General features: G+C 46.7%; 3 protein-coding genes across 3 annotated transcripts; all 3 read left to right on the plus strand.

Moving 5' to 3' along the window:
* Positions 1–1,518: 1,518 nt before the first annotated feature.
* On the plus strand, positions 1,519–76,272 carry LOC115466126. The gene is made up of 4 exons (XM_030197174.1): positions 1,519–1,606; positions 14,825–15,332; positions 59,251–59,311; positions 76,036–76,272. The coding sequence occupies exons 2-4, from the start codon at positions 14,915–14,917 to the stop codon at positions 76,253–76,255; spliced, it is 699 nt and encodes a 232-aa protein (XP_030053034.1). The 5' UTR covers positions 1,519–1,606; positions 14,825–14,914; the 3' UTR covers positions 76,256–76,272.
* A 540-nt stretch (positions 76,273–76,812) lies between these two features.
* On the plus strand, positions 76,813–77,614 carry LOC115466127 (protein Wiz-like). Its single transcript, XM_030197175.1, has one exon. It carries the CDS (start codon positions 76,833–76,835, stop codon positions 77,445–77,447), a length of 615 nt encoding a protein of 204 aa, XP_030053035.1. The 5' UTR covers positions 76,813–76,832; the 3' UTR covers positions 77,448–77,614.
* A 6,448-nt stretch (positions 77,615–84,062) lies between these two features.
* On the plus strand, positions 84,063–205,599 carry WIZ (WIZ zinc finger). The gene is given in 10 exon segments (XM_030197173.1): positions 84,063–84,935; positions 145,324–145,485; positions 147,122–147,646; positions 152,130–152,186; positions 152,189–152,568; positions 152,570–152,687; positions 183,774–184,310; positions 184,774–185,208; positions 189,804–189,996; positions 203,053–205,599. Coding segments are annotated over 10 exon segments (2,973 nt in total). The 5' UTR covers positions 84,063–84,520; the 3' UTR covers positions 203,204–205,599.
* The last annotated feature ends 9,071 nt before the right edge of the window (positions 205,600–214,670 follow it).

The following is a 214,670-nucleotide window of genomic DNA, read 5'->3' on the forward strand; positions in this document are numbered from 1 at the left end:
AGTCCCCTTTTGACATACGCCCACCATGGGACTTAGGTGCTGTGCCTTACAGAATAATGCGCATCCAGATGTGTGCGAATTTTAATGAGTGCCAATTAACATCATTAATTAGTTGTTAGCGCCCAATTATTGATAGTTCAGAGCTCAATATCTAATTTATTTGCGTACCCATATGAGATGCACGCCTACAGTTGGGTTCACAACTTTGGACACCATATATAGAATCCAGTATGACAGTAATGAGATATGACAAGCACGTAGGATCTCTAAGGGAGAGAAAGGGATAGTAGATTATGTGAATAGGCAGACTATAGGCCATATGGGCTTTATCTGCTGTAGTTTTCTGTTTCTTTTGTTTATGTAGGGCCTGCCCTGGTCGTGACTCAGTTTGGGAAACCTTGCCACAGGGTGTATTTAGAACAGGCATACGTGTGGATGCTACTGATGCATATATAAGATGCTTTACAGCTGCCAAATCTTGCTTTAGAATTTACACCCAATACTGCTCAGGAACCCTCATCCTTGCATTTATAATATGCTTTACAGCTGCCAAATCCTGCTTTAGAATTTACACCCCAATGCTGCTCAGAAACCCTCATCCTTGCATGTATAAGATGCTTTACAGCTGCCAAATCCTGCTTTAGAATTTACACCCCAATGCTGCTCAGGAACCCTCATCCTTGCATTTATAATATGCTTTACAGCTGCCAAATCCTGCTTTAGAATTTACACCCCAATGCTGCTCAGAAACCCTCATCCTTGCATGTATAAGATGCTTTACAGCTGCCAAATCCTGCTTTAGAATTTACACCCCAAAATAGTGTAGGATTTATGGTCCCTGGTTGTACCCTTGCAGGTCCTAATAGGTTTGTTAGAATGACAGATCTGGCCCGAAATATCCCTCTTGGAACTGGGTAACTTGGTAGCTCAGCCTCTGAGACTTTGACTGCTTGCACATTCCCAAGCCAGACAGCTATGTGAAGGCACCACACATGCACCGAAGCTTCCTCCACATCTTAAACGTATTTACTTTCAGTTTTGTTTCCCATATGCCCAAGTACGGAAGAAAAGAACACCTGACAGTGCTCTGCTGGCGCAAAACAAATAAACAAAAGGCCAAAGGGCAACCATCTGGTCCCGACCTCTGACTGAAATCAGAGCCGCTCCGACCCGTCCACCAACACAGCGATCTCCCGCCACTTTTCTCCCTTCTTCCCTTCTTTCCGCCTGGCCTTTCCTGCCACTTTCCAAAATGGCGGCGGCGCAGGGGCGGTCGCGTCGCGCTGACGTCATTGGCGGGCGGCGCGCTCCCCTCCCCCTTCTGTTCTGGCCGGGGACACAGAGAGAAGAGAGAGTGAGACGCACAGAAGAGAAGAAGAACGACGACGGCGGAGTGGCTCGAGCGGGCGCGCTAGCGCGGGAGGGGCGGTGCGCGAGCCAGGCCTGACGGGACGGGGCGGGGCGGAGGGGGGAGGCCGGGCGGCACTTAAAGGGACAATGCACCCAGAGCTCCGGCTGCGGCGGAGGAGGCCCCGGCCTGCTGAGCGAGGCGGGACGGAGGAGGAGGAGGAGGTGGCAACGGTAACGGCGGCGGTGGCGGCTCACTGTGAGTGTCTCTTGGGGGGTGGGGTTGGCCTAGACAAAGCGGGGGGTGGGGGAGGGTGGGAGAGGAGACTCGGTCCGGGCTGCTCTATTGTGCCCGGAGGAGGCTGAGGCGCTGCAGCAGGCCCTGCAGGTTCCTTCATACCGGCTTCTTTCCTCTCTCCCACTTTAATCACAAGGGGGAGTGTGTGTGGAGTAGGGGCCGTTAATAACAGCAGCAGACAGGGTGCTTATGTGTCCCGGGGGGGAGGGGGGTAATTAGGATTCACCCCACTCCTCATCCGTGGATGGGGAGCACAAACCCAGACTGTAATTGACTGGCCCTGGCAGGGTGCAAGGGATGGGATGAAGATCGGGGTTCCCCGCCCCACAAGGGGGCTTCTGACTGTCCCCCCCTCCCCTTGGGGTTGAGGGAGGTGGACAGCATCTTGCAGCTGTAAGATCAGCTGTGACTTGTATATTCAGAATAGATGGAGAGATTAGGTGTCTGGGCGCTGCAGCAGCTACTGGAGGAAATATGTTGCCTCTGAAGGGTGAGCTACTGATTGACTGGAGTGTTCAATTGGATTTGGCGATCAATATCTGTCCCCTAGGTGCTGGTATATTCTTCACTATTGAGCAGGTGTAATAGCATGTGTTTGCTGCTGGATGAAAGCTTCTCTGGCTTGGTACCTGGCAGGCATCTGCTGGACAGACTATTGCCTGGGCAGTACTTTATTTTATTCTCCTATTGATCTTTATATCTTACATCACGTGGTCCTTCTTGCACCAATGAAAAGTGCTGTCATAGATTTGTTTCTGTTAGTGTGTTTCCTGTATGTAGGTACCATGGCAGTGCACTCAGTGAGTGAAGAAAGTGTAGGTTGAAGCTTCTATCCTGTGTACAGTTGGGGAAGGGAGATTTTATAGACATGACAAAAGCTGCTTGGGTCAACTCAATGGCAATTCTCTATGTGGCTCTGTGTAAGAATGTGTGGTGGGGGTGCTTGGGAGGCTGTATATGCAGCCCTTGATGGAAGGAAGTCTGTTCTCATGCAGTGCCAGTTTGCACTGGCTCAGATTAGAGTCTGTGATTGCAGAAATCTGGAAGGAGCAATGGTTGGTTTAATGTACTGCATAAGGGTTGGACAAGTTACTGGAGGAAACATCCATAATATGGTATTAAGCCAGACATGGAGAAAGCCAGTACTTATCCCAGGATTGGTAGTGTGGCATCTTGCTACAATTTGGGTTTCTGTCAGGTACTTGTAACCTGGATTGGCCACTGCTGGAAGCAAGATACTGGCCTAGATGGACCATTGGTTTGACCCAGTATGGCTATTATGTTAACTAGAAAGTGTAATGGGGCAATAAAACATATTATTGAGATTTATTAATCATTTAAGGCAATGTACACCTTGACATAAAACTTTTGCTAACGGCAGTAAAATGATGGAATTTAATAAATTCAGTCAATGAGGTAAACTCGGAGAAGGCAAATTGAATTCTAGTAATAGTTAACATGGTACAGTATTGGAATTATAAATGCTTAACAGCACTGGAACACTATTATATAACAGTTCCTCCCCCTTTCCTCACTGTCATAATTGTCTGTATGCGTTATACAGTAATCTTAACATTGATTATATTGTAAGCCACTTGGATGATATTCCCAGCTGGGGGATTAGCAAATCTAAATAAAACTTTAAATGCTAGCAGAATTTGAATGATACCATAATAGGTAGTATGGAAGAAAATTCATCTAACATATAGGTACAAATTAGACACTTAATTGGCACACATTAAAACATTTAATTAACAGAGATATGATGCTAATTCTGATTGTACAATACAATGAAATTTTTGAATGTGTAACTGAGGGGTAAGTGCAATTGAGATATATAGGGGGGAAAAGATAGCACAAAGATTGTCAAAATCAATAGATGGATGGAGTGAAGTTTTCCAAATAAACAATATCATATCTCACTTCACAGATACTGTGTTCAGCTTTTTAGTATTATCCAGACTTATTGTTCATGTTTTATTATCAAACTACATCTAAAAAAACGGGGAGCAAAAAGCCTCAGACTGAATTTCGATGGCCTGCACTTTTTTTTTTTAAATAAACCTGCTGCGATCATTGGCATAAAAACACTGTATCATTCACCATCAGGGTGAATGATACAGCTGCTATTTATTTATTTGCTGCATTTGTAGCCCACATTCTTACACCACTTTGCAGGCTCAATGTGGCTTACATTATGCCTCAATGACAATTGTCATTAACGGAATGAGAAGAACAGAGTATTGTTTCAATTAAGGTACATAAGATATCAAGAAAATTAGAAGTAAAGAAATAGTTAATACATATCAGATATGCAAAATGTAGGATAAAGTGTAGCATTAAATAATAACAGTATGATTAAAGTAACCAAATTAAGGAGTTCAATGTTGATTAGTTCTAATACAGATGTGGTAATGAGTCTTTTATGAAGGATTCTTATTATAAGTCTCGTTGAATAAGTTAGTTTTCAGTGACCTCCGGAAGGCTGTCAGATCGTGTGTTGTTTTTAAGGCATTTGTTAGTGCATTCCAACATTGCTCGCAGATGTAGAAGAAGCTGGATGCATATAATTTGTATTTAAGTCCCTTACAGTTAGGGTAATGGAGGTTTAAGAAAGTACGTGAAGAACATTTTGTGTTTCTTGTTGGTAGGTCTATAAGGTCTGACATATAAATCGGGGCCTCTCCGTGGATGATTTTATGACCTAGATTGTAAGCTCTTTGAGCAGGGACTGTCTCCCTATGTCAATTGTTCAGCACTGCGTGCGTCTGGTAGCGCTATATAAATGCTAATAGCAGTAGTAGTAGCCAGGGTGCAGATTTTGAATGTAATTTGGTCTGTTAGTGGGAGCCAGTGTAATTGTTTCCTAAGGGATCTGGCGCTTTCATATTTCACTTTTCCAAATATGAATCTGGCTGCAGTATTTTGGACTGTCTGGAGTCTCTTAATAATTTGGGCTCTACATCCGGCATAGATGGAATTGCAATAGTCCAAATGACTCGATACAAGTGATTGCACCAAATTACGGAATACCTCCCTTGGGAAGAAAGGTTTCACTCTTTTTAGCTTCCACATTGCATGGAACATCTTCTTTGTTACATTTTTCACATGACTGTCTAAAGTAAGGTTATGGTCAATTGTGACTCCCAGGAGTTTCAGGGTGTCTGCAACAGGAAGAGTGTGATTTGGTATGTTTATGTTGGTGTAATTAGTTCTATTGTATTGTGACGAAAGGATAAGGCATTGTGTCTTTTCTGCATTAAGTTTCAATTGGAATGCATCCGCCCATGAATTCATTATTTGGAAGCTATGGTTGATTTTATTTGTGATTTCTGATAAGTCATTTTTAAACGGGATATATATCGTAACATCATCTCCATAAATGTATGGGTTTAAGCCTTGGTCGGATAGTGATTTAGCCAATGGTAACATCATCGAATTAAAGAGGATTGGTGAAAGTGGGGATCCTTGAGGTACTCCACATTCAGGTTTCCATGGTGATGATATCGATTTTGAAATATTATTTGGTAAGTTCTTGCAGTTAGGAAGCTACGGAACCAATTCAAAACATTTCCTCCAATTCCGAAATATTCCAGAATGTTCAGTAGAATATCATGGCTAACCATACCAAACGCACTGGACATGTCGAATTGTAGGAGGAGAACATTACTGCCAACTGCAATTGTTTGTTTGAATTTAGTTAGAAGTGTTATAAGTACTGTTTCAGTACTGTGGTTAGTACGGAATCCAGATTGAGATGCATGTAAAAATGAAAAATTGTTTAAATAATCGGTAAGTTGTTTAGTAACAAGCCTTTCCATTAGCTTGACTACAAGAGGGATGGAAGCAACTGGGCGATAATTAGTTATATCATTTAATTTTTTCTTCAGGTCTTTGGGGATAGGTGTGAGTAGTATATTGCCTTTGTCCATAGGAAAAAATCCATGTTGAAGCATGTAATTTAAGTAGGTGGTGAGGTCTGTTATGAAACGTTGAGGGGCAGTTTTTAATAAGTAACTAGGGCATGTGTCTAATTTGCAATGGGACTTGGTAAATTTATTGTGGCTATGACACGCCACATCTGAGCTTAGTAGTTGTTTTTGAGAAATTTAATCTTGAAACATTTAAAAATTTTAAAAATATATAAAATTGTAAAAAAATTAAGTGGTTTCAGTTGATATCGGGAGAGGTTTTTATGCCAGTGATCGATGCAGCAGGTTTATTATAAAAAGACTGAATTTCAGTGTCCTGCACTATCTGAGGCTTTTTCCTCCCCATATTTTGTTTGGTAATAGAACATGAACAATAAGTCTGGCTAATGGCTAAACTTTATGTACAGTTAAACAAGATATGAGGAACTGGTCTAAGCCAATCCAGGTGCGGAGTGAGTGGATAGCCTGTCACCACATGTGGCTTAGGGGAAGAGACAGGCTTTCACCTGCTTCCTGAAATACAGGTGGTCTGGAGTTAATAGTTCTTCTGGGAATATGTGGGAGCTACTTCTGAGAAGGCTTGCTGGTGGATATCACATAGTGCAGTTTCTTTTGACAGATAATGATGCTCCTTGACAGGACCATGGATGTCTCAAAGGTGTGCTCAGGGTTAACATATTCTTTACGTACTCTGGATCATCTTATCTGAGGACCTTGAAAATCAAGGAGTGGAGGAGTGGCCTAGTGGTTAGGGTGGTGGACTTTGGTCCTGAGGAACTGAGTTCGATTCCTGGCACAGGCAGCTCCTTGTGACTCTGGGCAAGTCACTTAACTCTCCATTGCCCCATGTAAGCCGCATTGAGCCTGCCATGAGTGGGAAAGCGCGGGGTACAAATGTAAAAAAACCCCAAACAAACATGGAATTTTAAATGTAGCCTTGTAAGGTACTGGTAGCCAGTGTAGCTTTTGCAGGAAGGGTGTGATGTGGTCATGGCTCTTGCAGCCTTCTGTCAGTCGTGCTGCAGCATTTTGAATTTGTTGGAGCTGGTGCAAATTCTTTTTGGTTTGACTTCTGGTTTGACCAGTGTACAGGGCACTGCAGTAGCCCAGTTGTAACATTACCACAGTGGTCCACGCCATGATAATGTTATGATTGGGCTTTTTGATTGATATTCTCGTATCTATATCTATGTAAGTGATGAGTCTAACAATATCCCAAGATTCTTGACTTGTGAATTGAGGGGGAAGTTCCTGTTTCCCAAAAATGATAAAGGAATTAACATTATGAAGAAGGATTTGAATAGACTAGTGCAGTGGTTCCCAAACCTGGTCCTGGAGGCACCCCAGCCAGTCAGGTTTTCAGGATACCCACAATGAATATTCATGAGAGTGATTTGCAAGCACTGCCTCCACTGCATTCAAATCTCTCTCATGAATATTCATTGTGGGTATCCTGAAAACCTGACTGGCTGGGGTGCCTCCAGGACCAGGTTTGGGAACCACTGGGTTAAGACATGACTGAGATAGGGATGTAATAGAGGTTTAACACTGAGTAATGTGGAACAGGTAAATAGGAAGCAATAGCTAAGCTGTGAAATTTGTTGCCCAAAGATGTGGATTAGCTGTTTTATTTTATTTATTATTTTTTAAGAGGCTTGGACAAATATCTGGAGGACAAAAGTCCATAAAAAAATTATTAGGTAGATTTGGTGGGCTTCACTTTTGTCTTCTGGGGCAGAGCAGACTTTCTTATTGGAATTAGCTAGGTATTCCCAAGGGACCTGAACTGGTGGCTGTTGGAGATTGGATGCTGGGCTCGGTGCACCATGGTATATTTTTAAGGTAATTTCACGGGGAAAGGGAATGGGATTTAATATACCGCCTTTCTGTGGTTTTTCCAACTAAATACAAAGCGGTTTACATATTATATACTGGTACTTATTTGTACCTGGGACAATGGAGGGTTAAGTGACTTGCCCAGGGTCACAAGGGGACACAAATAGATGGTATATTTTTATTATTTTTGTGAACGTCTCTGCTATGCCTGACAAGACAAGTGGTATATTAAGGTAGTATTTTATACATTTGTTGATTGAATTCTAGTGGCAGAGATCGTGCCTACATTATAGGTGCAATCTTCTTCAAAAAACAGATCCAATAAATATTTCACATATTTCAATATCATTTTAAGAGATTCTTTCTTCTCTTCACTGATGAATATTTTGCGATCTGGGGTAATCGTATGTGAGGCAAACGGCTGTCTCCCAATATACAGACACTTTCTCTAATGCCTTCCAAAATTATAATTACCCAGAAACTCCTTGTGTTAATCACTAAATAAATGTATCGTTAAAAAAACAATTTTTACAACAATGAGTGCAAAAATCTTGTATCATATTAGCCCTTATCTGATCATGCCAATTGCTTATATTTCAGAAAACAACCAAATCACGTTTCGAGCCAGCAACAGCTCTGCATCAGGGTTTCAACAAGCATTCATTCTGCAATACAAAACTTCCTTATCAGTAGCAGATGAATCCATTAACTGATGGGTTATGTCCGCCTACCAGCAGGTGGAGATAGAGAACACTGAAAAACCATAGTGCTCTATGGACGGCTAGCTCCATCTGCCTTCAGTATTGCTCTATCTCCCAGCAGGTGTGGACGTAGCTTGATCAGCTCCTGGAAAAAATTCTGTCTGGGGTGGCTCCTGTGCTTTTGCCAGTTGAAGCAGGGGTTGTGGCTGGTGGTGCCCACTTTGAAGGCATATAGGTTTGCCCTTTCCCTGCCTTACCCGTCCCCCTGCCTACCGGAGTACCTCTGTTGCTGCCTGCCTCTAACTTTCCTCACAGCGTTAAAAAAAAAAAAGAAATACGCATTGGTTCTGCGTGGCTATTCTGAGGCTATTTTCCACGTGCAGCTTGACCGGAGCTCGTTTGACTCTGTCTTTTTAGGTGAGAGTGGTGCCCAGCTCCTCTGGGGAGGTCCGATCGGGGTAAGTTTTGGCGCGAAGCTGCCATTTTACTTATATAATGCCGGCCGGACAATGGCTGCTGAAGCAGTTAAACGCTGCTCCCATTGTGGTAAACGTAGATCAGCAGCTGGGCTCTGTAAGACGTGCTCTTTAGACGGTAGAGCTGGTACGAGCATGGCGAGCGATGATTCTTTCCACTCAATGGAGCTGGCAGCGGGCGCCATTTTGAAAGCGCCGCACGCCTCGACTCTCGCTGTTGCGGAGGAGTCTGAGTGCAGGGGGACGCCTCGGTTAGAGGCTACCAGAGGAGCTCTTGTTCTCGTTTCTCCTGATTCGGAGACGGAGGGTCAGGGTGAGTTTTTCTCCCCGGAATTTGTGCTGTTAATGCATAAAGCTTTCATGCTGAAAAGAGGTCTGCCGCACGTGTCTTGACACTGCGCTGCTACCTGGTTTCCCCCCCGGGTGTTAATGGCCCGGGGCTGGCTGATTCCCCCGAGCGTTGGAAGGACGCGAAACATAGACTGGTAAATTCCCCGTTGGAGAGTGGCGCACTTCCTCCCCCCCCCCCCCCCCCCGGTGCTCAGGCGGTGTGGATTCTGAGGGTTCTGGCAGGGCCTCATGGTCTGAACAGCCAGAGGAAAGTGCCGGTTTGCCACTGGATCTGGATGATCCCACTGCGGTGAGGATTTTGCACCACGATGAGCTGCCAGCGCTCATTTTGGACGCCTTGCAGGCTCTCTCGATTCATGATCCTGCCAAGGGCGAGGCCTCCTCTGGTAATCCGAGGATGGCGAATACTAAGAAGCCTGCTCGAGCTTTTCCTGTGCATGACTCCATCCAAGAGCTTATTTCAGCTCAATGGTCTGAACCCGAAGGACCTTTGAAAGTGGCCAGGGCTATGGGTCAGCTTTACCCTCTAAGTGAGGAGCACTTGGCCCCTTTGGTGATGCCTAAAGTGGACGCCTTGGTCACGGCGGTGACTAAGAGGACCACCCTCCCTGTAGAGGGAGGGGTTGCCCTGAAAGATATACAGGACCGGCGGCTTGAATCCGCATTGAAACGGTCATTTGAAATCTCGGGCCTCGCCTTAAGGGCGTCTATATGCAGTTCCTATGCAGCCTGGGCTTGCCTTTCTTGGTTACAACGGGCAGTGGACCAGCCTGTTGATGGTGCGGAGTCCCTCTCTGAGGTTGCACCGAGATGGAGTCGGCCTTGTCATTTTTAGCTGAACAGATGTCTGTGGCGGGTGTGGCCCGCCGCCTTCTATGGCTTCGGCATGGGGCGGCTGACATGGCCTCTAAGCACAGGCTGGTGAAGCTTCCTTTTTGGGGCCAATTGTTATTTGGAGAGGAGCTGGAGAAGATTATGAAAGACCTGGGGGACCCTAAACCCCAGCGCTTACCTGAGGATAGGCCGAGGCCTTCTTCCAAGGGTTCTGTGTGGCCCTCCTCTTCCAGACCTCGCTTCTGTAAAGCTCGCAGGTATCGTCCCGGGGCGCTCTGCTGGGGTTTCTCAACATGCCCGTTTTCAGCAGATGAACTCCTTTCGCTCGGACAAGCGTTCCTCAGCGGCCGGTTCAAGGCCTGGAGTTCAGGGGCGGCCCCTTTGCCGGTCCATTCCTCGATTTCCTGCAGTAGGAGGACGTCTTTCCCTCTTTCTCGAGGAATGGACAAAGATTATCTCTGATCAGTGGGTCCTGGACCTGATCAGAGAAGGTTACTGATTGTAATTCAGCGCCCCGGTGAGAGACGTATTTGTGGAGTCCCGATGCAGTACTGCCGTCAAATGGGCGGCGGTAGAGGAGATCTTACAAGTCTTGTTGCACCTTGGAGCGGTGATCCCTGTGCCTCCCGCCGAACGCGGTTGCGGTCGCTACTCTGTTTACTTTGTGGTGCCTCGAAAAGGCAGGTCTTTTCGACCGATCCTTGACTTAAGGTCAGTCAACGAGACTCTAAGAGTGAGACTTTTTCGCATGGAAACCCTGTGCTCCTTCCTTGCCGCGGTACAGCCAGGAGAATTTCTCATGTCTCTGGACCTAAAAGAAGCTTACTTGCACATACCTATTTGGCTCCCACATCAACGGTTTCTCCGGTTTGCGGTGTTAGGAAAACATTTCCAGTTTCGGACCTTGCCTTTTGGCCTCGCCACAGCTCCCCGCACCTTTTCCAAGGTTATGGTGGTAGTAGCTGCCTTTCTCAGGCGACAGGGTATCCGGGTTCACCCGTACCTCGATGACTGGCTCATCAGAGCAAATTTGGCAGACGAAAGTCGTCTGGCCACAGCCATAGTGGTCTCAGTACTGCAATCTTTGGGCTGGGTTGTCAATATACCCAAAAGTCACCTTAGAGCACTAATTTAAAACTAAAGAAATGATTCCTTAATAACTGGCTGGTTTAGTTTATGCCATTTACCGCAGGACACACAGGAACATATAGACATAAAATTAAAACAGTAAACTTAAAACCAATCATTGAAATTGTGCACGGTTAAGAAATTGTTTAGGGTTTCAGAATAAAAGACCCAAAAATAAATCTTTCAGCAGCCAATCATAAGTCACAGCACACAGACAGAATAGAAAAAGAAAAACCACACTCATACACATACACAGTAATTGTCCCACATACAGAGGTGTCTCAGTGTATTGAGGACAAAATCCTAATCCTAAATTTGGTAAAATGAAACATTTAAATTAGAGCTAATCTAACAGGCCATGAAAGTATACAACGGCAAAGCTTAATAGTAACACATGCAGTAAATAAAAATATACTCACGATTCGTGCAACGTAATCTCCAGCGCAGAAAGTCAATTAAGAAAGAGGACAGTTGGCGGGATCACCATGCACTTCCGAACACTCGGTGGCGTAGGGGGGTCAACCGCAAAATAGAAAGCCCCTACCAGAGATCTAAATAGATGTCCGATCACAAGTATCTGGTGTTGGGGGCGGAGGAGAAGACAGGATATAATGGGTAGTGAACAACATCACCCAATATGTATAATAACAGGACCTAGTGAGCAAGTGGTCTCAGTACTGCAATCTCTGGGCTGGGTCGTCAATATACCCAAAAGTCACTTGATCCCCCCCCCTCTCAATCTCTCGAATATTTGGGGGTCCGGTTCGACACGGCCTCGGGGTTTGTTTTTCTACCCGATCAAAGGTGGTGCAAGCTTCAGAATCAGGTCCGCCGCTCCTGCAGCTGCCTCGCCCGTGAGCTTGGGACTTTGTCCAGCTGCTGGGGTAGATGACGGCCACTTTGGAGGTAGTGCCATGGGCGAGAGCGCACTTGAGACCTCTGCAGATTGCCATGCTTCGACGATGGTCTCCAGTGTCCCAGGATTATCAACGCAGACTCACGTGGCTCCCTGCGGCTCGGTTCAGTATGGCGTGGTGGCTCTCCGACAGCATGCTGCAACTTGATCCGGACTCAGCATCTTGGCTGGCACTGCTGCAACTCGGCATGGATTCAGCATCTTGGCTGGCACTGGAACTCAGACTGCGCCACACAAACTGCTGATAAGCCCTGAGCTTGGGAGTTTCACAACGCCTTCTTTCAGCGTCAGCTGCAGGAGTATCCCGCAGGGCTGGATCCAAGAGAAGTCTGCAGCGGTACACGAAGAGCATGGTAGCAGGATCAATAGCAAGAGACTGGGTTTACAGAGAACCCAAACACGCTCTCTCTCCGCTGCAGCTTCAGGGGTATTCTTTAATACTGGATCAAAGAGAAGTTGTTCCCGGTAATCACGAAGCGTGATAAAACTATTAAGATCAGAAACTGGGTCAAGATCAAAATCCAAACTAGGAGCGGCACCCGGGCTGAGACCCGGATTGCCAACAGAGGAAAAATTCATGGGCAGGAAGCCCTGCTGGAAGGATGATTTCGCCGAGCTCATGGCCTTTGCATTCTGTCAGGCTTCTCTCGGAGGCACTGGGTTGTGAGCCCTTGGACCCCTGCCGTGGAGCGGCAGTGGCAGGCAAAATCGCCTCCAAACCAGAGACAAGGCAAAACAGGACTGGAACGCACCAGACTGGTCACACTGAACTGGAACACATGGGACTGGACCTAGGCTTCACCTACACATAGCTGCCGTTCCCCGGGGGTTGAGCCCCCCGGGTGCAGGCAGCCGGCAGGACTTGGAGGAAAACTGGTACTGGAACTAGCAGGCAGGAACACCAGGAATCAGGATTCAGAAGTGCCCGCAGGCACCTAGACAAAAGCAAGGCAGACAGGGGTGCAGGGCTATGGCTGGAGCTCCAGTAGCTGAGAAATACAGGCAGAGAACAGGACTAGGGCTGAAGCTCCAGTAGCTAGAAATAACCCTGCTCCCTGCCGGTAAGGCTGGAGCTCCAGTAGCTGAGAAATACAGGCAGAGAACAGGACTAGGGCTGATGCTCCAGTGGCTAGAAATACAGGCAGGGAGCAGGGCTATGGCTGGAGCTCCAGTAGCTGAGAAATACAGGCAGAGAACAGGGCTAGGGCTGAAGCACCAGTAGCTGAGTAATTCAGGCAGAGAACAGGGCTAGGGCTGAAGCTCCAGTAGCTGAGAAATACAGGCAGAGAACAGGACTAGGGCTGAAGCTCCAGTAGCTGAGAAATACAGGCAGGGAGCAGAGCAATACTGAAAGCTGCCAAGCTGCCACTAAGAAAGAAACCCAAGCCAGGAATACAGACCAGCGGCAAGACTAGGAAATAAGCAATAGAACCAAAACTAGCTACACACAAGCTAACTAGAATCAAGCAAGAAACTCAGAGTAGAACTGGACTAGGCAGAAGTGCACAGTGCACCCCAACAAACCAGGGACCTTAGACGATGCAAAGGCCAACACAGAAGTTTCTAGGTGATTAATAAAGCCCATCAGCACCTGAGGCTCAGCTGCAATCTCCAGGCAACTGCGGGTGCTGTTCATGCACAAACAAGAAAAAGTCTGGCAGCCTGGAAGATCCGGACTGGACCGGGCTGAAGCCTGGAACGGGTAGGGACAGCAAGACAGTCTATGGCAGCCACCGGTTCTGGCCACCAGAGGGCGAGGAGCAAAAAGAAGCAGGCAGAAAGCATACTGAAGCACAGAGTGGCTCAACATACACAGGTGCAGTACAGTGGAGAAATCAGAGCCATGCTGGAAGCAGCCAGCACACAGAGACAGAGACAAAGCTAACTCAGGAAGAACAGACAAAAGCCAGCTTAGAAGCTGACCGCCAGAAATAAGGTAAGCCTGAGAGGGGTCACGACCACAGACGAGACACAGATTCCTGCCCTAACTAGGGAGTGCTTTTGTACATCCCATCAGTTAATGGATTCATCTGCTGCTGATGACAAGGAAGGGACAATTAGGTTCTTACCTTGGTAATTTTCTTTCCTTTAGTCACAGCAGATGAATCCATGATCCCTCCCTGTCTGGTTATTTGTTCAGTTGTTTCCTGCAGACATGTTCCCTCATTGGGAGAAGTTGGAAAACAGCCTTCAGGACTTCTGTTCTGTTACAGGAGGTTGAGATTGTTCCTCCTTTGTGTGATTATTGCTCCTGTTCTGGGACATTCGTTCGCTGTGAAGAAAGTTCATGTTATTCTACTTTGAGGATACACTCTGCTTTGGAAGTTTTGAATACTGAAGGTAGATGGAGCTAGCTGTCCATAGAGCACTATGGTGTTTCAATGTTCTCTATCTCCACCTGCTGGTAGGCGGACATAACCCATCAGTTAATGGATTCATCTGCTGTGACTAAAGGAAAGAAAAATTACCAAGGTAAGAACCTAATTTTCTCTTACTCAATAGAAAAGTACAAATACATTAACACTTTTTTTTTAATGAGTGCTTTTTGTATTGCAAAATGAATGAATGCTTGCTATGCTGTGCGGTTCTTATATTCCGCTGTTCAAAAGCGGAAGAATTGTACCATTGTGTTTTATTCTTTCCAACTCAGTGTCTTGTTGGGAAGCCATTAGATGTCTGTTTTAGACTTTGGTCTTTCCAAAGCAGTTGATGTTTGTTTGGGTTCTTCTCCAATCAGTTTCCTCATTTCCAAGTTGGAGGTGTGCATAGAGCTTATGAAATTTTTTTCCAACTCATCTGTTTTGCCTGCAGTATTTCATGTACTGTCTTTGACCATAAACCATATCTAGCATTTATGATAGTCATCCTGATGCGTAACTGAGCTGTATTTACATGCATTTGGCCTAAGAATAGGGTCTAATTGTGTAAAAATAGATTGATCATTTGCTAAGCCTAAGGGTAGATTTTACTGTCCTTTCTTCTCATTGCCCCATTTTCTTTTCCAGGTTTCCAAAGCTACCTGTCTGTGAAGACCGTAATGCCCTAAAACTGTGAGGGTGGTGTGGGGATTCGAAACGTCTTGCAACCTGCAAGCGATGGAGGGAGTATCCTCTCCTCCCTTACCCGAAGAGCAGCAAGAGCAGCAACGGCAGCAACAGGTGGAGGAGGGAGAGGATGACGACGATGGAGAAGGCACGCATGTGCTGGTCACCCTAGAGCCAGACGAAGAGGATTTCCCCACCACAGCCGGAGACGAGATTTCAGTGGTCATTGTCAAGGAGTCGGGCACATCTCCACGGAGGCGGGCAGACTTGTCAATGGGGGTGCCTGTTGACGCTAACTCTCAAGGGTCGTCCTTCTATCCTCCCTTTGAGGATCCAAACAGGATGACTCGAAAGGGCATGGTCACCTCGGGAAATGAGATCATGTGTGGCTTTCAGGAGGATGCTGGTCTTTACACACATATCTCACGTTCACAGCAGTGTTTTAGGTCGCACGAAGATGAAGCTGAGGGTAAGTGATTTCCACTATGCGTTTCAGCAATGCTTCATCGCGTGTGGGGGAGGGAGGGACAGAGGAGTCTCGAATGCATGGAATGTGTGAGGGAAAAAACTGAGAAGGTCGTTGATACATGGGATGAATTGTTCCATGGCATTGGAGGAAGCCAAAACAGTGGCAGAATTCAAACTTACTCAAGACAGATTGATTGGGGCCTTGGTTGCAAGGGAGGGAGGAGGCCGAACTTGAATTAAGACCATATATCGGTATATTAGTTGCACACAAAGGGCAGACCAACATAGTAGGCTTAACTTAAGCACCAGTTCTATAACTGCAGTATCGCGTGTAGTTGCCGTTACAGAATACTAGCTTTGAGTCCGTATGAGCACTTGGCCGGTGTAAATGTTCGTTCCCAAATACTGGCAGTTAAGCGCATAACGCGCAGTATTCTGTAACTTAAACGTCTAATTGCTTGGCACTCCCCTGACCTGCCCATGCCTCTCCCACATCCACACCCCTTGAAGTTGTACGCCGTTTAAATTAAGCACGAAGGGTTGAGTTCTATATATGATGTGAAAAAAATTGGCGCAGGAAAAGAAAACCGCACTTAGCACTATTTTATAAATCTCGCTTAAAGTTAAGCGAGGTTTCTCTGAGCACAAGCAGGCTGCTTGTTCTCACATGTGGGTCGACGTCCGCGTCGGCTTAGGAATCGCATTTTGCAAGGAAAACAAAAACAGTTTTGCCAGAGTTTTCTGGTGCGTGTGCAGCGTTCACTGCGCATGCGTGGATAACTTCCCGCCCATCGCGTTAGCGTTCCTGCTCAGTTTTCTTTTCTCCGCGTTGAGGTTCGGTAAGGTTTTTTTTTTCTGCGCTCCTCTCAGGCCCAGGGAAGAGTCTTCGTGAGTAATCGCTATTTTCTCCTATTTTTTTTTCTTTATTTATCTTATTATTATTTAAAAAAAAAAGAGCTCCCGTAGTGTATTTTTAGTTTTGGCCCTTTTAAAAAGTTTCCTTTGTTTTTTTTCGATGCGGCTGAGTTATTTCCTTATATATATATATATATATATATATATATATATATATATATATTTATATATATTTTTTTTTTTTTTTTGTGTGCCCCTTTTCTTTAACAGGCACAATTGCATCTTTTATTTTTGCCGAAGCCATTTTCCTTCCATGTCATCGAAGACACCCAGCGGCTTCAAATGTTGTACTCTGTGCAACCGGACCATCTCAGATACCGATACCCACGCCTGGTGTATCCAATGCCTTGGGCCCAGCCATAGCCCAGCCGCTTGTAGTCTATCTTCGTATGAAGAAACAGACCCAAATGTCTTGAAGCCCAACGAGAGAAGCTTTTTGGGGCTCGGTCCGGACCTTCAACATCGACATTGGTACCAAAGTCATCGGTGTTGACATCGAAAGGAGCATCGACGTCGGGAAAAGAGGTAATGGCTGCTGAGAGACCAACTTGCGCTGGGAGCAGTGAGGCGTCGAGTGGGTCTCCACCTGCCTCAAGGCCTCCTATTATGCAGGCCCCCCGGGACCGACCTTCGTTGGACCCGGCCCCGAGGAGACGTGAGGATTCCACGTCCTCCTCTTCAGTACCGAGGAGTCTCAATGTCTGGCGTCGAACGAAGGTGAAGAAGCACTGCCATCGTTCTCCTTCGATGCACGGTACCGGGAGCTCCGGGGCGTTGAGAGAGTCGGCACCTGAGAATTGTCGGCGCCAAGAGTATCGCTTCCCCTCGATACAGGAGGTGCCGATGTGTCGATCTCCTAGCAGCCTGGTGCCTGCTCCCGAGCCTCCACAGATTCTGACACTGCCTGTTCCATTGGACCCCCGCAGCCTTGTCCAATGGCGGCTTCAACGAGCGCATCCGGCCTTTGTTTCCAGAACTTCTGGAAGGATTGCTGCGCTGTCAGCTTTGGTGTCGGGGGTGCTTTCCGCCTTCTGTACCGTCTGCTACAGCGGTGTCTGGCTCTTCACCTGCGGTGAGGTCCCCGACCGTGGTGCTGCTTGCAGCATCGGCGTTGGCTGCCACCCAGGTCTACTCCCCTTTGATGTCCTTTGGAGGGAGCTTTGCCGCAGTCGAACTGGGCATCAGCCTCTCGACATCGCCATAGAGGACATAGTTCCTTGCATCAAGGCAGGTTCAGTGTTGAAACACCTTAACACAGGCTTTATTCCGATACTGAGCAGGAGCGCTCGTAGGAGTCAGAGAAAGATCCCAGGTACTTTTCTTCTGATGGGATTCCCTCTGATCCTTCCCCTCCACCAGAGAGGAGACTATCTCTATCTTTTTCCTTTTTTGTCTGGGAAATGGCTACGGCTATTCCCTTCCCTGTGGAGGTTGAGGATGAGCCCAGGGCTGAGCTGCTCGAGGTCCTGGATTATTCTTCGCCACCTAAAGAGGTTGTGACAGTTCCTCTGCATAAGGTACTAAAGGAAGTCCTTATGCAAAACTGGTCGGCCCCTCTGGCCCTGTGATCCCGAAGAAAGCTGAATCCCTGTATCGGATCCACGGTGAACCTGGATTGATGAGGTCCCAGTTACCCCACTATTCCATGGTGGTAGATTCCGCCCTCAAGAGAGCCAGGAGTATTAGAGACTTTGCTTCGGTGCCCCCAGGCAGAGAACTGGATTCTTTTGGGAGGAAGACATATCAGGCTGCTATGCTCTCTGCCAAAATTCAGTCTTACCAGCTCTTCATGAGCGTATACTTGCAGGACTCAATACAGCAACTGTCGAGCCTGGTTGGTGCACTCCCTACGAAGCTGGCTGAGCCTTTTCGCCAGGTGGTCAGGTAGCAGAAGGCGTGTTGAAAGTTCCTGGCCAGGGGTATGTTTGACACTTTTGATGTAACATCCAGGATTGCTGCTCAGGGTATAGTGATGTGCAGACTCTCTCATGGTTGTGTGTCTCGGACCTGGATCATTCGGTCCAGCAGCGAATGGCGGATGTTCCTTGCTGGGGTACAACCTTTTTGGTGAAAAAGTAGAGGAACTTGTTGATCAGATCAAGAAGCATAATGATGCTATGGATTCTCTCTCCCACCGGGCGCCTTCTGCAACTGCCTCCTCATCTAGGAGGTATTTTGGGGGGAAGAGGAGTGCTCCCTATTCCTATCCTAGGCGTAGGTACACTCCTGCTTCTTGGCAGCCTGCCCAGGCTCAGCCCCAGCATTCTCGTTCTCGTCAACAGCGTGCGTCTAAGGCCCATACTGCTCCCCAGCAAAAGCAAGGGATGAGCTTTTGACTGGTTCCAGTTAAGCATAGCCTTAATAAAAGTGACTTACCGATTGGAGGGAGGTTGATATTTTTTCACCAAAGGTGGCCTCTTATAACCTCCGACCGGTGGGTTCTTCAAATTGTCCGGTTGGGATACACCCTCAATCTGAAATCTAAACCTCCAAATTGCCCACCGGGAGCTCATTCTTACAGCTACCAGCACAAGCAGGTACTTGCAGAGGAACTCTCCGCCCTTCTAAAGGCCAATGCGGTTGAACCCGTTCCACCAGGAATAGATTCCCAGCCCTTCTTTCCCCTGTGGAAGAAGGATTGGGATTCTATTCCAGGTACTTCCTTGTGCAAACGAAAAATGGGGATGTGTCCCATCCTAGACCTAAGGGCCCTGAACAAATTTCTAATCCGAGAAAAGTTCAGGATGGTTTCCCTGAGCACCCTTCTTCCCATGATTCAAGAAAATGATTGGCTGTGCTCTCTGGACTTAAAGGATGCTTATACACACACACATCTCTATACTCCCAACTCACAGGAAGTACCTTCGATTTTGGCTGGGAGCTCAGCACTTTCAGTACTGTGTACTGCTCTTTGGTCTGGCGTCTGCCACCCAGAGTGTTCACAAAGTGCCTAGTGGTAGTCGCAGCGTCACTACGCAGACTGGGAGTGCATGTGTTCCCTTATCTCGACGATTGGCTGGTGAAGAGCACCTCGGAGGCAGGCGCTCTACAGTCCATGCGAATGACTGTTCAGGTGTTAGAACTACTGGGGTTCGTAATCAATTACTCCAGGTCCCATCTCTCCCCAGTTCAAAAGTTGGAATTCATTGGGGCTCTGTTGAACAAAAAGACAGCTCGATCTTATCTTCCCGAGACAAGGGCAGACAACCTCCTGTCCCTGGTGTCCATAGTTCGAGCGTCTCAACAGATCACGGCTCGGCAGATGTTGAGACTTCTGGGGCACATGGCTTCCACGTTTCACGTGCCTTCTATGGCAAGCCTACACATGAGATCAGCTCAATGGACTCTAGCTTCCCAGTGGTAGTTGTGGGGAGTCTAGAGGATGTAATCCAACTGTCCACAGACTTCGGAATTCTCTGCAGTGGTGGACGATTCAATCCAATTTGACCTTGGGACGTCCATTCCAAATTCCTCAGCCACGAAAAGTGCTGACGACGGATGCATCTCTCCTAGGGTGGGGAGCTCATGTAGAAGGGCTTCACACTCTAGGAGCCTGGTCCTTTCAGGAAAAAGATCTTCAGATCAATCTCCTGGAATTGCGAGCGATCTGGAATGCTCTAAAGGCTTTCAGAGACCGGCTGTCCAACCAAATCATATTGATTCAGACAGACAATCAGGTTGCGATGTATTACACCAACAAGCAGGGGGGCACCGGATCTCGCCCTCTGTGTCAAGAAGCCATCCAGATGTGGCTTTGGGCACTTATCTGGCAGGCGTAAACCACAGTCTGGCCGACAGGTTGAGTAGGATTATGCAACCTCACGAGTGGTCACTGGACATGAATGTCGCCCGCAAGATCTTCCGAGCGTGGGGCACCCCCTCGGTGGATCTTTTTTCCACTCAGGTCAATCACAAGGTCCCTCGGTTCTGTTCCAGGCTCCAGGCTTCAGGCCCACGACAGACTAGTGTCAGATGCCTTTTCTCCTGCATTGGGGAACAGGCATCCTGTATGAGTATCCTCCATACCTCTAGTAGGGAAGACTTTGCTGAAACTCAAACAGACTGCAGAACCATGATTCTGATTGATCCCTTCTGGCCGCGTCAAATTTGTTTCCCTCTTCTGGAGTTGTCTTCCGAGGAACCGTGGAGATTGGAGTGTTTCCAACCCTCATCACCCAGAACGAGGGGTCGCTTCTGCATCCCAACCTCCAGTCTCTGGCTCTTACGGCCTGGATGTTGAGAGCTTAGAATTCGCCTCTTTGAGTCTTTCAGAGGGTGTCTCTCGAGTATTGCTTGCTTCCAGGAAAGATTCTACGAAGAGGTGTTACTCTTTCCAATGGAGGAGGTTTGCCGGGTGCGACAACAAGACCCTAGATCCTCTTTCTTGTCCTACACAGACCCTGTTTGAATACATTCTACACTTGTCAGAGTCTGGTCTCAAGACCAACTCCGTAAGTGTTCACCTCAGTGCAGTAGTGATCATGGGCGTGTAGAGGGTAAGCCTATCTCTGGACAGTCTTTAGTTGTTCACTTAATGAGAGGTTTGCTTTTATCAAAGCCCCCTGTCAAACCTCCACCAGTGTCATGGATCTCAATGTCGTTCTCACAGCTCTTGAGCCACTGAATTCCTGCCATCTGAAGTACTTGACCTGGAAGGTCATTTTTTGGTGGCTGTTACTTCAGCTTGTAGAGTCAGTGAGCTTCAGGCCCTGGTAGTGCATGCACCTTATGTCAAGTTCATCATAACGGAGTAGTCCTCCGCATGCATCCTAAGTTCCTGCCAAAGGTGGTGTCGGAGTCCATCTGAACCAGTATTCGTCTTGCCAACATTCTTTCCCCGTCCTCATACCCGTCCTGTGAAAGCAGTTTGCATACCTTGGACTGCAAGAGAGCATTGGCCTTTACGTGGAGCGGACAAAGCCCTTCAGACAATCGCCAGTTGTTTGTTGTTTGTTTCTTTCGATCCCAACAGGAGGGGAGTCACCATCGGGAAAACGCACAATCAACAATTGGCTAGCAGATTGCATTTCCTTCACTTATGCCCAAGGTGGGTTGACTGTAGAGGGCCATGTCATGGCTCATAATGTTAGAACCATGGCTGCGTCAGTGGCTCACTTAAAGTCAGCTTCCATTGAAGAGATTTGCAAGGCTGCAATGTGGTCATCAGTCCACACATTCACATTTCACTACTGCCTTCAGCAGGATACCCGACGCGACAGTCGGTTTGGGCAGTCGGTGCTGCAGCAGAATCTGTTTGGGGTTTAGAATCCAACTCCACCCACTTAGACCCATTTTTGTTCTGTTCCAGGCTGCACTCCCAATTAGTTCTTTATGGTTTTAGGTCAATCTCAAGTTATGTCCTCGCCGTTGCGAGGCCCAGTTGACCAATGTTCATTGTTTTGAGTGAGCTTGGTTGCTAGGGATACCCCACATGTGAGAACAAGCAGCCTGCTTGTCCTCTGAGAAAGCGAAGATACTTACCTGTAGTAGGTATTCTCCGAGGACAGCAGGCTGATTGTTCTCACAAACCTGCCCACCTCCCCTTTGGAGTTGTTGTTGTTTATTTGTTTTTATGCTTTTTGATTAAACTGAGGAGGCACGCTCACACGACGGGTGGGAAGTCGTCCGTGCATGCGCGGTGTGCGCTGCACACGAGCCAGAAGACTCTGGCAAACTTGTTTTTATTTTGCTTGCAAAATGCCGATTTCTGGGCCAACGCTCAGCCTGCTGTCCTCGGAGAATAACCTTCGCTTTATAGCACATGTGTAGTGTCCCCTGGCTAAAATTTTTAAGTGTGACCATTTACGTCAACTAAACCCTGGTGTTAGTGCCTGCGTGGATTGGGCATATTCTATAACTGCGTGTTGTTTTTAGGAACCTCATGCCCCTCCCATGACACACCCCTTTTGAGATCTGCGCATTTCAATTGCTCGTTACCAGCCAATTAGCGCTGATTGACTTGTTAACCAATTAAATTGCATACACGATTTGACCATGCTGCCAAATTCACGTGCATAACTTTAAGGCACCAATTTAAATAACGTGTGGCATAAACACAAAGGAATCTGGAATGGATTCAAAGAAGCTTAGCGGAAATTAGGTGGCACCACCGTAACTGGGAAACAATCCAGCAGACTTCTAGCGTCAATTATGGCTTGTTGATAATTAGCACCAATTAACTAATTCATGTATACAGGTAAATAACCTCTACACGCTCAATTAGTGTCCTTTATAGAATTCGGGGGAGTGTTGGGTTTTTTTGTACAATTTTATTTTTTTTATATACCCTTTACCTGATTCTTCCTCTCTTCACTCTTGTTTCTCTTCATTTATATTGATAAATCATTAAGCTACAGCAGTGGTTCCCCGAACCTATCCTCAAGGATCCCCCAGCCAGTCAGGGTTTCAGGATATCCACAATGGATGAACGTAGGTGCTTTATGTTCTTTTTATGGTTTATTAAAATGTACTGTCCTGCTTGCCTAAGCAGATCACAGTGGTTTACAAAGTAATTAATATCAAATCAATAAATTATGACAACCCCCCCCCCCCCCCCCCCCCAAAAAAAAAAAAAAAAAAAAAGCAAACATAATTCCATTGTGATAGGAAAGACCTCAATTCAAACATTCTAGAATCAATCGTACATAGTGAAGGTATCTGACCAATACATCCCTGTCTCTATCAAAGTACCTTTAGTGGAAGTTGGGTATCCCCCCACCCCCCATAAAGACTGTACGCCAAATGCAAGCTTAAAATAATGACTTAAATTTCCTTTGTGAACAGTCCTGCAGGAGAATGGTAAGAAGATTGTTTCATGGTATCGGTACTAACCAAAAAATTTACATTCCAGTGGATAGACTACTGCTTCTGTAACCCAAAACACTGCGTTCTATAACATCTCTAATCTTTTTACGGGTGTAGAATAGTCTCCTACCAAGCACCCGGTGACAGAATTGCCTTCTAGACACATTTTAATAAAAAGTTGTGTGCTTCGGCCAGTGTTCGATAAAGTACTAATTGTTTTGCATGCTTGGGCCTTGATATCCCTTTCCAACCTAGATGCCCTATGCAAAATTATTCTGTACTTGTTAACAAATTGGAAAACAAACTAGCAGATCAATATAATATCCAAACCACTTTATTGATGTTTTATGCATATTTTTATAGAGAGACATATTGTTTATGATTCTCTTATGTTTTATAATTTATGTTGTTTATTATAACCCCTGACGCAGCCCTATTGTTGGGCGAAACACGGCCTGTGTCGGGCATTTGTCTTACATACGGTATTTTCAATAAAGTGGTTTGGATATTATATTGATCTGCTAATTTGTTTTCCACATTGGATTTTGCAGATCGCTTGCCTTGTTGTTTTCTGGGACCCTTGTTAACAAATTGGAAAAGGGTGTTTATAAGATGGTTAACTTGTTTGTTTTGAAGATGGAATAATTTTTCTTCAAAATCTGACCTAAGATGGAAAGTGATGAGATTATCAAACTTCAGTGGGTGGTAAAGTAACATAGACTGGAGACAGGGGAGAAACAGTCCAGACATTACATAAACAATGAGACTCTTAATTAGCTGTTGACAGTTGTTTAGCTAGATCTGCTGCTGCTTTGTTCAATATTTCTAGTTTGTCTTTTTTTTTTTTTTACTGTGTGTATATATTTACACTACTTGGAATAAATTGCATATGCCTTTTACTGTGGCTTCCTGATGGTCTTTAGTTCAGCTGTTTATGTTGTATTCATTCTTTACTTGTATTGATGGCATGCTTGTATGGGGTTCATATATATTTTTTAACTCTGTGGTTCCCAAACCTGGTCCTGTTTTTAGTTCTTTAGCTGTGTGGTTTTTAAATATTCCCTGCCCTCAATTTTATGTATTTGTGTGTCATGCCTGAACAGGGATCTGAGGATTAATACACCGTTCCCTCCAAATAAAGTAGGCCAGTGTTTCATCAAGTCCATTCCTGGAGTACCCTTTGCCAGTCAGGTTTTCAGGATATCCACAATGAATGTGCATGAACTTGATTTGCATACACTGCTTCCATTATATACAAATCTTTCATGCATATTCATTGTGGATATCCTGAAAACCTGACTGGACTTGGGAAACACTGGTTTATCCCAACATTTTGCAAACCCGTCCTGTAAGATGCAACAGTATTCAGGTTTATGGGATAACCAAAATGAAGGTAATTGGTATCTCTCTCATGCACAAGGTCCGCAGGGTATGCAAAGTGATGTGTATTCATTGTGGATATCCTGAAAAGGGGTACTCCAGTACTGGACTTGGGGAAACACACTGGTTTACCACAACCGTTTTGCAAACCCGTCCTGGAGATGCAACAGTATTCAGGTTCATGGGATAACCAAAAAGAAGGTAACTGGTATCGCGCATATGCACAAGGTCCACAAAGTGATGTGTATTCATTATACTGTGTTCTCCAGGACAGGTAGGGAAGCCCTGGCTTAGGAGTCTAATTTGCATTCTTTGAAGACTGACTAGGGTTGGGTTTCATACATATTAGGAGCCTATTTTCACGGTGCCCAAAGTTAGGTACTGGGAAGATCTGTGCCAAACCAGTATTCTGCAGAGGGCAGTGTGCACGGAGCACCTTTTTTTTTTACCGAATAATAGTTTAACTAGATTTTGCACTTAATTTAGGTGCGTGCTGCCAGGGCCGGTCTTAGACAGGGGCGGTGGCACAGGGACCTGCGCTCCTAGGGGCCCCGCATCTCTAACACTTCTGTCCTCCTGTATCGGACACCTCCCTGCTCTGTACCTTAATGTGTTATCCGCATATCAGTAGAGAGCATCAGCAGCGGCAGAGATTTTCATATCCCATCAGCTGCTGAACCCAGAGCCTCCTTGCTGCTGTCCCGCCCCCTTTTGATGTCACTTCCTGCTTCCGCATGGGTGGGATGCAGCAGTGAGGAGGCTCTGGGTTCAGCAGCTGATGGGATATGAAAATCTCTGCCTCTGTCTACTGAAACAAGGTGGATGTACATCAAAGTATGGGGTGAGGTGGGGTTCCGAGAGCTCTAAACCTCCTTTTAAACTCTGATAAATTATGGCTTATGGTGGAGGATGCAGGTGTGGGGGAGTGGGAGATGAAGGAGCGGGCTCGGACAGGGGCCCCCACTGAACTAGTCTGCACAGGGCCCCGCAATTGCTAATACTACTACTACTACTATTTAGCATTTCTATAGCGCTACAAGGCATACGCAGCGCTGCACAAACATAGAAGAAAGACAGTCCCTGCTCAAAGAGCTTACAATCTAATAGACAAAAAATAAAAATAAGCAAATCAAATCAATTAATGTGAACCGGTCCTGGGTGCTGCAGTTACACCTGTTGTAAATGCTGGCTCACAACTAATGGCAGTTGGGCATGAAAATACCCCTGTTCTATAGGAAATGCCCCTGACCCTCCCATGGCCATGTCCCCTCTTGAGTAGCATGCTATAAATGTAGGTGTATGCTTTATAGACTGTGGCACAGGGCAGATCTGTGTGTAAACTCTAGAGTGCTGATTAACACCAGTTAATGTCAATGGCTTATTAGTTTCTGTGCAGATCTGGGGTCCGGGTCCAAATTTGGACAACCTGTGTAGAATCTGGGAGTAGAACCTAAAGTTAGGTCAGTGCTTCAGTTGTAGAAAGAGCCATTGTAGCTGTCCACTGTTTAGTCATTTAAGGCCGTGGGCACACCCAGTCAGTCAGGTTTTCTGGATATCCACAATGAATATGCATGAGAGAGATTTTTTATACCAAGAAGGTGGTGGTACATGCAGGTTTCTCTCCCTCTCCCTATCTCCTGAAAACCAGACTGGTTGGGTGTGTCTGCGGATTTAAATGACTAAACAGTGGGCAGCTAGAAAGGCTCTTTGTAAAATTCCTCGTTAGAATCTCTCCAGTAATTTCCTGTTTGCTGACCAACAGGGATGCAACCTGACATACCTAAATTGGGGGCAAAGTTTGTTCTAAAGTGCTCCGCTAAAGGCCATATCTTATATAAAAGTTAATTAATCTTCTGGAAACCAGTTCCATTTTCCAACTTCCTTTCGAAAGAAGTTATTACGTTCTGGATTACCCTCAAGGGGGTGGGCATGTGATGTGGTTTCAAAGGGAAAAATTATTATTGTGGATTTAATCCTGTTTTATGATTACACTTGTAGGCAATGCATTTAGGATGCCCTTTTTATTTATTTATTACGCAATTTATAGATTTCTATATCCTATGTTCTAAATGTTTTTTACAAATATAACATTAATAAAATCATATAAAACCAAACAATATCACCATACAAAGGACAACACAAATAACAGATTCAAATTACAAATAAAACAGATAAGCCACTGAAGGCCTGGATAAAAGAAATTCTGCACGAGTCTCAATCAGGATTTCGGTCAAATCACAGCACTGAAACTGTTCTAGTGTCCGCAATGAACTCATTCAAACAAGCAATTGCAACTGGTAATAACATACTCCTCCTACAATTTGAAATGTCCAGTGCCTTTGACATGGTTAATCATGGAATACTATTACACATACTAGAATACTTTGGAGTAGGAGGCACAGTTCTCAAATGGTTTAAAGGATTCCTGACCACAAGATCATACCAAGTCACAACGAACGTGGACAGATCACCCCCATGGATACCTGAATGTGGAGTCCCCCAAGGATTCCCCCCTCTCTCCAACCTTATTCAACCTAATGATGATACCTTTAGCCAAACCTCTAGCCAATCAAAACCTCAACCCCTATATATACGCAGATGATGTCTCAATTTACATCCGGTTCAAACATGACCTAAATGAAATCACCAACGAGATCAACCAAAGCTTCTAAATAATGCACACCTGGGCAGATGCATTCCAACTGAACCTTAACGCAGAAAAAACACAATGTCTTGTACTCACCTCACAACATAACACAAAAAACTTCTCCACCATAATCACACCATACTGTTCTCTTCCTGTCTCACAAAACTTGAAAATTCTTGGAGTTACCATTGATCGAAACTTCACTCTTGATACCCACGTGAAGAACACGACGAAAAAGATACTCCATGTGGAAACTCAAAAGAGTAAAACCTTTCTTCCCGAGATACATCTTCCGTACCCTGGTACAGTTAATGGTAATAAGTCACCTGGACTACTGCAATGCACTGTACGCTGGCTGCAAAGAGCAGGCTATCAAAAAACTCCAAACATCCCAGAATACTGCCACCAGACTCATATTTGGAAAAACTAAATATGAAGTGCAAAACCCCTAAGAGAAAAAACTACACTGGCTCCCACTTAAGGAACGCATTGCGTTCAAGATCTGCACGATTGTACACAAAATCATTCACGCAGATGCCCCAAGCTACATGCTAAACCTCGTGGACCTATATCCCAGAAACGCCACAAGATCATCCTGCAAATTTCTCAACCTGCACTTCCCCAGCTGTAAAGGACTAAAATACAAGCTGATGCATGCCACTACCTTCTCTTACATGAGCACGCAATTATGGAATGCATTACCTACAGACCTGAAAACAATCGACGAAGCAACTATTTTTCGCAAATCTCTGAGATATACTTCTTCAATAAGGCCTCCAATGAGAACCTATAACCTCACTAATCCACATCACCAACTCACTCAGGTATGAAAGCCCACCTTCTATACCTACCCTAATTACTCCCTTCTTTCTTCCTTTACTTAATCTCTGCACATTACTAACTGTATCTGGATATCCTGGAACGACAATGTTAACAAAACTATGTAAGCCACATTGAGCCTGCAAATAGATGGGAAAATGTGGGATGCAATAAATAAATAAATCAGCCTTAAGTAACTTATTTTCTAAACAGTTAAGTAATTCTCCAGCTTCCTTAGGGGCCCTTTTTACTAAGGGTGAAAAGAGCCAAAAATGAAATGTCCGTGCAGTAAGTTTGCAGTTGACACACGGCCATTTCTTTGGGGGATGGGGAGACCTCGCAAGGGATCCCGCATTAACCGGGCAGCGGCTGCCCAGTTACCACCAGGTTAACCCCCTGCAGAAATATATTGTTTTCTCAGTATTTCTGCTTGTGCCGGAAATGGTGCATGCTGGGGGTGGAACTATGGGAGGTAGTTCCGGTTTGCCACACGGCAACCCTTTAGTAAAAGGGCTCCCCTTAATTCCTTAAGCTTAATGCAACTTAAAATAGCGTACTGTGGGATGCGCTCAGTCGTTCTGTGGAAACTGCCAAATATGTGTGTACTATATATGTTTTTCAGAGGGGGTGTTAAGGAGCAGAAAGTGGGTATTGTGCACTAATCAGTGAGGCTGTATTACCATATGCTAGCGCGTGAACCCTTACCACCTACAAAATGGGTGGCGTAAGTGTTCATGTGGTAATTTTTAATAAATTTTTATTTTTTTCTTTAATGGCTAACGTTAACATTAGTGCATGCCCATTTTTATGAGTGCGGTAAAAATGACCTTAGTATATGGCGGGAAAACCATGTAAGGGTGTACCAAGGGCTACGTTTTTTACCGCAGCTTAGTAAAAGGGCCCTTAGACTTGCTGGCTATCTATGCATAATCTTTCTTTGATTATATCTATTCATTCCTCCCTGCTTCACATTTATGAATCCCTACTTGGACTAGAACATTTTTCTTTAAATGTGTTTTTTTCTCTGTACTGTTTTTGTTTTGTTATAGTCTAGCCTATTGGGATATGCCTATGGGCAACAATCTATATTTAAAAATATAAATCTAACAATCAAATGTAAGGGCTAAATAACATTGTAAATAAAAACAAAACCTTTATTGAAAAAGATACAGACTTTTATCAAGGCTAGAAAAGGCTCCTGAACTAAATAAAAAAAAAAAAAAGTCAATTTATCAAGATGATTAACTGCTTTATTTATATTTATATAAATCTTATTTTGTATCTGTGGTGGTGGTGAGATTTGAACGGGGCTCTAAGGGACTATCCTGCTTATTTTTGAAGGAGAAGGGCGGCCATCTTCTGACACAAATTGGGAGATGGCCAGCCTTCTCCTAAGGCCGGCCAAATAGGTATAATCAAAAGCTGATTTTGGCCGGCTTCAACTGCTTTCTGTCGCAGAGCTGGCCAAAGTTCAAGGGGGCGTGTCAGCAGTGTACCGAAGGTGGGATGGGGGCGTGGTTAAGAGATGGCTGTTTTCGGCCGATAATGGGAAAAAAGAAGGCTGGCCCTGATGAGCATTTGGCCGACTTCACTTGGTCCCTTTTTGTTCACGACCAAGCCTTGAAAAGGTACCCGAACTGACCAGATGACCACTGGAGGGAATCGGGGATCACCTCCCCTTACTCCCCCAGTGGTCACCAAACCCCTCTCACCCCAAAAAAATATTAAAACTCATTATTTTGCTAGCCTCTATGCCAGCCTCAAATGTCATACCCAGCTCCATCACAGCACTATGCAGGTCCCTGGAGCAGTTTTTAGTGGGTACTGCAGTGCATTTCAGGCAGGTGGACCCAGGCCCATCCCCCCCCTACCTGTTACACTTGTGGTGGTAAATGGGAGCCCTCCAAAACCCACCCAAAACCCACTGTACCCACATCTAGGTGCCCCCCGTTACCCTTTAAGGGCTATGGTACTGTTTTGGGGGGGTTTATGGGGCTCGGCACCCAAGGTAAGGGAGCTATGCACCTGGGATTAATTTGTGAAGTCCATTGCAGTGCCCTCTAGGGTGCCAGGTTGGTGTCCTGGCATGCGAGGGGAACCAGTGCACTACAAATGCTGGCTCCTCCCATGACCAAATGCCTTGGATTTGGCCGGGTTTGAGATGGCCGCCATTAGTTTCCATTATCGGCGAAAACCAATTTACATCATGTTATTTCTATTTGCTTATATATACAGAACACATATCACATATTTGCCCCCTTATTCCCTATCCAAACTCCCCCCTCCCCAAGGTTTGTCTGGAGCTGCTAAGAAACTGTTGCATGGTTGGCTCCCTTCCATTTGTCATATACTTCCCATAGTTTATAATATTGTGCAATTTGTTCTTTTCTGAGAGCTTTGACATCAGCTGGATCCTGTCCAATTTCTCCAGAATCGATTGGGTCCCAGGCAGACGTGGCTTTTTCCAGGCTGTCGCAATGAGCAATTTGCATGCGACATAAATAGGTGGCAAAATGGTGAACAGATTTTTGAACTCCCCTCGGTTTAAAATGCAATAAGCAACAGTCTATGCTTAGGAGATAAACCACCCCTGTTATCTCACACAATAAGTCCACTATTTTTGACCAAAGCTGATGTGCGTGTGTACAAGTCCACCATATGTGAAACATGTCACCTTAGGCCACACTGTCGCCAACACAGATCAGATCCTGATTTATACATTTTTACTAGTCTGCTAGGAGTATAATACCAGCAATATAAGATCTTATAACCATTTTCAACCAATGCACTCAATATGGATACTCGCAACAGTGACCTGAGAGACTGTGACCACCTAGTGACCCCATATGTCGCTTCCATTGCATTTTCCCATTTAGAAGTGTAATATTCTATTGGGTTATCAGATGCCAGGAGGGCCTTATACAAACGTGTTATCGCACCTCTACCTCCCCCCCCCCCCCCCCCCCCGTGCGTATTTTGTTCCATGAGAGTTTCAGATAAGTTCTTCTTCCGCTCTCCGCCTAATAAAGTCCTGAACCTGGTAGTATTGGAAAGCCTGTAAAGGGGAGAGCCCATGTTCCTGGCATAAGACTGAGTAAGAGACCATATTGTCTTGTTCATACATCTGGCCTAACTCGTAGAGGCCTAATTTTTCCCATTCTAAATAGGCTTCATCTATCAAGCCCGGTCCAAACTGGGGAGCAAACCTGAGGAACATATGTTTAAAGTACGTCCTCTCGGGGAAAAGTTTTTCCCACACCTTGTACCATATCAACAGGGGCCAGTGAAGCAGTGGTGGACTTTCTTTTATTATCTCTCTTAGTTTAGTACTCGGGAGCCAGGGCACTGCCTGAAGTGGAACTGGCTCTAGCCACCATTGATCTAATTTAATTCCTATCTTATCTGATTTTTGTAGCCAGGATGCTAAGATTTTTAGATCAGCAGCTTGATAGTAGGTCTGGAAGGATGGGACCCCCATCCCCCCTCTCTCCTTTGATTGATACAGCATTTCGCTACGTACCCTCGGGGGGGGTCTCTTTTTCCATATGAATGCAAATACTTTTCTCTGTAAATTTCTCAGAAATCCCTCTGGCATGTCTATTGGGATCGCCATAAATAAGTACAAAAGTTTGGGGAGAATTATCATTTTTACAGCGCTAATTCTCCCCATCCATGAAAGGGTCAATCCCTCCCATCTCTCCAGCTCTTCAAAGAGGTCACGTACCCTATCAGGGAAGTTATATTTAAATAGTTCATCTACGCTCCATGGAATATTATTTCCTAAATAGCGAATATATTTGGTGGCCCATCTGAATGAAAATTGTTGCTGTAATTGTTCTATTACTTCTCCAGGGACCAGGACCCCCAAAGCCTCCAACTTATCATATTTGATCTTAAACCCCGATACCGCCCCATAACTCTGGGCCACCTCCTTAATTTTTGGGAAGGAAGTTGCCGGATCTTTCAGGGTGAGTAAAATGTCATCTGCAAATAAGAGAAGCTTGGTCTCCATTCCTGCCCATCTTAGACCTCTAATCTCACTCTGAGCCCTGATTTGTATAGCTAATGGTCCCATCACCAGGGCAAACAGTAATGGGGACAGGGCACATCCCTGTCTAGTGCCTCTTTGGAATTGGAACGGACACGAGAGGTGGCCATTCACTCGTACCGCAGCTTTTGGAGTGTCATATATCAAATGTAGCCAAGTCCTGAACTGTCCCATGAAACCCATCCGCTCTGTAACTGCGAATAGGAAGGGCCAGCTCACTCTGTTGAATGGCTTTTCGGCATCTAGTGACAGTAGGCATAATGGAGTTTTGCTAATGTGTGCAGTGTGTATCATGTATAATGCTCTTCTAATATTGTCGAATGTCTGACGACCCTCCACAAAACCCACCTGATCTTCGTGTACTAACAATGGGAGATACTTCTGCAGCCTAGAGGCCAATATCTTAGTGAAGATTTTTATTTATTTATTTGTTGCATTTGTATCCCACCTTATCCCACCTCTTTGCAGGCTCAAAGTGGCTTACAATACATCATGAGTAGTGGAAGAATACTGTAAACATTTAGTATTACAAAGTTATAATATACAAGCAGATATAGTGAAACAGTTCTAAACATATATGGGCGAGTTGTGCATATTCACATTGGTTGATCTTTGTGGTACGCTTTATTAAAGAGATGGGTCTTCAGTAATATGCGGAAGTTCGTTCTTTCGTAGATCGATTTTAAGCTGCTCGGCAGTGCGTTCCATAACTGTGTGCTCAGGTAGCTCCCAATAACGGGATGGGTCTATAAGAGCTACAGTGTTGTGGGTCCTTGCCTGCTTTAGGTATGACTATTATAGTAGCCAGGTCCCAGGTCGGCTGGAATCCTGTCTCCTTGTCTAGTGAATTAAATACTCTTAACAGCAATGGGGACAGCAACTTACCGAACAATCTGTAAAATTTATTAGTGAAACCGTCAGGGCCCAGTGCTTTATTTAGAGCTAAATCTTTAATTGTTTTTTCAACTTCTTCTATTTTTATAGGCCCTGACAGGGATTGAGCCGCAGCTTCTGAGAGCTGCGGAATCTCAAGTTCTTCTAGGTAGCGGTTTATGGCCTCCTGATCAGACACACTTTCCGGTGTATAAAGATTTTGGTAAAAGGTCCTAAAAGCTGATTTCAGAAACTCTGTGAGGTTTTTTTATTCCCTTATCATCTAACAGACCTCCCACTGTATTTCTGGTAGTTTGATGTTTTAGTTTATGGGCTAATAGTCTGCTAGATTTATTGCCAAATTCAAAATATATTTGACGTGCCCTCTGCAACTGCTCAGATAAATCTGCTAACTCTAGATCCTGGATTTGGGTTCGTAGTGCCTGAGATAATAATAGAGTAGGTGATGGCTGTGACCCCTCACGTTGTAGTCTTCCCTCCACTGTGCCTAAATGCTCTCTGTCTGCGTTCTTCCGCAGACTTCGTTTTCCAGCAGTGGGAGCTTAAGGCTATCAGCTGACCTCATATTACTGCCTTGAGGCCTTCCCATAGAGTAATCAGGGAGACCTCTCCCGTATCATTAAACTGGATATAATCTTTGATATATTGTTCAATCTGACATATATTATCTGGGTCTGCTAGTAATGCATCGTCTAATTGCCAGGATCGCTCCTTTTTCCGTTCCCCCAAGTTAGTTAGCAGTAGCATGACTGGGGAATGGTCTGACTATGTGCAGGGCAATATCTGATGAGCTTTATTAATCCCCCGATGGAGACATCCCCCAGCCACATATCGATTTTGGAGAATGATTGATGAACAGGGGAGAAAAAAGTGTAGGTTCGTGTATTTGGATTGTCACCCCGCCAAAAATCTATTAATTGCCATCTAGTGATGAATTATTTTGTTACATTTGTACCCCGCACTTTCCCACTCATGGCAGGCTCAATGCGGCTTACATGGGGCAATGGAGGTTTAAGTGACTTGCCCAGAGTCACAAGGAGCTGCCTGTGCCTGAAGTGGGAATCGAACTCAGTTCCTCAGTTCCCCAGGACCAAAGTCCACCACCCTAACCACTAGGCCACTGCAGTTGGTGTCTGTCATGCTTGGCATATGTTACTCTAGCAGAGGAATTATCTAAATGGGTGTCCAGAGTGATGTTAAAGTCTCCACCTATTAACAGATAACCTACTGCATGTTGCTGGAGTACCAGGTCAAGTTCCTTAAAGAAATCTCCCTGATATACATTGGGGACATGTATATTTATATATAATCGTATAATCTTGCCCAACAATTTTCATTATCAGCAATATATACCCCCCCCCCCCTTATCTCTTATAACTTTTTGTATCTCCCATGGAACAGAATTTCTGAGTGCCACCAGCACCCCTTTACTTTTGGTGTTTCCCTGATTTGATGCAAAGTATATGTGCGAGTATTGTTTATGGGAGCATAACCTTTCATAGCTCGGTTTGAGGTGTGATTCTTGAACTAGGGCCACATCTATCTGCAGGCGGCACAGCTCTCGAAACATCAATTGTCGCTTTCTGGGGGTATTTAAATCCTTTAACATTCAAAGTTAACCATTTCACATCAACCATTACATCTTAAATACTTTCCCTTCCACGTCCTTAGTCAACAGCTTATCCCCAAAATTTCCCCTCATTTTGCCTAGCCCAGACAGAACCCCTTCTTCCCCCCTCCCTCTTGACATTCGCAGATCCCCCCCTCCACCCCTAAACTCCCCTCCTTGGTTGTGGCGCCATTTTGAAAAAGTTCACGCCTTCAATTCAATTTCAGCACATTAGCACTCCGTTCCTGATGAAGCCGTGGTCTTAGGTGAAACGGTGATCCCCGTCGAACGGACAAAGAAGAGTGCTCAAATTCAGCTCTAAGCTAAGTCTTTTTTTGCTGATTTGATTCGGGTCATGAGTGGGGCCTGATAATTTATAAACTATTGCTGTCAGTCAGTACAATCTTCGTTGAGGCTTGTAAATATATAGCCCTGTGGTACAGAGTTTTTGCCCAATGATAGAAACGCTGTGTGAGTTATGAATTGAATCACACATAACCATGCACTAAACCGCAGACATTTTTGCCAGCGGTTTCTGAGGGCTTTTTCTCTGTATACCAACGCAACACTAATAATTTTAGGCTGTAGCTTTCACTTAGTATTGCTTTATACGTTTTGCTACAGCACACTGCATTTTGTTTTGGCTATTGCCTCATGGCGTATCCTGGGCACCAGTATAGAGGTGGAGTGACTCAAGTCGCTTACCACATACCTCAAAACCGCTATTAACAACAATTAACCAACCTATAACCATGTTGCAAAACCTGGAGCTGGTCCCAATATGGTGATTGTAACAGCCTCCTACATCCGGCTGAACCAGATTGTTCCAATTGTTCCCCCAGACCTGGACTTTCAGGTGACTTTTGTGGAGGACTGTTGACGTTGTAGCCTTCTCAGGCCTTTGCCCATTCTCCTCCATTTTGGTGGAGCATTAGGTATGGTGCTCCTTTTGTTCCCACCTGTGTCCTCTGGTTGTGGGTGCAGGCTGGCTTCTGGACAGATTTCCCTGGCCTCCTCCAATGTTTGTATTTGATGCCTCTTTCCATCTTTGTAGAATACCAGGGCAAAAGGGTATCTCCATCTGTATTGAATATTTAGGTCCCTAAGCTGGCGTGTGAATGGCTTTAGTTCTCATCTTCGTCCTGATATATTTCAATCCTGTACGAGTCCCACTTGAAATCTTGGACTTGTCGCGCCACCTTTAGTATTTGTTCCTTCAGCTTGAAGCTTGTAAAGCATGCTATAATGTCTTTTGGCATATTGTTCTTTCCTGGGCCCAGTGCTCTATGGGCTCTTTCATCTGAATAGCTTCTACCTCAGTGTTGTACCATTTGCCACTAGCAGTGCTCCAACCAGCTCCTGGACCAACCCATTCTGTTCTGGTAGGTAGGGGGTCTCTGGCAGGCCGCGGAATCTGAGATTATTGCCTCTATTTTCGAGGTCTTCAACTTTCAGCCCCATTTGTTGTTGATCTTTTTGTAAGTTTTGAGATCTGCTGTTCCAGCAATCCTATGATCTCGCTGTGGGTATCCACTTGTAATTCTGTTTCTCCGAGGACAAGCAGGCTGCTTGTTCTCACTGATGGGCGACGTCCTCGGCAGCCCCTCCAATCGGAATCTTCCTAGCAAAGTCCTTTGCTAGCTCTCGCGCGCCCGCGCGCACCGCGCATGCGCGGCCGTCTTCCCGCCCGAAACCGGCTTGAGCCGGCCAGTCTTCTTTCGTCCGCACTCGGTACAGGCTGTGTTTTTTGTCGTGTCGAGCCCCGGAGAGTCGACCTCGCGCGTCCGTTTATATTGACGTGTTTTTCTTTCTTCGGAAAAGTTCTGTAAATTTGTCGGGAAGTGCTCCGAAAACCCCCTTGGGTCTCGTTTTCCCCTTCCCGTATTTCCAGTGTTTTTGCCCCGGTAAGTTTTCTTTCGTCGTCGGGGTAGGCCTTCTTTTCGGCCTCGGTCGAGATTTTTTCTCCCTTAAAGTTTTGGTGCTCCAAATTCGTCATTTCGGATTTTGAGTTCGCCGGCGTGATTTTTCCGCCCCATGACATCGAAGCCTTTCAGCGGCTTCAAGAAGTGCACCCAGTGCGCCCGTGTAATCTCGCTCACTGATAGGCACTCTTCGTGTCTTCAGTGTCTGGGGGCCGAGCACCGTCCCCAGAACTGTAGTCTGTGTTCCCTGTTACAAAGGCGGACTCAAGTAGCGAGATTAGCCCAGTGGAACTTTTGGTTCTCGGCTCTTCGTCGGCATCGGCACCGGGGTCATCGTGTGCATCGACGTCATCAGCGTCCAGAACCTTCACCCTTGGCTGCCAGTGCATCGAGTGCATCGAGGCATCGGCCCTCTGCATCGGCGCCGAGACATTGGGTGACTGCATCGACGTCGTGGTACCGGGACCTCGTCTGCTGATGTCGTCGGACGGTGGTGCTTCGTCTGGAGTGGCAGGTGAGGGCTGTCCACTCCCCTGCTGGTGGCGGTGAGCCTTCGGGTGGGTCTCCCCTACCCTGAGGGCTCCTGCGGTACAAGCCCCCCCGAGATCGACCCTCTTCGGTCTCGGCCCCGAGGAAGAGACGGCTGGATTCTAAACGTCCCTCCTCGCGGTGCCGGGAAGCGCCGGTGACGTGCTTCGCAAAAAATCTAAGAAGCATCGACACCGGTCCCCTTCCCGTGTCGGCACCGAGAGCTCTGGGGTCGCCGAGGGAGTCGGCACCCAGCAGGCATCGCCCGAGAGGACCCGCTCACCCTCTGTTCAGAGGGTTCGATGCGCTCCACTCTGGACAGCCCGGAACAGCCTCCACGCCCGGAACAGGTTCTGACGTCGACGCCTGCATCGACTTCCATGCCTTTTTCTGCAGCCGCTCTGAATGAGAGCCTCCGGGCCGTTCTTCCAGAGATTCTGAGAGAGCTGTTGCGCCCTACCCCTCCGGTACCGGCGGTGCTTGCGGCCTCCGGTACCGTCGAGCGTGGGCGCCGGCTGGTCCATCGCCCGAGGTTGAGGTCACCGGCGTCGGTGCCACATGCGGTACCGACTGCCGTCGCCTCCCAGGAGGGCTCCCCGACTACGTCCGGCGGAGGGAGCTTCGCCGATGCGGGCGAGGGAGTCTACCTCTCGACGCCCCCATCGTGGACCGTGGCTCCACGGAGTCGAGTCGGGGCGCGGTTGCAGACACAGGTTCGTGAACTTGTGTCTGACACCGAGGGTGAGGCCTCGTGGGAGGAAGAGGAAGACATCAGGTATTTCTCTGACGAGGAGTCTGATGGTCTTCCCTCTGATCCCACTCCCTCTCCTGAAAGGCAGCTTTCTCCTCCTGAGAGTCTGTCTTTCGCTTCCTTTGTCCGGGAGATGTCTACGGCCATCCCCTTCTCGGTGGTTGTGGAGGACGAGCCCAGGGCTGAAATGTTTGAGCTCCTGGACTATCCTTCTCCACCTAAGGAAGCGTCCACAGTACCCATGCACCATGTCCTTAAGAAGACATTGCTGGCGAACTGGACAAAACCTCTAACTAATCCCCACATTCCCAAGAAGATCGAGTCCCAGTACCGGATCCATGGGGACCCAGATCTGATGCGCACCCAGTTGCTTCATGACTCTGGAGTTGTGGATTTGGCCCTAAAGAAGGCTAAGAGTTCTAGGGAGCATGCTTCGGCGCCCCCGGGCAAAGACTCTAGAACCTTAGACTCCTTTGGGAGGAAGGCCTACCATTCTTCTATGCTCGTGGCCAAGATTCAGTCCTACCAGCTCTACACGAGCATACATATGCGGAACAATGTGCGGCAGTTGGCGGGCTTGGTGGATGCGCTCCCCCCTGAGCAAGCCAAGCCTTTTCAGGAGGTGGTCAGGCAGCTGAAGGCGTGCAGAAAATTCCTGGCCAGAGGGGTGTATGACACCTTTGATGTTGCGTCCAGGGCCGCTGCTCAAGGTGTGGTGATGCGCAGGCTCTCATGGCTGCGTGCCTCCGACCTGGAGAACAGACTCCAGCAGCGGATTGCGGACTTGCCTTGCCGTGCGGACAATATTTTTGGAGAGAAGGTCGAACAGGTGGTAGAGCATCTCCACCAGCGGGATACCGCATTCGACAAGTTCTCCCGCCGGCAGCCTTCAGCATCTACCTCTACAGGTAGAAGATTTTTCGGGGGAAGGAAGACTGGTCCCTACTCTTCTGGCAAGCGTAGGTACAATCCTCCTTCTCGACAGCCTGTGGCCCAGGCTAAGCCCCAGCGCGCTCGCTCTCGTCAGCAGCGTGCGACTCAGCAAGGCCCCTCGGCTCCCCAGCAAAAGCAAGGGACGGGCTTTTGACTGGCTCCAGCAGAGCATAGCCGACATCCAAGTGTCAGTGCCGGGCGACCTGCCAGTCGGGGGAGGTTGAAAGCTTTTCACCAAAGGTGGCCTCTCATAACCTCCGATCAGTGGGTTCTGCAAATAGTCTGGCAAGGATACACCCTCAATTTGGCCTCCAAACCTCCAAATTGTCCACCAGGAGCTCAGTCTTACAGCTTCCAGCACAAGCAGGTACTTGCAGAGGAACTCTCCGCCCTTCTCAGCGCCAATGCGGTCGAGCCCGTGCCATCCGGGCAGGAAGGGCTGGGATTCTATTCCAGGTACTTCCTTGTGGAAAAGAAAACAGGGGGGATGCGTCCCATCCTAGACCTAAGGGCCCTGAACAAATATCTCGTAAAAGAAAGTTCAGGATGCTTTCCCTGGGCACCCTTCTTCCCATGATTCAGGAAAACGATTGGCTATGCTCTCTGGACTTGAAGGACGCCTATACGCACATCCCGATACTGCCAGCTCACAGTATCTGCGATTTCAGCTGGGCACACGTCACTTCCAGTACTGTGTGCTACCCTTTGGGCTCGCCTCTGCGCCCAGGGTGTTCACAAAGTGCCTGGCTGTAGTAGCAGCGGCACTTCGCAGACTGGGGGTACACGTGTTCCCATATCTTGACGATTGGCTGGTGAAGAACACATCCGAGGCAGGAGCCCTGCAGTCCATGCAGATGACTATTCGCCTCCTGGAGCTACTGGGGTTTGTGATAAATTACCCAAAGTCCCATCTTCTCCCAGTGCAGAAACTCGAGTTCATAGGAGCTCTGCTGGATTCTCAGACAGCTCGCGCCTACCTCCCAGAGGCGAGGGCCAGCAACTTGTTGTCCCTCGTCTCGCGGGTACGAGCGTCACAGCAGATCACAGCTCGGCAGATGTTGAGATTGCTGGGCCACATGGCCTCCACAGTTCATGTGACTCCCATGGCCCGCCTTCAAATGAGATCTGCTCAATGGACCCTTGCTTCCCAGTGGTTTCAGGCTGCTGGGGATCTAGAAGACGTGATCCACCTGTCCACGAGTTTTCTCAAATCCCTGTATTGGTGGACGATTTGGTCCAATTTGACTCTGGGACGTCCTTTCCAAATTCCTCAGCCACAAAAAGTGCTGACGACTGATGCGTCTCTCCTGGGCTGGGGAGCTCATGTCGATGGGCTTCACACCCAAGGAAGCTGGTCCCTCCAGGAACGCGATCTGCAGATCAATCTTCTGGAGCTGCGAGCGATCTGGAACGCTCTGAAGGCTTTCAGAGATCGGCTGTCCCACCAAATTATCCAAATTCAGATGGACAACCAGGTTGCCATGTATTACATCAGCAAGCAGGGGGGCACCGGATCTCGCCCCCTGTGTCAGAAAGCCGTCAGCACGTGGCTCTGGGCTCGCCGTCACGGCATGGTGCTCCAAGCCACATACCTGGCAGGCGTAAACAACAGTCTGGCCGACAGGTTGAGCAGGATTATGCAACCTCACGAGTGGTCGCTCAATTCTCGTGTAGTGCGACAGATCTTCCAGGTGTGGGGCACCCCCTTGGTGGATCTCTTCGCATCTCGAGCCAACCACAAAGTCCCTCAGTTCTGTTCCAGGCTTCAGGCCCACAGCAGACTGGCATCGGATGCCTTCCTCCTGGACTGGGGGGAGGGTCTGCTGTATGCTTATCCTCCCATACCTCTGGTGGGGAAGACTTTGTTGAAACTCAAGCAAGACCGAGGCACCATGATTCTGATTGCTCCTTTTTGGCCGCGTCAGATCTGGTTCCCTCTTCTTCTGGAGTTGTCCTCCGAAGAACCGTGGAGATTGGAGTGTTTTCCGACCCTCATCACACAGGACGAAGGGGCGCTTCTGCATCCCAGCCTCCGGTCCCTGGCTCTCACGGCCTGGATGTTGAGAGCGTAGATTTTGCCTCTTTGGGTCTGTCAGAGGGTGTCTCCCGTATCTTGCTTGCTTCCAGGAAAGATTCCACTAAGAGGAGTTATTTCTTTCTGTGGAGGAGGTTTGCCGTCTGGTGTGACAGCAAGGCCCTAGATCCTCGCTCTTGTCCTACACAGACCCTGCTTGAATACCTTCTGCACTTGTCTGAGTCGGGTCTTAAGACCAACTCTGTAAGGGTTCACCTTAGTGCAATCAGTGCATACCATTACCGTGTGGAAGGTAAGCCGATCTCAGGACAGCCTTTAGTTGTTCGCTTCATGAGAGGTTTGCTTTTGTCAAAGCCCCCTGTCAAGCCTTCTACAGTGTCATGGGATCTCAATGTCGTTCTCACCCAGCTGATGAAACCTCCTTTTGAGCCACTGAACTCCTGCCATCTGAAGTACTTGACCTGGAAGGTCATTTTCTTGGTGGCAGTTACTTCAGCTCGTAGAGTCAGTGAGCTTCAGGCCCTGGTAGCCCAGGCCCCTTACACCAAATTTCATCATAACAGAGTAGTCCTCTGCACTCACCCTAAGTTTCTGCCAAAGGTTGTGTCGGAGTTCCATCTAAACCAGTCAATTGTCTTGCCAACATTCTTTCCCCGTCCTCATTCCTGCCCTGCTGAACGTCAGCTGCACACATTGGACTGCAAGAGAGCATTGGCCTTCTATTTGGAGCGGACAGAGCCCAACAGACAGTCCGCCCAATTGTTTGTTTTTTTTGATCCCAATAGGAGGGGAGTGGCTGTAGGAAAACGCACCATATCCAATTGGCTAGCAGATTGCATTTCCTTCACTTACGCCCAGGCTGGGCTGGCTCTTGAGGGTCATGTCACGGCTCATAATGTTAGAGCCATGGCAGCGTCGGTAGCCCACTTGAAGTCAGCCACTATTGAAGAGATTTGCAAAGCTGCGACGTGGTCATCTGTCCACACATTCACATCCCATTACTGCCTGCAGCAGGATACCCGACGCGACAGTCGGTTCGGGCAGTCAGTACTTCAGAACCTGTTTGGGCTTTAGGATCCAACTCCATCCCCCGAGGGCCCTGTTTGTTCTGTTCCAGGCTGCACTCTCAGTTAGTTGGTAAATTTTTCAGGTCAATCTCAGTTATGTCCTCGCCGTTGCGAGGCCCAATTGACCATGTTTGTTGTTTTGAGTGAGCCTGGGGGCTAGGGATACCCCATCAGTGAGAACAAGCAGCCTGCTTGTCCTCGGAGAAAGCGAATGCTACATACCCGTAGAAGGTATTCTCCGAGGACAGCAGGCTGATTGTTCTCACAAAACCCGCCCGCCTCCCCTTTGGAGTTGTGTCTTCCCTGGTCTTTGTCTTGCTACATATGAGACAGGCCGGCTCAAGCCGGTTTCGGGCGGGAAGACGGCCGCGCATGCGCATGGGCGCGCGAGGGCTAGCAAAGGACTTTGCTAGTGAAGATTCCGATTGGAGGGGCTGCTGCCGTGGACGTCACCCATCAGTGAGAACAATCAGCCTGCTGTCCTCGGAGAATACCTTCTACAGGTATGTAGCATTCGCTTTCTGTTTAGCTTAGTAGGAGCAGTTTGTAGCTTTTTGAATAAAGTTTTGTTGTTGATTAACAATAAAAAAATAAAGCTAAATATTGTAAGAGTTATAGATAAGGGCTTGTATGTATATTGCTACCCTAATATTCTGATTTAAAAATATAAATATGAAAAAATTATCATTTCCTTGTCATCAAGCAGATGCAGCCATTACAGATGGGTTGTGTCCATCAACCAGCAGAGGGAGATAGAGAGCACACTTTTTTCAGTGCCTCATACCAGCTTGCTCCGCTGCCTCTCTTCAGTATTCTCTATCTCCCCTAGCAGAGTGGCTGCAGCCATTACAGATGGGTTGTGTCCATCAACCAGCAGAGGGAGATAGACAGCACACTTTTTTTCAATGCCTCATACCAGCTTGCTCCACTGCCTTTTCTGCAATTTTCAGAGTCCGGGGTCATGGTTCGGACCGTGCCTTCCTTCTTGCCTAAGGTGGTTTCAGCGTTTCACCTAAACCAACCTATTCTATTGCCCTCCTTTGTCAAGGAGGAGTTTCCAGAATCTTTTGGGCAATTGCACCTGTTGGATGTGCACAGGACTCTGCTGCAGTATCTGCGAGTTACTAACTCTTTCAGGACCTCTGACCATCTGTTTGTTTTGCTATCAGGTCCTCGCAGAGGGTCTCCAGAGTCTAAAGCCACTATTGCCTGCTGGCTCAAAGAATCTATCTTTTCAGCTTATTTGCTTGCCGGCCGGCCTCCGCCTGATGCCTTTAAGGCGCATTCCACTAGAGGAATTTCCTCTTCTTGGGCTGAAACTGGAGCACACTCTCTTCAAGAGATTTGTAGTGCAGCAGCATGGGCTTCTAAGCTCTTTTACCTGACATTACAGGCTGGATGTGGCTGCCAGGAGGGACGCACATTTTGGAGCGCAAGTGCTGGCGCGTGGTGTGGCTTGTTCCCACCCTATCTAGGGATTGCTTTGATGCATCCCATCTGTAATGGCTGCATCTGCTTGATGACAAGGAAGGGAAAATTAGGTTCTTACCGGGATAATTTTCTTTCTTTTAGTCATAGCAGATGCAGCCATGATCCCTCCCTGTCTGATTGCTATCTGCTGTAAATCTATTTCAGGTTCTGTTCATGTTTCCTGGAGATTCCGTCCTTGGGAGAAAGTCGGAAAACAGTCTTCAGGATTCTTGTTCAATTAAAGGAGGATGACTTAATTCCCTCCAGTTTCATGTTTTGGAGGATGAGTTTATTCCCTCCGGGAGGATGTTTCATTCCCTCCATTCTGAGTTAATGCCCTTTGTTGTAGGGCCATCATTCGCTGTGAGGAAAGCTCATGTTATTCCCATTGCGGTTTGCCATACTGCTTTGGAAGCTTCAAATACTGAAGAGAGGCAGTGGAGCAAGCTGGTATGAGGCACTGAAAAAAGTGTGCTCACTATCTCCCTCTGCTGGTTGATGGACACAACCCATCTGTAATGGCTGCATCTTATATGACTAAAGGAAAGAAAATTATCACGGTAAGAACCTAATTTTCCCTTCCTTAGGATTGCTGGTTTGGTTGACAATACATCTGCATCAAATTTAGAACTGGAGAAAAGGATGTTTACAAGACAGATTTAAAAATATGTATACCATAGATGTAGTGTAGCCTTTGTTTCATTTGGCTAACAGATGCACCTGCTACCTAAAGACTTTGATGGATTGTGTATTTCAGTCTTGGCTGGATGTTTGCTTTAGTTTTTAGTAAGATGGAGTGCAGGCAACATTTGAAAGCAACCTTGCCCAGTCTAAGGGATGACAAGCTATATGCTAAGGGCCCTGTTTACAAAGGCGTGCTAGTGTTCATTGGTGTGTGGTATTGCTTCTTAGCGTGCACTAACTGTGTAGGTGCCCACAATATGCCTATGGGTGCCTATACAGCATGTGCTAATTTTTAGCGTGCGCTTACGAACACTAGTGCGCCTTTGTAAACAGGGCCTTTTGTGTTAAAAATTTGGGGCCTTGTTTACTAAGGTGCGCTAACATTTTAACCATGTAGCCATCTATAAGAATATTATAGGCGTCAATATGGTTAGCGCACGCTAATGCTTACGTGCACTAAAAATGCTTCTAGCGCGACTTGGTAAAACAGGGCCCCTGATGTGGTGTAATTATAATTCAGATGGGATAAGGGGTAATTTTGAAATCTCATGCAAAACTGTAAAATCTGTGGGCCCTCTTTCCAGTTTCTAAAGGGAAAGGCTTTTATGCATATTCTTTTTCAAATAAAATTTATGTGGGTACGACTAAATGAAGAGGGAAAGACACTGGTAGAAGCGTGGTCTTAGTGATCTTGGAAGATTAAAGATCTAATTAGCTTTCTTCCTCTTCACCCCTCCCTCTCCCCCCCCCCCCAAAAAAAAATCAAAGAATAAAGCCAATATGCTAGCACTTATCAGAACCCAGATTTGGCATTTATTGTTGGGACAGGACATACTTTGGATAAGCTATTAGAGCTGTTACTTTTCCTTAATAAGAAATATGTAAGCCTAGTTTGTCTTTAAATTGAAGAGACTTTGGCAGCGATGTTGTAAATGCTGCTAGGCATGAGAGAGAACTTAGCTTACTTGGGCTGTTCTTCTCTGTCCACTCCTACCAATTTCTTGGCTCTGGGCTCCCTGACTTTGCTCAATTGTAGATCAATGTAATTTACCTCCCAAACTACTGGCGCTCTATGACTCTTTTATTTATTTCTTTTTTTCATTAAAATAAAAAATATTTGTCATTTGAACTTTTTTACCAAGAACTGGTTCCGTGATGAAGAAAGCGTGTCCCTTTCCCAGTGTCTCCCTACAGATAATACAGCACTCGTGTCACAGAAGAGGAGGAGATGTTGCAGCTTTTTTGCCAGTATGATCTCATCTGCCCTGAGATTCTTCTTTCACCTTGATTTAAACCCTTATAACCTTATACTACTCGTTTCGTTTCTCCCTCTGCCGATTTGGTATCCTGAGATACCTTATCTTGCAACCTGGCCAAAGCCTTTGTTAAAATCTCAAACCTTTGGGTATTTTTACTTATTATTTATTTATTTTTAATTCTTTTTTTTTTTTTTTGTTACATTTGTACCCCGCGCTTTCCCACTCATGGCAGGCTCAATGCGTCTCATCCACGCATTGAAACTCTGGATCTTCCTGTCTCTTGGGCCCTGTGTGTGGAACGGGTAGCATTTCAGAAAATGGTACCCTAGAGGATCTGGATTTGAGCTTTCTATCTAAGAGCCTAAATTTGGTTTCCAGAACCTCTCTCCCTCATTTTCCTATGTCATTGGTACCCACATGTACCAAGACAGCCAGCGCCTCCCCAGCACTATCTAAAATCCTATCTAGGTTGATAGTTTGCACATTCGAAAGGGCACGTTTACAGTAGAATTTTGAATTATTACTAATATTTTAAATATTGTTTGTAGTACTTTAGGACCAAAGGGACTTAGAGAAATAAGAGAAAATATCCAATGGGTAATTACAGGTGAAGACTCGCTAACAGCAAAAGAGGGAAGGTGAAAAGCTGGAACAAGAGGGTTACATACTGAGCTGGTATAAAAAAACTTAAAATGGTTTCATATGTGTTTGCATGTTGAGTGGTGCTTAGATGGTGACTCTGGCTGTAAAAAATTAAAGGCCAGTGCTGAGCAGGCTTGTACATTCCGGGTCCTGCATATGGCAATCTGGTTTAGGGTGGGCTGGAGAGGGTTTGACGGAGACTTAGTAATTTGGAACATGAGGTCAGTGACAGGCAGACTTTTACAGTCTTGAGTCCTGCATACATTCTTATGCTGTCATAGTTTTTAAAGCCATCTCACTTGGTGGCAACAAATCCTTTTATGAAAATCCATGTTTCATAAGGCCACGTTAACACTGCTGATATTTCATTTCTTTCTTTATGCCTTTTATACTCCAGATTCTGTTATTTTAAACATTTCTAGCATGCTTAAACCTAATCAGCATACATCACAAACCACCTACAAATCCCAAATTAAAATATAATTTTTTTAAAAAAGTTATTTGCAATGCTTTCACTTACACGTATCCAAATAATGTACAGAATTACCTATAAAGAAAAGCCTGGATTAAAAAAGAAATTCTTCAATGTTCTTTAAGGCTCAGCAGTAGTTTAGTTCTTTTAAACTCAATAAAAATGATTTGAAAATAAAGAAATGCATATAAAATAGGTCTCAATGTACCAAATTAGTCCCTCCCCCCCATCTGCCCTTGATGAAGGAGCAAAGCTCTATATATATTTTTTTAATTTTAGCACTTGGTATACTGCAAGCTGAGGCGGGTATTTGGTTTACAATTTATGTTACAGGTACTTTGCATTGGCACTAATGGCTCACAGTTTTTAAGTTATATATTGTACCTGGGCAATGGAGGGCTAAGTGAATCTGCTACTGAATTTTTATTGTTTTAAACTCGATACATTAACTTTATTGATAGAAAAACTTAAATAAGAATATACATGAAGTATATGTAATTAATTTTCAAAATAGTCCTGTTTAAATACCATGGAGTTCAATGGTATCCTAGCTAAATGCACAGTCAGACAAGTTTCATATCATTTAAAATTAGACTTCATCCTTTGGGACTCAAGAGACTTGTATGTATAAATCCCATACCATTAAAAAATACTACTTTAATTTAAAGGAGCTTCTAGCATCCCTCACCTTGAATGCAATCAGTGCATGAAGCTGATTCTCCACTGCCAATTACTTGGAGGTTCTGAAGTCTAGTATTGCAGAATGTGCAAGAAGACAAAAAAATAAAGGCTCCCATTGTGTCCAACAGCAGTGGCTTAATGGAGCCTGTAAACCTACAGCTGGGGAGGTTAGACATTCCTTTTATGCCTCGAATATCTCAAGTTGTGAAATTGGGTTTCTTCTTCCTTCGCCGTTTAAGAGCAGTCTGTAATTTTCTGGATTTCCCCTCACTGTGTGCTTTACACTATGCTTACATAAATTCTCGTTATGACGTTGTAACTCTGTTTATGCAGGGTGTATCATATGTAATGTCAAACAATATGATCATATCTCTTCTATAGTACAACACTTGCACTGGCTTTCCTATTGAGTATCTGATCAAATACAAAATTATTACAATGACCTATAAAATTTTACATACGGCAACCCATATTGTTCCCTACTCGCACGTTACAATATTTTAACTGACAACAGGCTGGTCCTACCACCACCTTCAAAAGCATGTTGGGAGTCGACACGCTCGTCTGCTTTTTTTTTTTTCTTCCTTGCCCCAGCCCTTTGGAACACACGCTCCCTCAGCACTTAAGGCTTGAAGATTCATAAAAGTCTTTCCGAGTATTACTGAACTTATTTTTTCAATTTGGCTTTTGGCCAATAGAATTTTACTACTCTGGCCTATGGGCTATTTAGTCTTCTCTGATCTGTCTTTGTAGTGGGAAAGAATACTTTGTCTATGTGGCCAGAACCGAGTCATTCTGGATTTTAGTTAAATGTTTGTGATTGGTATGATTTAAGTGGTTGGTTGTGTAAATGATGGCTGGTCTTGAGTGCGTGAGCTTTACTATCAAACTATGGTGTTCCTGTTTTGTTTTGTTGTTTGTTTTAATTGCCTTTGCATATTGTGAACTGTTTTAATTACAAGGAAAACGGTATATCAAGTGAAAATAAACGATAATGAACCAGTGATCCAGAAGCATTTGCTTGCTGGACAGCCCCCAAAAGAATGATATAACAGTGTGTTTTCTTCTCTGACATTTACTGCATATGGGGGATTTTTTTTTTAAATGTACTAACACAATATGCATACGTCCAGTAGCATTATAGAAATGATTAGTAGTAGGCCATTGATTTGTTGGTTTTTACATGATATTGTTCATCCAATGACTGTCGTGTCCCAGGCTGTTGGACCTATGGATTTTCCACACACCCCCTTAAACTGCACTGTTTGAAAGCAACTTTTCTGGCAGTGAGAAATTGATGCATTGTGAAAAGGGCTACATTGCATTCACCTTATGGCTAAGGAAGAGAACCCCCCCCCCTCCAAAAAAAAAAAAATTTCAAGGAATTGTATCAGCAGAGGAGAAACGAAGTGGCAAATGCATTGCATAAGAACAGCAGGAATGCAAAATGTTGTTAAAATCATACACGCGCACGATCAAGGAGACGTGAATTGAAACCTAAGGATGAGCGATTGATAGTTTCAGTCCAGGACAGCAAATTAAAGATGAGATGTTACAACACCATTGAAAAAAACTGGAATAACAGACATCTGTTGATTCTGTAAGAAAAAGCTACAAACAGTTACTCATCTTGTGGCTGACTGAGAAGTGCTGATGGCAGAAAATTTTAATACTGAAAGACACAAGGTGGCATGTCTCATTCTCTGGAAACTCCTGTAAGCATCACAATATCAGTGTACTAAAAAAGCATTGGGATTATGACCCTAAGAGAATTGTGGAAAACGAAGAGGTTATGATCACCTAGGACATCCCTATCCCAAAAGATTAAAAAAAAAAACAAAAAACTGGGTGCAAGGAAAATCTGATATAGTGGTGAGAGAAATACCAGAACAGCATTGATTTGTAGAGGTGTTGGTCCCAAGCGATTACTTGCTTAATCGCATGAAGAGAGAGAAAAGATCCTCAAGTACCAAGAAATGCAGTCCAAGACCAAGAAAATGTGGCAGAAAGATAAAGAAATATTTCCCATCTTTTTATTTTATTTTATTTTTATCAATTTCACAATTTTAAACAAGAATAAACTTGATTCAGAAAAGATAGGTAATATTGAACATCATATTAATAATTACTTTTTTTACAAGCAACTATTTATACTATTATCTATTCTCTAGTCCACTATTAAGAGGAGAAGACAAGGTACAATTCCATGAAATATTGTTATAACATTTTAAATGAGAATTAGAAGTGAAACACAGACCAAATTATTATATTACGGGGTAGGAGAAGATATTGCTATAGGCTGTAAACCTGGAGTTACAACAGTCTTAGAGTCCAAGAAAGATATTAAATGCGTAGGATCATAGAAAACATATTTCACTGAGTTAAGTTTTAATACATACAAGGAAAATTCAACCAAAATAAACCACCTAATTGCACCACCCGAGGGTGGAGTTTGAGGAAAAATTGACGCCTTTTTTGGGTTGCTCTAGCAATATCTGGAAAAATTCTAATTTTACAATTCAGAAAGAGCTCTATGATGGAAAAATTGTCTCAATATCCAGTCTCTATCCGGTTGTAATACAGAAGTCACAATCAAGGTAGCTGGTTTAATAACATTATCGTCTTCAAGAATTTGTGTTAAATTTAAAGTGTCAAATGTAACTTCTTCAGAAATTAATTGATTAGTATTCTTCCTTTTATATAATGACGGCTAATATATTTTAGAGACCGGAGAATAAGCCTGTTCTGGCATTTTCAATATCTCTGATTAGATACTTTTTGAAAGTTATAAGAGGAGCAACAGCTGGTACTTTAGGTTCTAATCTTAATGTTTTAGATCTCTGTTGATTCTCCATCTTTATATTTCAATATCAAATTTTCTTTAATCAAATTTACTTTAGTTGGAGCGACTGTTATTAATAACAGAGTTGATCTTTTTCCATATTTAAAGTTTTTGTTTCCAGCAGGGGTATTTTCTCCGATGGAACTTGAGTATAATGCATTACAGAGAGTAATTTTTGGGAAAATGAAGTTTCCAAACTTAAGAGCTTCCCATATAGTGTCTAAGGTAATGGTGGAAGGTTTAATAAAAGACTTACTCAAAGAAGTCTGTATTTCCTCCGAAGATTGTTTCTCCATAGCAGCTCTGAGCAGTTGTATCAGGCGGATGAACACAGCGATCCGACCCTGCTTCAGGAAACACTCCTTGCGTATCAAAGCTAGGGGTTTCCTGACCACGTCGCTGTTCCGCCGCCGGCATGAGTAGAGGCATCCGGTCTTCAGGGCTGAGAGAAGTCTCAACTTCAAGCCGGGGGAGCGGGTCACCTCCCACCGCTCCCTCCAGCAACGAGGAGTCCAGCATTTCCCATCATTTTGAGAGCCACAGGCCCAATCAAAAATAATTTCCAATAGCCCCTAGATAAGTATCCTACGATCCATGCTACATCTTATGAACTCCAGAAGGAAACTGTTTGGCCCAATGCAAGTACTACGGCAAGTGTTCTCGGTAAATTTGAGAGTCTAAGATCGTATTCCATGTTTCCTGGCTTAGGAGTGAGGTTTTTTCTGTCATGTTATGCGCAAAACGAACCCATTTGGATTAAGTTCTCCCTTCCCCAACTTCCTCGGTCACCTTCTGCTTAGTCCAAGCTGTCATTTCTATAATTACCCCAGTTCCCTTTATGCTTGGATTGTATGCCAGCTTAATCCTTCATGTAACCTGCTGTGCTTTTAAGCCATGAACATGGGCCAAGAGCTGAACTCTGCCTTAGCTGAAGATATTTTCTTGTGGTTGAGTTTGGCAGGCAGCAGAGGGAGGCAAGGCTCTTCTGGGCCTTTACCTAAGGCCTTAGCAAAAAAAAAAAAAAATCTGCTAATTCACTTTGCTTTCATAGTTTTGCAATAGTGATTTTATTGCCCAAGGATTTACATTCTCATAACTTCTAGAAGGGTAATTTTACGAGGAAGAAAGAGGATAGTTATCCTTCACAAGTTAGATGTGAAGAAGTTAATTTTTACGTGAACAGATTACCAGTTTGGGTCCTGTACTCCATTCCTTGTATGGATCTTTATCTTGAGACTCGTTTAGCATGTGTTGCTACTTGTAACCTGATGCTTCGATTATAGCTCTTGGGCTTGTGTGTGTGTTGAGCTAATGTCAAAGTAATGATCCAAAGTGGAAAAAAAAAAACTTTTAGTTTATGAACTCCAGAATTATATTGATAGGCTGCCAGTTCCTTTTAATTTTGGAATAGTCAGGAATAAGGGTTATTCTAAGACTTTTCACTATTCTTATCACGGAGGTCTTTTTCTCTTCTAGGAAGAATAGGCTTGATTTTAGTACGTGATACCTCTAGTATATGTCAAGTCATACTAAATTTTTAAAGAATTGCAGAGCATTTTGAAACTATATGTGAGGGATTTGTTTTGTTTTTCCGGACATAGTATATATTTGCTTGGAGACAATTCATCACTGTCTTTAGTGTAATAGGTCCTTCCTCTGTTACAATCTGCACTTTTTTTTTTAAAGAATGGGAATGTATTTAAGAAAGATCTTAAAACTTTTTTTTATTTAGGGATGCTTTTGAAACATAGAGACATGAGGCAGATAAGGGCCATTCTCAGTAATCACTAACTCTTCCTTTCCTAAGGGATCCAGCATGCCTGTCCCCAGGGCCGTGCCTAGGGTCTCTGGCGCGCCCCTGCAGAATATCAGTTGTTGGCGGTGGCCCTCCCCCCCCCCCCCCCCCCCGTGAAAATGATCGCTCACCACTTGCCACACTGACAGGAATTGTCAGCAATATTCTTAGAAACAAATTGCTATACATTGCAAAATAAGATAGCAGATGTAAATTCTCAAAGTGGACATATTCCAAACACTAAAATGAAAATAAAATGATTTTTTTCTACCTTTGTTGTCTGGTGACTTTCTTTTCTGATCATGCTGGCCCAGTATCTGATTCTGCTGCTCTCTGTCCTCTTAACTCCGTTTCCAGGGCTTCCTTTCCATTTCTTTCCTTTCCTCCTTTCTTCTTCATTTCTGGTCCTCAGCTTCTGCCTATTTTCTTCATCCATGTGCAGTTTTTCTCCTCTCTTCCTTTTCCCTCATTTCATCTCCTTCATCTCTCTTCCCTCCCCTCTATGTCCAGCAATTTCTCCTCTCTCCCTGAGCCCTGCCCTCCCATCCATGCTCCTCTGTCCCCTGTCCCCTCCATTCATCCTTTTCCAGCAATTCCCCTCTCTCCCTGCCCCTCCCATCCATGCTCCTCTGTCACCCTCCATTAATCCCTATCCAGCAATTCCCCTCTTTCCCTTCCATGACCCCCCCTCGCATCCATGCTCCTCTCTCTCCTCTCGCTCCCATGTCCCATCATGTCCCAGTTGGCCTGGCCCGCCCTCTTCTCCCCTCCCCCTTCGCATCCATGCTCTCGTCTCTCCCCTGCCCTCCCGCTCCCATTGTTCAACTGCCCGCCCTCTTCTCTCCCCCCAACATCCCTTTCTTTTTTTTTCTTTTTAAATTTACCTCCGTGGCGGTTCCGGCAGCGCAGCGTCGGTGAAGGAGGCGGCGCTCCCGACGTCTCTAGCCTTCCCTTCGCTGTGTTCCGCCGTCTTCTGACGTCAAGGAAATGACGTCAGAAGAAGGCGGAACACAGCGAAGGGAAGGCTAGAGCCGTCGGGAGCGCCGCCTCCTTCACTGACGCTGCGCTGCCGGAACCGCCACGGAGGTAAATTTAAAAAGGAAAAAAAAAGAAAAGGGATGTTGGGGGGTGGGGAGAAGAGGGCGGGCAGTTGAACAATGGGAGCGGGAGGGCGAGCATGGTGCGGCGGCGGCGCCCCCCAGAGGGAGGCGCCCCCTGCCCATGCTTACCTCGCTTACCGTGTTGACACGCCCTGCCTGTCCCATACTTTCTTAAACTCTGACACCGTCCTTGTCTCCACATCCTCCACCGGGAGGTAATTCCCGCATCCACCACCCTTTGGTGAGAGAGTTTTTTTTTTTTTTTTTTTTCTTACTGTAGATTACTCCTAAGTCTGTTTCTTCAACTTCATCGTATGCCCCCTCATTCCAGAGTTTTCTTTCATTTGAAAAAGGCTTTCCTCCTGTATATTGACACCCTTAGGTATTTAAACGTCTCTATCATATCTTCTCTCTCTTTCCTCTCTTCTAGCTTATACATGTTGAGGTTCTTAAGCCTGTCCTTATATGTTTTACAGTAGAGACCGCTTACTAATTTTTGTAGCTACTCTCTGAACCAACTCCTTTCTGTTTATATATTTCCATAGGTGCGGTCTTCAGAATTGCACGCAGTACTCTAAATGGGGCCTCACCAGAGACTTATACAAGGGTACTTATCACCTCCCTATTTTTTTTTCTGCTGGTCATCCCTTTCCTTGCTCACAAGCATCTTTCTGGCTTTGGCCGTTGCCTTTTCTACCTGTTTGGCCGCCTTAAAGTCATCAGACACAATCACCCCCAAGTCCCACTCTGCTTTCATACACAGAAGCACTTCATCCCCTATAATGTACTGTTCCCTTGGATTCTTGTACACCAAGTGCAAGACCCTGCATTTTTTAGCATTAATCTTAGTTACCAATTATCGGACCATTCTTCAAACTTCGCTAGGTCCTTCTTCATATCATCCACACCCTCTGGGGTGTCCATCCTGTTACAGTTTGGTATCATTTGCAAAGAGACAAACCTTACCAGGCGGTCCTTCCACAATGTCCCTCACGAAGATATTTTTTAAAAAGCTGACCCTAGGACCAAACCCTGCGGTACACCACTGATAACAGCCCTTTCCTCAGAGCAAGCTCCATTTACCACTACCCTCTGTCTCCTTCCACTCAGTCACTTTAGGTCCCATATTGAGGACACTTGGTTTATTTATCAGTTGCCTGTGCAGGACCGTGTCAAAGGCTTTGCTAAAATTCAAGTACACCACATCTAGCGCCCCTCCCCATTCTTATAATACAGTTCTTCCCTGGTCCTGCGGTTCTGTTGTCTGCGCCACTCATTCCTTTATTCAGCGCTTTGCTTCACTCATCACTCCATATCAGCACTTCTTCAGCTGTTCAGCTCTCTGTATATACAGCGCTTTACTCCTCATTTCACATTGGCACTCCTGCAGCCTCTCGGCTTGTTCTTTATATGTCACTTTAGTGCGTCACTCCTCAGCTCACTCCAGCCCTCCTGCAATTTTTCGGCTCTATCTTGAACCCTCCCACTCGCTTTGATTTTAGGTTAAGTGCACTAGTTATACACATGCACCTTCCTTCCTCACTCTGTCTCCATTCATGACCTCTCATTTGTCTGCTTTCCCTGAACTCCATATCCTTTTCTCCGCAGCTTTCTGCTCTTGCAATCGCATCCTGTATTCTTACCATTCACCAGCCTTTTTAAAGGTATGTACTTTTTGCATACACCTTTTTGACCTTGTTTTCCAGTATTTTAATCACTCTCCTAGCTCCCTCTGATCACATATTTCTTTGGGTTCCCCCTTTTTTAATACTTTCTGTTCATTATTCTTTTATATTTATGATCATCGCATACAGGTCAGCTTATTATGATATCTCTGTATTTAACATGCCACAGCTCAACATGTTATTCTAGAGGGTTCTGTGCTACCTTTTTATGTATGTCTATACAGATTTTATGTACGCATACCTTTTATGTATCTGTATTTATGTATTTTATTTCTATCTCCAGACTCTTGAGGCAGGCATTGTTTTGCCAAAACACAGTGCCTTGTCGAGTCTAATTTACCATTAAAGGATATTTTTCTACTTTCCATCTTGGCTTTTTGGAAGTGTCTTGTTGATTGCGCTACTTTCCTGCTTTTGCATTCCTCCTCTCATAGTGGATCTAGTTTCTCCACTTTTGTTGTTGTCCCTTAGCTTTTAGATTTAGAAATCTAATTTGTTTCCCATACTGTGGGTACTGGTATACAAGGCTTTCCAGATGTTACTTTTTTCCCCCACTTTTCTATAATGTTATTTGATGTCTTACCTTCCTGGGGGTTATTATTTACTTTGGTGCTTTTCTCACCCATCATCAGCAGATTTAGTTTAATGCCCTCATTAGTACTTTAGCCAGTCTGTTACTGAAGACACTTCATCCCTTCCTTGAAAGATGGACACCATCACTGCTCAGCAGCTCTTGGAAAATCATCCCATGGTCTAGGAAACCGATGCGCTCTTGTCGGCATTATCCACGCAGTCACACATTTAGCTCTAGGATGCGAGTTTCCCTCATTCGGCCTTTACATTCAACAGGAAGGATTGATAAGAACACTGCCTGCGCACCTAGATGCTTTACAGTCTGACCCAGAGCCATGAAGTCACATTTGATATGTTAGTAGAATACCTAGCAGTATCACTTGTGCCAACATGGATGAGCAGCATAGGATAGTGGTCAGTAGGCTTGATGAGTCTAGGCAATCTTTCCGCTACATCTCAAATCTTGGCACCAGGCAGACAGCACACATCCATGGACATCATGTCTGGTCGGCAGATGGGCGCTTCAGTACTCCTCAGAAGAGAATCATCAACAACCACTACCTTTTGCTTCTTATTGGCCACCGATCCAGCAGCTTTGGGATTGTTGATCTTCGTCTCCGCTTGTTCTTGAGACAATTTCAACTCTTCTGCCTCCAGGGCTGCGAACCGATTCTTCAGTTCAACAGAAGATGGAGCTGGGGGGTTGATTTTGCAGGATCTGGTGACTTATGTCCAGCTGTCCTCTTTCTGCACAAGATCTTCTCTCCCTTTGCTGGAGATCCCTAATGTTTCAACATGCATCTCTGGGATGAATTTCCGGTAGTCACAGATGCTTCTTAGTTTTGCCACCTCCTCTCTTGGTTCTTGTACTTCTTTCATGAGGGTTTCAATATGCATACATTTATCACATGAAACCAGAATCTTGCCTTGGACCAAGCATTCAGTCTGGACAGAGGCAATAGTTGTAATGGGAGCTGCAGCTTTAGGGGCACAGTGTTGCGTTGCCATATTTCAAGTGTAGGAGCTTTTTGTCCCTGTAGATCAAAGGAAATGAAAGGACTACCAAGTCCCAACTCTATATTGTTGTTATTTTTTTTTTATACACCTGTTCTGAGGGATAATGGAAGAAGATGGATTTATTGTGAGATATCTAGGACTTGATTGTTGGCAAAACAGTGGTGAAGGATGATGGAGATAAGGACATGAAAACATAGATGAACTTGTATTTTCTTTTCTATTGTGTATTTTAGATATTTGAAATATTGTATACTGCTATGCTGGAACTTCCAAATGGTGGTATATCAAATTGTGAATAAACTGTAAAAACTTGAATGATTCTGTTATCAACCACTCGAACTGTGACGAGTTAAAATGAGCATTTGGGGGACAATAAACGGATATAAAATCATTGTCCCTTTTAACAAGATGATTTTGCAAATCGCAAGCTCTTGTTATAAGTTAGCTCAGAAACAAAATCTTCCATAAATGTTGCTGCACCCTCTGCAGATGACTTTTTGCTAACTGTTCTGAGGCAACATCTACCATGGAGGTTCTTTTTATGCCTATGAAGCCAGCTAGTGTTGGAGTTTTCTACTAATCATTTCTATAGCACTACTAGACATAGGCAGCGTTGTACACTGAATATGTAAGAGACGATCTCTGTTCAACAGAGCTTACAATCTAATCAAGATGGACGATGTTCAACAGAGCTTACAATCTAATCAAGATGGACGATGGACAAACAAGACAAATAAGGGAATTACGTATTCCTTATGATGGGAGTGATTAAAACAGTGAATGGAAGTTAAAAGCAGATTCGAGATGGAGTTTGTTGTACTGACACAGGAAGTCTAGTCCTGGAGTCACATTGACTTTGAATAATAATTTCTTATGGATAAACTTTGACCTTAGTTAACATTAGCCTTGACAATGGCAAGGCAGTCATTGTGAAGTTGACTCAGCATTCTGAGGCCTTTGGAATGTTTTGTGTTTAATCATTCCTATTAGAGTCACTTTGGCATGAAACCTCAATCTCATTTTTCTAGGTTGTTAAATCCTACTGCTATTTTCCCAACGTTGTTCTCTTGCTTTCACGTTCACCTTTAATATAGATAACTAAATACATCATCTTTTCACGCCTGGACTTTCTCTCTGAAGAATGCTGGTCTTCTGTTAGCAGACTTGCTCTTGCATTTGTTGAAGTTGACGCTTGAAGATCATTCCTCGGTGTGAAAGGTGCCACCTGCCTGTGCCCTTTTTTTTTTTTTTTTTTTTACAGATTTATTTTTGGATTCGTTCTTGGATTCAGTTTTCCAAATTTTATACATGAGGGCCTTTTGGAGCCCCTTTCTCTTGACACAGCCAAAAAGACTGGGAATAGGAGAAGAATAATGCTGTTGATCTGCCATGGTTATATCTGTTCACGAACATTTTGGTGAGCAAGGTAGGATGGGGCTGAGGTACTGGCTTCAAGTTCAGGCAAAGTTTGTTGGGCTTAGCCCATTCTTGAATTGATGTAAGACAGGTAATCAATTTATTCAGGGCTGTATGTAAGTCAGTTCAATATTTATTTATTTGTTGCATTTGTATCCCACATTTTCCCACCTATTTGCAGGCTCATTCCAGAGTAAAAGATACAATTGGTGTTACATAGAGAACATGGATGACATAATTGAATTAAGCAAACAGATATAGTAAGAAAACATTCAGACTATAAGGTAGAGTGGTGATGTGTTACAGTTTCAGTTATTGATCATTGTGGTATGCCTTGTTGAAGAGAGAGGTCTTCAGAGATTTACATAAGTTATGGGTATGAGTAGCTGCACATTATATGCTTTGATGTAGAACAGAGTGTCCATTGACCAAAATCAGCTTGGCTAGTGGCTTGAGGTAGATATTGAACAGGATAGGTGATGGCATTGTAGTACCCAACAGGTTAGCGCCCATGGTGGGGATGAGGTGCTGCCAAACATAGTGTTGCCTGTCTGATAGGATCCGAACCAAGCAAGTACTGTTACATTGATGCCTGTTTCTGCCAGTCGTGCTAGCATGATATCATGATCCACAGTATCAAAATGTGCTGAGAAATCTAGCAGTACTAACACAGAGGCAAATCCCCTGTCTTGGTTTTTGTGCAGAACTAGGCATAGTGCTTCTATTCAATATAATTTTGCAAACTTAAAAAATTTGAAACCTTAAGTGCAACACCCACATTTCTAGTGGAGATTTTAATGGTTGATTAGAACCTTTTTGTAATTCCCTGACTTCTATGGAAAGGAGCAGGGTCTTAAATCAGTATGGGTATTTAGAACCCTGTGTGATCTGGGGCAGTTTATTGATGTGCATGACTGCAATGAATATGTCGTATATCTTATAAGTCCTTTGAGTGTTTTGGGTGGGTGGGTCTGTTATAATTTAGCTTTTTGTGATAGAGAGGTGTGGTAGCTGTGTTAGTCCACTTTTAAAGGTAATCAATAGAAATCAAACAAAATAAAACATGGAAAAGAAAATAAGATGATACCTTTTTTATTGGACATAACTTAAATTTATTGATTAGCTTTCGAAGGTTGTCCTTCGTCAGATCGGAAATAAGCAAATGTGGTAGATGACAGTATATATAAGTAAAACATCCAAGCATTTCATTGACAGTCTAACAGGGTGGGGATGGGTAGGAGGTATGAGGTATGCATACCTCCTACCCATCCCCACCCTGTTAGACTGTCAATGAAATGCTTGGAGGCTTGGTATGATGAAACTGGCAAATATTGTTCTTGTTTAGTTCCGATAGCTGCTGCTTTATTAATCTGTTTGTGGACATGACCAGAATTAATTTTTTTTTTTTTTTTTTTTTTAATGTCATGAGTCCAGACTTCCAGCTGTTTGATAGTCTATGTGGCAGGGAATGTTTGGGGAAGGGAGTGGGTGAGAGGAGTAATTTGACTGTCCTTTATAGTTTTAAATTGATTATGTTAATCCTTTGTGTTGCTGGAGTGTTTTTTTTTTTTTCCTGGCTGTTTTGTAATCAATAAAAAGTTATACAGTAAAAATGTTTTAAAAATCTGTCAAATGTAGAATCACCTGCCTCTTGACTGGTGGTTCTACTGCTGCCTTGTGAGATATTTTGGCGCTGAATCATGTGCTGAGATTTCCCTGGCCTTGCAGCTTAGGTACCCCTTAGCAATGAACAGGCATAGCGCTAGAGCGAGCATTATAGAGCATTGCAGCTGAGGTAAAGGTTACCTGGGAAAACACAGCTGATGGGAGAGGAGTGAACGTATTACACCTCCTATGCAGACCACTTCCTTTGTGCACTTGGCTAACCTCATTTTGCCACAAACTTGACAGTTTCTGTGTCTCTGTTGCAGATGAGCAGAATCCTTCCATGAGTGGTGCCATCCTGACGAAACCCTCCAGGAGGGAACTCTGGTAAGTGCTTGCTTTGACAGGGTAATAGACATAAATCCATCTCCCTCACCTGGCACACTGGCTGTCTAAAGTAACCTGTCTCTTCCCTCACCTCCCTGAAATGGTGTGTGAGAAACCTTTTTTTGTTGTACCTAATTCTAGCCTTAGCCTTAATGTCCGCCAGGATATTAGTGTTGGCCATCCCTTTCCTGTAAGAACCCAGTGTGCATTTTTGACACGCTCTGCACAGAGCTGTGGTCCATGCCTCAGTTGAAGGAGTGCTGCCAGTGCAGTAGAGTTCAAACTGGGGAAGAGGCCAGGTTATAAGGGAAGGAATACTATAAATTGCCTAGCTAGTTTTCTGGTGGATGGGGTGTATCCAATGATTAGTCAACTTGGAATATGTAAGGATATATGTGGATGCAGGGGCTTGAGCTAATTGTCATGTTTGGGGGTTGGGAATGGATTTTGTGCATTGTGCTGCAAGTTATTACATGTGTCTGGAAGAATTGTAGGAATCGGATATCTTGGTTTTGTTTCATCCTATCCCATCATGCAACTTCTACTGGAGGCCTCTAGCGCCATGGCTTCTCTTCCTATAGATAGTGCCCTGGGTGTGAGGTAGGGTGCAGATGGGCTAGAACAATGAAGTGCTGGGGTGAGGTGGGGGAGGAGGGGAGAGTTGCTTTCCTAGGAGTATCTTATCTCAGAGCATCTTGCTGAGTGGAGAGGAGTTGACATGTTTCTCCTCAATTGGCAATTTAGTCTCACACTATTGGAATGATGTGGGACTAGCATGAATGTGGCCATAATGTTCCACAGCCTTCTGTTAAAGCCAGCACAATACCTGTGCATTGAACATGTAAAGCTCTGCAGAGCCAGGAAGGGTTGTGCCAGTGGTGAGGAGATGAAAATTATCTATTGCAGTTTTACACATAACCTGTGATACCACACTAGTAGCAATTAATGGAATGAGTTGGATTGGGATTTGGCTTTTTGATTTAATTATGTATGTTTACATCCAGAAGATGCAGGAGGAGAAAAATGGTAAAGTCAAAAGAGAAAACAAAAAAAAAAAGGGTCAATGTTTATATATTCAGATGTGATATGGAATAAATCTTTTGTCTAATTAATAATTCCTTGTCATCAACAGCAGATGAATCCATTAACTGATAGGTTGTATCCGCCTACCAGCAGGTGGAGATAGAGAACACTGAAGAACCACAGTGACCCTTGGACGGCTAGCCCCACCTGTCTTCAGTAATTCTCTATCTCTCAGCAGGTGTGGACGTAGCTTGATCAGCTCCTGGATTTCTGCCTGGGGTGGCTCCTGTGCTTTGCCAGTTGAGCAGGGGTGTTGTGGCTGGTGATGCCCACTTTAAAGGCATATAGGTTCGCCCTTCCCTGCCTTACCGATTCCCCTCCTACCGGAGTCCCTTTGTTGCTGCCTGCCTCCAACTTTCCTAACAGCGCTAAAAAAAAAAAAGCGTGCTTTTACTGCGTGGCTGTTCTGAGGCTTTCTCCAGAGATTCAGGTTCAGTGCAGCTTGACCGGAGCTCGTTGACTCGGTCTTCTGAGGTGAGAGTGGTGCCCAGCTCCTTCGGGGAGGTTCCTGCGGACAGCATTCCGAACGGGGTAAGTTTTGGCGCGAAGCTGCCATTATATTGCTATATTTCCGTCCAGTCGGGCGATGGCTGCTGAAGGAGTTTATTCGCTGCTCCCGCTGTGGTAAGCGCAGGTCAGCAGCAGGGCTTTGCAGTACGTGCTCCTTAGATGCTTGAGCTAGTACGAGCATGGCGAGCGATGATTCTTCCCTCTCGATGGAGCTGGCAGCGGGCGCCATTTTGGAAGCACCGTATGCCTCGACCCCCGCGACGGCGGAGGAGTCTGAGTGCAGGGGGGATGCCTCGTTCAAGGCTGCCAGAGGAACTTCAACCTACGTTTCACCTAATTCGGGGATGGAGGGCCAGGGTGAGTTTTTCTCCCTGAGTTTGTGCTACTGATGCATAAGGCCTTCATGCTGAAAAGAGCTCTGCCGCAGGTGTCTGACACTGCGTTGCATCCTGGGTTCCCTCCGTGTGTTGATGCCCCGGGGATGGCTTCAGATGCTATTTCCTCCCCCGAGCGTTGGAAGCATGCTAAACATAGACTGGTAAATTCCCCATCTGAAAGTGGCGCATATATCTCCCCCCCCCCCCCCCCCCCCGGGTGGTCGGGCTATGGGGAGTCTGAGGGATCTGGCAGGCCCTCAGGGACAGATGATCCAGAGGAGGGTGCCTGTTTGCCACTGGATTTGGATGATCCCAGTGCACTTCGTATTTTCCACCGCCACGAGCTGCCAGCTCTCATTGCTGACGCCTTGCAGGCCCTCTCGATTGATGATCCTGCTGAAGGTGAGGCCTCATACATAAGTAATGCCATACTGGGAGAAGACCAAATGCCCAACGAGCCCAGCATCCTGTCCTCGACAGCGGCCAATCCAGGTCAAGGGCACCTGGCAAGCTTCCCAAACGCACAAACATTCTATACACGTTATTCTCGAAATTGTGGATTTTTTCCAAGTCCATTTAGTAGCGGTCTATGGACTTGTCCTTTAGGAAACTGTCCAAACCATTTTAAACTCTGCCAAGCTAACCACCTTCACCATGCTCTCCGGCAACGAATTTGAGTTTAATTATGCGTTAAAGAAAATTTTTCTCCTATTTGTTTTAAATGTACTACACTGTAGTTTCGCATGCCCCCTAGTCGTACTATTTTTGGAAAGCCCCAGCAGTTACCTGAGGATAGGCCGAGGCCTTATTCCAAGGGTCCTGTGTTTCCCTCCTCTTCCAGACCTCGCTTCCGTGAAGCTCGCAGGTATCGGCCTTGCACTCTGCTGGGTTTTCTCAATGTGCCCGTTTTCAGCAGAGGAACGCCTTTCGTTTGGACAAACGTTCCGCAGCGGCCGGGTTGCGGCCAGGAGTTCAGAGGCGTCCTCCACAATGATGGGACGCCGGTCCACTCCTCTATTCCTGCAGTAGGAGGATGTCTTTCCCTCTTTCTCGAGGAGTGATTTCGCATGATTTAAAAAACCCTCGCTACATCTGCTTTGCTCTGCACACCTTAAAGTGAAAGCAACATGCATGCACTGCCTTAGCATTACTTAAAAATGCTCGCTTGATTTGCTTTATTTGCTTTGCTCTGCTCCGTTTGCCTACTAATGAACTGTTATCAAGTAGTAAGTGCAAGCTGGCCTGCAATAAACTGTTGCCAAGCTTCAAATTAAATTAAATTGTGGCCAAGCTTGCCAAGCGTAAATACAAATACAAACACCACCTAACCTGCCTAGTACGGAACTGCTACCAGCTTTAAATTAATTGTTGCTAAACTAATAGCAATTGCCAGCACTACCTCGCTTGAATTGTAGCCAAGCTTAAATGCAATTGTAAACTTTAACTCGCTTAAATTGTAGCCAAGCACAAATGCAATTGTATACCTTTGTACCTCACTTGAATTGTAGCCAAGCTCGAATGCAACTGTAAACCTCTGTACCTCACTTGAATTGTAGCCAAGCTCGAATACAATTGTAAACTTGACTCACTAAAAATACACCTGATACATATTTGCCACAACGCCTAGTACATAGACATGAACACCAGCAGTGCACTCCTAACTATCCAGTGTCTCACTATACTCCTACACGCACTCACAACCCACAGCCTAGTCAACAACAACCCTACTACTCACAAACCGCATAACACTCACATACACACAATGCACGCCCAAAACAACAACCACAACAACCCGCTTACATCTCACCAATCCTATGCACAACCTTTAAACAACCTACCAAATCAAAGACTCAACAACCAACCAATCGCAATAACCTCCGGACATAAACACCACCGACAAAATGAGGAAAACAATGACAACAACAAATCCAACTACAGAAGAAGCAGACAACTAATAAAAATAAACACGTCACACCCCACCCTGGAACCACATCACTCAATCCAACTAGGATACATCAATGCAAGATCAGCAGTACGCAACGCAGTAGACATACTAGATTGGATCATCACAGACAAATTGGACCTCCTATTCATCACAGAAACCTGGTTCCATAGTCCCACAGACCCTACCATCTTACAAACGTGCCCACCAGAATACAAAATCACGCACTGGACAAGAAATGGAAAAAAAAGAGGAGGCGGAATAGCTATTATATACAAACCTGAATTCACCATCACAATCACAGGCGAATCCACCTCACCACAACTTGAAATTGCATCGACTAGAATCAACCATCCAAGCCTAACAGGACACCTCAGCACAATCCTATTCTACAGACCACCAGGAAAATGGCAAGACGCCCAAACACAACTCGTGGATTTCATCTCGAATACCTGCGTATCAGCCTCAAACATCCTCATACTAGGCGACATCAACTTACACCTAGAAGTTGACACCTTACCAAATACACGAGAATTCAAAGAATTCCTAAAACTCTGGGATCTGCAAACACCTAACATACAACCAACTCACGAAAAAGGACACACACTAGATATCATAACGAATAGATTCGAACCGGACTCATCTATCATACTCGCTAACGTAACATGGACACCCACATTATGGTCAGACCACCATAAAGCAAATGTCACTCTTTACTGGCGAAAAACACAACTAAACACAAACACCAAACATAAACGAACAACCTACACCACGAGAGGAAAAATAGACCCCACAACATTCTGGCAACAGATCTACCAGAACGAATGGACTACAAACGCAGACACCACCCAATTCCTCCAAGAATGGGACGATATAAGCACAAGAACATTAGACAAAATTGCCCCAGTCCAAACAAGAACATCACACAGGAAAAATGCAAATCCATGGTTCACCGAAGAGCTGAAAAAACTAAAAACACAAGTCAGGAGACTAGAACGAGCTTGGAACAAAAAAAGAGACGAACAAACACGAAACGACTGGAAACTACTCCGAAGAAAATACAAATATACCATAAAACAAACAAAAAGACTACACTACAAAACACTAATAGGACCAAACTACAAAGACACACATAAACTCTTCAACCTCGTGAACAAACTGTTAGACACCACACCAGTTACAACCAACGGCAAAGATACACCAAGTGTTGACAACCTTGCGACATACTTCAAGGAGAAAATTATACTACTACGACACAAAATACCCGCCAGCCCTACAGAATACACCACTCTTCTAGACTGTCTAGATCCAGAAGAAGGAACACACCCAGCAGACAGAACCTGGACCGAATTTGAACTACTGTCAGAAGACCTCATCTCGATAACTCTCAAAAGATATGCCAAATCCAACTGCAAACTAGACATATGCCCAAATAGCCTCATGAAATCTGCTCCTCAACAATTCATACTAGACCTAACAAACCATATAAATCACATGCTACAAAATGGACTCTTCCCAAAGGAAAAAGGAAAAATCTTACTCACCCCAATTCCTAAAGATACAAAGAAAAAACACGAGCGAAATAACCAACTACAGGCCAATAGCATCCATACCACTAATAACCAAGATAACTGAAGGTATGGTAACTAAACAGCTCACAAACTATCTAGACAAACATTCAATACTCCATGATGCCCAATCAGGATTCCGTTCGAATCACAGCACAGAAACAGTATTAGTCACTCTCATGACCAAATTCAAACAAATAATTGCAACTGGTAACAATATACTCCTCTTACAATTCGACATGTCAAGCGCCTTCGACATGGTTGATCATGGAATCCTACTACACATACTTGAATACTTTGGCATAGGAGGAAATGTCCTGAACTGGTTCAAGGGGTTCTTAACCATGCGCTCGTATCAAGTCACATCAAATTCAACCATGTCCAAAGCATGGACACCTGAATGTGGAGTCCCACAAGGATCGCCTCTATCACCAACTATATTCAACCTAATGATGATCCCTTTAGCCAAACTCCTATCAAACCACAACCTCAACCCATACATATACGCCGACGATGTGACAATATATATCCCATTCAAACAAGATACCAAAGAAATCTCCAACGAAATCAATCATGGGCAGATGCATTCCGCCTGAAACTAAATGCAGAAAAAACCCAATGCCTGATACTCACCTCCCAACATAACACAAATAAATTCAACGCAATAAACACACCAACCCTAAACCTTCCAGTCTCAGAAACGCTAAAAATCCTTGGAGTCACCATCGACCGCCACTTAACACTCGACACCCATGCAAACAACACAACCAAGAAGATGTTCTACTGCATGTGGAAATTGAAAAGAATAAGACCATTCTTCCCAAGATACGTCTTCCGCAGCCTAGTGCAATCCCTCGTCCTCAGCCACCTGGACTACTGCAACTCACTATACGCGGGCTGCAAAGAGCAAATACTGAGGAAACTTCAAACAGCCCAAAATACAGCAGCCAGGCTCATCTTCGGAAAACCAAGATATGAAAGGGTACAACCACTACGAGAAAAATTACATTGGCTTCCACTTAAGGAACGCGTTACTTTTAAAGTTTGTACACTAGTCCATAAGATCATCTACGGCGAAGCCCCAGCGTACATGTCTGATCTAATAGACCTACCACCCAGAAACGCTAAAAGATCATCCCGAACACACCTAAACCTCCACTTCCCCACTTGCAAAGGCATGAAATACAAGACGTTGCACGCGTCAACCTTTTCCCACAAGAGCACGCAGGCATGGAATACACTACCACCGCGTAACCTGAGAAGGATTGACGATCAAGCTTCCTTCCGTAAACTACTAAAGACTCACCTGTTTGAACAAACTTACGGAAAGAGCCAACTCACATAGAGTCCACACTCACTATTCATCAATGCATTTTACATCCACTTTGATCCCTCATCCCGCACCCCAATCTATCACGCACCTATCCACGGAACTATGGACACCATATGTCTTTGTCTAACACTACCCTTTAGCTTCCCATTGCCCCCTTCCAATTACTTCTATGTTGATATCCCATTGTCATATTCCAAATCTGATATTTGAATGTCTCTTATACCTTTGCACAATGTAATCCATAACCAAATTGTAACAAATGTATTTCTATTATTCATATCCTATTGTAAGCCACACTGAGCCCGCAAAAAGGTGGGAAAATGTGGGATACAAATGCAATAAATAAATAAATAAATAAATAAGATTGCTTCAGATTAGTGGGTCCTGGACCTGATCAGAGAAGGTTACTGATTGGAATTCGGTGCCCTGGTGAGAGACGTGTTTTTGGAGTCCTGATGCGGCACTGCTGTCAAACGGGCAGCGGTAGAGGAGACTTTGCAAGTCTTGCTGCACCTCGAGCGGTGATCCCGGTTCTTCCCGCTGAACGCGGCTGCAGTCGCTACTCCATTTATTTTGTGGTCCCTCAAGGGGCGGTCTTTCAGACCGATCCTCGGCTTAAGACAAGCAAATGAGGCCTTAGAGTGAGACACTTCCGCATGCAAACCCTGCACTCCGTCATTGCGGTGGTTCAGCCAGGAGAATTTCTTACGTCTCTGGACCTCAAGGAAGCTTACTTGCACATTCCTATTTGGCACCAGCGGTTCCTCCGGTTTGCGGTTTCGGGCCTTGCCTTTCGGCCTAGCCACAGCTCCCTGTACCTTTTCCAAGGTAATGGTGGTGGTAGCTGCCTTTCTCAGGCGACAGGGTATCAGAGTTCACCCTTATCTCGACGACTGGTTCATCAGAGTGGATTCGGCAGACAAGTCGTCTTGCCACAGCCAGAGTGCAGATTCTGGGCTGGGTGGTCAATATACCCATAAGTCACCTGACCCCCCTCTCAGTCTGTCGACTGGTTTGACATGGCCTCAGGGTTTGTCGTTCTCCCCGATCACAGGAGGTGCAAGCTTCAGAATTAGGTCCGTCTGCTCCTGCGGATGCCTCGCCCTCGAGCTTGGGACTTTGTCCAGCTGTTGGGGTCAATGACGGCCACCTTGGAGGTGGTTCCCTGGGGCGAGAGCGCATATGAGGCCACTGCAGATTGCCCTGCTCCATTAATGGTCTCCGATTTTCCCAGGAATATCAACGCAGACTCATGTGGCTCCCTGCGGCCGGCACAGTATGGATTGGTGGCTCTCTGATAGGATGCTGCGACGAGAATGCTGCTCGCGCTTCCTTCTTGGTGCCTGGTGATAACGGATGCCAGCCTTTTGGGCTGGGGAGTGCATTGCCAGGGAAGCTATGCTCAGGGTCAGTGGGCACCTGTGGAAGCGGTGGGTCCATCAATCGCTTGGAAATGAGAGCGATTTATTCTAGGCTCTTTTGGCCTTCCACAAGACTCTGAAGAGGCTTCCTGTCCGGGTTCTGTCAGACAACACGACAGTGGTGGCCTACATCAATCATCAGGGCGGAACTCAGTGCAGGACCCTGGCCGCAGAGGCCGCTCAGATTTGCCACTGGGCCGAGCTCCACCTGCAGCTTCTGTCAGCAGCTCACATAGCAGGTCAGAGCAATGTGTAGCCAATTTTCTCAGCAGGCATCAAATCGAACCCGTCGGAATGGGACTGGCAGAGTGTTTCTTCAGATTTGTGCCAAATGGGGGACTCCCGTAATGGATCTAATGGCGTCCAAGTGCAAACACCAAAGTCCCTCGCTTTTTCAGCAGACGGAGAGATCCTCGCTCGCCGGGGTTGGTTGCACTGGCTGAACCCTGGCCCTCGGGCCTCCTATATGTGTTCCCTCCTTGGCCCTTGATAGGGCGAGTCCTCCTGCGGATTCAACTACACCGAGGATTGGTGATTCTCATCACTCCAGATTGGCCAAGGCGGCTGTGGTATGCGGATCTCCGCCGGATGCTAGTGGAGGCTCCACTTCCTTTCCCTCAGGTTCCGAACCTGTTGGTTCAGGCCCGGTGACTATGGAGGATCCCTGCCGATTTGGTCTTACAGCCTGCTCTTGAGAGGGCGCAATTGAGAGAGAAGGGCTACTCTAACAAGGTCATCTCCACTCTCTTGTAGGCCCGCAAGCGGTCTACTTCTGCAGCCTTTGCTCGGATATGGCGTAAGTTTGAGGAGTGGTGTGCCCAGAAAGAGGTCACACCCGCGTGGGCTACGGTCTCACTGGTCCTGGACTTTTTGCAGGATGGCTTACAATTCCCTTCGGGTGCAAGTGGCAGTGTTGGCATGCTACCGAGGGAAAGTCTCTGGCTTGTCCTTGCTGCTCATCCGGACATTGCCCGATTTCTCAGAGGGTTGCTTCGGCTCCGCCCATCCCGTGCGGGTTGCCTTGTCCGGCCTGGAACCTGGGGCTGGTGTTGAAGGCTCTCCAGCGTTCGCCTTTGAGGCCGCTTAAGCGAGCATCTGAGAAGGATGTGATTTTCAAGATAGTCTTTTTGGTGGCCATTACATCGGCTATACGCGTATCTGAGCTTCAGGTGCTTTCCGGTCGGGACCCTTTTCTGCAGTTCTCAGAGTTGGGGTGACGGTACGTACAGTGCCTTCCTTTATGGCTAAGGTGGTTTCAGCGTTTCATCTACCAGCCCATTTTTCTACCTTCCTTTTCTAGGGAGGACTTTCCGGATTCCTTTGGGCAATTACATCTTTGGATGTCCGCAGGGCTCTGTTGCAGTATTTATAGATGTCAAATGACTTCAGGATTTCTGATCATCTTTTTGTCTTGTTGACAGGTCATTGACGCAGGTGCCCGGCGTCTAAGGCCCTTTAGCCCGTTGGCTCAGAGAAGTCATCTTTTCTGCGTATCTGCTTTCAGGGCGGGTTCCCCCTGAAGCGTTTAAAGCGCATTCTCCGAGGACAAGCAGGCTGCTTGTTCTCACTGATGGGTTGACGTCCTCGGCAGCCCCCTCCATCGGAAAGTTACTAGCAAAGGCCTTTGCTAGTCCTCGCGCGCCCATGCGCACTGCGCATGCGCGGCCGTCTTCCCGCCCGAACACCGGCTCGAGCCGGCAGTCTTCTTTCGTCCGCGCTCGGTACGGTTGTGTTACGCCGTTCGTGCCCCAGAGAGTCGACCTCGCGCGTCCTTTTCGACGTGTTTTTTGCTGTTTTTCCTTGGAAAAAGTTCGGGAAGCGCTCCGGTAGTGTTCCGGAAGACCCTTTCGGGTTTTCTGCCCTTCCCGGATTTCTCAGTTTTTGCCCCATAAGTTTTTCTTTCGTTGTCGGGGTAGGCCTCTTTTGGCCTCGGTCGAGATTTTTCTCCCTCTAAATTTTGGTGCTTCAATTTTCGCCATTTCGGCTTTTGATTCGCCGGCGGGATTTTTCCGCCCATGACATCGAAGCCCTTCCAGCGGCTTCAAGAAGTGCACCCAGTGCGCCCGGGTAATCTCGCTCACTGATAGGGCACTCTGCGTGTCTCAGTGTCTTAGGGGCCCAGCACCGCCCTCAGAACTGCAGTCTGTGTTCCCCTGTTACAAAGGCGGACTCAGTAGCGAGATTAGCCAGTGGAACGTTTTGTTCTCGGGCTCTTCGTCGGCATCGGCACCGGAGGCATCGAGTGCATCGACGTCGTCAGCGTCCGGACCATCTTCCTTGGCTGCCGCTTCCATCGACTGCATCGAGGCATCGGACCTCTGCATCGGCGCCGAGGCATCGGGCGACTGCATCAACGTCGGTGGTACCGAGACTTCGTCTGCTGATGTCGTCGGACGGAGGTGCATCGTCAGGAGTGCAGGTGAGGGCTGTCCATTCCCCTGCTGGTGGCGGTGAGCCTTCGGGTGGGTCTCCTCCTACCTGAGGGCTCCTGCGGTACAGCCCCCCGGGATCGACCCTCTTCGGTCCTCGGCCCCGAGGAAGCGGACGGATGGATTCTACGTCCTCCTCGTCGGTGCCGGGGAGCTCCGGTGACATGCTTCGGAAGAAATCGAAGGAAGCATCGACACCGGTCTCCTCCCCATGTCGGCACCGAGAGCTCTGGGTCGCCGAGGGATTCGGCACCCCAGCAGGCATCGGCACCGAGAGGACCGCTCACCCTCTGTTCAGGAGGTGTCGATGCGCTCCACTCTGGACAGCCCGGAACAGCCTCCTCGCCCGGAACAGGTTCTGACGTCGACGCCTGCATCGACCTCCTCAGCCTTTTCTCTGGCAGCCGCTCTAAACGAGAGCCTCCGGGCCGTTCTCCCAGAGATTCTGGGATGAGCTGTTGCGCCCTACCCCTCCGGTACCGGCGGTGCTTGCGCCTCCGGTACCGTCGAGCGTGGCGCCGGCTGGCCCATCGCCCAGGTTGAGGTCCCCGACGTCTGTACCGCTTGCGGTGCCGACCGCGGCCACCTCCCAGGAAGGCTCCCCGACTACGTCGGCGGAGGGAGCTTCGCCGATGCGGGCGAGGGAGTCTACCTCTCGACGCCCCCACCGTGGACGGGGTTCCACCGAGTCGAGCAGGGCGAGGTTGCAGACACAGGTTCGTGAACTTGTGTCTGACACCGAGGGTGAGGCCTCGTGGGTGGAAGAGGAGGACCCCAGATATTTCTCTGACGAGGAGTCTGAGGGTCTTCCTTCTGATCCCACTCCCTCTCCTGAGAGACAGCTTTCTCCTCCCGAGAGTCTGTCTTTTGCTTCCTTTGTCCGGGAGATGTCTACGGCCATCCCCTTCCCGGTGGTTGTGGAGGACGAGCCCAGGGCTGAAATGTTTGAGCTCCTGGACTATCCTTCTCCACCTAAGGAAGCGTCCACTGTTCCCTTGCACCATGTCCTGAAAAAGACATTGCTTGCGAACTGGACCAAGCCACTAAGTAATCCCCACATTCCCAAGAAGATTGAGTCCCAGTACCGGATCCATGGGGACCCAGAGCTGATGCGCACTCAGTTGCCTCATGACTCTGGAGTTGTGGATCTGGCCCTAAAGAAGGCTAAGAGTTCTAGGGAGCATGCTTCGGCGCCCCCGGGCAAAGACCCTAGAACCTTAGACTCCTTTGGGAGGAAGGCCTACCCATTCTTCTATGCTCGTGGCCAAAATTCAGTCTTACCAGCTCTACACGAGCATACACATGCGGAACAATGTGCGGCAGTTGGCGGGCTTGGTTGATGCTCTTCCCCCTGAGCAAGCCAAGCCTTTTCAGGAGGTGGTCAGGCAGCTGAAGGCGTGCAGAAAATTCCTGGCCAGAGGAGTTTATGACACTTTTGATGTTGCGTCCAGGGCCGCTGCTCAAGGTGTGGTGATGCGCAGGCTCTCATGACTGCGTGCCGCCGACCTGGAGAATAGACTCCAGCAGCGGATTGCGGACTCGCCTTGCCGTGCGGATAACATTTTTGGAGAAAAAGTTCGAGCAGGTGGTAGAGTCTCTCCACCAGCGGGTCACCGCATTCGACAAGTTCTCCCGCCGGCAGCCTTCAGCCTCTACCTCTACAGGTAGAAGATTTTTCGGGGGAAGGAAGACTGGTCCCTATGCTTCTGGTAAGCGTAGGTACAATCCTCCTTCCCGACAGCCTGCGGCCCAGGCTAAGCCCCAGCGCGCTCGCTTCGTCAGCAGCGTGCGCCCTCAGCAAGGCCCCGCGGCTCCCCAGCAAAAGCAAGGGGCGAGCTTTTGACTGGCTCCAGCAGAGCATAGCCGACATCCAAGTGTCAGTGCCGGGCGACCTGCCGGTCGAGGGGAGGTTGAAAGCTTTTCACCAAAGGTGGCCTCTCATAACCTCCGACCAGTGGGTTCTGCAATAGTCCGGCAAGGATACACCCTCATTTGGCCTCCAAACCTCCAAATTGTCCCCGGGAGCTCAGTCTTACAGCTTCCAGCACAAGCAGGTACTTGCAGAGGAACTCTCCGCCCTTCTCAGCGCCAATGCGGTCGAGCCCGTGCCATCCGGGCAAGAAGGGCTGGGATTCTATTCAGGTACTTCCTTGTGGAAAAGAAAACAGGGGGATGCGTCCCATCCTAGACCTAAGGGCCCTGAACAAATATCTCGTTAAAAGAAAAGTTCAGGATGCTTTCCCTGGGCACCCTTCTCCCCATGATTCAGCAAAACGATTGGCTATGCTCTCTGGACTTGAAGGATGCCTACACACCATCCCGATACTGCCAGCTCACAGACAGTATCTGCGATTTCAGTGGGCACACGCCACTTCCAGTACTGTGTGCTACCCTTTGGGCTCGCCTCTGCGCCCAGGGTGTTCACAAAGTGCCTAGCTGTGGTAGCAGCGGGCAACTCGCAGGCTGGGGGTGCACGTGTTCCCATATCTCGACGATTGGCTGGTGAAGAACACATCCGAGGCAGGAGCCCTGCAGTCCATGCAGATGACTATTCGCCTCCTGGAGCTACTGGGGTTTGTGATAAATTACCCAAAGTCCCATCTTCTCCCAGTGCAGAAACTCGAATTCATAGGAGCCCTGCTGGATTCTCGGACGGCTCGCGCCTATCTCCCAGAGGCGAGAGCCAACAACTTGTTGTCCCTCGTCTCGCGGGTGCGTGCGTCCCAGCAGATCACAGCTCGGCAGATGTTGAGATTGCTGGGCCACATGGCCTCCACAGTTCATGTGACTCCCATGGCCCGCCTTCACATGAGATCTGCTCAATGGACCCTAGCCTCCCAGTGGTATCAGGCCGCTGGGGGTCTAGAGGACGTGATCCACCTGTCCACGAGTTTTCTCAAATCCCTGTATTGGTGGACGATTTGCTCCAATTTGACTCTGGGACGTCCCTTCCAAATTCCTCAGCCACAAAAAGTGCTGACCACGGATGCGTCTCTCCTGGGATGGGGAGCTCATGTCGATGGGCTTCGCACCCAAGGAAGTTGGTCCCTCCAAGAACGCGATTTACAGATCAATCTTCTGGAGTTGCGAGCGATCTGGAACGCTTTGAAGGCTTTCAGAGATCGGCTGTCCCACCAAATTATCCAAATTCAGACAGACAACCAGGTTGCCATGTACTATGTCAACAAGCAGGGGGGCACCGGATCTCGCCCCCTGTGTCAGGAAGCCGTCAGCATGTGGCTCTGGGCTCGCCGTCTCGGCATGGTGCTCCAAGCCACATATCTGGCAGGCGTAAACAACAGTCTGGCCGACAGACTGAGCCGGATTATGCAACCTCACGAGTGGTCGCTCAACTCCAGAGTGGTGCGCCAGATCTTCCAAGCATGGGGCACCCCCTTGGTGGATCTCTTCGCATCTCGAGTGAACCACAAAGTCCCTCAGTTCTGTTCCAGGCTTCAGGCCCCCGGCAGACTGGCATCGGATGCCTTCCTCCTGGATTGGGGGGGGAGGGCCTGCTGTATGCTTATCCTCCCATCCCTCTGGTGGGGAGGACTTTGTTGAAAGTCAAGCAAGACCGAGGCACCATGATTCTGATTGCTCCTTTTTGGCCGCGTCAGATCTGGTTCCCCCTTCTTCTGGAGTTATCCTCCGAAGAACCGTGGAGATTGGGGTGTTTTCCGACCCTCATCACACAGGACGAGGGGGCGCTTCTGCATCCCAACCTCCAGTCTCTGGCTCTCACGGCCTGGATGTTGAGGGCGTAGACTTTGCCTCTTTGGGTCTGTCAGAGGGTGTCTCCCGCATCTTGCTTGCTTCCAGGAAAGACTCCACTAAGAGAAGTTACTTCTTCCATTGGAGGAGGTTTGCCGTCTGGTGTGACAGCAAGGCCCTAGATCCTCGCTCTTGTCCTACACAGACCCTGCTTGAATACCTTCTGCACTTGTCTGAGTCTGGTCTCAAGACCAACTCTGTAAGGGTTCACCTTAGTGCAATCAGTGCATACCATTACCGTGTGGAAGGTAAGCCGATCTCAGGACAGCCTTTAGTTGTTCGCTTCATGAGAGGTTTGCTTTTGTCAAAGCCCCCTGTCAAGCCTCCTACAGTGTCATGGGATCTCAATGTCGTTCTCACCCAGCTGATGAAACCTCCTTTTGAGCCACTGAATTCCTGCCATCTGAAGTACTTGACCTGGAAGGTCATTTTCTTGGTGGCAGTTACTTCAGCTCGTAGAGTCAGTGAGCTTCAGGCCCTGGTAGCCCAGGCCCCGTACACCAAATTTCATGATAACAGAGTAGTCCTCCGCACTCACCCTAAGTTCCTGCCAAAGGTTGTGTCGGAGTTCCATCTGAACCAGTCAATTGTCTTGCCAACATTTTTTCCCCGTCCTCATTCCTGCCCTGCTGAACGTCAGCTGCACACATTGGACTGCAAGAGAGCATTGGCCTTCTACTTGGAGCGGACACAGCCCACCAGACAGTCCGCCCAATTGTTTATTTCTTTTGACCCCAATAGGAGGGGAGTGGCTGTAGGGAAACGCACCATATCCAATTGGCTAGCAGATTGCATTTCCTTCACTTACGCCCAGGCGGGGCTGGCTCTTGAGGGTCATGTCACGGTTCATAATGTCAGAGCCATGGCTGCGTCGGTAGCCCACTTGAAGTCAGCCTCCATTGAAGAAATTTGCAAAGCTGCGACGTGGTCATCTGTCCACACATTCACATCTCATTACTGCCTGCAGCAGGATACCCGACGCGACAGTCGGTTCGGGGCAGTCAGTTCTTCAGAACCTGTTTGGGCTTTAGGATCCAACTCCATCCCCCGAGGGCCCTGTTTGTCTGTTCCAGGCTGCACTCTCAGTAGTTGGTAAATTTTTTAGGTCAATCTCATTAATGTCCTCGCCGTTGCGAGGCCCAATTGACCATGGTTGTTGTTTTGAGTGAGCCTGGGGGCTAGGGATACCCCATCAGTGAGAACAAGCAGCCTGCTTGTCCTCGGAGAAAGCGAATGCTACATACCTGTAGAAGGTATTCTCCGAGGACAGCAGGCTGATGTTCTCACAAACCCGCCCGCCTCCCCTTTGGAGTTGAGTCTTCCCTTGAAGTGTATTGTCTTGCTACATACTGGACTGGCCATGCTCGAGCCGGTTTCGGGCGGGAAGACGGCTGCGCGCCCATGCGCACCGCGCATGGGCGCGCGAGGACTAGCAAAGGCCTTTGCTAGTAAACTTTCCGATGGAGGGGGCTGCCGAGGACGTCAACCCATCAGTGAGAACAATCAGCCTGCTGTCCTCGGAGAATACCTTCTACAGGTATGTAGCATTCGCTTTCCACGAGAGTGATTTCCTCCTCGTGGGCTAAAAACAGGTGTCCTTTCTCTTCAAGAGATCTGTCGTGCAGCTCTCGTTTGTACGGCATTACAGGCTGGATGTGGCAGCGAAGCAGGACGCACATTTTGGAGCGCAGGCACTACGTAGGGAGTGCTTTTGTACATCCCATCAGTTAATGGATTCATCTGCTGTTGATGACAAGGAAGGGAAAATTAGGTTCTTACCTTGGTAATTTTTCTTTCCTTTAGTCACAGCAGATGAATCCATGATCCCTCCCTGTCTGACTTGTGTTTTTGTTCAGTTCTTTCATGCAGATATTGTATCTCATCAGGAGGAGTTGATGAACAGTTCTTACAGTTTTCTACATGCTGTTCTATTGCAGGAGGTTGAATTCGTCCCTCCTTTGTGTGGTCTTGCTCCGGTTCTGGGGCATTTGTTCGCTGTGAGGAAAGTTTAGTGTGATGTTACCTTTCTTATTCACTCTGCTTTGGAAACTTTGAATACTGAAGGCAGATGGGGTAGCCGTCAAGGGTCACTGTGGTTTTTCAGTGTTCTCTATCTCCACCTGCTGTAGGCGGATACAACCCATCGTTAATGGATTCATCTTCTATAACTAAAGGAAAGAAAATTACAACGGTAAGAATCTAATTTTTCCCTTCTTGGCCATATTTTTGTAGCTTCAAGGATAAAGAGAACGTGGAACTGTGTAGCAATAATCTCTCTGTTGTCCCACAGGTTCCAAGGTATGGCTGACATACAGAGTCTGAACGCTTCCAGCAGTCCGTCCTGGGAATGCTTAACTCTGATGGCCAAAGATGGGAGCTCCCAAGAAGATCGTATTTCCCAAAGGACATATGGCTGCAGGGAGTTCCAAGTGGCAGGCATTCCATGCCCAAGGGAGATGCCATTCGCCGTAGGACTCCAGGATTGCAAATACAGTGAAACTGAGTGCTGATCTTGCAGAGAGTGATCCTGAGGTTTTGCTCTCGGAGCATCACCGGAACGTATACAGCAAATAGCAGGGTACAAGCGGCTTGTAGAGAGGAGAAGTATTTTAAAGTGGAACCGAGGACCCATAAAGCGTTCCGCCCAGAGCTTGTAGAGAAGAGTAGCAGAGCATCCAGCGGTTCGAGTGGGTCCCTGAACCTATTGAAAGGTTAAGCCCCACTTCTAAAGAAAAGAGCAAATCGGTAGACATAGGAATGGGTATCTCTATGAGAGGGCAAATAGTGAGATCAGATCCTCCCCAATAACTCTTCCTGTGTTAAGGAAATCATTGAATCCTTCTCTAAAGAAAACAGTCACTCTAGAGAGCGGCCTCTCCCACAGAACGCACTTGGACTGGAACCTCATTTGAATGAGATAGGGCTCTCAAAGCACTGCTGACTGGATGTTGCAGAAACCAAATATCCAGACCAGTGCTGACCTAACTGGAGTGAAATGTTCCTGGACTGGTAAATGCCGATGATTTGGTGGAGCAAATCCCACCGTCCTCTCTGGAAGTCACTTCTTGCAGCAACTATGATACAGAGATGAGGCCTTACATGTGCGACATGCTGTTGGGAAAACGGGATAAAGAAGATCTAGTGCAGGAGGAAGATGCTTCTGTATATACATGCATTGAATGCAGCATCTACTTCAAGAAGAAGGACCATCTCTTGGAGCACATGCTTCAACACAACCAAGTTTCTGACCAGGCACAAGAAGATGTTGTTCCTGTCACGTGTCACTTCTCTTGTAATGAGTGTGGCTGGACCTTCAGGGACTCAATGTCTCTGGAGCAGCACAGCAGACTTCACCAAGAGTCCAGGGAAAAGATCATCGAGGAAATACAGAAACTTGAGTTTTCTGACGAAGGGAGGGAGGCCAGATTGCAGTGTCCCAAGTGTGTCTTCGGCACCAACTCTTCCAAAGTCTTTGTCCAGCACGCAAAAATGCATGTCAGGGAGAGGAAGGATCAAGGGGTCAAAAGCATGAGCCTCTTTGGCAGTGCTGGAGGCAAGATGCACGAGACTCCAGTTCACCAAATGTACACCCATTTTCAACCAAATGAACTTTCTCCTTCACCTTCTTCTCAAATACAGGCATATAGTGGTGGTAGCAAGAATATCAGACCTGCTTTCTTTGTGGTTTTCCAGCCCCGGTGAAGATATATTGAAAGAGCATATGAAATACTCCCATTCCAACCTCTCCCTGGGAAGTAGAGGCCTTCAAGAGGGGACTCAAGTCAACCTGGGACTAGTAGAGATTCTTATGCCTCTAGGCCCAGAACATTCTCAGATCCAGATTATTTTGGGCAAGCAGAAAGACTGTTGTCCCCGCCCCCAGCAAAACAGCCCAGCCCACTATGAGCCTAAGCGTGGCTTCTCTATAGGTCACCAGAGACGAGAGGAAAAATGAGCCAAGTAAGAAGACCAGCAGACTCCCAAGTTTCAGGCAAGGAAACGGGCATTGTATGGCTCCAAGAAGAAGTGGGAGTGAATCCTACTTAACCCAGCAAAAACTACTCTTCACAAATGGGGTTGAAAATGAAGAAAAGAAGTTTGGCTCATCTTAGAGGACCTAGTGGTGAGAATCGGAATAAGCCACAGGGCACGCTGGTGGATGTTTGGCGTGGCTGGGTCTTCAGAAAATAACCATGGGAACCTGAGAGAAGGGCCATACTGTCTATTCGGATGTAGACCGTTCCAAGACGATAGTTCGCTCTAAAAGGTTTATAGTTTCCTCAGTCTGCTTTAGATGTTGAAGAGTTGCTTTCAGGGACCATTTAAGGTCAGCTGACGCTTTCACCATTTCCAAGCGGCAGCAGCACCAACTTCGGAACATGGTCCCCATTGTTCTCCTCAAGACTCTCAACCTTCGCCAGAGAGCAAAAACTCATTATGGCAAACTCTTCAAAAGAAAGGTAGCTGCAGCATCAGCAGCAGCAACTCCTTCAAGGGATTTTTTTGCTGGACGAGAATTTTCCAATGGACTTCCTCTTCGTGATTCCCAGCTGGAAGGCTCCTTGATCCCAGATGATCTCCTGGACCCAGACTCCCTCATCCTGAGGAACGAAGAGAGAAAATGCCCATACTGCCCTGACAGGTTTCACAATGGGATTGGCCTAGCCAATCACGTGAGGGGCCATTTTGAAACAGGGTGGGTGTGAACTACAATGTCCGGCACTTCATCTCTGCAGAAGAAGTGAAAGCTATAGAACAAAAATTTTCCTTTCAAAGAAGAAGAAAAAAGGTAGTATGTACACCATTTCTAATATTTTTTATTCTATTTTTTTTTTTTCCTTTTTCACTTTTTTGCCACCTCAGAAGGTGGTTGCAAGGTGTGGGGTGGTCCAGGCCTGTATAGGGACACTGGTATAGCATCAGGGGATATATTTGTTTAGATCAAATATAGCCTGCTGTGCCAAATTTTTGGTCATAGTGGGCCTTCAAAAATAACAAGCACAATGTAAATATTGGGCTAAGCCATACAATATAACTCATTACTTAACAGCAACGGTGATTCCGGAAGAAAGCTATTGCCTGCATTTCCATGCAGCATCTCAAGTAGAGGAGTGTGTTAGCCGTGTTAGTCCACTCTTAAGGTTATCAATAGAAATCAAACAAAATAAAACATGGAAAAGAAAATAAGATGATACCTTTTTATTGGACATAACTTAATACATTTCTTGATTAGCTTTCGAAGGTTGCCCTTCTTCGTCAGATCGGAAACCATGCAGCATCTCAGAAACTGGACACACAAGGTTATAGTAACTACCGTACCTAAAGTTAAGCCAATCTCTAAGGGAGCAGTTCTAGAAATCTGTGCTAAATTATAGGGCATCGCTAGCACAAAGCTGCTTTTGCAAGGTCACTAACGTCATCTCAATTTCAGGGTGTCAGTGGGCGTGTCCAAGTATTCTTCACATTGCGGATGTTTCTAGGTGACGTGCCCGTGACGTGCCCCTTGCAGTTGCACGCGGTGCAATTTGGGCATTTTTTTTTTTTTTTTTTGCCTTAGGATTTTTCCTGTTTACCGAGGTCACTCCTCACCTTTCATGAATCATCAAAGGGAGTTAGATTAATAAGCACCAACATTACAATTACATCATGAACTAAAACAGAGCCTACATTTGCATAAAACTCATAAATCAAGTCAAAATCAACCAAATCATATAATGTACAAAAACATACAGAATTATGCATTTTTACCTCATCTCAACTATTTCAGCCTTCCCTAATACCTAGAGAACAAGTGCCTTGCCTAAAAATTAAGGACAAGAGAAGTTACGCAATTGCCTGATTGTTATAACTAAGCCTTCAGGTGGATTTATTTTTTTCTTTTTCTGAAAGAGAAGAAGCTTCTGCTAGCAAATTCCAAAGAATCTTAATTCACGCATACAGAGCAAATGTTTGCAGCCTTGCCACTGTCAGTTTGGCCTCGGTCAAAGTAGACAACAAAGCCTGCTGATGTGAACTAAGGTGATGGTGTTTACTCTCGGTCTGAGGGCTGCCATGGCTCAGGTTTTCAGGATATCCCTAGTGTATATGCATATTTATTTATTGGCATTTCTATCCCACATTTGCCCAAGTGAAACTCAGGTTCGACGTGGCTTACATAGAAACATTAAAAAAATTAGTTACATTTAAAGAATACATCATAAAAATAATATATAGGAAGTGATAGTGGCAAATTCAGTGGGGCATCAGGAAGAAGTGAAATATAAGGAACTAAATAATAGCACTGAGTAGACCGCATTTAATGCCAGCAAAGATGGAATTACAGTAGTCTGGTGGTGGTGGTGGTGGGGGGGTTGTTTTGCTAGAACAAGAGATTGAGTTAAAGTACGGAAGACTGGTCTTGTAAAAAATGATCGCAGTCTCTTTAGTTTTCAATGCAAATGGAAGAAACTGGAGACAACATTCGAAACTTGACTTTCTAAGGATAAAAACTGATCAATTGTAACCCCCAAGATTTTCATTGAGGATACAAGAGTATATGTTATATTATCAATTGTAAAATCTTTGCGAATGGTCAGATAAGAATTTGTTATTAATAAAAATGTAGTCTTCTCAGTATTATGTTTCAAGTTAAAATTAGAAACCCAGGATTCAGTTAATGTGATACCTAATCTGATTTTTGTTAATGATATTATAAGAGTTTTGGAAAATGGGATATAAATAATAATATCAGCATAAATAAAAGTAGAAAGACCGTTGCTCTCAAGTAGATTACCAAGAGGAATCATTATGATGTTAAATAAGATGGGAGACGAGGGAGAACCCTACGGTACTCCACAACTAGAAAGCAAGGATGAAGAGGGAGTGCCTAATTGTTAACGGTATGATCTAGATTTCAGAAATCCTGAGAACCAATCATGGACAGCACCACAAATACCATAATGGTCAAGAATATGTAAGAGAATATTCTGATCGACAGTATCGAATGCGCTAGACATATCGAATTGGAATACTATCATTTTATTACCAATACTGAGCTCCCATCTGAAGCTGGCTAAGAGAGTGGTAAGAACAGTTTCGGTGCTGTAGGAAGGTCTAAATCCAGATTGTGATTTGTGCAGAATGGAATGGAGTTTGAGATATTCCATTAGTTGTTGTGAGACCAAGGCCTTCCATGACCTTGACAAATAGTGGGATTGAGGCTACAGGACTGTAATTGGAAACAATGCTTGTTTGTGTCACGTTTTCCAAAGCAGGAACTAGGTTTGTGAGCCCTTGGGCACTGCCGAGGAGCGGCAGTGGCAGGCAAAACCACCTCACACAGGGATAAGGCCAGCTAGACTTCACCTGCACTTGACCACCATTCCTCAGGAGTTGAGCCCCTGGGTACAGGTGGCCGGCAGGACTTGCCGGACTGGGCCGGAACTGGATACCAGCAGGATACACTCAGGGACTAGAGCGCACAGGGAGGCTAGGCAGAATACTAGACTAGGACTCTCAGACAGACAAGGGACAGAACTGAAAGCTGCAAGCAGCCACTGAAACAGGGAACAAACACTGGTAGATAGGAGACAGAACTGAAAGCTGCCAGGCAGCCACTGAACAAGAGACACAGGCAACCAAGAACTAGACAAAGACAAACAACAAGAAACAAGACTGGGAAACAAGCAATACAGTACAAGAAGCTACACAAAGACTAAACTAAAAACAGGCAAGAATACAGACTATAAACTGGACTAGGCAGAAGTGCAGCAAGCACCAACAAACCAGGGCCTTAGGCGAAGCAAAGGCAAACACAGAAGTTTCCAAATGGCTAATAAGCCCAGCAGCAGCTGAGACTCACTGCAGCAATCACAAGGCAGCTACGGGTGCTGTGCAGGCACAAACAAGAAAGACAAGTCTGGCAGCCTGGAAGATCCGGACTGGACTGAGCTGAAGCCTGGAACGGGTAGAGACAGCAAGACAGTCTATGGCAGCCACCGGTTCTGGTCACCAGAGGGCGAGGGGAGCACAAACCAAGAAGCAGGCAGAAAGCATACTGAAGCATACACAGGTGCAGCACAGTGGAGCAATCAGAGCCATGCTGGAAGCAGCCAGCACACAGAGACAGAGCTAAGTCAGGCAACACACACAGGTGCAGTATAGTGGAGTAATTAGAGCCACGCTGGAAGCAGCCAGCACACAGAGACAGAACAAACTCAGAAAGGACAGACAGAAGCCAGCTCAGAAGCTGACCCCCAGAAATAAGGTAAGTCTGAGAGGGTTCATGACCACAGACATGACAGTTTGGGAATCTTTAGGGATATGAGTCAAGGTAATATTGCCACTTCTTAGAGGAAATGGGATAACATTAAGATAGGAGTGTAGATAATGAAAAAACAGTGTGGGGCTGACCTAAGCGGATAGTTGGGACAGATGTCAAGCAGATACTGCGATTTGGCATATTTGCATAATAACTGTCTGACTTGATCCACTGAAAAAGAATGAAATGCAGACCAAATTCTGTCAGCTTGCAAGCAAGAGGATGACTGATCACAGTGATTCAGGAAATGCTCAGTTGAAGAGGGGGAGCTATACAGTTCTGATTTATAATTATTTTCTGTTTGAAATACTTTTCCAATTTGATCTGCTGAAGGCAGGGATTCATTAATTTTAGAAACGGATTGAGTGTTAATTTCCTTTCATCACCTGTAAATTTTGAGTAATAGTTTTAGCCTATATGAGAAATTGTCATGCATATGACCTCCGCAAATCTGTCATGCATATTCCCCTAAAGATATCCTAAAAACCTGTTTGGTTGGTGGTCCTCAAGGGCTGGGTGTGAAATACCCCTCCCCCCTTAAACATGGTAGGGAGGCGAGTTGGCATATAGAATGTATGCAAGCACTGAAATAACTTATGATAATTAAAAAAAAAAAAAATGTTTCTTCAAAAACTTGAAAGCAGGTGTTGCTAACCTCCAGTCCTAGAGGGCCACAACCCAGTTGGGTTTTTTTATGACTTCCCCAATGGATATGTATGACATCTATTTGCATGCACTGCCTTCGTTGTATGTGACTAGATCTCATGCATATTCATTGTGGAAATTCTGAAAATCTGACTGGGTGGGAGCCGAAGTTGGACACTCCTGGTTTACTGCCTCGGACTAAATAGACATAGTTTTAAAACTCTGCAAACAGAATAAAATGCAAGATTTCATGCACTTCTTTTTCCCCCTGGCTGCGTCCCATTCTTTTTTTTTTTTTTTTTTTTTGAACCTGAAATTTGATTTCAAGATGGTTGTTTGAAACAGACTAAAATGCAAGATTTCATGCACTTTTTTTTTTTCCCCCTGGCTGCGTCCTATTCTTTTTTTTTTTTTTTTTTTCAACCTGAAATTTTATTTCAAGATGATCGTTTGAAACTATGCTTTTGGATGAAGTAAATGGATTCAAGACACATCAGGGGCATTTTTCTGATATCACATAATGTATCAAAGGATACATAATATTTAATTTGGAATGCTGTACCCCATCACTCATTCACAGATATCTCTTCAAATACAATTTCTAATATGCAAATAAGATTAACCAACAATTTAAAAAAAAAAAAAAGTGTTTTAAAATCCAACATACAACTCTGTACAGTGTTAACAGGATGTACAGATTACTGCTATACACATCCTATCCTATCCTATCTAATAAAACGCACTTCCAACGTTCTGAAGCTGACTCCGTGGCTGAAGCATTCCTGCACTCTGTAAGGCTCCACCTACTGAACCGACGTCACGTACTTCCGGGTACGTCAGCCGCAGCACTGACCAACAGCACGACATAAGCATGAGGCCTCGCCCACGCTGAAACACCACCCCCCCCCCCGGGTTGCCGCCCCCAGGCGTGCACGCTCGGCCCTTTTCTCTCTGTTAGCTCTGGTCCCGTCCTCATTTCCTGTTTCTGCAATGAGGGCGGGACCAGAGCTAACACAGAGAGAAGGGCCGAGGCTGCACGCCTTTTAACGCTGCTTTCGTGTGAAGATGATTTTTACAATTTGGAGCGAGTGCGCCTGGAACTGGGAGGGAGGGAGGAAGGGAGGGACGATGACCCTAGAACTGGGAGGGAGGGGGGCCACCCGGGAACTCGGAGGGAGGGAGGGGGAAGACCCTGGAACTCGGAGGGAGGGAGGGGGGCCCATGGCACACACTCTCATTCTCACACACACACACTCTCTCATATACACACTCGCACCCAGTCTCACTGTCACACACACACACTCGCACATTCTCTCTCTCTCTCTCTCTCTCTCTCTCTCTGTCTCTCTCACTCACACACACTCACACAGTCTCTCAAACATACACACTTTGAGGACAACCTTGCTAGCGCCCATTTCATTTGTGTCAGAAACGGGCCTGATTTACTAGTCAATTCATAAATACCAGGGATGGGCAACCCGGTTGGGGTTTTCAGGATTTCCGCAGTGAATATGCTCGAGATCTATTTGCATACAATAAAGGCAGTGCAAGCAAATAGATCTCATGCATGTTTATTGGGGAAATCTTGAAAACCTGACAAGATTGTGGTCCTCGAGAACTGAGGTAGTGTTTGTCAGGATATAAGTACACACTAGTAATATCCTTTTTGACATTCAAAACAATAAGAAAATTTTGTGTAACCAGAACAATAATCAACTCTTCCCCCCTCAGCTGCATTCCATTTTAAATCTGGCCCTTATTTGCTACAGACTCTGTTAGGGAGAAAATTTCACACGTTCTCACACACCCCCTCTCTTATCGTAGGGAATACATGTTGATTGATTTTGATGACGTTTGTGCTGCTTTTCTCCTTCCAGTGGCAAATTTTGACCCTGGGACGTTCAGCTTGATGAGGTGTGAGTTCTGTGGCGCTGGATTCGACACCAGGGCGGGCCTCTCCAGCCACGCCCGCGCCCACCTGCGGGATTTCGGCATCACCAACTGGGAGCTGACCATCTCCCCCATCAACATCCTGAAGGAGCTGCTGGCCAACTCACCTGATCGTACCCTCCTGCGGTCCCCGCCAGGAGGAGGCAGCATGCCGTCCTCCCCCAGGCATGAGAGAGAAGCCTCAAGCTACGGACGCAAGAGCAACACCCCTGTGTCGGAGAGCGGAGTTTCGAGGTCCCCAAGGTCCCCTTTCCCACCTTCTTGGGTGGAGGAGTCTGCCCAGTCCTATGCAGATGGTAAGCTTTTTCAGGATTTTGCAGTGGTGGGTAGGGTTGGAAAGAGATTTGCTTTACTGCACAAGGTTCTAGCCCACTGAGTTGCCTGCAAATCAAGTGTTTAATCCATCTTTCACAGTTTTAGATTAAAAGAAAAGGCTTGAATTAACACAAGATTGTAACTGAAACAAACATACCAACAGGCAGTAATTTCACGGCCTACCCTGTCTGGCCTCCAGATTAACCTTTTTTGTTTTGTTCTACACCACCAACACTTCTCTGAGCTTGTCCCAATCTTTGAATTCTAGTAGTATATTTTGCATCACATGTTCTCCAGGAGTTTGTCTATGCACACACATCCTTTTTAATGAAGTATTTTCTAATGTGTTCTCTTTAATTTCCCATCATGGTCCAATAAAAAATCATATGGAATGTCCAATCTGCCCATTATACCAGCTACTAAGTGTATAATCCTTCCACTTCAGTGATACTCTGTTGCTTGTTCCATGCTTTCTTGAATTCAGACACTGTCCTTATCTGTACATCCTTCACTGGGAGGCCATTCCATATGTCCACCTCTCCTTTCTGTAAACACATTTCTCCGAGGACAAGCAGGCTGCTTGTTCTCACGACTGGGTTGACGGCCACGGCAGCCCCCTCCAACCGGAACAAAAATCTCGCGGGAGGTCCCGCATGCAGGGCACGCCCACCGCGTATGCGCGGCTGTCTTCCCACCCGTGTGCGACCGTTCCCGCTCAGTTTTTTCCTTTCCGCGCTGGAGAGAGACGTGTCTTCGTCCCTCTCCTTGTCAGCCCCGGAAAATCGGTTTGCGGCCTAGTTCGCGCTTTATTTTGTTGTTGTGCGCGTTTGCGCTTTTTTCGTTTCCGAAAAAAAAAAAAGGTTTCCTTCGTCGTTCTTTAGTCGCGGGGTCGCCTAGTCGCGGCCTTGTGGCCGCGCGGTCATTTCTTTTTCTTTCTTCGGGTGTGCTTTTCACCGCCACTATCGACGATTTTGATTTCGCCAACGCGATTTTTCCGTCGATGTCCTCGAAGGTCCCGAGCGGATTCAAAAACTGTGGTCGGTGCGGTCGGCAGATCTCGCAGACCGATAAGCTTGGTGCCTCCAGTGCCTCGGGCCGGAGCATAATTCCAAGACGTGCACCTTGTGTCTCGGCTTACGGAAGCGGACACAGGTGGAGAGGCATGTTCTTTGGGACCGTCTTTTTGGAACTTGCGCTGGCCCTTTGACGTCGACCTCGACGGCATCGGTGTCGACGGCTGGGTCTTCGGTACCGATGACGGCGTCGGCGCCGACTATGGCATCGACCCCAGGAGCACAGGTTCCCTTGGCCCGACGACCTGCCAGCGACGGTGGTGAGCGGCCGCGTGGGCAGTCTGCCCCGGCAACTCCCGCTGCTCAGGGCCATCGGGACCGAACCCTGTTGGATCCGATACCTCGAGGCCGTGGGGACTCCACCTCCTCCTCGTCTCTTCCGCGGAGCGCCGATGACGGGCATCGGAAGAAAGCTGCCAAAAAGCACCGTCATCGGTCGCCCACGGCGCATGGGACTGGCAGCTCCAGGACATCGAGAGAAGACTCGACCCCCAGGAAGCGGCAGTGCCGGGAGGAGCGCTCCCCCTCGGTCGAAGAGGTGTCGATGTGCAGGTCATCAGGTACCTCGGTACCGTCTCCTGGACCCGGGCAGCTTCCAGTACCGATGCCCACACCGGCCCCCCTGCCTTTCCCGACAGCGGGCTTAGACGAGTGCCTCCGAGCCATCCTTCCGAGGATCCTGGAAGGGCTGATGTGCCAGACCCTGCCGGCACCGGGGGTGCTTGCGCCCTCTGTGCTGTTGTTGGAGGCACCGGTGGGCTCTGGTCCCGTGATGAGGCCTCCGACACCGACGCAGCTTGCGGCACCGGTGTCGACTGCCACTCAGGTGGAATCCCTGTGGACGTCGATGGAGGGAGCTTCGTCCCCGCTGGCGCGGGAGTCCACCTCGACGCCATCATCGAGGACGTGGTTCCTCGCATGTCGAGACGGGCCCGGTTGCGGTCTGAGTTGAGAGAGCTCATGTCCGACACCGAGGAGGAGGCCTCGTGGGGGGAGGAGGAGGACCCCAGATATTTCTCCTCCGAGGAGTCTGTGGGCCTTCCCTCCGACCCCACTCCTTCACCGGAGAGGAAGCTCTCGCCTCCTGAGAGCCTCTCCTTTGCCTCTTTTGGCCGGGATATGTCTATCAGCATTCCCTTCCCAGTGGTTACTGTGGATGAGCTGAGGGCGGAGATTCTCTAAGTCCTCGACTATCTATCACCACCTAGAGAGTCTTCGACGGTACCGTTGCACAATGTCCTCAAAGAGACACTGCTTCGGAACTGGTTGAAGCCATTATCTAATCCCACCATCCCCAAGAAAGCGGAGTCCCAATACAGAATCCACTGAGACCCGGAGTTGATGCAGCCTCAATTGCCTCATGACTCGGCGGTCGTGGACTCTGCTCTCAAGAGAGCACGGAGTTTGAGGGATACCGCCTCGGCGCCCCCTGGGCAGGAGTCTCGCACTCTGGACTCGTTTGGGAGGAAGGCCTACAAATCTTCCATGCTCTCGTGACCAGAATACAATCATACCAGCTCTACACGAGCATCCATATGCGGAATAATGTGCGGCAACTGGCGGACCTGGTTGACAAGCTCCCCCCCGGAGCAGTCCAGGCTATTTCAGGAGGTGGTCAGGCAGCTGAAGGCGTGCAGAAAATTCCTGTCCAGGGGTATTTATGACACCTGTGACGTGGCATCTCGTGCTGCGGCCCAAGGTATAGTGATGCGCAGACTCTCCTGGCTGCGTGCCTCTGACCTGGACAACCGCACCCAGCAGCGGCTGGCGGATGTCCCTTGCGGGGGGAATAACATTTTTGGTGAGAAGGTCGAGAAGTTGGTGGACCAACTGCACCAGCGGGAAACCGCTCTCGACAAGCTCTCCCACCGGGCACCTTCAGCATCCACCTCGGCAGGTGGACGTTTTTCCCGGGCCCGGCAGGCTGCACCCTACGCCTACAACAAGCGTAGGTACACCCAGCCGACCCGAAGGCCTCCTCAGGCTCAGGGACAGTCCCAGCGCGCTCGTTCCCGTCAACAGCATAAGCCTAAGCAGCCCCCTGCGCCTCCACAGCAAAAGCAGGGGACGGGCTTTTGACTGGATCCATGGGAACATAGCCGCGATCTAAGTGTCCGTGCCGGACCAATGCGGTCGAGCAGGAAGGGCAGGGTTTCTATTCCAGGTACTTCCTTGTGGAAAAGAAAACAGGGGGGATGCGCCCCATCCTAGACCTTTGAGGCCTGAACAAGTATCTGGTCTGAGAAAAGTTCAGGATACTTTCCTTGGCACCCTTCTACCCATGATTCAAAAAGACAATTGGCTATGTTCCCTGGATTTAAAGGACGCTTATACTTACATCCTGATACTGCCAGCTCACAGACAGTATCTCCGATTCCGTCTGGGGACACGTCACTTTCAGTATTGTGTGCTGCCCTTTGGGCTCGCCTCTGCACCACGGGTGTTCACTAAGTGTCTTGTGGTGGTTGCGGCGTATCTACGCAAGCTGGGGGTGCACGTGTTCCCGTATCTCGACGATTGGCTGGTGAAGAGCACCTCAGAGGCAGGAGCTCTTCGGTCCATGCAGTGCACTATTCAACTTCTGGAGCTGCTGGGGTTTGTGATAAATTATCTGAAGTTCCATCTCTAGCCAGTCCAGTCTCTGGAATTCATAGGAGCTCTGCTGAATTCACAGATGGCTCAGGCCTATCTTCCCGAGGTGAGAGCTCAGAATCTCCTGTCCCTCGCTTCCCAGACCAGAGCGTCTTAGCAGATCACAGCTCGGCAGATGTTGAGATTCCTGGGCCATATGGCCTCTACAGTCCATGTGACTCCCATGGCTCGTCTTCACATGAGATCTGCTCAATGGACCCTAGCTTCCCAGTGGTGCCAAGCCACCAGGAATCTAAAAGATGTCATCCGCCTGTCCGTCAGTTGCCGCAATTCACTGCGCTGGTGGACAATTCGGACCAATTTGACTCTGGGACGCCCATTCCAAATTCCGCAGCCCACAAAAGTGCTGAAGACGGATGCATCTCGCCTGGGGTGGGGAGCTCCTGGAGCTCCGAGTGGTCTGGAACGCACTAACGGCCTTCAGGGATCGGCTGTCCTGCCAAATTATCCAAATTCGGACAGACAATCAGGTTGCAATGTATTACATCAACAAGCAGGGAGGCACCGGATCTCGCCCTCTGTGTCAGGAAGCCGTCAGGATGTGGCGTTGGGCACGCCAGTTTGGCATGCTTCTCCAAGCCACATACCTGGCAGGCGTAAACAACAGTCTAGCCGACAGGCTGAGCAGATTCATGCAACCGCACGAGTGGTCGCTCCATTCCAGAGTGGTACGCAAGATCTTCCGAGAGTGGGGCACCCCCTCGGTGGACCTTTTCGCCTCTCGGACCAATCACAAGCTGCCTCAGTTCTGTTCCAGACTTCAGGCACACTGCAGACTGGCGTCGGATGCCTTTCTCCTCCATTGGGGGAACGGCCTCCTGTATGAATATCCTCCCCTACCCTTGGTGGGGAAGACCTTACTGAAGCTCAAGCAAGACCGCGGCACCATGATTCTGATCGCGCCTTTTTGGCCCCATCAGATCTGGTTCCCTCTTCTTCTGGAGTTGTCCTTCGAAGAACCGTGGAGATTGGAGTGTTTTCCAACTCTCATTTCGCAGAACGACGGAGCGCTTCTGCACCCCAACCTTCAGTCTCTGGCTCTCACGGCCTGGATGTTGAGGGCGTAGATTTTGTTTCACTGGGTCTGTCTGAGGGAGTCTCCCGTGTCTTGCTTGCCTCTAGAAAGGATTCCACTAAAAAGAGATACCTTTTCAAGTGGAGGAGGTTTGTCGTTTGGTGTGAGAGCAAGGCCCTAGAACCTCGTTCTTGTCCTGCACAGAACCTGCTTGAATACCTTCTACACTTATCAGAGTCTGGTCTCAAGATCAACTCAGTAAGGAATCACCTTAGTGCAATTAGTGCTTACCATTATCGTGTAGACGGTAAAGCCATCTCTGGAGAGCCTTTAGTCGTTCAATTCATGAGAGGCTTGCTTTTGTCAAGGCCCCCTGTCAAGCCTCCTGCAGTGTCATGGGATCTCAACGTTGTCCTCACCCAGCTGATGAAACCTCCTTTTGAGCCACTGAATTCGTGCCATCTGAAGTACTTGACCTGGAAGGTCATTTTCTTGGTGGCAGTTACTTCAGCTCGTAGAGTCAGTGAGCTTCAAGCCCTGGTAGCCCATGCTCCCTATACTAAATTTCATCATAACAGAGTAGTCCTCCGCACTCACCCTAAGTTCCTGCCAAAGGTGGTGTCGGAGTTCCATCTTAACCAGTCAATTGTCTTGCCAACATTCTTTCCCAGACCGCATACCCGCCCTGCTGAACTTCAGTTGCACACGTTGGCCTTCTATCTGGAGTGGACACAGCCCCACAGACAGTCCGCCCAATTGTTTGTTTCTTTCGACCCCAATAAGAATGCGGTCGCTGTCGGGAAACATACCATTTCCAGTTGGCTAGCAGATTGCATTTCCTTCACTTACGCCCAGGCTGGGCTGACTCTTGAGGGTCATGTCACGGCTCATAGTGTTAGAGCTATGGAGCATCAGTGGCCCACTTGAAGTCAGCCACTATTGAAGAGATTTGCAAGGCTGCGACGTGGTCACATTCACATCACATTACTGCCTCCAGCAGGATACCCGACGCGACAGTCGGTTCGGGCAGTCGGTGCTGCAGAATCTGTTTGGGGTTTGAATCCAACTCCACCCTCCAGGACCCGATTTATTCTGTTCAGGCTGCACTCTCAGTTAGTTGTTCTTCGTAGGTCAATTTCTGTTATGCCCTCGCCGTTGCGAGGTTCAATTGACCTGGGTTCTTGTTTTGAGTGAGCCTGAGAGCTAGGGATACCCCAGTCATGAGAACAAGCAGCCTGCTTGTCCTCAGAGAAAGCGAATGATACATACCTGTAGCAGGTGTTCTCTGAGGACAGCAGGCTGATTGTTCTCACCTACCCTCCCTCCTCCCCTTCGGAGTTGCGTTTTTTCCTCATTCCTTTGCTTGTCATTCAACTGAGCGGGAATGGTCGCTCACGGGCGGGAAGACGGCCACGCCTGCGCGGTGGGCGTGCCCTGCGTGCGGGACCTTCCGTGAGATTTTTGTTCCGGTTGGAGGGGGCTGCCGTGGACGTCAACCCAGTCGTGAGAACAATCAGCCTGCTGTCCTCGGAGAACACCTGCTACAGGTATTTATCATTCGCTGTATCCCTTGGATTACTCACAAGTCACTTTCACCCTTTTTCTATGACCCTCGTGATTTTATAAAAAGCAAAAACTTCAAATATCATATCCGTATTTTTAATGGTCTTGTTGAAAGTGTTTCCTGAATCCTCAACTAGTATTTAAATATTATCAGTGTGAAAATTTATACATTCCACTATGGAAGAAGAAAAGAAGAAACCTCCCAAAATGGCACAGATGGTATATGGGAAGTTAGTCTGTCAACAGATGTTTGATATTATCTGTGCTTGGAACAAGGTCCTGAACTATCATTTATGGCCCGGCAATAGACGGACAACCGCAATAAATCGGATCAAAACTATATTATTATTATTATTTATTGCACTTGTATCCCACATTTTCCCACCTATTTGCAGGCTCAATGTGGCTTACAAAGACCTGTTATGGCATCGCCATTCTAGGTTAAATAATACAATTGGTGTTACAAAGAAGTCAGTGAAGGCAAGAGGATTTGGTCAAGCAGTTGTTAAAAGATACATTTTGAATAAAGTTGGGTAGGTGTTGTGTTATGGTTAGTTATGGGTTCTCGTGGTCGGCTTTGTTAAAGAGGTAAGTCTTCAGGGATTTGCGGAAGACAGTTAATTTGTTTATCGTTTTCAGGTGAGTTGGAAGTGAATTCCATAGCTGCGTACTCATATAAGAACAGCTGGTCGCGTGTGATAGTTTGTATTTTAGTCCTCTGCAGCTGGGGAAAGGTATGGGAAGATCTTTTAGCATTTCTGGGTGGTAGGTCCATGAGGTCTAGCATGTATGTTGGGGCATCTCTGTAAATGATTTTGTGAACAATCATGCAGGTCTTGAATGCGATACGTTCTTTAAGTGGGAGCCAGTGTAATTTTTCGTAGGGGTTTTGCACTTTCATATTTTGTTTTCCCAACTATGAGTCTAACTGCGGTATTTTGGCTGTTTGAAGTTTTTTGATGGTCTGTTCTTTGCAGCCGGCATAAAGTGCATTGCAATAGTCCAGGTGACTTAATACCATTGACTGTACCAGGTTCCGAAAAATGGCCCTTGGGAAGAAAGGTTTTACTCTTTTTTTGAGTTTCCACATAGAATGGAACATTTTCTTAGTTGTGTTTTTCACGTGATTTTCAAGTGTGAGATTTCGGTCAATGGTGACTCCCAGAATTTTCAGGTTGTTAGAGATGGGGAGGGAAAAGTTTGGGGTGGATATGGTGGTGAATTTATTTGTATTGTGTTGTGAGGTGATTATAAGACATTGTGTTTTTTCTGCGTTGAGTTTTAATTGAAATGCGTCCGCCCAGGAGTACATTATTTGGAAGCTTTAGTTGATTTTGTTGGTGATTTCCTTTAGGTCATGTTTGAATGGGGATGTAAATCGTGACATCGTCTGCATATATGTTTGGGTTGAGCTTTTGATTGTCTAATAGCTTGGCTAGTGGTATCATCATCAGGTTAAAGAGGGTTGGTGAGAGGGGGGATCCTTGGGGGACACCGCATTCCGGTCTCCATGGGACTGATGTCTCTGCGTTGTTACTTGGTATGATCTTGTTGTCAGGAATCCTCTAAACCAATTAAGAACGTTACCTCCGACTCCAAAGTATTCCAGGATGTGTAATAGTATTCCATGGTTGACTATATCGAAGGCACTGGACATGTCAAATTGTAGGAGAAGTATGTTATTGCCGGTTGCGATTGTTTAAATTTGTTCATTAAAGTTACTAGTACTGTTTCTGTGCTGTAATTCGATCGAAATCCTGATTGAGATTCATGTAGAATTAGTGGTTAGTGAGCTGTTTCGTTACTACGCCTTCCATGAGTTTAGTTATGAGCGGGATAGATGCTACTGGGCGATAGTTGGTTAGGTCGTTTGTACTTTTCTTTGCGTCTTTCGGTAGTGGAGTGAGTAGTATATTTCCTTTGTCCTTTGGGAAGAGACCATTTTGTAGCATGTAGTTTAGGTATCTCGTGTGGTCTATTATGAATTGTTGAGGGGCAGATCTTATAAGAATACTAGGACAGATGTCTAGTTTGCATTGTGATTTGGCGTATTTTTTGAGTGATTGAGAAATGTTTTCGATCGGTAGCAAGTCAAAGATGGTTCATGAGCGGTCTGCTGGATATTCCCCGTGTATTGGGTCTAGACATTCAAGGAGGTTTGCATAATCAATTGTGTTGCTGGATATCATAGTTCGTAACTTTATGATTTTCTCTTTGAAGTAATTCGCAAGGTTGTTTGCTGATGGGGTATCATTGTTGTTAGAAGTAATCGGCATAGTATTTAGTAGATTATTTATGAATTGGAAGAGTTTGTGTGTATCCTTGTAGCCTGGTCCAATTTTAGTTTTATAATATGATCTTTTGGTCTGTCTGATGGTGTATTTGTATTTTCTTTGTAGTTGTTTCCATTTGTTGAGTGAAGAGTTGTCTTTTTTTTCTTATTCCAAGAAAAAACAAACAAACAAAAAATAGCCATGTGGGTGCTACAAGGATGGATAGTAGTTGCATTTGAGAATCTAGATCCTTCCAGGATCTAGATTCTCAAATGCAACTACTATCCATCCTTGTAGCACCCACATGGCTATTTTTTTTTTGGAAGGAAGAAAATGTGCCAACTGTAATGTTGGAACACATAGATTATAGCACATCAGTTTCAATTAATGCAGTATTTTGTACTGTGGTAGAGAAAATTTCAGGATTCATTGGTGTCGACATCTTCTAAAATCTATGATAATGAATATAAGTGCTGCCATGCTAGGACAGACTGAAAGTCCAACAGTGACCAATCCAGGTTACAAGTACCTGGCATGATCCCAGAGCAGTACAATATGTTTTATGCGGCTTATCCTAGAAATAAGCAGTGCATTTTCACAAGTCCATTTTAATAATGGCTTATGGACTTTTCTTTTAGGAAGCTAGCCAAGCCTTTTTTAAACCCCACTAAGCTAACTGCTTTTACCACATTCTCTAGCAATGAATTTCAGAGTTTAATTACATACCGAGTGAAGAAATATTTTCACTGATTCATTTTTAAATTTACTACTTTGTAGCTTCATTGCTTACCCCCTAGTTCTAGTATTTTTGGAAAGAGTAAACAAACGATTCACGTGTACCTGTTCACTCTTTATTTTATAGACCTATTCCTTAGCATCCCTCCGGACCGGACCAGGATTGGACTGATGATGGATTGTGTACGCCTACCAGCAGGTGGAGACTGAGAAAGTTCTGAGACTAGAGAGCCAATGAGAGCCCTGGCCATATGACAGTAGCCTCAGTATTTTCTCAGTCTCCAGCAGGTAGGACGTGAGCCCATTAGTCTCTCTTCTTTACTGTCTTTTATTCTATAAAGGAATATAATATTTTTACTTCTGTGCCTTGGGAATCTTTTTCAGGTTTGGTACTTAGGAGTTTATTTTCCTCTACTGCCTCTGGGGTGTCACACTCGGGTGTCCCTGGGTTCCTCCCCCTTGTCCTCACCATCTCCCTTTATTTTTGGAAAGGGCTGCTCTTTCTTTGAAAGGGTTCTGCCTTTGGGAGAGGCAGCCACTGTTATTTAAAAGTAAAAAAAAAACAAAACCTGATATATCTTTTATTTCCCCAGAAGCCTAACGAGCAGGCAGCTCTGTTGTCTCTGTGGAGGTTTTTTGCTCTCAGTACAGCTCAGCTGTTTCTATTAAAAAAAAAAAAAAAATTTAGAGGAAGATAAGTCCTCTGTTCGTGACCCGTTGTTTATACGAGCATTTCAAGTTGTTTTAAGTTATTTTGTTCTTGTCTCTGGTTGCTCCTGTGAAGCGCTTAAAAAAAAAAAAATAGGTGCAAGGTGTTCAGGGTTAGCTCCGCTATGGCGGAGAAATTTAAACGCTGTGCGGTTTGTCAGCGTCAAGGAGTTGGTGCTAGCGGGGCATGTAAATACTGTTTGGCGCTTGTAGATTCAGCGGCACCTCCGACTCCGTCGGCGGCTTTGACTGCTGCTTCTTCTCGGTCCGTTGTAGTTTCTTCAGACGCCTCCGCAAAAGCTAACGATTCTGACTCCATGGTTTCATCGCGAAAAGCGGCCATCTTGTCGCCAGCTGCAGCTTCTCCTGCAGGCGATATTTTAGCTGTTCAGTCTTCGGGAGCACACAGGGAGTCAGAGATGAGGTCCCTGGTACAGTTGGCAGGAACTCAGGAAGCAGGGTTTCCCCCTGAGTTTGTCCTGCAGATGTACCAGGCCTTTTTGATGAAGAAGGTTGGTTTAGGTGCAGCAGTTACTGGGGAGTTATCAGGCTCTGTTCTTCCTGCAAAGAAACCTAGAGGCTGTGATCCTCCAGGTAGATTTATTTTTTGACCAAAATCAAGATATGCCTTTCTTAGAAGACGAGGAAGGACTAGCGGAGGATGTTTGGGAGGATCAGGCTCATGTAGATCCTGATTCAGTACCTTTTTCTCAAGGAGAAGATCCTTCTGTAGCGAGGCTATTTCATAGAGGATTTACAAGAGCTCATCTCTTTAGTTTCTTCCACTCTGCATTTTGAAGAACATCCTTCGACTCCTGAAGTCCTTAAGGTTGATTTATTGGTTAAAGGCACTAGATCTTCAGCTAGAACTTTTCCCATGCATCAGGATATTTGGGATGTTATTAAAACTCAGTGGGAAGTTCCAGATTCTCCTTTTCGCCCAGCCAGGTCTATGTCTCACCTTTACCCAGTACCAGAAGTAGACAGAACTCTTCTTAAAGTTCCGGTGATCGATGCAATGGTATCGGCAGTTACAAAGCGTAACACTGTTCCTGTTGACAGAGGAAGAGCTCTTCGAGATGTTCAGGACAGGAGGTTGGACTCTCTGCTTAAGAATAGTTTTGATGTTTCATCTTTGGCAGTGCAGGCGGCTATTTGCGGATCTTTGGTAGATAGAGCCTATTTTCGCTGGGCGGAGAGAGTCCTAGATAGATCCTCGGACGATCTCGCTACTATAGATGTAGAGGTGGCCAAGATTGAGATGGGATCTGCTTTTCTAGCAGATACCTTGTATGATCTGCTTAGGGCTTCTTCTAAGTCTTTAGCTCTGGGTGTCACAGCTCGCCGATCTCTTTGGTTACGAGGTTGGTCAGCGGATGCGGCTAGCAAATCTAAGCTCAGTAAGTTTCCTTTTAGGGGCTCCTTTTTATTTGGAGAATACTTGGATAAGTTGGTGAATTCTTTGGGAGAATCTAAGGTTCCTCGCCTTCCAGAGGATAGGCCTCGTCCATCTGGTTGGGGTTCTTTGTTTGGTTGCGGTAGGGCGAGAGATTTTCGTAGATTTTATACTGGGCGTGGAGCTCAGGCTCAGAGGTCTCGGTTTTTAGTAGAACTCGGTCCTTTTGCGGTTTCCGTAGAGGAGCTAGAGTCTCAGGTGCTGGTTTTCGAACCCCCTCCTGCTCTTCCCAATGAAGGTGTGGGGGCCTCTCTTCTGGTTCCTGTAGGAGCTCGGCTTTCTCAGTTTTACCAGAGGTGGGCCCACATAACTTCAGACCAGTGGGTTTTGGAAGTCATTTACGAAGGGTTATGCCTTAGAATTCGCCAAGCCTCTCTCGGACGCCTTTCTGGAGTCTCCCTGTCGCTCTCGTCAAAAGGCAGGCACAGTTCGGGAGACTACAAAGCCTCTTAGATCTTCAGGCTATTTATCCAGTCCCTTCTTCCGAGTGCAGACAGGGTCGTTATTCCATTTATTTTGTGGTACCCAAGAAGGAGGGATCCTTTCGTCCTATTTTAGATCTAAAAGCTGTCAATCAAGCTCTCAGAGTCTCAAGTTTTCAAATGGAGACTCTTCGATCAGTTATAGTGGCAGTTCGGACTGGAGAGTTTCTAACGGCCTTAGATTTGACAGAAGCTTACCTACTACTACTACTACTATTTAGCATTTCTATAGCGCTACAAGACATACGCAGCGCTGCACAAACATAGAAGAAAGACAGTCCCTGCTCAAAGAGCTTACAATCTACATACATATTCCTATTCGGCCTGCTCACCACAAGTTTTTGAAGTTTGCGATTCTAGGTCGCCATTTCCAGTTTCGAGCTCTACCCTTCGGTCTAGCAACAGCTCTGCCCACTTTTACCAAGGTTATGGTCGTGGTAGCAGCGGCTCTCGGGAAGCAGGGAATCTTAGTCCACCCGTACCTAGACGACTGGTTAATCAGGGCAAAGTCTTATCAAGAGAGTTGCCAGGTTACTGATCAAGTGGTAAGTTTCTTGCAATCTCTAGGTTGGGTGGTAAATGTGGCCAAGAGTCATCTGGTTCCTTCTCAGACTCTGGAGTATTTAGGGGTTACTTCGACACAGCTCAGGGGAGAGTTTTTCTTCCCCAGGGCAGAATTGTAAAACTGTGGTCTCAGGTATTAAAGTTACTTCACAGACGCGATCTTTGTGCTCGAGATTATCTTCAGGTCCTGGGGTCCATGGCAGCGACAATAGAGGTAGTTCCCTGGGCCATGGCTCATATGAGATCTCTACAATGTTCTGTACTATCTCGGTGGTCCTCTCAGACGGACTGTCTACTACTGAGGTTACCTCTCAGATCCCAGGAGTGCAGCTCTCTATTCTGGTGGCTACGAACAAAGAACCTTCTCATAGGAATGCTGCTGGAGTCTCCTCAGTGGATAGCCTTAATGACAGATGCCAGTCTTCAGGGCTGGGGAGCCCATTGCTTGGGCAGGTTGACCCAAGGTCTCTGGTCTCCTCTGGAGGCGACCAAATCCATCAACTTTTTGGAGACCACAGCTATTCGGCTAGCTCTGCTGGAGTTTCGTTCCCTTCTGGCGGGAAAGGCGGTACGAGTTCTCTCGGACAATGCCACAGCGGTGGCTTATGTCAACCGCTAGGGGGGGAATGAAGAGCTGCCTTTTGAGTCACGAGATGGCCAGACTCATGGCGTGGGCAGAAGTTCACCTCTACGCCATTTCAGCCTCCCATGTAGCAGGGGTAGAAAACATTCAAGCAGATTTTTTCAGTTGGCACACTCTCGATCCAGGGGAATGGTCTCTCAGCGATCGAGCATTTCAGTTGATAGTAGCGCAGTGGGGCACTCCAGTCCTAGATCTGTTTGCTTCCAGTCTCAATTCAAAGGTTCCTCGATTCTTCAGTCGCTGAAGGGACGCAGAAGCTGCGGGAATAGATGCCTTCTTACAGACGTGGCCTTACGGTCTCCTTTACGCGTTCCCTCCGTGGCCTCTCTTAGGTCGCCTCCTCCGCGGATCGCAGAACACGGGGGTCCGGTAGATCTCGTAGCTCCAGAATGGCCTCGACGGCCTTGGTACGCAGACCTTCAGCATCTTCGGTCGGCGGTTCCTCTCCGTCTTCCAGTTCACAAGTCCCTGCTCTTACAAGGGCCAATCCCACATCCAGACCAGGCTTGATTTTGTCTTACGGCTTGGCTCTTGAACGAGCTCGATTAACTAAAAGAGGTTATTTGACTGTAGTAATTGCTACCATGTTGCGGTCTCGTCGGCGCTCCACATTGCTAAATCATACCCGCACTTGGAGGATTTTTGAAGCTTGGTGTGAAGAGGCTGGTATTTCTGTTTTTCGTGCTTCAGGACCACAGATGCTGGATATTCTGCAGCGGGGATTTGAGAAAGGTTTGTCTCTCTCCACTCTGAAAGTTCAGGCGGCGGCCCTTTCCTGCTTCAGAGGTCGAATTCAAGGTAAGACCTTAGCTAGTCTTCCTGATGTCGTCTGTTTTTGAAGGGAGTTAGTCTCCTTCGCCCTCCAGGTAGATCCATTTTTCCATCTTGGGATCTCAATCTTGTTCTTTCGGCTCTAACTGGTCCTCCTTTTGAGCCATTGTCTGAGTCTTCTCTTAAGGATTTGACTCTTAAAGCGGTGTTTTTAGTGGCCATAGCTTCAGCAAGAAGGGTTTCGGAGTTGCAAGCTTTTTCCTGCAGATCTCCATTTTTGGAATTTTCTAAAGAGCGAGTGGTTCTATGTCTGGTTCCTTCTTTCCTGCCTAAGTTGGTTTCTCATTTTCATCTTTCTCAATCGGTTATTCTTCCGGTTTTGGGTTCCTCCTCAGGTTCGGAGGAGCAGAGGAAGTTGCGTACTTTGGATGTTAAGAGAGTGCTTAAACGCTATCTCGCAGTTACTGAGGATTTTCGTCACACGGATCGTCTTTTCGTTCTCGTTGCTGGTTCCCAAAAGGGGTTGGCTGCTTCTAAGCCCACGTTATCTCGAATGATTAAGGAAATGATAGCTTCTTCTTACATTCTTGCAGGTAGAGCGGTCCCAGAAAGTGTTAAAGCTCATTCCATGAAGGGGCAGGCAGCTTGTTGGGTAGAGTGCTTCTTGGTACCTCCAATGGATATTTGTAAGGCAGCAACGTGGTCCTCTCTTCATTCTTTTTCTAAACATTATGGACTTGATGTACAGTACCGGCAGGAGGGTATCTTTGCATCTCGAGTACTCATGCGGGCTTGCTAGGGTCCCTCCCGTAGGACTACTGCTTTGTTACTCCCCATCAGTCCAATCCTGGTCCGGAGGGATGCTAAGGAAGTAGAAATTAGGTCTTACCTGCTAATTTGCTTTCATTTAATCCCTCCGGACCGGACCAGGCCCCTCCCGTGTTCTTTCAACGCTTCAGAATTTTTTTCTTCTGTTTGGAAGTGAGTTAGTTCTTTTATCAGAAGCGGAGTTGTTTTGTAAGTTTTTATGTTTCAATAGTTTTTATTGATGATCAACAAGTTAAACAAACCGTTACATGTCTCCCCTAACAATTAAAGAACTAACCATGGTTATACATCGGAATTTAAATCATACAGCTAGATCATCATCAAGGTTTCACATTTTCTCCCCAACCCCATTTCCAACATGTTAAGTCATTTTATTGGAAATAGTTGCATCAAAAAAAAAAAAAGGACACCAGTATAAGCAAAAGCTTTCGCGCAGATACAGCAATATTGCAATAAGTTATGCAAAAAATTCACCCCAACAACTGCCCAAACTGAAAAGATCACTCCCACCCCCCCTACCTTCCCACTACCCACTTGTGAACTTTTTAAATGTTCAAAATAAAGCTTCGTGCTCTCGAGGGCATGGTTAGCCACAATGGCTCCCATACCATGCGGAACCTCTCTCCTTCTGTGCTGTCCAGTGATTTCACACGGCATCTATCCAGCCGCATTTGATGTATCAGCTGCGCACGCCAGCATGCTAGCGGTGGCATGAGATCTGATCGCCAAGATTTCAAAATCGTGGTAATCCCAAATAAAATTGACCACTGCACATATCTCTTGAAACCTTTAGGTGGTGTCGCAGTAAATTTGTAACTGAAAAATAATATCAACGGGTCACACACTACAGAGCATTCCCACTGTGACTGCAATGAGGAAAGGATGGCCCTCCAAAAGGCCTGCACCAGGGGACAGAGCCAGAACATGTGCCCAAGTGTGGCTGACCCTCTTCCACATCGTGCGCATGTCCCATCACAAGACTCAGTTATTCTGGCCATTCTTTTAGGGGCCATGTAGGTTCTCATAAAAAATCTGTATAACCGTTCACCCTGAGGGACCGAAAAGTGCATTTTGTAGATACTACCCAAGAACCTCTGTCCAGTATCTGTTGTAACTGTGCAGCCAAGATCCTCAGTCCACGCTTTAGTCACCCCTATGTAATCTATTTCTTGAGTTGTGTCTTTTAATTGCTGTAAGTGAAATCGTAAAGGAACAGAGACCTGTGCCCCCAAAGAGTACTGTTCTGTAAGGACATCGATCACATCCTCCGTGAGATCTGTCCATGTTAAGGAGGACACATAATGTTTTAATTGAGCATAGGCGAAATACTGTGATCTAGAGATACCAAACTCTTCAATTAGCGCATCTAGTGTTTTAAGCTGTCCCTCTTCTGTAACTATATGAGACAAGTAGATAATTCCTTTGTCTTTCCATTGACCAAAAACACTAGCCCCTATCCCCGGAGGGAAATCTGGGTTATTACAAATGGGGAGCAGTGGCGTGACTTTTGCACTAAACTTGTATCTCCGACATACCCACTGCCAAGTAGCTCTCATCGGGCGCAAGAGTGGATGTCTTTGGAATGCTCTTGGTGGTAAGCTGCATCCCGTATGCAATAGGTAGCTAAAGTGAGTCTCAGGGAATACCGCTATCTCTGCCTCTGTGTTAGAAAATTCTGTTTTACCCCTGAACCAGTCATTTATGTGTCGCATTTCACATGCTATTGAAAGATTCCGTAAGCTCAACAGACCCATTCCCCCCTGTTCCCGTGGGGTGGTGATCACCTCCATAGGCAATCTTGGACGCTTGCCCTGCCAGAGAAAGTTCTGTATGAGCCTATTTAAAGCTCTCTCCTCTTTTACACGCAAAAACAGTGGGAGTTGTTGAAACAAATAGAGCCATCGCGGCGCAATAAGCATGTTAAAAGTGCAACCCGCCCCCACAGCGAGAGGGGAAGAGCCTGCCACAACCGCAGTCTTTGTTTCATATTCTTTATCATAGGGTCAACATTAATTCGGTATAGAGTCGACAGTTCCCTGGGAATTAATATACCTAAATACTTAAGGGCCTTGTCCTCCCACCGCAGCGGGAAATGTCCCCGCCAAGCCTGCTGTAGTGTGTCACCCGATGCCAGTGCACATGATTTTTGGAGGTTTAATGAAAACCCAGAGAGCCTCCCGTAATGTTCTATGGTTTCCAGAGTATATTGTAATGACGTTTGCGGTTCTCTCAGCACCAGCAAGATGTCATCTGCATAGGCCAAGGTTTTCACTTCTTCACTCTCAAGGATCACCCCTTTTATGTCCCTTATCCCATTTAGTGTCCTGATCAAGGGCTCTAAGGAGATATTAAATAGAAATGGTGACAATGGACACCCCTGTCTCGTTCCTCTGCTAACCGGGAACCATTCAGACCTGCCCCCATTAGCCACTATTTGGGCACCCAACCCTTTATATAGTACCCGAACGGACTGAATGAAAACCTCCGGGAATTCTAGCCACTCCAGCACCTGAAATAAGTAGCTCCAGTCCACATGATCGAAGGCCTTGGCCGCATCTAAGCTAACCACCATACAAGGTTCTCCTCGATCAGTGCACTGAGCTAATGCAAGAAGAATACGTCGCACATGTAGCACCGAGTGTCGTTTGGGAACAAACCCCACCTGAGCCGCACTAATTAACTCTGGTATGTATGTTGACATTCTGTTAGCTAAAACTTTTGCCAAAAGTTTGATGTCTACATTGATAAGAGAAATGGGGCGGTATGACTCTGGATCATCTGCTTGCTTGCCCGGTTTAAGTAATAGCGTAATCAATGCTGTGTTTTCATTTTGAGGGAATTCCCCATCATCTATTACTGTCTGATAGTACTCAATTAAAGGTGCCACTATGGACAATTGTACGACTTTATAGAACTCTCCGGAGAAACCATCAGCCCCAGGTGTTGTGTTCGTTTTTGGATCTTTGATAGCCTGCTGTAATTCCCTCGGTTGCAGGGGTGACCCTAAACAATCGCGTACCCCAGGCCCTAGTTTTGACATCCCTGATTTATCCAGGAACTGGTGCACCGATTCCCTAGATGGCGGAGCCATAGGAGCATACACATCACTAAAATGTTTCTGTAACAGTCTTAGTAACTGAATTGTTTTATTATGTACGGTCCCTTGGGCATCTTTTAAGGCTACAATCGTGCGATTCCCCGTCTGGGGACCCACCATCTTGGCCAATACCCCTCCTTGCTTGTTCCCATATTTGTGCAGCCTAAATTTGTGATATAAAAGGTGTTTTTGAGTGTGCTCATGTATCAAGGAATTAATTGCGACCTGCAAGGCTTCGTAGCTGTCCCTATGACTTTGAGTAGGGGATGCCATGAACATGCTTTTTACCTTGCTCAATTGTCTTGTCAGATTAAGAATACTGGCCGCTACTTTTTTCCTTCTAGTCGCCACATACGAGATCACCTCACCTCTCATAACTGCTTTAGCAGTACACCAGAACAGGACTGGGTCAGATCTGTGTTCAGCATTATGCATGGAGAATTCCTCCCATTTTTGCTGTAAGAAAAGGACAAACTCTGGGTCTTTCACCAAATATCCCGGAAACCTCCACCGTTTCACCATCGGGATCCCCGTCCCGACATCCAACGCGAGCCGCACTGGGGCGTGGTCAGAGACCAACACCTGCTCAATGTCGGCCGCTATGACACATGGGAACAAGGATGCCGAGGCCAATATGTAGTCAAGACGAGCCCATGACCCATGTGCACGGGATCTGTGTGTGAAGTCCCTCCCCTCAGGGTGAAGAGTTCTCCAAGTATCTATCAATCCAAGGGCATTCGCGAAGGAAGACAACATGCTCTGACACTGTCCTTGCTCTGGCCCCCGGCTCCTCTGCCCCGTGCAGTCCACCTCTGTATTCATTAGTGCATTCAGGTCCCCAGCCAAGACTATGTCCTTTTCACGGTATGGGAGAAGAGCCCTCATCAGGCCAGGAAAGAAGACTGGGTCTGAGGGAGTGGGTGCATACACCGATAACAAATATATTTCTTTCCCCTGAATATTAAGCTTAACCATCAAATATCTGCCCTCTGTGTCCCGCAAAAGAATTTCAGAAGAATAGACTAAGTTTTTGCGGTACAAAATAGCTACCCCTCCTCTTCTCCCTCCCGATGATACATAGTCCACCTGTCCCACCCATGTTCTTCTCAGCTTTTCATGCTCTTCATCTGATAATCTGGTTTCCTGGAGACAGGCAATGTCAGCGTGAAGCCGCTTTAAATGAGTAAGGACCTTTGCCCGTTTTATGGGGGAGGAAATCCCCCCCACATTCCAGGTTACTATGTTATATGATGAAGACTTCACTAAGCAAAGGACCCAACAGAAAAACCAGTAACCATACAATAATGGTTGCAGGGGCCCAGCCCTCCCCCCGCACCCAGAACTCTATTGCAATTCCACACAGCATTTTTGATGATTTAGCCAATGCATCAACCAGTCCTCTAACACTGATAAGAACTAGTTCACAAGAATCCTCTTTATCTCTAAAACCCCCGTCTTCCCCTTCCCCTCCAGCCCCCTCCCCTATTACCCAAAACCCCAAACAAACTTCTGTACTTAGCGATGAATGGACTCTCATCGCTGATGGTCACCCTGATGCAGAGGTCCCCCCTCCGTCTAGAAACATTCAAGTTGCAAAACATAACAGTATAGTAAATTCAAGTTATAACAGTTTACTCCCCACTCTATTAACGTCCCATTCTTCTGATAATGGTATTCCTGCCTTATTTCCAGCTTCACCTGGCACGTGCTGTCTTGTCTTCATGGCGGAGAGTTCAAGTTCTCAGGCTGTTGATTTATAAATTCCAGCGCTGCTTTCTCCGACTCAAACTTTGACCATTTGCCTCCAATTTGAATCTTTAAAGTTGCAGGGTATGCCAGTGTAAAGCAAATTTGTTTTTCCACCAATTTGGAGCACACTGGATGAAAGCGCTTACGCTTTTCTTGGATGCTTGCAGGATAATCCGGAAAAATCAGAACCGGAGCTCCATCATAGCGTAAAGTGTCTCTTTTGGCTCGGAAGCCTTGCATAATTTCCTCTTTGTGGATGTAATTATGGATTTTCACAATAACTGCACGTGGTCTTGACTGTTCCGGTTGTAGTCTGCCTAAGCGATGCGCTCTCTCGATACAAAAGGCCCCACGGCTGTCTGAGAGCGCGAATTCTAGCGGCAACCACGTTTCTAGCCAAGGCCCCAAGTTCTTTTCAGGGGTAGACTCGGGAATACCGATAATTCGGATATTTGACCGACGGGTTCTGCTCTCAAAATCTTCTAGCTTGGCATTCTGAGCTCGAACTTTCTCTTCAAGTTCCTTGATCACCGGCAAGTGCTTGTTCCAGGAATCTTCCACCTCAGATACACGTTGTTCTAGCTCTGTCGTGCGCTTCGTGTTGTCAGCCATACTCGCCTCCAATTTCTCCAGCTGCCCCGACCGCTGCTGTCAGCTGCGCTAGTTGTTTGTCAGAAAACTCCGGTTCCGACTCGATCTTAGCGTCCGCCATCTTGGATTCAGCCACGAGTGGCTGCTGCTTGTTTTTATCGCTTTTAGCACTTCTTTTCGCGGATCCGACGGGCATTGGGACAAGGTAGGCTTCCATGCACATTAGTAAGGCTCTCTCACCTTTCCAAATAATCGCCGCGGGATATTTCAGGCAGGTTAAAGTACGATAATCGGAGTGGGAACCTCGGAGCACAGCCTAGCCCCTGCTGCTGCTCTCAGTGCATCACGTGACTCCACCTTTTGAAAGTTTTTATAAAAAACAAAACAAAACCCAATTTATTATATATATAACATTTTAAGTGGGCCATACCACTTCTCTGGTGAGAGTTGCTGGTGAGTTCTAATACACGGCATGGCCGTTAGTTAAGCACATTCAATGAGTGCTTTGTGGCTGCTTTGATTCACAGGGCACAGAAGGGTGTTCTTTCTTTTCTGCTTTGTTAGTCAAATACTGAGGCTAGTGCCATATGGTCAGGGCTCTCATTGACTCTCTAGTCTCAGAACTTTCTTAGTCTCCACCTGCTGGTAGGCGTACACAACCCATCAGTCCAATCCTGGTCCGGTCTGGAGGGATTAAAGGAAAGCAAATTAACAGTAAGACCTAATTTCTACTTTCCCCTCGGCCATCTTTTCTCCAAGCTGAAGAACCCTAGCCGTTTTAGCCTTTCCTCATAGGGAAATTGTCCCATCCCCTTTATCATTTTTGTCGCCCTTCTCTGTACCTTTTCTAATTTCACTATATCTTTTATGAGATGCAGTGACCAGAATTGCACACAGTATTCGAGATGCAGTCGCACCATGTAGCGATACAAAGGCATTAATAATATCCTCTGTTTTGTTTTACATTCTTCTAATATCTAATATTCGATTTGCTTTCTTAGCTACTGCGCATACTGAGCAGAGGGTTTCAGTGTATCGTCAGCGATGACACCTAGATCCATTTCTTGGTCGGTGATTCCTAATGTGGAACCTTGCATCATGCAACTATAGTTCGGGTTCCTCTTTTCCACCTGCATCACTTTGCACTTGCATTAAATGTCTTCTGCTATTTGGATGCCCAGTCTCTCAGTCTCATAAGGTCCTCTTGTAATTTTTCACAATCCTGTTGCGATTTAACAACTTTGAATAACTTTTGTTGTAGGCAAATTTAACTACCTCACTAGTTACTCCCATTTCTAGATAATTTATAAATATGTTAAAAAGCAGCAGTCTCAGCACAAAAGTTTTTATTTATTTATTTTTTATTTTCAAATTTTTATAATTACAATATTCAATAAATCTTGAATAAAATACACGAAATATGCAACATCATCATAGGGAAACAATAATACAAAGAGAAATAGAAAAAAAACTCTTATCGACCACAATTTAGGAATTGATCCAAGAAAAAGAAATTAAATTATAAGCTAATATAACAAAGCCTATTCTCTAATTGTTAAACAAGACTGCACCGTGCTCTTTTGACTTAATCCAAGCTACTATACAGTGTTACATTCAGGATTAAATTTTCACAATTACACTCTCTTTGCTTAATAAAAAATCCTCTAACTGCTTAGGTTCAAAAAATTGATATTGCTTTGTTTGATACAGTATCCTACAAACACAAGGAAATTTCAATTGAAAATTTGCTCCTAAAGCTACTACCCTAGGACGCTGTAAAAGAAATAAGTTTTTTCTCTTTTGGGTTTCCCTGGATAAATCTGGGAAAACCCTTACTTTTGAACCTAAAAATAAAGAATTCAAATGTCTCAAGGACAGTCTGAGTACAGCATCTCTATCTAATTCTAATGCAAATGTCACTAACAAAGTAGTTCTTTGTGTGACAACCTCCAGAGATGATTCCAGGAACTCAGTCAAGTTCATTACACCTTGAGTGTTTAAATTGTCTGGGTTTTTCCCAGTAATTTGCAAATAGTATGCCCTTGTAATAGGTGGTAAAGAATTTTCAGGTAGTCCCAGGATTTCTACTAAATATTTCTTAACCATTTGTACTGGTGACACAAGTGGGGATTTAGGAAAGTTAATAATTCTTAGGTTAAGTTTCTTTGATTGATTCTCCAAATATTCCAAGCTTTTAGAGGCAAAGTTCCTTTCTTTAATCAAAGACTGCTCCATGATTTCCATTTTTTCAAGTTTGCCAGAGAGGGTTTTTACTTCTGCTGCTTGGAGATCATTAATTTGTAATTGTTTCAGTGTAGACCCAGCCAAAACCTTGATAGTTTCAGAATTCTTTACTATCATAGTTTGTAAAGCAGAGAGAGTTGTGGAATTTAAATCCCAAAGTGACTCTAATGTCACTACAGCAGGTCTTTCCAACTTCCCCTCAAAAACCAGTGGAAGTGCTTTAGCAACTTGTTCCAGGATACTCACAGTCACAGCAGGAGTAGAGGTTTCCTCTGGAATATTCAAGCTTACAGCGTTTGTTGCAGCTTCCAGCAAGTTCCCTCCCTGAATGCTCCTTTCACCTGACAGGATTGAAGCAACAGGACTCGCCACAAAGCTCTCTCTTCCTGGTTGGGGTGGTGCTGTACGTGGGACAGGGCTCAAAGAAGCCCCGTCGACACTGTCGGTCGGCTCCAAGGGGCGGATTCCAGCAGCAGGTGTAGAGGTCATACCTGAGCCAGACGCAATTCCAAAGTGTTCGAGCGTCGGCTGTTGGAGCGGGGGTTTATTGCCTGGGGCAGAGGGAATCTCCCTGACTTTCCCTCGTCTCTTACCCATCTGAAACAGCAGGTAAGAGGCTCTTTCCAGAGTCAGCTTGAGCACTATTCAGAACGTGTCTGTCAGTGCAAGTCACACCGTCGCCATCTTGGATCTCAATTCCCCCAGCACAAAAGTTTTTAATCCACAGTACCTCCTATGCCATTACTTTCTAATTTCCTCAGGAGTCTTTCATGAGGTACTTTGTCAAACGCCTTCTGAAAATCCGGATACACAATATCAACTGGCTCACCTTTATCCACATGTTTGTTCACCTCTTCAAAGAAATGTAATAGATTGGTGAGGCAAGATTTCCCTTCACTAAATCCATGTTGGCTTTTTCTCTCATTAATCCATGCTTTTGAATATGCTCTGAAGGCTTTTTTTTCTCATTAATCCATGCTTTTGAATATGCTCTGAAATTTTGTTTTTAATAATAGTCTCTACCATTTTGCTCGGCACCGACGTCAGACTCACCGGTCTATAATTTCCCAGACAACCCCTGGAACCTTTTTTTTTTTTATTTTTTTTTAAATCTGTGCTACATTGGCCACCCTCCAATCTTCTGGAACCATGCTTGATTTTAAAGATAAATTACATATTACTAACAATAGTTCTGCAAGTTCATTTTTCAGTTGTATCGGTACTCCTGTCCAGGTTGCTACTGTTCAATTTGTCAAATTACACCATTACACCTTCCAGATTTATAGAGATTTTCATTTAGTTTCTCTGACTCGTCAGCTTTGAATACTAGTTCTGGCACCGATATTTCCCAAATCTTCCTCTGTGAAGACCAAAGCAAAGAATTAATTTAATCTGTCCTGTATGACTTTGTTTTCCCTGAGTGCCCCCTTTACCCCTTTATCATCTAGTGGTCCAACTGATTCTTTTGCTGGCTTCTTGCTTTTAATATACCTAAAAATTTTTATTGTGTTTTTTGCCTCCAACGCAATCTTTTTTTTTTTTTTTTTTTTTTTTTTTTCAAAGTCCATCGTTACCTTCCTTTATGTCTTTGTATTTGACTTGCCATTCCTTAATGCTGATCCTTCTTCCATTTTTTTTTGAAGGATTATCCTTTAGGTCTAATAGCTTCCTTCACTTCACTTTTTAACCATGCCGGCTATAGCTTGGCCTTCTTTCTCCTTTTTTTTTTTTTTTAGTTTAAATTTGTTTATTAGTTTTAAACTTTTAACAAGAATATTCTTGTTAATGAAATACAGCCATATATCTTCAAAGGAACATAACACTGAGAAGAACAATCAGACATAAGTATACAATCGAATATTCAATAACATCTTCTTCATATAATAATTATTGCCTCCTTAGACCACATTAATAATGGGGTGGGGGGGGGGGGGGGGCGGAAAAGAGTTAGAGGAGATTTATAATACATCAAAAGTAACATAGTGGCACAAAATACCCACATTAAACTTATAACTGTTTTGCATCTAGAAATGATACAAGATGGTCCGGTGAATAAAAGGTGTACTTAACCTGACCCAACTTTACGATACATTTACACGGGTATGCCAAAAAAAATGTCCCTCCTATTGCAATTGTTCTAGATTTCAATGCCACAAAAGCTTTTCTTCTAAGTTGGTAGATTTCGTGACATCAGAGAAGATCTGTACCTTAATGCCACCAAAACAGGTCTTTAAATTTTTAAAGTAGAGTCTCATATTATTTAAATCCTGTTCAAAAATCAATGATACAATTAAAGTGGATCTTTCTGTTGTTTCATCTAAGGTTTGTTCCAACATTGCTGAAATATTATGTATTTCCAAATTTGCGTTTTCAGATTGTTGCACTTTTTCCATTTCGCCCTTGGGAGTAAGAAGATAATATAGCTTATTTATTGGGGGAATTGTTTCTGGAGGCATCTTTAATACTTCTTTTAGGTATCTTTTAAACATGCATATGGATTAATCCCAAGTAACTTAGGAAAGTTCAACAAACGCAAATTTAGTCTCCTATTAAAATTTTCAATCTGTTCAATTCTTTTCCGGATCTCAACATTATCTTTTATCGCAGCTAATTTGAAGTCCTGTAAAGAATCGACATTCTTTTGCATATTTAATACTTTTTCGGCAGTCTCTGTCTTTATCAAGTCCACTTTATTATTCAACTCAGTTAACTTATTATTAAAGGCACGGACTTCACCTGACGTCTGCTGTAAAGTTACATCCATATCATTCAACTTCTTCCATATCATTCCTAGATTTATCTCCTGTTCTTTCTCCGAGGCTCCTGCCTCTGCTCTCTGCGTCTCCCTCAACGAGTTCAGCCCCTCACAGGGGCGCGCCGCCGAAACACTTCCGGTAGGCTGCTGCTGCTCCCCAGGAATCGTCGATGACGCCGGACAAGGAGGTTTCAGTATAGATGGTGGGGGGAGAGATATTTCCTCTCCCAGCATGGACTCTGCTTCCCCAGAGATCCCTGCTATGGGATCCGTATCTCTGCTTTCGTGGGAAACCGGTGCGAAAAAGCGCTCGAGTCCCGGCTGAAGCGATGAAGGAGTGGAGGTAGGTGGGGGAACTACTCTCGTCGACCCCTTTCTTTTAGAATGTGGCATCTTAACGCAAGCAAATTTTCAAACAGTCGGAACTTTGGAGCTGCTTCTCAGCGCGTCCTATTGTGCCGCCATCTTAATTCCCCCCTTCCTCCTTTTTTTAATACAGGATGGTACTTTTGAACAGCATCCAAGCCTGATATAAATTTTTGACCTTCGCTGCTGCTCCTGCTCCTCTTAAGTTGTTGTTTTTTTTCCCCCACTGTTCTTCTCATTTTGTCATAGGCTCCTCTTTGCAAGTTAAATGCTAATGTATTGGATTTCCTGTGTGGAGTTACTCCACAGCCGATTTCAAATCTGATCATCATATTATGATCACTGTTATCAAGCGGCCCCAGCACCGTTATCTCCTTCACCAGATCATGCACTCCACCAAGGGCTGGGTCTAAGCACTAAGTATTTCATTAGATCATCTTATGATGCGTATGACAATGTTGAGAGGGGCAGTAATAGTTGTAGAGGCATATTGTGTTTAAGGGCGTCTGGTGTCTGAGGAATTGCATAACTGCCTACAGATGCCCCTTGCACTGGACAATATCTAGTGAGAGATTCTCGTTAAAAGTAAGTGTATTACAGTCCAGTCATTGGCAGATAATATTCACCTGCAACCATCTGTCTTCACAAAGAACACACTTCCATCCATATGGGAGATCATCTTACTCACTCTGAGACTTCGTCAGCAAAGACCAAGAAACTGGAAAATCACAAACATCCATTAACTCGCCCCAAATGAAAGTAGGTCTAGTTTTTGACTGCAGTGTGTAAATTCCGACACTTCAGTAGAAGGAAGATTGATGCTGTTATGAGGACCTTGGAAGCACAGACATCAAAATAATAACAGAGGAATACAAGCTACCTCTGGACACTTTGCCAGCTGAACGGAAGTCTGCTTATCACTTGTCATTTTTAGAGCAGTGGCATCTTCTACTTCAGGAAATCAAATCTCTCGTGAAGGCCAATGCAGTAGAGGCAGTCCCAGAAAATAAAGCAGGTCATGGATTTTATTTCAAACATTTTTCTCATTCCCAGGAAGACAGAAGGAATGTGTCCAGTACTGGATGTAGGGCCTTAAATTCCTGATAAACTTATATTGGAACTTTCCCTTTCTCCCTTTGGCTTCTTGTTCACTCCTGTAGCCCTGACTACATATCCTCTGTTTAGAGGATTTTCTTATTTCCGTATCTGGTCAACTAGCCAATTCCAGGAGTATACAATAAGAGACTTCAAGAGGACTTCTATAGATAGCCATGAACCCTAGGATTCATCTTAAAATACATTGAGATCAACACTTATACAACCAAATGTTGGCATTTATAGGAGTGCAGGTAAACATGCCATCAACCACAGCTTTCTTTTGAATTCACACAGTGAAAGTGATAATTGCTCTGGTCATGACATGTGACTTCAGAGCACACTGCAAGACAAATATTGAGATTTTGGGGACGCATGACAATAGCAGTGCATGATGTATCCTTTGCATTACTTTGCATGAGAAAAGCACAATGGGAGTTAATGTTACAGTGGAACCAGTTTATTTAGCCTCTTTCTCAGGAGGTGATGTACAGAAAGCAAGTTACTCAGAGGGAGGTCCTTTCACTTATCGCAGCCTCAAATCATACTGATACATACCTCAAAGGATAGGAGACGCACCAGGCATATAGTGGAGCAAGGAGAGAAGAGTCAATTTTTACATCAACCACGTGGCATTTGGAGCAATATTTTATGCTCTGCAGACCTTCACAAATTGGATCGTGGATCAGATGGCCGTGTTCTGTGTCAACAAACAAGGAGGAACTGGCTTATGGCACCTTTTTTTATCGGGTTTCTTTCTGTATTTGGAGCGTGACAAAGGTGCATACTTTTCTCTAGTGGCCACTTATCTGCAGGGAGAGTAGAACCAGCTAGTTGAGAAGTTGAATCAACAATTAGACCCTCATGAATGGTCTACAGCTATCAATTAGTTTGTCATCTTTTGATGGGGTCAGCCGTAGATACATCTCTTTAGAAGACAGAAAACATCCAGCTTTCTGTTCTCCGCATCCGAGCGGGAATCCTTAGCAGAAGCTGCATTTGCAGTATCATGGAAGCACAGTCTTTGTTTTTCCTCCAAATCCATGGCTATCTAGGACACTTCGAAAAGTGTGTGGAGGCTTGCTGCATTTGACTGTACTGGTACCACATTAGCCAAGCCAAATTTTGGTTTCTTTGCTTCCATCAACTCAGTCAAGCACTTCCTGTAATGATTTCCAAATATCCAGTTCTGATCACTTTCGGTATAAATATTGAAAGGAGGGCAGTAGCAAACCACAGTTTGCCAAATGTGACACAGAATATCTTCCTGCCTTTTAGAAAAGAAACAACCCAAAAATAATACTCTTATGAATGGAAAAAGATTTGCAACTTGATGCAGCTCCAGAAGGAAAGACCTATTCAAATGCTTATTGTAAACCGCCCTGACTTCAAAAAAGGGCGGTATATTAAATTCAATAAAATTAGTATTTTTCTAGTTCACTACCTTCTTGTCTTATCAGATTTGCTTCTTAGTATATATTCTGTGAAAGTTTACCTTAGTGCCATACCAGCTTATCATGATTACGCAGCCAACCAACCTATTTCTGAACACCTGCCTGTAGCAAGATTTATGAGAGCCTCTTGAATGCCAGACTACCTTTCAGAAAGCCCCCTGAGCTTGCTGCTTATGGGATCACCATTTGAACCACTAGACTCGGCAGAGTTGACATTTCTCAAAGCTATTAACATTGTATGTTAGTACACTGCCAACCTAATAATGCAGTTTTATGATGACCGTAAGGTATTAAGGACTCCTCCAAAGTTTCTGCCAAAAGTAGTTTACTGATTCTTGTGTTGATCAGTCAGTCATACTGTCCACCTCTTTTTCTACCACTGCACCAAAATGGTCAGGAGCAAAAGGGGCATAGGCTGGATTGTAAATGAGCAATTATATTTGCTTAAAGAGAACTGAATAACACAGCAGACCCCCCCCCCCCCCCCCCCCGTGGGTTTTCTTAAAATCCAAATAAACAAGGTGTCATGCTGCAGAGGAGAACTTGATCCATATGTTACAGAATGCATTAAATTTTTCTATTGTAGGAAAGCAAACACTTTGCCTACAGTTACAGCACACCAACTAAGAGCCACAATAATAGCACATTTGAGCATGTCAACAGAGGCTGTTGAGTAAAGCATCAACTTGGCCCTTAATACACACCTTTATGCAATATTACTACTACTACTATTTAGCATTTCTATAGCGCTACAAGGCGTACACAGCGCTGCACAAATACAGAAGAAAGACAGTCCCTGCTCAAAGAGCTTACAATCTAATAGACAAAAAATAAAGTAAGCAATTCAAATCAATTATCGTGTACAGGAAGGAGGAGAGGAGAGTAGGTGGAGGCAAGTGGTTACGAGTCAAAAGCAATGTTAAAGAGGTGGGCTTTCAGTCTAGATTTAAAGGTGGCCAAGGATGGGGCAAGATGTAGGGGCTCAGGAAGTTTATTCCAGGTGTAGGGTGCAGCGAGACAGAAGGCGCAAAGTCTGGAGTTGGCAGTAGTGGAGAAGGGAACAGATAAGAAGGATTTATCCATGGAGCGGAGTGCACGGGAAGGGGTGTAGGGAAGGACGAGTGTAGAGAGATACTGGGGAGTACATTTATAGGTTAGTAGAAGAAGTTTGAACAGGATGCGAAAACAGATAGGGAGCCAGTGAAGCAACTTGAGGAGAGGGGTAGTATGAGTAAAGTGACCCTGGCGGAAGACAAGACACAACATTATTGTCTTCAGTAGATAGTTTTCTCGGGCAAGCAAAATACTAAATGTTCAGTGGTTCAGCCCACCTCCCCCACCTGTTTCTGTCATTTTTACTACTGTTGCAACACATGTGTTGATCAGAATGCAACTGTCATCTTGGGAGTCTCCAGACGTTGGCTGTTAAGATCCTGCTTGTCCACGGAGAAAGCCTTTAACGGGTGCTGTCTGCGGAGAGCAGATCCAGCAGCCATATAATCGTTCCCTGTGGTTGAACCATGTCGGGTAGTGACATCACTCGTATGTGTGGCTGTTGGATCCCGCTGTCTATAGAAATCAGCTGTTATTGGTGTGCAGCTTTGCTATCTGTAAAACAGACTTTCTACTTTTAATGTGAAAGAACAATTGAAGGGCTTATTTCCATAACCAGCTAAGTCCACTTAGAACAAGAAATGAGCTATAGTCTCATATGGACAAAGGATATTGTTATCTACCAGTATAATTAATTTTTAAGATGGAAAGTATATATGTCATTTGCTTGGCTTACAGCCAAGTTAAAATGAGATTTGTTTACAAAATCAGCTAAGCCTAGGTAGATTTCTATTCCAAAACCAGTTGAGCCTTATAGGCTCTACTGCCTTAACATACCAGGTAGCGTGGTATGCTAGTTTTGTCTCGTGTAGTGACGTTTTGGAAAAAGAGCCAACAAAAATGTTTTGTAGTTTTAAGCTTAGTTCAATATTTTTAATATGTTGCAAGCAACACTTTTTATGACTTCAGTTTCAAGATTTATGTGATAAAACAATCTTTTTTCACATATATAACTCTTGCAAGATTATACTTGCCATTATGTTAACTTTTTCAGTGTATATTTACTACACCTCTTGTGGGAAACAAAAAAAATTGATTTTTCTCAGATACAACGAAATGGACTTAGCGGATTTTGGAAATAAACCCTTGAATTAAGGTATTCAAAAGGTAATTAAGAAACCAATGTGTTATTTGCTTAGCGAGGCCCATAATAGGCCCAGTTTTTAATAATTTCTGGGCACAGTAGTTGAGCTATTTCTAGTAATATGAATTTGAAGCAAAGGTTTAAACATATTGAACATGAAGTGGCTGCAAATTCCTGGATTCCTTGTTATGCAGATCTATCTCCTGCATATTCATGGTGGATATCCTGAAAATCTGAGGTGCCAGAGGCTTTCGAGGACTGGAATTTGCTTATCCCTGAGTTAGGGGATACTGGAGACCAAAGTGGAACTTTTAGGCCTGAACACTAGGCGCCATTCCTATGATAAAGCATGCTGATGGTAGCATTACATTGTGTTGATGCTTTGCACCAGTGGAGACGAGGAGCTTTGTAACATTCAGTGGAGTAAATTATTAGTATGTACGACCTGCACGGTCCATCCAGTGTGGCCAGAGTTGAGTCTGACAGTCTGCACAAGTTCCACTTCTTCATGATTAAATATTGGGAGGAAAAGTCCATAGTCATGGGGATGCTGCTGCTTGCCCTGGGATTGGTAGCGTGGAATGTTGCTACTATTGGGGTTTCTGCCAGGTCACCTGGATTGGCCACTGTTGGAAGCAGGATACTGGACTAGGTGGACCTTTGGTCTTATCTAGTATGGCTATTCTTGTGTTCTTATGTAAAGCCCACTCCAACCTGGATCCTGAGCTGCCTTTGCCATTTATGGGACCCAGATCGTACACGTCTGCCCAGCATTGGTCTGTCTTTTGAACTTTTGAAGCTTGAGAGAAAATGGATGGTGAAACTTACAGGCAGGCAGACCTGTTCTTCTCTGCGGTAGGTCCGGGACTGTGGAGAAGATTCATCTTCCTTTAGATCAATGATTCTAACCACAAAGCCAAAGCAACATGGAGTGGTTCAGCAAGCAGGAAGTTGATGTCTGTCTGAATGGCCCTTTTGTTCTCATCCTGACTCTCTCTGTAGGCTAGCTCCAGCTAAGAAGAAAAAGCCAAGACTGCAGAATTTGTAGCTACTTATATCCTAAAGGACTTGGGGCTCATGGAAGGTGAAGACTTTTTTTTTAATCCAATCCAGATTTTGATTTCTTATTCTTAATTACATTTTGCATTACTGTACATTTTTTTTTTTAGACCATGCTAAACAATGTACAATACAAAGACTTTTCAAGGCACTGTAAATCGAGCTTTGAAAGGATTTATTTGCACTTGGAATACTGCCATAGATGTGCAAGCCATGATTCAAAATGCAGAATTCCTGAGGTCCTTCATTTGTCAAAGGGAGAATTGGGTAATTTATCTCAGATTGTGTCTAACGCTGGATAAAATGTCTTGTGAGTGGGGAGGATTGGCTCACTTTTTAGTGAAGAGAACAGACAGTAGTAGAAATAATTGTTTAGTTTAGCAGTATATTAAATTTATAAATAGAGTCAGATCAAAGTCTTAACAATATTATAAAAATCATAAAAACATGGAAAAGAACGCCACTAGAGGAAAGAACCCTCAATCATACTCTGAAAAGGGAAATGAGGGGAAGGCTCCAGAAATGTAAGGAGAAAGCGGAACTAGATTAAGTTATTCCCTCTATCTCACAGGCTCACTAATGCAGAAAATTACACTTTGAGTAGTCCATAAGCCAATTCAAAAAAAGTATGTTTTTAAGGTGAGACTTGGAAAGAAAAATTCTGTTCTAATATATTTTGGCAAATCGATTCACAATTGCAGTGCTAGGACTAAAATTGCTGAAGATCAAGTACTGTCTTAACGGGTCAACTTGGGTGATGGGAGAACACAACGGTGACCATTCAAAGAACAGTGTATGTGACAGTATATGGGGTGACCATATTGACAGCTAAGAAAGGATTCCAAGATGATTGGCCTTAAAGGCCAAGCACAGTAATTTTTTAAAGTGTAGAATTTGAACTTATCTATTTTTATTTATTTATTTAAAAAACTTATATTCTACTTATGACTAGGTGCTTTCCATTAAAAAAAACCCATTCATAATCATTACAGCAATAATACAAAGACATTACTCACCATCAAACATAATCCTATGCAATTAACAAAATGCAGAAACAAAACAGTTGTGTTTTCAGCAGTTTTTTTTTTAAACTGCTTAAAGAGCCCTTCACCTTGTCAGAATTGAGGGTTCACTAGGCATGGTCCTATAAAACCATTCACTCTGTCGTATCTCAGATAGAGAGGATAGACGTTGAAAGGAAAACCCAGAGGTCCAAAGATTATTCTGAGGGTGTAATTTCTGAATGGTTAGAGGCAATAAAGTTTCATGTAGTCTGACAAATCTTTGGTGCAAAGATCAGCGAACGAGTCAACACCCTTTTGTGTAGAAACCTTTTTTGGATTAAGTTACCAGTCTTTCGAAAGCCTGAGCTCAAGGTGAGTTACCTCTTGGGTTCAGCAGGTATTTTCCTGCCCCCCTGAAACAATGGACAGTGAGGTGTCTTAGCTAAGACTACGAAGCAGCAGCAATGGACCTGCTGCTACTTCTTCTCCAGATTCTTCTTATCTGTCATGTTCTGGGGCCTTTTATTTCTGAATGTTGATGTACTGAGAGCTCATGGAGCTGCCATTTCTTTGAGCAGAGGTTTGATTGATCTGAAATAAATCCAGCGTTTCAGGGGAGGGATTTATATATATTTATTTGGGGAGGAAAGGGAGAGGTTACAAACCTGTCAAGCGACAGCTGTACTGAAGCTGCTACTTTCTTGCAGGTTGAATACTATAGAGTGCATGGTTTGCTTTCATCTATTTCATGTTTAACTTTTTAAAGTACTGTTTTCACTTGCAGTTCTCTTTAAGAATATGTGCTCTTCCTTTTTTTTTTTTTCTTCTAGTCGTTTCCAGGTAGTTGATATTAGAAACTATTTGATGAACTGATCCAGTTTTTGCCCTTGGTGAATTTAGCATTTCATGTTTACAAAGAGGTTTGTACTTGTATGTAAAAGCCTATGCTTTTATATTTTTTGTCTTTTTTTTTTAAAGCAAAGTTTGTACTCTTTAGGGCTTAAAAGGGCATTGTGATCAGAGGCATTTTCTCATGGGTAAGGGGTGGAAGCTGGGCAGAGGGTGGGGCTACAATTTTCTGTTAGGTTCCTGCCAAAACTGAGCAGTGACTGTCAGCTGCTTTCTGTGTAAATGTAGAATGAGGCCTGACCAGGCAGCTAGGCCTATCTTCTTTCTCTTTAGAATCAAGGTGTTGCTCTTTGTCTTATGGAGAGAAGTTAAAATGCCTCAAATGCAGTCGCTAAAGATCAATTAAACGTTACCAAGTATCAAATTGGGCAGAAGCAGGTGTGACGTGTTTTGGAAGAAGAGTTCTCCAAACTGTTGCTCTTGCCCTCTTCGTAACTGCTGTGGTCGGTCCCTTTTGTTGCTGATTCTTGGTTCATATGTCTTAAGAAAACATGACAGATGTTAAGAAAATTCCCTTTTATGCCCTTGATGTTCACTATGGCTGGGTACACTTGCTCAGGGACTGTACTCAACCAGTGCTTCCCTGTCTCGCCCTCTGCATAGGGCCGGGCCAGCCTACTTTCTCCACTGTGAAGATGTGTGGAAGAATTTATAGTTATATCCGCATACAACAGAAGCAGTGTAACTATCTACTACCTTTTCATGACCAAGATCCTGAAAAGTAGACTGGCCCAGGAGATGGGGTTGAAAACCGTTTTCAAAATAGCCAGAGCACCAGGAAGTTGCTTTACATAACTTCCTGTCACTTTCCACAGTTCACTCACTTTCTCGTTCTGCGCAAGAATTGTCCTGTAAATGATGAAAGTTGCAAAGAGCTAGAGCCCTGGAGCCTTTGTTCACCAGAACCTGCACCATAGTGGTTGACCACATCTGGTTTGTTATTTCTAACCTTATTTTAGAACCTAGAAATAAAAATCTGAGAAGTGTGGCTTTTAAGTGTGTTAAGAGATTATTATTATTATGAAAGGAAATGTGAGAGGAGGGCCATTTCTGCTCTTGCCTACTGGTAAATAGCATTTTGATTTGTTTTTAAGTGTTTGTTTCGGGGCTTAAAACATTTCAGTTGGAATGCAAAACCTCTGAATGATTTTTTTAAAGAGTAGATAACCATAACACAACAGTATGGACCGGAGATGAGACTGAGTAATTTTCCTGTATTCAAAATCATCTTAACCTTGGTCTCCACTAAACAAACAATTTATGTATAAGGATTTCTTTTCTGCCTTTTTGAAGAAATTCACTCAAGGCACTTACAGTAAAAGTCTGGAAATAGATAATGCTGTGGAAGAAAATTCTATGATGTCGACACAATACACATTAAAACATTTTAATAGACAGCAGAACTCACTACGCCGATCTCTTACTGAGCTGTCCTAGCGACTGGTGTAGCGTAGCCTCATGCGGGATTTTGCTGTGCGTTCAAGATCTCCACAACGAGCATGCATCATATAAATTTGGATAGAATTGAGGCAATACATGCAAATTTAACTCATGTATTTTACTGTGAATATCTTGAAAAGCAGACTGGCTATTGTGGTCTGCATTGAGGACAGGGCCTAGAGCAGTGATTCTCAATACACCCCTCTGGATCCACCTAGTGAGCTAGGTTTTGAGGTTCTCTACACCCCATGAGTTTGAAATAATACCACCTGCAAGGAAGATGGTACGTAAAGTTCTTACTACTACTACTACTTATCATTTCTAAAGCACTACTCGATGTATGTAGTGCTGTACACTTGAACATGGAGATAGTCCCTGCTCGACAAAGCTTACAATCTAATTAGCACAGACAAGAGACAATGAAATATTAAAGTGAGGATGATAAAATAAGGGTTCTGAACAAGTGAATAAGGGTTAGGAGTTAAAAGCAGCATCAAAAAGGTAGGCTTATGGTGCAGCAAGATAAAAGGAACGGAGTCTGGAGTTAGCAGTGGAGGAGAAAGGTGCAGATAAGAGAGATGTACCCAGGGACTGGCGTGCCCAGGGAGGAATGTATGGAGAGTGGAGAGGTACTGAGGAGCTGCAGAATGAATGCACTTATAGGTCAATAAGAGGAGTTTGAACTGTATGCGGAAACGGAGAGGAAGCCAGTGAAGTGACTTGAGGAAAGGGCTAATATGAGCATAACGACAGTGGCGGAATATTAGTCGTGCAGCAGAATTTTGAACAGATTGAAGAGGAGAGAGATGGCTAAGTGGGAGACCTGTGAGCAGCAAGGTGTAAGAGTGTGGATGAGTGTTCTGGTAGTGTGCTCAGAATGGAAAGGGTGATATTATAGAGAAAGAAATGACAGGTTTTAGCAGTCTGCTGAATATGTGTAGAGGAGAGGGAGGAGTCGAAGATGACCCCAAGGTTATGAGCTGATGAGACAGGAAAGATGAGAGTGTTATCCACAGAAATAGAAAATGGGGGAGGAGGAGAGGTTGGTTTAGGGGGAAAGATGAGAAGCTCAGTCTTGGTAATGTTTAGTTCCAGATGGTGCTGAGACAGCCAGGCAGCACTGTCAGACAGGCTGATACTGTGTCTGTGCTAATTAGAGTGTAAGCTCTGTCCAGTAGGGACTGTCTCTTCGTGTTCAAGTGTACAGTACTGCATATGTCTAGTAGTGCTTTAGAAATGATAAGTAGTAGTAGTTCTTAATCCCTATTCATTGTTGAGGGGTAAGCTGTGGCTTTCAGATGGGCTGAGCTCTTTTTCCCTGTTTGGCCTTGAAGGGTCTGTTAAATGTTTGGAAGGAAAATGGCAAAAAGCTTCTTGCTATCCTTCCCTCACGCTCCCCTGTTACTTATTGAACACAGGAAGCGATTGTTCTTCTGCTGGGTGCCCCTGTGCTCTAGTGAGCAATTTTCATTTTTTAAAATGCAAATCCTGTATCAGCGTGGTCAGGTTACCTATTTTGTGGGCTGGAGATTGTGGGCGAGTCCTGTATTGCAGACCTCCACCTTGTGGGAGTTGCAGCTTTGCTGATTGTAAAGGGCAGGATCAGGATTATATAATTATGATGTAAGTTCAAAGCCATGACAGGTTAAAAAGGCTCCAGTATAGAGCTGCTTAACTTGGCATCCTTGAATGCCTCTCTACTACTTTGTAGCTTCTGTTTGTAGTAGTTATACTGCAGCTGCTACTGTAGGACCATATCATAAACTGCTCGCTTGCAACCATAGACGATGATATATCAAACTCCATCTCCTTTCTTTTCCCTACAACTGTGTTTTGTAGGCATTTAGTACAAGGCTCCAGGATCATGATCTCCCCCTACCCCATCGCTCCACGAGTTTCAGGGTAGGGAAAGAGACGGATTTTCTTGACGTGGTCGTGGTGGTAAAAAACGGCAGGTGCTGGGAAAATAGAGAGAGTGATGAAGGGAGGTGGTCAATGCTCTATTACTTTTCCTGCTTTTATTTTTGCCTCCAGGCAAGGGTTCGATTTGCCACTTGTCTCGGACCCCCTTAGTTTCCCTGGTCGCCTGCGTGACGAGTTGGGTCAGCATTCTATGAGCCGCCCCCTTGAGCATCTTTTACATCCTTCTGCCTCGCGCGCGTTGTGCGTGCGTGCGTGTGGACGCGCGGAGCTCCCCCCCCCCCCCCGCAAAGATGGCCGCCTCCACCTCCCAGTGGAAAGCGACAAAAGCGGGGCCGAGGGAAGAGGACGAGGAAGAAGAGGAAAGACAGCAGGAGCCGCTAGAGCAACCGTTTCCGTCTCCACCGGAGGATGGAAAGGAAGAGAAGGAGGAGCAAGAGAGCGCGCAGCGGCTGCCGGGTGAGGCTCTCTCGCGCGCGTAGGCCTGGGTCGTTTTCGGGCGCGAGGAGCAGCAGCAGTAGTGCGTGAGGTTTAGGATGGTGGGGATTACAGGGAAATCACCCCATTTGGTTGTGCGGGATGCTGAGGGAGCGAAGTTTGATCATTTCTCCACCATTCCCTTTCCCCCTTCAATATCAAACTTCCCTTCTGGAGTCCGCCTTCGGCCTAGGGTTTTTTGTTGTTGTTGCATTGCTTCTATTCTGCAGGGAGAGGTGAATCAACTTCCTTTTGGTGAAAATGAGGGCAGTTTTATATTTTTCTCGCAACACAACTCGTGATATACACGCTAATAAAAATAGGGCTGTTTTTTTTTTTTTTTGCGGCCTAATTCACCCCTCCCCCACTGTCTCACGCACGTCCTCCCGAGATCTGCTGGGAAGTTGCACTTGCCCCGTGGAGAGAGGGAGGGACGGGAGGGTTCAAGCTTTCAGTTTGGTCGTTTTTCATCCGGGTGAGAGAATGATTTTCGAAGCCTTTTTTTGTTCTTTTATATATATATATATATATATATATATATATATATATATATATGCAGAAATACCAATTCCGTCTTTTTTTTTCTCATTGATGTTCGTGAACGTTATTGGGTTCTATTTAGGGAGGGTGTTCATATTTTGTTAAAAATCACTTTTTGTGTGACATTGATTTAGCATCGCCAGGACTTGTTCCCCCATCCCTTTGATTTCCTTCCCCCATTTGGATTCATGATTGCATCCTGTTGTTGCTAATGTCAGTATTTATTAAACATAAAAGGTGTAGCAAAGCAAAGTGTAGTAACATCACTTAAGGAATAAACCTTGTCTCTCTCACTGAAAACACCCCCCCCCCCCCCCAAAAAAAAAAAAAAATATATATATATACTTCTCTCAAGCTGATAGTGGTCATATATGGCACAAAGTCTAGACTCTTATGACTTTGGACCAAGCAGGAAAAAAAAACCCCCTGCCAAACAACCTCCTTTCCACTCTCTCTCCCTCCCTTTGAAACTACAGAGGGTACCCGAGAGGTATCTTGAAAGTTGTTATTGACTTCTTGCTTTGGGAGGATATCTTATACAGGTAAAGTTTCCAAGTTGATAGAATTTTTGTCTCCTGGGATGGTCCCTAGTCCCCTACGATTCCCACATTAGAGCATGCAATTTATTTCACCAGTACCAGACCGTGGGGGGTGATTTTTGTACCTAGTGATTTAGTATACATATTTTCCCTACAACATAGGCCTTCCCAGGAAAAATGTTCGTCTCTTGGTATCCTGAATTTTAAAGGACAGCTTTTCGTGTTTTCAAAAGGATCTAATTACAATAATTTTAATGAAATATCTGGTGAAACTGTTAGCACTAGCAATGCATCGAAAACTATATACAAAGAATGAAGTAAGTTAGTAGTCGACTAGTTTGATTCTGGTTTAGAAATTTATATATATGTGGGTTTTTTTCTTTAAGAACAAAAACTAGTGATATGTTGCTCTATATCACTTATGTAAGGAAAATCTAGTGGAGACATAGCCAACTGGTTAGAGCAACCTGAGAACCAAGGCTCAAATCCCTTCCATTGCCCCAGATGTAAATAGGGACAAGAAGCTACCTACAGTACCAGAATATAGCTGAGCATTGAACTGTTACTGAAAGTGTGAACTAAGACCATATAAATAAATACACAAAATATAGATGATTATTTTCTTATGCTCAAGTATGTTTGTCTTTAAAGAGATCCTGATATTTTTAAAATATATTTGTCTCCCTAATTTCTTATTCTCATTGGATTAACAGTATAAAAAAGGTACTGTCTACATCTAGTTTCTTAACTTCTAATACTGTGTAGTTGTGTGAGAGCTTTTTGTACATGTATTTCATTTGCTTTCATCTCACATCTGTTTTTAATATTTAAGGGATTTATTTAAAAAGGTCAAAAATATACATCAGGTGTGGATGCTGTTTAAAAATACCAACCTGGAAGCCCAGGCCAAATATATTCCATGTATTAAAATAGGAGGAAGGAAGACCAAATGACAGCACGGTTAAAAAGTGAGGTGAAGAGCTAAAAGAAAATCCTTCAGAATATGGAAGAAGGATCTGACTGAAAATAATAAAAAACAGCATAAGGAATGGCAAGTCAAATGCAAAGCACTGATAAGGAAGGTAAAGAGGGACTTTGAAAAAAAGATTGTGTTGGAGGCAAAAACACATAGTAAAAATATTTTTAGATAGATTTAAAAGCAAGAAACCGGCAAAAGAATCAGTGGACTGCTAGATGACCGAGAGGTAAAAGAGGCACTTCAAAACTATAGCAGAGCGATTAAATGAATTCTTTGCTTCGGTCTTCACTGAGGAAGATTTGGTGCTAGAAATGGTATAGAAAGCTGATGTGTGAGAGAAACTGAATGAAATCTTTATAAACCTGAAAGATGCAATGGCGCAATTTGACAAATTGAAGAGTAGCTAATCACTTTGACCAGATGGTATTTATCCCAGAGTACTGACAGATTTGAAAAATGAACTTGCAGAACTATTGTTAATAATATGTAATTTATCTTTAAAATCGAGCATGGTACCAGAAGATTGGAGGTTGTCCAGTGTAACACTGAGGTTTCAGAGGTGATCTGGGAAATTATAGACCGGTGAGCCTGACGGTTTTGTACAAAATGGTAGAGACTATTATAAAGAACAAAATTACAGTGCATATTCAAAAGCATGTATTAATGAGACAAAGCCAGCTTGGATTTAGTGAAGGGAAATCTTGCCTCACCAATCTATTACATTTCTTTGTAGGTGTGGATAAAGGTGAGCTGGACAATATTGTGTATCTGATTTTCAAAAGGCATTTGACAAAAGTACCTCATGAAATACTTCAGAGGAAATTGGAGAGTCATGGAATAGGAGGTAGTGGCCTATTGTGGATTAAAAACTGGTTGAAAGATAGAAAACAGAGAATAGGGTTGATAGGTTCCCCAGGAGACTGTGCTGGGACTGCTGCTTTTTAACATATTTATAAATGATCTAGAGATGGGAGTAGCTAGTGAGGTAATTTAAATTTGGCTGACAACACAAAGTTGTTTAAAGTAGTTAAATTGCAAGAGAATTGTGAAAAATTACAAGAGGACCTTACGAGACTGGCAGACTGGGCATCCAAATAGAAGATGATGTTTAATATGAGCAAGTGCAAAGTGATGTATGTGGGAAAGAGGAACCTGAACTATTAGCTACGTAATGCAAGGTTCCACACTAGGAGTCGCAGACCAGGAAAGGGATCTAGGTGTTATTGTTGATACGTTGAAACCCTCTTCTCAGTGCAAGAAGGTGGCTAAGAAAGCAAATAGAATGTTAGGTATTATTAGAAAAGGAATGGAAAACAAAAATGAGGACGTTATAATGCCTTATGTTTCAAAGTTTTTATTGATGATGCCACAGATTAATACAGTTCTTTGATTAAATACATAACCGTTTTAACTTTGTCAGTCATATGTACATCAATCCGCGGTCATTATCATCAAATTGATTTACAGTTTCTTCCCAATTCCCCCCCTCCCCCCCTTAATACTGTCTGTAACCTATTCCTTCTATCAAAATAGAGTAATAAACATCAATAAACATTGTCCACTATCTAATATCTCCCTCCCTTCCATCCGACGTTATAATGCCTTAATTTTGCTCCATGGTGCGACTGCACCTCAAATATTGTGTGCAGTTCTGGTCACCACATCTCAAAAAAGATATAGTTGAATTAGAAAAGGTACAGAGAAGGGTGGTACGAGTTCCCTATGAGGAAAGGCTAAAGCGGCTAGGGCTCTTCAGCTTGGAGAAAAAACGGCTGAGGGGAGATATGATAGAGGTCTATAAAATGAGTAGTGTGGAACCAGGTAGACATGAATTGCTTGTTTACTCTTTCCAAAAATACTAGGACTAGGGGGCACACAATGAAGCTACGAAGTAGTAAATTTAAAATGATTCAGAGAAAATATTTCTTCACTCAACATGTAATTAAACTGAAATTCGTTGCCAGAGAATGTAGTAAAAGCGGTTAGCTTAGCAGGGTTTAAAAAAAAGGTTTGGCTAGCTTCCTAAAAGATAAGTCCATAAACCATTATTAAAACAATGTGCATACATATGTGTGTATGTTAGTGCCCATATTTTACTCCCCTATTTGGTTCTCACCTGTTACCCCGATTATAACGTGTTAAGAATAAGGCTTCTGCCTCTCTGTGTTAAAGTTTCCAGCAGATTCCCCCAAATTTTGAGAAAGCGTTGTTTACATCGGTGGGAGCCTTTTGCCTCTCTTGCTTCCCATGCCATTAATTGGTGTATCTGATTGCGCCAGTGCCAGTATTCAGGTGGACTCTCAGAAGTCCATACTTGTAAGATACATTTTCTTGGTACCAGAGTTAGTTTACGGCTCAGTAGATTTTCTTCCGCTGACATGCCACTAAATGCTCCCGGGCAGTCCAATGCTAACTGAAGTGAGTTACCCATTATCTGTCTGGACATTACATAGGACATAAAAGCTACCACTTTCCTCCAGTATCGCTGCACCTTTATGCATTCCCAAAATGCATGGTAAAAAGTATTTTCCCCGCAGGTGACATGTCAAACAAATTGGCGTACTAATCCCTCCTGCTTTAAACAATTGGGCTTGTGTGAAATATGCTCTATGTATTATCCGGAATGAACATTCCCTATACCTTGCTCCAGTAATTAATTTAGGAATTCCCCTAAGATGTGTTTCAATGTCCCTACTGGATAAATCCATGCCCATATCTATTTCCCATCTCTGGCGGCTTAGATTCAAACCCACCCTCTGCATCAGAACCCACAATTTTTTCTGCAAACATGAAATGGATGGGGTCTCCCTCCAGACCTCATAAAAAGCTTGTACCTTTTCCCCTATCTGAAATTTAAGTGCTACCGCATCCAAGGATTGAATATAATGTTGAATTTGGAAATAAGCATATTCGTCCCCCCTTGATCTAGTCTCAGGCGGTATTAATTGGTTTAAAGTTAAGTTTTCCTTCTGTATCTAAAATTGTTCTTATACTAGTTAAGTTCCTTCTCTCCCACTGTTTAAATATTGGGTTTTCTAGCCCTGGTGTGAACACCGGGTTCCCTCTTATTGTGATCAATTCTGATGTGCTTGGAACGCCCCCCAATGCTTTTCCCAGTACTCTCCATGCTTCCCTTAAAGGCAACAGAAGTATACTAGTTCTGCTCGCCTCTGGCAGCAAATGCCTGTCTACATGTAGAAGAGTTATTAAGTTATAAGGTTGGAAATAGGCCTTCTCCAACTCTAAAGGGGTGTTATCAGTTGACGAAAAAACCCAATCTCTTATTGATCTCAATAGACATGCCAGGTTGTAGTATTTCAAATTAGGTAATCCCAACCCCCCTTTCTTCCAAGTCCCCCACAAAAACTGTAATTTGAGTTTTGCCTTCTTTTTCGCTCAACAGAATCTCGTAATTAACTTGTTAAATTTGTCGGTGTCTTTTTTTTTATTTTTTTATTTTTTTAGTAATCTTATTGGTAATGTCTGCAGTACCATCTGGGGAGAATTACCATCCTCACCAGACAGATGCGGCCCACCAAAGGCATAGCCACCACCTTACAGGTTTCCAATTGTTGTTCCGTCTGTTCTAGTAACCTGGTAACGTTGAGTTTATATATTTCTTCTGTACGGGTTGTTAACAAAATCCCTAAATACTGAAAAGAATTTGCCACCCATTTCAGTGGGAAGTCATCTGCCCAAAGAAGTCGAGCATTTGGTTGTACTTCCAGTGCTTCGGATTTATCTAGATTCAATTTGAATCCGGAATAGTCTCCAAATTCCCGGAAACTTTCTAAGAGGGCCTCCAATGACTCCCAGGGCTTTGTGACAATTACTAATAAATCATCGGCAAACGCCGCAATTTTAAACTCCATCTGCCCAATCATCACCCCACTGATGGCCTGACAGGAATTGATGTCTCGAATCATGGGGTCTAAGTACAGTGCAAAGAGCAACGGTGAGAGCGCACATCCTTGCCTAGTTCCCCTGCTGATCTCAAAGTCCTCAGAACTCCGCCCATTAATCATCACCCTTGCACCCGGCGAGGCATATAGGGACTGTATCACTTGCACAAACCAGCCCTTAAATCCATATGTGTCTAGAACCGCAAATAAGAAGGGCCACTCTACGCGGTCAAACGCTTTTTCAGTGTCAAAACTGATCAAAACTGCCTGCTCAGGACATCTCCTCAACCTCTCCAGTAAAGTCAAGATGCTTCTAAGATTCTTAGTTACAGATCTGCCCTGAACAAACCCTACTTGCGCTTCATGAGTTAGTTGGGGCAATACCCTCCGTAGCCTGTTAGCCAATATCTTCGCAAACAATTTCACTTCATGATTTAATAGGGATATGGGATGATATGAGGATAACAACATATCTCGGTTGGGTTTTGGCAGCACTGTGATTTGAGCTACGTTGAGTCATTCTGGTAATTTACCCCGTTCCACCCATTCGTTAAAGGCCCTTGTCAATACAGGAACTATGGATTCCCCCATTAGTTTATAAAACTCTGCCTTAAATCCATCTGGACCCGGTGCTTTCCCCAGATGACTCTGCCCAATCGCCCAATTTACCTCATCTCTGGTGATAGGTGCATTTAATTTGTTGCACTCTGTATCAATAAAGGGATCACTATATTTTGCAGATATTGCTCACTCTGCAGCCCTTGTGATTCCCCTGCCCTGTAAAGGCTCTGAAAATAGTGTTGAAAGGCTTCCCGTATTGTTTTATCCTTGCGAGCTATCCTCCCTTCCCTATTTTTTATAGCTATGATGTGTTTTGATACAGATTGTGGAGCGATTAATTTAGCCAAAAACTTACCCCCTTTATCCCCATGCTTATATAATTGATAGTGAAAATATGCCTGTGATTTTACTGCTCTCTCATGTAACAGAGTGTTCAAAGCTGTTTGAACTGAAGTCAATTCCTGTCTCGCTCTCGCGGTAGGGGTTCCCCAATATTTTCTCCGCAACCCTGTTAATTGTTTCTCCAATCTAATGATCTCCCGATCTCGGGCCTTTTTATAATAACTAGCATAGCTAATAATTTCCCCCCTTAGTACAGCCTTTGCTGCCTCCCAATACGTTGAGGCATCCTCTACCGTCCCCTCATTAAAATGCTGGAATTCCTCCCATTTTCCCAGCAGGACTTCACGAAACTTGCCATTCTTATATAGGTAACTGGGAAATGACCAACTCCTGGCATCCTGTTCAATATCTCCTACTTGCCGTTTCATCCACACTGCCGCGTGGTCTGAAATTATACTTGGACCAATTACGGCCTCGCTGATGTTTGTAAAAGCATTACGCGATACTACTAAATAGTCAATCCTTGAATGAGTGTTGTGTGCTCTTGACTGATGCGTGTATTCCCTTTCCCCTGGATGTAACGTACGGCAAACATCTATAAAATCTAGAGTAGAGCACATATCGGGCAAGCCTCTTGTCCTTCTACTCCCCCCATTAGGGGAAGGGTGTGATTTATCTATCTGCGGGTCCCATGCCATATTAAAATCTCCTCCTCATCATCGCAGGCTGTAATTCTATCTTGCGAAGAATCATGACTAGTTGTTTGTAGAACTTAAGATCTATCGTGTTCGGGGCATAAATGCTTCCCAGTACTATCTGATGCCTGGCAATCGTGGCCTTACAAAAAATAAATTGACCTCCCAGATCTTTATTCAGTTGCTGAATCTGTGATGCTACTCCTTTCCTAAAAAGAATAGCAACCCCCCCTTTACGACATGCCGCTGGGGCTGCTATAGTCTCCGACCCACCATTTTACCAGTTTTGCATGCTCCGGCTCAGAGAGATGTGTCTCTTGTAACAGAACTACATCTGCCCTGAGTCTCTGGAGGTAGTGCAAGATTTTTGATCTCTTAATTGGTGAATGAATGCCCCCCACATTCCAAGAGGCTATCTTAATTCCACCCATCAAAGGCAACGCCGTTTATCCACTTCAGAAAACTTGCTTTTTTCAAGAGGAGCCATCCCAGCCACTGACCCCCCTTTCCCCCATCCTGCATTCCCTGCATCCAGCCATCTACTAAGAGCAAAATAGTACACCATTCACACTTAACCACTTCAATCATACACACTTGTCCTCCAAAATCTAACCCCCCTCCCCTCTGTTCTGTCCGCCCCAAAGTACATCCTCTCATCCCCCCTCCCCCTTCATCCCGTCGAACCCTCCCCACTACTGCTTTCATAGTGAAAACCGTCACTTCCTTGTCATCAAGCAGGTGAAGCCATTACGTATGGGTTGTGTCCATCAACCAGCAGGGGGAGATAGCACTCAACTTTTCACAGTGCCTCATGGCCAGCCAGCTCCGCTGCCTCTTCAGTATTCTCTATCTCCCCAAGCAGGGTGGCTGCAGCTTCTTCGAGCTCCATCAAAAATCTGCCTGGGGGTGGCTCCTGGCTTGCCAGTTGTTAGCCGGGGTGAGAGGCTATAGCAGCTTCACTTTGAAGGCACATAGGTTAGCCCTTTCCCTGCCTTACCCATGCCCCCGTGGATGTGGACATATTAGCTTGCTTTTCCCTGTCCTTTCCCACTCAGTAGATGCAGGCACATTGGTTCGCCTTTCCCTGCCTTTCCCACTCATCTGAGCCTCTGGAGTTCTTATTACCTCTGCTTTACTCACAGCGTTTAAAAAAAAAAAATGGAACAGAGGTTTTCCTTTGATTCTTCTATGGGACCGGAGCTGTGATACTCGGTCCGGGGAGGTACCTCACTCCCGCCATTTTGAATTTTCGCGCCGTTTTCGGCGAGGGCTGCAGAGAATGTAAAGCGCTGTTCCCAGTGTGGCAAGCTCAAATCAGCAGCGAGGCTCTGTAAATCGTGCTGTACAGGTGTACGAGCCGGCCCGAGCATGGCGAGTGATGATTCTTCCCGCTCAGAGCTGGCAGCGGACGCCATTTTGAATTCTCCGCATGGCGCGGCCTCCGTAGAGATGGAGAGCCCTGAGCCTGGGGGGGGGGGGGGGGACCTCGAATTGAGGCTATTTAGGGAGTGGCTAGCCCCGGACGGGATCTGGGTGCCCAGGGCGAGTTTTTCTCCCCTGATTTTGTGTTGTTATTGCATAAAGCATACATGCTGAAAAGAGCTCTCCCTCAAGGGTTGTCTGAGGCCCCTTCTATTGTTCCTCCCCCCCCCCCCCCCCGGTGGATTCTGGCCTGGGACTGCCCGCTGAGGCTATTTTCCCTGATAATTGGCATAAAGAAAAGCGTAGAAGGGCTAATTCCCCTTCAGATTGTGGTGCACCACCTTCCCCCCCCCCCCCCCCCCCCCCACCCCGGTGGTCGGGCTGTGAGGATTCGGAGAGTTCTGGCAGGCCTTCGTGGTCTGAGGAGCCAGAGTCAGGTGCAGAATTACCACAGGATCTGGATGATCCCTCCGCGGTGAGGATTTTCCACCGTGATGAGCTGCCAGCGCTTATTTCAGATGCCCTACAGGCCCTTTTGTATATATATGGCCGCCCTTGCTCTCAGTAAAATACAGGTCAATGGCTCAGGCTAAAGAGCTAGGCCTCTGCAAGCAAATGGCTCATAATAAGAGCTAGGCTTCTTTAAATCAGAATCATCTCTGATATAAAAGAGAGCTAGCTTGTAAAAATCAGAGATCACCTTTGACACAGTTACATTTCACTGTGGCAAGTGCTGAACTGGCAAGGGTGGGGGCAATCTACTCTATAAACAATCCTGAGATTGGCACCTGCAAGATGTCATGAGCAAGAGTTGCTATGGTTATGTAGAGATAGTACTGGGTCAGCTGCACCCCGGGTGAGAACATCCAAAGGGGGGGCTAGAGGAAGGTTTGGGAACATATGAAGTCATTCTGATCAACTGATAAGGACTAGGAGCCCTGTTGAGACAGCTGGGGTCCATTGAAATGAATAGGGCCAAAATTGTATATAAGCAGCAGTTTGAGGAGTATTAGTTCAGACGAGATGAGACGAGAAGAAGAAGGAGACAAGAGGAGAAGAAGACCAGAGAAGGGAGACTCCAGAAGGCTAGAGAGAGAGGAAGTGCCATGATATGCGGTTCCATTATGTGAATGCTTAACCTACCTGTATTACCATTGGTAAGATTGTAATAAACTTTCTTATTATATCTACTACATACTGGGTTCCTCTTTAATTACAGACTTAGCTACGGCTGAGCCTGTACTGAACTGCCATGAGCAGATTCAAGGTTGGGAAAGCTAGATATTTGGAGGGCATATGTAACTTTGCCCAGAGAGAGATGAGACGGGCCACTGCTTCCGCTGCTGGATTAGCAAAGGCAGATTCGGAGAAAATAAACACTTTCTATTAAAGAGCCTGACAGTGGCACGGCCTTCTCTGTGAATCCTAGGATGGCTAGTACCAAAAAGCCTGCTTGAGCCTTTCCTTTGTATGACTCCATCCAAGAGCTTATTTCCGCTCAGTGGGCTGACCCCGAGGGACCTTTGAAAGTTTCCAGGGCTATGGGGCAATTACTACTACTACTACTACTACTACTACTTAACATTTCTAAAGCGCTACTAGGGTTACGCAGCGCTGTACAATTTAACATGGAAAGACAGTCCCTGCTCGAAGAGCTTACAATCTAAAAGACAAATGTACAGTTAATCTGATAGGTCAGACAAATTGGGGCAACTTATATGTTCGAAAGGTTAGGTTCCGAATGCAGCATTGAAGAGGTGAGCTTTAAGCAAGGATTTGAAGATGGGTAGGGAGGGATTCAGGAAGATTATACCCTCTGCGTGAGGAGAATTTGGCTCGCTTTGCAATGCCTAAAGTAGATGCCTAGTCACTGCGGTGACAAAGAGAACTACCCTCCCTGTGGAAGGAGGAGTTGCCCTGAAGGATATACAAGACCGTAGGCTGGAAGCAGCACTTAAACGGTCCTTTGAAATTGTAGGTCTTACTGTTAGGGCGTCTGCATGCAGTTGTTATACTACTAGAGCCTGCCTGGCGTGGTTGCAACAGGCAGTGGAACAGCCCGGAGATGGAGCGGAGCCCTTCTCGGATGTGGCTCCGCGGCTGGAGTCGGCCTTGTCCTTTTTGGCTGATGCCCTTTATGATATTGTCAGAGCTTTGGCTAAACAAATGGCAGCAGCAGTGGCGGCTCACCGTCTTATTTGGCTACGACATTGGGCAGCGGACATGGCCTCTAAGCAAAGGTTGGTGAAGTTGCCCTTTCAAGGCCTTCTCCTATTTGGTGAGGAGTTGGAAAAAAAAATTGTTAAAGGCCTGGGAGATCCTAAACCCCAGCGCTTGCCCGAAGATAGGCCGAGGCCTTCTTCCAAGGGCCAGGCGGTCCACTCCTCTTATAGACCTCGCTTCCGTGAAGCTAGAAGGTACTACCCGGGGCGTTCTGCTGGGTTCACTTCTCGTACCCGTTTTTCAGCAGAGGAACTCCTTTCGCTCGGACAAGCGTTCCGCAGCCACCGGCTCTAGGCCTGGAGTTCAGGGGCGACCCTCTCAATGATGGTGCGCCGGCCCCCTCCTCGCTTCCTGTCATCGGAGGACGTCTTTCCCTCTTTGCCGAGGAGTGTGCCAATATTTCCTCAGATCAGCGGGTTCTGGACCTGATCAGAGATGGCTACAGAATAGAATTCAACGCCCCAGTAAGAGACGTGTTTGTGGAGTCCCGATGCGGTTCTGCCGTCAAACGGGCGGCGGTGGAGGAGACTTTACAAGGTCTGATTCAGTTAGGGGCCGTGTCCTCGGTACCTCCCGCCGAACACGGCTACGGCCGATACTCCATCTACTTTGTGGTGCCGCGAAAAGGTGGGTCTTTTCGCCCTATTCTGGACTTAAAAGAATTAAACAAGTCCTTAAGAGTGCGGCATTTCCACATGGAAACCCTGCGCTCCGTCATTGCTGCGGTACAGCCAGGAGAGTTTCTCACGTCTCTAGACCTGAAGGAAGCTTACTTGCATATACCAATTTGGCCCCCGCACCAGAAGTTTCTGAGGTTTGCGGTGTTGGGAAAACATTTCCAGTTCCAGGCCTTGCCTTTTGGCCTCGCCACAGCTCCACGAACCTTTTCGAAGGTAATGGTGGTAGTAGCTGCTTTGCTCAGGCGAGAAGGTATCAGGGTTCACCCGTACCTAGACGACTGGCTCATCAGAGCAGACTCTGTAACAGAGAGCTATCAAGCTACAGCCAGAGTGGTTTCAGTACTTCAATCTCTAGGCTGGGTCGTCAATATGGCCAAAAATCACCTGACTCCCTCGCAATCTCTAGAATATTTGGGGGCCAGGTTCGACACAGACTCGGGCTATGTATACCTACCCGAGCTAAGACGGTGCAAGCTTCAGAATCAGGTCCGTCTACTCCTGAGGATGCCCCTCCTGCGAGCTTGGGACATTGTCCAGCTGCTGGGATCGATGACAGCCACATTGGAAGTGGTGCTCTGGGCGAGAGCACACCTGAGACCTCCACAGTATTCCCTACTTCAAAGATGGTCTCCAGTTTCTCAGGATTATCAATGCAGACTTTCTTGGCTCCCTGCGGCCCGACTCAGCATGGAGTGGTGGCTCTCAGACAGCATGCTGCGGTGAGGAATGCCGCTGGCGCTCCCCGATTGGTGTCTAGTAGTGACAGATGCCAGCCTGAAGGGCTGGGGCGCACATTGCAAGGGGAAGCATGCCCAGGGTCTATGGACACCCGAGGAGTCGGAGTGGTCCATCAACCGCCTGGAGATGAAAGCGGTGTTTCAGGCGCTTCTGGCCTTTCAAGTGACCCTGGAAGGATTGGCTGTCAGAGTGATGTCGGACAACACGACAGCAGTGGCCTACATAAATTGACAAGGCGGCACTCAGTGCAGAGCACTGGCCGCGCAGGCCGAACAGATTTGCCACTAGCCCGAGCTGCATCTTCAGTTTCTGTCAGCAGCTCACATTGAAGGTCAGAGCAACGTGCAAGCCGATTATCTAAGCAGGCATCAGATCGATCCAGCAGAATGGGAACTAGCAGACGAAGTATTCCTGCAGATATGTGCCAAATGGGGCAAGCCCGTGATGGATCTTATGGCGACAAGTTCAAATGCCAAAGTCCCGTGCTTCTTCAGCAGACGGAGAGATCCTCGCTCTGCGGGGTTGGATGCCTTGACTCAGCCCTGGCCTCCGGGCCTACTATATGTGTTCCCTCCGTGGCCCTTGATAGGGCGAGTGCTCCTGCGGATTCGGCTGCACCCAGGAGAAGTGGTCTTCATCGCCCCGGATTGGTCCAGGAGGCCTTGGTATGCGGACCTCCGACAGATGCTAGTGGAGGCTCCCCTTCCTTTACCTCTGGTACCGAACCTGTTGTCACAGGGCCCGGTAGCCAGGGAGGACGCCTGCCGCTTTGGTCTTATGGCATGGCGATTGAGAGGGCGCAATTGAGGGACAAAGGCTATTCAAACACAGTCATTTCCACTCTCCTGCAGGCCCGCAAGCGTTCCACTTCCGTGGCTTATGCCAGGATTTGGCGCCAGTTTGAGTCTTGGTGTGCTTCAAAAGCGATCACACCCATGCGGGCTCCTGTCTCGCTGATTCTGGACTTTTTGCAGGACGGTGTACAAAAAGGCTTGGCCTATAATTCCCTGCGGGTGCAAGTGGCAGCGTTGGCCTCCCTTCGTGGTAAGGTTGAAGGCGTGTCTTTAGCTGCTCATCCAGATGGGGCACGGTTTCTTACAGGGGTGCTTCGGCTCCGGCCTCCCGTGCGAGCACCCTGTCCAGCGTGGAACCTGGGGCTAGTTTTGAAGGCCCTGCAGGCTTCTCCTTTTGAGCTGCTTTGGCGAGCATCGGAGAAAGATGGGACACTAAAGGCCGTTTTTCTTGTGGCCATTACTTCGGCGAGACGGGTGTCAGAGCTCCAGGCGCTGTCCTGTAGAGACCCATTTCTGCAATTCTCAGACTCTGGGGTCACGGTTCGGACCGTGCCTTCCTTCATGCCTAAGGTGGTTTCAGCGTTTCACCTAAACCAGCCTATTTTCTTGCCCTCCTTTGATGAGGAGTTTCCAGAATCTTTTGGGCAGTTGCACCTGTTGGATGTGTGCAGGACTCTGCTGCAGTATCTGCGAGTTACTAACTCTTTCAGGGCCTCTGATCATCTGTTTGTTTTGCTATCAGGTCCTCGCAGAGGGTCTCCAGCGTCTAAAGCCACTATTGCCCGCTGGCTCAAAGAAACTATCTTTTCAGCTTATCTGCTTGCCGGCCGGTCTCCGCCTGTAGCCTTTAAGGCGCATTCTACCAGAGCGATTTCTTCCTCTTGGGCTGAAACTGGAGCACTCTCTCTTCGAGAGATATGCAGTGCAGCAACATGGGCTTCAAAGCTCTCATTTGCCCGACATTACAGGCTGGATGTGGCTGCTAGGAGGGATGCGGGTTTTGGATCACAAGTGCTAGCGCGTGGTGTGACCTGTTCCCACCCTATCTAGGGATTGCTTTGTTACATCCCATACGTAATGGCTTCATCTGCATGATGACAAGGAAGGGAAAATTAGGTTCTTACCTTGGTAATTTTCTTTCCTTTAGTCATAGCAGATGAAGCCATGAGCCCTCCCTGTATGATTGTCTGTATGCTGTGAATCTGTTTCAGGTTCTTTTCTTGTTTCCTGAAATTCCTTCCTTGGGAGAAAATTGGAAAACAGTCTTCAGGATTCATGTTCACTTATAGGAGGATGAGTCCTTTCCCTCCAGTTTATGTTTTGGAGGACGAGTTTATTCCCTCCAGGAGGATGTGTTCATTCCCTCATTTTGAGTTCATGCCCTTGTTTAAGGGGCCATGGTTTGCTGTGAGGAAAGCTCATGTTATTCCCATTGCGGTTTGCCATACTGCTTTGGAAGCTTCAAATACTGAAGAGGCAGTGGAGCTAGCTGGCCATGAGGCACTGTGAAAGTTGAGTGCTCTCTATCTCCCCCTGCTGGTTGATGGACACAACCCATACGTAATGGCTTCATCTGCTATGACTAAAGGAAAGAAAATTACCAAGGTAAGAACCTAATTTTCCCTTTTTGTTCTGCATTTGGTGGTGGTCATGAGGGTGCATTGTCAACTGTGAAATCACAGAAGGTATGGACAAATTGGAATCAATTTTACAAGCTTGCTTTAGAATTTTTCTAACATGGCTTCTCTGCTTCAGGAGAAGCCAAGGAGGTTTGATAACAGAAGACGGCATTATATGGGCTGTAGCCAATAGGTGGAGCTGGTCATCCTATCAATTTCATTGTTTTGGGTGTACCAGGATGGCAGCTGCTGCATTGGGAAGAATTAAAACCTCGGGTGGAGTGGGTGGAGATTGGCTTCAGCCTTGTGACATCATGCTGTCTCCTTTTGTCAAACCTCCAAGAAAACAAGTTACCTTATAGGGTTATACTAAAGCTCCATCTAGCCCAGTATCTTGCTTCCAAAAGTGGCATTATTAGATTTGATGCTATTTTTGCCCCTAGTGATAAGCAGTGACTTTCTCCAGGTCTGCATTAACAGTTTGGAAATGGACTCTTCTAGGAGCTTGGCCAAACTCTTTTTTTTATAAACAGCTCTATTTACCGCTCTTACTATATGCTCCAGCAACAAGTTCCAGAGCTTAACAATGTGTTGAGTGAAAAAAAATTCTCTTCTTTATTTTGTATAATAACTACTTGGAGTGCCCCTTAGTCTTTTCACTATATCTTTCTTGATATGCAACAACCAGAATTGCACACAATATTCAAGGTCCAGTCTTGCTATGGAGCAATACAGAGATTATGATATTCTTTGTTATATTTTCTTTTCCTTGCCTAATAATTCCTAAGATTGTTTTTTTTTTTGACTGCCACTGCATACTGAGCAGAAGATTTCAATGTATAGTCGGATGACGCCTAAATCCTTTTCCTCAGTGGTGACTCCTAATGTAGAACCTAGCATCATGTACTACAATTTGGATAATTCTGTCCAATGTGCATCACTTTGCACTTGTCCTCGTTAAATTTTATCTTCCGTTTGAATGTTCAGTCTTCCAGCTTCCCCAGTCGTCCTAAAGTTTTTCATGCAGTTTAACAACTTTGAAGATTTTTGTGTCATTTGCTAATTTGATGAGATGTCGAAAGTAAGCAGGTCTGCCTTTCAAGAATACGCAATTTCTTTCTCTTGTGGTATATAAATCCATTTACTTGAGCTTTGGTGTTGGGTATTGCTACCTTTTTAACTTTTTCTTTTTAATGTATCGAATGAGTACCTTTCCATGCTTGCATGGGTAACGGAACTATTGCATAATCTACTATAATAAAACGCACCCTCAACGTTCTGAGGACACTGATGTCACTGAAATCACTCACACACCGGTTCGTGGTTTCATGGTGGTGAAGCCACCACAACATCTTCATGCCCCGCCCTCGCGTCACACGTGATGACGTCGAGGGCAGAACACGAAAACAAGGCTAATTAACGCACGGGGAGCAGTAGTTTCACTACTCACCTTCCAAAAAATCCCAGCCACCCACGACGTCCACATCAACCCGGCCCCTTTCGCCACATAGCCCCGCCCCTTAGAAGTTACCGCCCTGCCCACGGTACCACACTCACCCTCAGCAACGTCCCTGTCACCTCCCCTCTCCCCTCCCCTTCCCTTACTCGTGTCTCCCTGGTGGTCTAGAGGTACCTGTTCGGTTGGGGCAGGAAAGAAAGAACCCCCTCTTTCCTGCCCGTAGCGGTGGTGGTAGCTTCCTTGCTGCATCGTGTGGGAGTCCGGCTCTCGGTGTTTCAAAATGGCCGCCGAGAGTTCAAGCTGCATCGCGAGACTTCAACTCTCGATGGCCATTTTGAAACGCCGAGAGCCGGACTCCCACACGATGCAGCAAGGAAGCTACCACCACCGCTACGGGCAGGAAAGAGGGGGCTCTTTCTTTCCTGCCCCCACTGAGCAGGTACCTCTACACCATCAGGGAGACACACGTAAGGGGAGGGGAAGGGAGTCCCCTGCCTGCTAGCGCCCGTTTCATCGCCGCCAGAAACGGGCCATTTTTACTAGTTATTACTAAGCATTACTTTTGTAAATGAGATTTCTCCGAGGACAAGCAGGCTGCTTGTTCTCACGACTGGGTGACGTCCACGGCAGCCCCCACCAACCGGAAGAAGCTTCGCGGGCGGTCCGCACGCAGGGCACGCCCACCGCGCATGCGCGGCCGTCTTCCCGCCCGTGCGCGACCGTTCCCGCCAGTCTTGTTTTTTCCGCGCTGGAGAGAGTCGTGCGTCGCCGCTCTCTCTTGTCAGCCCCGAAAAACCGTCGCGTTTTCGCGAATTTCTTATTTTTTGTTGTTTGTTTCTGGTTCCCGCGCATTCCGGACCCATTTTTCTTTTTCTTGTTAAAAAAAAAAAAAAAAAGTGAACGCGCTTGTTTTTCCCTCGTTTTCTAGTGGGGGCGTCGCGTTGCGGCCTTGTGGCCGCGCGGTCGATTTATTTTTCGAGGTGTGATTTACCGCCACCATCGATGACTTTAATTTCGCCGACGCGATTTTTCCGTCGATGTCCTCGAAGGTCCCGAGTGGATTTAAGAAGTGTGGTCGGTGCGGCCGGCCTATCTCGCAGACCGACACCCACGCTTGGTGCCTCCAGTGCCTCGGGCCGGAGCACAATATCAAGTCGTGCTCTTTGTGTCTTGGTCTCCGGAAACGGACTGAGGTTGCGAGGCAAGTTCTACGGGACCGTCTTTTTGGAACTTGCGCCGGCCCCTCGACGTCGACCTCGACGGCATCGGTATTGACGGCCGGATCTTCGGTACCGGTATCGATGTCCGCGAAATCGGCACCGATGGCATCGACCCCAGGAGCACAGGTCCCGTCGGCCCGCCGGTCCTCCGGTGAGGGTAGGGGTGAGAGGCCGCGTGGGCAATCGGCCCCGGTCACTCCCTCTGCCCATGGCCCTCGGGACCGAACCCTGTCTGACCCGGTTCCTCGAGACCGAGGGGGATCGACCTCCTCCGTTCCACCTGGCGCCGATGACGGGCACCGCAAAAAATCAAAGAAGCACCGTCATCGGTCACCTTCGATGCATCCGGCTATCGGTGCCGGCGAGGAGTCGACGCCGAAGCGTCAGCGTCGAGAGGAGAGGTCCCCTTCGGTAGTGGAGGTACCGACGCGTCAGGGTCCCAGCACTTCAGTGCAGTCTCCTGGACCCGAGCAGCTTCCGGCACCGACACCTCTACCGGCCCCCCCGTCTTTCCCGACAGCGGGCCTGGACGAGTGCCTCCGAGCCATCCTTCCGGGGATCCTGGAAGGGCTGATGCGCCAGGCTGTGCCGGGGGTGCTTGCGCCCTCGGCGCCGTTGACTGTGGCGCCGGCGAGCTCTAGCCCGGTGCCGAGGCCTTCGACACTGCCGCCGCTTGCGGCGCCGGTCTCGACCGCCACTCAGGTGGAGTCCCCGTCGACGTCGATGGAGGGAGCTTCGTCCCCGCCGGCGCGGGAGTCCACCGCTCGACGACACCGAGGCCTCGGTGCCTCGACGTTGAGCCGGGCCCGGTTAAGGACTTAGCTACATGAGCTTATGTCCGATACCGAGGAAGAGGCCTCGTGGGGGGAAGAGGAGGACCCCAGATATTTCTCCTCAGAGGAGTCTGCGGGCCTCCCCTCTGACCCCACGCCTTCACCAGAGAGGAAGCTCTCGCCTCCTGAGAGCCTCTCTTTTGCTTCCTTTGTAAGGGACATGTCCATTTGTATTCCCTTCCCCGTGGTCTCTGTGGATGAGCCGAGGGCTGAGATGCTCGAGGTCCTCGACTATCCATCACCACCTAGAGAGTCCTCCACGGTGCCGTTGCACAATGTCCTCAAAGAGACACTGCTTCGGAACTGGATGAGACCATTATCTAACCCCACCATTCCCAAGAAAGCAGAGTCCCAGTACAGAATCCACTCGGACCCAGAGTTAATGCGGCCCCAATTGCCCCATGACTCGGCGGTCGTGGATTCTCTCTCAAGAGGGCAAGGAGTTCGAGGCACGGCGCCCCCGGGGCGGGAGTCTCGCACTCTGGACTCGTTTGGGAGGAAGGCCTACCAATCTTCCATGCTCGTGACCCGCATCCAATCTTACCAGCTCTACACGAGCATCCACATGCGGAACACTGTGAAGCAACTGGCGGACCTGGTTGATAAGCTCCCGCCGGAGCAGTCCAGGCCTTATCAGGAGGTGGTCAGGCAGCTGAAGGCGTGCAGAAAGTTCCTGTCCAGGGGTATCTATGACACCTGTGACGTGGCATCTCGTGCTGCGGCCCAAGGTATAGTGATGCGCAGGCTCTCATGGCTGCATGCCTCTGACCTGGACAACCGCACCCAGCAGAGACTGGCCAACGTCCCTTGCCGGCGGGATAATATTTTTGGCGAGAAGGTCGAGCAGCTGGTGGACCAACTGCATCAGCGGGAAACCGCCCTCGACAAGCTCTCCCACCGGGCGCCTTCAGCATCCACCTCAGCAGGTGGACGTTTTTTCCGGGCCCGGCAGGCTGCGCCCTATGCTTTTGCCAAGCTTAGGTACACCCAGCCGGCCCGAAGGCCTCGACAGGCACAGGGACAGCCCCAGCGCGCTCGTTCTCGTCAACAGCGTGCGCCTAAGCAGCCCCCTGCGCCTCCACAGCAAAAGCTGGGGACGGGCTTTTGACTGGATCCACGGGAACATAGCCGCCCTCAAAGTGTCCGTGCCGGACGATCTGCCGGTCGGAGGGAGGTTAAAATTTTTTCACCAAAGGTGGCCTCTCATAACCTCCGACCAGTGGGTTCTCCAAATAGTGCGGTGCGGATACGCCCTAAATTTGGCCTCCCTTCCACCAAATTGTCCTCCGGGAGCTCAATCCTTCAGCTCCCATCACAAGCAGGTACTTGCAGAGGAACTCTCCGCCCTTCTCAGCGCCAATGCGGTCGAGCCCGTACCATCCGGGCAGGAAGGGCAGGGATTCTATTCCAGGTACTTCCTTGTGGAAAAGAAAACAGGGGGGATGCGTCCCATCCTAGACCTGAGAGGCCTGAACAAATTCCTGGTCAAAGAAAAGTTCAGGATGCTTTCCTTGGGCACCCTTCTGCCAATGGTTCAGAAAAACGATTGGCTATGTTCCCTGGATTTAAAGGACGCATACACTCACATCCTGATACTGCCAGCTCACAGACAGTATCTCAGATTCCGCCTGGGCGCACGGCACTTTCAGTATTGTGTGCTGCCCTTTGGGCTCGCCTCTGCCCCATGGGTGTTTACAAAGTGCCTCGTGGTGGTGGCGGCGTATCTACGCAAGCTGGGAGTGCACGTGTTCCCATATCTCGACGATTGGCTGGTCAAGAACGCCTCGGAGGCAGGAGCCCTCCGGTCCATGCAGTGCACTATTCAACTCCTGGAGCTGCTGGGGTTTGTGATAAATTACCCAAAGTCCCATCTCCAGCCAACCCAGTCTCTGGAATTCATAGGAGCTCTGCTGAATACCCAGATGGCTCAGGCCTTCCTTCCCGAAGCGAGGGCCAACAACCTCCTGTCCCTGGCTTCGCAGACCAGAGCGTCTCAGCAGGTCACAGCTCGGCAGATGTTGAGACTTCTGGGTCATATGGCCTCCACAGTCCATGTGACTCCCATGGCTCGTCTTCACATGAGATCTGCTCAATGGACCCTAGCTTCCCAGTGGTTCCAAGCCACCGGGAATCTAGAGGATGTCATCCGCCTCTCCACCAGTTGCCGCACTTCACTGCTCTGGTGGACCATTCGGACCAATTTGACCCTGGGACGTCCATTCCAAATTCCACAGCCCACAAAAGTGCTGACGACGGATGCATCTCGCCTGGGGTGGGGAGCTCATGTTGATGGACTCCACACCCAGGGTCTGTGGTCCCTCCAGGAAAAAGGATCTGCAGATCAACCTCCTGGAGCTCCGAGCGATCTGGAACGCACTGAAGGCTTTCAGAGATCGGCTGTCCTGCCAAAATTATCCAAATTCGGACAGACAATCAGGTTGCAATGTATTACGTCAACAAGCAGGGGGGCACCGGATCTCGGCCCCCTGTGTCAGGAAGCCGTCGGGATGTGGCGTTGGGCTTGCCAGTTTGGCATGCTCCTCCAAGCACATACCTGGCAGGCGTAAACAACAGTCTGGCCGACAGACTGAGCAGAGTCATGCAACCGCACGAGTGGTCGCTCCATTCCAGAGTGGTACGCAAGATCTTCCGAGAGTGGGGCACCCCCTCGGTGGACCTTTTCGCCTCTCAGACCAACCACAAGCTGCCTCTGTGCTGTTCCAGACTTCAGACACACGGCAGGCTAGCGTCGGATGCCTTTCTCCTTCATTGGGGGACCGGCCTCCTGTATGCTTATCCTCCCATACCTTTGGTGGGGAAGACCTTACTGAAGCTCAAGCAAGACCGCGGCACCATGATTCTGATAGCGCCCTTTTGGCCCCGTCAGATCTGGTTCCCTCTTCTTCTGGAGTTGTCCTCCGAAGAACCGTGGAGATTGGAGTGTTTTCCGACTCTCATTTCGCAGAACGACAGAGCGTTGCTGCACCCCAACCTTCAGTCCCTGGCTCTCACGGCCTGGATGTTGAGGGCGTAGACTTCGCTGCGTTGGGTCTGTCGGAGGGTGTCTCCCGTGTCTTGCTCGCCTCTAGGAAGGATTCCACTAAAAAGAGTTACCTTTTCAAGTGGAGGAGGTTTGTCGTTTGGTGTGAGAGCAAGGCCCTAGAACCTCGTTCTTGCCCTGCACAGAACCTGCTTGAATACCTTCTGCACTTATCAGAGTCTGGCCTCAAGACCAACTCAGTAAGGAATCACCTTAGTGCGATTAGTGCTTACCATTATCGTGTGGAAGGTAAAGCCATCTCTGGAGAGCCTTTAGTCGTTCGATTCATGAGAGGCTTGCTTCTGTCAAAGCCCCCTATCAAGCCTCCTGCAGTGTCATGGGATCTCAACGTCGTCCTCACCCAGCTGATGAAACCTCCTTTTGAACCACTGAATACCTGCCATCTGAAGTACTTGACCTGGAAGGTCATTTTCTTAGTGGCAGTTACTTCAGCTCGTAGGGTCAGTGAGCTTCAAGCCCTGGTAGCTCATGCCCCATATACCAAGTTTCATCACAACAGAGTAGTGCTCCGCACCCACCCAAAGTTCCTGCCGAAGGTGGTGTCGGAGTTCCATCTTAACCAGTCAGTTGTCTTGCCAACATTCTTCCCCAGGCCGCATACCCGCCCTGCTGAACGTCAGTTGCACACATTGGACTGCAAGAGAGCATTGGCTTTCTACTTGGAGCGGACACAGCCCCACAGACAGTCCGCCCAATTGTTTGTTTCTTTCGACCCTAACAGGCTAGGGGTCGCTGTCGGGAAACGCACCATCTCCAATTGGCTAGCAGATTGCATTTCCTTCACTTACGCCCAGGCTGGGCTGGCTCTTGAGGGTCATGTCACGGCTCATAGTGTTAGAGCCATGGCAGCGTCAGTGGCCCACTTGAAGTCAGCCACTATTGAAGAGATCTGCAAGGCTGCGACGTGGTCATCTGTCCACACATTCACATCACATTACTGCCTCCAGCAGGATACCCGACGCGACAGTCGGTTCGGGCAGTCGGTGCTGCAGAATCTGTTTGGGTTTTAAATCCAACTCCACCCTCCAGGACCCGAATTTATTCTGGTCAGGCTGCACTCTCAGTTAGTTGTTCTTCGTAGGTCAATTTCTGTTATACCCTCGCCGTTGCGAGGTTCAATTGACCTGGGTTCTTGTTTTGAGTGAGCCTGAGAGCTAGGGATACCCCAGTCGTGAGAAGAAGCAGCCTGCTTGTCCTCGGAGAAAGTGAATGATACATACCTGTAGCAGGTGTTCTCCGAGGACTGCAGGCTGATTGTTCTCACCTTCCCTCCCTCCTCCCCTTTGGAGTTGCGTTTTCATCTTTTTGCTTGTCATTCAACTGGCGGGAACGGTCGCGCACGGGCGGGAAGACGGCCGCGCATGCGCGGTGGGCGTGCCCTGCGTGCGGACCGCCCGCGAAGCTTCTTCCGGTTGGTGGGGGCTGCCGCGGACGTCACCCAGTCGTGAGAATCAGCCTGCTATCCTCGGAGAACACCTGCTACAGGTATGTATCATTCACTTTCTTGATGTACTCTCTTTCTGTGGTACAGCAAAGGCGGTTTACATATTACATACAGGTACTTTTGTATTCTCCTGAAGCTAGTGGATTCATAATCCCCAGCCACGTCTAAACTGCTGGTTGTTCTCTCTCCTCCTGGCAGGTGCAGGCTGTGAAGAGGAAGAAATGGTAGCTGTAGACATAGGATCTCCAGGTGTCCAGAAAAACTCCCCAGCAGGGCCATTAGATCCATCCTCCAACAGAATGGGGGGCAAAATGTCTCCAGAACCACAAGGGAACAAACATGAATCTCAGGATGGTAAATGTAAGTTTATTTCCATGGTTAAGACTTTCCTCGCTACAGCTGTAGTTTTAGTTCATTTAGATGGTACACAGTCATACCATTGTTCACTTATTTTGTCACATGTCATGCCCTTGTCAATTAAGTGCAAACCACCCCATATACAGTAACCAAATAACCTGTTTGAAGAGATGCTTGAAGGGACAGGGGACACAGAATAGTAGGTGCAGGTGACTGTCTTAGTGCACATTTTTTAACCAAACCAATAATGTCTGTAAGGCATAAAGGAAGTGAGTTTTTCATGGAGACTGTAAAATTTTAAAAAATGAGAAGAAAGAACCACCTATGGTCTGAAATATTTCTTTCATATCCAACATTTAAAGCTAAAGAAATATTTGCAACTGATAAAGGCGTTATTATTTAAAAAAAACCAAACAAACCTAAAATATGAAAATCCTGTTACCACATTCTTGGGATTATATTCCAGAATAATTGTCTCCATAAAAACGTGCATGCACAAAAATTCCACATTTCATGGGCATTTGTAGAAAACATAATTTACCAAATAGGTGATATACACAATTTTTTGTATGCAAGATCAGGGGAGAGAGGGTGCGTTCTGGCTTCCATTGCCTACCCTTCCTTGTGACTGTATTCTGGAGATAATTGTTTTATCACACATTTGAGGGTGATTTTAGAGGAAAAGGAATATTGACCACATGTGGAATACAAAAAGAAGACTGTCCTCACTTACAGACCGAAATCACCTCCAACATATCCTGGTGTAAGGGTGAGGCTCGTGCAAAATTAACCCATTTGGAGACATTAACCTTGAAAAGCTCTTAAACAGCAAGTTTTCTCAATTTCCCATTGAAGTACATTGGATTCAGATGGTAATTCTATTTTTCAGCCAAAGGGCTATCTACTTCCCTTCCTGATTAGGGGGAGGGAGTTGGGATAGATGATCAAGATCCTGCAGTACTTGGGGATTCTTGGGTTATATATATTTAGTCTGTGGAAAGAATTGTCTTGTGCAGTGTTGATTTTTACAGTTCAATTGCATGTTGATTATTCCGTTCTCTTAGTTTTAGCCAGCTTCATTTTGGGGTATGTGCAGCTGTCATACTTCTTTGGTGGAGAAAACAAACAACAAAAAAAAGATTGCGTAAAATCCTGTCTTGGAGTCCATCATGGATTAAAGATTGGGAATTTTGACCTAAAGACCTTGCATGGTCATTCAGCCAGGAGTATTGAGCATAAAACAAAGGAGTAGCTTGTGATAAAATAAGTAACATTTATAGAATTAAAATTGGTCTCTTACGCCACACAGCCAACATGTACTTTTCCTGTCATTTTGTTCTGTTTAGTTCTTCAAGTGTAGCTGTGAGATGGAAGCAGAAAAGTGAAAAGTTGGAGAGAATATTCTGGGGGTGGCTTAATCAAGCAGGTGCAAAAAAGGGAAAAGAATAGAAAACCCTTCCTCTGAAACAAAAAGGGAGTAAATTTTGTACTGGAGTAAAACTTTGCTAAACATACCCAAAATACAAAGAAGATTTTATTTTATTTTTTTTTCCAATATGGTAGGCAGTGAAGGCAAGAAGTCTCCATGGACCCTTCCCTCTTTCTGATTTTTATTTTTCTTTATTTTTTTTAATTCTAGCACAAAACCTCACAACATGCGAGGTGTGTGGAGCCTGCTTTGAGACCCGCAAAGGGCTATCGAGCCATGCTCGCTCCCACCTGCGCCAGCTGGGCGTGGCAGAGTCTGAAAGCAGCGGCGCTCCTATCGATCTCCTGTACGAGCTGGTGAAGCAGAATAAAGGGAAGGCGGACAGCAGCAGGAGTGCCGGCTCCTCACTTTCCCTGCCCCTAGGCAAAAAAACGGCCTCCTCTAAAGAAGGGGCAGGGAGCCCGAGACCTGCAGTTCTGCCATTGGGCAAACCAACTGAGAGGCAGCTGGACTCCCCAGCAGCGAACACAGCCATCGAATCCTCCCAGGGCTTCTCCCCTAAAAGTCAGCCACAGCCAGGCTCCCCCCTAATGAAGAAAACACCCTCTACTTTACCTGCATCTCCCCCTCCCAAAACTTCAGAGGACAAGAGCGCCAAGCTGTCCATGAGTCCCCTGCACAACTCTCCGAAATCACAGTGGGCCCCGCAGGAGGAAGAGGGGCCATTGAATCTGAGTGAGTTCTGTTGTGTTCCTTTCAGTTTTTTATTATATTTATTTATTTTTTTGGGGGGTGGGGGGGAGCGTTTTATGTGTTGTCTTTGAAAAAGGGTACTTCGAAGTAGCATTATCATAGATTTTAATAAGTTTTTTTTCTAGGCGATATTAACCATAAGCAAAAATTATTATCTTAGGGGGCTGTGTTTGTTTAATCAGTGTTTTAAAAAAATAATTTCCAAACTTTTTGTTTTCCTCCTTCTTCTTTGTCCCAGTCTTTAACTTTACTGTGATAGCTAGTAATAAGCTGCTTGGTGTGACTGCAGGCGTGCAATTATCCACAGTGACATCAAAAGGAAATTTTAGAGAGTTCAGCAAAGTAGCTGGGTGGGCTTTGGCCCTTAGAGACAGATGTGCTGAAGGGCCTCATTAAGGGAAGGTGAACCGTAAACCTCCAGGGCTTGTGATCGGCTTGTAGATGCTATTGGGAGAGTATATCAATCTGCTTTCAGGAATAGGGGGTGTGTTATCATGTATGTGAGAGGAGCATTGGTTTAGGAGTGACACAGGCAGGAAATGCCTTTATTCCACACTGATCTGTAAAATCTGTTGTCTAGTGGTAGAGCCAAGCCTCTGAGCTAGCAGTGTGGTATAGTAATTAGAGCAAGCACAGGTCCTTGTCCTATGCTGAAAAACCCACTCTGAAAGCTGTTGGTGAAGCACATTCGCATCCATGCTGCTACTTCACCCTTCCCTCAAACTGTTTCTCCATGGAACCAGCCTTGAGATGCTCTCCATCCATGAGCAGGCTCTGCCGAGCAGTCTTTAATGACTCTGTGGGCGCTGGCCAGTTAATGTCTTTTAAACCGTTCTAACTCTGTTAGACTGGTTTAGGGGTCGTAGTGTCCCAGTAGACGCTGTTTCAATGTGTACACTGTAGTGATGATGTACCCTCTGCTCTGCAGCTGTGGATAGCGACTTGGGCAAAGACACTGACTGCCAGCTCTGTGGTGCCTGGTTCGAAACCAAGAAAGGCCTGTCGAGCCATGCCAGGGCCCATCTGCGACATCTGGGGGTGACAGACCCAGACGCCAAGGGGTCCTCCATCGAAGTTCTCAACGACCTCATCAAAAGCGATGAGTTTAAAGACCGTCTCTCCTCGCTCCTGCCCAGCGAGCGGAAGTCGTTGCAGGGGCTCGGCAGCCCTGAGAATCCCAGCCCCAGCTCGAATGGTGTAGCAGGAGGTAGAGGAGGAGGAGGAGGCGGCAGCAGTGGTGGTAGTACCATGAAGCAGCATTTGTCATCACAGCTACAACCAAAGACTTTGAGCAAACATCCAGGGTCACCTCTACCTCGTTCCCCTAACCTGATGAAGATCGTAAAACCCCACCGTCCCCCTTTGCCCACAGGATCCGCCTGTCGGGGCAGAAGAAAGTGTCACCAGAGCCCTACTGGGCACCGTCGGCTGAGATGTTCTCCACTCATCTGTGTAAGTTCTTCTCTCCCACAAAATATATAAGCTCCCTTGCTAGCACAGAGCTTATTGGGGTGGGAGGGGGCCAGTCAACAGTGTTCAGTGCCTACAGGGTTTACTACTGCAGTACATGTCCTCCTGGAACTTGAGGAAATCTTTTGTAAAGGTTGGGGGGGGGGGGTGCGGATAAGACACCAGACAGAGCAAAGATGCAGATGACTGTCGCTCTCACTTTGTATAATGTCAAACATGTAGTTTTCTCTTTCTTGCCACTCTTTCACACTCATCCCATTCTGTTCTTTGAGGAATTGTGAGCCTATATTTTAGTCACAGTCTAGACCTGGGACCCTCTTATTACTTATTCTGTTTTTCAGAGAGGTTTCAATGCCCCTTTTACTCCAGACTTGCTGCTGCTTTGACTCTCATTAGGAAACGATTGTAAAGTATGTTCCACTTTAATCTTGGAGTAAGTGATTCTACATAGGAGGTAGTTTGGTTTCTGCAGTAGTTAGTACAGGGCTAATTAATTGTAGATGATTAGTGAATATTTTGGTGTTAATTCCAGAATGTTCTAGTGTTTGCTCAGCTTACCAAATAAAAATGCTTTTTTTTTTTTTTTTTCTCTCCTGGCTTCTGTACACTGAAAATGAAATGTAAGTTGGGGATGGGTCTTTTCATTGAACGGGATCTAGCTTTTTTGTACCAGGTACATTGTGGACAATGGCAAGGTTTCTGTGTCTGACTTTAGTGTGTATTAGATCAGATTAACAGACTACACAGCAGGGCAAGTTTTGAGGGTTTCCAGCAGTCCTTCAGTGGTAGTATTTTCTGGATGTTACCTGGTAGAGATCACTAGGCTATTAAAGTATTGTTTGATTTTATTGTTCTGCTTACCTCTGGCTTCTTTATTTCCATCTCAAATCAGTACTTGGGGTTGTGATGCTATGAGCTTACATACTTTGCTCCTCGGGGGAGGGGGGGTGTCCTACTTAAGTTTACTCCAGTGGCTCCCAAACCTGATCCTGGAGGCACCCCAGCCAGTCAGGTTTTCAGTATATCCACAATGAATATTCATGAGAGAGATTTGCATGAGGTATGTGCAAATCTCTCTCATGAATATTCATTGTGGATATCAAACCTGACTGGCTGGGGTGCCTCCAGGACCAGGTTTGGGAACCACTGGTTTGCTCTCTTCTATCTAGTCCTTGCTATTACTAGCAAAAAGGTTTGCTGAGCTAATTGGCATGGTTGCCTCTAGCTGACCACTGGGTCACATTTCTATGCCTCTGGCACCCTGGTGCATGTTTCTACCATGTTAGAATTGAATGGTCTCAACCTTATTTTTAACGCTTATAATGCGCAAATTGGGTGTCTTTGTAACACGTGTGTACCAGATTATTTTTCTAAGACACGTTAACTGCAAAACCTAATGCATTTGATTTTAAGGGATTTTCTTTTTAAGTTCTTGCAGGCAAAAAAACAAAAACCTAAAAAAGAAAAAGCTTTACAAACAAACGCATTTAGAGCATCATAGTTAAACTACACTTGTATAGCATGGCCATACATATACATGTTTTTACAAACCACACACTATAACATGTGTATTATATGTGTGAATATACAGTATTGTTTTTTTTAAATGTTCACGTTTAAAAGGACTATTTATTATATAAATATGATGGCCCTCCTGTGACTCATTTCCACTGCTGATGGGAGTCCTTCCAAAGGTTCTTCACCCTTTGCCATCATCTCTGGCATTTTACTAGTGATTCAGATGACTTTTGGCAGTGATGTTATCTTCATGGAAGACCGGACTGGATTCCCTGGTGTGATGTGAACATTTCCTGCTAGAAGAGTGCCTGAAGCTCTTGCAACACTGAGAAACCACTGGGCAGCATTGTTGTGGGGGATGTTTTGTTTTCCATGTTTTTTTTAAAAGATGTTGAACAGTTAGTTACACAAAAAACCGTAGAAGTATAATTCGACTTCGAGAGGTCCTCTACTATATTCTCCTGCCACCAGTAAGGATCCAGTGTATCTAACTCATCCAACACAGATGTTTAATACATGGATTTTCAAATTTCCATCATCGGTTTTAAGTATGCTTTGCTTTTTCTATCTGCTGTCTTAACCTGGATTTCCTCTGCAGCTGTTACATACCATTCTGTTTGAGCTGACGGCTCACTGTCTTCCCTTTCTCAATAATTATTCATTTTTCTGTAGGCTAAATAAAACCTGCTCTTTCTGTTCTTCCTTCATGGTCATAGGTGTACTGGTAACTAGATGGAGATACCGCTGTTCCCCACTTATTTTATAGAATCTCCAATTGACTGGAATGAGGGTCAATTTTCAAGTTGCCCATATTACTGAAAGTTCAGGGTTACTTTTTTTTTAATGTGTGTGGAGACACTCAGATCTGTTTGTTCCCCCCCCCCCCCCCTCCCCCTTGGGTCATGGAAAATGTGTTAAGGTTGGGCAATTTTCAATGGCCCGTTTGAAAATTGCCCTGCCAGTGCTATCAACTTGAGCAGATTTTAAAAAGTGATGAGACTGTTTCCATGTATCAAAGGGCCAGTCCCTTGAGACATCCAGTCCTAGAAGTAGAAGGGTGGTATCCACATGCTAGTCCCTAGAGCGTGACTTTGAGGATAATTTTCAAAGGGGATTTATAAAATTATTACCAGGGCTAAAAGTAGTCACAGGATCACTCTCTGGCTACGTAGGATGTCCCAGGGTTATATTTGGGCTGAGAGGGTAAGAGAAGGAAAATGGCATGCATACATTTTCACTTTAAAGTATATGTATGCTTTTTATCTTTCACTGACTGCTGAAAAGAAATAGGTTGCAAATGACACACCATTTGTACAACTAATTTTCAGTGGGATGGAGAGTGTGGTGTGTGTATACTTTTTCATTAGGTGGGTTCTTAAAATTGTCCCTTTTAAAGATGTATCTTAATATCATGGCTTGATTGATACCATTTCTGGAACACTTTGAATATACACTGTGTTCTTTATGATGTATTCAGCATCGGGGGCAGAGCAAGAGCCAACACGGGATATACGCTGTGAGTTTTGTGGTGAATACTTGAGAACCGGAAGGGGTTATCCAGTCACGCTCGTTCCCACCTCCGCCAAATGGGGGTGACAGAGTGGTATGTGAATGGCTCTCCCATTGATACCCTGAGAGATCTGCTGAAAAGAAGATCGCAGCCACGGGGTTCTCCCAGCGTATTAGGCACAGGCCAAGCCCCAAGTCAAGGTCCAGGACCTAAGAGCGTGAGCAAATCTGAGATGAGGCTGATGGGGGCCCTGGAGCCCCACAGCTCAGCGCCGATCCGTGTTCCTACCATTCCTAAGAAGCTGTCGCATCTTGGGAGTCCTGTGGCACATTCCCCATCCGCGTCTCCTCCTACAGCGAGAAAGATGTTTCCAGGACACTCTCCCTCTTCCTTGCCGAAGAAACTGAAAACCGGATGCCATGAGGGTGGATTTCAAGCATATGATGACAGGAGGACTGATGAATGAGGCCCCCACTGCCAGCAAGAGCTGGACATCACATGAGGACATGGCCCCTCTCAATTTGTGTAAGTATCTGTAATCTCTATATTATAAAACTCTGCTGTTGATTGTGGCTGTTTAAAAAAAAAATAAAAAGACGCAGCCAATATTCTTAGAGGTTAAAGATGACTTCGGTATGGTGCCCTTAGTGGCGATAGGATGAACAGACTGGTTTCTCTTACAGCTTTAGCAGGAGAATCTGAGCCAGTAGAGGGCATGAGATGAGAGGTAATACTTGTCTACTTCCTCTCCCCCTCCTCAAAAGATGGGCTGATGTTTGAATGATCATGTCCTGTTCAACTTCATGATCAAAAATCTCAGACGGTCGCATGGGGCCTGAAAGCTAATGTAGGAGAGGATTGTAAGGGGGGGGGGGGGCTCCACAACTTGAGCTCCCCCCCCCTTACAATCCTCTCCTAGATTAGCTTTCAGGCCCTATGCGACCATCTGAGATTTTGATCATGAAGCTGAACAGGAATAAAGTTTCACCTAGGACCTTACATAAGAACATGAGCACTGCCATACTGGGAAAAGACCAGTGGTCCATCAAGCTCAGCGTCCTGTCTCCGACAGCGGCCAATCCAGGCTTCAAGAACCCGGCAAAAAAAAAATTAATAATGTTCAATGACCTTTTCCCTCAGGAATCTGTCCAAACCCCCTTTAAACTCCGTAAGGCCAGCTGCTGTCACTACATTCTCCGGCAATGAGTTCCAGAGTCCAACTACACACTGAGTAAAGAAAATCTTTCTCCTGTTTGTTTTAAGTCTACCATATTCTAGCTTCATCTTGTCCCCTGGTTCTATTGTTGTTTGAAAGTGTAAACAAACGCTTCACATCTGTCCGCTCTACTCCGATCATTATCTTGTAGACTTCTATCATATTGTTGCATGGCTCTGGTAAGTACTTAACAGTGATGCTTTGTCTAGTCAGTGTGAGTGGCCCATTTTGACCAAAATGGCTGGTTCCGGAGTCGCAGGAAGGGGGGGGGGGGATCTTTAGGCCAGACTGTGCATGCATACTGCAGACCAGCGTGAGAGCTTCCAAAGTTTTGTCTTGTACAATGGAAGTTGAAGCTTAGCAGTGGTAGTAAAGTGCAGGCACTTTCACATGCGTGTTTCTGTGCTGAACACACAGATGTGATACTGTTGCCTTCTGGAACAGAAGGTACGTGGTGTCTTAGTTTTACTACTTCCATTGCCCTCGGATGACTTTCACCAGACTTTTGGATATTTCTTGGTTATTTTCACTCTTTCAAACTGTTTTTCTCCCATTGGTATATTCTTTCCCCGTGATTTGGTCATCTTAGTTGGGCTTTTCAGTAGCTTTTAGATTTTATCTGGTTTGGTTTGTCGGTGTGCAGCCCAAAATGGGTCATAGGCGTTGGAGCCAATGACTTGTGCTTGGCCACAATTTCACAGAAAGGCAGTATATCAAATCCCTTACATCTTTCCCTCTTTGTATCTCAGTGACCTTTGCTATAAAACAGTAGTTCTCTTCAGACAAGTTTTGGGGGGGGGGGGGGGGGGGGGGGGGGAATGGTAGTTGCAGGCACACTCCAAGGAAAGGGAAATGGGACTTGATATATACACCGCCTTTCTGAGGTTTTTTGCAACTACATTCAAAGCGGTTTACATATATTCAGGTACTTATTTTGTACCAGAGGCAATGGAGGGTTAAGTGACTTGCTCAGAGTCACAAGGAGCTGCAGTGGGAATCGAACTCAGTTCCCTAGGATCAAAGTCCACTGCACTAACCACTAGGCTGCTACTCCACCTAACTAACAAGAGTCTTGTGTACAGGAGCTCTCCAGCTAAGGGAAGTCAGAGCTTACAGGCTCTCCTCACCATGGAGGTTTAAAAGAACAGGAGATGGCAGGTATGTGCTTGGTCCAGTATCTGGGCTGAAGCCAGTAGGGCGGAGCTTGGTGCCATATTAAGTCACCCAAAACAATAGCACGTTCCCGCTATCAAATGTCCTGATTTAGCCAGTGACTGTCAGTGGTTTGCAGCACTTCTCGCTCTGGGTTAGCCAGCGGTGGTCCTGGTCTGTCACTGTAGGTTAGTGGGCAGTTGTCTCTGGCTCCCTGCTCTTCGAGTTGCTGGGTCCTGGTTGGCTGCACACCCTTAACCACTCTGTTCCCGCTGCTTCTGCTGGCGCTCCTGGGCGGGCTACGACTGGGGTGGTGAGAACAAGGACGGTTCTGCATAAACAGTGCCCAGGAAGACACAAGAGCCAATGGCTCAGACTCTGCACTTTCAAATGGGTGTTTGTGTTAGTCCAGCCCAGGAGTTGCTTAGAACAAGAGTGGCAGCAGTGGTGGTGAAGTCTAGTACTTCCCAGCCCCCCAAAAGTTTGCATTGCATCGTTCTGCACAGCAGCTTCTTCTATCTTTGTACGGGCTGCAAGCACAGACAGTGCCTTTCCTTCTGCTGGTCCGTTGCAGAAAGGAGCTGTGCACGGGGGAAGGAAAATAACAAAAACTAGTCCTCCTCCTCCTTTTTCTCTGGACATAGCCTGGCTCTGATTCTAGCAGCAGGAGTAAAGCGGTTTCTGCTTCTTGTTCCTGTTTCTTTTCGCTTAAGATTCCTGAGGATTATTCTGGCTTTTTGCTGTAGCAGCAGCTGATTTAAAACCCAGCCTTCCTTAGCGTCCCTCCGGACCGGACCAGGATTGGACTGATGGGTTGTGCTCGCCTACCAGCAGGTGGAGACTGAGACAAACTCTGACTCTAGAGAGCCAATAGGAGCCCATGGCCATGTGACCTTAGTCTCAGTATTTTCTCAGTCTCCCAGCAGGTAGGAAGCGAGCCCATTAGTCTCTCTCTTTCTATTTTAGAGGTTTACAATAAGAACAACATTGCTACCTCTTCTTCTGTGCCTAGGAATTCTCTGTTAGACGCTGGTCAGGTAGGGACTTCTTTTCCTTTCTTTTACAGCCTCAGGGGGTGTCAAACTCGGATGTCTCCGGGTCCCTCCCCCCTTCCTTCCCATCTCCCATACATAGCTGGGAAGGACTACCCCTTGGTTAGAAAGGTTGTATGTCTTTGGGAGAGGCAGCCCTATAGAAAGTTAAATCTTATAAGCATTTTAAGGAGCAAGCTACATCCCCCGGCTTCTAACGAGCAGACAGCTATGTGTTGTTCTATTACTCTTCAGCGGAGTTTTCCCCATTACTTTAACGAGCAGGCAGCTCTGGTTGCTGTTTTAGGTGTCTATATTATCTAGCTGGTTTAAAAAAAAAAAAAAAAAGAGGCAGCAGTAATTTGGAGGAGTTTAGGTGTAAAAAAAAAAAAAAAAAAATTAAAGACAACTTGTCCCCACTGACTGAATGAGCAGACAGCTCCGTTTGATTGCATGGGAATGGTGTGAGTCAGCTGTGTTAAAAAAAAAAAAAAAAAAAAGTAAGCGGCAGCATTTTGTTTTCAGCCCTCTTTGAGTTGAGCTGTATTTTATTTAGCACTGCCGTTTGTGTTCTTCCCTTAGCGGTTTGTTCAGCGGAGCAGGGCTTAAAAAAAAAAAAAAAAAAAAAAGATTTGGCGCGAATCGGGTACGCGCGTGCACGCGCATTACCGTTATGTCCGAGAAGCTGAGACGCGCTGTAGCCAGCGTCGGGGATCTCCTCTTTCCGGCTCCTGTAAATAGTGTGCACCGCTGGGGGGTGCGTCGGGACTTTCTTTTTCGCCGTCTTCGGGCCGTTTTTCTCAGGAGTCGCCTATGTTCTTTAGGGGGGGGTCATTTCTTTGCTTTTTATGTTTTTAATGTTGAGTATCTGGTTGCTGTAGCCTAATAGTCAGCACTACAGTCTCTGAAGCTGCTACTACTACTGTTTATCATTTCTAAAGCGCTACTAGAAAAACGCAGCACTGTACACTTGAACATGAAGAGACAGTCCCTGCTCCTCAGATCTTACAATCTCATTAGGACAGACAGAACAAACAAGAGATAAGGAGATTTTAAAGTGAGCAGTTTTAAAATAAGGGTTCTGAACAGAGTGAATAAGGGTTAGGCGTTAAAAGCAGCATCAAAAGGTGGGCTACAGAACTGGGTGCAGGTCCCAGTTTTAGCAATTTATTTCTCTATCTGGGACTCCTGTATGTCTGTGTCCCACTATATATACATTACTTGGCCAGCCTGTTTGATGTTTGTTTCTTTATAATCTTGGGTGGCGTTTGTCTGTGGGCTAGGAGCCAACTTTTCAAAAATTATTGGGGGTGCTAGTCCAATGGAAATGACCCCTCCCTGGACATATACATGAGTTTTTTCTCAATATTGGGGGGGGCTCAAGCACCCACAGCACCCACAGAGTCTGCTCCAATGTGACTGTTGGAAGGTAGTTCACAGTTGTGTTTTTTTTTGTTATAGCATTTTTCGAAAGGTTGCTTTCCATACCAGGATATTTCCTATATGTTAGCTATACGTTTGTTCTTCCACAGGCATGGGGGCAGTAAGGATGTTGTCATAAGTACATGCCACTCTCACCTGTTTAACTTTGTGTCATGAAATCATAGTTGCAGGCTACTCTTACATGACAGTCATTTTCTTATTTCCTCTGTCCAGGAGTTCTTGCGGTTTTATTTTTAGATGGTTATGCTTTTCATTTCGCCTCCTTTCTCTATCGCTCTCATGGCAAGGCATGTGAAGTAGGGGTCTCCCTACATAGACTCTTGGATCTTAGACCATTTTCTCTCTTGATTCTTCCGAATGCAATTTTAATTTCTAGTTCCTAAGAATGGATCTCCCTTCCTCCTATTTGGAATCTCACTGCCGTCATGCGCACTCTCAATGTCTCAAATCTTTATCACAAGAACCTAGTTCCTAAGAAGGAATTTTCCTTCCTCCTATTTCAATTCTAAATGCTGTCAAGAGCGCTCTCAAAGTCTGAAGTCTTTTTCATGAAAGCCTTCGATCCATAGTGAAGCTTCGTGCAGCACATTTTTTGATACAAACTTTTCTGCATATTTCTCTTAGGAGAGTTTCTGAGAAGGATAGAGCCCGGTGTGAAGGAAGCTAAGCAGGGTCCGCCCGGGCTGGGTCCTGGAAGGGTGACCAGCTCACAATGCGCAATAATGTCCCTTCACAACACTGTTTTCCAGTCTCTAAAAGTTCATCATAGTTATGCTACCCCTCAGAAAAGGGGGAGATTTTCTCTCATGGCGAGTCAGCTAGCTATTTAAACCCCCCCCCCCCAAAAAAAAAAAAACAAAAAACCTCTTGTCAACAAGTCAGCAAGTCGCAGACCGAGAAGTGCAATTTTTATGGTTCTCAGGATGCCTAGTACTGGGGGTCAAGAGTCGTCTAAATATTTCGCAGTCTCCACAATATTTTGGGGTTACGTGCGACATAGTTGCAAGGTTTTTTCCCTGGGCAATTGCCTTTTGCAGTCTCATGAGCTGCACATCCCATGCTCTTTATCTTTTGAGTGTTCTGAAGCATTTGCAGCTTCCCTTTTGTTTTTTTCCCCCGAGACTGCTGCTCTTCTTTTCGGCATTAGTTGAGTAGGACATTCCTCCTGGCATTTGGTTGTTACTTCCAGGACTACCATGTGGTCTCTTTACTTTGCAACTTAATTTTTTCCTTCTTGGCTCTTGGCATTCGGTTTGCTTTCAGGATTACCATGTGGTCTCTTTACATTGAAACTAGGGGACTGTCAGTCGCTCTCGGAGCAAGGAGGTATCCCTGAGGGCTAGCGTTTTATTCTGAGCACTCTGTCTTTGGTCAGCATTGTTGCCATGTTACGTTAGTCCTGAATGCTCTTCTGGACTCTCATAGGACGTTAGCACTCTTAGGTTACTTTTCAAAGACTCAATCCTGCTCTCTGGCAGGACTGTTCTAGCTTATATTCTTTCAGATGGTCTTTGGTCTCCTGGGTAGGTCTGTTGCCTTCTTAGGCTACATATTGAGGCCCCTGGTAGGTCTCTGGTCTTCTGTGTATTGAGGTACATCCTTTCCTTGGACAGTTCTACTATCTGGTCATTCTGTTTTCTTTACGGGCTTGCATGTGCCCCCCTTACACGATTGACAGGTATGTCATTTATTTTGCATGTTTTCACTTTTCTCTGTAAGCTGCTAAAGGGTAATCTAGCGAACAGTGCAGTGAGATGTCATCGGGGAGGCCCAGCTTCGGTTCTCACTCGGACTCTAGTCGTCCTGCCTCCTAGGTGGGTTCACAATCCGCACTGACGTTTGTTTATTTCATGGCTGATGTCTGTTTTATTCAAGGGGGAGTCATTTGTATGGATCTACCATCTGACCAGCCCATGTAGCATGCCATCCCCTTCTGGCATGGTGGCCTTTTCTTCAGGTCGGGCATTTTGCTTAGATATTTATCCTTGCAGGTATACCAGGACTGCCTTTTAGGTTGTCATCTTGACTTTTTATGGAGCCGAGGGGGTTTTCTGTTTCTCTAGAGGACCTTCTCTCTTCCCCAGTCCGGCCTCTTTGTTTCTCTCTTGCTCAGGCTGGTGCATGCTCTCAGTCTGGGACAGGCATTCAGCCTTGCTAAGCAGGATGGCATCTTTTGTAGTTGCAGTATTCTCTTCTCAGCTTTTAGCCTCTGTGCCTTAGTGACATTGTCAGAGGGACAGGGTGGTTATTCTTCTTTGCACGATAATTCAAAATCATCTTGTTTCCTTTAAGGTTTCTTTCCTTCCTTTCAGACACTGTTGTTAGTAGCCATGGCTTCAGCTAGCAGGGTCAGGACTCAAGTTTCTCTCATACAGGTTTTTTTTTTTTTTTTTTTCCAATCAGCTAGTACGTCTAGGTAAGAGGTACTTCTTTACCTGGGTATTTCTTTTTCACTCTACCGTAGTTTCCCATTTTTTCATCTTTTCCAATCACTTTTTCTTACTGGTCTGACTCTTCTACTGGCGTTCAAGGTCACAGGAAATTATATACTTTATATATGCTTTACATATTAAAACAGATCTTATATATTTAGAGAGCTGTTACAGCTATTTGGTCCTTCCTTGTGGTACTTCTAGTCAAGGTAAGGTTGCCGTTGTTTCGGCCTCACTATATCTCGACGTATTAAGGAATTCATACCTTCTATTTGTCTACTCACTGGGGGACCATTTCCTGAGAGTGTTATAACATATGCTCCATCTTGAGAAGCGGGGTTCTTTCCTTCGCACAGCGATTTTTGGTGCACTAGGTGCACATTTTGTACGGTGCCATTTTGAGCTATCTTCATTCTCTTTTGATTGATATACACTCTACATGTTCATTGTCGCCAGGAGGTGATCTATGCAACTCGGAGATGCTTAGGGGTTTGAAAGGGTCCCTCCCTTAAGGTTACTGCTATTGGTAATTTCCCATCAGTCCAATCCTGGTCCGGTCCGGAGGGACGCTAAGGAAGGAGAAATTAGCTCTTACCTGCTAATTTGCTTTCCTTTAGTCCCTCCGGACCGGACCAGGCCCCTCCCATATTTTGTCACTTTTTCAATGGGGTATTAAAAAAAAAAAAAAAAAAAAAAAAAAGAACCTTGTACCTATATAGGACTTTAATGGACCATGCACGTCTTCTGGTCGAGTTTGCTGGTGGGTTCAGTTGCTGGAATATATATGTATGTATATATTTATATATCTATATATGATATAGAACTTTGAGGGCCTTAGCACTTCCGTGCTGAGAGTTGCTGGGAGTTCTAATTCAAGTGAGCCATACCCACTCTCTGGTAGGAGTTGCTGGTGAGCTTTCCTACAAAAGGGACATACCACTTCTCTGGTGAGAGTTGCTGGGGTACCCAATTGCTGGTATATATATATGTGAACCTTTAAGTAAGCCATGCTAGTATACATATGTGAAACTTTAAGTAAGCAATACCACTTCTCTGGTGAGAGTTGCTGGTGAGCTATAAGACAAGTGAGCCATACCACTTCTCTGGTGAGAGTTGCTGGTGAGCTGTAATACAAATCGGGCCATACCACTTCTCTGGTAAGAGTTGTTGGTGAGCTTTGATACTTGGCATTGCCGAGTGCTTTGTGGCTGCTAGGATTCCATACGGCACAGATGGTCTTTCTTTCTTTCTTTCTTTCCTGCTTTGTTATTCAAATACTGAGACTAAGGTCACATGGCCAGGGCTCCTATTGGCTCTCTAGAGTCAGAGTTTTTCTCAGTCTCCACCTGCTGGTAGGCGAGCACAACCCATCAGTCCAATCCTGGTCTGGTCCGGAGGGACTAAAGGAAAGCAAATTAGCAGGTAAGATCTAATTTCTCCTTTCTGCGAACTAGGATTTAAAAAAAAAAAAAAAAAAAAGTTTTTCCTTCAAGAAGCTCAGAAATCTTGGGGGTGGGAGGGGGGGGGGGGGGAGAGTTCTTTCAGATGGATGATCAGCCCGGTTTGATGCACAGCCATCCGAGGAGGGGGGCAGGAAACAAAATATTGGAGACATCCTACCGCAAATCATGACCATCACAGACCAGACTTAGTAATTTGTTTTGGATGTACTAAGATGGCAGCTGTGTGGGGAGCCCGGCTTTGTGACGTCAGGCTACCTCTTGTTCTTTTAAACCTCCGTGGGCCTGTCAAGGTACTACATCTTATTGAGTACTGCAGTTGTCATGAGTCAAGACAGAGAATAGCCAAACTTTCCTTAGCATCCCTCCGGACTGGCCCAGGATTGGACTGATGGGTTGTGTATGCCTACCACAGCAGGTGGAGACTGAGAAAACTCTGACTCTAGAGAGCCAATAGGAGCCCTGGCCATGTGACCCTAGCCTCAGTATTTTCTCAGTCTCCCAGCAGGTAGGACGTGAGCCCATTAGTCTCTTTCTTGTGTCTACATTACTCTGGTTTTTATTTCATCTTACTTCTGTGCCGGGGGAATTCTGTTAGAAGTTTGTCAGGTTTTAAATTTTTTCCTTTTCAGCCTCTGGGGTGCTACACTCGGGTGTCCCGTGCCCCTCCCCCCCTTCCTCCCCATCGCCCTTCACTTGCTGGGGAAAGGCTACCCTTTCTGTGGAAAGGTGTATTGCCTTTGGGAGAGGCAGCCACTGTTGTTTAAAAACAAACAAAAAAAAAACGTTTTTCCTCTTCAACCCTCCAGACCGGTCAAGACGCTTGGGTTATGCTCGCCTACCAGCAGAGGGAGACTGAGAACACTAACTTCAAACTATGTACATATAACCTGTGCCTAGCCACCTGTCGTCAGTATCTTCTCAGTCTCAGCAGAGGGTAGACAGGCAACCTGTGCAGCTTGTCCGGTCTGGTAGGATTCAGAGATTATTTAGGAGCTTCTTCTCCGAGGACAAGCAGGCTGCTTGTTCTCACTGATGGGTGACGTCCTCGGCAGCCCCTCCAATCGGAATCTTCCTAGCAAAGTCCTTTGCTAGCTCTCGCGCGCCCGCGCGGCTGTCTTCCCGCCCGAAACCGGCTCGAGCCGGCCAGTCTTCTTTCGTCCGCACTCGGTACGGCTGTGTTTTTGTCGTGTCGAACCCCGGAGAGTCGACCTCGCGCGTCCGTTATCTAAATCGACGTGTTTTTTCTTCGGAAAAGTTTCTTTTCGTTCGGAAAGTGCTCCGGAAACCCCCTTGGGTTTCGTTTGCCCCTTCCCGTATTTCAGTTTTTGCCTCGGTAAGTTTTCTTTCGTTGTCGGGGTAGGCCTCTTTTCGGCCTCGGTCGAGATTTTTCTCCCTTAAAGTTTTGGTGCTCCAAATTCGTCATTTCGGATTTTGACTTCGCCGGCGTGATTTTTCCGCCATGACATCGAAGCCTTCCAGCGGCTTCAAGAAGTGCACCCAGTGCGCCCGGGTAATCTCGCTCACTGATAGGCACTCTTCGTGTCTTCAGTGTCTGGGGCCGAGCACCGTCCCCAGAACTGTAGTCTGTGTTCCCTCTTACAAAGGCGGACTCAAGTAGCGAGATTGGCCCAGTGGAACGTTTTGTTCTCGGGCTCTTCGTCGGCATCGGCACCGGGTCATCGTGTGCATCGACGTCATCAGCGTCCAGACCTTCTTCCTTGGCTGCCAGTGCATCGAGTGCATCGAGGCATCGGCCCTCTGCATCGGCGCCGAGACATCGGATAGCTGCATCGACGTCGGTGGTACCGGGCCCTCGTCTCCTGATGTCGTCGGACGGTGGTGCATCGAGTGGAGTGCAGGTGAGGGCTGTCCATTCCCCTGCTGGTGGCGGTGAGCCCTCGGGTGGGTCTCCTCCTACCCTGAGGGCTCCTGCGGTACAGCCCCCCCGAGACCGACCTCCTTCGGCCTCGGCCCCGAGGAAGCGACGGCGGATTCTACGTCCTCCTCGTCGGTGCCGGGGAGCTCCCGGTGACATGCTTCGGAAGAAGTCGAAGAAGCATCGACAACCGGTCCCCTCCCCGCGTCGGCACCGAGAGCTCTGGGTCGCCGAGGGAGTCGGCACCCAGCAGGCATCGGCACCGAGAGGACCGCTCACCCTCTGTTCAGGAGGTGTCGATGCGCTCCACTCTGGACAGCCCGGAACAGCCTCCACGCCCGGAACAGGTTCTGACGTCGACGCCTGCATCGACCTCCATGCCTTTCTCTGCAGCCGCTCTGAACGAGAGCCTCCGGGCCGTTCTCCCAGAGATTCTGGGGGAGCTGTTGCGCCCTACCCCTCCGGTACCGGCGGTGCTTGCGCCTCCGGTACCGTCGAGCGTGGCGCCGGCTGGCCCATCGCCCGGGGTGAGGTCCCCGACGTCGGTACCGCGTGCGGTGCCGACTGCGGCCACCTCCCAGGAGGGCTCCCCGACTACGTCGGCGGAGGGAGCTTCGCCGATGCGGGCGAGGGAGTCTATCTCTCGACGCCCCCATCGTGGACGTGGCTCCACGGAGTCGAGTCGGGCGCGGTTGCAGACACAGGTTCGTGAACTTGTGTCTGACACCGAGGGTGAGGCCTCGTGGGAGGAAGAAGAAGACCCCAGATATTTCTCTGACGAGGAGTCTGAGGGTCTACCTTCTGATCCCACTCCCTCTCCTGAAAGACAGCTTTCTCCTCCCGAGAGTCTGTCTTTTGCTTCCTTTGTCCGGGAGATGTCTACGGCCATCCCCTTCCCGGTGGTTGTGGAGGACGAGCCCAGGGCTGAAATGTTTGAGCTCCTGGACTATCCTTCTCCACCTAAGGAAGCGTCCACTGTTCCCCTGCACCATGTCCTCAAAAAGACATTGCTGGCGAACTGGACCAAGCCTTTAACTAATCCCCACATCCCCAAGAAGATCGAGTCCCAGTACCGGATCCATGGGGACCCAGAGCTGATGCGCACCTCCAGTTGCCTCACGACTCTGAGTTGTGGATCTGGCCCTAAAGAAGGCTAAGAGTTCTAGGGAGCATGCTTCGGCGCCCCGGGCAAAGACTCTAGAACCTTAGACTCCTTTGGGAGGAAGGCCTACCATTCCTCTATGCTCGTGGCCAAAATTCAGTCTACCAGCTCTACACGAGCATACACATGCGGAATAATGTGCGACAGTTGGCGGGCTTGGTTGATGCTCTTCCCCTGAGCAAGCCAAGCCTTTTCAGGAGGTGGTCAGGCAGCTGAAGGCGTGCAGAAAATTCCTGGCCAGAGGAGTTTATGACACTTTGATGTTGCGTCCAGGGCCGCTGCTCAAGGGGTGGTGATGCGCAGGCTCTCATGGCTGCGTGCCGCCGACCTGGAGAATAGACTCCCAGCAGTGGATTGCGGAACTCGCCTTGCCGTGCGGACAACATTTTTGGAGAAAAAGTCGAGCAGGTGGTAGAGTCTCTCCACCAGCGGGACAACCGCATTCGACAAGTTCTCCCGCCGGCAGCCTTCAGCTTCTACCTCTACAGGTAGACGATTTTTCGGGGGAAGGAAGACTGTTCCCTATACTTCTGGTAAGCGTAGGTACAATCCTCCTTCCCGACAGCCTGCGGCCCAGGCTAAGCCAAGCGCGCTCGCTCTCGTCAGCAGCGTGCGCCTCAGCAAGGCCCGCGGCTCCCCAGCAAAAGCAAGGGGCGAGCTTTGACTGGCTCCAGCAGAGCATAGCCGACATCCAAGTGTCAGTGTCGGGCGACCTGCCAGTCGGAGGGAGGTTGAAAGCTTTTCCACCAAAGGTGGCCTCTCATAACCTCCGATCAGTGGGTTCTGCAAATAGTCCGGCAGGATACACCCTCAATTGGCCTCCAAACCTCCAAATTGTCCACCGGGAGCTCAGTCTTACAGCTTCCAGCACAAGCAGGTACTTGCAGAGGAACTCTCCGCCCTTCTCAGCGCCAATGCGGTCGAGCCCGTGCCATCCGGGCAAGAAGGGCTGGGATTCTATTCCAGGTACTTCCTTGTGGAAAAGAAAACAGGGGGGATGCGTCCCATCCTAGACCTAAGGGCCTGAACAAATATCTCGTAAAAGAAAAGTTCAGGATGCTTTCCCTGGGCACCCTTCTCCCATGATTCAGCAAAACGATTGGCTATGCTCTCTGGACTTAAAGGATGCCTACACACACATCCCGATACTGCCAGCTCACAGACAGTATCTGCGATTTCAGTTGGGCACACGCCACTTCCATACTGTGTGCTACCCTTTGGGCTCGCCTCTGCGCCCAGGGTGTTCACAAAGTGCCTAGCTGTAGTAGCAGCGGCACTTCGCATGCTGGGGGTGCATGTGTTCCCATAGCTCGACGATTGGCTGGTGAAGAACACATCCGAGGCAGGAGCCCTGCAGGTCCATGCAGAGGACTATTCGCCTCCTGGAGCTACTGGGTTTGTGATAAATTACCCCAAAGTCCCATCTTCTCCCAGTACAGAAACTCGAATTCATAGGAGCTCTGCTGGATTCTCGGACGGCTCGCGCCTATCTCCCAGAGACGAGGGCCAACAACTTGTTGTCCCTCGTCTCGCGGGTGCGAGCGTCCCAGCAGATCACAGCTCGGCAGATGTTGAGATTGCTGGGCCACATGGCCTCCACAGTCCATGTGACTCCCATGGCCCGTCTTCACATGAGATCTGCTCAATGGACCCTAGCCTCCCAGTGGTTTCAGGCTGCTGGGGGTCTAGAAGACGTGATCCACCTGTCCACGAGTTTTCTCGAATCCCTGTATTGGTGGACAATCTGGTCCAATTTGACTCTGGGACGTCCTTTCCAAATTCCTCAGCCACAAAAAGTGCTGACAACGGATGCGTCTCTCCTGGGATGGGGAGCTCATGTCGATGGGCTTCACACCCAAGGAAGCTGGTGCCTCCAGGAACGCGGTCTACAGATCAATCTCCTGGAGTTGCGAGCGATCTGGAACGCTCTGAAGGCTTTCAGAGATCGGCTGTCCCATCAAATTATCCAAATTCAGACAGACAACCAGGTTGCCATGTACTATGTCAACAAGCAGGGGGGCACCGGATCTCGCCCCCTGTGTCAGGAAGCCGTCAGCATGTGGCTCTGGGCTCGCCGTCTCGGCATGGTGCTCCAAGCCACATATCTGGCAGGCGTAAACAACAGTCTGGCCGACAGATTGAGCAGGATTATGCAACCTCACGAGTGGTCGCTCAACTCCAGAGTGGTGCGCCAGATCTTCCAAGCGTGGGGCACCCCCTTGGTGGATCTCTTCGCATCTCGAGTGAACCACAAAGTCCCTCAGTTCTGTTCCAGGCTTCAGGCCCCCGGCAGACTGGCATCGGATGCCTTCCTCCTGGATTGGGGGGAAGGCCTGCTGTATGCTTATCCTCCCATTCCTCTGGTGGGGAAGACTTTGTTGAAACTCAAACAAGACCGAGGCACCATGATTCTGATTGCTCCTTTTTGGCCGCGTCAGATCTGGTTCCCTCTTTCTTCTGGAGTTATCCTCCGAAGAACCGTGGAGATTGGAGTGTTTTCCGACCCTCATCACGCAGAACGAAGGGGCTCTTCTGCATCCCAGCCTCCGGTCCCTGGCTCTCACGGCCTGGATGTTGAGAGCGTAGACTTTGCCTCTTTGGGTCTGTCAGAGGGTGTCTCCCGCGTCTTGCTTGCTTCCAGGAAAGATTCCAACAAGAGGAGTTACTTCTTTCTGTGGAGGAGGTTTGCCGTCTGGTGTGACAGCTAGGCCCTAGCTCCTCGCTCTTGTCCTACACAGACCCTGCTTGAATACCTTCTGCACTTGTCCTGAGTCTGGTCTCAAGACCAACTCTGTAAGAGTTCACCTTAGCGCAATCAGTGCATACCATTACCATGTGGAAGGTAAGCCGATCTCGGGACAGCCTTTAGTTGTTCGCTTCATGAGAGGTTTGCTTTTGTCAAAGCCCCCTGTCAAGCCTCCTACAGTGTCATGGGATCTCAATGTCGTTCTCACCCAGCTGATGAAACCTCCTTTTGAGCCACTGAATTCCTGCCATCAGAGGTACTTGACCTGGAAGGTCATTTTCTTGGTGGCAGTTACTTCAGCTCGTAGAGTCAGTGAGCTTCAGGCCCTGGTAGCCCAGGCCCCTTACACCAAATTTCATCATAACAGAGTAGTCCTCCGCACTCACCCTAAGTTCTTGCCAAAGGTCGTGTCGGAGTTCCATCTGAACCAGTCAATTGTCTTGCCAACATTCTTTCCCCGTCCTCATTCCTGCCCTGCTGAACGTCAGCTGCACACATTGGACTGCAAGAGAGCATTGGCCTTCTATCTGGAGCGGACACAGCCCCACAGACAGTCCGCCCAATTGTTTGTTTCTTTTGATCCCAATAGGAGGGGAGTGGCTGTAGGGAAACGCACCATATCCAATTGGCTAGCAGATTGCATTTCCTTCACTTACGCCCAGGCGGGGCTGGCTCTTGAGGGTCATGTCACGGCTCATAATGTTAGAGCCATGGCTGCGTCGGTAGCCCACTTGAAGTCAGCCTCCATTGAAGAACTTTGCAAAGCTGCGACGTGGTCATCTGTCCACACATTCACATCTCATTACTGCCTGCAGCAGGATACCCGACGCGACAGTCGGTTCGGGCAGTCAGTTCTTCAGAACCTGTTTGGGCTTTAGGATCCAACTCCACCCCCCGAGGGCCCTGTTTGTTCTGTTCCAGGCTGCACTCTCAGTTAGTTGGTAAATTTTTTAGGTCAATCTCAGTTATGTCCTCACCGTTGCGAGGTCCAATTGACCATGGTTGTTGTTTTGAGTGAGCCTGGGGGCTAGGGATACCCCATCAGTGAGAACAAGCAGCCTGCTTGTCCTCGGAGAAAGCGAATGCTACATACCTGTAGAAGGTATTCTCCGAGGACAGCAGGCTGATTGTTCTCACAAACCCGCCCGCCTCCCCTTTGGAGTTGTGTCTTCCCTTGAACTGTATTGTCTTGCTACATACTGGACTGGCCGGCTCGAGCCGGTTTCGGGCGGGAAGACGGCCGCGCATGCGCGCGGGCGCGCGAGAGCTAGCAAAGGACTTTGCTAGGAAGATTCCGATTGGAGGGGCTGCCGAGGACGTCACCCATCAGTGAGAACAATCAGCCTGCTGTCCTCGGAGAATACCTTCTACAGGTATGTAGCATTCGCTTTTGGTCTGTTTTTCAGTTTTATCCCTGTGCCTGGAAGACTTTAGTGTGCTGGGGGTTGGTGGGTCCGGTGGGGCCTGCCATTGTCCCCTTTGGGGTGTCACACCTGGGTGGCCGGGTCCCTCCCCCTAACTGGCTCTCCCGTTTGGGCAGCTTTGTGCCTCGGCTGCAGTTCTGTGCTGCAGCCTTGAGTGCCGTTTAGTTTTAGCAGCAGCAGGGCTCAATTTCAGGCTGCAATAAAGTTTTGACAAAAAAAAAAACAAAAAACTCAAAGATCGAAGGCCCAAGCGGTGTGGAGAGCTGAGTGAGCTGCAATCTGGGGTTCCGGAGTTGTTCAGCTGCTTTGGGGCGCTGTTTTGCAGGCTTCTGGTGAGTGGGCTGTCAGCTGTTTGTTTAGGCGCGATGGCGGGAAAGCCGCTGCGATGTAGATTTTGTGCGCGCCGGGGGGGTTGAAGTGGTTGGCGGTTCTTGCCGTTTCTGTGGCGAACCGAAGTCTTCTTCCTCCGCTCCGCCGGTGTTAGCGGCGGAGGTTCCCGCGTCGGGCCCTCCAGAGCCGGCAGTGTCTCAGTCTGGTAGCGTGGCGGCGGTCCCGATTTTGGCGGGAACCGCCGCCATTTTGGAATCGGCACCGCAAGGCCCGGAGTTGGTCGGAGGACCTTTGGGCAGTCAGTTGTCCGGTTTTTTCTGGGGGGGACGGTCCTGGTCGGATGGGTTTACCGCCGGATTTTATTTGGAGTTTGTTCCAGGCCTGGCAGGCGGGGCCGACGCGAGCAGAGCCCCCTAGTCTTGGGATGGGGGGTGCCAGTGTTAAGAGACCACGTTTGGAGTGGTCGGAGGACATGGAAAGTTTTTCCCCTCCGGAGTCAGAGGGCGATTTTAGTCCCCTGGAGGAGGATGAGGGGCCGTTGGTTGGTTATGAGAAGGAGCTTGCTGTGCCTGGGGAGGACCCTTCGGTGGTCCGCATTTTTCACCGCGATGAGTTGGCAGAACTTATTGAGCAGGTGTCATCGACTCTCAAGTTTGAGGCGTCAGCTCCAGTGACAGCCGGGTCGCAGGATCCTTTGGTGAAGGGGATTCGGCAGGTATCTCGCACTTTCCCTATGAACGCGGATCTGAGGGAAATGATTACCCAAGAGTGGCGTTCTCCAGAAGATCAGTGTAAGGTGGCTCGGGCCATGGCTAAGTTGTACCCGCTTCCGCAGGAGGATAGAGATTCCCTCCGGCCTCCGACCGTGGATGCCGTGGTGACGGCTGTGACTAAGGCTACGGCTATTCCTGTGGATGGGGGGGCCGCGTTGCGGGACCCGCAGGACAGGAAATTGGAGACGTTTCTCAAGCGGAGTTTTGATTTGTCTGCTTTGGCGCTGCAGGCGTCGGTTTGTGGAGGCCTGGTGGCCCGGGCGTGTTTCCGCTGGGCGGAGCGGCTGCTGGATAGCCCGCCGGCTGATAGGGCCTCCTTAGTTCAAGATTTGGCAAGGTTGGAGATGGGGTCGTCCTTCATGGCTGATGCACTGTATGATTTGTTACGGGCTTCGGCTAAGAACATGACCCTGGCGGTGGCTGCTCGTCGGGCCCTGTGGTTGCGGGGCTGGATGGCGGATGCTGCTTCTAAGGCAAAGCTGTGTTCGCTGCCGTTTAAAGGTTCTTTGCTTTTTGGGGAAGAGTTGGATAAGTTGGTGAGGGGTCTTGGTGATACTAAGGTTCCTCGTCTTCCGGAGCTTCGTCCTAAGGCTGCTAGGGGGTCCGCGGTGCGCGGACGGTTTCAGGAAGCTCGACGATATCGGCCTGGCAGGTCCTCCAGGGGGACTAGGGGTCGTTTTTTCCAAAGAACTCAGTCCTTTCAAGGTGGTCGCCGTGGTGGGCGAGGTTCCTCGTCGGGAACGCCCGGAGCGTCTCATCCTTCGCAATGATGGTGTGGGGACCCAACCTCTGGTTCGCTTGGGGGCTCGTTTGCGCTTGTTTTACCAGAGGTGGGTCCAGATCACCTCAGATCAGTGGGTGCTGCAGATTGTGCGAGACGGCTACGCGTTAGAGTTCGACGGTCCTCTGCCCGATTTCTTTCTCGTGTCTCCTTGTCATTCCAGGCGCAAGGCGAGAGCAGTGCGAGAGACCTTGGCGCGTCTGGTCGAGTTAGGAGCAGTAGTTCCGGTTCCTCCAGGAGAGCGAGGTACGGGTTGTTATTCCATCTACTTCGTAGTTCCCAAAAAGGAGGATGCTTTTCGGCCCATTTTGGACCTCAAGAAGGTCAATGCGGCTCTGAAGGTTCCTTCCTTTCGAATGGAGACACTGCGCTCGGTCATTGTAGCGGTTCAGGAAGGAGAGTTTCTGACGTCTTTAGATCTGACGGAGGCTTACTTGCACATCCCCATCCTAGAGGCACACCAGCGTTTTCTTCGCTTTGTGGTGTTGGGGAGACATTTTCAATTTTGTGCGCTTCCGTTCGGCCTGGCGACAGCGCCTCGCACCTTTTCCAAGGTCATGGTAGTGGTGGCGGCAGCGCTGCGTTTGCAGGGCATTTTGGTCCATCCGTACCTAGACGACTGGTTGATTCGAGCCAAATCAAAATCAGAGAGCGAGGAGGTCACCGGTCGGGTGGTGTCCTTTCTGCAGTCGCTCGGTTGGGTTGTCAATCTGGCCAAGAGTCACCTCGTTCCGTCGCAGTCCCTAGCGTATTTGGGAGTCCGTTTCGACACGAAGAGAGGCCGTGTGTTTTTGACAGCGCCTCGCATCTCCAAGCTACAGTCTCAGATCCGGCAGCTCTGAGCTCAGAGGGCGCCGTCGGCGCGGGAGTATCTTCGGGTGCTGGGTCTGATGGCGGCATCAATAGAGGTGGTACCCTGGGCCAGGGCCCACATGAGACCATTACAGGTAGCGTTGTTGTCTCGCTGGTCTCCTCAGTTTCAGAGTTTGGAGGAGAGGCTCTCGCTGCCGGAGGTGGCTCGGTGCAGTCTTCGCTGGTGGCTCCACTCTCCGAATCTAGCGAAGGGCATGCCGTTGGACACTCCAGATTGGGTGGTGCTGACCACGGATGCGAGTCTGTCAGGATGGGGGGCGCATTGTCTGGGTCAGGTGGCCCAAGGGCGTTGGACGTTGGAGGAGGCGAGTTGGTCCATCAATCGCCTGGAGACGCGAGCTATTCGGTTGGCTCTTCGGGCCTTTCAGAGTCTTCTGGACGGCAAGGCAGTCAGGGTTCTTTCCGACAATGCCACGGCCGTCGCTTATGTAAATCGACAGGGGGAAACAAAGAGTCCCGGGTTAGCGGTAGAGGCGACGGAGTTGCTGTCATGGGCAGAAGTTCATCTGCAGAGTCTGTCAGCGGGACACGTGGCAGGGGTGGACAACATGAGTGCAGATTATATGAGCAGGCATACGTTGGATCCCGGAGAGTGGGCTCTCCATCCCTCCGTGTTCGAGCAGATAGTGTTGCAGTGGGGTCGGCCAGTGTTGGATCTTATGGCGTCGGCCGACAATGCGCAGGTCTCTCGGTTCTTCAGTCGTCGAAGGGATGCTCGAGCCGAGGGCATCGACGCGTTGGTGCTTCTGTGGCCACCTCAGCAGCTGCTCTACGTGTTCCCGCCGTGGCCGCTGGTGGGCCGCGTGGTACAGCGGATCGGTCGTCACTCGTGGTTAGTGGTTCTGATAGCGCCCAATTGGCCCCGGCGTCCGTGGTACGGAGATCTGATGCGGTTACTGGTGCAGGATCCGATTCCCTTGGGGCCTCGGGTGCGACTGGTTCAGGGGCCGATAGAGATGGCAGATCCCTCTCCGTTCTTGCTTACGGCTTGGCTCTTGAGAGGCACCAGTTGAGAAAGAAAGGGTTTTCGCCCAGAGTGGTTGATACGATGTTGCGGTCTCGCAAGAGGTCTACTTCTTTGGCGTATGTGCGAGTGTGGCGCACCTTCGAGAATTGGTGTCAAGAGCGGGCTTATGTCCCTTTGCATGCTTCGGTGGTGGAAGTTTTGGATTTTCTGCAGGATGGCTTGGAGAGGGGACTGTCGCTCTCTTCCCTGAAAGTGCAGGTTTCTGCCTTGTCGTTTTTTAGAGGTAAGATTCGGGGAGTTTCCTTGGCGGCTTCTCCTGATGTGGGGCGGTTCCTGAAGGCAGTGAAGTTGATTCGGCCGCCTCGTCGTCCGTTGGTTCCGCCTTGGGATTTAAATTTGGTTCTGGAGGCGTTGGTGGCACCTCCGTTTGAACCCGTGGCATCCATTACATGTAAGGATCTTACTTTGAAGGCGGTTTTTCTGGTGCCCATTTCTTCGGCGCGTAGGATTTCAGAGCTCCAGGCTCTGTCTTGCAGGGAGCCTTTTCTGTCATTTGCTAAGGAGAAAGTGACTTTACGGACGGTTCCTTCCTTTGTGCCTAAGGTGGTGTCGGCTTTTCATGTCAACCAGGTGATTTCCTTGCCTGTGTTGGGGGATCGCGCTGGGGATCTTACGCAACGTCGGCTGGCTAAGTTGGATGTACGGCGCGTTTTACGGTCTTATTTGCGCAGAACGCAGGATTTTCGAGCATCGGATAGGTTGCTTGTGTTGTTTGGAGGTCCCAAAAAAGGGGCAGCAGCTTCCAAGGCTACTCTGGCTAGGTGGTTGAAGGAGACCATTGCGTCGGCGTACTTGTTGAAACGCCGTGCCATGCCCTCGGTGCTTAAGGCTCATTCTACTCGGGGGGTAGCTGCTTCTTGGGCGGAAAGTAGTTTTATTCCTCCGCAGGATATTTATAAGGCAGCGGCGTGGTCTTCCATCCATTCCTTTGTGAAGCATTACAGACTTGATGTTCAGGCAAAAGAGGATGCTCGGTTTGGAGCGGCTGTGTTGTCTTCTGCTTTTCAAGGGTCCCACCCTTAAGTTTCTACTGCTTTGGTACTTCCCAAGCGTCTTGACCGGTCTGGAGGGTTGAAGAGGAAGGTGAAATTAGGCCTTACCTGCTAATTTTCTTTCCTCTAGACCCTCCAGACCGGTCAAGAGCCCGCCCTGTGTATTATCAGAAGTGATTTTGAGCCGTGTTCTGCTAGGACTATTCTTTCAAGTTTAGTGTGGTCGGAGAGAATTTCTTTGACTCTAAAACAGTACAGAGCGGGACGTTTGGACGTTTCGTCTGTGGAGGCACACTGTTGGTGTTTGACTATTGGTTTTCCAGGTACAGGGGTTTTGTTTAACGTTTTCAGGTTTTTTGGTTTTCTGCTTTGCTAAGCGGATACTGATGACAGGTGGCTAGGCACAGGTTATATGTACATAGTTTGAAGTTAGTGTTCTCAGTCTCCCTCTGCTGGTAGGCGAGCATAACCCAAGCGTCTTGACCGGTCTGGAGGGTCTAGAGGAAAGAAAATTAGCAGGTAAGGCCTAATTTCACCTTTCCCCGGTGTGTTAACGAGCAGGCAGCTCTGTTGAGTTCTGTGTGTTTGCTTTGTTTTGTGGATCAGCTGTTAAAAACAAAACAAAACATATCCTATCCTATATAATAAAAAGCACCTCCAACATTCTGAAGCTGACTCTGTGGCAGTGTAGGGTTCATAAGTCTGTAGTTCAGCGTTTCATTGGCTCTCATTGTCCCCGCCCTCATGTCGAGGAAACGGAATGCTGCATAGTTGCCAAGCAAACAAACGTGACGTCACAGGAAAGAAGAACCATTCAGACAGAATGGAACTTGGAGCAGGGAAGTGGAGTGGATTGAATCTCTAACAAACAATCATATAGAGGGAGGTATGAACATCAGTGGAGGCAAGTGCACAGAACGGAAGGGAAGACAAACATTTAATTACTTTGTCACTCACACACATCACACACACACACACACACACACACACACACACACACTCAATCACTCTGTGTATCTCTCTCTTACACTGTCTGTAAAACATACTGTCACTCTGTCTCTCACATGGGCAACTCTATGTTGCATTCTCATGAGTAAGGAGCTCTTCTGATGTGATTGTTAAACTGATTGAAGGGCCTGAACAAGGAAAACTTTTATCACATTGTAACACAGTTTACACAAAAAATATTGTATATAAAGAAATCTTACACATGTAAACAATAATTATATTCAGAATACAACCGTGGAAAAATTAATGGCAGGAACTCATTACATTGCTAGCGCCGGTTTCATTGCGTTAAGAAATGGGCCTTTTTTACTAGTATACATATATATATATAAGCAAGAGAGCAAGTGAGTTTTTTCCTCCTGAGGTCTAAACGAGCAGCTGGGGTTTTGTCCGTATTTTCTTGCCAGAGGTCTGGTTTTCGGAGCGGTACCTTGTTTAAAAAAAAAAAGGCGCGAGCTGTGTCATGGGCAAGCTTTCCTCAGCTATGTCGGAGAAGTTGAAACGGTGTGACGTCTGTCAGCGCCGTGGGGGGTTAGCGCTTCCGGTGTCTGTAAGTATGTACAGCGGTGGATGACATTGGGCTCTCTTCCTCCGCCGGTTTCGGTGCCTGCCGCTACTGCTTCTTCGGCGTCGCATGCCGTCGTAGTTTCTTCAGATGCCTTCGCTTCTGCTCCTGATGCCGGTACCGCAAAATTGGCGCGAACGGTGGCCATTTTGATTACAGGTGCCGCTTCTCCCACTTGTGATTGTTCTACTAATCGTCCTTCAATGATTTTAAGGGATACTGAGGCAGGGGCACTGGTACAGTCTGGAGCTACTCAAGAAGGGGGTTTTCCCCCTGAGTTTGTCCTCCAGATGTACCAGGCCTTTCTGATGCAGAAGGCTGGTTCAGGAGCAGGAGTTTCAGGAGAGGCTTCCAGGTCTGTCTCTCCTGCTAAAAAGCCTAGGGGATGTGATTTACAGATAGATGTTTTCTCGGACCAGGATCAAGATATGCCCTTCTTGGAAGAGGAGGAAGGGCTAGCTGAGCAAGTTTGGGAGGATCAGTCTTCTGTTGACCCTGAAGCTGGCTCCTTTCCGCAAGGTGAAGATCCTTCTGTGGCTAGAGTTTTTCATAAGGAAGATTTGCAGGAGCTCATATCTTTGGTTTCTTCTACTCTGCGTTTTGAGGACCAACTCCCGGTTTCGGAGGTCCGTAAGGTTGATTTATTGGTTAAAGGCTCTAGGTCTTCAGGAAGAACTTTTCCCATGCATCAGGACATTTGGGATGTTATTAAAGCACAATGGGAGATTCTAGACTCTGCTTTTCGGCCAGCCAGGTCCATGACTCGCCTTTATCCGGTGCCGGAGGTTGACAGAGTTCTTCTTAAGGTTCCGGTAGTTGATGCGTTGGTTTCAGCGGTTACTAAGCGTAACACAGTTCCCGTGGACGGAGGAACAGCGCTTCGGGATGTCCAGGACAGGAGGCTGGACTCTCTGCTAAAGGATAGTTTTCATGTTTCATCTTTGGCGGTACAGGCGGCTATTTGCGGGTCTTTGGTGGCCATGTCCTGTTTTCGTTGGGCGGAAAGAGTCCTGGATAGATCTTCAGATGATCTTGCGGATATAGATGTAGAGGTGGCCAAGATTGAGACGGGTTCCGCTTTTCTGGCGGATGCCTTGTATGATCTGCTGAGGGCATCTTCTATGTCCTTGGCTTTGGGTGTCGCAACTCGCTGATCTCTTTGATTGCGAGGTTGGTCGGCGGATGCGGCCTCCAAGTCTAAGCTGAGTAAGTTTCCTTTTAGCGGTTCGTTCTTGTTTGGAGAAGAATTGGATAAATTGGTACATTCTGTAGGGGATTCTAAAGTTCCTCGCCTTCCAGAGGATAGGCCTCATCTGTCTAGTCGGGGGGGCTTTGTTTGGTCGCGGTAGAGCGAGAAATTTCCTTAGGTTTCAAGCCGACCGGGGAGCTCAGGCTCAGAGGTCTCGGTTTTTCAGTAGGACTCAGTCCTTTCGGGGTTTCTGCAGAGGAGGTACAGTCTCGGGCGCGGAGTTTTGATCTCCTTCCCGTTCTTCCCAGTGAAGGTGCGAGGGCCTCTCCTCTGGTCCCTGTAGGAGCTCAGCTTTCTCAGTTCTATCAGAGGTGGGCCCACATTACTTCAGATCAGTGGGTATTGGAAGTTATTCGAGAAGGTTATGCCTTAGAATTCGCAAGGCCTCTTTCAGACGCCTTTCTGGAGTCTCCCTGTCGCTCTCGTCAAAAGGCGGGCGCGGTTCAGAAGACTCTACAGAGGCTCTTAGATTTTCAAGCTATTTGTCCAGTCCATCCTTCCGAGTGCAAGCAGGGTTGGTATTCCATTTTCTTTGTGGTACCCAAGAAGGAAGGTTCCTTTCGTCCTATTTTAGACCTCAAGGCTTTCAGTCGGGCTCTCAGGGTCAGTCATCGTGGCAGTTCGGGCGGGAGAGTATTTAACAGCCTTAGATCTGACAGAGGCTTACCTTCATATTCCTATTTGCCCGGCTCACCACAAGTTCTTGCATTTTGCGATTCTAGGTCGACATTACCAGTTTCAGGCTCTGCCCTTTGGCCTCGTGACAGCACCGCGCACTTTCACCAAGGTTATGGTCGTGGTGGCAGCGGCTCTCAGGAAAGAGGGGATCCTCGTCCATCCATATCTAGACGACTGGTTGATCAGAGCAAAATCTTATCTGGAGAGTCGCCAGGTGACGGACAGAGTGGTGAGTTTTTTGCAGTCCCTAGGTTGGGTGGTGAATGTAGCCAAGAGCCGTTTGGTTCCTTCTGAGTCTCTGGAGTATTTAGGGGTCACCTTCGACATGGCGCGGGGTCGAGTTTTTCTTCCCCAGGGCAGGATTCTCAAGCTCCGGTCTGGGTTTACTTCACAGATGAGACCTGTGTGCTCGAGATTATCTTCAGGTTCTGTGGGTACATGGCAGCGACTATAGACGTAGTTCCCTGGGCCAGGTCTCACATGAGATCTCTCCAGTTGTTTCTTCTGTCCCGGTGGTCCTCTCAAACGGGTTCACTTCAGATGAGGTTGTCTCTGGGCAACCAGGAACGCAGCTCTCTCTTCTGGTGGCTACGGATGAAGAATCTTTCCGCAGGGATGCCAGTGGAGTCTCCTCGGTGGGTAGCCTTAACGACAGATGCCAGTCTCCGGGGCTGGGGAGCCCATTGCCTAGACAGGTGGACCCAGGGTCTCCTCTAGAAGCGTCTCAATCCATCAACTTTTTGGAGACTATTCGACTAGCTCTGTAGGAGTTCCGTTCTCTGCTGGCGTGCAAGGCGGTGCGGGTTCTCTCAGACAATGCCTCAGTAGTTGCTTATATCAACTGCCAAGGGGGAACGAAGAGGCGTCTCTTGAGTCGAGAGGCGGCGAGTCTCATGGCATGGGCGGAGGTTCACCTCACCGCCATCTCAGCCTCCCATGTTGCAGGAGTCGAAAACATTCAAGCAGGCTTTCTCAGTTGCCACACTCTCGATCCAGGAGAATGGGCTCTCGGCGATCGGGCATTGGGGGAGCAGTGGGGCACACCAGTTCTAGATCTTTTTGTCTCCAGTCTCAACTCAAAGGTTCCTCGCTTCTTCAGTCACCGAAGGGATGCAAGAGCGGCAGGAATAGACGCCCTCTTACAGCAGTGGCCCTCCGGTCTGCTTTACGCGTTTTCCTCCGTGGCCTCTCTTTTTTTTTTTTTAAATTTATTTATTTATATTTTAATCAAATTAAACAAATTGTTACATTTGAGCAGGCAATGCAGACAAAAACAAATTATTATATGAGAAACAATATTCCTTCCCATGACAGGCAAATATGTTCAAAAAGGAAACAGGTTAATCTTCTTTAGACCACAACAAAAAGGGGGGAGAGGTCTACCAAATTAAGAAGACTAATATATATAAGAAATTAAACTGAGGAAATATGCTTAGCATGCAATCCTTCTTGGTACACATAATTATCTTCAAAGGGTTAATGGTTAGCCAATTTCTTCATATTAATAAATACTTTTAGTTGTTCTGGTTGATGGAAAATTTATTTTAGTCCCAGATACTTTACAACACATTTGCAGGGGTAATTTAGATAGAAGGAAGCCCCTATAGATATAACTTCTGCTCTCAGTACTAAAAACAGCTTCCTCCTTTCTTGAGTTTGTTTAGTTATATCTGGATATATCCAAATTCTTTTACCCCTGAATAATGTCTGCATTTTTTTAAAGTATATTCGTAACACTGCGTCTAAGTCCTGTTGAAAAACAAAAGATACAATTAGTGTTGATCTTTCAGAATTTACACTTAGAGTTGTCTCTAGTATGTCGGTAATGTTCAAAGATTCTTCTTGAATTTCCTCTGGGATAGCTTGTAAAGTTGTTACAGGTGGTTTTTTAGAGGAAATATAATATATTTTATTCAGAGGTGGAATGGATTCCGGGGAAAAGTTTAGTACCTCCTGCAAATATAGTTTAAATGCATCCAAAGGATTGATGCCAATTTCTTTCGGGAAATTCAAGAGTCTCAGGTTAAGTCTCCGGTTAAAGTTTTCTAGTAATTCTATTCTACGTTGTGTAGCCATATTATCTTTTACAAGTGAAACGGAGACTTCTTTCAAATTATTTACATCTTGATTAAGACCTTCCAATTGTGCCTTCGTTTCTTGCTGAGTTGTGGTAAAGGTCTGGGATAAGGTTGCAACAGTACTCACTAAGTCTTTAATCTCCTTTGCTGAGTTGGCCACCGTTAACTCCACTCTCTGGAGAGCCATCCAAATGCTCTCCAGGGTTGCCGCCGATTTTTCCCCCCGAATCGGGGTATGATGTTCAGCCGCTGACATCAGGCTTCCCTCAGAAGTCGCCGCTCCTGCACCTCGAATCGAGTCTACGTCGACCTCTTCCGGGTCGCGTTGATCGCGCCAGGATAGGCGTTCTATGGGAATCGGCGGAGGATGAAGATCTGGAGGGGAGAGTGTTACCTCAAGCCCCAGGTCTCCTAGGAAGTCTTCACCCTTGGAGACAGCAGGGCCCCTACCAGAATCCAAGGTAGGTTGCTTCATGGTATATCTCTCGATAGTCTGTTGCACCGGGGAAGATGTTCTAGTAGCCGAGGTCGCTACTTTCCCCTTACGTTTGGTATGGGGCATCTTGTTTAAGGAAAACTCGTTAAATTGAGCAGACTAACAAAGAGCTCCGAAGCTAGCATTCAGCATGCCGCCATCTTGGACACGCCCCCCCTCAGCATGCCGCCATCTTGGACACGCTCCCCCTCTCCGTGGCCTCTCTTAGGTCATCTCCTACAGAGGATCGGGGAGCAGGGGGGGGTGGTGGCGGTAATTCTGGTGGCTCCAGACTGGCCTCGACGTCTTTGGTATGTGGACCTTCAGCGTCTTCGGGTGGCATCTCCTCTTCGTCTTCCATTGCACAAGACCTTGCTGTTTCAAGGGCCAATTCTGCATCCAGACCCTGCTCGATTTTGTCTTACGGCTTGGCTCTTGAACGAGTCCGTTTAGCTAAGAGGGGATTTTCAGCTCCGGTGATTTCTACCATGCTTTGGTCTTGTCGTCGCTCCACCTCTCTAAGCTATATTCGCACCTGGAGAATTTTTGAGGCTTGGTGTACAGATGCTGGGATTGCTCCTTTTTGGGCTTTGGTGGCTCAGATGTTAGATTTTCTGCAGCGAGGTTTTGATAAAAGTTTGTCTCTCTCTTCACTTAAGGTGCAGGCGGCAGCTCTTTCATGTTTCAGAGGTCGGATTCGGGGTAAGTCCTTGGCTAGTCTTCCCGATGTCTCCCGTTTTTTGAAGGGGTTTAGTCTTTTTCGTCCACCAGCCAGATCGGTCTTTCCATCTTGGGATCTTAATCTGGTGCTTTTGACTCTTAAACTGGGCCTCCTTTTGAGCCGTTGCTAGCTTGTTCTCCGAAGGATTTGACTCTTAAGATAGTGTTTTTGGTGGCTATTGCATCGGCAAGGAGGGTCTCGGAGTTGCAAGCTTTTTCCTGCAGGTCTCCTTTTTTGGAGTTTTCTAAGGAGCGAGTGGTCCTTCATCCGGTTCCTTCCTTTTTGCCTAAGGTAGTCTCTCGTTTTCATTTGTCCCAGTCGGTTTTTCTTCCTGTTCTGGGATCGGCCTCAGGAACGGAGGAGCAGTGGAAATTGCGTACTTTGGATGTTAAGAGAGTACTTAAACGATCAAAAAGGTGGGTTTTGGTTGATGTCACTTGGGGCGTGTCAAGATGGCGGAAGAACGGATGGACGCTCTTCGTTGTCGCTGACTTTCCTATGGTGCTTACGATTATTGCAAAACTGCCTCTGAAAAATGCCTCACACCAAGAGGAAAGGAGTGGTACGGGCTTTACCGGTGGCGAACCCAGAAACTACTCTTGTGCAGACGACGATGAAGAAATACGCCACCAGTACTCCTCGACAGACCGGCTCGAGTCAGGCTCCGGTAGTGGGAGACGCGGGTGGATTGTCTTTCCCACTAGGAGCAGATACATCTCTATCCTCGCCGGAGATTAACCCTCCGCCTTGCCCAGCAGGTCTTAGAAGCGGGCTAGGCCCTCTAGAGGTGTCCGAAGATGGCGCTGCAGGGGGTTTTACCACCGGAACCCGAGTCGAGACGCTGGGAGAACAGAACAAAGTAGAGCTTGAAGCTCCCACGGCGGTTACCTTGGACTCTATCTGGCAGGCGATACAATCATTGACTTCTGTTGTTGCTTCAAGTGTGAGTAAATTAGATTCATTAGCATTAACATTTGAGACATTTAAAAAAGAATCTGAAAAAATTAACTCTGCTACCCACCAGGACATATCGACTCTGAAGGAAAAAACGGATTTACTTATAAAAGATAAAATGTTAATACATCGAAAAATAGAACTGTTCAAAAATTATAACAGACGTTTGAATTTGAGGCTGCTGAATTTTCCAATTTCCCCAGAAATAAATGCGAAGGATTTATTTAAAAAGTTCTTGATGGAAAATCTCCAATATTCCCCTGATTTGATTCCTCCAATCAATAAAATTTATTATTTACCTGATTTAAAAAGGGGGGAAAAATTGAAGCCTATGGGAGATTTGCAAAATCTGACTGACTTTTTAGAACAGTCAGTAACCGAAGTTTCAGCAAGGAGAACGTTGCTTGTTTTGTTGGTTTTCGAACAAGATATGAATGCTATAATGAAAATGTATTTCAAAAATGCCGCGAAAACTTTTCTTGGTGATAAGATATGGATATACCCGGATGTGGTTAAGACCACACAGGATAGAAGAAGAGCTTTCTTGGCACTTAGAGAAGAGATTAGACTGCTGGGAGCGAGATTTATTTTGTCTTATCCATGTAAATGTTTGGTAAATTACCAAGATAAAAAATATGGTTTTTTTTGAACCGCAACAGCTAAAACCTTTTCTAGAAATGAAGAAAGTAACCAGATAGTATTTGAATATTAAGAAGATCAGGATTAATAATAAAGATGTAAGGAGTTAACCAGGCCATCTATGTTTAAGATAGTTTCTTTTTATTTAAACCACCTGTATATGCTTAACGCTCCCTCCAAAGTTTTGGTGGTCTAAGAAAGAGGATGTTTTGTGTTTTTCTTACCTCTCTTAGTATAAGAGGGGAAAGTTTATTATTTTTATTTCCTATATGTATTATACTTACTCTGTTTTTCTATAACAAGATTGAATACTTGTGAAAAATTGAAATCATAAATAAAATATAAAAAAAAAAAAAAGAGAGTACTTAAACGATATCTTGCAGTTACTGAGGACTTTCGCCGCGCGGATCGTCTTTTTCTTCTTTTTGCTGGTTGCCGTAAGGGTTTGCCAGCTTCTTAGCCCAAGTTATCTAGGTGGATCAAGGAGATGATAGCTTCTGATTACCTTTTGGCGGGTAGAGCAGTTCCAGAAAGTGTTAAAGCTCACTCTACAAGAGGGCAGGCAGCTTCGTGTCTTTTTCTAGACATTACAGACTTGATGTTCAGTGCCGGCAGGAGGCGGTTTTTGCATATCGAGTACTCACAGCGGGTTTGCTGGGGTCCCTCCCATAGGACTACTGCTTTGTTACTTCCCATCAGTTCAATCCTGGGCCGGTCCGGAGGGATGCTAATGAAGGAGAAATTAGACCTTACCTGCTAATTTGCTTTCCTTTAGTCCCTCCGGACAAGCCCAGGTCCCTCCTGTGTTCTTTCATGATTGTGGTTTTCTTTCTATGTTCGGAATTACTGTGTTCAGATGTTCAGTTGTCGGATACAGAGCTGTTTTGCAAGTTGATAGTTTAAAAAAACAAACAACTTTTTATATATACGATTATGGGGGGGGGGGGGGCATACCTCTTCTCTGGCATAGCTGTTGTTTAAGCACATTTCAGGAGTGCTTTGTGGCTGCTTGGATTCCACGAGGCACAGACGGTTGGTCCTTCTTTTCTTCTCTGCTTTGTTGTTCAAATACTGAGGCTGGGGTCACATGGCCAGGGCTCCTATTGGCTCTCTAGAGTCAGAGTTTTCTCAGTCTCCACCTGCTGGTAGGCGTACACAACCCATCAGTCCAATCCTGGGCTGGTCTGGAGGGACTAAAGGAAAGCAAATTAGCAGGTAAGGTCTAATTTCTCCTTAGTTCACCACATGGTTGCAGGGGCGCTGTTGCGGTGTGAAATGTCAATGCCCAGAGTAACGGTTGACCTCCCCACTCTCAGTTTAGGCTGGGCTGTGCCCCAGGGGTTGTTCTAGCTTTACCTCTGTATGACTTTTGTGAATGTAAAATGTTATGCGAGGCGAATATCTGCTGAGCCTTTAGTGAATAGATAGAAGATAAAACAAGTTGATCCACAACTAAGCTACTTGGCAGCATCAAAGGACTCATTTTCTTAGTATCCAGGTTGCATCATTGTGAGTTGTATTTTCCACCTACCAGCAGAAGGGGAGGGGGATTATACCATCCAGCTTGTGTGGTGCCCTAAGATGAGATGCTTCTAAAAATTGTCTGCCTGCTGGTGATTGTTTGATTTGCCTTTTTTTGCTGATAGGCAGGTCTTGGGTAAAGAATACCCCATGTGTGGAGATACCTTGCAGGCATTCTCTGAGAACAGATGAGAAACCGCACACAAGAAACCCTTTCCCTTTGGGATTTGTGTCTTAAAAACATAAGGCATGCCATGCTGACTTAAACCAAAAGTTCAACAAGCCTAGCAAGTCACAAGTATCTGGTAGGATCCCAAGCAATAGGTCCATTCCTTTTTTGATCATTGCACAGGGATAAGCAAATAGCTTTCTCAAGGGAGGTTTATTTGACTTCTCATCCAGGTACTTGTCTAAACTCTTTTAAACCTAGCTATGCTAATCTCCTTGACCGTGTCTAATTGGTGACAAGGGAGGTCCTTGCATGACAGTGACATAAATATTGGAAAGGGTTTTGTAGCTTCTCCAGGGCTTTCTGGAAGTGTCTGTCACCCCAGGTGTAGCTTCTTCACCTCCTATCCTTAGAGGTAAGTTGTTACTGGTTGGGTTCCATTACTGCAATTCTTTGTACATGTGTTTTTGTGAAGAATAGCACAGGTTTAGGAAAGCAGTTGAGAAACCATTTACCAATGATATTCACCTTGAGAAACTGGGCCTTCTGTGGCTTATATTTTATTAGAATAGGTTTTCTTAACAAAGAGAAAGTTTGACTTGAAAGATGTGAGAGGATTTGGACTTGCACTGGTTTTGTGACTAGGCTTGAGGATTGTTGAATATGCATATAAACACACATTTTTATTGCAGAGTAAAAAATGGGCCCTGATGGCTGTAATAATATCTTTGTAGTTGCCACTGAAACAGGTTTTGGATGTGTGTGTTTGTCTTACAATGTTGACTAATTTGTCTCCTCAGCCTTCACTGATTCCCGCTTTTCGTCACCCTCAGCCTCCAGGACTGAGCCAGCACGGGATATCCGTTGCGAGTTTTGTGGTGAGTACTTTGAGAACCGGAAGGGGCTGTCCAGTCATGCCCGCTCCCACCTACGCCAAATGGGTGTGACAGAGTGGTCTGTAAATGGCTCACCTATTGATACGCTACGGGAGATAATCAAGAAGAAGAAGCCATGCCCGATCAAAAAGGAACCCAGTGTTGCGGACATGGAGCAGCAGAGACGGTCAGCAGAGGAGCGAGCCGTTCCAAAGTCCCCTGGCAAAGTGCTTCAGGCATTCCCTGTCTCATCCCTTGGGAGCAAGACAGGAAAACCCAGCCCTACTGCCTCCAACCTCAGCCGCGAGCTCCACATCTCTTCCTCTGCCCCTTCCAAGCCACAGGCCACGTTCCTGACACCCATCGCAACCAAGAGACCTCTGCAAGATGAGAGAATGGTGCACTCCGAACCAAAGCCGAAGACGTACATCCAGACTGAGCTACCTTTCAAATTCAAGGTCAAGTCCAAATCCACCCAAGAAAAGATAAGTGCATGTAAGTATATTTGGGCAAGGGTGGGGTCTCTGGAGGGGTAGCAAAGTGTTTTGGTTTCTAGCATCTTGGGATAGCAACAGCTTGCTTGGATGACCATACCTTGGGGGATAAAATAAGGCCTTGTCCCCCTGAAGTGATAGAGGGCCAAAACAAAGCCCCAGCCTTACATGACCTGTATTTTTTGATAGAACACTTAACCTTGTAACTTTCAATTAGGGATCTTGTATCTAGTTGAATTAGGAAGGTGTCTGTCTTATTAGATAAAACAAAAGCCATTAATTTTTCTGTTGAAGTGGTTGCATTTGTTGTTTTTGCTGTAGAGACAGTTATACAGAGCTGTAGCTTTCTGTTGACTGCACCCTTTCTCTTTCCATTGCTGCTGTTGGGCCTTTTGATCCCTACCCCCAACTCCGTTTGATATGTGATTGTATATAATGTTTGTCATTTCTCTTTTTAACTTCAGCAAGTGAAGCCTGCTGCGAGCTATGTGGCCTTTACTTTGAGAACCGCAAAGCTCTGGCCAGTCACGCCCGCGCCCATCTTCGTCAGTTTGGTGTAACCGAGTGGTGCGTGAACGGTTCCCCCATCGAGACCTTGAGTGAGTGGATCAAGCACAGGCCTCAGAAGGCGGGGGCATATCGCAGTTATATCCAGGGTGGGCGGCCCTTCACCAAAAAGTTTCGCCGCATCTCGCACTCCAGTGATCAGGATGCTAATGGGAAACGGGTTACCACGCCACAGTCCAGCAGCTTGGTGCCAGTGGGCAAGGGCCCAGAGAAGGAGCTTATGCAGACTGAAACCAGCAAAGGAGCGGATGTAGGCATCGCTGAGGATGTCCCCATGGTATCTTCTGCCACTCCATCAGAGACAGAAGAGCTTCAGCGGCAAAACATAAACAGTAAGTATTAATTCTAACTTGTTTGATATTAGAACTTGGGTGAAAGGTGCTAGCTGTACAAGTTCTTGTTTACGTGTGCTGCCCCACCACAGTAGTAGTACAGCAGGGCAGTAGAGTGCAGGATTCCTTCACAGTGCCCCCATCCATCCCCCCCCCCCCAAAAAAAAACCAAAAAAAAAAACAGGGTCCAAAAGTACTCAAAGTAAAGCAACACAAAAAAGCACAAAAAGGGCCTCCAGAATTGGAGCAATGGTACAATCTTTAATGGAGTAGACCTGACACAGGCCATGTTTCAGTGCTCAACAGCGCCTGCCTCAGGGGTCATATACAAATGTTCTTTGCAAGCTGGGGAAGAGTAGGCGATCCTGGTCTATCCTGGTCCAGTAGAAACCTCTCTCAGAAGCAGCAGCAACAATGGTGGTGAATAAGGTACAACATAGGCAGCAGAAGTGCAGGTTTCCAGTCACCACTTCACCCCCTCAGTCCCTGTTCATAAGTAAAATTGGAGAGGAGGTCTGGAGCAGCCTTTTAGGAAAACGGTTATGCAGCAGCTTGTCTTATTTTTGTGGGCTAGACCTCCATTAGTGACAAGTTGTTGCTCCCTGAAAATCAAATTATAGGGTCTTCAAGGTGTGAGTTTTTTCTCTTTTCCTCTTCACTATTTTTATGGCTTTGTTGTATAAGTTGTTATTGGTTGACTTCCATTATTTGCTGATGCTCAGGTCATTTTCCCTATCGCAGCCAAGTGGTTGGAGTAGATATCTGACCTGAATCACTGGGAATGCTAATAAGCTGGTATTAAATGCCAATAAAACAGAGGCTCTGTGGATGGGGAAAGCTGACTTTTTAGGTTTTCAGATTTTCACAACTTCACTCCTGTCAGCTATTTCCAAAGAGAACATTAAAGGTTACAGCTAATAACAGCAGCAAGGCTAGTTTACATTCATTTGATTTGATTCTCTTTCCCTTACTCCACCCCCATATAAATTTTATTGATGTCCTGTGGCTTTGCATATTTGTTTTAGGGTGTTGGTCTTAATTTTTAAAATTCTTGATGGATTAGCACTGGCTTACCTTTCAGATCAGCTTTCCTTTTATATCCTGAATAGGGCATTACTTTCACCCTTTCTAGGCCTCCCTCTTATCAGTGCCAGGGGCTTGGGAAGTTCCACTAGACTGTACGTTTTTTCCCTGTATGACCCCAGTGCCTCTGAATTCCTTGCTAGGGGAGTTAAGAGTAGAAATAGATTAAAATATAGTTTATTTTGGTTGGCATTTGGTGAAATTATATACATGACTAGGAAAAAATGCCCGTTTCTGAGCGGAATGAAACGGGCGCTAGCAAGGGGCCCCCTCCCTCCGTCCCTCCGAGCTACTTGCCTTGTTCGCTGTGGCGTTTCCGTTTCGGCCCTCGAGTGTCATAGCTCCGCCCTCGACGTCATGACGTTTTGACGCGAGGGCGGTGCAGACACTCCAGGGCACACCGGATATCTCGGGCGCCTCAACTTCCGTGGAGGCTTCAGAACGTTGGGGTTGCCTTTTATATAGAGAGATTATTGGTGGAGGGGGGAATGTTTTTGAGGGTTGTTTATGTGCTTGGGAGGAGAGTGGTTTGAAGGGTGCTATATTTATTAGCACTGTATTTTATTCTGTGCTGTCGTATTTGGTGTTTGTTGAACTTGTATAACACATTGAGTTCCTTGCGTTATCGGTATATATATAGATCAAAGCACAGGAGGAAGCCGGGGTCATCCATGAACATTGGATCCTGAGACAGCAGGTCTCCTACCAGAAACCAGACGAGTTCTCCGTGGCCGTTCTGGAGTCACCAGACCTCCATGATGCTCTGTTCACTGAACCACTCTGCCCACCAGAGGCCACTGAGGAAACACATAAAGGAGACCTAGCGAAGGCTGCACCAGGGCATCGAGGCCTCTGCGAGACTGTTCTCCTCTTGAAGATGCAAGGAACCTTGGCGTTGTGCAAGGATGCCATGAGGTCAAAAATGGGAAGACCCCACCCACCACCACCTGTCCACAATCAGTCTGAAGTCCACCATGCAAAAGCTCCATTCCTCTGGATCCAGAAGATTCCTGCTGAGGTAATCTGCTTGCACATTGTAAAGCCCACTACATGTGCTGCAGATAGGTCCAACAGATGATGCCCTGTCCAGTCCAAAAGAAGGGACACCTCCCGAGCCACCTGGAGACTCTTGGTTCCTCCCCGATCTACTCGTACTGCTTTTGCCCTCGACAAGGTCCTGAAACGATACCAATGCTAACTGAATAGCTCTGGTCTCCAGGACGTTGATTGACCAAGGGGCTTCCTCAGTCCACTGCTGCCCTTGTGCCAGACATCTGTTGCAGTGAGCTCCCCATCCCAGGAGACTGGCATCAGTTGTCAGCACTGTCCAAAGAGGGTCATCTAAACCCATTCAGATGGCTTGCCACCAGCATAGGCTGCATCTCCAATCTTGGAAGCGGAAATTTGACATCCAAATCTAGGGACTATGGGGACCACTGAGACACAAAGGCTGCCTGAAGAGGACACGTGGGCCCTGGCCCACCACACCACCTCCAGGGAAGCAGTCATGAAGCCCAACGGAGATGACACTATACCTGAGTCTGAAGTTTCTGAATCCTTGCTGCCAGGAGGAGACCACCTTTCCCTAAAGGGTGTCAAATCGATTACTCAAGAGACTGCAATGATTCCAGAAGACTCTTTGCCAGATTGACCACCTAGCCCAGTGACTGCAGAAACTCCACCACCGTGGGGTGACCGAGACATTTCCTGAAGGGACTTCATCCGGATTAGCCAATCATCCAGATAAGGGTGCACCATGATTCCTGCTCTCCACAAGGCTACTGGTACTACTACCATAAGCTTGGAGAACATGCAGGGAGCTGTGGCCAGGGCAAAAGGGAGCGCACAAAACTGATAATGCTTCCCCAAAACAGTGAAGTAAAGGAACCTCTGGTAAGCCTGGTGGATAGGAATTTGCTGAACTGCCATGATGATAGATCTCAAGTTTTCCATATGAAAAGAGGACACTCGAAGGGCACAATTTTCCCCCTTCAAATCCAGGATAGGCAGGAAGGAACCTTTCGTCTTAAGTGCCACAAAGTAAATGGAATATCAGCGTGTGCTTCTTTCTGATTCTAGAACCAAGATCATTGCTTGCATCAATCAGCCTGTTAAGTGTTTCCTGCCCTCGCTTTCCACCAGGCTCAACGGGGGACTCCCAAAGGTATCCGCCAATGGATGAGCGAATTTCAAAGTGTAGCTGTCTCGAACCACCTCCAAGACCCACTGGTTCGATGCAGTCTGGGTCTACCTCCTATAAAAATCTCTTAACCTTGCTCCTACTGATATCAGAAGTAGAACCCAGAATTTTATTATTATTATTTAGACAGGATCCCTGGGGCCTACCAACTGCGACTGCACAGGCTTACCGCTGCTACCATCTGCTGGTAGGACTGCATAACCCATTTGTGCCAGTCTAGAAGGATGCTATGGAAAATACTAGCCTTTGAGCCCGTAAAAACGGGCTATTATAGGAAGGGGGGGGTTGAAAGGCCCGCCCCCGCAGCTGAGTTCGCCGCTGCCCCCCCCCCCCCCCGAGCCGTCACCGCCCTCGCTCCGCTATTGAAAAAGCGAGGGTCCGGGAACGCAGCACTGAGCTCTGCTGAGCTGCTGACGTCGCCCTTCCTTCTTCTTCTCTGCCTGTCCCGCCCTCGTGTGACGTAACGTCGTCGAGGGCGGGACCGAGGCAGAGAAGAAGAAGGAAGGGCGATGTCGGCAGCTCAGCAGAGCTCAGTGCTGCGTTCTCTGACCCTCGCTGTTTCAATAGCGGAGCGAGGGCCCGGCCAGGTGGAAGGTGGGTGGTGGCGGCGACTCGGGTGGGGGGAGCGTTAGATGGCGGTGTCCCTCCCTCAGAAATGCGAAGTACAGACCCTCTCTGTTCCGCCCCCCGTCATCACGTATTGACGCGGGGGCGGGGCAGAGAAGGTCTCTACTGCGCATTTGCGAGTGAGTACGACACTCGCCTTTTATATATATTGATGGTTATTTGGGTTGGCATTCGGTGAAATGTACATCTGCTTATATACTATTACTTTGCTTTTATCATCATGCTACATACAATACTGAATGTTTATTTTACTAACATTCTTCCACTACTCATGATGTATTGTAAGCCACTTTGAGCCTGCAAAGAGGTGGTATAAGGTGGGATACAAATGCAACAAATAAATAAAATAAATAAATTATTGGAGGAGGGAGAATATTTTTAAGGGTTGTTTATCTGCTTGGGAGGTGAGTGCTTGAAGGGTTGCTATATAAGCACTATATTTTATGCTGTGCTGTTGTATTTGGTGTTTGTTGAATTTGTACATGTTGAGTTCCTTTGATATTGGTATATATAAATCAAAGCACAGGAAGAAGCCGCGCAGGCTTTTCACACACAGACGCATTGCAGGAGAGAGAGCGAGCATGGGCAGCAGCAGCACAAGCAGTTACTCCTAATTTACCATGTTTTGATTAGACCCAATCGGTTGCCTTTACTAAATTGAATTCTTTTTGTTTGAAACTGTCAGCCTTTGAACGCCGGCCAGTGAAACTGCCTGTACTCGCAGCTCACCGAGATGACGAAGGCATGGACTTTCAACAGAAAATGGAGGAAGTGCGGCAAACCCCTCAACGGGTCCGGCCCGTGCCGTCCCTTGTTCCCAGGCCGCCTCAGACATCCTTGGTGAAGTTTGTGGGCAACATCTATACGCTGAAATGCAGGTATGTGTCTACAGTCCTGCATTTCATGGTGCAGGTTTGAATTTCTGTGTTTGTATTGGTGTTATGAAAGGAACTGGGACATCTAGGTGCTAGACTGGCATGGCATTAGACATTTCAGCTTGAGGCTAGGGAGAAGCATTTTAAAAAATTAAAATTAGATATCGATCAAATAATGTTTTTATCTTGCTTGACCAGTCCAGATGCATGGGTTTTATGCCACTTTGCCAGCAAATGAAGACAAAGGACTACCTCTTCTGTAGAAGAGGTGCAGATGAGGCACTTTCCCAATATTCTCTATCTCCAGTAGATGGCAGTACGTTCACTGCTTCAGCAGGAATTTAGGCTCCTAGAGCAACAATGACCTTTGGCCCCTGGTGGTACAGGATTCCTAGCAGTCTTCATATTTCGTGCCCTGGTTGAGGGAGTGCCCCAGTCAGTCAGGCTCCTAAGCTACCTTGAGCTCCTGGTAGAGCAGATGAAGTTCCCAAGTATTTTGCTTGGAAGTGCCCTGATTATCCAGGGGGTGTGAATAGGTTATATATTAGCCCCCCAGGTGGAGATACATGACCTGGACCTTGACACACCACCATCTTCAATTTGTAGTAAGCTTGCTACTTCATAGAGATTGAAGCATGTCAGGTTCTTCAAAGTTCCTCCGGCTCTGCCATATTTAGACCCTGTGGTTGCAGGGTTTTAGAAAGAACCCTGGTGCATGGCCCCTGTCCAGTAACTGTCGCTGGAATAACTGGGCTGAGTGAGTTGATTAGGAAGGGATGGAGGGTCATGATGTAGCCCAGTAGAGGCTGATTCCATTTCATGTAGTAGTCCAAAAGGAGAAGGAACTGCTATGGCAGGCCAGAGTGAACCTTTCTTGTCTTTATCTAATTTTGGATCCAAGGGGCTTTTTCTTAGCGTCCCTCCGGACCAAACCAGGATTGGACTGATGGGTTGTGTACGCCTACCAGCAGGTGGAGACTGAGAAAATTCTAAGACTAGAGAGCCAGTGAAAGCCCTGGCCATATGACCCTAGCCCCAATATTTTCTCAGTCTCCAGCAGGCAGGAGGTGAGCCCATAGTCTCTCTCTCTCTTTTTCTGTTCAAGATATTAGAGATATTTATAATAGTTCTTCTGTGCCTGGAATCTCAATTAGAGGCTTGACAGGTTTCTTTTCTTTTTCTTTGACAGCCTCTGGGGTGTTAAACTCGGGTGTCCTGAGTCCCTCCCCCTTCCTCTTCCTCCCCATCTCCCTTGCTTAGTTGGGAAGGGCTACCCTTTCTCTGGAAAGGTGTACTGCCTTTGGGAGAGGCAGCCATTATTACTTTTAAAAGTAATCAAACATAGGAGAGGAAGTGACGTCACAGGGAAGCATGGTCGCCTAGCTTCATAGCTCCCTCACCCACCACTGAATTATTGGGAAAAATAGCGATCTAACGAGAGAAAGGCATAGCAAAAGCTAGCGGATTCCTCCTCTAAACAGCTGACAACATGAGTAAAACCGTTTCTACGCGGAAAAAAGAAGCGGAAAAGGCGGAGAAAAGCATGGCGAGCAAGGCCGCAAAGCACCGCGAATCTCCTGATCGCGCCTCCCCGTCGGACTCTGATTCAGCGCTATCCATGTCTGAAGCGCGAGCCCCTCCTTCAAAAAAAGGTATGACCGGCGAACTCCGCAAGTTTCTCTCCAATATTCAGATGGAGATTAAACAATCCAAAGATGAAATATTGGAGCGGATGGACACGCTCAGTGCCGACCTTAGGGAACTGGGGGGCAGAATGGAGGAGGCAGAACTGAAAATAGATGAACACGCCGAAACTTTGCATAAACATGCCACTCTGCTACAAGAGATGGAACATAAAAATGCGCACGTGGAGTACAAATTAGATGACATTGAGAATCGGGGACGGCGGAATAATCTTCGCTTCCGCGGCGTCCCCGAGGGCGGCGAAATAGAAAACGTAGCGGAGATAGTGCAAACTCTTTGCTCCACTTTGCTGGGCCCCGAGGAAGGAGAATCCCGGTGTGAGTTGGACAGAGCACACAGAGCACTGGGGGCGCGAAAGGAGCAACAGTTGCGTGATATCATCGTGAAGTTCCATAAATATGAGACCAAGGAAAGGGTTTTGGCATCCGCCAGAAAGAAAAAGACTTTGGAATATGGAGGAGCTCAGATCCAGGTTTATCAAGACCTTTCGCAATACACTCTCCAGTTAAGAAGGCAGATGAGACCAGCGTTGGAGATCCTGAACAAATATCAGATACAGTATAGATGGGGATTTCCTTTCTCTCTGAATTTTACATTGAAGGGCACTAAGCACCGGGTGCAAACACTACAGGAGGCATGGGAGGCCTTGTACGCTGCTGACCTTGTGCCCGCGAAAACCCCTTCTGGAGCGGTGGCGCCCGCCACAAGGGCGAAGCTTCAACGGTGGCAAAGAGTCCCAGAATCACCCAAGAGAAGCAAGCAGAGCCGTTGAGCTGGACTGTGGAGGTTCGATGGGAAAGCAGAGACTGTGTTTTCAAAGATCCGGAGAGTGGAGGGCTGCTGTGAGTGCCGGTCCTGACCTGCAGACTGTGAAGCCTGTGAAGGATCGGTTTCTAGCAATATACTTAAGACTTATGTGGAGAAATGAATGATATGAATAGGATGTATATTGAATTATAAGGGAATTGGATGGGGGTTCAAGGTGGGGGAGGAGGGGGAATCTGTGATTGTTTAGATCTGTTAAGAGTGGGGGGGGGGGTTGGATTTGGGGCTGGGGACTGTGTAGCGGGTGGGTAACTTCCTCGATTCCCACTTGAGGGTCATAGGCCTCTCAGGTGGTGAGAATGACTGAGATGGGGGGGGGGGGCTTTCAGGGGAAGGCTCGGGTGGGAGATGGGGATACTGGAAGGGGAAGGGGAGGACATGGCTGAGAACAAAGCTGATGCGGTACAGAGGGGTCATGGAAAGATATTACAGGCTAGCCCTGATTAATTAACCAGTGATGGGCACAGATTTAAAGATAATATCCTATAATTTAAAGGGGCTAAATATGCCACAGAAACGACAGAAGTTCTATAAAGAATTGAACCAGCTTAGGCCACATGTGGCTCTCCTGCAGGAAACACATTTGAGGGGTAGACATGAAAGACTTCTCTCCCATTCAGAGTATCTAGTGGTGTACCACGCCTCAGCAGCAGAATCTAAAAAGGGGGGAGTAGCGATATTAATCCATGGAGCAGTTGGGGCACAGGTGATTAAGGTAAAGAGGGATCCGGGTGGACGTTATATTTTTTTACATATTAGAATTGCCCAAGAGGACCTAACAATTGCATCTATATATGCACCAAATACTGGGCAGGCACACTTCCTTGAGAGAGTTAAAAATTCTTTGGCCACTTTTGCACAGGGCTCCCTTGTCATTGGTGGGGATTTCAATGCTGTGATGGACTGGAAACTAGATCGTACAGGAGTCCCTAGAGCTGAGGGACAGAAGGATTCAATGGCTTTGAGATCTCTAGCGTTCTCACTAGGCACATTGGACTTGTGGAGGGTGAAACATCAGAGGGAGCGAGATTACACATTCTACTCACCAGTCCATAACTCCTACTCCCGCATCGACTATATTTTTCTAGATGCTACACTAGTGGAGTGGGGACCTGCAGCGGGGATAGGTAGCATGACCATTTCGGATCATGCTCCAGCGTGGGTAACTTTGCCAAACATCAGAGCAGAGCATAAGGATAAAAGATGGTCATTAAATGTTGGTCTATTGCAGGTAGGGGAAGCGGTGGAAGGCTATAAAAAAATGCTACAAGAATATCTTGAGTTCAATCTGGAATCAGGGCCCCCGCTTAGCACGGTGTGGGACGCCATGAAGGCTGTGTCTCGGGGTTACTTTCTGCAATTGGCTAGCAAGCAATCCAAGATCCGTAAGGCACAGATAGCGCGTTGCACGGAGGGCATTCGCCGGTTAGAGGCTCAACATAAGGCTAACGGGTCTGCACGAGTCTTGCGGGAGCTTACCGCACAACGTGAGTTACTCGACTCTATCTATTCAGAACAACTTAGTTTGTTACAAGCAAAGATAAGAGTGAGCTCGTATGAATTTGCCAATAAGGCGGGGCGCCTCCTAGCCATCAGGATGCGTAGGCAAAAAGTTGAGCGGACTATTTTAAAGATACGTGAAGTAGGAGGGAGGGATTTAGACAAATCTGAACATATACGTAAGCGGTTTAGGGAATTCTACCAAGAACTGTATGCCCAAGAACTTAACCCTTCTCCGGACTTGGTAGACCAATATTTACAAGGTAGTGAGTTTGTCCTCTTTGAGTCACCATCAGCAGGCTTTTTTAGATGAACCGGTAACCCCGAAGGAAATTCAGGAGGCCATTCGTAGCCTGCCATCGAGTAAATCACCTGGGTTGGACGGCCTGCCCAACGAGTTTTACAAGAAATTTGCCCCAGAATTAGCTCCCCTTTTAGCAGATTTGTTTAACCAGGTGGGGAGAGGGGGGCCTCTGCCGATGTCTATGATGGAGGCATGGATAGCAGTATTACCTAAACCAGGAAAGGATCATTGTGAATGTGGATCCTATCGACCTATATCGGTCTTAAATGCTGATGTAAAAATCCTGGCCAAGGTTCTGGCAAACCGGCTGGCCCCTATTCTCCCAGTGCTTATTCACCCTGACCAGGCGGGCTTTGTCTCCTACAGGAAAGCGATGGACAACATTAGGAGAGTGGTGGACATCATGTATCTAGCTAAGCGAAATCAGAAGCCGCTCTGTATTTTAAGCCTCGACGCGGAAAAAGCCTTTGACCGGGTTCACTGGCCCTTTCTGCATAAGGTATTGGAAACTATGGGGTTTGGAATGCAGTTTAGGAGGTGGATTCAGGCTTTTTATGAATCCCCAAGGGCCTGTGTCCGGGTCAATGGTGGAAATTCCGAGATGTTTACGTTGTACAGAGGTACCAGACAGGGGTGCCCACTGTCACCCTTGTTGTTTGCCATGGTGATGGAACCCTTTGCAGCTCGAGTGCGCTCGGACCCTAATATTTCTGGAGTCAGAATAGCAGATAGAACCCATAAAATAGCCCTATTCGCTGACGATGTACTGATGCTGATAACACGGCCTCTAACCACCTTTCCACACCTTGAGAGTACAATAGCGGAATACTCTGTTGTGTCAGGGTTTAAAGTTAACATGGCCAAATCAGAGGCCCTGAATGTGACGCTTCCTGAGGACGTGGTGGAAACCCTAAAGATTTCCTCCCCATTCCGATGGGCTCATAAACAAATCAGGTACTTAGGAGTCAACTTGACTGGGGATTATTCGGAACTCTTTAATGCTAATTATAAGGGTTTGGGTAAAACTATTGCGGAGGACCTAGAGCGCTGGGGAGAACTGGGAATATCCTGGTTTGGGCGAATAGCTATTCTTAAAATGAACATACTACCCCGCCTACTTTATCTTCTCCAGGTGCTGCCTGTGATGATGCCCAGGCGATTTATAGCTTCTTTACAAGATAAATTGGTGCGGTTCGTCTGGGCCGGAAAGCACCCTAGGTTGGCGAGGTCACTGTTATACAAGGAGCGGAAGAGGGGGGGGGCTAGGGGTGCCCAATCTTGCCTGGTACTATAGAGCAGCACAAGGGAAAGCGGCACTTGAATGGCATCAGGATTACCCTGACCGTCAGTGGGTGCATATAGAACAACATTCCCTGGGCGAGAAGCCGCTGAGTGCAATTATGTGGTTACCAAAGTCTTTCAGAATTCTGGAGGAGCGAGCCTGCCCCTCTATAGCTACAACACTTTATTACTGGGACAGTTTATTCCCTAAGAGACAATGCATATTGACCCGAGGCACCCCTATAGCTTTTAATCCTCTATTCCTACCAGGTACCACCAAGGGGATATTTACTAAATGGTATGAGACAGGGGTGAGAAATTGGGGTCAAATGTTTGACGGGGACTCATTGCTGTCTTTTCGGGCCTTGAAAGACAGATATCCAGGGGTAGAGGGAGGTGAATTTGCATATCGTCAACTAGCGCATTTTCTCCAGACTAAAGCGGTACGAGAAGTGATGAAGCGTCAAACGCTGGAGCTGGAGGAAATGTGCGAGAAGTTTGCTACCTCTCGAGGCCTGATCAGTCACCTATATCTCATCATAAGTAAGCAAACAATTTGTAGTGAGGAGCACAGGAATAGATGGGAAAGGGAACTGGGTATATGCCTGGAAAGGCCTGAGTGGGAGAGAATAGAAAGAAGCGTGGTGAGAGTGTCGACACATGTACCCCTGCAGGAGAACGCAGTAAAAGTATTATATAGGTGGTACCTTACACCTGCTCGTTTACAGAGGATATTTCCGTCTTCCTCGGGTATGTGTTGGCGGAGGTGTGGCCACAGGGGCACAATGGGGCACATATGGTGGGGTTGTATCAAAATCCGTGCATTTTGGAGAGCGGTCCACTTTAGGATGCAGAAATGGTTGGGAGGTATAATCCCATGGGCTCCTGAGGTGTTTCTGTTCTCTGCTCGGATTGCAGGCTTAACAGCATGTAAACAGACCCTGGCGAAACATGTGGTGGGAACGGCAAGGGTGGTTGTAGCCTCACACTGGCGAAGGGAGGGGGTTCCCCCAATAACGAAATGGATGCGCAAACTGAGGTATGTGTGTGAAATGGAGAGATTGATGACTGAGCGCAAAAACCAGATGGGAAAATGGAAATTAGTTTGGAACAATGTTCCCTCTGAAGACCTATCAGTCTAGCATGTTGATTATCCGAGTGTAATATGATTGTTAATGGTCAGCTGTGTCCTTTAGGAGGGAGGGTGGGTAGTGGGGGGGAAAGGAATAAACGACAAAAATTTTGAAGTTACGTGATGTTAATATTTGAATGATGAAACTGTTAATCACCATAGTGCAGAAACTATTAGCGGATTCTTTGTATTTACAATAGAACAGTACTTATTTGATGTTTGAGCAATGTATGTTATGTTATGTTTCATTGAACAATAAAGACTTCTTTCAAATAAAAAAAAAAAAAGTAATCAAACATATAAACGGCAAGTAACCGACTCACCTGCAAATGTGCAGTAGAGTCGGAACGCTGAGAGTGTAGAAGTCCAAGCTCCGCCTCCACCAGCAGTACAGCCCAATAGGTAGGAGGGCTTGGACATGGGCGTGGAAATCAGAGGAGGAGGGAGCAGGGAGGGAAGGAGGCGGCGGAACTGAGGGAAACAGACCTTAGGAGGGAGGGCAGGGGAGAGAGCAGGGCTGGCAGAGGGGGGGGGGGGGGGGGGGGAGACCATAGGAAAACAAAAAAACTAGCCTGTTGTTACGGGCTTAACCGCTAGTATAGGAAATAAAGAGCATTAAACGGAACTGCCTTTTTTCTTTCCCCACAGTTTTAACGAGTTCTTGTGGACTGCAAGAACAGAAGTAAATAATTATTTCAGTGCCCGTGGTTTCAGTGAGCGTTTTTCATATGTCATCTGTTTCCTCGCGTTTTGGCAGCGGGGGTAGTTTAAAAAAAAAAAGGGCGCGAGGCAATGTTTTTTTGTTTTTTTTTTTCCAGGGCAGAGGGAGCTCCGCTATGGCAGTTAGACTTACCCGTTGTTTTTTTTCTTAGTGCTGGAGCGTCACTGCCCTAAGCTTCTGTTAATCGTTTTTGCACTTTTGGGAGTGTTGCTTCCCTTAATTTTGAATTTAATTTCTATGGATTTCTTTTTTTGTTGGAGTCCCATTTTGCTGCTTAGTCATCAAATTCTCTTAGGCGGGAAACTTTGTGGGCAGCCGCCATTACAATTTTCTTTCAGTGCCTTGCTTGCCTTAGCAGACGTCGGGTGAGCTCCGCTCTTCACACTGTTTTGTAAAAAAAAACAACAAAAAAACCAACCAGAGCGCACATTCTAGCAGGTCCTTCCTGAGTCTGCCTGCAATTTCTCTATTCTTTAGCTTCCCTCCAGACCGGACCAGGATTGAACTGATGGGTTGTGCTCGCAGATCTAATTTCTCCTTACCTGCATCTCAGGTTTTTTGTACCGGAGCAGTAGCAAACTGGGTATTGTATTTCCGAGTTCTATCTTGCAGTTTTGCTATTTCTTGCGTTCTGCTTCGTGCATGATCAGGCTTGCCCAGACTAGTGTCGGAACGTGATTTGCTTCTTCTTGTCTCTGGGAGAGCTAGCTTTCTGCTGTTTCCTGCATTCTGCTTCATGCATGGCCAGACTACTGTCAGTAGTGTTTATTTGCTTCTTGTTGCCTCCGGGAGAGCTAGTTTTTTTCTAGTTACATTTTATTTTAGCATTCTGGATGAGTTCTGAATCTCATTGGGACATTTGCATTAAATTTTCAATGCCCTCATTAACATGTTTTTCTCCTCCAGACAGACATACTGGTTTGCTGGCTTTCTCTGGTGCAGATTCTACTGTAGTCTTTCATAGTACTGAGTGATCTTGCATCCTTTTTGCATTACAATACCTTCTGCAGGTTCTTTAATCTGATTATCCTTTGTCTGTAAGGATGTGACCTCATTTTTGGCTGGGTCACATCTCAGGGACAGAACGATTGTTTTTTTCTTTAAATCTAGTTGCAAGGTTTTCCCTTGGGAATTGCTTTTTGCAGTCTCATGAGCTGCACACCCGTGCTCTTTCTCTTTTTGACTGTGCTTTGGTTGTATATTTCTTCTCATAACATAGTTGTTTCAATAGTATAAATTAACTATATTGTGCAACTACAGTGGCTGGTATTTTATCAAGGGACTATAGCCATTTCTGGCACTTCTATTCCTTCTCGTGTATGACATGTTTTCTTTGAGTTCATGTTTAATTTTCTGTTGTCACCTCTCTGACTTCAGGGGAGGAAGTAATATGTGGATGGCACCCTTTGCATACTTCGCTATCTGCCCATATGTGGTCAGTGGCCTAGGACCTAACTGGATCATGTGAGGTTTTGTAGTTTAGGACCCCTGTTTTTACGCTTTCTGTAGCTCAGGAGGGTCTCTATTTCCTCTGTCCATTGGGGAGGCTCTGCCTTACACTTTGTCAAGTTTTGTTCAGACATCTGTTTACAGGCTACCTGTCGCTATCACGGCACTGCAGACACAGTAGGAGACAATTGCCAGAGGCTCTTCGATTTTCAAGCTGTTTGCCCACTCCCTTCTTTACAGTACGGGCATGAACGTTATGCCTTGGGTCTTGTAGTCCCCAGGAAGGAGAGAAGGTTCCTTTGTCTTATTTTAGATAGCAAGGCCCTCAGTTGTATAGAGGCCCTTCGATCCGTCATAGTGGTGGTTCGTGCAGGACACTGTTTTAACGGTCTTCGATCTGCAGGCAGTTTATCTGCATAGGACCGGTCTCCAAATCTCTTGTGCGGTTTGCGGTTCTGGGACACCAGTTTTCGGTTTCGGCCTCTACAGTTTGGTTTCGCAGCAGCCCCTCTCACTTTCACCAAAGTTCTGGTACTGGGCAGTAGCTCTCAGGAAAGGGGGAATTTTAGTTTCCCGTATCTAGAGGACTGGCTATTCAGGGAAACTTCTTATCAAGAGACTCGGCAGGTCTCAGACTGAGTGGCACCCTGTTGGCTAGTAAAAGTGGTCAAGAGCCATCTGATTACTTTGCAGTCTCTAGATTATTTAGGGGTTACCTTTCACACGGCGTGCGGTCGTGGGTCTTTTGTTCCCCAGGGCACAGTTCTCCAGCTGCGATCTCAGTTTCAAGGATTACTTCTAGGTTGCGTTCTTTATGTCCCACATTATATTCAGGTTCGGTCTCTTGGCAGCGACTATAGAGGTAATTTCCTGGGCCAGACCTTTCTGGAGGTCTCTCTAATTTTCTCTCCTATCCAGATATTCTTCTCGGACGGAATCCCTTCAGCGGAGGTGGTCTCTGCATTCCCAGCAGCACAGCAGTCTCTTGTGGTTAAGGTTGGCGAATCTCACTGCAGGTATACCCTTAGTTTTATTTAGGCAGGCTACCGCATGTTCTGTGGTGTCCTTCGGCCACTCCTTCGATTTCTTGGAATTCAGAGCAATTTGTTTAGCTGTGGAGGAGTTTCGTTCCATGGCAATGGCCTATGTCATCCGTCAAACCGAGATGAAGAATCTTCTCTTCAGGCGACAGACAGCGAGTTTCTTGGCATGGGTAAACATTCACCCTACTGCCATTTTCAGCCTTCCAAAGCGGATTTTTCTCTCTTATCTCCCTAGATCCGGGGGATTTGACTCTCAGCTCTTGAGCGTTTTCAACTGATAGTAGCTCTATGGGTTCAGTTCTAGAACTTTTTTTGCTCTCTCTCTCTCTCCTCACAGGTTCCTCGCTTCTTCTGTCGCCGAAAAGACGCGGCAGAGGTAGATGTCCTCTTAAAGCAGTGGTTTTCCGGGCTTCTCTATGTGTTTCCTCCATAGCTTCTCTTGGGTCATATTTTACATAAGATCGAGACACATGGGGGTCCGGTAGTCCTGGTAGCTCCAAATGGGGCCTGACGGCCGTGGTACGCAGATCTTCCTCGGCGTCTCCTCTGCATCTTACTGTTCGCTAGGACCTTCTATCCATACCACGCTTCTTTATGTCTTATGGTTTAGCTCTTCTAAGGGCTTCATTAACTAAGAGAGCATTTTCCGCTTCACTAATTGTTACTATGCTGCGGTTCCGTCGTCAAGCCATCTCTCTCTCTTTCTCTCTCATATTCGTTCTTGGTGTATTTTTTTTGAAGATTGTTGTTCATATGCTGGTTTTCATAAAGTATTTCTCTCTTTTGTCTTCTCCTGCAGGTGGCAGTTCTTTCCTGTTTCTCAGGTTGGATACGGGGTAACTTCTTGTCCCGTCTTTTTGGAGGTCTCTCGTTTTCCTCAAGGTACTTAGTCTCTTTCTCCTGACATTCCGAGAAAACTTTTTTTTTTTTTTTTTTCATCTTGAAATCTCAATCTTATTTTCCTTTTGGGCTATTCTCTTTTTGTTTCCATTAAAGGTTTCTCTCTTGAGACAGTGTTTTTAGTAGCCATTGCTTCGGAGCTGCAAGTTTTTTTCATGCAGGTCTCTGTTTTTTTTTCTTTTTGGAATTTTTTCCAAGGAGCAAGTAGGTCTATGTCTGGAGTACTTCTACATCTGGTTCCTTCTTTTCTGTCTACCGTAGTTTCACGTTTTTATCTTTTCTGTCTACCGTACTTTCACGTTTTCATTTTTCCCAATCAGTTTTTTCTTCTGGGTCTTCACTGGAAATTAATTCTTTAAATATTAAGAGAGCTCTTACATGTTAAGAGAGCTGTTACATGCTAGTTGGCAGCTATTGAACATTTTCGGCGCTCGGATCCTCTTTTTGTCCTTCTAGCTAGTCGGTGTAAGGGTTTGGTCGTTTCTGACCCACTATATCTCAATGGATTAAGGAAATGAGATCTTCTATTGGTCTTCTCTCAGGGAGAGCAGTTCCAGAGTCTGTTAAACCATATTGCACATCTTGAGAAGCGTTTTGTTCTTTGGCTGACCGATTTTTAATGCCCTCGACGCACATTTGTAAAGTGGCATCATGGGCTTAGCTTCATTCGTTGTCTGATTAATACAGACTACATGTTCATTGTCGCCAAGAGGCGGTCTTTGCAACTCAAGTATTCTCAGCGGGTTTCATCGGGTCCCTCCCTTAAGATTACTGCTTTGGTACTTCCCATCAGTCCAATCCTGGTCCGGTCTGAAGGGACGCTAAGGAAGGATAAATTTCTTACCTGCTAATTTGCTTTCCTTTAATTCCTCCGGACCAGACCAGGCCCCTCCTATGTTTGCTCAACTATTCAGATTTCTTTCTTAGGCGTGGAAGTGAGTTCTTCCTTAGCGTCCCTCCGGACCGGACCAGGATTGGACTGATGGGTTGTGCTCGCCTACCAGCAGGTGGAGACTACACATTTGTAAAGTGGCATCATGGGCTTAGCTTCATTCGTTGTCTGATTAATACAGACTACATGTTCATTGTCGCCAAGAGGCGGTCTTTGCAACTCAAGTATTCTCAGCGGGTTACATCGGGTCCCTCCCTTAAGATTACTGCTTTGGTACTTCCCATCAGTCCAATCCTGGTCCGGTCTGAAGGGACGCTAAGGAAGGATAAATTTCTTACCTGCTAATTTGCTTTCCTTTAATTCCTCCGGACCAGACCAGGCCCCTCCCATGTTTGCTCAACTATTCAGATTTCTTTCTTAGGTGTGGAAGTGATTTCTTCTTTACCACACACGGAGTAATTAAATAAATAAATAAATAAAAAAACAGATGCTGCTAATATATATGTAAAAATTTAAGTGGGCCATACCACGTCTCTGGTGAGAGTCACTGGTGAGCTCAGATGCTGGTATATATATATTAAACTTTACGTGGGCCATACCACTTCTCTGGTGAGAGTTGCTGGTGAGTTCTTATACACTGCATTACTGTTGTTTAAGCACATTTAATGAGTGCTTTGTGGCTGCTTTGATTCCATGAGGCACAGAAGGGTGGTCTTTCTTTATTTCTTCCCTGCTTTGTTAGTCAAATACTGAGGCTAGGGTCATATGGCCAGGGCTCTCATTGGCTCTCTAGTCTTAGAATTTTCTCAGTCTCCACCTGCTGGTAGGCGTACACAACCCATCAGTCCAATCCTGGTCTGGTCCGGAGGGACTAAAGGAAAGCAAATTAGCAGGTAAGATCTAATTTCTCCTTTGTTTCCATTGTTAAGATAGGAAAAAATATATATATGTTTGTATTAGACACCACAGATACTGAAAGTGGATGAATTATGAGCTGGGCAGTGGTGGCAGACGTTGACCATGAGTTTGACTATTGTCCATTTGAGAATTTTTCATATATGTTCAGACTTCACCTTCTATACTAAGCAGAGTATGTATTTCACATTTTACTTGCCTCAGAAATGGGTGGGCATATTTAGGGAAATACAGTGGGGCAGGACCAACATGGAGCGCACTGACACATTTTGCACTCCATCTATGCTCTTTATGAAAATGTTTATATAACTGAGGTATAAATTTTGCCTTAGAAAATTAGATGAGTTCGTCCCATGTCCTACTCTCACTTTCTCCCTCCTTTTACTTTTTTAGATTCTGTGATGTGGAATTCCAGGGTCCCCTCTCCATCCAGGAGGAGTGGGTACGACACCTCCAAAGGCACATCCTGGATATGAATTTCTCCAAAGCAAGCCCCCGGCGTGAGGCAAGCCGGACACCGGACGCACTGGCTGCGGCTCAGTGACACCGCTTGGGGTTTTCAAAGCACTAGCATTCCAAACTTAATACTTTGTTCCTCCTCCCCCGCCACGTTTGCTTCTTAAATGCTCCCTCCATCTGTTCCAGCTCCAAAGGCGCAGCTCAATAACTGTTACAAAGTGACACTTAAACCAGTATAAAAAGAAAATTAAATATATATATATATATGTGTATATATATATATGCGTGTGTGTGGGTGTGCGTGTATGTGTTTAATCAAACAGCTGTGTGCTTTTGCTACCAAGGTCCTGCAGCATCCCCAGGAATCCACAGGTCCAGACCAAGGTGGATGGGTGGGGATGGGGCCTGCTATTGATGGGAGTGGGGAAAGGGGTAGGCAGGAAGGATGCACAGTTCTAGGTTTAAGCTGGCACACTACATGAGTGACGGAAGTATGTTGGTGTTGGCAGAGCTGCTGCTGAAAGGGTCTGAAGAGACAATGGGTCAGGTAGTCTTGAAACGTTGACAGGTTTGTTCCTGAGACATGATGTTAAAATTCGCCTGAGCCAGACATTTTATTTTTCTTACTTTTCTTTCACCCACCCCTACTAGCCAGCCTGGGACCCCTTCCCTCCCCCCAAAAAAGAAATAATAATTGACTGAACATAATGTAGGCCAAAGATGATTGCCTTGATCTTTTTTTTTTTGTTCTTGTATTTTTATTTAGAAGGGAGTGAGTTTGGGAACTTTGTGCATGGTTGGAAGGTGGAGTTCCTAGTTTTCTTTTGCACTTGCCTACTATAGGCTGGTAAAAAGAGAAGAAGTTTTAAGAAAGGGAGTTGTTTTGAGAACAAGGAAAATTTAATTCTGTATAGGACATCTAACCTGATATATGTTGATTTTAACTTAGACAGAAACACAGGTGAGTCTGTAGAATGACTGGCTGTGTTCAGTCAACGGGTTATGTCTTTCTCTTTCTGCTTCAGTAATTATTTTCTGAGGGAATTAAGAGAGGACAGGGGCAAGAGGGAGCGGCAATACATGTAATGTTCTTTCCTCCATAACCTCATGCCCCTTAAATGAAATGAACATCCCTAATTGAAATAATTGACGGTTAATGGGACTCAGCTGTACTTGTGCTGCCATCTTGTCTCATCAAAAGCTAGTTTTTATTTGTGTCATGGGCAGCCTTGCACACTTAGCTACCATCTCATTTTTGTAGATGGAGCATTGCTAATTTTAAAGTGAGTTTTTGCTTTTTTTTCTCCTGCACAGTGCAGCCTGCATCATTTTCTTTGAAAATGGCTGAATAGCTTAAAACTGGGTGATGTTACCTAGAAGAAAATTTTAATATAATTGTAGGGAATATTTAATGCATCTGCATTCTCATAGCAAGCACAGTCCTTACTGTCCACCAACCCCTCTCTGCTCATCCAGGAAGTTGACTGCTAATGTATTTCTAGCATTGCTATCTTGAAGGATCACAGCCATCTCTTAGGTTGGATTCGAAAGGAGGTGTGAATGATAATCTTTTAAGATGCAAATCAAAACAGTCAGTCTCAGTGAATAAGCTGTTCAGGAACGTTATTTGCTGTCTAATTAAATATTGCCTTTTTTACAGGTGAATGACTTGTTCTGGATTTTTTAAATTGCTGTTTACAACTATGTGATCTCCTCTTATCCCAGGGGTTCATCAACCCATGTACACATTCCTTTAACAGAGAGGTGGCTAGGTTTGACGACTTAGGGTATTCAGAATAAATCTTCATGAGGCATATTTGAATGTATTTGGTCTAGGCATAGGCCTAACTTTTATTTTAGTTATACTTTGGCCGAAGGGGTGGGAGGAGGTGGTAGAAAAACAGATTCAAGAAATGGCTGTCTGCAGTGGGCAGCCATGGCATCTAATGCAGCGTTCAGAAGGAGAAACCACAAAGAAAGTCTGTTGATGAAATCGGAGCGTAATCTGCTGCTAACTCCTCTGGTCCTCCTCTTCCCCTCACCCACTGGAATGGGTGATATCCGTACCACTTGGGCTTCCTGGTCAAAAGCCTCTTTCTGCCCCATCTCATGAACCTGATAGTTTCTGTGATGGGACAGTCTTGATAAAATATACAAAAGTAACGTGTATTCATTGTTGCTGAAAGAGAATGAAATGTGTATTTGTAGTGAAAGTGGTCAGAATTGTGTCCTGTATAATTTCAAGTCTTCATTCACTGTTGCTTTTTTATGTATAGACTCATTAAATTCTTCACTTTTTTTCCTTAAAACTGTTTAAAGTTTTCTTGTGTAGGAAGTCTGAGCATTACAATAGTTTTTACCTCTTTGAATTTTGATGACTGCACCCCTCTCCCTTTCTATGGGATTGAGAAAGGACTTTTGAGAATTGTTGCCACCTTTTAACCTTTTTCAGTGAACATATGTTGGTTATTGTACTTTAGATGAATGTAAATTTAGATTAAATTTCTCTTCTGAAAAACCATTCCTCGATAGTGTTTTGTTTGTTGGAATTTAGTTATTAAGATTATATTTATTTAAAAGCATTTATATGCTGCTCTTAAGAGGAAACATTTTTTCACTCAACAACTTAGTTAAGGTCTGGAACTCTTTGCTGGAGGAGGTGGTAACAGTGGTTAGCGTGTGTGGGTTTAAAAAAGGTTTGGACAAATTCCTGGAGGAAAAGTCCATAGTCTGCTATTGAGGCAGACATGGGAAGCAACTGCTTGCCCTGGGATTTGTAGTGTGGAATGTTGCTACTCTTTAGGGTTCCAGAATCTTGCTACTCTTTGAGACTCTTTATGGAATCTTGCTATTCTTTGGGGTTCTGGAGTGTTGCCACGATTTGGGTTTCTGTCAGATACATGTGACCTGGCTTGGCCACTGTTTGGAAAACAGGATACTGAGCTAGATGGACCATTGGTCTGACCCAGTATGGCTACTCTTATGTTCTTATGATTTTTTTTAACCTGTGGATGAATAACTGTGCTTCATAGGGCATATATTCCCCCACTAGGGCGAACAATGGGTTGTGGGCCCTCGGGTATTGCTCTATTGTTCCAGTGGTCAGTCTGCCCCTGGCTTTGAGGCCATTTACAGAATACTAGCACAAACCTGTAGAGGTGCACCAAAAAGAAGGCATGCCTGTTTATGCTAAGTCGGCACGGCAGGTGTAGGAGGATACGCCTACATGCTCAAACATTCACATATGATAGTATTCTGTAAGATGCATGGGTGACATGTCTACATGCTGCCCTCTCAGATGTTATGTCCCCTTTTCCAATTGGTACTATACCACATACACATGAACTAGTTCATTTGGAAAGCATGCTCATAAGTACCACTTACTCTGAATTTATGCAGCGCTGGTACGCCTTATGCAAAATTACCCCTCATTATTTACTATTAAAATATTTGTGACTACTACAACATTTCTAGAGTGCTACTAGGGTTATGCAGCGCTGTACAAATTAACAAAGAAGGATGGTCCCTGCTCAAAGGCGCTTACAATCTAAAGGAGGAAATGTCAAGTTGGGGCAGTCTAGATTTCCTGAGTAGAGGTGTAGTGGTTAGGTGCCGAAGGCGACATTGAAGAGGTGGGCTTTGAGCAATGATTTGAAGATGGGCAAGGAGGGGGCCTGGCGTATGGGCTCAGAGAGTTTGTTCCAAGCATGGGGTGAGGTGAGGCAGAAAGGGCGGAGCCTGGAGTTGGCGGTGGTGGAGAAGGGTACTGAAAGGTGAAATTAGATCTTACCTGCTAATTTTCTTTCCTCTAGACCCTCCAGACTGGTCAAGACGCGTGGGTTATGTCCTCCTACCAGCAGAGGGAGACTGAGAAACACTGAGCTTTTGAATACTGTATATATAACCTGTGCAGTACATCCACTAGCCAGTATAAACCTAACAAAGCAGAGAAACAATAACTAGCAACCCTGTACGTGGTCACTGCCAACTGGACACTTTCTTCATTTCTCTCACTGTGTCCGTTTGTCGTGTGTGCTTCCACAGGTGGACTACCAAAACTCGGTCACACCTGCCCAGACTCATACCAACAAAACTGGTAAAAACAGAGTCTGAAACCATAGACACCACCATCAACAGCTGCCAAGAGGTAATCAACAAACAAAGCATACCTCTTGGTCTACAATACAGACAGGGCGGGCCTTGACCGGTCTGGAGGGTCTAGAGGAAAGAAAATTAGCAGGTAAGATCTAATTTCACCTTCCTCCACAACCCTCCAGACTGGTCAAGACGCGTGGGACGTACCAAAGCAGTAAAGACCCTACGGGCGGGATCCACGAAGGCCAGAGGTCAACACTGCAGCCCCAAAGCCTGCCTGTTCCTTGGCATGCACATCAATCCTATAATGCTTAACAAAGGAATGCAATGACGACCAAACCGTCGCTCGACAAATATCTAACGGAGGAATCATACTACTCTCCGCCCAAGAGGCCGCCATTCCCCTGGTAGAATGAGCCGCAAACTCCTTAGGAACCACTCGACCCTTTAGCAAATTAGCAGAAGCAATCGACTCCTTCATCTTGCTATTGTTGCCTTGGAAGCTGCCACGCCCTTTTTTGCACCACCATGAAGAACGAACAAGCGATCCAAAACTCTATACTCCCGAGTTCTGGAAATATAACAGCGCAATACTCTCCGCACGTCTAACTTTGCCAGACGACGCTGTTCCGCATCCTCTGCCAAGTCACCCAAAACTGGCAAGGAAAGGACTTGATTAACATGAAACTCTGAAACCACCTTGGGCAAAAAGGACGGCACCGGGCACAACGAAACCTTTTCCTTGGAAAAAGACAAAAAGGGGTTCTCTACACGACAAAGCATGAAGCTCCGACACCCTCCGAGCTGAAGTAATAGCCACCAAGAAAACCGTCTTTAGGGAAAGATCCTTATCCAAAACAGAAACCAAGGGCTCAAACGGCGGGCTAACCAAAGCATCCAGAACGAGATTCAAATCCCACGGAGGCACCATCCGCTGCCGGGGCGGTCGCAGCAACTTAACACCCTTCAAAAAACGAACATCAGGACTAGAAGCTAAAGACTTCCCCTGAACCTTCCCACGAAAAGACGACAAAGCCGCAACTTGTACTTTCAAAGAGGACAAGGCCCGACCCCTGTCCATACCATCCTGCAAAAACTCCAATACATCCGTTACCGACGCGTGAGAAGGAAGAACCTGTCTCCCTGTGCACCAATGCTCAAAGACTCTCCAGACCCGGACGTACGCCAACGAAGTGGATTGCATACGCGAGCTAACATTGTGGCGATGACTCTGGACAAAAAACCTTTCTTCCTTAACATGTGCCTCTCAAGAGCCAGGCCGTAAGCGAGAACCGATCCGAATCTGGCATAATTATCGGTCCCTGACACAACACCACTGAATCTGACAACGGAAAAGGGTCCTCTACTGCCAGCTGTACCAGATCCGCGTACCACGGCCAACGCGGCCAATTCGGGGCTATCAAAATCACCTGTCCGGGGTGCCAAGTGATGCGCTGAACTACGCGACCGACTAACGGCCATGGAGGAAAAACATACAGCAACCCCTGAGGCCAGGGCACCAGAAGAGCGTCGATCCCTTCCGTTCGAGGATCCCTCCGTGGACTGAAAAACCTCTGAACCTGAGCATTGTGGGCCGCTGCCATCAGGTCCACCACGGGAAGCCCCCAGACCGACACAATGCGAAGGAACACCGACCGATGTAGAGACCACTCTCCGGGGTCTAGAGTATGCCTGCTCAGATAATCTGCATCCACGTTGTCTACTCCTGCCACATGTGCCGCGGAAAGCGCTAGAAGATGAATCTCCGCCCATTGGCACAACAGCGCAGCCTCCTCCGCGACCGCCTCTTTGTGCCCCCCTGACGGTTGACATAAGCCACAGCGGTGGCGTTGTCGCAGAAAACCCGGACTGCTTTTCGAACCAGAAGACTCTGAAAGGCCTGAAGCGCGAACCGAATGGTCCGAGTTTCCAAACAATTGATGGACCCCACTGAGCTATCCAAGACCAGCAACCTTGAGCTACCTGCCCGAGACAATGAGCTCCCCAGCCTTGGAGACTGGCGTCCGTGACGAGGACCACCCACTGCGGGGCCTCCAACGGCATTCCCTTTTCCATATTGCATGGGTCCAGCCACCACCGGAGACTGAGGCGTGGGATTACTGACAGCTGAAGGCGAATGTCCAACTCCTGAGACAGGTGACCAACGACTGAGAAGAGCTGACTGCAATTGCCACATGTGTGCCCGGGCCCACGGAACTACCTCTATGGTGGCCGCCATCAACCCCAGGACTTGCAGATATTCCCGGGCCGTCGGTGCCGATTCCGCCATAAACCAACGAATCTGACCCTGCAACTTGCGAATCCGAGGACCCGGCAAGAACACTCGACCCTGGTAGCGAAAAGGATCCCCAGATACTCCAGAGACTGCGATGGCACCAGATGACTCTTGCCGAAGTTCACTACCCAGCCCAGAGACTGAAGAAACTGTACCACACGAGCAGTAGCCATCTCGTTCGCCGTCCGGGACTTGGCCCGAATCAGCCAATCGTCCAGGTACGGGTGCACCAGAATCCCTTGCCTCCGCAAGGCCGCCGCCACTACAACCATAACCTTGGAAAATGTTCGGGGAGCCATTGCTAGTCTGAAAGGCAGAGCACAAAACTGAAAATGCTTCCCTAATACCGCAAAGCGAAGAAATCGTTGATGAGCAGCACGAATGGGAATGTGCAGATAACCTTCCATCAAATCCAATGACATGAGAAACTCTCCTTCCTGAACCGCGACAATGACCGACTGCAACGTTTCCATGTGAAAAGAGGGAACCTTGAGAGCTGCATTGACTCTCTTTAGATCTAAGATAGGCCGAAAGGCATCCTCCTTCTTTGGAACCACAAAATAGATCGAATAGCAGCCCGAGCGGTGCTGAGTGGGGGGAACAGGTACCACCGCCCCCAGACTGATTAGACGAGCCAGCGTGTCCCGCACTGCTGCCCATGACAAGGGGACTTCAGGAACCTTTCGGGAGGCGAACTGTCGAACTTTAGTGCATTCGCACCACCTCGAGAACCCACTGATCTGATGTGATTTGGACCCAGTTCTGGTAAAACAGACTCAGCCGAGCCCCTACCCGAACCAGAGCCTGGGCCCGCACATCTTCATTGCGAAGTACGCCCCGCAACCTGTCCTCCCGCGGAAAAGTCACGCCCTCCGCGACAATTCCCATGAAAGGACTGGGTGCGCTGGAAGAACCGACCTCTATAAGACCCACTAGTCCTCCCGGGCCTATATCGTCAAGCCTCAAACAGTCCTCGGGAGGAAGTACCCCCGGTAGCCGCCTTGGGACGAAAATCCGTAAGACGAGGGGCCTTATCCAAATCCTCACCAAAAAGCATGGACCCCTTAAAGGGAAGAGAACACAGCTTAGCCTTAGAGGCTGCATCAGCGACCCAACCTCGCAACCAAAGGGCCCTACGTGCCCCCACCAGCATAGCCATATTTTTGGCCGATGCACGCAGCAAATCATAAAATGCATCAGACAAAAAGGACGATCCCATCTCCAATTTGGCTAACTCCTGAACTCCCGAGGTCCCAACCTCCACCGAATCATCAAGAAGCTTCTCGGCCCAACGAAAACACGCCCGAGCAACCAGCCCCCCCACAAACCGAGGCCTGCAGAGTGAGGGCCGACAAATCGAAACTCCGCTTGAGAAAGGATTCGAGCCTCCTATCCTGGGGATCACAGAGAGCTGTCCCACTGTCTACCGGAATGGCCGTGGCTTTTGTAACTGCTGTCACCACAGCATCGACTGTGGGTGCCTTAAAGGAATCTCTATCTTCCTGTGGAAAAGGATAAAGTCTCGCCATCGCCTTAGAAACTTTACAGGGAGAGTCCGTCAAATTCCACTCTTGAAACACCATATCCCAGAGATCCTTGTTCATGGGGAAGGACCTTGCTTGCCGCTGAATACCCTTAACCAAGGGATCCACCTGTCTAGCCTCCCCCAAAACCGCCTCTGGCTGTTCAAACTTAAGGGTGGACGTGACCTGCTCATTGAGCTCCGCAAGTTCCTCCCTATGAAAAATTCTCACTACGGAAGGATCCTCTCCAGGCAGCACAAAATCCGGATCCTGAGAACCCTCAAACCCCTCAGGATCCCCTAGCTCACTAAGAGCACCTTCTGACCCTACAGGAGAGAATCCTTCCCCGTCGTCTGACCACTCAAACCGAGGCCTCTTAGCCAGTGCTGGACTAGCCCCTCCTCTAAATGCGGGGGTCCCGACTTCCAGGCTTGGTGGAGGGTCCAAACATACTCCGGAGGAAAACCAACGCCTCCTGGACCCTCAGGCACACCTTTCGTAGCCGACACGGGAGCAGCAGGCCCAAAACCAGCAGACTCCGAGGGACGCGTGGAATTCAAAATGGTGGACGTTCCTGCCAAAACGAAACTCGCTGACGCCAGCCCTGCCGGAGCTCCCACTGCCCCAGACACCCCCGAATTCGTGGAACCCTCCGCGGTTAACTCAGGGGGAGCCAACATCGACGAAGCCTGCTTTGGCTTGCCACACATACGACACTGTCCTCCCGGCGTTTCCACACCTCGGCGCGAATACGCGCGACACCGGAGGAGTTTGCCTGCCATAACACTGAAGGCAAACAACAAGCTGTGCGAATCAGTGCCAAAATCTCACTCGCCGCTCTCACACAACTCACTCGCACTGCTCTCTCGTTACACGCCGGAACCGAACCTGCCGTTCGTTCCTAAACAGATAAAGGCACAGATAGCTCTTCAAGAGATATCAACACCAATTGGCAGCTGAGAAGTGGAAGGCACTCAAGGCTACAATATAATAAAAGCAGCCGAGGCACAAAGCTGCCAGAAATCTCAATAGAGAGCAGCACAGGGGGAGGGACCCGAAACAGGTGTGACACCCCAGGGGGAGAAACTGGGCCCCACCGGACCCAGGGCACCGAAGCACTTTTTTTTTTTTTCAGACAACACACGTACAGGGTATATTCAAAAAACCAGAATTTGGCAAGAAGACTAAAATCCCCTTAACCTATAAGCAAAACTACCTCACCAGACTATTGAAGACTGCACAGGCTGTCCTCCTACCTCTGCTGAGACTGAGAAAATACTGGCTAGTGGATGTACTGCACAGGTTATATATACAGTATTCAAAAGCTCAGTGTTTCTCAGTCTCCCTCTGCTGGTAGGAGGACATATCCCACGTGTCTTGACCGGTCTGGAGGGTCGTGGAGGAAGGAGGGATTTGTCTCGAGAGCGGAGGTTACGGGTAGGAACGTAAGGGGAGATGAGGGTAGAGAGGTAAGGAGGGGGCTGCATATCGAGTTCATTTGTAGGTTAGTAGGAGAAGCTTGAACTGTATGCGGTACCTGATCGGAAGCCAGTGAAGTGACTTGAGGAGAGGGGTGATATGAGTATATCGGTCGAGGCGGAAGATAAGACTTGCAGCAGAGTTCTGAATGGACTGAAGGGGGGATAGATGGCTAAGTGGGAGGCCAGTGAGAGGAGTAGGTTGCAGTAAAGGCGAGAGGTAATGAGAGAGTGGATGAGAGTTCGGTGGCGTGCTCAGAGAGGAAAGGGCGAATTTTGCTAATGTTATAGAGGAAGAAGCGACAGATCTTGGCTATCTGCTGGATATGCGCAGAGAAGGAGAGGGAGGAGTCGAAGATGACACCGAGGTTGCGGGCAGATGAGACGGGGGCAATGAGGATGTTATCAACTGAGATAGAGAGTGAAGGGAGAGGAGAAGTGGGTTTGGGTGGGAAGACAATAAGTTCGGTTTTGGCCATGTTCAGTTTCAGGTGGCAGTTGGACATCCAGGCAGCAATGTCGGATAAGCAGGCCAATACTTTGGCCTGGGTTTCTGCAGTGATGTCTGGTGTGGAGAGATAAAGCTGGGTGTCGTCAGCATAAAGATGATAGTGGAAGCCATGAGATGAGATCAGGGAGCCCAGGGAAGAGGTGTAGATTGAAAAAAGAAGGGGTCCAAGGACAGATCCCTGAGGAACTCCAACAGAGAGCGGGATAGGGGTGGAGGACGAACCATGAGAGTGTACTCTGAAGGTACGATGGGAGAGATGAGGAGAACCAGGAGAGGACAGAGCCCTGGAACCCAAAAGAGGACAGTGTGTCAAGAAGTAAGTTGTGATTGACAGTGTCAAAAGCGGCGGATAGGTCGAGGAGGATGAGGATGGAGTAGTGAACTTTGGATTTGGCGAGGAACAGGTCATTGCAGACTTTAGATAGTGCCGTTTCTGTTGAGTGTAGGGGGCGAAAGCCGGATTGAAGCAGATCGAGGATGGCATGAGAGGAGAGAAAATCAAGGCAACGGCTGTGAACGGCGCGTTCAAGTATCTTGGAGAGGAATAGTAGGAGGGAAATGGGGCGGTAGTTGGAGGGACAGGTAGGGTCAAGTGATGGGTTTTTGAGCAGAGGTGTGACTACAGCATGCTTGAAGGTGTCAGGGACAGTTGCAGTGGAGAGAGAGAGATTGAGGATATGACAGATGGGGGGGGGGGGGGTGACAGTAGGAGAGATGGTGTTAAGTAAGTTGGTGGGGATGGGGTCTGAGGAACAGGTGGTGCATTTCGAGGAGGAGAGAAGATGGGCGGTTTCCTCTTCAGTGATATCAGGAAAAGAGGAGAAGGAATGGATCCTCAGAAGCTTAGCTGAAATTGGGTGGTGGAGCCGGTGGGGGGGGGGGGGGGGGGGGGGGGGGGGGGGGGGAAGAGGGGTTGGTGGTTGGGAGGCAAAGATAGTGGTGGGCAGACTTATACGGTCTGTGCCAGATCCGTTGGTGGGAGGCGGGGAATAGTGCTGGGCAGACTTATACGGTCTGTACCCTGAAAAAGACAGATACAAATCAAGGTATCTTGTTGGACAGACTGGATGGACCGTGCAGGTCTTTTTCTGCTGTCATCTACTATGTTACTATGTAAGGAGGCCTGGGTTGGTTGGTTGAGGAAGTGGGTTATGGGATGAAGAGGAGGAGATGGTTTGGTGGTGAATTCGAGGTTGATCTTCTGGACCTTGTCGTGGAAGTAGTCAGCCAGAGACAGGGGAGAGAGTGAGGAGGGGGTGGGAGCGGAGGGCACTTTGAGGAGGGATTTGAGGGTGGCGAAGAGACGACGAGGGTTAGAGCTGAGGGAATTAATCAAATGGGTGTAATAGTCCTGTTTGGTGAGGGAGGAATAGGGAGGACTGGAAGGAGGATAGCATGAATTTGTAGTGAATGAAATCAGTATGGGTGTGAGATTTCCTCCAGAGGCGTTCAGCCGAACGGGCGCAGGAGCGAAGGTATCAGGTGCAAGGGGTCAGCCAGGGCTGGGGATTGGTACGCCTTGTGGGACGGGAGATGGACGGTGCAAGGGTGTCTAGAGCAGAGAGTGGCATTGTAAGTGGAGACAGCCTTGTCAACAGACTCGGAGGACATTATCCTGCCGCCCTATGGCTCAATATTACTATCATATA

This window comes from Microcaecilia unicolor, chromosome 3 (genome assembly GCF_901765095.1).
Source record: "Microcaecilia unicolor chromosome 3, aMicUni1.1, whole genome shotgun sequence".
Taxonomy (NCBI): Eukaryota; Metazoa; Chordata; class Amphibia; order Gymnophiona; family Siphonopidae; genus Microcaecilia; species Microcaecilia unicolor.

What these genes read in the sequence shown, in the direction of transcription:
- LOC115466126 (XM_030197174.1), top strand. Translation starts at nt 14,915, where the DNA reads ATGGAGGGAGTATCCTCTCCTCCCTTACCCGAAGAGCAGCAAGAGCAG. An exon ending in GCACGAAGATGAAGCTGAGG is followed by an intron (nt 15,333 to 59,250) that starts GTAAGTGATTTC and finishes TCTCTGTTGCAG; the next exon opens with ATGAGCAGAATCCTTCCATG. An exon ending in CCCTCCAGGAGGGAACTCTG is followed by an intron (nt 59,312 to 76,035) that starts GTAAGTGCTTGC and finishes GTTGTCCCACAG; the next exon opens with GTTCCAAGGTATGGCTGACA.
- LOC115466127 (XM_030197175.1), top strand. Translation starts at nt 76,833, where the DNA reads ATGAGGCCTTACATGTGCGACATGCTGTTGGGAAAACGGGATAAAGAA.